General features: G+C 44.3%; 2 protein-coding genes across 4 annotated transcripts; one reads left to right on the forward strand and one right to left on the reverse strand.

The window, feature by feature from the left end:
• Positions 1–34,286: 34,286 nt before the first annotated feature.
• DDHD2 (DDHD domain containing 2) lies at positions 34,287–165,340 on the forward strand. Of its 3 annotated transcripts, none has more exons than XM_082255218.1 (18): positions 34,287–34,392; positions 55,664–55,853; positions 73,296–73,486; positions 95,266–95,355; positions 97,289–97,409; positions 97,795–97,884; positions 98,397–98,538; positions 100,475–100,683; positions 108,039–108,109; positions 115,034–115,156; positions 115,493–115,588; positions 144,011–144,130; positions 151,952–152,107; positions 156,047–156,149; positions 156,258–156,419; positions 157,044–157,197; positions 163,052–163,185; positions 165,188–165,340. In XM_082255218.1, exons 2-17 carry the CDS (start codon positions 55,673–55,675, stop codon positions 163,131–163,133), a joined length of 2,091 nt encoding a protein of 696 aa, XP_082111344.1. In that variant the 5' UTR covers positions 34,287–34,392; positions 55,664–55,672; the 3' UTR covers positions 163,134–163,185; positions 165,188–165,340. The 3 variants fall into 3 exon arrangements, with proteins under 3 accessions (XP_082111344.1, XP_082111343.1, XP_082111342.1); XM_082255217.1 differs by lacking the exon at positions 34,287–34,392 and adding an exon at positions 45,101–45,242; XM_082255216.1 differs by lacking the exon at positions 34,287–34,392 and adding an exon at positions 54,980–55,175.
• Positions 165,341–177,542: 12,202 nt separating this feature from the next.
• Positions 177,543–178,454, reverse strand: LOC309555285 (olfactory receptor 1E16-like; the record flags this gene model as incomplete). The annotated part of the gene is made up of 1 exon (XM_082257189.1): positions 177,543–178,454. The coding sequence occupies one exon, from the start codon at positions 178,452–178,454 to the stop codon at positions 177,543–177,545; it is 912 nt and encodes a 303-aa protein (XP_082113315.1).
• Positions 178,455–260,412: the final 81,958 nt, after the last annotated feature.

Consider the following 260,412-nt stretch of genomic DNA (forward strand, 5'->3'; position numbering starts at 1 on the left):
AATAAATAAATAAAAGGGATGCAGCAGTATAAAATTGTCCAGCAGGACAGATTTAATCAGAGATAATAGGCTGAAACCTTATTTCTAAAACTGTGAAAGCAGAGCCTCTGTGCTCACGGGTGAACCAGCAGGCTGTAATTCAGGTTGATAGTCTGTAAGAGGTGCATGCCCTGTTACTGCCACAGAACACAGGATGAACAAAAACTTTGGATGGCTGCACTCCCAAAGACCATGCAAAATTGGCTTTATTAGTAAAAATACTACAAAACAGGCATGTAGCCACGGGAGGAATGAGCAGGGTAGATGTGTTTCATGATCGTGCTTTATCAAAACCCCATCCCCATGTGGATTTGGTAAAGCACGTTCCTCGTGTGAAACGCGTCAACCCTTCTTCCTCCACTACCTACATGCCTGTTTTGTAATGCTTTTCCTTTTTCGCTAATAAAGCTGTTTTTTCATTGTCTTTGGGAGTGCAGCCATCCAAAGTTTTAGTTCATCCTAATCTCATTTCTAATTGTGATACCTTTTTTTTTTTTTTAAAGCTTTTGCTTTTTATAAGCAGTCCTGTATTCTTATTATTATTATTATTATTATTATTATTATATATATATTTTTTTTTTCTTCAAAGCCTGGTATTGCATAATCTGATTACATACCCATATGAAGATAATACAGGGGGCAAAGGTGAATTAAAGACCTAGTTTACAGTTTTATATTTATCCATGATAGGAAGACTCGTACTCTTGATATCTCCTCGTGTACATTGTCACTTGGACAAAAAGTAGAGAAGATCCAAAATTTTGAGTTGTCACTAGAATAGAAATAAAAGGGAAGTCTGACAAATTTTATTTTTTTTTTTCCCTGGTGACAACTAGGGGTATTTCCCTCACCTTGGAGAGATGCATTTTTATTTTCTTGTGTATATGGAGCAGAAAGTGAAGGGGCATGGAAAAGAACAAAAGGGAAACAAATGGCTTTAAATTAAATACTTTAGGGCTATGAATTAGATCTGACCTGACCAAAAAATAGTACATTCTCTATAAGGCTAATCGCACTCATCTCTATATTTAGTTAGTAGGATTGTTCTCACATTCCATGATAAATGGGACCATATTCAAAAGATGGAACAATAAAATGTATATATGAAGCCAGAATCTAAAATTACTGGAAAGGGAAATCCCAGCAACTGCTCTCTTTATGGAGTTGACTGCCCCACTTTCCTTTTTTATGGTTTGTTTGATTATTCTCTTAGATTGCTAGGACCATTCATAGGGGGCTGAGTATTTTTTTCATATTGCAATTTTCTATGAAGGAAACATTTTTTTTTTGGGGGGGGGGGGGGAAGAGTAGCCATGTATAGTGACTGATTATAAATATAGGGATTTATAGTAGTAGTTTGTGTATGCGGGTGTTTGCATATACTTGACAGTGATTGCTATCTCTCTATAGCAGTGGTCCTCAACCCTGGTCCTCAGGGCCCACTAACAGGCCAGGTTTGCAAGATAACTTGAATACATCCCAAATGATATAATTTGCTGCTCAGTGATTGCAGTACTCTAGTCTGCATCTCCCCAAGGTAATACTTAAAATCCGGCCTGTTAGTGGGACCTGAGAACCGGAGTTGAGGACCACTGCACTATAGGATGTGACTGTTAGTGCGTGTGTGTGTGTGAAAACATTCTCCAAAACTGTGAGGGGTAAATGCCAAAGCAAATTCCCTCAGAGATTAATTAAAAATCTGTGCAGCTGAGGGTACCTGCGTAACCCTGGTATGTGTACATGTGTGGCACTTTTATATATCTGGAATTGCTGACACAACAATGACCTTCTATTTTGCAATTTATATTCTGCTACTAGAACATCTGCGAAAAAGCCCTTGCTAATTAAAATCCACAGCAAAATAGCAGCTACACACTGCATAGAAGCGGGTGACCGCGTTAACCTCATGTTATGGATTATAGCCATTCAGAGACCTGTCTTTAACTCTTTCACTGCCAGATCCATCTTTGCGTTTTTTGCACAGCCATTTAAATAAATTAATTTAGCCCTGAAGATTGCATAAACCACCCCCTCCCCAAAACATTTTATATTTTCTGAAAGCAGAATAAATAAGCTAAAATGAATTTTAGTGCACACAAACCCAATATAATCAATTTTTGGTGAGGTATAAAAAATGTGTTGAATAAATAGATACCAAACATGTCAAGATTTAAAATTACAAACGCCTATAAAATAGTGACAAACAGAGTCTAAAATTGTCCATGAGTAACACTTTTTTTAAACACCTTTACAGCCCTGCACAAAGTAGCTATAAAACATTCTAGAAGAATGTCTGCACATGGCGGTCTTGGAAAGTAAACTACAAAAACTTTCCAAAAATAGTTTTTAGGCTGGTCATATGCTGTTTAATTTTTTTTCCTTTTTTACACATAATATAAAGTGTTTTTTTTTTTTTTAACCAGTGGGCTGAACAAAGAACTGAGTCCTCCCTTGCTGTCAGAATACACAGATCGGTGCTGCAGCCACTGATCGAGTGGCTTTTATCTGACAGGCAGTTGAACAGAAGTTGATCAGTAGATCAAATACTGTTCATCTGCTGTGGCCACACATGGATCAGAATTCAGGAGATTCAGCAGTAACAGAAGAATTCAACCTGTGGCCAGTTGACCTGTGGCCTTGCTTTCTGCCACCTACCCATCCCTTGGATTGCACCACTTGTCAGCACCCAGTATGTGCACGCTTCATAGTTAGTGAAGCAATACATTATCAGAGTTGAACATTTTCTAGCAAAACAAAATGACTTAAGACATACCTTTATAAGAAAACTTGGAGGAATCCTTACTAATGAGCAAGATTAAGCGATTTTTGAAAGTGTGAGTGTTGGGGAGGAAGGGGGTATAACAGAAGTTAGAGCTGTATGATAAATCGTTACAAAATCGCGATTCAACCCCCTCACGATCTTAATCCTGCATTTCTACGATTCATGTTAAACAAGTGCAGAGGTGTTCTGCTCACCGCTGTCAAAAAAAAAAAAGGCCGCCGGCAAAGTTTAGCTCAGCGCTGTGATAAAAAAACATTTTGTATAATTTTGGTTCTTTTAGATCAAAGGGATGAACTTAATCTGCAAATAAGGGCAGTTTAACCACTTAAAGACTAAACCTTTTTCTGGAAAAAAAACTGTTCCATTCCAGTTTATGGCCTATAGCTGCCCCAACCTTTCTTTTTACCTCCTGTATACTGTGAACACAATGCAGCAAAATGCAATCTGATGGGAATGGGTTTATGTCTATCAGCACAAGAACATCTGTTGGCCATATCAGTGTGAATGATGTACATAACCTGGTACTGTATATGGGGTCTTGTTCTGATGCTATATATGCCCAGATTCCACTTACTGCAGACTGAATAGAGAGATATCTGCGGTAGGTCCAGTCATACTGCTTCCTTTATCAGGGTTTCTGAGAGAATACCTGTCGGTTAAAGTAGAATTCCAGCCTAACCTGAACTAATGTTTATAAATGTTCTCTCCCTGCTCGTGCTACTTATTCTGCCTAACCTGTGTAAAAAAGATGTATATACTTGCCTATTTCTTAGTCTGCACCAACCGTGATCGTCACGTGATCGCAGAGCTCCAGCTCTCCTACATCAGTATGCAGCAGCTGCAGCGGAGAGAAGGGAGTGCTGACAACCACAGCTGGGACATGAGAGCCTATGGGTGAAGTCTTGGCTCCTAAAATTCCAAGCTCTTGTCAAGCACTCCATGTTCTTTCTTGTAGTCGCCGCTCATTTAACATTGGATTATGTGACCAGAGCGGAGTGGACTAAAATGGGGAAACTATGCTCATATTTTTTACATAGATTTGGTAGAAGGAGGGTGAAGTGGACCCACTTGGGGCCCATTCCCACTAACAGTGGAACCACAGTTTTACTTCCCCTTGCTGCTACTCCTTTAGCTGCAGAGGCAGTGGCTGGGGGTGTACACAATGCTTTTTCCCCCCCGGTCACTTGAGTGAATGCGGCCATTCTTTAATCCCATTTTCCAACCATGTACAGTACATGTGGTTGCAGAGCGCTAGTGCGGGTTTAAGGGGCTAAAGCAGGTGGTGAGTAGACAATAAAAAGTTCCTTAATCGCCTGTCAAAAGCTTTCACTTTTCAGAAGGCAAAGCTAGTGTGAATGAACCTGAAGCATAATTAAAGTAGTTGTAAAGGCAGAAGGTTTTTTTCTTAACCCATCTAGATCTAGCGATATTGCAAGAGAGACTTGGCTGTCCCGAGACTCCCAGCCTCATTGGCTGAGAAAGCAGTGCGGCGCTATTGGCGCCCACTGCTGTCAAAGTCAGTGAGCCAATGAGGAGAGAAAGTGGGCGGGCTGGGCTTCAGCTCTGTGTCTGAATGGACATAGGGAGCTGCGGCTTGGCTCGGGTGCCCCCAGAGCAAGCTGCTTGCTCTGGGGGCACACCACAGGAGGGAGGGGCAAGAAGTACCGACGAGGGACCTGAGACGAGGAGGATCTGGGCTGCTCTGCAAAACCAATTGCACAGAGCAGGGAAGTATAACATGTTTGTTACTATTAACAAAAAAAAAAACAAGACTTTAGTATCACTTTAAGAGTTGGTCTGGAATTCCATTTTAAATGTAACAGCTAAGCAAGTTCACCCTTGTCTTACAAATCTACCTGTGAAGTGGATACTTTGTTGGAGTTGTATGGACCAAAAAATGTTTTTTTTAAATTCTGCAAACTTTGGGCAGCAGGTCTCTACATTCCTAATCAACTAGCCACTTTAATTGCAAAGAGCCTGTCCTAATATGGATTATGCAGGGATTTGACTATGTAGCATTTGGTTATGAAGGATTTATATTTACCTCATTTTAGCTTTACTTGCTTTGTCTGAACACAAAACTTTAGCTGGAATGTCACAAAGATTTTCTGTCTGACCACACACACTGCCCTCTCACAACATGGGGAACTTCTATCTATTGCGATAGTTTTTGAGTATTGCAGCTTGATTCACAAATTCCTCCGTCTGCTCTAAAGTAGCACTACCACACTTTTCAGGTTCAGATTCCAGGTGCAGGGATTGCAAATAGACAGAAAATCTGTGACCTAGGCTTTGGTAACTGGGTGCCTAATTTGCATCTAAATTTTGTTGAGAATATATTGGAGGTCATTTATCAATCTTTGCCTGGCAAAACAATGTTAAAAGGAGCAATGGGACACATCGCGGAACAGATGATTAGAGCAGGAGGGGGGGGGGGGGGCATTTTTCAAGCAAATTGGCAATGCAATTACAAATCAGACTGCGTCTCCCTAAAGGCTTTTTCACACAGTATGTCCGTCGGACAGACTCCGTTAACTCAGCGGGGGATCGATCCGCAGGAGGATGACAGCTGTGTCTCCGTGCTGTGTGCAGAGACACCGCTGTCAGTTCCCCATGCATCTCTATGGGGGAAATCGGATGGGAAATAGGGTTTCCATCCGTCCAGATTTGATGGAGACCTGTCCGCTGACATCCAATGCCCCATAGGGATGCATGGGGGGACCGTTCAGATCCGCCAAAAAAAACGGACAGGTGGATCTGAACGGTCCGCCTGTGGGAAAGGGGCCTTAAGTGGGGTACACACTACCAGAAAATCGGGCGAACGATTGTCCGATTTTCCTCATTGTTGTACAGCAAATCGGAAAACTGATGAAAGAGTTTTCTTTTGAAAATTCTCGTACGGCAAAGGCTTTTTTTGTTGTTTGTTTCTGATCATGCGCAGTCTTTCTCTTCTGATTTTTCTTGTACACAAATTGTGCAAAAACAATACACATTAAACAAAAATCGTTTGTTTTTTCCTGTACGAGAAAAATTTTGGAGTTTGTCCTTCGAGAATTTTTGTAAGAAAATTCTGAATCGTCTGTAGAAAGTTTTGTAGACCCTATACGAAAATCGTACGAAAAGTCTTTGGACGAAAATGTTCGCCTGATTTTCTTCTAGTGTGTACGAGCCTTTAGCAAAGTCTCTACATCAGGTTTACAGTCTTGTGTGTCTGTATTCCTGGGCAGCCAAGTGCAATAGTTTGCAAAGTTCTGAAACTGACTTATTATTGATGAGGAGTAAACTTTAAACAAAGGCACAATTAAGAAGTTGTGAGGATCTGGTTTATTTTGGTTGCAAAGGTGACTCAGGGCTCTTTCACTTGGGCATACGTGTATTTTCTACATGAAAGAGGTTCTTGCTGGCAGAGCTAGAAAATCCTGCGTAAAATCTGCACCTAAAGTACTTGCATTTATGTACGTAAAATCTGCAGACCAACGTGTGTAAAATCTTCAGCAGTGTCCTACTTTTTTGTGCATTGCTAATTGCAGTGCACTTTTGTTTAGGTAGATTAAGCTATGTGTATGGGATCATTCAATACTGTAGTGTTGCATTTGGATGCGTACAAAGCAAAGCAAAACGCTGCATCTAAACCTAGCGGGTTTTTTTCTGCCTCTGTGATTGAGCCCTAAAGCATCCAAAGGAGGAATTTTTGATCTGGGCTGTAATCTTGTAACAAATCTGTCTCCATGTTCCTGTTTAGCATTGCTTTGCCCTGCAACTGGATTGATAAATGTCCACCCACCCCCCAAATCCTCAAATTCCTTCTTTTTGGCTGCTCTAAAGTTTTACTTGTGACTGAATGAAACCTAGCCCTGACCATTTCTTAATTGGGAGTAGGTTTAGAGTGGAAATCAGTCACACTTGCCTGCTCAGGAAAACTGATGCACAGGTTTATCATGCTGTTGCAGACACATTGCTGAGGGAGACACATCCTGAGATGAGATTGTGTCCCAAAGGCCTCATTTACACCTGAGTGTTTTGTAATTAAAAGATCCAGTACTTAACATCCAGAATTGTATGTATTTCAATAGTGGATGTTCACATTTGAGAACTCCGATGCCTGTAGCTCAATGCCTGACGCTACAGGGGTTACTTTTGAGGCAGATTAGGGCATTTATGGCTCCATAGATGATTTGAGCATTTTCAGGCATTCCCAATATTAAGTGTTTGTTTGTTTTTTCCCAGATGTTTTTCAGGAATTTTTGAGCCAGTAAGAACTGCCCCCTTCCGTAATGCTTTCCATTGGCTGAAAAAAAAAAAAAAAATTGAATAAATGTGAAAAAAAAAGCTTGAAATGCACTTCTAAAACACGGGTACAGTATATGTGCACATAAAAAGCTCAGAGATGCCTGAAAATCGCTCTGTTCAGGTGTGAATACAGCCTTATTTGCTTGATAATTGTCCCCCATTGTGTATTTTGGCAGTTCTAAAGTCAGGAACTGTCTGACACCTATGACCCTCACCAACAGCAGTTCCATATTTCTATCCTGACCAGTTCCTTTCAAAAGTTTGGCCCACTGTCCTCTTCCAGTGCGGTTTCCAATCTGATAGGTGGCAGTTGGTCAGATAGCCTGTATGGGACATTCACACCTGAGGCACCTGGAGAAAATATGATCTGAATGTAAAACAGTGTTAAGAGTCCAAAAACTTTTCAGGACCAAAATGCCATTGTTAGAGTTGTCTAGGTGAAACTGCCTTGGTTACTTCTTGTTTACATGTGTCATTTTGTATGTCTTATTCATACATGGGAAAGTATGTATATGAAATGTTTTTATTGCAGATTGTACTAATAGGATGTACTTTGGTCATTTTCAGTGAAGTTTTATATGTACTAGCACATCTACGGGAATTGTTTTATTACCACAATGTGTGGTTTTATCTCTTCTAGTAAATGGAATACCTACAGTGTATGGTTGGTTGTATTTATTCTATTAAATGGATTACCCATACTTCCTCTGAGATTTATTTTGCTTATCCGGAAGGTACCGAGACCCAGAATCTCTACAAATCTAAAGGTGTCCATATACATGAAAATGTCACTCACACATTGCAGTCTGTTATGATCAGGGAGATTGAGGCTGCTCATACACATTCTTTGCTGTCTGAAGAAACTGAAGATGTTAAAGTGATATTGAACTCAAATCAAAAATGTAATATTTTGTAGCTTACCAATAATTCGATGTGGTGGCTGCATTAGTGTTTTTTTTTTTTTTTTTTTCCCCCTTCAGTTTTCACCTGGTGAATGTGGCCAGTAGTACACCTCTTGTATGAGGGTGCCTCCACTCTCTCTATGAAGGATCGCAGGGTTTCTCCACCAAGTACTAAGTCGTGTTTTGCTTACGAAATACTACTTTTTCTCAGTGAACTGAAACTCAATTTATAACATTCGTATCATGTGCTTTTTCTGGATTTTTGTTTATATTCTGTCTCTATCATTTTAAATACACCCATGATAACAATTCTAGTCCCTTCATTTCTTTGTAAGTGGGCAAATGTAACAAAATCGGCAGGGGATCAAATAATAATTTTCCCCACTGTGGATGCACAGTATTTAAATTATAAAATTTATCCAAAACACTTTTAGTGAATCTTTACTTACAGTGTTACTAAACCCACAAAAATAAAATCTGTCTATAGATGCAGAATAGCATGCTTGTTATACTTACTGTGAAACTTAAGTGATTAATCCTCTGCATTGTGTAAAAAGGCTTTGTGATCCTCTATGCACAGCTCCTCCCCTTCCATTCAGCTGCACATGCTCAGTTTGCTCTCTATTGCTGGAGAGAACACTTCTGGTTTTAGCTGAGCTATTCAGGTCACCTGGTATTAACATCACACATTTGGGCGTGTATACTGATCCTAAACGACAGTCCAGTCCTGCTTCCATCCAGTGGGATGTCACATCTTGATTGATGGATGATCCGCCTCCCATAAAAGTATGAGGACACAGGCTATAGTGGATTTCAAGAGACAGTGATTCCATAAAGGAGATAACACCCCTCCCTGTACTATAGATATTTTTGTAGTGTTCTTTTTTGACTTCTCAACAGCATCAGTTATAGCCTGCAGACGTGCATGTTGATGTCATTGATATTTCTAAACTTTTAAAAATACATTTATTTCCCAATTTCTAAATTCATAAATCATGCCAAAAAATGTGTTCTGTTCTCTTTTTTTCATATTTGTGATCCTTCATTCTCTTTCTGTGCCTTTCCTTTTTGTTTTGTTTTTTCCTCTTTGTCTCTGTCATTCTCTCTGTCATGCTCATCTTCATCAAACCTGGCAACCCACTGATACCTTGCCTAACACCCCACCCCCTGTCCTCCTCCTCTTAATCATCACACTTGGCACCCACCCCCCTGTCATCCTCCTCATCATACCTGGCACCCCACTGCAACATTGCTAAAACCTCAACCACTGTCATCCTCATGTTCATCACACCTGGCACCCCACTGCAACCTTGCTAACAACCTACCCCCTGTCATCCTCCTCCACACCTGGCACCCCACTGCAACCTTCCTAATACACTACTCCCTGTCATCCTCATCCCCTCTATAACCCACTGCCAGCTTCCAAACACCAGCATTGAGATAACAGCTTATTCCAATGTTGAGAGGACAAGGGTCTCTTCCCCACAAATGTGTGGTGGCAGGTAACGTGGACGGGGGCATATTGAAATATGGAGCAGTATGTTAACAATAAAGATGCCACCCCAGGTGAATAATTGATTGTGTTCCTAAATCCACAACAGTAAAATCAGTCTGTATATGCAGTAAAGCATGCTTGTTATACCCCTTAGTGTGGATCCTAAGGGGTTAATCCTCTGCATTGTGTAAAAAAAAAGTTGTTCAATCCTGTTTTCTCTGATCATCTCTTTCTTCCACAGACTCCAAAAAAGAACCTAATATTTAGTCTATAGAGTCAGGCTGCTCAGTTTGGTGTGTATTGCTAGAGCGATTTTTATTTTTTCCTTGGGAGGGCACAGGGCCAATCGGTACTGTCCAGACATGTTCAGACAGAATCAAGGGTCTTTAAGCCGGTTAGGACAATCGTGGGAGAAATGAAAACTCCTCCTACAATCTATCAGCAATTCACAAGATTGCTCTAATTGCTATATACTGTTGATAAGAAAAGGTATTTATCAGTTTAGATTTACTAAAATATAATTGCATTTCCATGTTTTGTCTACTGTAGGAAACCAGATATAGTGAATGCAGGATCTGGGTTTAGTAACACTTTAAATTTTCATCAATACTAAAATGTCCATTATACAGTGCATCCAGAAAGTATTCACAGCACTTCACTTTTTCCACATATTGTTATGTTACAGTCTTATTCCAAAATGGATTAAATTCGTTATTTTCCTCAAAATTCTACAAACAATACCCTGTAATGACAACGTGAAAGAAGCTTGTTTGAAATCTTGTGATGTATATTGGCCACCGGAAGATTTTACACCCTTCATGACAAGGGCTTTTTTTTTTTTTTTGGTACTTTAACTGGCAATTGCTTAGTCATGCAACACTACTCAAATACAATTTTTATCATTTATTTTTACATAAATAGACATTTCTTTTGGTGCTGTTTGATCGCTGCTGGGTTTTTTATTTTTTGCTATATAAATGAAAAAATACAGACCATTTTTAAGGAAAAAAACTGTTTTTCTTAGTTTCTGTTAAAAAATTTTGCAAACAAATAATCTTTCTTCATAAATTTAGGCCAAAAAGTAGTCTGTACATTTCTTTAGTAAAGATAATCCAGTGTATATTATTTAGTCTGTGTGAAAGTTAGAGTCTACAAACTATGATATATATTTGAAAATTAATCAATCCTAATGTACTGTAAAGTAGACAGTCCCAAGATATTTAGTAAGAGGCATGGAATTTTTTTTTTTAAAGTTGTAGCTTTCTGTCACAATTTGTTGGAGAAAATTTGTAAGAGGTAGATCAACCCAGTTTAAGATATCAGATCCTCATCCCTGAAAAATTATAAAAGATAAAAATTGGTTGGTCCAGTGGTCCTAGATCCCAGTGGAACCTTGGAATGATAGGACTATAACAGATCTGTTATCCACAGTAAAGGAGGTAAGCAAAGGTATATAGAAAATATAATTTATTACAAAATGTCATAATATACAATTAGCGGCAATTCCACATGATGTAATATTCGCGGTACAATACATTGGTTTGACATAGCGATGGTAAACGGTGATGACTGAAACTGCCCATTCGATGAATTTCGCAAGACAAAATCATGCTTCGTCAGGAATAAGGGCAAAAACATACACCTAAGAGAGGGCTACAATTATAGAAGCCAAAAAACATCGGAAAAGGAGGAGAGAAAAGAGGAAAAATTATACATTATAGTATGTCAAGCAAACATTAAAGGTTTGATATAATTGTGTTGTCAATAACATCTAACATACATATATACATGCTTACCATACTTCATTATATGATCATTTTTATTCAATAACTTGACAGAGGGTACTGCCTAAACCGACACTCGACACCTCACAACCAAACAACCCTAGGGGGGCTATATTTGGTCCTCCCATGGGGATGGTCATATAATGTAGGTTGGACCAATCTTAGGAGGGACCCCACCACAGCAGGCACTAGGTGGAAAATTTGTTATCTATGGAAAATGGTGAAATTTTAGCATAGTAAGGGGATGAAAGTAATAAGCCCCAATATAACAATTTATATTACACTCCTCTATTAACCCACATCTGGTTAGATTAGTTAACCCTTATATTATATCAGCCAGAGTATTGGCAACAGGTGCCATATCAACATCATTCACATAATGACTCATAAGAATCCTAAATAAACTAAGAGACAAGCCAAAAAGGAGCAAAGGCTCCATATGCTCGTGGGCTGATTAAATATTTAAAGGGCAGGGACTAACCATACAGCTAAAACACTTGATGGATCAGCCCAAAACAGGGGGTATCTTATAAGAGGGAGCAAAATGGTTCCACGTAGTTGCCTCGTATTAATGAACCAGGGGAAAAATGAATAACCAAGAGCAGTGTCCCAAAATAGGACTTAGCCAAAGGATGTTGGGGATAGAGGATAAAAAAGGGTGTATCTGAAAAGTTAATCATCCTACGAAAATTTTTTGGAGAATCAAGAAATGTATTTATTTATATATTTATTCATTTTTTTAACCACTTCCATACTGGGCAATTTCTGGCACGCCTACATGTAAAAATCATCTTTTTTTTTTTGCAAGAACATTACTCTGAACCCCCAAACATTATCTGATTTTTTTTTTTTTTTTAGCAGAGACCCTAGCGAATAAAATGGCAGTCATTGCAACTTTTTATGTTACACGGTATTTGTGCAGAAATTTTTCAAATGCGTTTTTTTGGAAAAAAAGTTTTACAAAACAAAACACTAAAGTTAGCCCAATTTGTTTTGTATAATGTGAAAAATGATGGAATGACGCCATACTTCGGTGCTTAAAAATCTACATAAGCAACGCTTTAACATTTTGTACAGGTTACCAGTTTAGAGTTACAGAAGAGGTCTTGGGCTGGAATTTTTGCTCTCACTATAACGTTCGCAGTGATACCTCACATGTATGGATTGAACGACATTTACATATGTGGCCGCGATGTACGCAGGGGCGCTTTTAAATTTTTATTTTTTTTATTTTTATACTTTCCCTTTCCTTTTTTAATTTTTTTATCACTTTTATTCCTATTACAAGGAATGTAAATGTCCCTTGTAATAAGAATAGGGCATGACCGGTCCTCTTTATGGAGAGATCTGGGGACAATAAGATCTCAAATTTCTCCTACAGGCTGGAAAGCCTGAAATAAAAAAAAATAAAAAAATTTCGGCTATCCAGCCGAGATCACGGCAGTATTGACAACTGCCAGGCCGGGCGTGACGTCATAACGTGGTGCCTGGACCTCCGAGAGCCATAGATGTAATGGTATCGTGCGTTGGCATCCTAGTATGTCAGGCCGCCATTTCGTTCAAATGCTGTCGCAAGCATCCATCTTGTGTTGCGAGCTTAGTGGACAGTGTTGAAAATGGTCATTCTTACCAGCCTCATCCCCCCCAGCCTTTTGGCAGTGTAATGACCCCCTGGGTCACTGAATGCCAGGTTCCTGCACAGCTGACATTTTTCACACCTTTAATATACACAAGCAGATTGACCGCATAGACATTCCGTCTCCTCGTGCTCTAGAGTTAATTGGTAATCTGAACACAGCATATGGCTCCTAGGTCACTCGAAAATGACACAGTTAACCACAAAACTTCCTAACGTTATACCCAAGCAAGATATGTCTCTAGAAAGTAGATATTTGGGTGCCACATAAAATACAGATCGAATTAATATCAAACATGAACACCCTCATGCCTAGGGGAGACAAGCTAGAGATCAGATGCCTTACAGGTCAGAGGTTATTCCGAGATAACTCATGTTTAGTGTCTAAAGATAGGACATTCAAAACCGGACCATAAAATATCGGTTTCAAGCATGTAACAGTTTTATATCTCAAGATATGAGTGCTTTTATTAATCTGTCAAACCGGGAGGTCCCTTAGCAGTTTATAGACTCAGAGCCTATTGGCTAAGTACTTCTGGTGACACCCCCTGGAGGGTCAGAGAAAAAGACAGGAACTGAGAGAGCAGTCAGTTCTCATCCTATTATCGAAGCCATAACATCGCCCAAGGGGAACCAATCATACCTGTTCAGCTTCTGAAGGTAATACCAGGATCGTTTTAATGCAAGTATTTTCATTCTTTATTCTCCTATTTCTAAATTACTGTATTGTGTCTCTATTTCTTTGTAACCCATTTTTCTGTAAATATTTTTATTCGCACCAATTTTAACCTTTCTTATAATTAAACCTTATTTTGAAAAGTGTTAACTTCGTCTCTAAGCTCTTAAACGCAACTTGACCCAAAAGAACCTGTCTCCTGAAAACGCGCTACTGTTTAGGCTAACCTATCTGAAACATTCTTGTCGGAGGTGACAGTGTGTGTTACAGACAATTATTCTAACGTCATAATTGATATTTGTAAAATCACGAGCGTCCTCTAGGCTCATTATAATGTAGAGGTGGTGGCAGAGAAAGGGTTAATTGTTTAATAAGCCCGGTGACAATCGCTCTCATTCTGCTGGCATCTAGATTGTGGTCCCGCAAGCTGGACAATCTGTGTGCCGGGTGCAGATGAGAGTGGCACTGTTACGCAAGTGACGGCAGGGTGTGAGATTGTTTGGTCTTTGTTCACGAGGTGGATGAGAAGGCCAGGGGTCTAATACCCGCCACCCTCACAATAGAGACTGCCGGGGGACCATCTGGTCCTCGGCAGTCTCCATGGTGTACTTCCGCCGCTGGCGGATTCCTTCTGCAGCTCGCCGATCACACAGGGGGGAGCCAGTAGAAGCACCAGGGGAGGGGGAGGGGGAGGGGGGTTGTCCCCTCCTTCCACCTGTAAGAACGAATGGAAGCCATTCATGACTGTTTTATTCAAATTGTAATCATGAGATTGCTATGATTGGTCGAAGCAATGACATGATGAGTGGCCAGGTACCGAGCACCTTGATCTGCTGTGTCCATTGGACGTAGTGGACATGGGATTGCGTTTCGCTGTGCCCATGTGCTCAACGACGCACCAGTAGATCGCTGAGCCTGTAGCTGCCGCCCGCTCCCTAAAAGTACTGTGGGCGGGTGGCAAGTGGTTAAATCAATTATCCTTTTTGCTTATCTGTGTATACAGAACTTCACCAATTTGTGAATGATTTTCGTACAAATGTGCTGAGCGAATTCCATCACCTTTTACTCTGAGTTCAACTGAGGGTATAGATCTACATATACAGTACATAAAGGTCAAAATCACTGGTGGGATAAGGTCATCTAGCTCCCAGGGTGAAGACCCCAAGATGTATGAGCATCGTGCATTAGCAAAAAATCCCCCTCCCCCCTCCAAAAACAACAAATTGAGCACTAATCGGCACGCTTAGCTCAAGCATAAATTCCCTTTGTAAGCCAAAATTATGCCCTAAATAAAAATTCCCCCCTCCTCCCAGCCCCAATCTCTCTCTGCTAAAATCCCCCCCCCCCCCACCCATAGCACAAATCTTTCCACCTATCCTATCTCTAAGCTCAAATCCTCTCTCTTCCCAAATGTTCCCTGCTAGCATAACTATCCCTCCCCCAAAAAAGCACCCTGTTAGCGCACATCCTAACCCCTCAAATTTCCACTCCAAGCGCAGATTCCCCACTATCATCCCTTCTAGCAAAAATTCCCCCCCCCCCTCCTAGCACAAATACCCCCCTGTCATCCCTACTAGCATAAATCCCTCCCCTCCTAGCACAAATACCCCCTTGTCATCCCTACTAGCCTAAATCCTCCCCCCCCCACTAGCACAAATTCTCTTCCCCAAACCCCCCGCCCGACAAAAAAATATCCTCCTCTTGCACAAATCCCTCTGAAATCCCCCCCCCTAGCAAAAATCCTCTTTCCCCCCTACTAACACAATTTTTACATCTGTCACCCCCCCCCCCCAATTCACCCTCCTGGAACAAATCCTCGTCCCCCATCCCCACGACACAAATCCCCCCCTCCCCCCACCTCCTGGCACAAATCCTCATCCTCCCAGCACAAATCCCTCCTCCTAGCAAAAATCATCATCCTCCCAACAAAAATCCTCCTTCCTAGAACAAATCTTACACCTGTCACCCCCCCCTCCCCCCATAAATTTCCCTTCCTAACAAAAATCACCCCCCCCTGCTTTTCTTCCCTAGCACAAATACTACTATCATTACTACAAGCACAAATCCTCTTTCCCCTGTCCCCCCAGCACAAGCCTCCCAATTCACCCCTCCTAGCACCCCCCCCCCTCAAATTTTTTTTTCTTCCCCCCAAATACCCCCTATCATTAATGCTAGCACAAATCACCCCTACTAGAAAACAATCTAAATATCTTATCCTGTCACCCATCAAATTTCCCATCCTAGCACAACCCCCCAGATTGGTGAGGTTTCCCTTCACTTTGAGGGGACTTCCTTTTTCTCACAAATTTTCCTAGAACTTCCTGTTCTTTCTCTGGAACAGGAAATGAAGGGGAGTATGTACCTAGTCGGGTATGGACAGCAAAAGTATATATAAAAAAAGAGGCTTTTAACCATTGTACTCTATTATCAAAACATAAAAAGTTTAAAAAATGCACACTAAGCCCCCGTTCACACTGGGGTGACCTGTGAGGCGACTTGGTCGCCTGGCATAGAGAAGCTGTGGACCCGTTCTAATAGGAGCGACACAAGTCGCTCCGACTTAAAAAAAGGGTCCGGAGCTTCTTTGGGGCGACCCGGAGCGACCTGCATAGACTTCAATGTTATGAAGTCCGTGCCGGCCGCTTTGAGGTCGCGGTGCGAGCAGCGTGCCATGACCTGTGAGGTCGCCCCAGCAAGTAGCGTCGCCCCAGTGTGAACGGGGCCTTAAGCTGGCCATACACGGTTAGAAAATCGTTCGTTTTGAAAAAGCATTCAATACAATCGATCGACTTTCGAAACGTTAGTAGACTAATTTAAATTTTCAAAATGCAATATTTTATGCCAAAAATAGAACCAATATTTTGGATTTTTTAATACAAAGAAACACAGTGCAGCGCAATATACTTATTACAGATAAACCATTTAATATCCAAAAAGGATGTAAATATGTACAATTAAAAGTCCATAGTAGAGCCCAAAAGTCCCTTAACCACTTAAGCCCCGGAGGATTTGGCTGCTAAAGGACCAGGGGTTTTTTTGCGATTTTTTACTGCGTGACTTTAACGGACAATTGCGCGGTCGTGCGACGCTGTACCTAAACGAATTTGACGTCCTTTTTTTCCCACAAACAGAGCTTTCTTTTGGTGGTATTTGATCACCTGTGCGATTTTTTGATCACGCGCTATAAACAAAAAAAGAGCGTAAATTTTGCAAAAATAACAATATTTTTCACATTTTTTTATATGAAATTCCCCAAAAAAAAAAGTAAAAATCAAAATTTTTTAACATTTTTTGGCCAATTTGTTTTATGCTACCTATGTTTGGTAAAAAAAATCGCAAAAAGCGTATTTTGATTGGTTTGCGCAAAAGTTATCGCGTTTACTAACAAAGAGAAAGATTTTTGTCATTTTTGGTGTTTTTTTTTTTAACGCGTAATGGCGGCGATCTGCGATTTTTTTTTTCGGTACTGCGACATTGCGGCGGACAGATCGGACCCTTGACAGACATTTTTGACACTTTTGGGGTTACCAGTGACATTACTGCAGTAATCAGTGCTATACATATGCACTGTTACTGCAAAAATGACACTGGCAGGGAAGGGGTTAACTTTATTGGACAGGGAGGGGTTAAGTGTGTCCTAGGGGCGTGCTTTCTACTGTGTAGGGACATTGCTATTGGTGTAAAAGCAAAGATCAACCGTTCTACATAGTAGAACGGTCAGATCTTTACTTTTACACAGGGAGAACTGACAGGCAGCTTGTTTACACAAGCTGCTCTGTCTTTCTCCCTTCACAGGAGCGATCGCAGTGTGACTGGCGGACATCGAGTCCGCCGGTCACACGCACTGACTTGCCTGTGAACGAGCCGCGGCGGGCACGCGCCTCGGCGGGCGCGCGCCCGCCCGCTATAGGCTCGCAAGTCAGTGACAGGCGAGTGACATACCGATACGTCACTCTGCCTGGCCGGGGCTGACCGCCGCAGTATATAGTCGTGCGGCGGTCGGCAACCGGTTAATGAGCAAATGAGTTCCACATAGTGAACGAAAACAGAAAAGGCACTTCAGGTGATAAATCCCTTCACCCACAGAAACACACCGCGCTCACCTCAATCCAATGTTACCAGCAGGTCATATGAGCTAATCCCATATAAAGGGAATATGAGGATATGTAGCAGTGGTGGTCTAATGAACCTCAGCTCATTCCAAGTCTCTCACATAACTGATTCCATAGCCAAACGGGTGATAACTAATGTCTTGCTCAGGGGGATGTTACAAGAGATAACAGGGACTCATGGACATCCACTGTGTTCCATCTTGGTTTCAGTGCACGATACTACACATCACTAGGCCAGCTCTCCCCAGCTCACTCCGTGTTCGTGCATCTGTGTGTTCGATTACAAGCGTGCTGCGGCTTCTCAGTTCATGGTTTTCGTCTGCGGTTCTCACTCGCTGTTGTAGGTAGGATTCTTTCCTTTTTCATTTCATACACAATGTTATAATTTGTTAGGTTTCCTATACCGCATCCTTTTAGTACTTCGCTGTCTCCGAGTTGTTGTCAGTCGTGTCTCGACATCATTCAGCACAAGCGTAGTAGATTCGTAGGTTCCCTCTGCCTTGCTTGTCATCCCATCCACAAACATATGATTCGTTCCTAGATCCAAGCCTCCGAGCCACTGTCGGTTGTTGTCCAATATCACTCGACGCAGGCTTCACTGGTTATAGGATTCACTGTCTATGGGGTTGTCATAGGCATAGCAAGGCAGAGGGAGCCTACGAATCTACTACGCCTGTGTCGAATGATGTCGGGACACGACTGACAACAACTCGGAGGCAGCTAAGTATTAAAGGGATGCAGGATAGGAAACCTAACGAATCATAACATTGCGAAAAAGGATCGAATCCTACCTACAACAGCGGGTGAGAACCGCCGATGAAGACCATGAACTGAGAAGCCGCAATACACTTGTAATCAAACGCACAGACTCATGAACACGGAGTGAGCTGGGGAGAGCCGGTCTAGTGAGGTGTAGTATCGTGCACTGGAACCAACAAGGAACATAGTGGATGTTCAGGAGTCCCTGTTATCTCATGCATGAGATTTCGGTGGCGTGCGCGCGCCGCAGGAGCCGCACTCCTGCTGTGTTTAGACACAGTGGGAGGCAGGCCTCGGGAGGAGCGGCGGTGATTGCCGCTGCCCTCCCGCGATCGTCAGGGAAACTGACGAAGACCCGTCTGCTTATGTAAGCAAAGCAGGCGGATCTTCTGTCAGACAGGGAGGGCGAGATCAGCAGTTTCACCTAAGCCGAAACTGCGATCTCTCTGTGCCTGTCACAGAACCTCCCCTCCCCCCCACACACACACACAGTGAGCAAGCACTTTAGGCATACATTTAACACCTTTGATCACCCCCAATATTAACCCCTTCCCTGCCAGTGTCATTTATACAGTAACAGTGCATATTATTTAGCACTGATTACTGTATTAATGTCACTGGTCCCCAAAAAGTGTAAAAAATGTCAGTTAGGGGTCTGATCTGTACGCGGCAATGTCGCAGTCCCGCTAAAAAACGCTGCTCGCCACCATTAATAATTAAAATAAATAAATAAAAAGTCCAAAAATCGATCCCGTAGTTTTGTAACCGCTATAACTTTTGCGCAAACCAATTAAAATACGCTTTTTGGGATTTTTTTTTTACCAAAAGTATGCAGCAGAATACAAATTGGCCTAAACTGATAAAAAATATTTAATTCATTTTTTTAAAAAATTTTATTGTGAATGTTTTATAGCAGAAAGTAAAAAAATATGGCGTTTTTTTTTCAAAATTGTCGCTCTTTTTTTTTGTTTATTGCGCAAAATCTAAAAACCGCAGAGGTGATCAAATACCACCAAAAGAAAGCTCCTATTTGTGGGAAAAAAGGACATCAATTGTATTTCTTTTTTTTTTCAAATTCTTTATTAAGCATAACAATAAATACAAAGTGCGTATTACCAAAAGAAGTGTACGTCAAAAGTAGGCATGTTAGAATACAGTAAACCAAGACATAAGATGAAGGCATGGAAGTTCAATACGTAGAATAAATGCATATTCAGCATAAATCAAACACAGAACCAGGCGTAGATTGTAATCGAATCAGAGGAACAGAGGATATCTGTGGGTCAAAACACTATCAACTCCATGATAACATTGAGAGGTGAAAGATTGTATTAACATGCCTTATTATATTTCATATATATTTCAGCTTATGCCCACTTATCAATGGAATGTGGTCCCTTGCAATTACATAGTAACGAGCCAGACTAACACTCATTCAGACACCCTGGACAGCAGACAGCTGTATTTTGCATTTAGATGACAAGACGTTGACATGTTAACACCTTTCCATTCATTTATTTGAACACTTGACAGTTGGATATTTTGCATAGAGATTACTGACACCACCCATAAACAATTGACAATTGCTTACATTAACACATGACAGCTGAACACAGACAGAGCGGCTCTCCCACAAACGCAATCTCCAACACACGACACCCCACACTTACACAGGTGTATAGAGAAAACAAAAGCCTTTTCATGTAACTGTTTCTGTGAGATATGTCCTATTGTTAAATTGACTCATGAACTGTAACCAGTTTCAAGCAGTTTTTGCCGCCCAAATATCCTTTAAATGTGTGAGAGAGACTTGAAATAAACAGATGTGTCTACACCTTGTTTGAGTACGCTGTGTCCTCGCATCTCCCAGCTGGAGAGAGGGAATTCACTATCCGGGGGGGATTAGCAACTAAAGGGCCGTATATCATCTTGTAAATTGCCTCCTGACGAGATTTGAGCTAACAAGAGGTGACTGTTGAAGAACTAAACCAAGATAGAGGGGTTTAAGTTTTCAGGGATGAGAAGGGGGGGGGGGAGGATGCAAGGAAGGACAAGAAAGATATCAAGCAGAAAGGAGAGAAGGGGAGAGGTGAGACACCTAGTAAAGGGTAAAAGCAGCAAGGAAAGAGGAAAGAAGTGGGGAGTCAGTATGGGGAAGGTGGAAAGCCGTCGAAGGTGAGACCATCCCGTGCGGGTGACCCCAAACCCAGACGCATTGTAAATTAAGCATGGGGAGCCTTTAGAGCCTGACCCTCGTCAGAGAGTATGAACGCATTCCAGTAAGCCCAGGTTTTAGAATACTGTTCTTTCCCTGTGCAGTAAGTACCAAGTCCTCCAAGTCATTGATCCGATTCACTCTACGGAGCCACAGGGAGGTCGTCGGAGGTACCATGGTCTTCCAGCAGAGACTTATGCACGACTTCGCAGCATCTGTAAGGTGTCTGATCACAGAGCGCTTGTATCGTCTCAGGGTCATACCTGTGCAATGTAGTAGGAAAAAAGCTGGGTCATCCGGGACTATATGTTCTGTCATCATCTGGGTAATCCTGCGCACCTCGGTCCAAAAGCCTCGGAACGCCGGACAGCTCCAAAAGATGTGAGACAATGTGCCCTTGTCTCCTTTGCATCGACAACATCTATCCGAGGCCTCCAGGAAGATGTGGCTAAGCCTAGCTGGGGAATAGTACCAATGGGTAAGAATCTTCTAGTTAGATTCCTGAATGCGTGTGCAGATAGAGGACTTCAGGGAGAATCTGATAATGTTACGTCATTGAGACTCGGAGAACATCCTATGAAGTTCCCCTTCCCACTTTAGGATTCCTGGCAGGACGAAGTCTTCCGGTGGGAGAGAGTATGAGGTAAGGGGCTCTGAGCCACCAGGAGATGTTCAAAAGGTGTCAGGTCCCTCACAAATGGTGAGGGGGGGCCCAGCTCTCGAAAAAATTGAAGAAGCTGCAGTGCCTGACATCTGGATAGGCGAAACTTGCCTGCCTGTGCAGTCAAGTGGGAAAGGGATGGCCAGTCGTCACCCATGAGGAAGTGTGAAACCTGGAATGTTCCCCCCTGCAGAAGGTCTCCTAATCGATCCCTCGCACATCCCAGAGAGAACTTCGGATTCCCCAGTATCGGATACAGCGGAGACTGCCCGTCTGAAAACAGCTTACTGGTAGAGTTGATCGGACACCTGGATGTCCGTGTTCGGCGGGTTCGGCCGAACTTGAAAAAAAAGTCCGGGTCCGTGTCCCGGACTTTTTCCGAACTTTACCCGGACACCGAACCCCATTGAAGTCAATGGGGACCCGAACTTTCAGGCACTAAAATGGCTCTAAAACATCAATGGAAAGGGCTAGAGTGCTGCAAATGGCAGCAAAACGTAGTTAAGAGCATGGCGAGTGCTCTGCAAACAAATGTGGATAGGGAAATGACTTAAAACAACAAAAAAAAAACAGAAAAATAAAACAATGTTCTTCATCTGTGAAGGACGAGGCCCATATGGAGTAGGAGGGAGGTTGAGGTGGTGGTGGATGTGGCGGTGTCATATGTGTGCGCACAGAGTGTGCCGGGTGTTCCTGGGCACACCCTAATCACCTAGGGCACATTAGCATTATCGCTCTGTTTGCCAGTGAGGAGATGGGAAAGATCTCCCTCGGACCTGCTCTGCCATAAGAGAAGTGCCAGACACTTCTATTTCACGTTGCCAGCAGGGAGAGTAATGTATCGGGGCCATGTACATGTAGGCAAACACATGCATGTGTATTTAAACTTTGGGGTGCACACCCTAATGCAATAGGCTGCGCACACCTATGGGCGGTGTAGGTGGAAGCGGCGGTGGAGGAGGACGAGGTAGCCAACACTGGTTTTTTTCAGTCATTTTAAATGAGGGTACACCCCAAAAGAGTGAGAAAGAGCAAAAATAGAACAATGGCTGGGTGAGGTCGGTATCCATCTCTATTCTGCACAAGGTACGGAAAAGTCCCGTGGGATCCATGCCTGGTTCATTTTAATAAACGTGAGCTTGTCCACATTGTCTCTGGACAGGCGGCTGCGCTTGTCTGTGATAAAGCCCCCCAGCCGTGCTAAATACACGTTCAGATAATACACTGGCTGCAGGGCACGCCAGCACCTCCAAGGCGTAAAGGGCAAGCTCAGGCCATGTGCCCAACTTGGAGATCCAGAAGTTGAAGGGGGTAGACCCGTCATTCAGTACGTCTAGGCGTGTGCACACATACTGCTCCACCATGTTGGTGAAATGCTGCCTCCTGCTAAGATGTTCCATATGAGCTGCTGGTGCTGCTGTTTGTTGTGGCGTGCTGACAAAGCTTTTCCACATTTCGGCCATGCTAACCCTGCCTTCTGAGGTGCTGGCGGTGCCCTGGTTGCGTTGGCGACCTCTTCCTCCTCCTCCTCCTCCTCTGCCTTGTGCTTCCACTGTGGCCCCGCTGTCAGGTGGGAATGCCAGCAGCATCGCGTCTACCAGCGTGCGCTTGTACTCGCGCATCTTGCGATCGCGCTCCAGTGAGTGAATTAAGGACAGTACGTTGTCCTTGTAACGGGGATCCAACAGCGTGGCCACCCAGTAATCAGCACAAGTTAGAATGTGGGCAACTCGGCGGTCGTTGTGGAGACACTGCAGCATGTAATCGCTTATGTGTGCCAGGCTGCCCAGAGGCAACAAAAGGCTGTCCTCTGTGGGAGGTGTATCGTCTGTGTCCTCTGTATCACCCCAGCCACGCACCAGTGATGGCCATGAGCTGGCCTGGGTGCCACCCTGCTGTGAACATGGTTCCATCTCCTCCTCCATCTCCTCCTCCTCATCCTCCAGAACTGTGCCCCTGCTGGACAATTGTGTCCCTGGCGTTTGTGTGTGCAGGAACCCACCCTCGGAGCCCCTTGCGAATGACTGCCCTGAAAGCCTTGGAAATGTTACCTCTTCATCCTCCTCCTCCTCCTCCTCATCCTGTGCCACATCCTCTTCCATCATCGCCCGAATTGTTTTTTGAAGGAGGCATAGAAGTGGGATAGTTAAGCTGACAACGGCGTCATCGGCACTGGCCATGTTGGTGGAGTACTCAAAACAGCGCAACAAGGCACACAGGTCTCGCATGGAGGCCCAGTTATTGGTGGTGAAGTGGTGCTGTTCTGCAGAGCGACTCACGCGTGCGTGCTGCAGCTGAAACTCCACTATGGCCTGCTGCTGCTCGCACAGTCTTTCCAGCATGTGCAAGGTGGAGTTCCACCTTGTGGGCACGTCACATATGAGGCGGTGAGCGAGAAGGCCGAAGTTACACTGCAGCGCTGACAGGCGAGCAGCAGCAGGGTGAGAACGCCGAAAGTGCGCACAGACGGCCCGCACTTTCTGCAGCAGCTCTGACATATCGGGGTCATTTTTAAGGAACCTCTGCACCACCAAATTCAGCACATGCGCCAGGCAAGGGATGTGCGTCAAACCGGCTAGGCCCAGAGCTGCTATGAGATTTCGCCCGTTATCGCACACCACCAGGCCGGGCTTGAGGCTCACTGGCAGCAACCACTCATTTGTCTGCTGTTCCATGCTCCTCCACAACTCCTGCGCGGTGTGTGGTTTTTTCCCCCAAACAGGCAAGTTTTAAAACTGCCTGCTGTCGTTTACCCCTGGCCGTGCTGAAGTTAGTGGTGAAGGTGTTACGCTGACCGGATGAGGAGGCGGTAGAGGATGAGGAAGCGGAGTAGGAGGAGTTAGGAACAGGAGGCAAACTGAAGCGCCCTGCAATCCTCGGTGGTGGAAGGACATGCGCCAAATTGCTATCCGCCTCAGGCCCATCCGCCACTGCATTTACCCAGTGTGCCGTTAGGGAGATATAACGCCCCTGACCGTGCTTACTGGTCCACGTATCGGTAGTTAGGTGGACCTTGGCACAGATGCCGTTGCACAGTGCACACCTGATTTTTTTCCCCCACTTGGTTGTGCAGGGAAGGGATGGCTTGCCTGGAAAAGTAGTGGCGGCTGGGCACGACGTACTGTGGGACAGCCACCGACATAAGGTTTTTAAAACTGTGCGTCTCCACCAGACGGAATGACAGCATTTCAAAGGCCAAGAATTTTGAAATGCTGGCATTCAGGGCCAGGGATCGCGGGTGGGTAGGGGGGTACTTCCTCTTCCTCTCAAGTGTTTGGGAGATGGAAAGCTGAACGCTTCCACGGGACATTGTGGAGATGGTTGGTGACCCAGGTGGTGGTGTTGCTGACAGATCGTCTGTTTGCGGGGTGGCAGGTGCCGCTATCACTACAGATGTGGATGGAGAGGCCGAGACTGCAGCAGAAGAGGAAGCAGGAGGAGCCAGAGACCTTTCTTGGTTTTGAAGGTGTCTACTCCATTGCAGCTCGTGCTTTGCACTTAGATGCCTGATCATGCAGGTTGTGCTCAGGTTGAGAAAGTTTATGCCTTGCTTCAGGCTCTGATTGCACAGGGTACAAACCACTCGTGTCCTGTCATCAGCACATTTTCTGAAGAACTTCCACACTAGAGAACTCCTTTGAGCTGGCTTTGGTGCGCTCGTTCCCTTGCTGCGTTTGACAGTAGCAGGCGTAGTGTCTAGGGCACGGCCACTCCGCTTCTGCACCCTGCTCCCTCTTCTGCTGTACTGGTGGCTCTGCGCGACCACCGCCTCTTCCTCCAAACTACTCAGGTCACCTGCATGACCTTCATTCCATGTGGGGTCGAGGACCTCATCGTCCTCCACATCATCTTCCACCCAGTCTTCACCCCTGCCCTCCTTGTCGGTCTCCACAATTCTGAATGCCGCAGCAGTTGGCACCTGCGTTTCGTCATCATCGGAGACGTGCTGCGATGGTCCTTCCATGTACTCATCTTGAGAAATAAGTGGTTGGGCATCGCTGCACTCAATCTCTTCCACTTCTGGGGCAGGGCTAGGTGGATGGCCCTGAGAAACCCTGCTGACAGAGTCCTCAAAAAGAAGAAGAGACTGCTGTATGACTTGGGGCTCAGACTGCTTGCCTGATTTGCAAGGGGGTGAGGTGAAAGACGGTTGGACATTGGCTGCAGGTGCCAACTCTGACCTTTCTGCAGTAGACTGGGTGGGAGACAATGTGAAGGAACTGGAGGCACTGTCAGCAACCCAATCTACTATCGCCTCTACTTCTTCTAGCCTCATCACTTCTAGAGGCGTATGATGCCCTACCAAATACTGCTGCAGGTTCTGTCGCCTACTCACACTTGAGGAAGGTGTTTCACTTGTGCGTGTAGCTGGCACAGATCGACCACGTCCTCTCCTTGCAACAGGAGCTCTACCAGCAGCACCACGACCCAGGCCACGGCACCTATTTGACGGTCTCCTCATATTTCTGTAATTTATGATCTTGCCCTAGAAAGGTGTTTATTGAATAGCGGAACAAAACAACAACAGTATCGCACGGGTGTATCTCACAGTCAAATATGCAAACTATGCCGCAATTTAATTTTTTTTACCCTAAAAGGGTGTATATTGAATAGCGGAATAGAAAAAAGGATAAAAAACGGTGTATCTCACACGTACAAACACAGACTAGGCCCCGATTAAAATTTTTTGTACCCTAAAGGGAGGATGAGGAAGAGTAGGAGGAGTTCGGAACAGGAGGCAAACTGAAGCGCCCTGCAATCCTCGGCGGTGGAAGGAGATGCGCCAAACAAATTTAAAAAGGTGTATCTCACATGTACCGATACAGACTATGCCGTAATTTAATTTTTTACACTCAAACAGGGTGTATATTGAATAGCGGAATAGGAAAAATTTTACAAAACGGTGGTGTATCTCACACGTACAAACCCAGACTAGGCCCCGATTACTATTTTTTGTACCCCCAAAGGCAGGATGAGGAGTAGGAGGAGTTCGGAACAGGCAGGAGGCAGACTGAAGCACCCTGCAATCCTCGGCGGTATGAGATGCGCCCCAAAAATTAGAAAGGTGTATCTCACACGTCCCGACGCAGACTATCTCGCAATTTAATTGTTTTTACCCCAAAGGTGTAGATTGAATAGCGGAATAGAAAATATGATATCAAAAGATGTATGTATCTCACACGTACCGACACAGACTATCCCGCAATTTAATTGTTTTTACCCCAAAGGTGTAGATTAAATAGCGGAATAGAAAATATTATCAAAAGGTGTATGTATCTCACACGTACAGAACCAGACTAGGCCCCGATTACAATTTTTTGTACCCCCAAAGGCAGGATGAGGAGTAGGAGGAGTTCGGAACAGGCAGGAGGCACACTGAAGCACCCTCAAATCCTCGGCAGTATGAGATGTGCCCCAAAAATTGGAAAGGTGTATCTCACACGTACCGACACAGACTATCCCGCAATTTAATTGTTTTTACCCAAAGGTGTAGATTTAATAGCGGAATAGAAACTATGATATCAAAAGGTGTATGTATCTCACACGTAGAGACCCAGACTAGGCCCAAATTACTATTTTTTGTACCCCCAAAGGCAGGATGAGGAGTAGGAGGAGTTCGGAACAGGCAGGAGGCACACTGAAGCACCCTCAAATCCTCGGCAGTATGAGATGCGCCCCAAAAATTGGAAAGGTGTATCTCACACGTACCGACACAGACTATCCCGCAATTTAATTGTTTTTACCCAAAGGTGTAGATTTAATAGCGGAATAGAAACTATGATATCAAAAGGTGTATGTATCTCACACGTAGAGACCCAGTCTAGGCCCAAATTACTATTTTTTTGTACCCCCAAAGGCAGGATGAGGAGTAGGAGGAGTTCGGAACAGGCAGGAGGCAGACTGAAGCACCCTGCAATCCTCGGCGGTATGAGATGCGCCCCAAAAATTGGAAAGGTGTATCTCACACGTACCGACGCAGACTATCTCGCAATTTAATTGTTTTTACCCCAAAGGTGTAGATTGAATAGCGGAATAGAAAATATGATATCAAAAGATGTATGTATCTCACACGTACCGACACAGACTATCCCGCAATTTAATTGTTTTTACCCCAAAGGTGTAGATTAAATAGCGGAATAGAAAATATTATCAAAAGGTGTATGTATTTCACACGTACAGAACCAGACTAGGCCCCGATTACAATTTTTTGTACCCCCAAAGGCAGGATGAGGAGTAGGAGGAGTTTGGAACAGGCAGGAGGCACACTGAAGCACCCTCAAATCCTCGGCAGTATGAGATGTGCCCCAAAAATTGGAAAGGTGTATCTCACACGTACCGACACAGACTATCCCGCAATTTAATTGTTTTTACCCAAAGGTGTAGATTTAATAGCGGAATAGAAACTATGAGATCAAAAGGTGTATGTATCTCACACGTAGAGACCCAGACTAGGCCCAAATTACTATTTTTTGTACCCCCAAAGGCAGGATGAGGAGTAGGAGGAGTTCGGAACAGGCAGGAGGCACACTGAAGCACCCTCAAATCCTCGGCAGTATGAGATGCGCCCCAAAAATTGGAAAGGTGTATCTCACACGTACCGACACAGACTATCCCGCAATTTAATTGTTTTTACCCAAAGGTGTAGATTGAATAGCGGAATAGAAAATATGATATCAAAAGGTGTATGTATCTCACACGTAGAGACCCAGACTAGGCCCAAATTACTATTTTTTGTACCCCCAAAGGCAGGATGAGGAGTAGGAGGAGTTCGGAACAGGCAGGAGGCAGACTGAAGCACCCTGCAATCCTCGGCGGTATGAGATGCGCCCCAAAAATTGGAAAGGTGTATCTCACACGTACCGACGCAGACTATCTCGCAATTTAATTGTTTTTACCCCAAAGGTGTAGATTGAATAGCGGAATAGAAAATATGATATCAAAGATGTATGTATCTCACACGTACCGACACAGACTATCCCGCAATTTAATTGTTTTTACCCCAAAGGTGTAGATTAAATAGCGGAATAGAAAATATTATCAAAAGGTGTATGTATCTCACACGTACAGAACCAGACTAGGCCCCGATTACAATTTTTTGTACCCCCAAAGGCAGGATGAGGAGTAGGAGGAGTTCGGAACAGGCAGGAGGCACACTGAAGCACCCTCAAATCCTCGGCAGTATGAGATGTGCCCCAAAAATTGGAAAGGTGTATCTCACACGTACCGACACAGACTATCCCGCAATTTAATTGTTTTTACCCAAAGGTGTAGATTTAATAGCGGAATAGAAACTATGATATCAAAAGGTGTATGTATCTCACACGTAGAGACCCAGACTAGGCCCAAATTACTATTTTTTGTACCCCCAAAGGCAGGATGAGGAGTAGGAGGAGTTCGGAACAGGCAGGAGGCACACTGAAGCACCCTCAAATCCTCGGCAGTATGAGATGCGCCCCAAAAATTGGAAAGGTGTATCTCACACGTACCGACACAGACTATCCCGCAATTTAATTGTTTTTACCCAAAGGTGTAGATTGAATAGCGGAATAGAAAATATGATATCAAAAGGTGTATGTATCTCACACGTAGAGACCCAGACTAGGCCCAAATTACTATTTTTTGTACCCCCAAAGGCAGGATGAGGAGTAGGAGGAGTTCGGAACAGGCAGGAGGCACACTGAAGCACCCTCAAATCCTCGGCAGTATGAGATGCGCCCCAAAAATTGGAAAGGTGTATCTCACATGTACCGATACAGACTATCCCGCAATTTAATTGTTTTTACCCAAAGGTGTAGATTGAATAGCGGAATAGAAAATATGATATAACATTGGTGATTTATCAATAGCACATGTGAACAGCAGTGTCTTATATCAGTCAGCTCTGCTGCAGGCTATGGAGGGAAAAAAAAAAAGAAAATTCCCCTTTTAAGTTTGTAATTTTTAACTAGATTAGTACAGACTATGCCACAATTTAATTTTTTTAACCCAACGGTGTATATTGAATAGTGGAATAGAAAAAAGTGTATAACTTTTGAAATCACTCAATAATAGCACATGTGAACACAGCAGTGTATTATCACAGTCAGCACAGCAGCACTGATGGAAAAACGCTGCACACAACTGACTGATAAAAAATACTTTTTTTCTCCCTCCTCCTCAGCGGGCAAAAAGATTGTGTTCACACCACCCCACACACAGCAAAATCGATGTGGACCACTGACCCCTGCCTATCTCCAGATTCTCCCTAAAAGGATCGATAAGATCGGTCACTGCCGGCACTGCAAACCCCCCCCACACAGCAAAATCGATTGTAGAACACTGACCCTGCCTATCTCCAGCCTCTCCCTAAAAGGATCGATAAGATCGGGCACTGCAAACCCCCCCCACACAGCAAAATCGATTGTAGAACACTGACCCTGCCTATCTCCAGCCTCTCCCTAAAATTCCCTAATATCTCGCCCTGCCTGCAGCACTCCGACCTGTCCCTCAATTCTTTTCGGACACAATATGATTTTTGCCTGTCTGTCCCTAATCAGCAGCCAGCACGTATGATGTGTGCTCTCTCCCTAATCTACAGCAGAATGACGCAGCGGCGCTCCGTCTCGAACTTATAAAGACTTGGTTATAAAGACTCTCACATGCTTCAGATGGCCAATCACAGCTACTAATACATTTGTAGGCATGGCTGGGATGGCTTAAGGCACACCAGTTAAACGCTTGTTGATTGGCTGTTGAAAGCCCGCCATTAAAAGCGCGCCAATACATACAAACCCGGAAATAAAATGACCGAACACGGATTTTTACCCGAACATACAGTGAAGTTTTCGGGTCCGTGTTCGGGTAACAAAAATCCAATTATTCGGTACGAACACGAATAATACAGTCCGTGTTCGCTCAACACTACTTACTGGTGACAACCGCTGAGCATGATCGGATCATCGGCCCGACAATAGGATGCAGCTTGGCTGTGTTAGGGATGTCTCGTGAAAGCAATGGAGCTCTGGGCAGGTGCAGCGAGAATAAGGACAACTCCAGGGTCACCGACTGTTTCAGATTGGCGTGTCGGGCCCAATCAATCCACCTCGTCAGCATGGCTGCCTGATAGTAACGTCGGGGGTCCAGCAGTGCCACACCCCCATACACCTTGGGCATGACAAGTAATTGGCGTGATATCCGAGGCCTCCTCCCGGCCCAAACAAAATTCGTGAAGATAGATTCAACCTTCCTAAAGAAAGTCGCTGGAATGAAGACTCATGAATTGTATTTCGCTACAGCATCGCACGACCGTGCAATTTCCAGTTAAAGTAACACAGTGCCGAATCGCAAAAAATGGCCTGGTCATTAAGGAGGTAAAACCTTCCAGGGCTGAAGTGGTTAAGGGACTTTTGGGCTCTACTAAGGACTTTTAATTATACATATTTACATCCTATTTGGATATTATATGGTTTGTAATAGGTATATTGTGCTGCACTGTGTTTCTTTGTATGTGTAGATTGGGCAAGTGATGCACCCTTTAGTGTTCAGCTTGCAATTTGAATTGTACCAGTGGTTGATCGTTTGCGCCGATTGTATTTTATCATTTTTTTATGTTGGATTTTTTTTGCACTGAAACAAACTATTTTCGAAACATTAGTAGTGAAATTGATTGAAAACAGTTTGAACAAATCTACAGTGCATGGAGATGTTAAAATGTAACCCCAGATTGCTTAATTGATTGATGAAAAATCTACCATTTTATTGTTATCGATTTGATAAAATGTCAATAATTGGGCGGCATCTATTGATACAATGATGGCGTTATCGCATGCACGTTAGATTGATGTTTTTTTTTTTTTTTTTATGCCAACCGTTTTTGTCAAGCGATTTTCTAACCGTGTATGGCCAGCATTAATTAAGCAATTGACTGTACACAATATGCATGTCACATCTTTTGTTCTATATACAGGGGTTGGACAAAAATATGGAAACATGATTTGCAGGTGTGAAAGTGACGACATGTTTCGCATTGAAAGCGAAAGTGATGTAACGTTCTTTTGCTTCCGCTTTGTGATGAGACTCCTAGCTAACCAGTGGGCAGCCTCACTTTCGTCATTCGCTGCTTGCGCCGTTAGTAATACAGAGTCTGGTCACAGTTTACGGAACTTCCAAGAGGGCAAATTGTTGGTGACTGCTTAGCTGGTGCCTCTGACTGAAGTTGCCAATTTGTGGTGTCGCAAGGTACAGTATGAAAGGTTAATTATGCTTATCAGACAACAGTTTCCCGCAAACTGTATAAGTGCGGTCAAGAGACCAAAAGAGACAAAAGGACATTGTGCAGGACTGTGACCCAGCATAAGAGAACAACTGCTGCAACTGTGACTGCAGAGCTCAATCTCAGTCTCAATCTCAGTCTTCCAAAGCCCATGTCCACAAAAACCTGTGCGGAGGGAACACTAGAAGCAAAACGGGCGAGCTGCAATTGCCATACCAATAGCAACCAATATTAAAGGGTAACTCCACTTTCGTGGGGAAAAAAAAATAGTAAATAAAGAAAAAACAATATAGCGCATACAATTGCAACACAAATCCTATTGTAATTGAATGTTATTAAAAATTACCTTTCCTTTTCAGCCTGCAGCTGTTGTAATTTTCTGGAAATATAATGCAATATGGCAACTTGGAGGTGTTCTGTACACAGAATGTGTACTGACCACACCCCAGATACATCATTTCCTGCTTGTGTGATTGGCTCACACATTTTCCAGAAGTCTGCACTAAGATACAAGTCAGATTTCTGGCAACAAAAATGTCATTTTTAGTTAGATACTCCCAATAGGAACATATCTAAAGGGATGCAGGCCCACCAGCTTTCCTCATTAGAGCCCTGCAGCTGACAGATAATTATGAAACCACTCCCATTTGACCCACTCAGCACAGAGGCACAGAAGATCAATGATTTCTTCAGAATAACAAAAGGTAGGAATCTGCAACAACGTTTGTTAAAATCCTTGTAATGTACAGAGATCACCCAGAGGGCAATGTTTTTTCTCAAGAAAAGTGGAGTTACCCTTTAATGCTCAAAAGCAGAGAGAGCGGTGCAACACCCATAAATCATGGACTATCGCTCAATGGAAGAGTGTAATATGGTCCGATGAATCGAGCTTCACACGTGAACACCATCCCTAGCCTCATACCAGGACTGTCTTGTGCCAACGGAAAAGCATGGTGGCGGCGCACTCATGGTTTGGGCAGCCATATTTTGGTATTGGGCAGGCCCCATCATCACCTTGAACGGTAGAGTCACTGCCACTGACTATGTACAAATTTTGGCCAACCATGTGAACCCCATGGTGCAGACATTGTTTCCCAAAGACAGTGCTATTTACCAAGACCCTAATGCTCCGATTCACACAACTGGTGTTGTCAAGTCATGGTTTGACCAGCGTGCAAAGTCTTGTACCTTTCCTGGGTGCCGCAGTCACGGAACCTAAATATCATAGAGCCACTATGGTCAATTTTGGAGAACAAGGTGCGGGCTCGTTTTCCACCTCTGCAATCACTGGAACGATTTTTGCATGAGGAGTGGTATGAGATTCCATTTTCCACCATCCATATTTATCAATTCTCAGGAGAATTCAGGCCGTCTTGGATGCTAATAGCAGTCCAATGTCCCAAATATCAACTTGATTGACGCTGAAAACATAGATCACACTCCACGGTCTCTGTAGGAAATGTGCTTACCAGATAGCCACTAAAAATCTGCAAGATTCATATGCTGAGATGTAGTCGCGGCGTGCTGACGTCATCCCGGAAGTTATCCTAGGAGCGGATGTGCTTTGCCGTCCGGCCGGCGGCTTCCATCCATCGCGATTTTATCTACAATGTTTGTGAGTGTTGTTCTTTTTAATCAATAAATCAGTCATTATTTTATTACACTATTGGCGCTCTCTCTTTCACTCGGGCTGGTTCTACATCCTGGTACTGAGTTTACAGTTAACACCATTGATGCTGTTGGTCCTGGAGCTTCACGTATGATGGGAAAGCGCTAATAGATTTACTGCTTGGATTATTTGTCATCTGGTAAGAGGCCTATAGGGCTTTTGAGTGACGTTTCTGGTATCTTGGCTATCTGGATTAACCTATCTGCTCATTTGACCTATCTTTTCGGTAAGAGGCTTCGCAATTGGAATGTGTTCGTTTCCACATTCATTCCCTTTACACTGGGCTATTCACGTTTGCTCATTATTCATTTGGTGAGCTGCTGCACAATCGATAGGGATTCCTTATATGGTGGTGGAAATTTATATAATTTATATAATTTACGGTATCACACTAAGTTTTTTCTCTTTTGCATATTATTCACATTATTCGCTGAGGACTCTGACAACTCCCATCTCCCAGATCTGTGACTACATCTCAGCATATGAATCTTGCAGATTTTTAGTGGCTATCTGGTAAGCACATTTCCTACAGAGACCGTGGAGTGTGATCTATGTTTTCAGCGTCAATCAAGTTGATATTTGGGACATTGATTTTTGTTTGGACATTAATTTTTGTTTACCCACATCACGCAGCGCGGCTTATTTTTCTATACATTATCTGAGGGTGTGGTCGCACTTGAAGTCACTGCTTTTCATACAATACTCACTTTAGCGCGGTTATTTTTCTCTTTTTAATAGCAGTCCAATACCATATAATGTAACGATTTTGTTTTTCCTGGTGTTTCCATAATTTTGTCCAACCTCTGGATGAGCAGATGCTGCTGTCAACCAGTCCTGCAAGAAGAATTGACGCTATGTCTGATTTTGCTCGCCGCTCGTCTTCTGGAGAGAATTTCAGCCATCCTATGCCCAGGGGCAATTCAAACAAGTTGCACTTGATGCATTTGCACTCTGCACTTGATCAGCAGGGGTGTCATGTGTCAGTCAGTTGTTTGAACAAATCTTGTCAAGCAGTGTCGGAGCAACAGGTAGGAAAACGTTGCTTTTTAAATGGGATTCTAAAGCTTTACCGCACTTGTGCAGGCAAAACTCACTGAAGATTGAAGTAACACACCATAAGGTAATAATTCAGAAAGTAGTTTATTGATTTGGAATAGTAGGCAATGCTTTTGGCAGGGCAGAAATTCTCGTTTCATCACGGCTTAAGAGAATTTGAGGTTGACAATCTGGAAATGCAGAGGTAACTGGTGATTTGGCTGTCAGCAAAAAAGGGCATTACTGACAATGTCTATGCTACAAAGAGGCAATTGAGTACTTTGGCATCAAATTGGCAATCAAGACAGTATGAGGGCAATTAAAGGCAATCATGACAATATTGGGTCTATGTAAGAAAAAAACTGCTATATGAATGGGACAAATATTTGCATAACCAAAAATAAACTTAACGTATTTTGGTAAATATGTATATTTCCTATGATCCAAAGCACCACATAATGGCCATAGCAGCACCTGCAGGGAACTGAAGTGTCACAGTTCTGTATCACCGCTGCCACATGACATGAAAAAACTATAAACAGGAGTTTTGGTGTCCTCGGGCCGAGGTAAGCGCAGGTCATCACAGGTGCAGAAGAGAGCAACCTAGTACAATCCAGTGGCTCCTTGGGGATGGCGCTACACAGGCTTAGCACTTTTTTTGCTAATACAGAAAAATACCAGCTGATCCTGCTAGAAATCCAGTATCCCTCTAATTTTCTATGCAACGAACTGAAATTTCAAACAATGTTATCTGCCTACCCAGTTTTCTTCAATGAACTAAAAAACACCACTCCCTATGCGATATGGATGAGGTGAGGAGAGGTGTTTGAAGTCTAATGAGAGCCTAGGGTGACCCTAAGACAGGAAGTGTGCTACTGACAGGATCACTAGGTGAAAATAAAGGGGAAAAAACAATGCGACCACCACATCTAAGTACTGGAAAACTGCAATATATTATATTGCACCTCTCGTCCCGGCCCTTCTATTCAGGGCCGGGACGAGAGGTGGGCAGGAGGGGTGGCTGGCACTGTAGGGTCACGTGAGGTGGGAGGGGATTTGTGGTGGGAGGTGGAATTTGAGGGGCAGCAGAGGGTAAGAATTGTTGTAAAAGGGGAAATTTGGGTGTGTGTGCTAGGAGTAGTGATTCGGGAGGAGTGTGCTAGAAGGAGATATTTTTGGGATTGTGGGATGTATATGTTAGGAGGGGAATTTGAAGTGGGGGGGGGGGGATATGTACTCGGAGGGGAAATTTGAGGGGTGGAGGATTTGTGCTAGTAGGAAAAGTGATTTTTTTTTTGGGGGGGGGGGGGGCATTAGTGCTGGGGGGATTTGGGGGATGGGGGAGGCGGGGATTTGTGCTGGGAGGGGGGATTTCAGCAGGGCTTCAGATTTGTACTGGAGTTTATGCTTAGGGGGTAATGATGCAGCTTAGTGCCCAGTTTTGTTTCTTGCTTCTTGGGGGGTGGGGGGGGGGGAGCAATTTGGCATGTTTGCCCTGGGCTCTAGGTGACCTTGTGCCAGCCCTGCTTATATTGTTTTCCTAATCAAAAAAAAAAAGCAGGCTTGGTGCTGAGCGGGGTCTATGTCACTCCGCCATACTGCCCAGGACGGACCTAACTTCCCGGAGACCGGAGCACTCTGTACAGCAGGTGTTTGGAGGCAGGCATTGACATCTAACAAAACGCTCATATGTGAACAGCGGCCATTGAAATGAGAGAGATTTTGCTTGTTGGGTGTTTTTAGACTTCAGAGATGAACGTTTTTATGAGCTAAAAAACGCTCAGGTGTGAACAGGGCCAAAAGGAGTTTTTTCAAGCGCCTGGTTTGGAATATCTAGACACCAGCATTTGGAGTTTTGCTCGCAGCGGAAGTGCTTAGGCGAATCAGGACCTTTTTCTGCCTTTTATCATTTTGGAGCTGGTAAGGGCATATGTATGTCAGCCCTCTTCGGTGACACGATTGGGATCTATGTGCTCTATTTACTTTCCTTTTGGTAAGCTGCAGTCCTATTGGGGGAGGTCCTCTACACTATTTGTTTCTGCAATATTTTTCTATTACTCTGGTAAGGAGTATATTCACAGGATTGGAGGTGTCTATGTTCTTTACTATCACTACTACAGCACCTTTCCGATATTCCCATCACTTGGGGTGTTACATCTATTTGTTTGTGGTTTTACGCTATGGCGTTTTTTATTTCATTTCACATGATCACTCAACACTGAGGAGATCCATTCAACATACGGAGTCCGTCTGAGATCTGGTTCCTGTGGATCACTTGGAATCTTTGGGCCTATTTATTATTAGCCTTTGGTAAGCGGTACCTGTACAGAAAATTTCGTCAGACGTGCTGTTTGCCTTTATATGGACTTTATCTCTGGACTTTTTTACATTATCATATATGTTTTCACTATATAGCGCAACTTATATTTATACATTGTTTTCCTAATGCAAGTCTTATACTAGCTTGTCCCCGATTCAGTAAAGCTGGATACACACTATACAACTTTTGTTGTTAGATTTCCTTTAGATTTACCTTTAACATTGTAGTGCAAGGGCCTGACTGATTGCATACAAATTGAAAGTGTTTAGATTTGACCTCATATTATACGGTTTTGGTAAATCTAAAGGAAAAAAATCTAAAGACAATTGTATAGTTTGTATGGCCCATTGGAAACTACTGATTAGATCACATTGCTGCTTGTTAAAATGTTCCTGCCTGGGCCAGCCCATGCACTCTCTCTATGTATTCGTTGAGAGCTTCTGAGAACAAATTCCATCACCTCTGACTCAGTCCCTCTGCTCCCTGCTTACCACTAATACTTGTAAACACAGAAGTCTGGCTTCTGTGTTTACAAGAGACAACTTGTCTCCCAATGGCTCCCACATATTTGATCTGCTGAGTGTCTCCCACAGTGCAGGGTGGAGACGAGGGAGATGCAGGTGCCAGCAGTTCAGTACAGATGCCAACAACCCCAGTGGATGATCTCCCTGCAAGTGAGAGAGGCAGAGCCAACTACAAGTGCGGGGAAGTACTAGAGCTAGCTGGGTGCTTCCGCTTAACACAGCAATAAAAGTAAGACATGAAAGATGGTGGAGCTTTAAAAGAAGGTGGGGAGAAAATGGGGATATGGAGGGGGGCTTGCATGCAGAGGTGAGAGCTGAAGAGGGGTGGAAGCAAGATGTGGATAGGGGATGCAAAGGTAAGCAATTGTGGAAGAAGGCTGAACTCTGTACTATGTATGCAGCACACCCCTGAACTCTGCACTTTGTATGTAACGCACCCCCAAACTCTGCACTCTATTTGTAAACCCTCCCCAACCCTGCACTCTGTATGTAATTGTAATGCACTCCTGGTATTTAATGCTTCTTTAAAACCCTTGCACTGTTAGTGAAAAAAAGCCCTGAATAGCTCTATTGGAATAAATTAGAGCGTAAAGCACATGCCAGGGCCTTGCCAGAAACATTTTGACAAGTTGGGGGGGGGGGGTTCTGAAGAGGAAATTATAAGCATTAGGATGCCCCCATCTCCCCCCACTAAGCTCCAAGACCCCCCCCCATCTCTCCCCACTAAGCACCAAAATGCCCCTTCTCTCCCCACTAAGCACCAAGACCCCCATCTCTCCCCACTTAGCACTAAGAGCCCCCCATCTCTCCCCACTAAACATCAGGACCCCCATCTCCACCCACTAAACACCAAGGCCCCCCATATCTCCCCACTAAATACCAATATGCCCCATCTTTCCCCACTAAGCAACAAGGCCCCTATCTCCCCCTCTAAGTTCCAAGACCCCCATCAAATTTTAGTAACCAGTTCCGACTTTGAGTTAGGGGTCCGATCTGTCCGCCGCAATGTCGCAGTCCCGCTAAAAATCGCAGATCGCCAACATTACTAGTAAAAAAACAATAAAAATTACATAAATCTTTTCTTTCCCGTAGTTAGTAGATGCGATAACTTTTGCGCAAACCAATCAAAATACGCTTAATGGGATTTTTTTAACCAAAAAGATTTAGCAGAATACATATTGGCCTAAAATTATAAAAAAATTGCTTTGTGTGAGTTTCACCACTTCAGGGGTCTCATCATCCCCGTTGGGCAGCAGTAGGTCCCCCGGGACTCCCTGTAGGGAAAGAGCTCCTGGTAGGAGATAGCCACGGAGAAGCCTTAAGGTGAGAAGGGGTCCCTGTCTCCAAGGGAGAAGAAGTCCCTGTCCCCAGGGGAGATGGGGTCCCTGTCCCCAGGGGAGATGGGGTCCTTGTCCCCAGGAAAGATGAAGTCCCTGTCCCCAGGGGAGAAGGGTCCATGTCCCCAGGGGAGATGGGGTCCTTGTCCCCAGGAAAGATGAAGTCCCTGTCCCCAGGGGAGAAGGGTCCATGTCCCCAGGAAAGAAGGGGTCCCTGCCCTGTCCCCAGGGGAGAAGGAGTCCCTGTCCCCAGGAAAGAAGTAGTCCCTGTCCCCAGGGGAGAAAGAGTCCCTGTCCCCAGGAAAGAAGGAGTCCCTGTCCCCAGGGGAGATGGGATCCCTGTCCCCAGGGGAGATAGTGTGGGGTATGGGATGGTGTGTGGGGGATAGGTCATCTCACCATGACCAAGCTGCAGGATACTCATCCTTGGTCACCTGGGCTCCCTCCAGCAGCAGCACGGATGGGCGATCAGCATATCACTCCGAGGGCGACCTGTGTTTGACAGGGGGGAGGAGGGGGGCTGGCCTTACAGACAACCCTGCTGGGAGTTTTCGGCAGGACACCGGCACTCATAGTGCACCTGTGTGCTTAAAGTTCATTTGCGTGGGAGCCGACTGGGGGGGGGGGGGGTTGGGACTCTGGCTGGGGAGGAGACTGTGCTGAGTGGTGCAGAATGGAGCAGGATAGAGGCACCCGGAGCCAGCTGAACGCACGGGCAGGGAATTCAAGACAAGGAGCAGCTAGTGCAGTAGAGCAGGAAGCTTTGCGGTCCACCCCCAGGGACGGCTCTTTAATTAAGCAGCCACAAGGTTTAAAGCAACTGCCTAATTAAAGAGCCGTCTCTGCTACCCCTCTCAAATTGCCACCTGGATCTCCGGCTTGCACCGGTTCCACGAACTTGTAAAATGTTAGTAACAGGTTCGAACAAACCGATGCGAACCGGCTGAATCCCACCACTGCCTCAGGGCCACATCTCCCCCACTGACCCCTTCATGGGGGTCCCTCGGAACCCCAGCTCCCAATTGATGCGCTGAGGGCAGTCCTACAGTCCTTGGTATCCCAGGTGGAAGTGGCGTGTGGGCAAAGGCCTAGCAGGAAGCTAATTTCATCTGATTCTGAGTCTGGTGCTGCTGCGGACCTGTCCCCTCCAGTGGGACTTGATATCACGCTCCCTGATCCATCCGATAGGGAGGATGACTCCTCCACGGTCACAGCAGCGAATGTGCAAACGCTGGTGGATGGACTTTCTTTCTGCAGTGCCTGAGACTTAAAAAATGGAGGATGTGACTAATGTGGCCATGGACGTGGCTGTCCCTTTTGGTACACAGAAATTCCCCGTACAGCTAAGGTATTTCCTTATCTTCCCTCATTTCACAGATTTGTCTATAAGGAGTGGGGGCAACCAAAACAACCCTTTGTGGTCCCGAAACGTTTTGCAGTACGTTACCCTTTTGAGGAATCACTTTTAAAAAAAGTGGACCCTCCTGTTTTCACGTTAAATAAAGCAACCATGATCCCAGTAGAGGATTCCACATCCTTTAAGGATCCTGCCGATAGGAAAGCGGAGTCGGTGGCACAAAGTATGTTTACTTAGGCAGGTTCTGCATTTTGACCAGTCCTGACCTCGGCCCTGATGCATCCGACCCTAACTGAATGGGCCAAACTTTTGCACCAGGGTCTGGAGAACGAGCAGGTTCCCTCTGCTTACGTTGATCTGGCGGACCAGTTGGTCCAGGGGCTGCGGTTTATTTGTGATGCAGCTCCCTGGCTGTCCAAGCTCTCCATTTCAGCGTTAGTGATTAGGCGTGTGCTGTGGCTTAAGAATTGGTCTGCAGACCAAGGCTCTAAGAAAGCTTAATTGATCTGCCCTTTCAAGGCGATCACCTGTTCGGGGCTACTCTGGATGACCTCATTAACAGTCTCATGGGGTGGAAGAGAACCTTCCTGCCACAGTCTAAGAAAGGGCAGGAGCCTCATCGCAAACGTGGGCCCTCTCTCAGCCCATAAAAAATTATTTCATGCTTCCGGTACTGCAGATAAGGTGAAAAAGATCTTTCAAGTCTTCCCTTGGAGGTTCCAAGCAACCTTGGTCTGGTAAGCCTAGAGCTGGTTTTTTTGACCCACAGACAAGACTCCTTCAGCATGAAGGTCTGCCCTCTTCCATAACTGGGGTGGAGGGGACATCCGGCTCAGTGGACCTCCTTCGCAAGCATCAAGGGGATCCACAAAATTATCCTTTTGGGGGTACCGAAGAAGGGGGGCAGAGTTTGTCCATTTCAGGGTTTTTAGGCCCCCGAGTCTCCTTGTGCAGATAGAATTTGGGTGACGTCCGAAATCTTCAAGGTCCCCCCTATCTCTGTCCAGGAAATTGAATCACTTGGGTCTGACTCTGGATTTCATGTTGACCAGGGTGGTCCTTCTAGTCAAATTTCGGGAACTACAGGCCATGAATCGCCGGCTGCTGTCATGCAGACAGTCTTTTCTCTGGACTTGCATACACGTTCCGGTCCTGGTGGTGCCCACCTTCAAGGCAGTTCCATTTGCACAGGCCTGTATGAGGCACTTTCAGCAGGATTGGTCCAACAGAAAGATACGGAGGTCTGTGGTGAGTTCACAGGTTCTTCTGGTAGATGCCGTAGTTGTCCTAGTGCCACTGTGGGGCCAATACCTTGCTCTTCTCGAGCTTCTTCCGCGGTTCCTGCAAAGGATGGAGGGCGAAGGTCTTCTGGTCATTTGGGGGGCCCTAAACATCCCTTAGGCGCTATCTCTCGGAAAGGACCAGTTGTCCCAAGGGCTGAGCTTCCATCCTGATTTACAAGCACTGGTTTTGAGGGCTTGGCTGTTTGAAAGTCAGGTACTTAGGGTTAGAGGTTTGTCTGGATCACTGATCCCTACTATGTTGAAGGCAAAGAATTCTAGCAAGATATACCATTGTACTTGGAAATTGTGCATTTCTTGGTGTGAGTCAATTGGCACTCATCCTCTCTCCTTTTCTGTGGCTCTGATCTCGGCCTTTCTTCAATGGGTTGTTGAGCAGAAGTTGGCCTTGAGTAAAATCAAGGGCCAGGTGTCTGCCTTGGGATTTAAACTTGGTGCTCTTGGTTCTCCAGAACCCTCCATTTGAGAATATCTGGGAGATTCCTTTGCCTACATTGTCACAGAAGGTGGCATTCTTTGTGGCTATTACATCAGCCCCTAGGGTGTCAGAGTTGGCAGCATTATCCTGTCGTAGTCCCTATTTGGTGATCCATAGAGATAAGGTGGTTCTCCGTCCCTGTTTATCGTTCCTACCTAAGGTTATCTCGGACTTCCATTTGAATGAGGACATTGTGTTGCCTTCCTTGTGTCCCAAGCCGGCTCATCACAAGGAATTTGTTCTGCACACCTTGGATGTGATTCGAGTGATTCAGGTGTATCTGGCAGCTACAGAGTCCTTTCAGAGGCCAGACTTGCTTTTCGTGGTTACACAAGGACCAAGGAAAAGACTGGCCGCTTCTTCAGCTACCATCTCTAGATGGATCAGACAGACGGTGACTCAGGCCTATTTTATTAAAGGTCAGGTTCCTCCTTTCCCTGTCACGGCGCATTCTACTCAGGCACTTAGTACTTCCTGGGCCTTCCATCATCAAGCATCAATATCTCAGGTTTGCAAGGCCGCCTCTTGGTCGTCGGTGAATACTTTCACCATATTCTACAAAGTAGAGATTATGGCATCTGCAGATGCTTCTTCTGGCTGCAAGGTTTTGCAGGCCGCTGTTTGAGATGCTCCCAAAAGGGAAATCACGTCTAAAGGGATGCAGACCCTACTACTTTCCTCATTAGAGTCTTGCAGGTGCAGCAGCTGATGGATAATATCAGAACATGAACACAGGCAAGCAGTTATTCCTTCAGAATAACAAAAGGGAGGAATCTGCAACAAAGTTTGTTAAAATCTTTGCAATGTACACAGATCACCCAGAGAGGAACATTTTTTCTCTCAACAGTGCAATTACTCTTTAATCATTTAGGAATAACTTTGTCATTATCTATGAAAATGAATGCTTTGTTGTGTTGGCACTGTGCTCTAAACATATTTCTTTGAAAAAAAAATGAAAATATAAAATAGCGGGTGCAATGCCAGGCTCTTGTAGACTCAGTACAGCTATCTGCCCATACCTCCCATAAGGGCAGACAGTTACTGAATTGCATGAAAAAAAATCAATGACCTACCAGAGAGCTCACCAGGGCCCACACAGTTCATTGAGAACTACAAGCCGTCTGCTGTATGTGATTTTGTGCACGAGCTGTAGGGGGCGTGCGCATGCCACCGGAGCGCCGCTCCTGCTGTGATTGGACACAGCAGTGGCTGCGATGGCTGCTGGGACCCGCCGATTGAATGACAGAAGACAGACTGCTGTTCTGTCAGGGAGTAAAACATAGATCTTGTGCTAAGCTGAAACATAGATCTCTCTTTTCCTCTAGTTAGAAAACACTCCCTAGGAGCACACTTAACCCCCTGATCGCCCCTGGTGTTAACCCCTTCCCTGCCAGTGTCATTTTTTACAGTAATGGTGCATTTTTTTTTTTTTTAGCACTGATCAGTGTATTGGTGTCACTGGTCCCCAAAACGGGTCACTTATTGTTTTAAAGCAGACAGTAAAAAATCGTTTTTTTTTTCAAATTGTGTGTGTGTGTTTTTTTTTTTTTTCTTGTTTATAGCGCAAAAAAGAAAAATCGCAGAGGTGAGCAAATACTACAAAAAAAAGTTCTATGCGTGGGGAAAAAAGACCTCAATTTTATTTGTGTACAGCGTCACACGACCGCGCAATTGTCTGTTAAAGTAACGCAAAAAATGGCCTGATCATTAAGGGGGTAAAACCTTCCGGAGCTGAAGTGGTTAAAGAGGAGTTCCGCCTGGGGAAAAAAAAAAAAGTCAGCAGCTACAAATACTGTAGCTGCTGACTTTTTAATATAAGGACACTTACCTGTCCAAGGATCCCTAGATTTTTCGGGTCGGCTGTCGGGGTGCTGCCACCGCCATTTGTGAAAAGGGAATCCAGCAGTGAAGCCGGTTCCCTATTGTGCATGCGCGAAGTGCGCTGTGCTTTCTAATTGGCCCAGCGGCGGGGGAAGGAGGAGGGGGGCCGAACGTCCGAGGGACAGCGCTGTCTCCTGGAAGTGGGGAAGGGTACATGTCAAAAACAGATACCCATTCCCCCCTCCCCCCTGAAAGGTGCCAAAGGTAGCACCGGAGGGGGGAAGGAAGCAGATCAGCGGAAGTTTCACTTTTGGGTGGAATTCCGCTTTAATGTTTCTTGCTAAAGAAGATTATTTTTTATCGGGTTGGGATAGAATTTTTTTTCACTGTCCTATCCTTCATCTTTCTCTTTGACAGCAGGGAATATACCTCACTCTCTGCTGCCGACAGCTGTGGCTCATACATTTGTCTGTCCCTCCCCTTTCCCAGTACACCTTTTATTCTAAGTGTTCTGTGATTGGACAAGGGGAGAGAGAGGTGGAAGAACAACAGTACAGCTTCCATGTATGAGAGTCCCAGCTCTCCCATCCCCCCATCCCCGCCCCGGACGTGTGGTGTACACAGCAAATGCCAGCTATTCAGGAGGTGACACTCAGGACACACAGAAAATGAGGCTTCAGTTGGAGGCCATCACTTTGTTTTATTATTATGAAATGTTTATAATACACAGGGCTGTAATGAACAGCTCTATAATGGACAGAATACATTACACATGTTCACAGAACAGAAGGCCAGCACACCTTTCTGGTGATAGCCATTCAGGAGGAATTCTCTTATATTCTGCAGTGATTTCCTCTTACTTCCTGTTGTGTCTCCGGGACAGGAAGTGAAGTAAAATCCCTGCAAGAGGAGTCAGGGAGCAGAAAAAGAAAACTGTCAGAGGTTCTACTTTATCCATCAGTGATTGGCTGGAACCTCTTTTAGGTTGGAATCTGCCACATCACTGGAAGGTACCAATTTCGCCTGGAAGGGGATGTCTGACATCATCTCAGAACAAACCAATTCCCCTAGGAGGGGACACGTTACATCACACATCCTTGGAAGGTACCAAGTCATCCTGGGAGGGGGCACCTTCTATCACACATCTTTGTAATGTACCAATTCCCAGTGGAAGGGGACACATGACATCATACATCCTCAGAATGTACTAATTTCCCCTGCAAGGGGACACATTACACGCGCTTGGAATGTACCAATTCATCCTGGGAGGGGACACATTACATCACACATCCTCTGAAGGTACCAATTCATCCTGGCACCTTATATCACACATCTTTGTATTGTACCAATTCCCGGTGGAAGGGGACACATTACGTCACACATCCTCGAAAAGTACCAATTCATCTTGGAAGGGGACACATTACGTCACACAACCTCGGAAGGTACCAATTCATCCTGTCACCTTTGTATTGCACCAATTCCCAGTGGAAGGGAGCACATTACGTCACACATCCTCGAAATGTACATATTTTCTCTCGAAAGGGACACATGACATACTTGGAATGTACCAATCCCCCCTGGTAGGGGTCACACACATTCCTCCCCACCACACACATCATGTCGCATTCCCGGGGACCTCAGTGACGTCACCCCTGCTGTATTCCACAACAGTCTCGTGAGAGGTCCGCTCCGGAATCACGTGAACTTGTTAGAGCCCGGTGGGGATCACGTGATCACGGTGTGGAGGCGGAGCCCGGAGAGTGAAGAGTCAGTAGAGCGGATGGCGGGCGGATAGAGGTAAGTGTGTGTACAGCGGGCTTATCACGGCCTGGAGGTGTCAGAGCGCCCCCTGCCGGTGCTGTGCCGGAGGTATCACCGTTATGTCATATACAGGGGAGCCAACCTGTGTGCTCCCTCCTCTGTCTTCTGTATACTGTGTGTATGTATGTGTGTGTATAGATATATATATATCTATACACACACACACACACAGTATCTCACAAAAGTGAGTACACCCCTTACATTTCTGTACATATTTTATTATATCTTTTCATGTGACAACAGTGAAGAAATGACACTTTACTACATTGAGTGTACAGCTTGTATAACAGTGTACATTTTCTGTCCCCCTCAAGATAACTCAACACAGCCATTAATGTCTAAATCGCTGGTAACAAAAGTGAGTACACCCCTAAGTGAAAATGTCCACAATGGGCCCGAAGTGTCAATATTTTTTGTGGCCACCATTATTTTCCAGCATTGCCCTAACCCTCTTAGGCATGGAGTTCACCAGAGCTTCACAGGTTACCACTGGAGTCCTCTTCCACTCCTCCATGACGACATCACGGAGCTGGTGGATGTTAGAGACCTTGCGCTCCTCCACCTTCCATTTGAGGATTCCCCACGGATACTCAATAGGGTTTAGGTCTGGAGACATGCTTGGCCAGTCCATCACCTTTACCCTCAGCTTCTTTAGCAAGGCAGTGGTCTGTTTGGGGTCGTTATCATGTTGGAATACTGCCCTGCAGCCCAGTCTCTGAAAGGAGGGGATCATGCTCTGCTTCAGTATGTCACAGTACACGCTGGCATTCATGGTTCCCTCAATGAACTGTAGCTCCCCAGTGCCAGCAGCACTCATGCAGCCCCAGACCATGACACTCCCACCCAGTGGCGTACCAATGGGGTGGGGCGGCCCGCCCCGGGTGCCACGCACTGGGGGTTGTCAGCCGGCATGTTCTGACAGATCCCGTATTGCAGTGTGAAGGCAGCTGCAGTGGCAGCTCCTTCAGTCCGTGCTGCTAGCGGGGGACAAAGCCGGGGCGGGAAGAAGGGGGCGGAGCGGCGGCAGGAAGAAGGGGGCGGAACCTCGGCTGGAAGAAGGGGACGGAGCCTTGGCTGGAAGAAGGTGAGTGCGTGTCCATTGCCCAAGTGTGTGTGCGGGATAGGAGGGGGGATGGGGCAGCTGCATATAGAGGATTTCATCTTTCCCTATTCTTCCTGCAGCTGCTAAATAACTGATTCTCCTCCTCTCCCTCCTGCAGAAAGAATAGGGAAAGATCAAATCATCTATATGCAGCTGCCCCATCCCCCTCCTATACAACTTCTTTTGCTAGCCCCCCAGTGCTCTTAACCCCCCCCTCCAGTGCTCCTAATCCCCCCCCCATTGCACTAGACCCCCCTGTTCTTTAGCCCCCCCCCCCGATGCTCTTCAGCTCCCCACAGTGCTTTTCATCTCCCCCCCCCCCACAGTGCTCTCCACCCCCTGGTTTTCCCTGCTCGTCCCCCAAGTGCTCCCTGTCCCCCCCAGTGCTCTCCACCCCCTGCGCCTTCCAACCCCCCTACAATGCTTTCCAAACCCCCTCTTAATTCTCTCCAGTCCCCCCACCCCACCGTGCCCTTCAGCTCCTCCCGTGCTCTGCTTCATCTGTGCTCTCCGGCCCCCCTAGTGCTCTTCTATCTTTTATCATGTCCTCAGTCTCTGAGCATCTCCTGTATCATGTCTACAGTCTCTGACCATCTCCTGTATCATGTCTACAGTCTCTGACCATCTCCTGTATCATGTCTACAGTCTCTGACCATCTCCTGTATCATGTCTACAGTCTCTGACCATCTCCTGTATCATGTCTACAGTCTCTGACCATCTCCTGTTTCATGTCTGCAGTCTCTGACCATCTCCTGTATCATGTCTACAGTCTCTGACCATCTCCTGTATCATGTCTACAGTCTCTGACCATCTCCTGTATCATGTCTACAGTCTCTGACCATCTCCTGTATCATGTCTGCAGTCTCTGACCATCTCTTGTGTCATGTCCGCAGTCTCTGACCATCTCCTGTATCAAGTCCCTAGTCTCTGACCATCTCCTGTATCACATCTGCAGTCTCTGACCATCTACTGTATCCTGTCTGCAGTCTCTGACCATCTACTGTATCATGTCTGAAGTCTCTGACCATCTCCTGTATCACGTCTGCAGTCTCTGACCATCTCCTGTATCATGTCCTCAGTCTCTGACCATCTCCTGTATCATGTCTGCAGTCTCTGAATATCTCCTTTAGCAAGTCTCCAATCTCCAATCGGGGGGCAGACTGCAAGGGGCACTGTGATGGGGGGCTGTGAATTTTGTGCAATAAATATTCTTGAAAACATTACAAATTTTTGTGGGTGTTTTTACATTTTAAAGTTTGGGGGGGTGCCAGATATAGGATCCGCCCCGGGTGCCAAATGATCTAGGTACGCCACTGCTCCCACCACCATGCTTGACTGTAGGCAAGAAACACTTGTCTTTGTACTCCTCACCTGCTTGCTGCCACACACGCTTGACACCATCTGAACCAAATAAGTTTATCTTGGTCCTATCAGACCACAGGACATGGTTCCAGTAATCCATGTCCTTAGTCTGCTTGTCTTCAGCAAACTGTTTTCTGGCTTTCTTGTGCATCATCTTTAGAAGAGGCTTCCTTCTGGGACGACAGCCATGCAGACCAATTTGATGCAGTGTGCTGCGTATGGTCTGAGCACTGACAGGCTGACCCCCCACCCCTTCAACCTCTGCAGCAATGCTGACAGCACTCATACGTCTATTTCCCAAAGACAACCTCTGGATATCACGTTGAGCACGTGCACTCAACTTCTTTGGTAGACCATGGCAAGGCCGGTTCTGAGTGGAACCTGTCCTGGTAAACTGCTGTATGGTCTTGGTAACAGTACTGCAGCTCAGTTTCAGGGTCTTGGCAATATTCTTATAGCCTAGGCCATCTTTATTTAGAGCAACAATTCTTTTTTTTCAGATCCTCAGAGAGTTCTTTGCCATGAGGTGCCATATTGAACTTCCAGTGACCAGTATGAGAGAGTGAGAGTGATAACACCAAACTTAACAAACCTGCTCCCCATTCACACCTGAGACCTTGTAACACTAACGAGTCACATGACACTCGGGGAGGGAAAATGGCTAATTGGGCCTAGTTTGGACATTTTCACTTAGGGGTGTACTCACTTTTGTTGCCAGCGGTTTAGACATTAATGGCTGCGTGTTTAAGTGTTGTCACATGAAAAGATATAATAAATAATTTACAGAAATGTGAGGGGTGTACTCACTTCTGTGACATACTGTATATATACACTCATCAGCCACCTTATTAGGTACACCTGTTTAATTGCTTGGTAACATAAATTGCTAATCAGCCAATCACATGGCAGCAACTCAATGCATTTAGGCATCTAGATGTGGTGAAGACGACTTGCTGAAGTTCAAACTGAGCATCAGAATAGGGAAGGAAAGGGATTTAGGTGACTTTGAACATGGCATGGTTGTTGGTGCTACACAGGCTGGTCTGAGTATTTAAGAAACTGGTGATTTCCTGGGAATTTCATGCACAACCATCTCTAGGGTTTACAGAGAATGGTTTGAAAAAGAGAAAATATCCAGTGAGTGGCAGTTGTGTGGACGAAAATGCCTTGTGAATGTCAGAGGTCAGAGGAGATTTGGCAGTCTGGTTCCAGATGATAGAAAAACAACAGTAACTCAAAAAAACACTCGTTACACCCAAGGTATGCAGAATACCATCTCTGAATGCACAACACATCGAACCTTGAGGCAGATGGGCTACAGCAGCAGAAGACCACACCGGGTACCACTCCTGTCAGCTAAGAACAGGAAACTGAGGCTACAATTCGCACAGGCTCATCAAAATTGGAGAATAGAAGATTGGAAAAGCATTGCCTGGTCTGATGAGTCTCGATTTCAGCTGCGACATTCAGATGGTAAGGTCAGAATTCGGCATAAACAGCATGAAAGCATGGATCAATCCTGCCTTGTATCCACAGGTGTAATGGTGTGAGGGATATTTTCTTGCCACACTTTGGGCCCCTTAGTACCAATTGAGAATTGTTTAAGCGCCACGGCCTACCTGAGTATTGTTGCTGATGTCCATCCCTTTATGACTACAGTGTCCCCATCTTCTAATGGCTCCTTCCAGCAGGATAATGCACCATGTCACAAAGCTCACCACTGGTTTCCTGAACATGACAATGAGGTCACTGTACTCCAATGGCCTCCACGGTCACCAAATTTCAATCCAATAGAGCACATTTGGGATGTGGTGGAATGGGAGATTTGCATCATGGATGTGCAGCCGACAAATCTGCAGTAACTGTGTGATGCTATCATGTCACTATGGACCAAAATATCTGAGGAACGTTTCCAACACCTTGTTGAATCTATGCCAGGAAAAATGAAGGATCCTAGTCCCAACTCACCTCCTCGATCCCGCCAGGAATCCAGCACTGCACTCCGCTAATCACAGGCAGTGAGACATTTCCCAATCAGCAGCTGCACAGACCGGGAAATGTCTCACTGCCTGTGATTAGCGGAGTGCAGTGTCGGCTTCCTGGCGGGATCGAGGAGGTGAGTTGGGACTAGGATCCTGAACACACCTGAGCCCATCTCTACCAGGGAGTGTAAATGTTACAGGCGGTCCCCCGGGTTACAAACATCCGACTTACAAACGACTCCTACTTACAAACGGAGAGACATAACAGGAAGTGAGGAGAAATCTCCCCCTAGGAAGGAAAATTCACTCCTGGAAGAGTTATCATGGGAAAAAAGTGTCTCCACTGAAGCTTTATCACCCATCTTTGTTTCCACAACAATCCAAACTTTTCAAAACCCAATTGTCACAGGGACAGAAAGTGAGGTGAAATCTTGTGAACAGGGGTACAGACAGCAAAACAAATGTTACATGGGTGTTAACCCTTCTCTATGCTATCCAAAAAACATAAAAAGTATTCTTTTGGCAGAAGCTACACTTAAAAAATGTTCCTGTTCTGACTTACAAACAAATTCGACTTAAGAACAAACCTACAGTCCCTATCTTGTTTGTAACCGGGGACTGCCTGTATATAGAAACAGACAGGAGCACGCTGATTACTTTTTATTAAAGTGGACCTGTCCTATAAAAGTCATAGTACCTGGGTTCAGGCCTCCTATAGCAGACATGTAGTCTAAGGTCAGGTCACTATGTATGTATATATTCTGTATACAGAGGTCACTCAGGGTTAGTTTGGACTTAGAAGAAGCAATGGGCAGTAGTGTCTAATCACAGTGGAAGTGCGGCTCTGGCGGCGCGCGTGTGCGCCGCCGAATCAAAGTGCGCATAATCACGTAGATCTATGTGATTATGCGCAGCCGAGCCGGCCTGCCACAGTAAATGTGGCAAGTGGTTAACAACATACCTTAAGCAGGGACAGGACCCCTTTTTTGGTGGTCTATTAGACCCCTGATCCATCCTCTGCCATCCAAGGCAGCCGATCAATTGAGATCGTTTTTTTCGGCTTCTTCCCTGGCTGGTGGTCCCTGTGGAACAGGAGAGCCCTGGAACAACAGTGGGGAGGGGGTCCCCTTTCAAGCCCTGTAAAAGCGATCGGGTGGCTGTAGAGCCACCCAAATTACTTTTACAAGAAAGCTGCCGCCATAGTCCTGGTTTATCCGCCTTTCATTGAGGACATTTACAGAGGCTGAATGGGAAGCACTTGGGGTAATATCTGGGTTTGTGAAGGCATTTGATGCACACAAAGTAGATTTATATCTCAGTTCATCTTTTACTCTTGAAGGCCTCTTTCAACGTTCATTTGGTCTCCCACAGCTTCCTCTCTAAGGTGCTCTGGCCAGTGGTCGAATCTCGACATCATCAATTGCAATGCTGGACCAGTAGTCCCACAATATAAGTCAGGACAGCGAGGGCCGGCCCACAACATGGCGCATCAGTAAGAGGGGAAGAGTGAGAAATAACGTATTGCAGATTATTCCTTTGCCCACATACCTATGAAGCCGTTAACCCTTGCAATGCAGAGGAGGCTCACTACAAGGGTGTTTTTTTTGGTAATTCCCAGAGTTCAGCTTTAAAAGGTGTGTTATACCACAAGTTTTTATTGCTGTGTGCTGTAACAAAAACTGTGGGGAAATGTTTTATTTTAAAGACTTTGCAAACAGAATCTCCATACATCATCTATCAGGATACAGAAGTCTGCAATACAATGTTTTGCAGAATAGGTTCTTCTGGCTGTGCCACCCACTTGGTACTTGCATCACACAGCAAAAGAGCCTAGAAAACACTTCAGCAGTGTTGGAAAGTAGCCGGTCAGGTCACCTTTACTCTCCGAGTCATCCCACACTAGGAGACTGAAGTGGATATACAGTAAAACCTTGGTTTGAGAGTAACTTGGTTTGAGAGCGCTTTGCAAGACAAGCAAATTTTTTAAATAAATTTTGACTTGATATACAAGCGATGTCTTGATATACAAGTAGCGTCATGTATAAAAAAGGAGAGAAGAGCCTCTAAAGTGTAGCAATATGGTTACATTTAATGAAGGTTCAATATTTAGCAACTCACATGGTTGATGATTAAAACAGGTACATCTAAGTATGCAGGCATCTGGGGTAAAGCTGTCCCCATAGACCATCCTCTGCACATCTTCATCATCCCTTCCCCGCTGCACTCCATGAGTGATTCAAAGCCTCACTTTCAGATCACTCTACTGCAGGCTATTCTTCCCAGTCACGATTGCAGAAGGACAGTGGTGAGAGCCGGTGGTTCAGAAGATGGTCTATGTGGACAGCTTTACCCCGAATGCCTGCATACTTAGATGTGCCTATTTTAATCATCAACCATGTGAGTTGCTAAATGTTGAACCTTCATTAAATGTAACCATATTGCTACACTTAGAGGCGCCTCTCATCTCGCTTATATTCTGTAGCTCTGTTAGATTTTGCTTCTAATCCCCTTGGGAATGCTGCATATTGTGGATGGACATTTTATGGTTACACAACCTATCACATTGCTATAATCTTTGTATATAGACTATAAACTCAAAGACTTGGGGAACGAATCATCTGAGTTTCCATTATTTCTTATGGGGAAATTCGCTTTGATATAAGAGTGCTTTGGATTACAAGCATGTTTCCAGAACGAATTATGCTCACAATCCAAGGTTTTACTGTATTTAGGTTTTTAGATATATTTAGATGTTAGGTTATAGGTTTTGTTGAAAGCAATATTTGTGGTGTTCAGTTGCTCATGTAGAGATTATTGCAAAGCATATCTCAGATATTTTTCATGTCAAAGGATCTTTTGCCTATCATGTGTATAATTGTGCACAGTCCAATGACTCCAATCCTATGTGTGATTTTTTTTTTTTTTTTTTTTTTAAGCACTATGGTATCAACTGTCAGATGAAACATTCCATCCAGTTCTATTTTGCTGTCACAAAGGTCTGCTCAGAATATCTGGACATGTAGAAGACACTCCATAGAGAGCTTGTCCACCATTAAATCCCTCCACGAGCAGAGAAGGTCTTTGGCATGTACTACTGGCACATGATTCTTCTCTCTTTCATCAGCAGACTGGAAGGGTATGTGTACATGTCATTGTCTGGGTGATGTGGACACTTTCCATTGGCTATCCAGTTTGTGCTTTAAGTCACACCCCCCACCCACTGAGTGCAGCCACTCTGGAGAAATAATAATTTCCTTCATCCCTGATTGAGTGATCTTCACTGTGCAGTCCTTCCCTGAGCCACACAGCCTTGCTTCAGATAGGGTCTCTGCCAGGCCCTCTGCATCCTGTGCATGCATTCCCATGTTGCTTATCTTTCTATGGGGAGAGGCGTACACTGCAGGACCGCTGGAAGTCACCATGAGTAATGCTTCCCAAAGGAATGAATAAGGTCATGCCATGCATGCACAAGGTAGGAAAGTACACTTGCACTCTGCACTAGTCACCAATATGATTTTGGGCATTTTTGACATTCCCCACTCATACCCACTAAACAGAATATCAGAGGTGTAAATGGACACCTAACTGACAACTTCATAATGCTTTTCATCTTGGATACCTGTCCTGCAGATTGACATATGTGAGATTCATTACATTTTGTTAATTTAATATAAAATGTCACTTGGGAGAGTGCTAAATTACTTGCTTTGGGCATGTGTTCTTGGCTGTTATAAATGAAAAATGAGAAGCTGGAAATACCTTTTTTAAGTGTACTTTTTATAATCTCATAAAATCAATACTCATGAGTTTACTTGTTTTAATCCAGGAAATTTAGGACCTATTTGGTGCAACAGGGTCCTTAAAGTAAATCCTATCATTGTGTAATGAAAGTTTTTCACTTTAAGGTAAGTTCCCTGGGTGTGTAAAGACAACACATCCTGTAGTGATCGGCTAAACCACTATAAAAAGCTTCCTCAGGAAGTCCGGGATGAAGTTGTAGAGCTGTACAAAGCAGTGCAAAGCTATAGAAAGATTTACAAAGTAACCAGAACTCTTCCCTGATCAGGGTGCACTTCTAAGGCCTGTTGGGGATTGGTGGGGAATGTCACTTTGCAGGGCCTTTACTCTTTGACAATTTGCCATTAATCTAAATCTGGCAATTTGTTTTTCTGGATTGACTTTTTCGCACTGGCACACTGGTTTAAAATTGCTGCTTCTACAAGAATTTCATGTTCTGCCTGTAGAAACAACTCAATGTTATCCTATGTGTCCATGCACATTAGGATGATTACAGGTATACAGGTGCATCTCAAAAATTTGAATATCATCAAAAAGTTAATATATTTCAATAATAAGTGCACATTCACTTCAATGCACAACAATGTATAGTAATGCACTAGTGTGCATTGTGATGTGATAATTTAGGAAAAATGGTGCATCACTTATTTTTTTATTTTTTTGTGTGTCAACAGCCCAGTTGTTTGAATAAGCTGCCTTAAAGCAGAAATAAACTCTCTCTATTAAAGCTTCCAAAAAAATTTTCAGTTTACATGCATGTTATTGCTACCTGCATGGCCATCTAAAGTTCTCATTTGCAGCTTTCTGCAGCTGAAATCAGGTTGTGCATGCTCAGTTTGCCTTCCTTACTGACATACTGTCGCACCAGTTTAATTCTGCCGCAATGCAATGCACTTAAATAGTTGACATACCATAAGTTTATGCACCAGAATGTGAAGGTGTATATGGTCCTTAAAGTTCACTTTTAGTAACATGTTACTAAAGCATCTGCCTGTACCCCCTGCGATTCCCTCATTGTGACAGTGGGCGGGGGATCCTTTCCTTGCACCCACTGTCACAATTCAAAAACCGTGTGGCTGTGACAGGTGGAGCCACTTGTATTAATCTTGGCAGCACTGGAAGATCACAGCTTTAAAGGTATCCAGGGGGCAGAGGTATAAAGATTTCAAGGAACAGAGCAACCACCAGCACACGGGACACTTGCCATTCATTATAAGTACTGTCCCTGGAGCTGATTTAAAAAAATAAATCAGTAAACTTCAGCTTTAAAAGGAATTTGTGTCTTACAAGTCTTAGCTTTCAAGAAATTTGTTTTAATGGAAAAGTAAGTAATTGTGTTTTAAAAAATGGGGAGATGTTTAAATCAGTAAATTCAGCCATTTAACATTTCACCTCCTTTCCTGGCATCGAAGTTGAAGTCTAGTATAGGCATGAAATAATTTTGTCTGTCCCACCCACATTACCACAATTGGCCTGCAATACTTTAAGTCACTGACTCAGAGCAAGCATACAGATTAGAAAAGTTATAGTGAAGGCTGCTGTATTCTTGTTTCTGCTCAGTGACATAGAAAGTGCTGAAGCTGCCGGATCACCATGACAAGCAGGGAACTAGCATTTTTAGAAGAAGAGTTCAGCGATGGTGGACTCCATACTTCCTCAGTGCAGGTGTGTATGTGACCAGTTTAATGCAACCAGGTGTTCCTAAAGCTTCACCTAACTTCTTTAGGTGGTGTTTGGTGAGTAAAAACGGTGGGCTTAATCTGATCACAATATGGAAGTATTTGGCCCTGTTCCTATGCTATAACATTTTTTAGCATGGGTAATCGGGACACACAGGCACTCCTATGTGTACAGAACTAAACAAACTAACACCTGAATTGCGTGATAGTTTGTCCACCCAACATGGATGGGTTGTTGTATCACTTCTTGTATTCCAGCCTGGTGGATACTGGATTAAAATCACATGACATCTATGTGGATGACCTTTGTCAGTATATGATGTCATCTCTGTGGTTTCCTCTCAGGGCAGGTCAGATGTCTGATCCCATCTGATACCTTGGGAGAGGGCAAAGTCTACAGTAGTATATTTGTCATAGCAAGCAGTGTTGTTCAGGCAGCATTCATTGACTGTTCTATATCTCTTTATGTTGCAGAATCAGGGTATGTCTACATTGGGGGCACCTCCACCCTCCATCTCCTTGAAGGCTGGTGAGATGATGGAGACACCAGTGACATATGAGGCAGTAGTTCCTCACTGGTTCTACAAGATACAAGACACCAGGGGGTCCTGGAACCCATTCAGCAAAAAAGATTCTGACAAACTGGAGGAGGCACATTGTTCTGGTACAGTATATACAGAAATGACACCGGGCACTAATGGGCGGAGGTATAGTCAATGAATTACAGGTGTTTGTAAGGGTAATGCACAGAATAGGTAGATCCTCAGAGGGTTTTTGAGATTGTAGTTTATTTGAAGATTATGATAAATGATGTATTCTGATAGGAGCATGTAATAAATGTGGTAATCATAGTAAATACAACCCTTCTTCTACATCATTTATTGAAGACCACCGCACTGCAGATTGGAGACCATTGAGTTGTATAAAACAGTGACCTGCACCAACCGTTTTTTTTAGTGGCATCCAGGCAGGGATGATCATCTGTCACTAATCAAAGTAATGGCTCCATGTGCAGTTACATCCAGGGAGCTGCGGCCCCTGCCAGAAATGATAGGGTGCAACTAACCTACAATTCCAGGGAATACATGGGATTCTTGATGCACCTTGCACATAAATCCTGTGCGAATGAGGCTGTTAACCACTTAGGAACCAGGGCTAGTTCGAACATTTGTTTACAAGTTAAAATCAGGTTTTTTGCTAGAAAACTACTTAGAACCCCCAAACATCATATATATTTTTTTTAGCAGAGACCCTAGAGAATAAAATGGAGATCGTTGCAATACTTTATTACACCGTAATTGCGCAATGGTCTTACAAACGCAATTTCACTTTTTTGAATAGAAAAAAAGGAAAAACAGTAAAGTTAGCCCAATTTTTTTCTATAATGTGTTACGCCGAGTAAATACTGTAGATACCCATGTCATGCGTCAAAATTGCGCATGCTGTATACATCCCTTGTAATATAAATAAGCAGGACAGGTCCTTTTTAATATGAGATCAAAAAGATCTCCGATCTCACATCTACCCTTAAAAGCAAATAAAAAAAAGTAATTTTTTTTTCAGCAACGGTCTTCCAAGGCCATTTTGAGTGGGGGCCATTTTGCCCTCACTCGACTTCCTGCACAGCACCTGAGAGGACCAAGTCATTTTCCCCACTACCGATGGTTCCATTAAGCCATGAAAACGACCGGGAAGCGGCAGGAGGGGGGCACCTCTCATAGTTACATAGTTAGTGAGGTTGAAAAAAGACATCAGTCCATCCAGTTCAACCTATGATGTGTGTGTGTGTGTTTGCTTTTAACCGTACATTGTATACCCCTGTATGTTGTGGTCTTTAAGGTGTCCATCTAATAGTTTTTTGAAACTATCAATGCTCCCTGCTGATACGACTGCTTGTGGAAGAGAATTCCACATCCTTACCGCTCTTACAGTGAAGAACCCCTTACGCACTTTAAGGTTAAACCGCCTTTCCTCTAGTTTTAGTGAGTGGCCACGTGTCTTATTGTATCTCCTTTCACTGAATAGTTTGTTCCTTATGCTCGGGTCACCAGTACAGTATTTGTACATATCATATCCCCCCTCAATCGTCTCTTCTCCAGAGAGAATGGGTTCAGTGCTTGTAGTCTTTCCTCATAGCTGATGTCCTCCATTCCCCTAATTATTTTTGTTGCCCTTCTCTGGACTTTCTCCAGTTCCAGCACATCCTTCCTGAGGACCGGTGTCCAGAACTGGACAGCATACTCCAGATGTGGCCAGACCAGAGTCTTGTAGAGAGGGAGAATAATCTCTTTATTTCTGGAGTGAATCCCCTTTTTTATACATCCCAGTATTCTGTTGGCTTTGCTTGCGGCGGCTTGGCATTGCATGCCACTGCCAAGCTTGTTGTCTACCAGTACCCCCAAGTCCTTTTCCATCCTAGACTCACCCAGAGGTTCCCCCCCTAGGGAGTAGCTTGCTTTCTGGTTTCTGGCCCCCAAGTGCATTACTTTACATTTTTCAACATTAAACCTCATCTGCCATGTAGTTGCCCATCCCGTTATTTTGTTCAGGTCCGCTTGCAAGGTTTCCACATCCTGCATAGAAGATATTGGCATGCTTAGTTTAGTATCATCTGCAAATACTGAGATTGTACTCGATATCCCCTCCTCTAGATCATTTATGAATAAATTAAACAGGATTGGTCCCAGGACAGAACCCTGGGGGACCCCACTTTCCACACCCGCCCAATCCGAGTACTCTTCATTAATCACCACCCTCTGGACTCTCCCCTGGAGCCAGTTCTCTGTCCAGGTACTCACCTTATGGTCCATACCTACCTTCCTTAGTTTGTACAGTAAGCGTTTGTGGGGAACGGTGTCAAGGGCCTTTGCAAAGTCCAGATAAACCACATCCACCGGCTTACCTTTATCTAGATGGCAGCTCACTTCATCGTTGAAGGTTAATAGATTGGTTTTGCACGAATGATTTTTCATGAATCCATGCTGATTACTACTTATAATACCGTTTTCATTACTAAAGTCTTGTATGTGGTCCCTTATCATCCCCTCCAAAATTTTGCAGACTACTGATGTTAGGCTGACCGGCCTATAGTTACCCGGGATATATCTCGGCCCCTTTTTAAATATCGGTACCACGTTGGCTTTTTTCCAATCAGCTGGCACCATACCCGTCTGAAAACTATCCTTAAAGATCAAGAATAATGGTCTGGCAATCACCTGGCTGAGCTCATTGAGAACCCTCGGGTGCAAGCTATCCGGTCCCGGGGATTTATTTATGTTAAGTTTCTCTAGTTTAGCTCTAAGTCTGTCTTCTGTTAGCCATGGCGGCACTTCCTGAGGTGTATTATTTAGTTCGGCCTTACAAGCTGGGTTAGTGTAGCACCCCGATTCTTTTGTGAAGACTGAAGAGAAGAAATTATTTAACACTTCCGCCTTTTCTCTGTCCTCAGTGGCCATTTTTCCTTTATCATCTTTTATGGGGCCAATGTGTTCTGGCCTCGCTTTCCTACTGTTTATATACTTAAAGAACTTCTTGGGGTTCTTTTTACTCTCCTCCGCTATATGTCTCTCGTGTTCTATTTTAGCCGCCCTGATTTCATATTTACATTTCTTATTACACTCTTTGTAATGCTTAAATGCTGCCACTGACCCCTCAGTCTTGTATTTTTTGAAGGCCTTTTTTTTAGCACTAATATACATTTTTATGTTGGAGTTTAGCCACCCAGGGTTAAGTTTTGCTCTTTTAAATTTATTTCCCTTTGGAATGCACTGGCCAATCCCCTTGTTAAGTATGCTCTTGAAGCACTCCCATTTTTCCTCCGTGTTCTTTGTTCCCAGGGTTCTATCCCATTTGATATTTCCTAGCAGCGAGCACAGTTTTGGGAAATTGGCTCTTTTGAAATTCAGTGTCCTTATATTACCCTTGTGTTTCCTATTACTGTAATTAATACTGAAACCAATTGACCTATGGTCACTGTTTCCTAAGTTGTCCCATATTTCTATATCCGTGAGCAGGTCTGTATTGTTGGTAATCAGTAGGTCATGTACCGCATGGTTTCTTGTCGGTGCATTCACCATCTGACCCATGAAATTGTCCTGCACAACATTTAGGAACTGCCTAGCCTTGGCTGAGTGCGTGGTTCCTTCTGCCCAGTCTATATCTGGATAATTAAAGTCCCCCATTATAATGACATTTCCCATCCTTGCTGCCAGTCCTATCTGTAACATGAGGTCCGCCTCACCCTCCTCCCTCTGGTTGGCGGGGCCTATAGCATACGCCCAATATTACCTTCCCCACTGTGCCTTCCCTTTGAAGCTCTACCCATAGGGATTCTGCCTCGTCCTTAGCTCCATTATTAATATCATCCCTCATATTTACCTGTACACTGTTCTTAATATACAGACATACCCCTTTTTTACCTTCTCTATCCCTGCGATAAAGAGAATACCCCTGAATGGTCGCCATCCAGTCATGAGAGCTGTCAAACCAAGTCTCAGTTATCCCCACAAAATCTAAGTCCTCAAACATCAGCAGCTCCAGCTCTCCCATCTTGTTGGCCAAGCTTCTGGCATTGGTATACAAACCTCTTAATTTTGATCCGTTACCTATATCCTCTTTTGATGTTTTTAGGCTGCTCTCTTGATTTTTCCCCATACCCACCCTGGGTATAGGAGCTCCGAACACCCTACCGCTAATGCCCCCATTTCTGCCCTCTGATTCTTGCTTTCCACTGGCTAATTCTACATCTGTATCCTCCCCCCCATTCCCTAGTTTAAAAGCCCCTCTCCCGCCGCTATTAAAAGTGATTCCGCGGTGAATGCGCCACTGGATCCACTTTTATGTGAAAGAGGACCGCCTGTCCTGTAAGAAAATACCAAGGTTATTGCAGCTATCTACTGCCATAACACCGGTATTTAACGTCAAAGTACCAACGTAAAACTGCAGTGGGCGGTCCGGAAGTGGTTAAAGTGGTTGTAAACGCAGAAGGTTTTTTTTTTTTTTACCTTACTGCATTCTATGCAGTAAGGTAAAAAAAAAAAAATCTTCTGCATGCAGCTCCACCCCAGCCCCCCTAAATGCATACCTTAGCCTGATCTCGATCCAACAATGTTGACGAGAGCAGAGACTCTCTCAGCATTCTCCCTTCTCATTGGCTCAGATACAGTAATTGAAGCCATGGGCTCCTGCAGCTGTCAATCACAGGCCCCGCTTTGTGTGTCTTATGTAGCAGCTGTGGGGGCACTCAGTGGGGAGGAGGTGCCAGAAGCACGGAGGACCCTAAAAGAGGAGGATTGGCTTTGCACAGAACAGGTAAGTATAACATGTTTGTTATGTTAACAAAAAAAAAAGACTTTACATTCACTTTAATTTAGCTGGACTATTTGGTGTGCACATAAATACATTTACAATTGTTGAAACCATATTATTAGGTGTGCTTCAGCAGTTATAGTAACATTTTTTCTTTTTGAACAATTTTAAATTAACTACACGATGCCCCCGCTATAGCCGAAAGACGGCTACAGCGCGGACCTACCTTGCCGGGAGGGCATACACTGACGTCCTCCCGTGCACGAGCGGCCTGCGCGCTCCCTGCGGAGCGGCCCGGCTCGCTCTATGATCAGCGAGTCCATGAGACTCGCCTGATCACAGATCGGGTCCCGCCCCCATACAACGTGATCAGCTGTCAGCCAACGACAGCTGATCATGTGAAGTAAACAGCAGCCGGCGATCAGCTGTTTTTTTCTCCTCACACTGTCAGTGTGAGGAGAAAAAGAAAACGATCGCCGACTGCTGTCAGAGGGACATAGGTCCCGAAGAGGAGAGTGCAAATTGTGCCCACCAGCGCCACCTACCAGTGCCCACTAGTGCTATCTGCCAGTGTCCACCAGCGCCACCTAATTAGTGCTCACCAGTGCCACCTATCAGTGCCAATCAGTGCCCCATCATAAGTGTCACCTACCAGTGCCTATCATTGCTCATCAGTGCCACCTATTAGTGCCCATGAGTGCTGCCTATTAGTGCCCTTCAGCACCACCTACCAGTGCCCATCAGTGCCACCTATCAGTGCCGCCTTATCAGTGCCCACCAGTGCCGCTTTATCAGTGCCCACCAGTGTCGCATTATCAGTGCCCATCAGTGCAGCCTATCAGTGCCCATCAGTGCCACCTCATGAGCGCACATCAATGAAGGAGAAAAATTACCTGTTTGCAAAAATTTATAACAAACTATAAAAACTTTTTTTTTTTTTTTTTTTTTTTTCAAAATTTTCGTTCTTTTTTTGTTTGTTCAGCAATAAAACCCCAGTAGTGATTAAATACCACCAAAAGAAAGCTCTATTTGTTTGAAAAAAAAAATGATGACAATTTCATTTGGGTACAGTGTTGCATGATAGTGCAATTGTCATTCGAAATGCGACAGCGCTGAAAGCTGAAAAGTGGCCTGGGCAGGAGGGGGGCTTAAGTGCCCAGTAGGCAAGTGGTTAAAATAATAAAATATTTGTAAAAAGAAAAAAATTGTTGCAACAGCTATAGAATTCCTGCCAGTATTACAGTTTGTCCCAGTACTGTCATTGTCACTTTTGCTGGACGTGTTGACTTGCATGTGAATGAAGAGAAGAACATAATAAAACTTCAGGATCCTATACTGAACACTAGAATAAAGTGGAACTTTAGTCAGAAAATGAAGTCCTGCTAGATGACTTCAGGCTGGCCCCGTTTGCAGGTATAGCTATGTAAAACTTTACAAATAAGTGCCTAGACTGTGTAAAATTCAGTTATACACGGTCTCATCCTGCTGTGCACATGCTCAGTTGCTCTCTACTTTTCAGCACTGTGCCAAATTTGTAGAGGCCAATTTGCTGACAGCCTGAATATTAAATTGGAACTAAACCCATCGATTTAAAGTTTTAAAAACCGTTACATTCCCGGCATGCCAGGAATGCTAGCTGTCACATTGGCTGTGTTTTCAACCAAACTGTCAAATCATCAAAGGGCTGGTGTCATTACTGATCACATGTGCAGCACCATGGCAGTTGCAGATCAAGCAGATGACAGCTTCCTTGGCTGAAAAGGATAGGAGGGTTTAGTTCTGCTTTAACCACCTGCCAACCCCCCCATGCAGATTTACTGCAGCAGAGTGGCTCGGCTGCGCATAATCTACGTGATTATGTGCATGTGGTCTCAGTGTGATTAGACACAGCGAGAGCCAGACCGCAGGAGGAGCAGGCGCGATCACCGTCGGCCTCCCGGGAAACTGATAGGAGAGCCGCCTACCTATGTAAACAAGGCAGGCAGCTGTCCTGTCAGACAGGCACAATGAGATCATGTGTCTCAGCTAAGCTGAAACACCGATCTCTGTCTGCCTGTCACAGCACCCCCCACAGTTAGAAAGCACAATTAGGCCAACACTTAACCCCTTGATCACCCCCAGTATTAACCCCTTCCAGTGTCATTATACAGTAACAGTGCATATTATTTAGCACCGATCACTGTATTGGTGTCACTAGTCCCCAAAAAGTGTCACTTTTGTCTGCCACAATGTCGCAGTCCCGCTAAAAATCGCTGATCGCCGCCATTACTAATAAAAACAACAAAAAAAAAATGAACAGTCCAAAAATCTATCCCATAGTTTTGTAAACCCTATAACTTTTGCGCAAACCAATTAATATACGCTTTTTGGGATTTTGTTTACCAAAAATATGTAGCAGAATACAAATTGGCCTAAACTGATAAAAATTAGATTTTTTAAATTAGGAATATTTTATAGCAGAAAGTAAAAAATATTGTGGTTTTTTTTCTAAATTGTCGCTCTTTTTTGTTTATAGCGCAAAATCTAAAAACCATAGAGGTGATCAAATACCACCAAAAGAAAGCTCTATTTATGGGGGAAAAAGGATATAAATTGTATTTGGGTACAGCGTCGCATGACTGCGCAATTGTTAAAGTAACGCATTGCCGAATAGCAAAAAATGGCCTGGTAATTAAGGGGGTAAAACCTTCCGGAGCTGAAGTGGTTAAACAACAAAGAAAAATTCCCAGCTCCAATTACCAGCCAGCCTGCAACAAACCGAATTGTCCTGTCTTAACAGTTCACATAAAAAAAAGGGGTTTAGTTCTGTTTTAAAGGATAAGTTTACCTTTCACAACATGTTACATGTTACACCCACATTCAGGGACTGCCCCCCGCACCTCCCCGAGCCCCGTTGTTACAGCTATCAGGGAGAAGCCCTCCCCACTAGCTGTCACAATTTTTAAAAAATGGGGCTCTGTCTGCAAGTGGAGCGCCATGGTAGTTTATTCATGCTTCCTTTCAGATTGTATCTGCGGGGAAGCAGATAAACTGGCAAATCTGCTGGAGACCTACATGGCAACAGTGATCTGATGGCTGGTGCAATGTTTTAAAGGCTTAAAAAAAATGCAAATTTTTTTACCTGCAAAAAAATGTGCATTTATTATGTATTTTTTTCCAAAAAGTAAACTTATCCTTTAACTGCTGCTCAGGTCTCTGGGCTTCAACAAAATGGCAGCCTCCAACAAGAAGAAACAGGAACAAAGCTGGAGGCAATTTACAGCACACACTAATTTTGGTAACATAATTAATGTGGGATGTATGTTCTTTGCTAAAGAACATTATTTTTATCAAGTTGTTATGAGTAAAGTTCCACTTTAAGTAAGGTCATGGAGCTGTCATAATGAAATATTATTGGTCCTATAATGGGAATTCCAGGTTAAGTCATGCTCTTTTCACATAATACAAAAATGCTAAAACTAGATTATCATGTTTACCGCTTCCGCTCCGGAAGGTTTAACCCCCTTCATGACCAGGCAATTTTTTTGCAATTCGGTACTGCGTTACTTTAACTGAGAATTGTGCAGTAGTGCGACGCTGCACCCAAATAAAATGTATATAATTTTCCCCCACAAATAGAGCTTTCTTTTGGTGGTATTTGATCACCATTTTTTTTTTTTTCGCTATAAACAAAAAAAGACCGACAATTTTGAGAAAAAAAAAAAAAAACTATATTTTTTACTTTCGGCTATAAAACATATCGAATAAAAAGAAAAAAAAATGTCTTCAATTTAAAAAAAATCCCAATAAGCGTATATTGATTGGTTTGCTGAAAAGTTACAGTGTCTACAAACGATGAGATATATTTATGGTATTTTTATTCCTTTTTTACTAGTAATGGTGGTGATCAGCGACTTACAGAGGGACTGGGATATTGCGGCGGATAAATTGGACACCTTCTTGGAATCAGTGACCGTAATACAGTGATCGGTGCTAAAAATATGTACTGTCACTGTACTAATGACACTGGCTCGGAAGTGGTTAACATCAGGGGAGATCAAAGGGTTAAATGTGTTCCTAGGGAGTGCTTGCTAACTGTGTGGGAGATGTTAATACTGTGGGAAAGCAGAGATCCGTGTTTCTGCTTAGCAGAAACAAGATCACAGCTTTCCCTTGTCACAGAACGGTGTTCTGCCTTGTTTACATAGGCAGATCGCCGTTCTGCCCGTGCCTCGTGTCCACCGGGCCCTCTGATTAGCGCCTGCTGTGTCCAATCACAGCGGGAGCAGGTCACCGGCGGTGCGTCCCTGACCCAGAAGTGCAGAATCACATACATGTACATAACTCTGCGCACAGGAGCCGCCGTCCTGCAGTATATGTGTGTGGGGAGATCGGCAAGAGGTTAAAGAAAAAGACACCACATCGGAGCATATGCTGGATTACATATCAGCCAACTATTTGTATTTTCAGTGGCCTTGGATATCTCCTTGACTGCTTCATTCCAGGTCTGAAATATAAAATTCTAAAAATGTATTAACTGTTGGGTGAGAGTTCACTGACCATTTATTTGATCTATGTGCTTTGTGCTGGTTAGAAAGTTGGCAAGCGAAAGTGCCCTAAGGGCCATATTCTGTGAGGTTATGCAGTCCTTGCAGCGATCTTAAAATGAATGCAGTGAGTATTATATTGAAGTTAAGTGATCATTTGTAAACGATAATCCTGATGAACTGGTAGCACTCATATTTTAGAACAATAAAGGGGTACTTTCAATAAAAGTACCCTTTCCCCCAGTTATTCTGACCCATGCTCTATTCTAAATCCCCACCCCAGATGCTTACCTACTTCAGACAGACATTCAAGCTGTACCCTAATCAATGGCTTTGTTTATATCCTCTGGCTGCAATTCCCTTCAGCTGTGGCTGCGCCTGCAATGGAAGCCCTCATAGACAGGACAGTCTTCCTCCGTCGCTCTCTCTTGGTGCCAGTCTATTGATCATGTCTTACCTGTTTGAAAAAAATAGACATTGCAAGGTTATATGAGCTACGTAGCAGGAATGATAATTGTATTCTTTGATATGTACAGTACCTTGAAAAAGTATCCATACCCCTTGAAATTTTCCACAATTTGTCATGTGAAAACCAAAAACGTAAATGTATTTTTTTTATATAATGATAAATAGTTTTCTTTTTTTTTTTTACAAATATGTGAAAAGTGTGGCATGTATTTTGTATTCCGCACCCCTGAGTCAATACTTTGTAGAACCACCTTTTTCTGCAATTACAGCTGCAAGTCTTTTTGGGGATGTCTCTACCAGCTTTACACATCTAGATTGACATTTTTGCCCGTTCTTTGCGAAATAGCTTAAGCTCTGTCAGATTGGATGGAGAGCGTCTGTGAACAGTAATTTTCAAGTCTTGCCACAAATTCTCAATTGGATTTAGGTCTGGACTTTGACTGGGCTATTCTAACACATGAATATGCTTTGACCTAAACCAGCCGTCACTAAATGGCGGCCCGCGGTCCAGGAGCGGCCCGCACGAGGCTTCCGCCCGGACCCGTCAGGCCGCCACCGTAAGTAATCATTGGTTTGCTGGGACCGCGGGTGTCCCAGCAACCAGTGACATTCCGTGTGTGCGCCCCGCCCCCTGCTTCTTTCTTCGGCTCCCTCCCAGCCAGCCGCGAGTTGGGGCGTGACGTCACGTGCGTGCCCCGCCCCCCTGCTCCTAACTGCGGCTCCTGACTCTCACACTCAGCCTAGCCGCGGGACATCACATGCACGCCCTGCCCCCCTGATGTTCGCTGCTCCTGGCTCCCACATTTTTCGCTCCCAAAGGTATGTGGGGCACAGTTTTATAAAAATACAGACTGATGGGCATATTTTGTTAAGGGGCACACATTTGTGTCCATTAGAGTGCCCCATAAAATAAAATATGCCTATTAGAGTGCCCCCTAAGATAAAATGTACCCATCAGCTTGCGCCTTATTTTATGTTAAGGGTCACGCTGATGGGCACATTTTATGTTAAGGGGCACTCTAATGGGCATATTTTATGTTAAGGGGCACTCTAATGGGCATATTTTATGTTAAGGGACACTCTAATGGGCATATTTAATGTTAAGAGCAACACTGATAGACACGTTTTGTTTTGCCCATCAGCGTGCCCCTTAACATAAAATGGTCCCATTAGAATGCCCCCTAACATAAAATGTGCCCATCAAAGTGCCCCCTAACATAAAATGTGCCCATCAGAATGCCCCCTAACATAAAATGTGCCCATCAAAGTGCCCCCTAACATAAAATGTGGCCATCAGAGTGCCCCCTAACATAAAATGTGACAATCAGCGTTCCCCTTATTTTATGTTAAGGGTCACGCTGATGGGCATATTTTATGTTAAGGGTCACGCCGATGGGCACATTTTATGCTGGGGGCATGCTGATGGGCAAATTTTATGCTAAGGGTCACGCCGATGGGCACATTTTATGCTAGGGGGCACGCTGATGGGCAAATTTTATGCTAAGGGTCACGCCGATGGGCAAATTTTATGCTAGGGGGCACTCTGATGGGCACATTTTATGTTAAGGGGCACTCTAATGGGCATATTTTATGTTAAGAGCAACACTAATGGACACGTTTTGTTTTGCCCATCAGTGTGCCCCCTTACAAAATGTGCCCATCAGCATGCACCCTAATATAAAATGTGCCCATCAGCGTGCCCCCTAACATAAAATGTGCCCATCAGAGTGCCCCCTAACATAAAATGTGCCCATCAGCGTGCCCCTTATTTTATGTTAAGGGTCACGCTGATGGACACATTTTATGTTAAGGGGCACTCAAATGGGCATATTTTATGTTAAGAGCAACGCTGATGGACACGTTTTGTTTTGCCCATCTTTCTGAGTCATAGCACAGACTTCAGATTCGGACCTCGGCCCAAAGAAAATTTTAGCGACCGGACCTCCTTGAATTCTAATTAATTACCCCTGACCTAAACCATGGGTGTCCAACCTTTTGGCTTCTCTGGGCCACATTAAGTGTAGAGAATTTTTCTCGGGCCGCATATAAAATATATACTATAGTTAAGGTAGATAAGCAATAAAACGCTGCCGTGCACTTCCCGTGCGGCCGCGCCCCCCCCCCCCCCAGCACTAATTTAACACAACTGGAGGACGATCAAATTAAATATAATCAGTATACAGAGGTTTACTTCTTCTGAGAGATATTAAAGGAACACTCTAACCACCATGACCACTTCAGTGATTTGGAGGAGTCAGAAACTCTGCACATGCTGGGATACTTGCAGTTATGTGTTGGGGGATAGTTGCACCCCTTGCATGTATGACTTGGGCAGCCAGAAAAGGTCATGTCCTTATTCATACATGTATGAACAAGGACATGACATATTATGACAAAACACAACTAGTTATTAAAAAACATATTGCAACAATTTACACACGCTAATGCACATACCTTTTCTACTTATTTTGTAGACTGCTGGTGGGTACTGCTGGTCATGCGGGTACTGCTTTTCATATCACTCCACCTGTTACAGAGCCGAAACTATACAGGAAGCAGCGGCTCTATCACTGACTGCAGACATCCTAAGTCTCCTGCAGCAGCCAGGAGATTGCACGGCACTTGCAGCCCAGTGCATGCCCATCCAATGCAGCCTCGCCAGTGCATGCCCATCCAATGCAGCCTCGCCAGTGCATGCCCATCCAATGCAGCCTCACCAGTGCATGCCCATCCAATGCAGCCTGATCAGTGCCCATCCAATGTAGTCTCACCAGTGCAAGCCCATCCAATGCAGTCTGCAATGAAGAGAGAGGAGAACTGCTGGATTACACAGAGCAGGGAACTCTCGCTTACCCGGCGACGGCTGTCATACGAAGTCCTGCCTCCTGGACCGGCTCCTATGATAGACATCACCAATGTACTGTCTATCACAGGAGCCAGTCCAGGAGGCGGGGCTCCATATGACAGCGGCCGCTGAGCAAACAGGAGATCCCCGCTCTGTTTGTAATCCGGCGGCACTCGCCTCCCCTCCCCTCTAAGGCGGTCTCTGTCTACAGTTAATTGGAAACTGCTGTGGCCGTGCCCCCGACTTGACTTCCTTCCTCCCCAGCAAAAATAAAAATTCAGGGGGCAGTGGGCCGCATTGCCTGCGGTCCCGGGCCGCAGGTTAGACATCCATGATCTGAACCATTCCATTGTAGCCCTGGCTGTATGTTTAGGATCATTGTCCTGCTACAAACCCGATTCTAAAAAAGTTGGGACACTGTATAAATTGTGAGTAAAAAAGGAACAGACTCATTTACAAATCTCAAACTTTTATTTTATTCACAATATAATATAGATAACACATCAAATGTTGAAAGTGAGACATTTTGAAATGTCATGCCAAATATTGCCTCATTTTGGATTTTATGATAGCTACACATTCCAAAAAAGTTGGGACAGATAGCAATAAGAGGCCGAAAAGTTAAATGTACATATAAGGAACAGCTGGAGAACCAATTTGCAACTTATTAGGTCAATTGGCAACATGATTGGGTATAAAAAGAGCCTCTTAGAGTGGCAGTGTCTCTCAGAAGTCAAGATGGGCAGAGGATCACCAATTCCCCCAATGCTGTGGCGAAAATAGTGGCGCAATATCAGAAAGGAGTTTCTCAGAGACAAATTGCAAAGAGTTTGAAGTTATCATCATCTGCAGTGCATAATATCATCCAAAAGATTTAGAGAATCTGGAACAATCTCTGCGTAATGGTCAAGGCCAGAAAACCATACTGGATGCCCGTGATCTTTGGGCCCTTAGACGGCACTGCATCACATACAGGAATGCTACTGTAATGGAAATCACAACATGGGCTCAGGAATACTTCCAGAAAGCATTGTCGGTGAACCATGCGGCGTTGTCGGCTAAAACTCTATAGGCCAAAAAAGTAGCCATACCTAAACATGATCCAGAAGCACAGGCGTTTTCTCTGGGCCAAGGCTCATTTAAAAAGGACTGTGGCAAAGTGGAAAACTGTTCTGTGGTCAGACGAATCAAAATTTGAAGTTCTTTTTGGAAAACTGGGACGTCATGTCATTCGGACTAAAAGAGGACAAGGACAACCCAAGTTGTTATCAGCGCTCAGTTCAGAAGCTTGCATCTCTGATGGGATGGGGTTGCATGGGTGCGTGTGGCATGGGCAGCTTACACATCTGGAAAGGCACCATCAATGCTGAAAGGTATGTCCAAGTTTTAGAACAACATATGCTCCCATCCAGATGTTGTCTTTCAGGGAAGACCTTGCATTTTCCAACATGACAATGCCAGACCACATACTGCATCAAATACAACATCATGGCTGCGTAGAAGAAGGTTTCCGGGTACTGAAATGGCCAGCCTGCAGTCCAGATCTTTCACCCATAGAAAACATTTGGCGCATGATAAAGTGGAAGATGCGACAAAGAAGACCTAAGAGTGTTGAGCAACTAGAAGCCTGTATTAGACAAGAATGGGACAACATTCCTATTCCTAAACTTGAGCAACTTGACTCCTTAGTCCCCAGACATTTGCAGACTGTTATAAAAAGAAGAGGGGATGCCACACAGTGGTAAACATGGCCTTGTCCCAACTTTTTTGAGATGTGTTGATGCCATTAAATTTAAAATCAACTTATTTTTCCCTTAAAATGATACATTTTCTCAGTTTAAACATTTGATGACATCTATGTTGTATTCTGAATAAAATATTGAAATTTGAAACCTCCACATCGTTGCATTCTATTTTTATTCACAATTTGTACAGTGTCCCAACTTTTTTGGAATCGGGTTTGTAGAAGGTGAACCTCCGCCCCAGTCTCAAGTCTTTTGCAGACTCTCTTAACAGGTTTTGTTCGAAGATTGCCCTGTATTTGGCTCCATCCATCTTCCCATAAACTCTGACCAGCTTCCCTGTCCCTGCTGAAGAAAAGCATCCCCACAACATGATGCTGCAACCACCATGTTTCACCATGGGGATGATGTGTTTAAGGTGATGTGCAGTGTTAGTTTTCTGCCACACATAGCGTTTTGCTTTTAGGCCAAAAAGTTACATTTCTCTATCGTCAGCCTATATGCAGCCTCATCCTTATTTCCATGAGCTGAGTGGGTTTATGCTCCTCCCATCAGGATCATAAACCCACTCAGCTCATGGAGATTAGGCTGCGTCTGTCAATGGACATCAGAGAAAAAGATTTTATGGTAAAATCTGACAAAAATCTTATTTTTGGTCTCATCTGACCAGAGCACTTTCTTCCACATGTTTGCTGTGTCCCTCACATGGCTTCTTGCAAACGCAAATGGGACTTCTTATGGCTTTCAACAACAGCTTTCTTCTTACCACTCTTCTATAAAGGTCAGATTTGTGGAGTGCGTGACCAATAGGTGTCCTGTGGACAGATTCTCCCACCTGAGGTGTGGATCTCTGCAGCTCCTCCATAGTTACCATGGGCCTCTTGACTGCTTCTCTGATGAATGCTCTCCTTGCCCAGGGCTGTCAGTTTAGGTGGACGGCCATGTCTTGGTAGGTTTGAAGTTTTGCCATACTCTTTCCATTTTCGGATGATGGATTGAACAGTGCTCTATGAGATGTTCATAGTGTGGGATATTTTTTTATAACCTAACTCTACTTAAAACTTCTCCACAACTTTATTCCTGACCTTTCTGATGTGTTCCTTTGCCTTCATGATGATGTTTCTTTACTAAGGTTCTCTAACACCTCTAAAACTCTGCAAACCTGTGAGGTCTTCACAGAACATCTGTACTTAGATTAAATTAAACACAGGTGGATTCTATTTACCAATTAAATGACTTCCAAGGGCCATTGGTTCACCTAGATTAAAGTAAAGGGGACTGAATACAAATGCACGCCACACATTTCAGTTATTTATTTGTAAAATATTTTGAAAACTATTTATCATTTTCCTTCCACTTCACAATTATGTGCCACTTTGTGTTGATCTATCACATAAAATCCCAATAAAATACATTTACATTTTTGGTTGTAACATGACAAAATGAGGAATACTTTTTTAAGGCACTGTATATGAAATATAATATTCAAAATATAGAACAGCACGAAAATGGACATATGAAGCGTGTGTCAGGAATCAAAAATTACTTTCAGACAGATGTTACAATGATAACTTGGGAAACACGTATAGCTTTCCCTAAATAGGGGTGGAAACATGTATAGGTAAAAGGGAAGCCCTATTTAATGCAAAAACTTAAAAGTAATTGGATTTGTGAGTCTGGAAAATAATCCTGTTAACTTTGAAGTTAAGGAGCTTTGCAATCCTTTAATCAGCTAAGACATAAATCTGTCTTTTACTTAAAGCCGTAGCATCACCTACTGCAGGGCTTGACAAATTTTCCTAGGAGCCAGCTAAAAAAGTTAGGAGCCAGTTTTTTTTTAAACTAACAACCAAGCTTTATTTAATAAAACGAATACTAAATTTACACATAAATACGACTAGAACCCCACTCTCCTCTAGCGCAATTGGATGAAAACAGACTCTCTCTTTCCATCCGATGCCATCTGATCCGATCCACGGGATGGATAGAAAATAGAACCACCATCCGTCTGCTTTTGACGGACAGGATCAGATGGCAGCAGATTACTGCTCCATAGAGGAGAATGAAGGGTCTGATCAGGTCTGCCTGAAAAACTGACAGGCGGACCTGATCAGACAGCCCATGTGAAAGGGGCCTTCGGCTGTGGCATGGCGATGAGAAAAAAAAAAAAATATATATAAATATATATATTTATATATTTATATTATTTTTTTTAATAATAATAATAATAATAATAATTGGGAAAAAAAATATATATTTTTTTAATAATAAAAAAAAAAAAAAGAAAAAAATATTATTTAGTTTTTACATTTAAAAAATAAATTAAATTAATAATAAATAACCACACTCCCTGTCAAAGGTAACTAACTGGACAGGGAGATGGTAATGCATTGTGAACAAACAGTGGAAACAGTAATTACAACAGTAATTACTCCCGGCCACCACAAGAGGGCGCCAGTTCCCCATTGGAAGCCTCTCATCTCAAGTAGGCCGAAAAGCCGGGACCTCAATTTTCGGACGGCCCGGAAGTCCGTGCGCGGAAGTCCATACAAAAATGACAGGACACCTTCTGCAGGGCACCCCAGGTCGCTAATTCTAGTCGCAAATGCGACCTGGCGCCCGGGTTTTGTCGAGGCCTGACCTACTGTATCTGCAGGTAATATGGCAATCAGCACCCCATTATTAATATGTGCAATACAGCTTAGGAAGAAAATGCAGTTAAAGCTCAATGGAACTTTCTGTTTATTTGGCTAAATACATTCCAGGTGCATTTGAAACAAAAGGTGCGCAAAGTCTTAGAGTTTTCTTTAAAAATCAGCCCCAACTTGAGTAGAAAGCCTGTCCCCTGCCAGCATGCTTTAGAAAAGGACCCTGTGCAAGCAGTAGTCTTTTTGCAGAGGTCTGACATGCCTCCTACCAAGTCACAGCTAGGGCCCTCCAATTAGCAGGGGGCATGAGCTTTGACTGTTATCTCACAGAGCAGGTAGGAGTGTGGGCGGTGGCTCAGCGTTTTCAGCAATGCAGGCTTCTTATGAGCCTTACTGCTCAGTAGGGGCAGATGGATCTCATGAAAATTTGCATTTTATGTCAAAGGTAAAAAATTCTTCAGCTATGTATTTCACTGCTGGGCCTGTCAATAGCCTCACGTACCTATTTTTTCCTTTAACTCATTTGCAGTAGCTATGTTTTAATGGTATTTTTTTGTTCTGTTGTTATAGGACAAAACCCAAACAGTATTGTGATCCCAGTGTGTGGAGGACGATATGATGTGTATCTGGGGAGCCGCCGGAGGCTGTCTGTGTACTGGGATGAGGAGGATTCTTTGGTGCAGAGGTGCAGCTGGTTTTACAAAGGGGATAAAGACAGCAAATATATCCCTTATCCAGAGAGCTTCAGTGAGACCCTAGAGGTAATTCATCTCTTCGATTCCCCACTATGTTTTACTCCTCATGCTGTCTAGTGAATTCAAACTTTAAAGGATAAGTTCACCTTTGGGAGCATGTTACTTATTCCACCCGTTTTTAGGATGGAACATGTAACATGTTCCCAATGCTGCAGGTGCTGCCCTCTCTCCCTGTGGCAGCAGCATGGGAAGAAGTTTCCACAGTGCATTGAGATAGGTCATTAAATTGTTCCTATCTTATCTGCCTGTCCATACGGGATGTACGGGTATACAAGTACACTTACAGGTCTGCAGGAGACAATGCTCTACAGGCACCAAAAGAAAAAAAAAAAAAATGCACAAGCCATCCATTTGAGCTGTCAGTAAGGAGCTTATAACGGCTGATTCTCTTTTTGAAAAAATGGGGGGGGGGAGGTTCAATACTACTCCAGCAAAACACCCCTCTTTTAGTTCCACCTTCCCTTGAGCATGTGGCTGTTCTTGGTGAAGGGTGCACACCTGAGCTGGCAGCGAGAGCATGAACGCTTTTCACGTGCCTCTGTTTCCATGGCGATGTGTACCACACTAAAACTAGGAAGTGGAGGAAGTGTGACGAGCCGTGCACTCTCTTCACCTCCAGAAGCTGTGCGGTCCTGTGTTCTGAGCTGTTTTCATCCATGACCTCCCCCCCCCCCCCTTATCTAATTCCCCCCTTTCCTCCATCGGCATTCAAAGCCTGTGTGCGCTCATGCTCCAGCCGCTGCAAGGGGAGAGGGAGAGCTCTGTAGTGTGAACTCTCGGGAGGGAGCAGAGAGCTCTCAGAACTGACATCAATCACAAAGTGGAGAAGGAAGGGGGGCGTATCCAGACCTTATTGTCAGCATGACACTCCAGGAAAGTCTGTAGCCCCTCCCACAGGTAATTATTTTTTTTTAACAGTGTGCACTTCTCAGAGGTCAGGAAAGATCTGTAGGCACTAGCAGCTCATAAGGATTTGGATTACGTGAAAAAAAAAAGAATCCCATACTTCTCTTTTTAAATATTGCAGGTTAAAGCACAGAAAAATCAAGTACAGTGCATTCATAAAATATTCAGACCCCCTTATTTCAGTTGTGTTATGTTGCAGCATGATACTACAGTTTAAATTGTTTTTCTCAAGTCGTCTTCCCGGCCAGCATCTAAAAGAGATAGGTCTCCTCCCACCTAAAACAGGAAACGCATTATCCACCATTTTAAAACGCCGTCACATACCTCAGTTCTTGTGTTTTCTCCTGACCAACAGAAGCTACAAGCAGTTTGTTTTCTTCTAGGCTCTGTGCTAGTTGTAAGGGCCAGCCCACCCGACTGTCTACACAAGCCTCTAGGGAGGTTAGGCAGCTTCAGGACAGAGGCAACTAGAGGAACCCCCTCAGGGTTTGCTCCCACTGGGAGGGGTTAAGCAACCGCCCCCCTATCGAATCGAGAGCATCGAATCGAGAGCACCTTGAGTGTGTCTCACTCATTGATGCAGGGCCAGGAGGCAGAGGGGCACTTGCTCTTTTTTCCACAGGCACTGGCTCCAACCTGCTGTGATCTGGAGCACAGGGTGGACCAAGATGGCAGTGTCTTGCTTGTGGGATGTGGTGACATCATCACTTCTTATGGGCACCATCTTGGTGGAGGTATGAGCGTATGTGTGGTACACCACACTTTTGGTTGCGTCACTTGTAGGTGCATCCAGATTGGTTGCAGCGGGTGACATCCCCTTACGGTTTTGCCAAGGCAGCGTTTTTTGGAACCTGGAACATGCAACCTCAATCTTACAGAGCCAGACACCTTATGCAGCAGGGAGGACAGAGCACACTATCAGCATGTATGTGTCCACCCATACTACTGATGGGGCCGTTGGAGCTGGGGCCAGAGCAGGGGCAGGAAAGCTTTCAAGAAACATGTGTTGGATGTTTGCTTGAAGCTGACCATGTTGGATGCTGCACCATTCTGCCCTGCAGAGCCTGCGAGCCAGGACCGCTCTAAGGTAAGCTAGAGCATGCTGAGGCCACCTGTACTTACACTATGCACATAATGCTAATTAGTGGTAGCAGCGATTTTGGCTAAGACCAGCAGCGTGCATTCTCTCCCTAAGCATGTGCTTCCTATGAGGGCAAATGGCAGCCAGCTGGGCCAAAAAATCTTTGCCAAAAGTGCATAAGCAAACCTGTGGCAAAAGAATCCCTGGAAGTCCGAAAAGGATTAGTCTCCTCTGTAAAAACTGTCTGACACCTTCCTCTTCCTTCAGTCTGGGTGCAATTAGGTCTTTGTGCTTGATTTTGTTATGGATCCTGCAACATATAATTGACTGGATCTATGACTAGTCCCCTATACAAGGGCTGCATAGACAAACCTGTGCCTAATGTCTGCTCGTTATCACAGGCAGGTGGTGTTCTTCTGACTGCTCTGTCCACATTTCCAGGCTCAGGATGTCAGCAGCTTTAATTTACTACCAGGCCTGACCAGGTTAAGACCTCAGAAATTGAGAGACTTTGGGTGCTTCTCACCTGAGTGAAATATTCAGGTTTACTTCAGTGTACTTTTCTCTATGGGTGGCTCATTCCAACTAAACATTTGGCAATGGTCAGGAAGGAGGAGTGCAAGCTGTACCTATTAGGGGTTACTAGTATCCACTAAACACACCACTTGGTGCACTCACATTCACACTTTTTTTACCTGAAGTCCCCCAGTACTTCCACTGGATAGATATATAATTCATTGGTAGCCACAGAGCATATTTTTACCTAAGTCCTGGATTCTGCTAACTGCTTGATGGCATAAACATTAATTGCAAATGCATTACAGATCAGGGGTTATTTCTTAGCTGAACACACCATGACTGACCTCCAGGGTTCTGCAGTATGCTGATATTTTATGTCTAACTTGAACATACACATGAAGTGGATAAATTGGGGGCAGGATCTCTGGTGGCTGTAGTTCAACTAGATTTCCTTTGTTTGCAAATTAACTTTTACATGTGAAATTCGCTATCTGTGACTGTGCATTTCATAAACTATTGCTTCATCTATGCGGTGTTTCTAATAATCCTTCTTTTAGAAGCAGGCTTTTTTTCCCAGAAGTTTCCATATGTGTTTTATATAATGACATGGGGGTTCAATTGTTTCTACTGCATCCCTTTGAGTATACTAAGATGATAATTACATATGGGGGGCCCAATAGTCTTGGCTGTTCAGACTTCTCTGATGATTCCTCAGTAGAGGTCGGGTGTTCGCGAACACATGAACACCCGGGGGGCCCGGCTGGAAGTTCGCCCGCCGATGAGCACCCCATAATGCGCTGCACAATTGCAGTGCATTAAGTGCTTGTGATTGGCCAAAGCATGTACCTGACCTGTATGCTTGGGCCAATCACAGCACAATGTCCTGTCAGAGCCATGATTGGCCAAAGGCAGGGTGCCTTTAGCCAATCATGGCTCAGGGGCTAAGTCAATGCCCCACACTGTATAAGGCTGCTGCTTACATGGCAGCCGTGTATAGTTACATAGTTAGGTGGAAAAAAGACTCAAGTCCATCTGGCTCAACTAATAAAAAAACAAAAAAAAAAGTAAAGAAAATCCAACCATATACCGTATATACTCGAGTATAAGCCAACCCGAATATAAGCCAAGGCACCTCATTTTACCACAAAAAAGTGGGAAAACTTATTGACTTGAGTATAAGCCTAGGGTGGGAAATGCAGCAGCTACTGGACCACCACGAGACACAAAACAGGGGCTGCAGGCATGGTGCAGGGGCTGCGGGCATGGTGAAGGAGATGCAGGGCTATGGGCATGGTACAGGAGATGGCACAGGCATGGTACAGGAGATGGCATGGTACAGGTGATGGTACGGGCATGGCACAGGTGATGGTACGGGCATGGCACAGGTGATGGTACAGGCATGGCACAGGAGATGGTACAGGCATGGCACAGAAGATGGTACAGGAGATGGTACACAGGCATGGCACAGGTGATGGTACACAGGCATGGTACAGATTGTACAGGAGATGCAGTGCTGCGGGCATGGTACAGGAGAATGTTCTGTACCATGCCCGCAGGGGCTGCGGAGGAGTCTCACTTACCTGTCGGTGAGGCGCCTTACATTTAAAAATGGCACCGCCCGGTGCCAACACGTCACCGCGCATGCACCGCCGATGCTCGGGATAGCCCGTACACGTTCGACTATTCCCGAGCAAGCGGCGCATGCGCGGTGACGTGTTGGCCTCGGGCGGCGCCTTTTTTAAAAGGTAAGTCACACAGTGACTTGAGTATATGCCTATAAAGTCCATATTTTTTTCCCCCTCACCCCGTTCTAAAACAAACAGGATGTGGAACTTCTCTAATTACTTTTGCGCCCAAATGTGCTGCAGTTTGGCAGCGCAACCTTTAATCCATTTAATGCTGAAAGTCAGCTTATACTCGAGTATATACGGTAATCACAATCCTATACCTGCAGTTGATCCAGAGGAAGGCGAAAAAAACCCCCAGCTATACATGATCAAATTTGCTACAGCAGGGGAAATATATTCTTTCCTGATCCCCGAGAGGCAATCGGATATTCCCTGGATCAACTTTACATAACATATAACAATTAGTACCCATTTATATTGTGTACACCCAGGAAAGAATCCAGGCCTTTTTAAAGCAATATAGTGATCTAGCCAGAACCACCTCTGGAGAGGGAGTCTATTCCACATTTTCACAGCTCTTACGGTGAAGAAACCTTTTTTACGTATTCGGAGACAAAATCTGTTTTCCTCTAAACGGAATGAGTGCCCTCTTGTCCTCTGTGTTGACCTTAAAGTGAAAAACTCAATACCCAGTTCACTATATGGACCCCTATGTATTTATACATGTTGACCATGTCCCCCCCTTAATCTCCTCTTCTTCTGAGAGAATAAATTCAGTTCCTCTAATATTTTCTTATAGCTGAGCTCCTCCATGCCTCTTATCAGCTTGATTTACCTTCTCTGAACTGTCTCCAGTTCCTCAATATCCTTTTTAAAAACCGGTGCCCAAAACTGAACTGCATATTCCAGATGAGGTCTTACTAATGATTTGTACAGGGGCAAAATGATATCTCTCTCTCTGGAGTCCATGCCTCTGTTAATACAAGAAAGGACTTTGCTTGCTTTGGAAACCGCATCTTGACATTGCATGCTATTGTTAATAATCACAAAAAGTGCAGCGCTAAGCATAAAAAATGATCATAAATGCAATGACAAAAAATATCATACAAAAGACATTTTGAAATAACATAAGGAAGTAAGCATAGAGTGACTAAAAATCCCAAGGTAAAGTCCAAGATAAAACAAATCCAAGAAGGTAATTGTGAATAACAGTCCTTCCTTCCTGTGACACCCAGGGAATGTGTAAGGTGGGGACACCACAGTGCACTAGTGTGGGAAGCAGCTTACCAAAAAGCCGTGGCTACTCAACTGAATGAGACAGCCTCGCCAGATAAAGCATGTCACATAGATCTCAGGAACTCCAAGAAACCATAGGTAGCGCCGTAGAATAGTTAATTCCTCAAGGACGCTCCATTGTGGTCAAATGGATGTATGGAAGAAAATTGTACAAAAGACCATAGCGTAATCCAGGCCCGGATTGGCCAATCGGGAGAACCGGGAGAATTCCCGGTGGGCTGGTCAGGTTGAGGGCCGGTGTCACCGGTGTTCTAAAATTTAGAACACAGCTGACAGAGAGGAGGCAGGACTGGTTGCTTAGCAGAGAGGAGGCGGCACGGATAGAATACATCCTCGGGTCTGAGAGGAGGCAGGGCTGAGGCGGGACAAACTGCTTAGCTGGGAGGAGACGGGACGGAGGTAGAGAAAAAATGTAATCAGCTAGCTCTGCATTATTACAATTATGCTCGACCTCCGTCCCGCCTCCTCCTAGCTAAGCAGTTCGTCCCGCCTCCGCCCCGCCTCCTCTCAGACCCGAGGATGTCTTCTCTCCCTCCCACCTCCTCCCAGCTAAGCACTTCGTCCCGCCTCCGCCCCGCCTCCTGTCTCAGCTAAGTAATCTGTCCCGCCTCCTCTGTCAGCAGTGACCTAATGACGCCGGGGGGGCGCCATTTTTAAATCAAAAGAAAAAAACTGCAGTGGCCCAGCAGTGGCGCTCGCCTCTCATCACGGCCAGGTAAGACCCCTCCACAGCCTCTAACCATCTCCCCTTGTACCATGCCCACAGCCTCTAACCATCTCTCCCTGTACCATGCCCGCAGCCTCAAACCATCTGCCCCTGTACCATGTCCACAGCCTCTAACCATCTGCCCCTGTACCATGCCCGCAGCCTCTAACCATCTCCCCCTGTACCATGCCCGCAGCCTCTAACCATCTCCCCCTGTACCATGCCTGCAGCCTCAAACCATCTGCCCCTGTACCATGTCCACAGCCTCTAACCATCTCCCCCTGTACCATGCCCGCAGCCTCAAACCATCTCCCCCTGTACCATGCCCACAGCCTCTAACCATCTCTCCCTGTACCATGCCCGCAGCCTCAAACCATCTGCCCCTGTACCATGCCCGCAGCCTCTAACCATCTCCCCCTGTACCATGCCCGCAGCCTCTAACCATCTCCCCCTGTACCATGCCCGCAGCCTCTAACCATCTCCCCCTGTACCATGCCCGCAGCCTCAAACCATCTGCCCCTGTACCATGCCCACAGCCTCTAACCATCTCCCCCTGTACCATGCCCGCAGCCTCAAACCATCTGCCCCTGTACCATGCCCACAGCCTCTAACCATCTGCCCCTGTACCATGCCCACAGCCTCTAACCATCTGCCCCTGTACCATGCCCACAGCCTCAAACCATCTCCCCCTGTACCATGCCCGCAGCCTCTAACCATCTCTCCCTGTACCATGCCCACAGCCTCTAACCATCTGCCCCTGTACCATGCCCGCAGCCTCTAACCATCTCTCCCTGTACCATGCCCGCAGCCTCTAACCATCTCTCCCTGTACCATGCCCGCAGCCTCTAACCATCTGCCCCTGTACCATGCCCACAGCCTCTAACCATCTCCCCTTGTACCATGCCCACAGCCTCTAACCATCTGCCCCTGTACCATGCCCACAGCCTCTAACCATCTGCCCCTGTACCATGCCCACAGCCTCTAACCATCTCCCCCTGTACCATGCAAAAAGCCTCTAACCATCTGCCCCTGTACCATGCCCACAGCCTCAAACCATCTCCCCCTGTACCATGCCCACAGCCTCTAACCATCTCCCCTTGTACCATGCCCGCAGCCTCTAACCATCTCTCCCTGTACCATGCCCACAGCCTCTAACCATCTCCCCTTGTACCATGCCCGCAGCCTCTAACCATCTGCCCCTGTACCATGCCCACAGCCTCTAACCATCTCCCCCTGTACCATGCCCGCAGCCTCTAACCATCTCTCCCTGTACCATGTCCACAGCCTCAAACCATCTGCCCCTGTACCATGCCCACAGCCTCTAACCATCTCCCCTTGTACCCCATAGACATGCATTATGTCCGTATATATTACGCAAACGGATAGGATGATATGCAGACATACGGACCGGATGACACAAGTGTCATCCGTGTCCGTAAAAAAGAAAAAAGTGCCACAGCGGACAAAAAAACCGGAGCGGCCGTGTGAAAGAGGCCTTAGGCTACTGAATTTGCACTGAATTGTAAATATTTTTTGAAAAATACAATGAATTACAAGGCTGTAGAGAATAGAGAACAGTGCACCTTTGCAAACTTATATTCTGAGGTTTTAATTACATTATTTTAATATAGTCAGTCATGAACTAAAGTGGGCCGGTCTAAGTCATGAAACTCCAGGGCTGAAAATGAGTCCCACTCCGGCCCTGGCGTAATCCCATAAATAACAATGATGAAGTTTATTAAAGAAAACTACTCACATAGATGTAGCACAAGTAAGCACATAAAGAATGGTGGCTGGAGATTCAATCACGGCGTCCCGCAAGTATCCAGTCAGCATGGACAATAATAGCCGGCTCAGAGAAGGGGCGGGTGGACGTTGCGTCTGGAGTCGCCAACGTTTCGTCATCAAAAGACGTCGTCTGGGCCTGACTGCCAGACGCAAAACACATATAACCCCCTTGAGCTAGATGAGTGGCATGCATCTCGGCCAATAGCAGAAGGGCGGAGGCGGAAGCCAAATCCACACGTCGCACAGACCGTAAGGTGATTAATAGATGACTCAGCCTATCGCACCACTGCAAAGACGGAGAGCTACACCCTGCATCATCAGAGAAAAAGGTGAATGGCGTATGTATACGCCAATCACCCTGAAAACAAAGACAGAAATGAATGTGCCTTGTTTTCATGTGAGCAAGAGAGCAAAATATATTCGATTGGAGAATCTTATTCATTCAGGAATAAAAGAACTTATCCAATACTTATAAACATTATAAAAACACTTAATATGAATATTGGATGGGTCTTGTATGGTATAAAAACCTGTGCATATAATCATAAGGAAATGTATATATATTTAGGCTGGCGCCATCATGTGGACAAAGAATATTAAGACAAGCGATGAGTGATGGATAATTTGTATCTAGAAAATAAGTATGCCACGTTCTCATATGATTGAGAGGAGGCATTTGTTTAAAATCTAGATATTCCCAATAGAGAATAGAGTTAGGGGGGTATTATCACTCCAAAATTTTATTGGAAAAGCAAAAATCCATATTATTCAAAGAAAAAAACTAGATCTAAAAAATTTGTGAATAGATCTAAAATATGACAAAGTGACTCGTGCATATAAACAAAAACAAGTGTATGTATAAAATGCATACCGACGCCATCATTTGAACATAAAGTTTTAAAATATGTGATAAATATTATAATTATAATCAATAGAACAATGAAGTTCCTATTAAAATTTTAAAATATAATATGTGAATATTATAGGGGTGGGAGAAAGAAAATTCAAGTGAAAAACCAAAAAAAATCCAGCACTACAAAACACTGAAAAATAAAAAATAAAAACAGTGTGTTGGCAAACATAGTAAATTTTGAAAAACGGATATAGTTAATAAAAGACCGCACAGGGTATATACCATACATACCTATAACATGTAAAAAGATTAATTACATAAACAAAGACATATACATAACAATATTGATAAGACATAACAATAAAATCATGTATAAAACCAGAAATAAAAGCATAGGGTATTTTAAAAATCCTAAAGATCAACTATTGTTGATGAAAGAATTGACATCCCATTCAACGTTTAACCCATACGGGACGTAGGTCTTAAGGGAATATATCCAGCGTGTTTCCATTCGTGAAATTTCACGCCTAACATTGGATCCTCTCCAATGGGGTTAAAATTTGTCAATGGCTATGAACAATGTATTTTTTTGGGTTTTTATGGTGACATTGGTCATAATGTTTAGACACGCTGTGTCCAGGGAAACCCTTCTTGATATTCCCTACATGTTCTCCCAACCTAATCTGCATCTTTCTAATTTTTAGGGGCTCATTAAGGACTGGAATAGTACCACTGGATTGGCATAGGGCCAATGTGGTGCCTATATTTTAAAAAGGGATCAAAGTCTTTGCCAAGTAACTATAGACCTTCTAGTTTAACTTCTATAGTCGGGAAGATAGTGGAGAGTTTATTAAAAGACCACATAGATGAGTTCTTGCTGGAAAAATATTTTAAGCAACAGACATCATGGATTCATGAAAGACAGAAGTTGTCAAACAAACCTAATTTCTTTTTATGAGGTGGTAAATAAAACCTTGTACAGAGGGGTGGCTGTAGATGTAGTATACTTGGATTTTGCAAAAGCATTTGACACAGTTCCCCACACGGTTAATGTGTAAGGTAAAGTCTACAGGCTGGGAAAGATCGGTTTGTAATTGGATAAAAAATTGGCTAAAAGACAGAATTCAGAGAGTAGGGGTTAATGATTCTTGCTCTGAATATTCTAAGGTTATTAGTGGTGTACCCCACAGGTTCAGTGTTGGGACCTTTTTACTTTTTAATATCTTTATAAATTATATAGAGTCTGGGATTAAAAGTACCATTTCAGTCTTTGCAGATGACACCCAGCTTTGCAGTGGAATAACTTCCTTCTACGATGTCTCCAACTTACAAGTTGTCCTTTATGCACTGTTTCATTGGTCAACTATGTGGCAAATGAGGTTTAATGTTGATAATGTTGATAAATGTAAAGTTATGCTCTTGGGGGCTAAGAATATGCATGCATCATACATACTAGGGGGAGTAGAACTGGAGGAATCCATAGCGGAGAAGGATCTAGGTGTCCTAAGCTTAATAATAGCAGAGGATAAGATTCACTAATTTTTTAGATCTAGTTTTTTTCTTTGAAGAATATGGATTTTTGCTTTTCCAATAAAATTTTGGAGGGATAATACCCCCCTAACTCTATTCACTATTGGGAATATCTAGATTTTAAACAAATGCCTCCTCTCAATCATATGAGAACGTGGCATACTTATTTTCTAGATACAAATTATCCATCACTCATCACTTGTCTTAATATTCTTTGTCCACATGATGGCGCCAGCCTAAATATATATACATTTCTTTATGATTATATGCACAGGTTTTTATACCATACAAGACCCATCCAATATTCATATTATGTGTTTTTATAATGTTTATAAGTATTGGATAAGTTCTTTTATTCCTGGATGAATAAGATTCTCCTGAACTTAGTCCAATCGAATATATTTTGCTCTCTTGCTCACATGAAAACAAGGCACATTCATTTCTGTCTTTGTTTTCAGGGTGATTGGCGTATACATACGCCATTCACCTTTTTCTCTGATGATGACGAAACGTTGGCGACTCCAGACGCAACGTCCACACGCCCCTTCTCTGAGCCGGCTATTATTGTCCATGCTGACTGGATACTTGCGGGACGCCGTGATTGAATCTCCAGCCACCATTCTTTATGTGCTTACTTGTGCTACATCTATGTAGTAGTTTTCTTTAATAAACTTCATCATTGTTATTTATGGGATTACGCTATGTTCTTTTGTACAATTTTCTTCCATACATCCATCTGACCACAATGGAGCGTCCTTGAGGAATTAACTATTCTACGGCGCTACCTATGGTTTCTTGGAGTTCCTGAGATCTATGTGACATGCTTTATCTGGCGAGGTTTTCTCATTCAGTTGAGTAGCCATGGCTGGTGGCTGGAGATACAATCACGGCGTCCCGCAAGTATCCAGTCAGCATGGACAATAATAGCCGGCTCAGAGAAGGGGCGTGTGGACGTTGCGTCTGGAGTCGCCAACGTTTTGTCATCAAAAGACGTCGTCTGGGCGTGACTGCCAGACGCAAAACACATATAACCCCCTTGAGCTTGAATGGTATACAAACCTGTGCATATAATCATAAAGAAATGTATATATATTTAGGCTGGCGCCATCATGTGGACAAAGAATATTAAGACAAGTGATGAGTGATGGATAATTTGTGGATAATCAAAGAAAAAACTAGATCTAAAAAATTAGTGAATCTTCTTATCCTCTGCTATTATTAAGCTTAGGACACCTAGATCCTTCTCCGCTATGGATTCCTCCAGTTCTACTCCCCCTAGTATGTATGATGCATGCATATTCTTAGCCCCCAAGTGCATAACAACATTATCAACATTAAACCTCATTTGCCACATAGTTGACCAATGAAACAGTGCATAAAGGACAACTTTTAAGTTGGAGACATCATGTAAGGAAGTTATTCCACTGCAAAGCTGGGTGTCATCTGAATCCTTGATGTCTGTTGCTTAAAATATTTTTCCAGCAAGAACTCATCTATGTGGTCTTTTAATAAACTCTCCACTATTTTCCCGACTATAGAAGTTAAACTAGAAGGTCTATAGTTACTTGGCAAAGACTTTGATCCCTTTTTAAAATATAGGCACCACATTGGCCCTACGCCAATCCAGTGGTACTATTCCAGTCCTTAATGAGCCCCTAAAATTTAGAAACAAAGGCTTTCAAATTACAGTGCTCAATTCTTTTAGAATGCATGGGTGGATGCTATCTGGTCCAGGCGCTTTATCCACCCTTGTTCTGTCTAAATATTTCTGGACCATATCACTTTTGAGCCATTGCGGATCATTTGGGGCTGTGTCAATACCACCCTCATTATGGTGATGAGCTCCCCCATGCTCCTTTGTATACACAGAGCTGAAGAAAGTATTTAATACATTTGCATTCTCGTTGTCCCCAGTCACCCACTACTGATTATTTTGTAAAGGGCCTACATGCTCAGACCTTTTTACTATTAAGATATTTGAAGAATTTTTCTTGGTTTGTCCTACTATCTTTTGCAATCTGTCGTTCATTTTGAATTTTTGCGTCCTTGATTTCCTTTTTATATATTCTGTAATATTCTTTGTAACAAATAAACAATGATAGTGTTCCTTCATTTTTATATTTTTTAAAAGCTCTTTTCTTATTATTTATATCTTTTTTTTAACTTTGGTCTTGAGCCACATAGGTTTTATTTTTAGCCTTTTAAACTTATTGCCCATGGGAATATACTTTGCAGTGAGTTTGCATACAGTCTTTTTGAAAATTTCCCATTTCTGTTCTGTGCTCATCGATGCCAATATTCCCTCCCAGTCTAAATCCTGGAGAGCAGCCCTCATCCTTGGAAAATTTGCTCTCTTAAAGTTAAGTGTTTTTATATTTCCTGTATGCGTTTTTATGCTGACAGCTAACATTAAATGAAATTATATTCTTTGTTCTTTTATATGAACATTATTAATAAGCTCTGCATGGTTTGAGATTACCAGGTCCAACAGAGCATCATTTCTAGTGGGGGCCTCAATAAACTGCACCAGTTTTGTAATAGGTTTATACATTTTTGCCCTTTAACTGTTCCAGCAGTGCCATTACTCCAGTCAATGTCTGGGTAGTTAAAATCCCCCATTATTATCACTGTCCCAGCCCTTGCAGCCCATTCTATCTGTGCAAGGAGCTGAGTCTCCACCTCCTCATTAATACTGGGAGGTCTATAACAAACTCCAATGATAATCTTTGTATTACGCACACCCATGTACATTTCCACCCATACTGCTTCAGACTCCTCACACTCTCCATCAACTAGGTCCCCTTTCACACTCACTTTGAGATCACTTCTCACATAGAGACAGACACCACCATCCCTCAGTTTTACCCTGTCTTTCTGAAAGAGAGCATAGCCAGTAATATTAATAGTCCAGTCATGTGAAGAATGAAGCCAAGATTCAGCAATTCCGATTAAATCATAGTTCTCCTCCTGCCCCAGAGCTTCCAACTCACCTATTTTGCTTGGCAGCCTTCTGGCATTGGTGAACAAACACTTTAATTCAGTGTCACATTTTGCACACTTATTTTGCATATTTTTTATTTTGGTACAAATAGTACTTTCCAGTGGTTGTTTGTAACATGGAAACCTTCTTATCCTCTGCCATAACTCTCCCCCCATATTTCCCCATTCCAGCCATCAATAGGTGCTGACCCCTCTCTGACCTGTCTGTCCCATTATAATATAATTCACCCTCCCCCCTCAATCCTAGTTTAAAAACTCCAGCCTTCCCATAAACCTCTTCCCTAGCACAAATGACCCCCTTCTATTTAGGTGCAAACCATCTTTAGCATATAAGTTGCACCCCAATGAAAAGTGAGCCCAGTGCTCTAAAAACCCAAATCCCTCTTTCTTACACCAGGTCTTTAGCCATGCATTCATCTCTCTAATCTCCCCCTGTCTTCCTGTTTTGCGCATGGCACAGGTAATATTTCAGAGAATATCACCTTGGAGGTTCTTCCCTTCAACTTGCAGCCTAGTTCATTAAATTTGTTCTTAAAGAGCCTTCACCCTATATATATTCTGTCATTGGTTCCAATGTGGACCAAGACAGCTAGGTCATGCCCAGCCCCTCCCAGTAATTTTCAACCTGGTCCACCACATGCTGAACCCTGGCACCCGGGAGACAGCAAGCAATTCGGTTGAGGTGATCCTGGCAAAAAATGTATCAGTCCTTCTGATTATAGAATCATCAATTGCCACCAACTATCTAGGCCTACCTACAGTCCCCTCACAACCTCTACTAGACGGACTGCTCTCCCGGCTGTTAGGGATAGCAGTGACATCTAGAGCTACCACCTCTGAGCTGGCCACCCCCACATCTTCACCCAACATGGCATATCTGTTAGGGTGCTCAAACCTAGGGCTGGCCTTCCTTTTCTGTGAGCCCCTATCACTCCCTCTGACTGTAATAACCCATCTTCCTACCTGATAATCCTGACTTTTCCCTCCACCTTCTCCATTAACCCCACTAGCCACCTGCTCAGCGAGCAGAGGACCCCTTTCGAGGTTGTTAGATCTGCCCAGTGTTGCAATTTACTCCTCCAGATCGCTAATGTGAGCTTCCAGAAGGGCAACCCGCTCACATCTGTCGCAGCGGTATCCATCCTGGAGCGGTTGCTCTGTTTTTGTATACATGCGGCACACTATGCACTGCACAAAACCTTCAATCTTGTTGCACACATTTTCACAGTTACAACAATAATACAACTAATAGAAAATTTTCAGATGTTACTTACTGGTCAGAAGACTCCTGTTATAATCTCCTGTTTTCAACTCTGTTTTTTAACTCACCACTTAGTTAAGGTCCACTTGGTCAGAGATCCAGTAAGCAAAAAGGTGGCAAGCTCAAGAAAGAGCAAGCTCAGAAAGGAGTCCTGTAGAAATGTAAATAGGACCTGAATCACTCACCTTAATTAGTAGTCTGAAGTAAGGAGAGAAAGGAAAAAAAAAGGCTATTTAAAAAGTGACGGAAAAAAAGAGAACCCCCTCCAAAAAAAAAAAAAAAAAAACTGCAAGGAATGAGCCCCTAAAAATGCAAACAATAGTCACCAGCAATCAAAAGCAGTTTTTCAATCTCCACTGAAATTTCCCACTCTTCAGCCTCCGAACAGCAAATCTGGCAAGTATAGTGTGTGACAACAGAGATTAGGCAGGTAGTTAGTGGATAGTGTGTTGAGTTAGTTTAGTGCAGTCAGTGTAGTGTACAGGAATACCCCACTTTTAAAATTTATAGATATGTTATATTCCTGGGTCCTCTCCCAGTGCTCCCCAAGTTTTGTGTCCCTGTTCCTTATAGCTTGTGATCAGTGCCATGTCAAGCTGACCAAGATTTCCCATAGACGTCAATGTTAAAGACAGGGAGCAGTGCCATGTCATGCAGACCAAGATTTCCAATAGACGCCAATGTTAAAGATGGGGAGCAGTTGTATGCCAAGCTGACCAATATTTCCCATAAATGTCAATGACAGCGGAAAGCTGAAAATTGGTCTAGGTAAGTGCCCTGTATTTAAGTGGTTAAGGGGAAAATTATGACCGAATTTAAAAAAATAACGGCTTGGTTCCCCCCCCCCCCCCCCCCAAATTCTATACCAGGCCCTTTGGGTCTGGTATAGATTTTTAAGGAAACTCCACGCCAAAATACAAAATAAAAATAAAAAACCGGTGTGGGATCCCCCCCAAAATCTATACCTTGACCCTTTGAGTCTGGTACAGATTTTAACTGGAACTCCACCCCAAAACAAAAAAACACCTTGCCCCCCAAAGCACCTTGTCCTCATGTTGAAGGGGACAGGGGCCTCTTCCTGACAACCCTGGGCTGTGGTTGTGGGGGTCTGCGGGTGGGGGGCTTATTGGAATCTGCAAGCCCCCTTTAACAAGTGGGCCCCTATTCCCGCCCCCCCCATGTGAGTGGGTATCGGGTACATCGTACCCCTATATATTCACCAAAAAACTCAGAACAGTTTTTGACAAGTCCTTTATTAAAAAGAAAAAAAAAAAATAAGTGTCCCTCGATGTAAATCCATCGTCAATCACGCCCGTTGACCCGAAAACTAGAAAAAATTTCAAAAACGATTCTGCCTTTTCTGAGGCGTCCTGCCGTATGCCGTTCTTCTGCTTAGACAGCTGTTTTATAGGCAAAGGGTGGTACCACCGGGTGTTCTGTGTTTTTTTCCTTTTTTACATTTTTTTTGATGAATGGGTAGGGGTACGATGTACCCGATACTCATTCACATGGGGGAGGGGGCTGGGATCTGGGGGCCCCCTTGTTGAAGGGGTCTTCCAGATTCCGATAAGCCCCCCCCACCCACAGACCCACCCAACCACATCCCAGGGTTGTTGGGAAGAGACTGTTGTCCCCATCAACATGGGGACAAGGTGCTTTGGGGGGCACCCCAAAGCACCCTCCCCATGTTGAAGGCAAGTGGCCTGGTATAGTTCAGGAGGGGGGGCGCTCGCTTATTCCCCCCTCTATTGTGGGCTGCCGGCTGCATGCTCGGATAAGGGTCTGGTACCCCACGACGTTTTTTTAAAATTTTGCCATGTTTTTTTTATTTGTGTAGCCGGGAGCCAACAATACATTACAGCCGCGAGCAAGTTTCAATTACATTTTTTCCTTTAGAAATGTCAGTATTGCTGCAGCAAGATCTATACATCGTACAAATGCTCCACTTTGTAGGCACCATAATGGGACTCTCCAGGCACGATATTTAAAGGAATTTTTCATTTTTATTGTTTCACTTTAAGCATTATTAAAAACACTGCTCCTGTAAAAATGATCATTTAAAAAATTTTTTTGCATTGATACATGTCACCCAGGGCAGTACCCGGGTCCCCATACACTTTTTTTATGGTAATAACTTGCATATAAGCCTTTAAAATGAAGACTTTTGATTTTTCATGTTCGTTTCCCATAGACTTTAATAGAGTTTGCATGTTCGCTAGAACTTTTCTTGTTCTAGATGTTCTGGTACAGGGGGGTGTTCGGTCCCTCACTATTCTGCAGTATGCTATGTCTCAATACGTTATTTTGTCTACGTTTATGATATAGTTGGGACATTAACATGAAGTAGGCTATTAGGTACTGGAGATCTAGTTGCGAAATGTTCAACTAAGTTCTCCTTGTCACAGATCAAAACTGTTGCCAATGATTATCTTTGACTCTATCTTTTGTTTTTATTTTCTACTTTGCGCATGGGCTTCAGCTGCAAATAAGTGATGATTTGGGAAACTTTTATTATATGCATACTGCTATAACTCCGACTATATGCAGTTGGCAATATGGTTTTCTTTATACATAGACAACGTGTGTGTGTGTCTGCCTGGTTTGGGGATCGGACCTCTGGGCAGGAGCCAAACCAGGGTACCCTTTTTACTTGTGAGTTTACAACCAGTTACTCTATATGTTGGTGATATTTGGTGATATTTCTACACACCTTGTGTAGGAAATAGGCTTTGTTGCAGAAGGTTTTACATGGTTGAGCACTAGTCCGTTCTTTACACATGTATCTGCCCTTGTATATGGATTGCCCAGGAGACCTAGAGCCTGAGGCTTCATCCAGCAGACAATCATATCCCACACATTCAGGCATTACCAGACACACTCCCTGGACCTGACACTGGTAGCTTATACTAGGACATGATTCCAGTCCTCTAGCTTCAGGGGAATATGGTATATCACTTATCTCCTCAAAAGCAAATGTGTTTACGCAGACATCCCTACAGTAGAGATGGTCTTTGTGTTATGGCACTTTAGGGTGTACCTACACTAAGGACGTGGTGCCACTATATTATATCAGAGTGCCAGGTCATTCACATAATAAACCTACAGCACATTTTCTGTGCAGCGTTTATGGGTGTTTCAGCCTATCATTATTTGCTATCACTGGGACTTTATACCTGGCTTGGGTTGTTATGGCACTATATTTAAATAATGTATCTTTTTATATGGCGTCAAAGCAGAAGTGAAACCTAAAGCGGAAAAAAATTAAAAGTTACATTCCTAGAATGCCTGGATTTCAAACTGTCACATACCCTTGTTGCATCAACCAAACTGTTAAACCATCAAACGGCTGGTGTCATGACTGATCGCATGTGCAGCACCATGACGGTTGCAGATCAGACAGAAGCAGCTTCCTTTGCGGTAAAAGATAATAGGTTTTAATTCTGCTTTTAGGCTGTCAGCTGACCAGTCTACAATCTTGGCAGTGCCTAAATATGCCTAAAATGGGGAGCAACTGAGCATGTGCAAAGCAGGATGAGTCAGTGTATTACTGAATTTTACACAGTATAGACCCTTATTTCTCTTTCGTTCGTTGACGTACACAGCTCCTGATCTTCTTGATGATTGGGTTATACTGCCCTCTACAGGAGTAGAACACTAGGCAGAAAAAAGAACTTGACTACACCTATGGGTAGTCCCAGGAGGTATACTCCCTCTCTCTGCTATAGGTACACAGTTTTTTTCTGCCTAGTCAGGAGTAAGGACCTAACTCCTTGCTGGGATCTCTGGTCCTGGCAATTTTTTCTTTATAGATAGATTTTTTTTCTCCTGGTTTTTTTCCTGTGAGATCTTCAATCAACTGTGGGACTGGGCAGTGGCTGGACATGTAGATCCAGTGGTCACCCCAGTCTGGCCAGCGAGCGAGCGCAGACCTCAGCTCTGCGCTAGGTTTGCCGCAACATAGCCCCACCGGACAGGGGCTGGTATGCGAGCTAAATGGCTCGCAAAGTCGCATATGACTGGGTCTCTGCCTGCGTCACAGCGTTCCTTCTGGCTGGCAGCCCCCCATTCCGATGGCGAAACGGTTCTGTCAGGAGTGGCGCCCACCTGGTTCCTGGTATGGTGAGTAGCTATCCCCCCTCTCCCCCTGGAGGGTTTTAGGGTGGATGCACAATGCAGGCCACTCCCTGGAACAGTCAAACCCCTGGGTTCCTTCCTGTTGGGCCCCCCCTTGAGTCTGATGGTCATGTGGGTTATCTACTCTCTGCCCCCCATTCCACCTCCACCTATACTGGGGTTGTATAGGGGTCTGGCTACCTCCTGGGGTAGGGTGCTGTACTGGCAATGGGGGCGGAGAGGTGTGCCCCCCCTTCTTGCTGTGTGTCTTGCCCACGGATCCCTCCTGAGACTATGGGAGCCACGGGGGACTGCCATTTTGTTGTAGCCTATTTTCTGTATAGGATGGTGGCCATGTTTTTTTCCGCGGGCGGGGCCAGCATGCCCTGAGTTCTCAGATAGTGAGGATGATTCCTCCACTCCTGTTGCCATGCACGAAAAGGCGCTGGTGGACTCACTGATTGTAACTGTGCGTGAGACTTTGAAAATGGAGGACGCAGCTGAAGCCGCAGCGGAGACACTGGGGTTCCCTTTGGCACTCACAAGTCGTCTAGAGCGACGAAGGTGTTTCCGTTTCCTTCCTATTTTGACAGATATGTCGCAAAAGAGTGGGAACGTCCAAAACCTCCTTTTGTGGTCGTTCCCACAATTTGCAGTGGGGTACCCATTTAAAGAGTCCTTCCTTAAGAAGTGGACTGTTCCACCGATGGTGGATCCCCTGGTATCCAGGTTGAATAAGGCTACCATGATTTTGTAAGAAGAATCACCTGCTTTAAAGGATCCGGCTGACAGGAAGGCGGAGGCTGTGGCCCTCCAGTATGTTCAATGTGGCCGTCTCGGCACTCAGACCGGTCTTCACCATTGCCCTGGTGTCACAAACTCTGACTGAGTGGGCTAAGCTTTACGCCGTGACCTGGAGGGTGAGCAGCTCCCCCTATCTTTGTGGAGCTGGTGGACTAGTTGGTACAGGGGCTGCAGTTTATCTGTGATGCCTCTTTGGATGCCGCTCCCCGATTTCTAGACTCTGTTTCAGCAGTGGTCCTTAGGCCCATCCTTCTCGGCTCACAGGAAGTTTTTTCATCCCTCAGGGTCGACTGACAAGGGTTCAGAGCCTTTTGAGGCCTCTTTGGGAGGATCCAAACGAACTTGGTCTGGCAAAGCCAAAGCGGGTTTCTCCAGAACCTCAGACAAGGCTCCTTCTGCATGAAGGTACACCCTCACCCATGCCTTGGGTGGGGGGACGTCTTCACTGATTTCTAGACCCGTGGACCTCCTTGGTGCAAGGCAAGTGGGTCCACGAAGTGAAACGGTCTGGCTACAAGATCGAGTTTCTTTCTTACCCTCCGGAGAGGTTCTTTCCATCCAATGTGTATCTGTCCCTGGACCAATTGCAAGCCCTCCTTGGGGCGGTGCAAGGCCTGTTACTTCAAGGGGTAATTGTTCTGGTTCCAACTTTAGAACATTTTCAGGGGTTTTATTCAAATCTGTTCACGGTCCCAAAGAAAGAAGGCAAGGTGCATCCAATTCTTGATCTCAAGGCCCTGAACTGCTTTGTGCGGGTACATAAGTTCAGAATGGAGTCTGTTCACATGGTGGTGGAAGAGTTAAGAGTCTAATTACTTAAGTACATGTGATATTTCATTTTTTTTCTTTTTAATAATTTCACAGACATTTCTAAAATTCTGTTTAACTTGGTCATTATATGGTACTGAGTGTCTATTAATGAGAGAAAAAAAAAAATGAACTGAAGTAACTGTAGTATCAGGCTGCAACATAAAATTGAAAAAAGTGAAGGGGGTCCGAATACTTTATGAATGCATGGTATTTTAAATGCTTACTTATAGTATTTTTCCTTTCCATAAATTATTTTTATTCACTTGCAATTTAATAAAAAAGAGGTAATACTTACCTGCTCTGTGCAAAGATATTATATAGAAAGGTCACTGTCCCCCTCTTCTGGCAGTCAGCTTCATGCTCTTCCAGGTGCCTTTTGTAGCAAGCTAGATGCAAAGGAGGCAACCATTTGTGCTCCCTCCCAAGCTATGCTGTGTGTGTCCATAGACACACACATCACTGGTAAGCCATGCCTCTGCTCTGTCCTCACAAGTGTTACTGACAGCAACAGTTTTTCCTGTGAAAGCAGTTAGGGGAGCAGTGCTGGAGCCAGAGACGGCACTGGAGAGGTGACATGAATCCAGGTAAGTGTTCAGGGAAGGGGTGGATAGGACACGTTGTGGGCTTCTTTAACCCCTAATTCTCTGCATTAGGGTAAAACATGTTTAGACTTTAGTACTTTTTTAAGGTCAAAAAGTCCAGTCTGTGTGCCTAAAACCAAGCTCCAGCCAGAACAATCGTTTAGGTTGTGGATAGCTTTGTAAAGGATTAAAACCCCTGCCATAAATGTATTGCTCGCTCTGTTCCCTATGGGGGGGAATTCTTTTAACTTCCTGCTTGTACAGTACTGCAGCATCCTGTCACATGTCTGTGAGGTGCAACCACAGCCTAACACTCTAATGTGCAAGCAAGACTGTAGGGGATAATTGAAAAGGTGGTGCAAGAAGTGTTCATACTGAACTTTAAAATATGAAAGTGTAGCCGCCCGATAAACTTTCAGCAAATAAAATCCAGGGCCATAGAAGATGAGATTACTGACTTCTACTGGAATTATGGTGGGGCATCTTGGGATAAAAGCTGGCATCATTTATATGTTCCAGGAAATGTATTGCTATTTTTTGTTGCCAGGCACATACATTTCACAATTAAACTTTTGCTCTAATAGTGGGGTGGGGGGGTTGCTAAAACTGGAGCAGACATCATCTGTTGCAGCTGTGCATAGCAACCAATCAGCTTCTAACTTCAGCTTGTTCAATTGAGCTTTGATAATAAAACCTGGAAACTGGTTGCTAAGCCTACGTGCACCAGATTCTGTGTGCTACGGTATCGGTAACCCCCCCCCACAGTGTAGATGTCATGTCTCGTTTAAATGTGTATAGGGAGGGTAAAGCCCTCGCGATTCATTAGTTACACTTGTATTAACTTTTGTGGCAAGAACAGATACACTAGGAAGAAAAGATGGACTGTAATGTTTGATTGTGTTTGTGCAGACTGCCTACATGGAAGCAGTGACCCTGAACGAATGGAAGAAGAGATTGGAATCTCCATCTAGAGACCTTATTATTCTACATAACCCCAAGGTAAATGGAAAAGTGTACGGTCAGCCGTACTTTACCCAGATTTGCATAATTCTGTGGGAATACTGAAGTGGTACTTGTTGGAAGAATGCGTGCTCTTCTTGAAGGGAACAAGGCAGGATAGAAACACAAGTGCTACTATTATCTGTTTTTGAAGGTGCAAGCTCAGGGACAGTTAGTCCTATCCTTTCTGTACCACATAGTCACTAACCTGGAACAAGCTTCATGCACTGGAGCTTTATGCCCTGATAGGTTCAGTCCAAAGGGTTAGTTCACCCAAATTTGATGTTTCCACTTTAGACTGGAGTCTTGAGATTTGAGTCACCCACTTGCACTTTATATCTCTTGAAGACCATACTGCTGTAATACTCCAGGCCTTCTGCCCCTATATAGCGCATTTAATCATATAGGACACACAACGCACAATGTAAAGAGCGAAGAACATGGAGGGTGCAGGTGTTTTAAAACTGAAAGCGTGCATGAGTAAAACAACAATTTCTCACTTCCCGTTAGATTAACATCTGTGAGCAGTCATAGGATCTCAACAGTGTGCTATATATATGGCACCCTGAGTTATAGCAGCGGTTAGGCTTTACCCAGTAATGTCGGCACGAACATGCTGGACTTCATTATTCATTATAGAAGTGGCACTTCATTATAGAAGGGGAATGCTATTTTTAAGGCTTGCATCAGAGGGAGTCAAAAGCGAGTGACCAGAAGATTACAAGTAACACAACTATTGGAAAAATTTGAGGGAATAAACAAAGAGTTGTGCAAGCAGAAACTTGCACCACTTGCCTAGGCATAAAAAATTAAGCAGATCGTGCTTCTAAATAACAAAAGGGTGCAAGCTTCTTTGTAAATTAGGATCGATAATTTTCTTGTTCTGTGAAAGGCATGATGGGCAGCACAGAGAACATGACATCTGGAGCTGTCTTCCCATTCGGCTCAGAGGTGAAGCTAAGTGTACGTGAGAGATTTACGTTTTACTCATTACAGCTTTCAGTTTTGGCACACCTGTATGTTCTTCTCTCTTTACCAGCAACGATCACCCCTTATCTGCTAGAGGAGCTGCAGAACCTTTTATCTTATACCATTGGATGATCAAAACTGATTTTTTGGAGTATGGGACTCACTAGGCTGTAATAGACATACGTTTTCTTTACATTAATCAAAATGGTTGGAAGTGGCAGAGACTCTCCTCATTCCCTTTTAATGCCTGCTTTGAGTTCAGCTGGAAATATCCATTTGGGGAGACTGACCCAAAGCACAAACTCAGCACAGAGGAAAAAGACGCTCCAGGTGAGCACATTAGCCATCCGTCCACAGCATAGCCAGTGTTTAGGTTAAGGTGCTTGTCTGCAGATACTCAATCAATAGAAATCCAAAATACGCTGCAACACATCACCTTTATTGATTCTTCATGCATAAGACATCACAGACAGTGCGGGGTACAGTAAATGGTTAGCACTAACCTCATAGAGTGTTGCAGCGAATTCTGGATTTCTTTTGATTGTGTATCACACATTCAGCAGTTGATATGCATCATGAACAGCTATTAAGCTGCGTTTTTTTTTTTTTTATGATAACATAGTACCCCATACGTTTTTAGCCTGTGTTAAAAAATTAAGCTGTTCTCAGACTTTCTTTTGTTGCATCTTTGAAATAAACCTGCTGTTGCATACTTTGCAGTTCTACCCTGCAGCTGCAATCTGAGACTTGCCCTCAGCTGCACTGAGCTCATTTGTAAACTGAGGACTTCAATGTGCAGGTATTGCTGCAACTGAACATTTTTCAGAAATGCATCTAGGTTTATGTAGGTTCACCCTTACTGGAGTGCCCTGCAAATGGAACATTACACTGCATTTAGCTGACCTCTTAAATGTTTGCACATCTACTTTCATCTGTTCAGCTTTACTTTTTTTTCAATGTTCAGCTTATGGTGCACTACCAGCCATTAGGAGTCACAGATGATTGGGGAGCTATGCCAAGTGAACAAGGCCGGCCCCGGACAGTGAAGAGAGGGGTCGAAAACATTGCTATGGAAATTCCTCAAGGTAATATTGGTTTTAAATCTAATGCTTATCATTTCATCACTAGATGCTTTATGGGGTGAATAATTCTCAAATTGTTTTGAATAGTTGGAGCATTTTACAGGTAGGTACGTACAAATGCAAAAGGTGCATTTTCTAAAATAAAATTTAAAAAAATACAACTGTGCCTTATTTTTTAGCAGATTTGCAAACATTTTATTTGCTTTAGGGATGTAATAAACCGGTTCCTTTTTTATACTTCTGACCACTAGTGGGGAACAAAGTATACTGTGGAATAATACTTCATTTTACTATGGCTACCTTCCAGTGCGTGCCTACTTTTGTTTCCCTAAATTCTCTCTTACCATTAACAGATGTGATGTATGGTTTATTTTTTATTTGTTTCCAGGTGAGCCAGACCAGATCGATCATCTAGTGTTTATGGTCCATGGTATAGGACCGGCTTGTGATCTGCAATTTCGAAGTATTGTACAATGTGGTAAGTCAACACTGATTTCATCAGCTTAAAGCAAACCTGAAAGTGAGAAAGAAATGTGCGCTGATACTGACCACCTTCTAAAAAAGCTAGTTGCCTAAAGAATTAAAAAAAAAAAAAAAATATTTGCCTAGTTGTCCCGAGCTTTAGTATATTCTGAGCTATGGCCTGGACCAAGTATACAACCACTGAAGTCATTGCAAAGTCAGTTTGCATACTTGCTCCAGTCACTCTGAAGATATGAAAGCCAAGGAATTAGCATGGGAGGCAAGACATATGGCTGCCTTCATATTTCTGTAGTGACAGGTTTTTTTCAATGGAAGCTAATTCTACTTTTGGCAACCTATCAATTGATTTTCTTGTTCTAAACTGCTCTTGAAACATGATCAGAATCTGATTTCTTTGAGTGACCCTTTTATTTTGTTATCATGTGCTGCCAAAAGCTTCCAGTAGCAGTGCACCTGATTGTCATTGTTCAAGTATGTGACAGTGATTTATCTGTCTTCCTCTTGCAGTGAATGACTTCCGGCTTGTTTCTCTCAATTTGCTGCACGCTCATTTTAAGAAGGCCCAGGAGCAAGAGCAGATTGGTCGAGTGGAATTCTTCCCTGTAAATTGGCACAGTGCTCTCCACGCTGATGCCACTGGTGTAGACAGGTATGGCCGTGGCTGCTGTTAGGTTTCAATAAAAATAACTTGTCAAAAAGCACAGTAGAGATAGGTGAATGTGATTGTCATTGTAATTTTATCTCACTCAGTGGCCACTCTGTTTGGTAGGACTGCTGCATCACAATATATAGAATATGCATATATGATCAAGAGGTTGACTTGTTGGTCAGCAGACTTTAGAATGGGAAAGGTGTGTGATCGAAGTCACTTGAACCATGAAGTAATTGTTGGTGCACTCAATGTGCCTGTTGAAGCATCTCAGCATCTATTGCATAGAAATGTAACAAAAATAGAAAACCTCCAGTACGGCAAGCCATAGATCAGTGGTCGCCAACCTTTCACAGACCACTAAACTCACAATTTTGAATCCTGCTTACCATTACCATGAATTTTTCATGCTTTTATACACACAATGCTCTAGCCTTACTGCTCCCGTTCTCTGCCCCCGCCGCCGCACTCTGCATCACATTGCTGCCTTACGCAGACTCATCACTGGCGCTTACCTCCTTTTCCAGCCATGTGCTCGAGCTCTGTGCTCCATCCCACAGTCTGTGATCAGCACTGCCATTGGAAGTCCACTTCTTCTTCATCTCCCACTCTCTGCCCTAATCCCAGCATTCACACGAGCCGGAATTACTGAGGAGGCATCGAGTATCAATGCGCGCTGACAGTATTGACTGTCAGCGTGCATTGAGAACAACATTGGACCAAAATTTTCTTGTGGACCATTAGTGGTCAACTGACCACTGGTTGGCGAATGCGGCCATAGTCAGTGTCGATGCGGGAAACCCTCCAGCGATATTGTGTTCTGCCAGCTGGGAGCCTTCACGGCTGACAGAACACAATGATTACATCACTGCTGGTGGCTATGGCCACTGGCAGTAATCACATGTAAAAAATCCAACTGGCTGGTTGTACCCAAGCTGGTCGATGGATCGACTTGGATACAATCCTCCTGCCCAAAGATAGATCAAATTTTGGACGGTCCCTGCTAAACTGGCCGAGTTTCGATCCATTTATGTCTGGTTTTAGTGTCAGTTCTGTAAGTGAAAACCTCTTGTTAATGAGAGAGGTCAGTGAAGATTGGCCAGGTGTATTGAAGCTGGCAAGAAATCCACAACTGCTACCACTTTTTACACCAGTTTCTAAATGACATCTGTAAACGCACAATACATTGAACCTTGAATTGGATGGGCTAAAGTTCCACTGCTGCAACTAAGTAATAGGAAATGAAGCTACAGTGTGCATAGGATCACCAGAACTGAAGACAGAAAAAATGTGGCGTGGTCTAACAAACCTTAATTTCTCCTGTGGACAACAGGGTCAGAATTTGATGTGTGCAGTATGAATCCACAGAACTGCCCTGTGTAGTGTTCGACTGTTGGTGTCACTGCAATGGAATTACATTATTTTCATGAATAGACTACAATATCTATGAAACTTTTCCAACACCTTGTTGTATACATGCCGATAGAAGCTGTTTTAAAGCAGAAGTATAGTACTAAAGGGAACTATAAAAGCGCCTCTTCTCAATGTACACTAGCATGTGTCTTGCATGCATGGCTTAGTGTACATTCCTGGCATGCCTTGACGATCGCATGAATTAACTACTGTGTGCATGCTAAGAAGTTACATCATACTGGTCTTGCCTGTCAAGATGCTGAACATGCAAGAAGACCATGATGTCATTGCTGATGAGGGAGCTTGTGAACACCGCATCGCTGGAGGGAGAGGTAAGGCTGGCGGTCTTTAGTTCTGTTTAAAGGCAGATAGGTTCTTGTACTTGATACCTAATTTAGGGGCCCTGAGTGCACATTTGAATGATTTTAGAATTATTTTCATAGTACTGTGACCCTCTGCAGAGTTTCTTGCATTTTTGGATATGCAGTGACCTCGTAAACTTTACTTCTACTTATCTCTGCAGTGACATCCAAAGGATTACACTTCCCAGCATCAATCGACTCCGTCAGTTCACTAATGAGACGCTGTTAGACCTGTTCTTTTATAACAGTCCAACGTATTGCCAGACCATTGTCAATACAGTGTGTGGGGAAATGAATCGTATCTACAGACTTTTTCTGGAACGGAATCAGGCATTCAAGGGACAGGTTTCAGTGACTGGACACAGCCTTGGTAGGTAACAATGCAAGCACAGTTGAGTGGAGATGTCTACTAATTTATTGGTGGTTTACTTTTCTTAATTAATTTGTGGGTTGATACTCTTAAAGGGTTAGTTCAGCTTTAACGCAAAACTGCCTATTCAGATAAGGGACATCTCTAGATAAAAACAAGCTGTGCAGCTTTAATAAAATTGAATAATGCACTTGCTTTAGCTGTGGACCATTTATGTACCTCATGAAGCCTGATCTGAAAACTTCCAGGACATTACTAAGTGAGGTCCAGCTATTTCACCATCATAGGAGCGAACTCTTTCTCTGATTCAAACCTCCTCAAAGGCACTTTCTCTCCCCTGATGCAGTAGTTCTGAGCTCAGTGTGAAAGCTCAATCCTGTGATGGTGAACAGTAATAATTAGCTGGGCCTCATTTTGCAATGTCTTAGCAACATCCTGGAAGTTTTCAGGTCTGGCTTCATGAGGTACTTAAATGGCCTTCACCTATAGCAAAGGCATTATTCTTTAGACTAAGCTTCCCAGTTTGTTTTTATTTTCAGATGCCCCTTAGCAGCATAGACAGATTTTCATAAAGGTGAACTAACCCTTTAAAATAATTGAAAAATCTTTCTTACATGCATCTGTTTGGCCCACTCCCCCATGAAAAATATTGTATTAATGCTTCCTACCTAGTATACAGTTGTGCTCATAAGTTTACATACCCTGGCAGAATTATTCGTTTTTGGCCGTTTTTCCAAGACAATAAATTATAACACAAAAACTTTTCTTTCGCTCATGGATAGTGTTTGGCTGAAGCCATTTATTATCAATCAACTGTGTTTACTCTTTTTAAATCATAATGACAACAGAAACTACCCAAATGACCCTGATCAAAAGTTTACATACCCCAGTTCTTAATACCTTGTATTGCCCCCTTTAAAATCAATGACCGCTTGAAGTCTTTTGTGGATGAGGCTCTTTATCTTCTCAGATGGTAAAGCTGCCCATTCTTCCTGGAAAAAAGCCTCCAGTTTCTGTAAATTCTTGCGGTCTTGCATGAACTGCATGTTTGAGATCTTCCCAGAGTGTTCTCAATGATATTGAAGTCAGGAGACTAAGATGGCCACTCCAGAACCTCCACTTTATTCTGTTGTAGCCAATGACCGGTCGACTTGGCCTTGTGTTTAGGATCATTGTCATGTTGGAATATCCGGTACGTCCCATGCGCAGCTTCCAGGCTGATAAATGCAAATTTTCCTCCAGTATTTTTTGACAACATACTGCATTTATCTTGCCATTAATTCTGACCAAATTTCAGGGTAAACATCTAAATGCTGAACCATAGATGCCATTTCTCTAGCGCTCATCGACAGACGTAGTCCTCGGTGATACACCACCTTCGGGTTATGTTACCTCCGCAGGAGCAGGACTAGACAGGAAATTAAAAAGCTCTGGCCACACCCTAGGGGCAGTCCCAGAGGGTATATCCTCTCTCTCTCTGCCTCAGCAAATCAGTTATTTTCTGTCTAGTTAGGAGTAAGGACCTAGATACCTTGCTGGGATCTTAGGTCCTGGCAAGAAAATTTTTTTTTTTTCTAAAAGGAATTTTGGACAGCTTTTTTTCTCCAGTGTTCCTGTGAGATCTTCAAGCAAGAAAGCTGAACTGGGCGACGGGCTGGATGTTGAGATCCGGTGGTCACCCCAGTTCAGCCTACGAGCGCGTGCAGGCCATAGCTCCGCGCTGAGTCGGCCGCGACAAAGTCCCATTAAAGGACTGAACCCGCGAGTTAAACGTCTCGCTGAAACGCCAAAGACCATGAGTCACGGCGTCTGTATCGGTCGACAGCCCTCCCGCCCCGGTGGAGAGGGGTACTGTCAGGAGTTGGTGCCCGCCTGGTTCCGGTATGGTGAGTAGTATGTTCCCCCTGTTTTCCCTGACGGGTTTTGTGGTGAACGCGGGCCCCTCTCTGTATGGTAAGAAAGAGTTTCTTTCTATCCTATAACATGTCACAAATCCTCCTACTTTGAGTGTGATTTTATGTGTGCAAAAGCCAGGAGGCTTGGTTTGGGAGCTAACAATCTATTGTATACATGTTTTAAAGATGTAATCTGTGGCATTCTGGGAATCTTATGGGTTAAGTATAAGCTACCTACCAGTCAGAAGCCATGGACATGTAGACTGCCTTCCAAGTCAGATCTCCAGCTAATAGCAGGCCTCCCGAACGGCCATGCGGTCCGCCAGGGCCGGTACCGCCAAACACGCCATATCCCCATGCAGAGAGAGTGTTGTGTGCCTGCAGCACACCGCTAGTCAGCACAGGCCGCCGCCATTTTTTTTGCTGGATCGCACGAGCCGCCATTTTGGCGTAGCCTCGTGTCTCCAGCATGGGGGCGGCCATGTTTTAGGTGATTCTACACCTCGTGGAGCTTGGGGGAGGCGCCGGAAGGCGTACAGAGGGGCGGAGCCGCCTCCTTTCTTCCTGGGCAGCCAGCCAAAGACTTCCTGTTTGTCTAAGACAGCGCTGTAAGCTGTTGCAGTTCAACTCTGAACATCAAGTGGTGAGCCTGGGGGTCTATCTCTCTCTCTCTCGATCGATAGGGATCCCTAGCAGGTAACACTAAGGGGTTTTTTGTGGCGCTGAGGGTCAAAAAAAAAAAAAAAAAAAAAAAAGTTTTTCTTTACTTTGAATTATATCATCCAGGAAGTAACTGGAGTTATTATGGACCCTGCCACACAGATTCCCCCACCTGTTTCCCTCGAGGGGGCCTCGGGACCCGCCGGTGTACAGAGTATAGAGTCATTTACAGCAATTTTGGAGTCTATGGTGGCTCGGGTGGAGGCGGCCTGTCAGGGACGGGGGTCAAGGAAGCGACCCCCGCCTACCCCTATACTATCTGACACCTCTGACTCTGATTCAGAGATGGTCACTGCAGTTGCAGGTTCCTCTGCAAGGGCTGCTATCCCAGGTAAAGCCCCCTCAGACAGTGAGGAGGACGCTTCTTCTCCTGCTATAATTCAGGAAGAAGCATTGGTGGACGCACTAGTTGTGGCAGTGCAAGAAACCTTAAAACTTGAGGCTTTACCGGCAGAGGCAACTGAAACAGAGAGGCCTTTTGGGACTAATAAGCCCATCAAGACGGCGAAGGCTTTTCCTGTACCTAAATGTTTTGGAAATCAGATTAAAGGAGAATGGGAACATTCTAAACGTACCTTTACTATTTCCAAGCGTATTGCTAGACGCTATCCGTTTGAGGAATCCATCATTAAGAAATGGACGGTACCACCAGTCGTGGATCCGCCTATTTCCAGGCTGAATAAAGCCACGGTTATTCCAGTGGAGGACACTTCGTCCTTTAAAGATCCGGTGGATCGAAAGATAGAAGCGGAGTCCCGCACTATCTTTTCTCTGATAGGGTCAGCATTTAGACCAGTAATTGTTATTGGTCTAGTTTCCCAGACACTTACAGAATGGGCGAAGATGGTACGCCAAGATCTTAGGGGAAAAGATATTCCCCAGGAGACATCTGATTTGATAGAACAGATCATACAAGGGCTACGGTTTATCTGTGACGCAGCCTTGGACACTACTCCCTTGTTAGGGCATGCATCTAAGTTAGCAGTGATCCTCAGACGTGTGCTGTGGTTAAAATGCTGGTCAGCTGACCTAGGTTCCAAAAAGACTTTGACCAATCTCCCTTTCCAGGGGAATCGTCTATTTGGAGCCAACCTAGATGAAATCATTAAGGATGCCACCGGGGGCAAGAGTACTTTTTTGCCACAGGCTGCAAAAGCTAAGGAACCTCGCAACAAGCGAGGACCTTTCTTTACCGCCCATAAAGGACGCCCGGCTGGTACTTCCGGGAAAGGCAAGACTCCTCCAGGAGGGTTCAAGAAGGGCTGGTCGGACAAGCAGAGGACCAACCCAGCCAAACCCGAAGTAAAGGAGTACACAGCCTGAAGGTGCGCCCCCACCCTATTTCAGGGTGGGGGGACGTTTTCACTGGTATTCAGGACATTAGATCGAGCATCAACCACTACTACCGGTGCGATTCTTCCCTTCCAACATTTAAGTACAGGAAGCGGTAGTTACCGTTCCCTGTATAGATCTTTTCCTTTACCTTTTCCTAAGATTAGTCCCGATACCTCACAGGAATCGGATCTGATTGACCAGATAGGCCAAGTAGCCTCTAGTCGGGTGACTTCGGTCCCTGAGGTTCAACCAGAAAAGATCACCTTGCCTGATAACTATCAGGTATCTGATAAATGTGTGGGAACAGAAAACGACCAGACTTTCTCGGATGGTCGGGGCCAGATACCTCTAGGGACGCCTGGTTCAGATCCAATCAGCGCCAGTGGTCCTAGAAATTCTAGGCTGGCCTCTTCAAGCCGGCCTGGCCGACTTGGACAGGTTAGTCGCAGACGTTCCGTGGGAACTTCGTCTCAGGGAGTGTCTGTAGTCTCAAGGACCTATTTACCTTCGTGCTTTACAGTCGCTGGTTTTAATGGCCTGGCCATTGAGACCCAAGTACTGAAGGACAGAGGTTTGTCTACTTCTGTCATTCCTACCCTTATTAAAGCAAGGAAAGCGACTTCCAGCAAAGTCTATTATCACACATGGAAGACTTATATTGCGTGGTGCGAATCTTTAGGATTTCCTCCACGTACCTATTCGGTGTCTCGAATATTGGCCTTTTTGCAACAAGGGGTTGAGCAGAAGCTAGCCTTGAGCACCATCAAGGGTCAAGTTTCAGCATTAGCAATCTTCTTTCAGAAACCTTTAGCTACCAAATCCTTGGTGCGGAATTTCATCCAGGGGGTGCGGCACCTGGCTCCTCCAGTCCGCGCGCCCTTACCGCCCTGGGATCTTAATTTGGTTTTGTCGGTTCTACAGAAACCTCCCTTTGAAAACATCAGGGAGATTCCCTTGCTTACTTTATCCCAGAAGGTGGTCTTCTTGGTGGCTATTACTTCTGCTCGCAGGGTGTCAGAACTGGCTGCATTATCATGCCAGTCCCCATACCTAGTGGTTCATAGGGATAAGGTAGTACTTCATCCTAAGCCATCTTTTCTTCCTAAGGTGGTTTCAGATTTTCATCTGAATGAAGATATTGTACTACCTTCCTTGTGTCCTCAGCCCAAGCATCATCGGGAACATGCGTTGCATTCCTTGGATGTGGTTCGGGCAATCAGGGTATACCTGAAAGCTACGGAATCATTCCGTAAGACGGATTCACTTTTTGTGATCACGGATGGCCCCAGAAAGGGTTTGCCTGCATCTGCCGCGACCATTGCCAAATGGATTAGACAAACGGTGGTACAGGCTTATTCTATTAAGGGTCAGAGTCCTCCGTTCCCTGTTAGGGCGCACTCCACTCGAGCGCTCAGTACTTCCTGGGCCTTTCGCCATCAGGCGTCAGTGGTCCAGGTATGTAAGGCGGCCACTTGGTCGTCGGTACATACCTTTACTAAATTCTATAAAATTGATGTGACGGCATCGGCGGATGCCTCATTTGGCCGCAAGGTTTTGCAGGCCGCAATTTGAGGAGACCGGTGGTCTACCTCGAGGGTTTTTTTCTGTTTGAAAAATTTTTTTGTTGAGTCTCATCATTAAGGATGAGCATTGTAAACTTCTAGTTGGCACCGGTTGGGCCTTCTAGATTGGGATTTGATTTCCATTTTCCCACCCCTCAGTTGTGATACTGCTCTGGGACGTCCCGAAGGTGGTGTATCACCGAGGACTACGTCTGTCGATGAGCGCTAGAGAAAAATGGATTTTTGTAAAATCTTACCGTAAAATCCTTTTCTCTTAGCTCATCGACAGACGTAGTCCCCGCCCCTCTGTTTTGGAGTTGGGTTGGGTTAAATTCTCTAAGCACTGCTTTTTCACATAACTGATTTGCTGAGGCAGAGAGAGAGAGGATATACCCTCTGGGACTGCCCCTAGGGTGTGGCCAGAGCTTTTTAATTTCCTGTCTAGTCCTGCTCCTGCGGAGGTAACATAACCCGAAGGTGGTGTATCACCGAGGACTACGTCTGTCGATGAGCTAAGAGAAAAGGATTTTACGGTAAGATTTTACAAAAATCCATTTTTTTGGAAATGTAATATTAGCAGGAAAGTAGCTGAACATTAATACGTAAATAGGATTTGGAGGTTCCCATTTAGTTTTTGTGGAAGTAATAGGTGAATGAAGAATTTTTTTTTTTAACCAATGAACAGCATATACAAGGCTTGCCTGTGTCAGTTATTGTGACCATGTGACTGACAATGATCACATAATTATTTAGGAGTTACAAGGCCAAAATTAACTTTAAATACCGTACGTAGACCTATTCATTGGCTAACTGCTTGTCCTTTGATTCTAATAGTCTAAATCCGGGTAAACACTACAGTTTTTTTTTTTCATGCAATCCCAAAAAAAAAAACCTGTCAGCTCCGGCCGGAGACGCTGTACTAATGATCCGACCTTAGTGCAGCTATCTACCATGCTGAGCTGTTGTGTTCTGACAGGGGGATGGCCCCCTCACCAGAACACTCTGATTTGCGCTTTCTGCCATTGGCTGAGAGCGCTGATTGGGAGTTGGTTGGTTGCTGGTTTTCCAGCATGCATGTCCGACAGAATCCGTCAACACAGCTGGCTTCTTTCGGACAGACCGGCATACACACAGGCTGGGTACACCTGACTTTACAAGCTCCCAGTGAATCCCTTGTATACTTATAATATTTGGTTGGATTCTTATCAATTTGTAGGCTAATCTAACTGAAAGCTATCAGTACTGACCTAAACTGTAAAGCCTGTAAATGCAAGCTACTTTTTGAATCCACCCATACCCAGTCCCAAAGCTTGGTTGTATCACTGCTGTAAAAAAAAAAAAAAACGGGACCGCCGGACTGTAGAAAACTTGCATAATTACATAGAAACTGATAGACTGTGCCCTCTACAGAGATTACCATAGAATGTGCCATTCCATAAGATTGTCAGAAAAATGCCCCTAGATTGTGGCATACTGAAGGATTGTCAGAGAGACTGCCCTCAGACTGCACCATACCCCATGTACTGTATGTGCTGGCTGCTGAAGCATTGTCATCGACCCCAGATCAAGATCACATGTGGAAGCCTAATGGATGAATGCATTCTTCTGTTTTGAAACAACACCCATGCAAATAGGGTTTCATTTACACTTACCAGCACATACAGTACATGGTGGAATTTTCGGCACAGCTTTGTGGCAATTCTTACATTTAGTTTAACGTTCAATTTGTATTTTGGCGTGGTTTTCAAAAGCTGCCCAATTGCGTGTAGTAGACTTTTTTTTCTGCTTCACTATTGTAAAGTGTTTTTTATTAAAACTGCTGTTTTGTGTTCCCTTTACACAGGGTCACTCATACTATTTGATATGCTAACTAACCAGAATGATCCCTTACTCAGAAATCACCAGGGAGTAAAGGTATATTTTCTGTTTCTTTGTTTTCTCTGTTTTATCTAAATATTATATCTCCCTCCACTTTGTAATTAGTGGAGTTCCATTCTTTATAATTTACCAAGCCACAGCATGTGTGTTCTTTAACCCGCCTCTAGTTCTAGCTATTCAAGATCTCTGCTTGGATACTCCCAAGGTGGGTATATAATATATATATATATATATATATATATATATATATATATATATATATATATATATATATATATATATATATATTTAAGGAGCTGCAGAATTTACGTTTGGTGCAGAGAAAATCACACCAAGAGTTAACAGCACTGAGCACAGCCATACATGGATCGAAATTCAGCAGGGACCGGCCAAATTTGAATCCATGTTTTGGCACTCTGGTTTGTTCCCAAGTCTGCCGAATCGTTTGATTTGGATACAACCGGCATGTCTGGGTTTTTCCCAAATGATCAGTGCCACCAGCTATAGCCAGCAACTCTAATCATTGTATTTTACCAACAGGAAAGGCTCCCCACTGGCAGAACGCGATAGCACTGTGTGAGGGGAATCAAGCAACTTTATTTCCTTCCACCTGTGGTGGAAGGAAAGAAAATTGCATAATTTATGGCCTACCTTAGTGCCAACAGGTGACATATCACATTAGATTAGGAAGGTGTAGGGAGCTGGATCTCTTAAAACAGTAGGTGTTTTCAGTCAGGTCTTAAAGTGGATCTTTACTGCATCTGAGCACCACAAACCAAAAACACTATTGAATTAATTTTAACATTCAAATCAAATCTAATCAAATCAAATCAAAACAAGCAGTCAGGGGTCCTGCAGCCTCATAGAGTGCATGTGATCAGCACAGGGCCAATCAGCACTGTCCAGACAGAGGGTCAGGGGTCATGCAGCCTCATAGAGTGATACATTTCAAGCATTTCTTTCTTTTAATTTTGAGGATTATGGCTTACAGCTAGTGAAAACCCAAAATTCAGTATCCCAGAAAATTAGAATATTGTGAAAAAGTTCAATATTGTAGACTCATGGTGTCCCACTCAGAGATGTATAGTAACGAAGTAGAAGAGTAACACCTGAAGCACAGTACAACCCTCTTCTACACTACTTGTTGGAACTGTTTATTTGGTATCAGTTAATGTACTTGCAGCATTAAGGTGATTAGCTAAACCCTTCCAAGATAGAGCAGGAACCACACTCTATAGATTTGCAACGAAGTAGAACTACTTCACTACTCTAAGTACTAAAAGGCGGTATCTGTACTTTACTAGAGTATAATTTTTTTCTCCTACTTCCACTTTTACTTCAGTACATATTTTCGAGGTAAGAAACCAGGAAGTAACAGAATGTAAAAAAAGTTTAAAATAAGGAAATACTATATACTTTCCTATCTATTTACTAATGTTGCATGAGGGTTAAAAATAATCAATGTTGATTGGGAGAGTGAAGTTCCACTTTAAAGTGTTACTAAACCCACAACAGTAAAATCTGTATATACAGTAAAGCATACTTATTTTACTCACTGTGGAACCAAGGGGTTAATCCTCAGCATTGTGTAAAAAGGATGTTTTGATCCTTTTACTTTAGTACATATTTTCCATGAGTTTAATACTTTTACTCCGATATTTTTTTTATGTGCTGCATCGTTACTCGTTACAATTATAAAAATGTTACGAATCATTCCATTCCAAACCCGTACCGTCGCTGACTTTTTTTACTCGAGTCTCACTGTCTCTGAGATTTACAAGTCACGACCAATCCTCGACCCGATGCGATGGCTCAGGGGCAGAGCCTCGCCGCCTCTGCCCTCCGATTGGGAAAGAGGGAGAGATGTACCAAGGAAATACCTGCTCACCAATATCCATATCAGGCCCAAACGAGAAAGTAAGTGACAGTATAGGATAAAAGTGGCAGGGAAAAAGTAATCAAGTAGTATAGAAGAATATAGGTATTCAAGAAGACCACTAGGTGGCTCCATATAATCAATAATACATAGAACATGTAAAAACAGGTATAGGGAAAAAATGGCGAAACAGTGAACAAGTGCGTGAGTCCGCACTTAACAGCCAGGGGCTACGCAGGAGACACACAGTGTAGTGGCCCCCGGATCCCCCGGTCCACAGGGCATAAAAAGGAAAAAGGAGAAAAAAAAGAAATGTAAAAAACCTGCAGAAATGGATATCCGAGGAGACACAGAAATCTTGTCAGTCATTGGGAGCTTTGCAGATGGGTGATCTAGTTCTGTGTTTGCGACCCTGTTTCTGCTATTGAGGGGCAAAGGGTAGGCCTGGGGTAGTAAGGGTGAGAGGCCAATCAAGCAAGGCGACTTGAGGGAGCTCTAAAATGCCAAGGAAGGTCGGGAGATCCCCAAGCGTGCAGAAAATCGCTGTCTCGCCGTCGTGGTGCACCCTAACATGGAAGGGGAAGCTTGATTTTGTGGTCTTGAAGCAGTTGTGTCAAAGGTCTCAGGGCTTTACGCGTAGCCAGGGTTTGGCGTGAAAGGTCAGGCAGGAGCATCACAGGGATAATATTGAATAGGATGGTGTCCTGTGTGCGCGTAGCTCGCATGATGGATTTCTTTTCCCTGTAAAAATTAACCCTGCAGAGAGTGTCACGCACAAAGGATGAATCTGGAGTGCGAGGGCCTGAGGTCCTGTGAACACGGTCTAATTCGATGGGGTCACCTTAGGCTCTATGGAGCAGCTCATTGAAAATAGTGGAAACCGCCGTGTGTAAGTCCTTGGGCTCAACAGACTCAGGAATACCACGTATCCGAATGTTATTACGGCAGTTCCTATTTTCTATGTCATCCTGTTGATAGGAGAGTTGTTAGAGCATAGTGGTATGGGAATTAAGAGTCTGTTCGTGGGAGTGGACCGTGGCACCCAGGTCATCCACAGTACTTTCAACATCTTCAAAGCGTATCCCATTATCACGTTTTAATTCAGATATCTCCTGTTTATATGTTTTTTTTCCATCCTACCAACATATCTTTCAAAGTCAGTTTTAGTAGGGAGAGAAGTAATATAGGAGTGCAGGGATTTGAGCTGGGATTCTATGTCCCAGCCATCTGTAGGGCCCGAGGAGGTATGAGAGTAGCTCCTGGACCTCCTTAATGAGGTGCATGGGGTGTCGAGGGGGTCGAGCGCAGCTTGAGAGCCTGCCTGAAGCTCAGGAGCAGGTTCCGAAAAACGGAAAAGTTGGAAACAATTTCTATTTGTGCCCATTAACTGGACGAAAAACGAACGATCGGACCAAATGACAGATTTTTGAACGATCTTTTGGCTAGTGTATGGCCAGCATAAGTCTGATCCAGTAGGTTACACAGTCATGGGGAAGACTGCTGACTTGACAGTTGTCCAGAAGACAGTCATTACATAGTTACATAGTAGTTGAGGTTGAATAAAGACAAAAGTCTATCCAGTTCAACCTGTGCAGGTGTGTGTGTGTCAGTGACGTGATCATTTCTCATAACCCTGAAGGTTGTGATCTATGAGATGCATGTCCAAGAGTCTTTTAAAAGTAGCCATAGTCCCCACAGTTACCACCAATTGTGGAAAAGAGTTCCACATTCTCACTGCCCTTACAGTGAAAAACCCCTTACACAGCTTAAGGTTAAACTGCCTCTCCTCTAATTTTATTGTGTGGCCATGTGTCCTTTTACACTCCTTGAGACTAAATAATTTTTTTTCCTATTCTGGGATCACCATTGAGGTATTTGCAAATCGCTATCATGTCCCCTCTCAGGCGTGTCCTCTCCAGGGAGAATAAATTAGGCGCTTGTAATCGCTCCACATAATTCAAGGCCCTCCAATCCTTTTATTAGTTTAGTTGCCCTTCTTGGACTCTCTCCAGTTCCAGCACATCCCTTCTGAGGACTGGCGACCAGAACTGGACAGAATACTCCACATGTGGCTGGACCATGGTTTTATGTGGCAGGATTATAGCTTTATCTCTGGAATATATCCCCTTCTTTATGCATGCTAATATTCTGCCGGCTTTGGCTGCTGCAGCTTGACATCACATGCTATTGCTTAGTCTATCTTCTACTAGAACCCCCAGATCTTTCTCCATCCTGGATTCCCCCAGAGGTTCCCCCCCCCCCCCAGAGCATATTTTGCATTTATGTTTTTATCCCCCAAGTACAATACCTTACATTTCTCTACATTAAACCTCATATGCCATGTAGTTGCCCACTCTGTTTTTTTTGTTCAGGTCATTCTGTAAGATTTCTATATTTTGATGAAAAGTTATTGCCCTGCCTACTTTTGTGTCATATGCAAAAACTGAGATTGAGCTACTGATTCCATCCTCTGTTATTAATGAATAAGTTTAACAAAATTGGTCCCAGGACTGAGCCTTGGGGGACCCCACTTACAACTCCAGACCAGTCTGAGTACGCGTTATCACCACCCTTTGGACACGTCCATGTAACCAGTTTTCTATCCAAGAACAAACCTTGTGGTCAATGCCTGCAGACCTTAGCTTGTAGATTAAGCGTTTGTGGGGAACTGTGTCGAATGCCTTAGAAAAATCCAGATACACCACATCCACAGGTCTCCCCCTATCTAGCTCACAGCTCACCTACTCGTAAAATGTAACAGATTGGTTTGGCAAGAACGTCCTTTTGTAAACCTGTGTTGTTTACTGCTGATGATACTGTTGTCCTTAGCAAATTCTTGGATATAGTCCCTTATCATCCCTTCCAATAATTTACATACTATTGATGTCAGGCTGACCTGCCTATAGTTTCCGGAATATGCCTCCGCCCTTTTTTTGAATATTGGTATCACATTGGTTTTCCTCCAATCACCTGGTACAGTTCCTGTCAATATACTGTCTGCAAAGATTAGGAACAACGGTCTCGATATAACCCTACTGAGTTCCTTGAGTACTCTCGAGAGCAAGCCATCCGGTCCTGGTGATTTATTTGTGCTAATGATATCAAGTCTTTCCTTGATTTCACCCTCTGTTGGCCACAGCAGCAAGTCCTGTGATGTACTGCTAACCATACAGTCATGGTCAGTATACCCCTCCTTTTCGTTGTAAAAACTGTGTCCTCTGTAACCATCCTCCCATCATCATTAATTATGTGTGTAACATGCTCTGACCTCCCTTTTTTTTGACACCTTCCACAAGGGTAAGTCACAAAAGGTCATTGCTAAAGAAGCTAGCTGTTCACAGATTTCTGTATGCATGTATATTAATGGACAGTTGAGTGGAAGGAGAAAGTGTGGTAGAAAAAGCAACAGGGATAACCGTAGCTTTGAGAGGATTGTGAAGCAAAGGCCATTAAAGAATTTGGGGGAGAGTCACAAGGAATGGACTACAGCTGGTGTCAGTGCTTCAAGAGCCACCACACACACACAGACGTATCCAGGACACGGGCTACAACTGTAGCATTCCTTGTGCCACTCCTGAACCAGAGGCAACATCAGATGTGTGTTACCTGGTCTAAGGAGGAAAAGAACTGGATTGTAGCTCAGTGGTCCAAAGTCCTCTTTTCAGATAAAAGTAAGTTTTGCATTTAATTTATAAAATCAAGGTCCCCAGAGTCTGGAGGAAGATTGGAGAGGCACAAAGTCCAAGTTGCATGAGGTCCAGTGTGAAGTTTCCACAGTCTGTGATGATTTGGGGAGCCATGTCATCTGCTGGTGTTTGATCCACTGTGTTTTATCAAGTTCAAAGTCAGCTCAGCTCTCTACCAGGAAATCCTGCAGCACTTCATGCTTCCCTCTGCAGACCAGCTTTATGGAGATGTTGATTTCATTTTCCAGCGGGACTTGGCACCTGCCCACACTGCCAAAAGTATCAATACCTGGTTTAATGATCATGGTATCACTGTGTTTGATTGGCCAGCAAACTCTCCAGACCTAAATCCATTTGAGAATCTGCAGCAAGACTTGAAAACTGCTGTTCACAGATGCTCTCCATCCAATCTAAAAGAGCTTAAGCTACTTTGCAAAGAAGAATGGGCAAAAATTTCACTCAGTAGATGTGCAAAGCTGGTAGAGACATACCCAAAAAGACTTGTAGCTGTAATTGCAGCGAAAGGTGGTTCTACAAAGTATTGACTCAGGGGGGCTGAATACATATGCACGCCACACTTTTCAGATATTTATTTGTAAAAAATGTTTAAAACCATTTATCATTTTCCATCCACTTCACAATTATGTGCCACTTTGTGTTAGTCTATCCAATAAAACACATTTACGTTTTTGGTTGTAACATTGCAAAATATGGAAAATTTCAAGAGGTAAGAATACTTTTTTAAGGCATTGTATAGTGAATGCAGGGTCCTCGGTTTAGTAACACTTTATACACCTTTTTTTTTTTAAACTTTTTTGCAGCTTTTTACAAGCTTTTTTAAAGCGTATTACAAGCCTTTTACAGCTCCAGGCTTTTTTGTTTAGCCAATAGAAAGCACTAGGGGGAGGAGAGGGAGAAGAAATTTGGGTGGAGAGCTGCTGTTTGAGCAGAAAACAAGTGACAAAAGGCTCGTAAAACGCTCAAGTCAAGCATTCCTTTGGAAGTCTATGGGGCCAAAAATGCTTGCAATCTGCCAAAAAGAAATTCATGTACTTTTTTGGGCTTCATGCGTTTTGCTTCGGGGGACAGAACACTCAGATGTGAACAGGGGCCATTGAAATAAATGAGATTTGGGTTTTTTATTTTTTTTGTATAACAAGTATTTAAATGATTATTTTCTTCCAGAAGTGGTGGGTGAAGAATCAACTCTTTGCTGGAGTAGGGACTGGATGTGCAAGAAGGAAAACAGAGCACATGAATTCTGGATCAAATTTAATTTAGACTCCTGTTTTAATACATTTTGAGGGATCCAGTGCGTTAATCAGTGTGATTGCTCTAAATGCTTAAAGTGTATGTATGCGCAAAGTATGCCTTGCTCACAGACATATTTGTTTGTAGGCATCAGACCTCAGAGCAGAGACACAGTTGAGGAGACCGAAACTGAGGGATGTGCTGCAGGAGCTGGAGCTGACGGAACTCCTCAGTATGTTTGAGAAAGAAATGATGGATACAGAAGCTCTGGTAATAACTTTATCATGTCTGTCGTACAGTGATCTGCTGCACTGGTATACATAAAAATGGAAGATGCCCAATCTGCCTGGTTTCCAGGAATAGTCAGCATGCAAGGTGATGTTTTGCTGGCATGTAGAAATGAAAAAAATGTCAGCTGTAAAATATTAATATCAGTTCATGGCTGCTAGTGCTTCTTTACACCCTTCTATTGTCTCACCATAATAGTTATAACTGATTCTTCTCCCCACCATCCTGTGTCTATGAACATCTGTACATGAATAGTGCTTCTGTTATATGTTATTGCTGCCTTGCATAGTGTTTGATTTGTATCACATTTTATTCTAGTCAATGTGCACAGACCAAGACCTGAAAGATCTAGGTATCCCACTTGGACCAAGGAAGAAAATACTTCACCACATGCAACACAGAGAACAGATGAAGGTAACAGAGAATCTATCCAGGCTGGACTTGGTGAGATAGTTCTGTCGTCAGACATGACCTGCTGTATCCTGGTGTGACCCACAGTCTTCTCCTAATCTTGGCTGATGGGACTTTGCTGGGAAAAGCTCTACTTTCCTTTCCTAGGGAGGGATTGTGGTTGAGATGCACACAGATTTTCCAAAATGTGTACAATAACAAAATCTTAACTGTGCAATGCTTGGAAGTGCTAGATATTGGTAGTTACTATTGTCGAGGCTCACTTGTTGCTTCAAACTGTTAACTTTATTTGCTGCCATCCTTAACTTGGCAGAGAAATAATTGACCATTAGACTACTGGTCCCTCTGGAAGTTTGGTAGGCACTCTGCCTTAAAGTGGTTGTAACCCTAAAAGAAAAAAAACATGCTGCTGTCCTTTTTAAGGCACGAGCTATAGCACGGTGCTTTTGCCATGTCAATTGTCCCTTTCTATGTTATACAATACCCGGTTGATCCTGCCTGTTCCTTTCTTCCCCTGTGTGTACTGACCATGCTTATCATGGCTGCTGATCCTTAATAGCTTGCTCTGATTACATGCCTCCATCATCACCCTGCTGTGTTCTCAAGCTTTATGAAGCTAAATACCTTCTTTGCCCAGCGCTGCTGTGTGGTCACATGTCCTCTCTCTGCTAGCTTGCATATGTCAGAGGGGAATTTCAGCCCCTCTACTTCTTAGATTGAGGAGAGCAAAGGGAGGACATGTGACAACACAGCAGAGCAGGTATTTAGTTTATAATTTAAAAAAACACACAATATGTATTTATGTTCCTAAAACAGAGAGGGTAAAATAATATAATGGATGTGAATTTACAACCACTTAAAGCAGAAGTGACTTATTAAAACAGAGCTCCAACCAAAAAATTAAAAGTCAGCAGCTGCAAATACTGTAGTTGCTGACTTTCAATATTAAGACACTTACCTGTCCAGGCATCCCACGACGTTGGCACCCCAGGCGATTTTGCAATCAGCTCTCGGGTGCTGCCACCACCATTCCTTGTAAGGAAAACCAGTAGTGAAGCCTTGCGGCTTCACAGCCGGCTCCTCACTGTTCATATGAAAAGCATGCTGCGCTTTGTGAATGACCTGGCAGCAGGGGTAAGAGGAGGGGGGCCGGACTTCCGGGAGACCTTGCCGCGGCAAGCTCATCTGGAAGTGGGGACGAGTGCCTGTCAAAAACAGGTTCCTGCTCCACTGAAAGGTGCCCTTTGGATGGAGCTCCGCTTTAAATTCTGTTATGTCAGGCTGTTTTCAGCCTAAACCTAATTAATAGCTCTGGTTTCTGTGTGTCCCTGTGTGGCTCTAGTTATTGTTTGGTTCGATCTGCTGCTGGGGAGTGTCTCTGGCAATAGTATGGGAGGTTACAGTAACAGTTATGAATATTTATATTTACCTAGTTAACTATTAGAAGGTTTATCAGGTAGAGGGAACAAATATTCAGGTGTGACCTTGGGCCTTCTGCCTGGGAAGGGGTTTAGTGGTATGTTTGAAACTGCTACCTTTTGGTGGTGACCATGTGCTTAGAGAGAGGCCTGGGATTGAGGCCTAAAGTATTGAGAAGGGGATCAACACACCATAGAGGAACATCAACCCGATTGAGGTACCAGAGAAGCTGGGTAGAAGCTTGGTTCTCAACTTAAACAAGGGCTTTAAGTCGAGCCAGTAAATGCTTTTCTCAAACACGTCTGAAGCCCATCTTTTCACATTATTTCACTACTTCCAAGAATCTGACCCTGAGGTGATATGCTTACACAAGTGATCTCCAGGGGTCCCTAATAACATCTAGGGGTCAAGGGGCTGCTACAGTAATAAAAATTAAATTTCTCTTTCCTTCATTGACAGACACCTGATCTTCTTAACCATTGGGTTATACTGCCACCTACAGGAGTAGGACACTAGGCAGAAAAAAGCTTGAAAGCTTGACTACGCCTATGGGCAGTCCAAGGGGGTATACTCCCACTCTCAGCTATAGACACTTTTTTCTGCCTAGTCAGGAGTAAGGACCTAGTTCCTTGCTAGGATCTTTATTCTTCCAATGTGTGTCCCAGATCACTTGCAGGCTCTCCTTGGGGCGGTGCATGGCCTGTTTTTTTTTTTTTTTGGGTATCGGATTCGTTTCAAGGCTTTAATCCAAGCCTGTTCACGGTCCCTGAGAAGGAGGATTAGGTTCGTCCAATCTGGACCTTAGGGCTCTGAGCTGCTTTATGCGGGTACAGAAGTTCAGAATGGAGTCCATTCGCAAGAATGCTTCCCTGCACATTCTAATGTGTGCCCGACTCTAGCACTTCCTCCATTTTGCTAAGGGAGTGGATTACTAGCAGTCGTGCCGTTGCACTTGAGTCTCGCCTCCACTCCCCGGGTCTTCACAAAGTGTTAGCCCCGATGCTGGCATTGTTATGTCAGTGGGGGATTGCGGTACTGGGCTACTTGGACAATCTTCTTCTGAGAACAGAGTCCCCTCCTGCACTGGTGGACTATTTTGAGATCACTATATGAATTCTGAGGGAGTTCGGCTGGATTCTGAATTTTCAGAAGTCTGCTCTGGTTCCCTCCATAAAACTGGATTACCTGGGTCTGACTCTACAACTCGGCCTTAGCCAGAGTGCTCTTTCCTCTAGCCATGTTCCAGAAATTGCGGGCTGCGATTCATCTTCTGTTGTCCAGCAGATGATCTTCCATCCGGACTTGCATGCAGGTGCTGGGCCTGATGGTGTCTAGCTTCAAGGTGGTTCCGTTTGAGCGTTTTCACACGAGGTCCCTGCAAGGGAGATTCTGGTCAAATGGGACAAGAATCTACAGTCTCTGGACAATCTGATCCGGCTGAGCCGGGGAAGGAGAGGGTCCCTGATCTGGTGGCTTCGTTATCGGGCGCTTCAACAGGGCAACTCCTTTCTCCGCTTGTATTGACAAGTCGTCACCATGGATGCTGGCCTGTCCAGGTGGGGAGGCATCCTCGGCAAAGATTCTGCTCAGGGGGACTTTGGATCTTGGATGGATCGTCTTCAGGAGTGTCCTGTGCAAATTAAATCGGCTGTGGCTTATGTCAGTCACCTGGGGGGCACAAGTTTTGTCTTCGCGGCTCTGGAGGTAGCCGGCATTCTACAATGGGCAGAACGCTCGTTCCAGCCCACACTTTTCAGGGGTGGAATCCTGGTAGGCGGATTACCCCAGTCGACAGGCGTTGGACCAGGGGGAATGGTCACTTTATCCGGAGGTGTTTCATCAGTTGTGTCTCCAGTGGAGCATTCCAGTGGGGCTTTATCGGCTCAACAGGAAGGTACACAGGTTTGTGGCACGATCACAGGATCCTCTAGCGGAAGCCACAGATGCGCTGGTGGGCTCGTGGGGTCAGTATCGTCTGATTTACGCCTTCCCTCCTCTTCAGCTCTGCCGAGACTTCTACGCAGGATCGAGGCAGAAGGGATTCTGGTCATCTTAGTGGCCCCGGACTGGCCTCGCTGGGCCTGGTACACCAATGTGGTGTACCAGGCCCAGGTCACCTACGATACTTGGAAGCTTCTGCTGTCTGCTGTCCCAAGGGCCAATCTTCCATCCTGTCTTACAGTCGCTGGCTTTGACGGCTTGGCTGTTGAACGCGAGGTGCTGTAGGATTGGCGATTGTCTGAATCAGTGATCCCAATGCTGTTAAAGGCTAGGAAATCTACTTCTAGGAAGATCTACTATCGTACGTGGAAGACGTATATTGCGTGGTGTGAGTCTCTTGGGGTTCATCTTCCCTCTTTTTTGGTGGCTCAGATTTCTGGCCTTCCTCCAACGCAGCGCCTGACCTTAAGTACCATCAAGGTACAGGTTTCAGCCATAGCAGTCTTCTTTCAATGATCATTGGCAACCCATTCCTTGGTGTGTACCTTTTATCCAGGGAGTTAGCCACTTAGCTCTTACAGTGCGGTCTTAATTGCCACCTCGGGACCTCATTTTGGTACTGTCAATCCTCCAGAAACCTCCTTTTAAAAGTCTTAGGGAGGTTTCCCTTTCCCTGCTTACATTGTCCCAGAAGTTGGCCCTTCTAGGGTGGCAATCACTTCTGCGTGCAGGGTGTCGGAGCTGGTGGCATTGTCTTGTGGTTCACCCTACTTGGTGGTTCACAGAGATAAGGTGGTTCTTCGCCCTTGTCCGTCGTTCCTTCCAAAAGTCGTCTCTGATTTCGATTTGAATAAAGACATTGTATTGCCTTCCCTGTGTCCCAGGCCAAAACATCCTAAGGAAATTGCCTTGCATTCCCTGGATGTGGTTCGGGCAATTTGGGTGTACCTGGCAGCTACAGAGTCTTTTGGGAACTCAGACTAACTGTTTGTGCTCACGGATGAGCCTCGGAAAGGGTTGTCTGCTTCCTCTGTGACATTTCCAGATGGATCAGACAGACAGTGATTCAGGCCTATTCCATCAAGGGTCTGGTTTCCTCATTTTCTCTGTCAAGGCGCACTCTACTCAGGCGCTCAGTGCCTCCTGGGCCTTCCGTCATCAGGCATAAGTGACGCAGGTTTGCAAGGCGGCCACCTGGTCGTCTGTGCACTTTCACTAAATTTTATAAAGTGAATGTGTTGGCATCTGCGGATTCTTCTTTTGGCCGCAGGGTTTTGCAGGCTGCTGTTTAGAGGACCTGGTCCTCTTTGAGGGTGCATTGTTTTTTTCAAAAGAGCTCCAGTTGTTCCTGGTCGAGCTCCGTGTTATCTGGTTGGCTGTGGTTTAGCTTTGGGAATTTTTTCTGCTGTTCCCACCTGTATCAAATGTGGGAACAACAAAATTTATACTTCAGGTATACTGGACAGCCACTGAGATATCTAATGAATATTTAAAATGAACAGACACACCAAGAGCAGTTTTGATAAAAAGCATAAAACAAAACTTTACATGACATCAAAATACATAAAGCTTCTTACACATAAAAGGTACCATAAACATTACACAAAATACCACGACTTAAACATACACTCCTATTCCCAATATCCAAAAATATCAAATAATACTTAGCTCTGGTAGTTGAATCTCAACAGCTTACACTAGATAGCTGGAGGAACAGGACAATTAGAAACCCTGGCTGCATGCTTGGTCTTTCCACAGCTCCAAAAAAAACTATTTCTCATGCTATGGACTCTTTTTATAGTCCTGTATACCATAAACCACCCAAAGGATGTAATCATTCCTCTTGGCCACTCACAGGTCATTTTGTGAGTGGGGTCATCAACGCATGGTTGCACTTCCCCCCACAACCACATGGTCAATTGGATATGTGGCAGTCATCTTTAAATACAAAACACAAAAGCTCACTAAACCACCTGTGGGTGAGAGATATTATTACACATGTATTGGAACATGATCAGGCGCTGCGTCCGTCAATGAATGAAAGAGAAAATAGAATTTTTGTCTTACTGTAAAGTGCATTTCTCTGATGTTCATTGACAGACACAGCACCCACCCCTCTGTGGAGCTGGATTTCTTCTGACACTGCTTGTAACAAAACTGAGTGCCTATAGCTGAGAGTGGGAGTATACCTCTGAGACTGCCCATAGGCGTAGTCAAGCTTTTTTTTTCTGCCTAGTGTCCTACTCCTGTAGGGGGCAGTATAACCCAATGGTTAAGAAGATCAGGAGCTGTGTCTGTCATTGAACACTTTAGAGAAATTGATTTTATGGTAAGACAAAAATCCAATTTTTCAGGTACTTCAAGTGAATGAGATACGGTACCATATCTTAAAGACTATAATCCGATTATTGTATTGATAAAAGCATTGTGTATTCTGCTATGTGTTAGTAAACTTACTAGTGCCAAACTTATGAGAGATCCCAAAAACTTTCCAGTCGACTGGGGGGAATGTTTTTTGGGGTTTTCCCTTAGTCTTTCAGGACAGCACCTGAGAGAGAAAGTGGCTCCTCCCACTTGCCAACAGGAAACTTCCACCAAACTTTGAAAGGAGGCTTCTCGCCACAGCTCATACGTTTTTGTGTTTCCTCCGGCTGAGAAACTTCTAGTGGGTAGTCAGAAGCTCTTAGGTGCTGTCCATAGAGACCAGGCTTCCTGCTCCACCGCACATGTATATATTTTTTTCTTAGCGAGTCTGTTCCTCCCATACTGCACTGGCTATTGGATGGGCTCCTTCTCCCTCTTCGGTGCACGGGGAGAGCCTGTACTGCCCATGGAAGCCACTCCTAGGAGGCCAGCCATGGACATGATTTTTTCTGGTTTCACCCGCCGGTCTAGATGCGCAGGTGCCCCCACCATCTTTTTGGTTGCTGAGTGGAGACTCGCCCGACCGGAAGTGAGGTGTACCCGGCGAGGGGCAGCGTTCGTAGAGCAAGCGTGTGGCATCACTTCCGCCAGAAAAAGCATGAAGGGAGGAGTGAATCTGGTCCAGCGCAGCAGCGCTATTGGAGTCCAGAAGCTGCGTTCCTGGCCACATGTGAACGCTGCAACACCTCTATGGAGAGCACGGTCGCGGCAGCAAATGAGACAGGCACCAGCAAGGCCCAGTTAAGAGGTGAATTTGTGATCTTGTCCTGATTACTGTGGGATCTCTCTCTCCTTCTCTCTTCCCCCCTAGTGGCTGGGGCCTGTCTGGGCACATGGAGTTTTATTTATGCTTCCTGTGTACCTGTGGTGACCCCGAAGAGAAATAGGTTGACTCACTGGGATGGTTTGTCTTGTGTTTTTTTTTTCTCGTTATTGCAGGCTAAGAGCTCTGACCTGGTGGTTAAAAAGAAATGCCCTTCATGCAAAGCAAAGTTACCTGAGGGTTGGAAGAAAACACTGTCAAACATGCATTGACTGGTTAAGGAGGAAACTTCTACTGCATGCAGCGACTTGATCACATCTGTTAAAAAAGAGCTGTTCTCTACAATTCAATCCTTTCACTCTTCACAAACAAACCCATCCTTAAGTCAGCCATCTACTCCACAACCCTCTCAGGGCTCACAGTTAATCCCTGCTGTGGAGGTTGAAGTAGGTCCTCCTACCCAAGAGGAACATTCCCCCTCTCATTCCAAAGAAGGTTCAGAGTAAGAGGAGGAGGAAGGGGTAGAAGATGTGCCCTCTAAATACAAGTTGTCTTTAGATTAAGTTGATGGTTTGTTGAAGCAGTTTGTTACATTGGGCTAAGGAGAAGAGAAAAAGAATTCTCTCTGCATGATCGGATGTATGCAGGTCCGAATGAGCCTCCCCCCCCCCCCCCCCCAATGGCCCATAAAAGGTGGCTTCCTTCTGATGAAGACTCAGAGGAACTTTGTAATTACCTAAGCTTGATGCAGCCTTTTCCCAAGTTTCCAGATCAACTGACCTGGCATTTGAGGATATTGGAATACTGAAAGATTCATGGACAAAAGGATGTATCAACAACTTAGGAAATCTTGGCAATCCATCATGGGCAATCTCAAACCAGCTATGCCGACTACTTGCGTATCTAGAAATCTGGAGTAATGGATAAATCCTCTCAAGGCCCATATTATTGCAAATTCACCCAAACAAGAGATTGTTTTTCGACTCTGTCAACAGCTGTAGCTTACATTGTGGATGCATCAGCAGAGTTCATAAGGATGACAGCAAGATCTGCAGCCCTAGCTAACTCGGCCAGAAGTGCTCTGTGGTCAAAAACCTGGCCAGAGGATGCGGCATCCAAAAGCAAGCTTTGTGGTATTCAATTTTATGGAGGATCTACTATTCAGTCCTGATTTAGAGTCTGTTTGACCTCAAAGGGCTAAGGAACAAGATAGCAAGCCCCAGGGGAAAAGAAGAAATTGGTCAGCGTGGAGGGCCAAAGGCAGAGGAAGTGTCCTTTTCCATCCTCCTGTATCAACCAACAAAACGCAATGGCGACTCATTACCAGTGGGCGGAAGACTTAAAAAATCCCCCCCTACCTGGGGAAGTGTGACAGAAAATCAATATATTCTAGTCCTGCTCTCCCAGGGACACAACAAAAGCCCTGGATATGAAGGACCTGTTAAAGGAGCTGATGCGACAGGGTTGTGAATCAAGTATCACCAGAGGAACGTCATCAGGGATTCTATTCCCATATCTTTCTCGTAAGGAAACCATCCGGAAGTTTTCGTCTCACCCTCAACTTAAAGCCTTAAACTTACCTACATATTCCTATAGCCCCTCAGTCCCAAAAATTCCTGAGGTTGATGGTGGATATGGGGGAGGAAGTCCTGCATCTACAATTCAAAGCCCTGGGCGACCTCCTCTTCTTTGCCCCTTCCAGGGAAAGATTGCAAGAAGACCTGAACAAGGCTCGCAGTCACTTGGAAACCCTGGGCTGGATGGGGAACCTTCAAAAGTCAAACTTCTTCAGTCCAGCTCAGCTAGTACAGTTTCTGGGTTACCAGATTAAATTCAGTAGAGCAAACAATCTTCCATAAGAGAAGAAAAACAAAGTCCAGAATGTAGTAGCTATGCTACAGACAAATCAGGAGATGTCGGTCAGACAGGTTACGTCAGCCCTAGGGACCTTAACCTCAACTTTGCCTGCCATTCAATGTGCAAGGCTCCATTTCAGGCCACTCAAGAGTTTCTTGCTGAAGGTATGGGATCATAGTCCAGAAACCCTAGAAGCAAAGGTAAAGATCCCCACGAGGGTCAAGAGGACCCTTTGGTGGTGAAGGAATCAATCGATCTTGTCAAAAGGCTTACTATGGTCCTTTCCGGCCGAAATAAGAGTGACAACAGATGCCAGCGTGTGGGGATGGGAGGCCCACAGGGATCAGAATCTGGCACAAGGAGTTTGGTCCCTAGCCAAGGCAATGAAGTTCCCAAACTAGAGCTAGTTAAAGACAGTCGCCTTAGCATTGGCTTGCTTCTCTCCAAACCTCCAGGGGTCCCATGCGCAGATTTTATCAGACAGCGACACAGTTTTGACTTACTTGAACAAACGTGGGCACGAGAAGCAAGGTCCTTCAGTTGCTGTCAACAAAAATCCTGGAGTGGGCGCAAAGTCACTTACTTTCCTTATCAGCGGTCCATCTCAAAGGCACATTAAACGTTGGGGCAGATTTTTTGAGCAGACGGCAAATTCAGGAAGCAGAGTGGAGCTTGAATCCAGAAATCTTTGCATTGATCAAGAGGACTGGAGGGCGTCCACAGATGGAACTGTTTGCATCAAGACAATGCACAGCTCCCTCAATTCATTTTTGTTCACTGAGACGACGGTTCTCTGGGGATAGATGCCTTAGCGCATCCTTGGAGCTTTCATCTGGGTTATGCTTTTCCCCCTTTTTCAGCTAATTCTGTTGGTATTGAGGAAGATACAAAAAAGTTTTGGAAATTCTGATTAGTGTTGAGCGAACACGGACTGTATTATTCGTGTTCGTACCGAATAATTGGATTTTTTGTACCCGAACACGGACACGGACACTTTACTGTATGTTCGGGTAAAAATCCGTGTTCGGTCGTTTTATTTCCGGGTTTTGCATGCTTTGGCGCTCTTTTCATGGCGGGCTTTCAACAGCCAATCAACAATCGTTTAACTGGTGTGCCTTAAGCCATCCCAGCCATGCCTGCAAATGTCTCAGTAGCTGTGATTGGCCGTCTGAAGCATGTGACCAAGTCTTTATAAGTTCGAGGCAGCCGCAGCGGCGTCATTATGCTGCTTAGATTCAGGGACAGAGCACACATCAACGTGCTGGCTGCTGATTAGGGAAAGATAGGCAGGAAAAAACCATTTGTGTCCGGATAGAATTGAGGGACAGGTCGGAGTGTTTAGGCAGGGCGAGTTGTAGGCATTTTAGGGATAGAGTCTGCTAAATTATATAGGGTCAGTGTCTTCTACAAACTACAATCGATATTGCTGTGTGGGGGGTGGGGTCTGCACTCAATCCTGATCTACGATCTCTTCTCAATCCTGTTAGGGACAGAGTCTGCTGAATTTTAGGGAAACTGTGTTCTACAAACTACAATCGATATTGCTGTGTGGTGTGGGATTGGAGATAGGCAGGTGTCAGTGATCCACATCCATTTTTCTGTGTGTGAGCTGCAGTGAACACAATCTTTTTGGGCTGCAGTGAACACAATCTTTTTGGGCTGCAGTGAACACAATCTTTTTGGGCTGCAGTGAACACAATCTTTTTGGGCTGCAGTGAACACAATCTTTTTGGGGTGCAGTGAACAAAATCTTTTTGGGGTGCAGTGAACACAATCCTTTTTGGTGTGCAGTGAACACAATCTTTGTGGGGTGCAGTGAACAAAATCCTTTGTGGGGTGCAGTGAACACAATCTTTTTGGGGTGCAGTGAACAAAATCCTTTTTGGGGTGCAGTGAACAACATCCTTTTTGGGGTGCAGTGAACACAATCTTTTTGGGGTGCAGTGAACAAAATCCTTTGTGGGGTGCAGTGAACACAATCTTTTTGGGGTGCAGTGAACACAATCTTTTTGGGGTGGAGTGAACAACATCCTTTTTGGGGTGCAGTGAACAACATCCTTTTTGGGGTGCAGTGAACAAAATCATTTTTGGGGTGCAGTGAACACAATCTTTTTGGGGTGCAGTGAACACAATCTTTGTGGGGTGCAGTGAACACAATCTTTTTGGGGTGGAGTGAACAACATCCTTTTTGGGGTGCAGTGAACAACATCCTTTTTGGGGTGCAGTGAACACAATCTTTTTGGGGTGCAGTGAACACAATCTTTGTGGGGTACAGTGAACAGAATCTTTGTGGGGTGCAGTGAACACAATCTTTGGGGGGTACAGTGAACACAATCTTTGTGAGGTGCAGTGAACACAATCTTTGTGGGGTGCAGTGAACACAATCATTGTGGGGTGCAGTGAACTCAATCTTTGTGGGGTACAGTGAACACAATCTCATACTGAAGGTTTGAGGGTGCTGCCTGTTCCATACTCCCCCTACTCCTCATCTAGCCTTTTAGGGGTACAAACAATAGTAATTGGGGCCTAGTGTGGTTGTGTACGTGTGATATACATACACTTTTTTGGGATCATATTTTCTATTCCGCTATTTAATCAAAAACCTTTGGGGATCAGTTAAATTGGGGGATAGTCTGTGTTGGTACGTGTGAGAGAGATCCACCTTTCCAAGTTGTTGGGGTTCATCTCATACTTCTGAAGGTTTGAGGGTGCTGCCTGTTCCATACTCCCCCTACTCCTAGCCTTTTAGGGGTACAAACAATAGTAATTGGGGCCTAGTGTGGTTGTGTACGTGTGATATACATACACTTTTTTGGGATCATATTTTCTATTCCGCTATTTAATCAAAAACCTTTGGGGATCAGTTAAATTGGGGGATAGTCTGTGTTGGTACGTGTGAGAGAGATCCACCTTTCCAAGTTGTTGGGGTTCATCTCATACTTCTGAAGGTTTGAGGGTGCTGCCTGTTCCATACTCCCCCTACTCCTAGCCTTTTAGGGGTACAAACAATAGTAATTGGGGCCTAGTGTGGTTGTGTACGTGTGATATACATACACTTTTTTGGGATCATATTTTCTATTCCGCTATTTAATCAAAAACCTTTGGGGATCAGTTAAATTGGGGGATAGTCTGTGTTGGTACGTGTGAGAGAGATCCACCTTTCCAAGTTGTTGGGGTTCATCTCATACTTCTGAAGGTTTGAGGGTGCTGCCTGTTCCATACTCCCCCTACTCCTAGCCTTTTAGGGGTACAAACAATAGTAATTGGGGCCTAGTGTGGTTGTGTACGTGTGATATACATACACTTTTTTGGGATCATATTTTCTATTCCGCTATTTAATCAAAAACCTTTGGGGATCAGTTAAATTGGGGGATAGTCTGTGTTGGTACGTGTGAGAGAGATCCACCTTTCCAAGTTGTTGGGGTTCATCTCATACTTCTGAAGGTTTGAGGGTGCTGCCTGTTCCATACTCCCCCTACTCCTAGCCTTTTAGGGGTACAAACAATAGTAATTGGGGCCTAGTGTGGTTGTGTACGTGTGATATACATACACTTTTTTGGGATCATATTTTCTATTCCGCTATTTAATCAAAAACCTTTGGGGATCAGTTAAATTGGGGGATAGTCTGTGTTGGTACGTGTGAGAGAGATCCACCTTTCCAAGTTGTTGAGGTTCATCTCATACTTCTGAAGGTTTGAGGGTGCTGCCTGTTCCATACTCCCCCTACTCCTAGCCTTTTAGGGGTACAAACAATAGTAATTGGGGCCTAGTGTGGTTGTGTACGTGTGATATACATACACTTTTTTGGGATCATATTTTCTATTCCGCTATTTAATCAAAAACCTTTGGGGATCAGTTAAATTGGGGGATAGTCTGTGTTGGTACGTGTGAGAGAGATCCACCTTTCCAAGTTGTTGGGGTTCATCTCATACTTCTGAAGGTTTGAGGGTGCTGCCTGTTCCATACTCCCCCTACTCCTAGCCTTTTAGGGGTACAAACAATAGTAATTGGGGCCTAGTGTGGTTGTGTACGTGTGATATACATACACTTTTTTGGGATCATATTTTCTATTCCGCTATTTAATCAAAAACCTTTGGGGATCAGTTAAATTGGGGGATAGTCTGTGTTGGTACGTGTGAGAGAGATCCACCTTTCCAAGTTGTTGAGGTTCATCTCATACTTCTGAAGGTTTGAGGGTGCTGCCTGTTCCATACTCCCCCTACTCCTAGCCTTTTAGGGGTACAAACAATAGTAATTGGGGCCTAGTGTGGTTGTGTACGTGTGATATACATACACTTTTTTGGGATCATATTTTCTATTCCGCTATTTAATCAAAAACCTTTGGGGATCAGTTAAATTGGGGGATAGTCTGTGTTGGTACGTGTGAGAGAGATCCACCTTTCCAAGTTGTTGGGGTTCATCTCATACTTCTGAAGGTTTGAGGGTGCTGCCTGTTCCATACTCCCCCTACTCCTAGCCTTTTAGGGGTACAAACAATAGTAATTGGGGCCTAGTGTGGTTGTGTACGTGTGATATACATACACTTTTTTGGGATCATATTTTCTATTCCGCTATTTAATCAAAAACCTTTGGGGATCAGTTAAATTGGGGGATAGTCTGTGTTGGTACGTGTGAGAGAGATCCACCTTTCCAAGTTGTTGGGGTTCATCTCATACTTCTGAAGGTTTGAGGGTGCTGCCTGTTCCATACTCCCCCTACTCCTAGCCTTTTAGGGGTACAAACAATAGTAATTGGGGCCTAGTGTGGTTGTGTACGTGTGATATACATACACTTTTTTGGGATCATATTTTCTATTCCGCTATTTAATCAAAAACCTTTGGGGATCAGTTAAATTGGGGGATAGTCTGTGTTGGTACGTGTGAGAGAGATCCACCTTTCCAAGTTGTTGAGGTTCATCTCATACTTCTGAAGGTTTGAGGGTGCTGCCTGTTCCATACTCCCCCTACTCCTAGCCTTTTAGGGGTACAAACAATAGTAATTGGGGCCTAGTGTGGTTGTGTACGTGTGATATACATACACTTTTTTGGGATCATATTTTCTATTCCGCTATTTAATCAAAAACCTTTGGGGATCAGTTAAATTGGGGGATAGTCTGTGTTGGTACGTGTGAGAGAGATCCACCTTTCCAAGTTGTTGGGGTTCATCTCATACTTCTGAAGGTTTGAGGGTGCTGCCTGTTCCATACTCCCCCTACTCCTAGCCTTTTAGGGGTACAAACAATAGTAATTGGGGCCTAGTGTGGTTGTGTACGTGTGATATACATACACTTTTTTGGGATCATATTTTCTATTCCGCTATTTAATCAAAAACCTTTGGGGATCAGTTAAATTGGGGGATAGTCTGTGTTGGTACGTGTGAGAGAGATCCACCTTTCCAAGTTGTTGGGGTTCATCTCATACTTCTGAAGGTTTGAGGGTGCTGCCTGTTCCATACTCCCCCTACTCCTAGCCTTTTAGGGGTACAAACAATAGTAATTGGGGCCTAGTGTGGTTGTGTACGTGTGATATACATACACTTTTTTGGGATCATATTTTCTATTCCGCTATTTAATCAAAAACCTTTGGGGATCAGTTAAATTGGGGGATAGTCTGTGTTGGTACGTGTGAGAGAGATCCACCTTTCCAAGTTGTTGAGGTTCATCTCATACTTCTGAAGGTTTGAGGGTGCTGCCTGTTCCATACTCCCCCTACTCCTAGCCTTTTAGGGGTACAAACAATAGTAATTGGGGCCTAGTGTGGTTGTGTACGTGTGATATACATACACTTTTTTGGGATCATATTTTCTATTCCGCTATTTAATCAAAAACCTTTGGGGATCAGTTAAATTGGGGGATAGTCTGTGTTGGTACGTGTGAGAGAGATCCACCTTTCCAAGTTGTTGGGGTTCATCTCATACTTCTGAAGGTTTGAGGGTGCTGCCTGTTCCATACCCCCCCTACTCCTCATCTAGCCTTTTAGGGGTACAAACAATAGTAATTGGGGCCTAGTGTGGTTGTGTACGTGCGAGATACATACACTTTTTTTGATCATATTTCCTATTCCGCTATTCAATAAAAACCTTTGAGGATCAATTGAATTGCGGGATAGTCTGTGTCGGTACGTGTGAGAGAGATCCACCTTTCCAAGTTGTTGGGGTTCATCTCATACTTCTGAAGGTTTGAGGGTGCTGCCTGTTCCATACCCCCCCTACTCCTCATCTAGCCTTTTAGGGGTACAAACAATAGTAATTGGGGCCTAGTGTGGTTGTGTACGTGCGAGATACATACACTTTTTTTGATCATATTTCCTATTCCGCTATTCAATAAAAACCTTTGAGGATCAATTGAATTGCGGGATAGTCTGTGTCGGTACGTGTGAGAGAGATCCACCTTTCCAAGTTGTTGGGGTTCATCTCATACTTCTGAAGGTTTGAGGGTGCTGCCTGTTCCATACCCCCCCTACTCCTCATCTAGCCTTTTAGGGGTACAAACAATAGTAATTGGGGCCTAGTGTGGTTGTGTACGTGCGAGATACATACACTTTTTTTGATCATATTTCCTATTCCGCTATTCAATAAAAACCTTTGAGGATCAATTGAATTGCGGGATAGTCTGTGTCGGTACGTGTGAGAGAGATCCACCTTTCCAAGTTGTTGGGGTTCATCTCATACTTCTGAAGGTTTGAGGGTGCTGCCTGTTCCATACCCCCCCTACTCCTCATCTAGCCTTTTAGGGGTACAAACAATAGTAATTGGGGCCTAGTGTGGTTGTGTACGTGCGAGATACATACACTTTTTTTGATCATATTTCCTATTCCGCTATTCAATAAAAACCTTTGAGGATCAATTGAATTGCGGGATAGTCTGTGTCGGTACGTGTGAGAGAGATCCACCTTTCCAAGTTGTTGGGGTTCATCTCATACTTCTGAAGGTTTGAGGGTGCTGCCTGTTCCATACCCCCCCTACTCCTCATCTAGCCTTTTAGGGGTACAAACAATAGTAATTGGGGCCTAGTGTGGTTGTGTACGTGCGAGATACATACACTTTTTTTGATCATATTTCCTATTCCGCTATTCAATAAAAACCTTTGAGGATCAATTGAATTGCGGGATAGTCTGTGTCGGTACGTGTGAGAGAGATCCACCTTTCCAAGTTGTTGGGGTTCATCTCATACTTCTGAAGGTTTGAGGGTGCTGCCTGTTCCATACCCCCCCTACTCCTCATCTAGCCTTTTAGGGGTACAAACAATAGTAATTGGGGCCTAGTGTGGTTGTGTACGTGCGAGATACATACACTTTTTTTGATCATATTTCCTATTCCGCTATTCAATAAAAACCTTTGAGGATCAATTGAATTGCGGGATAGTCTGTGTCGGTACGTGTGAGAGAGATCCACCTTTCCAAGTTGTTGGGGTTCATCTCATACTTCTGAAGGTTTGAGGGTGCTGCCTGTTCCATACCCCCCCTACTCCTCATCTAGCCTTTTAGGGGTACAAACAATAGTAATTGGGGCCTAGTGTGGTTGTGTACGTGCGAGATACATACACTTTTTTTGATCATATTTCCTATTCCGCTATTCAATAAAAACCTTTGAGGATCAATTGAATTGCGGGATAGTCTGTGTCGGTACGTGTGAGAGAGATCCACCTTTCCAAGTTGTTGGGGTTCATCTCATACTTCTGAAGGTTTGAGGGTGCTGCCTGTTCCATACCCCCCCTACTCCTCATCTAGCCTTTTAGGGGTACAAACAATAGTAATTGGGGCCTAGTGTGGTTGTGTACGTGCGAGATACATACACTTTTTTTGATCATATTTCCTATTCCGCTATTCAATAAAAACCTTTGAGGATCAATTGAATTGCGGGAGAGTCTGTGTCGGTACGTGTGAGAGAGATCCACCTTTCCAAGTTGTTGGGGTTCATCTCATACTTCTGAAGGTTTGAGGGTGCTGCCTGTTCCATACCCCCCCTACTCCTCATCTAGCCTTTTAGGGGTACAAACAATAGTAATTGGGGCCTAGTGTGGTTGTGTACGTGCGAGATACATACACTTTTTTTGATCATATTTCCTATTCCGCTATTCAATAAAAACCTTTGAGGATCAATTGAATTGCGGGATAGTCTGTGTCGGTACGTGTGAGAGAGATCCACCTTTCCAAGTTGTTGGGGTTCATCTCATACTTCTGAAGGTTTGAGGGTGCTGCCTGTTCCATACCCCCCCTACTCCTCATCTAGCCTTTTAGGGGTACAAACAATAGTAATTGGGGCCTAGTGTGGTTGTGTACGTGCGAGATACATACACTTTTTTTGATCATATTTCCTATTCCGCTATTCAATAAAAACCTTTGAGGATCAATTGAATTGCGGGATAGTCTGTGTCGGTACGTGTGAGAGAGATCCACCTTTCCAAGTTGTTGGGGTTCATCTCATACTTCTGAAGGTTTGAGGGTGCTGCCTGTTCCATACCCCCCTACTCCTCATCTAGCCTTTTAGGGGTACAAACAATAGTAATTGGGGCCTAGTGTGGTTGTGTACGTGCGAGATACATACACTTTTTTTGATCATATTTCCTATTCCGCTATTCAATAAAAACCTTTGAGGATCAATTGAATTGCGGGATAGTCTGTGTCGGTACGTGTGAGAGAGATCCACCTTTCCAAGTTGTTGGGGTTCATCTCATACTTCTGAAGGTTTGAGGGTGCTGCCTGTTCCATACTCCCCCTACTCCTCATCTAGCCTTTTAGGGGTACAAACAATAGTAATTGGGGCCTAGTGTGGTTGTGTACGTGTGATATACATACACTTTTTTTGGATCATATTTTCTATTCCGCTATTCAATAAAAACCTTTCTAGGGCAAGATCTTAAATTACAGAAATATGAGGAGACCGTCAAATAAGGGCCGTGGCCTGGGTCGTGGTGCTGCTGGTAGAGCTCCTGTTGCAAGGAGAGGACATGGTCGATCTGTGCCAGCTACACGCACAAGTGAAACACCTTCCTCAAGTGTGAGTAGGCGACAGAACCTGCATCAGTATTTGGTAGGGCATCAAACGCCCCTAGAAGTGATGAGGCCAGAACAAGTTGAGGCGATAGTAGATTGGTTTGCTGCTGACAGTGCCTCCAGTTCCTTCACATTGTCTCCCACCCAGTCTACTGCAGAAAGGTCAGAGTTGGCACCTGCAGCCAATGTCCAACCGTCTTTCACCTCACCCCCTTGCAAATCAGGCCAGCAGTCTGAGCCCCAAGCCATACAGCAGTCTCTTATTCTTTTTGAGGACTCTGTCAGCAGGGTTTCCCAGGGCCATCCACCTAGCCCTGCCCCAGAAGTGGAAGAGATTGAGTGCAGCGATGCCCAACCACTTATTTCTCAAGATGAGTACATGCAAGGATCATCGCAGCACGTCTCCGATGATGACGAAACGCAGGTGCCAACTGCTGCGGCGTTCAGCATTGTGGAGACCGACAAGGAGGGCAGGGGTGAAGACTGGGTGGAAGATGATGTGGAGGACGATGAGGTCCTCGACCCCACATGGAATGAACGTCATGCAGGTGAACTGAGTAGTTTGGAGGAAGAGGCGGTGGTCGCACAGAGCCACCAGCACAGCAGAAGAGGGAGCAGGGTGCAGAAGCGGAGCGGCCGTGCCCTAGACACTACGCCCGCTACTGCCCAACGCAGCAAGGGAACGAGCGCACCAAAGTCAGCTCAAAGGAGTTCTCTAGCGTGGATGTTCTTTAGAAAATGTGCTGATGACAGGACACGAGTGGTTTGCACCCTGTGCAATCAGAGCTTGAAGCGAGGCATGAACCTTCTCAACCTGAGCACAACCTGCATGATCAGGCATCTAAGTGCAAAGCACGAGCTGCAGTGGAGTACACACCTTCAAAACCAAGAAACGTCTCTGGCTCATCCTGCTTCCTCTTCTGCTGCAGTCTCGGCCGCTCCAGCCACATCTGTAGTGATACCGGCACCTGCCACCCCGCAAACAGACGATCTGTCAGCAACACCACCACCTGGGTCACCAACAACCATCTCCACAATGTCCCGTGGAAGCGTTCAGCTTTCCATCTCCCAAACACTTGAGAGGAAGAGGAAGTACCCCCCTACCCACCCGCGATCCCTGGCCCTGAATGCCAGCATTTCAAAATTATTGGCCTTTGAAATGCTGTCATTCCGTCTGGTGGAGACGCACAGTTTTAAAAACCTTATGTCGGTGGCTGTCCCACAGTACGTCGTGCCCAGCCGCCACTACTTTTCCAGGCAAGCCATCCCTTCCCTGCACAACCAAGTGGGGGAAAAAATCAGGTGTGCACTGCGCAACGCCATCTGTGCCAAGGTCCACCTAACTACGGATACGTGGACCAGTAAGCACGGTCAGGGGCGTTATATCTCCCTAACGGCACACTGGGTAAATGCAGTGGCGGATGGGCCTGAGGCGGATAGCAATTTGGCGCATGTCCTTCCACCACCGAGGATTGCAGGGCGCTTCAGTTTGCCTCCTGTTCCTAACTCCTCCTACTCCGCTTCCTCATCCTCTACCGCCTCCTCATCCGGACAGCGTAACACCTTCACCACCAACTTCAGCACGGCCAGGGGTAAACGACAGCAGGCAGTTTTACAACTTGCCTGTTTGGGGGACAAACCACACACCGCGCAGGAGTTGTGGAGGAGCATGGAACAGCAGACAAATGAGTGGTTGCTGCCAGCGAGCCTCAAGCCCGGCCTGGTGGTGTGCGATAACGGGCGAAATCTCATAGCAGCTCTGGGCCTAGCCGGTTTGACGCACATCCCTTGCCTGGCGCATGTGCTGAATTTGGTGGTGCAGAGGTTCCTTAAAAACTACCCCGATATGTCAGAGCTGCTGCAGAAAGTGCGGGCCGTTTGTGCGCACTTTCGGCGTTCTCACCCTGCTGCTGCTCGCCTGGCAGCGCTGCAGCGTAACTTCGGCCTTCCCGCTCACCGCCTCATATGTGACGTGCCCACAAGGTGGAACTCCACCTTGCACATGCTGGAAAGACTGTGCGAGCAGCAGCAGGCCATAGTGGAGTTTCAGCTGCAGCACGCACGCGTGAGTCGCTCTGCGGAACAGCACCACTTCACCACCAATAACTGGGCCTCCATGCGAGACCTGTGTGCCTTGTTGCGCTGTTTTGAGTACTCCACCAACATGGCCAGTGGCAATGACGCCGTTCTCAGCTTAACTATCCCACTTCTATGCCTCCTTGAAAAAACAATTTGGGCGATGATGGAAGAGGATGTGGCACAGGATGAGGAGGAGGAGGAGGATGAAGAGGTAACATTTCCAAGGCTTTCAGGGCAGTCATTCGCAAGGGGCTCCGAGGGTGGGTTCCTGCACACGCAAACGCCAGGGACGCAATTGTCCAGCAGGGGCACAGTTCTGGAGGATGAGGAGGATGAGGAGGAGGAGGAGCTGGAGGAGGAGATGGAACCATGTTCACAGCAGGGTGGCACCCAGGCCAGCTCATGGCCATCACTGGTGCGTGGCTGGGGGGATACAGAGGACACGGACCATACACCTCCCACAGAGGACAGCCTTTCGTTGCCTCTGGGCAGCCTGGCACACATGAGCGATTACATGCTGCAGTGTCTCCACAACGACCGCCGAGTTGCCCACATTCTAACTTGTGCTGATTACTGGGTGGCCACGCTGCTGGATCCCCGTTACAAGGACAACGTACCGTCCTTAATTCACTCACTGGAGCGCGATCGCAAGATGCGCGAGTACAAGCGCACGCTGGTAGACGCCATGCTGCTGGCATTCCCATCTGACAGCGGGGCCACAGTGGAAGCACAAGGCAGAGGAGGAGGAGGAGGAGGTCGCCAACGCAACCAGGGCACCGCCAGCACCTCAGAAGGCAGGGTTAGCATGGCCGAAATGTGGAAAAGCTTTGTCAGCACGCCACAACAAACAGCAGCACCAGCAGCTCAGATGGAACGTCTTAGCAGGAGGCAGCATTTTACCAACATGGTGGAGCAGTATGTGTGCACACGCCTACATGTAGTGAATGACGGGTCTGCCCCCTTCAACTTCTGGGTCTCCAAATTGGGCACATGGCCTGAGCTTGCCCTTTACGCCTTGGAGGTGCTGGCGTGCCCTGCAGCCAGTGTATTATCTGAACGGGTATTTAGCACGGCTGGGGGCGTTATAACAGACAAGCGCAGCCGCCTGTCCAGAGACAATGTGGACAAGCTCACGTTCATTAAAATGAACCAGGCATGGATCCCACGGGACTTTTCCGTACCTTATGCAGAATAGCAATGGATACCGACCTTACCCACCCATTGTTCCATTTTTGCTCTTTCTCACTCTTTTGGGGTGTACCCTCATTTAAAATTTGTGAAAAGAAGCAGTGTTGGCTACCTCGTCCTCCTCCTCAGGGCCAGATTAATGTAGGGGCTATTGGAGCTGCAGCTCCAGGCCCCTACCTTTTATATAGGCCCCGGGTTGGCCATATTCACTGTTACCGCTCTTCTGTCACTTGTAAACACAGAAGTCTGGCTTCTATGCTCGCTTCCCCAGGCAGCACCCTCAGAACCTCCCCACACAGCGTGAAGGCCGGACAAGGAGGGACAGTTGGCGATGCATGGATGTGTTTATGGGCTTCAGAGACAGCATCCCATGTTGAATTAGGCATGCATGGCTGCACCCTTCCTCCTCTGGGTGCATGGCAAGGCACGGCCCTAAGGCCCTTCAAAATCCTCAGCACCAAGCCCATGATGCTGTTAATCCGGCCCTGGTCCTCCTCCACCGCCGCTTCCACCTACACCGCCCATAGGTGTGCGCAGCCTATTGCATTAAGGTGTGCACCCCAAAGTTGAAATACACATGCATGTGTTTGCCAGCAGGGAGAGTAATGTATCGGGGCCATGTACCTGTAGGCAAGGAGAAATAGAGCAGAGCAGGTCCCAGGGAGATCTTTCCCATCTCCTCACTGGCAATGCTATGTGCCCTAGGTGATTAGGGTGTGCCCAGGCACACCCAGCACACCCTGTGCGCACGCCTATGTCACCGCCACATCCACCACCACCTCAACCTCCCTCCTACTCCATATGGGCCTCGTCCTTCAGAGATGAAGAAGAACATTGTTTTATTTTTCTGTTTTTTTTTGTTGTTTTAAGTTATTTCCCTATCCACATTTGTTTGCAGAGCACTTGCCATGCTCTTAATTACGTTTTGCTGCCATTTGCAGCACTCTAGCCCTTTCCTTTGGTGTTTTAGAGCCATTTTAGTGCCTTAAAGTTCGGGTCCCCATTGACTTCAATGGGGTTCGGTGTCCGGGAAAAGTTCGGTAAAAGTCCGGGACACGGACCCGGACTTTTTTTTAAAGTTCGGCCGAACCCGTCGAACACGGACATCTAGGTGTCCGCTCAACCCTAATTCTGATTACTCCATTCTGGCCAAAGAGAGCCTGGTTCTCCACCATTCTACAAATGGCAGTCAAACCATTCTGGCAGCTTCCTCTCAAACAGGATTTACTACTTCAAGGCCCAGTATGTCACCCAGACGTAGCCAGGCTAAGCCTCACCGCCTGGTATCTGAGGAGCAGCTATTAAAGAGTAAGGGATTCTCAGAATCTCTAGTAACCACTTTGCTTTCTAGTAGGAAGAAAGTAACTAGAGCTATTTACGCTAAGGTTTGGCCTGGTGTCATTCGACAAATCGAACCTTAGAAAATATTGCGTCAGTATTGGAATTCTTACAGAATGGTGCAGACAAAGGGCTGGCAGTTAGTACTCTTAAGGTGCAAGTGGCATTCTTAGGAGTATTCCTGGAGAGACCAATTTCTTCAGAAGCCTTGGTCGCAAGATTTTTTAGGGCACTTACTCATTCCAGACCAGCTCCTGCTAAACATTTTCCTAAATGGGATTTGTCAGTGTTTCTACTAGCCTACACAAAGGAGCCTTTTGAACCTTTAGAATCAATTTCTTTGAGGAATGTTACCCTCAAGACTGTGTCTTTGTTGCGATTACAAAACTCTCAGGATATTATCCTGCAAACTTTTTGTTCAAACTTTTCAGGGGATAAGGAGAGACTGTTTCACAATCTAGATTTAAGAAGAATTATTTTACGTTACCTGGAGGTAACAAGGGATTTTTGGTCTTCTGACTCGTTCTTTTTCGGGCAACAAAAAGGGCCATCAGAAATCCAAAGGGTAAATTGCTAGGTGACCTAAATTCACTATTTTGGAGGCTTACTCCCAGATGGAATTGTCTCCCCCCCCCCCACTGGGACTCTGAGCACACTCTACTAGAGCTCTTGCCACTACATGGGCAGAAAAAGCTGGTGCCACCCCAGATCAAATTTTTAGGGTGGCTATGTGGTCAAAATATTTAAAGTTTGTCCATCATTACAGACTGGACCTTCTAAGGTCAGCAGGGGATCAGGCATTTGGCAGAAAGGTCCTTCAGGCTGTTGTCCCTCCCTAGTTGGTAAGTCTTGTTTATCATCTCAGGTGCTGTCCTGAAAGATGTTAAGAGTTAAGGGAAAATCCAAGTTAGATATACCGGTAACTTGTTTTCCAGGAGTCTTTCAGGATAGCAGCGACCTGCCCTTGTTTTTTTTCTGTTTTTAACCATATTATGATTGTGTTCAAGCCTGGGCCAGAGGTACTCTACTACAACTGATGAGCTGTGGGGAGAAGCCTTATTGTAAAGTTTGGTGGAAGTGGTAGTTTCTGTTGGCAAGAGGGAGAAGCCACTCTCTCAGGTGCTGTCCTGAAAGACTCCTGGAAAACAATTTGCCGGTAAGTCTAACTTGGATTTTTTTGTCCATAGAAAAGAAAGCAAACCATTGGCTGCACAGTGTGCTGGAGCTTAACATGGCCAAAACTGGGTTAAAATACAGTAGGTCAGCCAATTTATAAAGATTACAACAGATAACAGTACTGATCATGTAAATATAGAATAGCTCATGAAATTGCACATGCTATTTCCTTCTATTTTGCTATAGCCCAGGTTCACCTAATATTAATGATTAAAGATTGCCCTCAAAGATATACACTCACCGGCCGTTTTATTAGATACACATTGATAGTACTGTGTTGGTCCCCCTTTTGCCTTCAGAACTACCTTAAAAGAGAACTCCAGCTTTTGAACTAATTTACATTAGGGCCCAAACAAACTGTGTCTCTCCCTAACCTGTCAGCCCACTGCATGTACGGTAAAACGGTATGTAGCTGTGGCTACATACAGTATACCGCACTGTGTTCTGGGTACGAATGGAGTCCTCCCGAAAAAAAAAAATACTTGTCTGCTGTCTAGTCTACAGCAGCAGCGCTCAGCCTATCACAGCGAGCAATGTATTTTATTAATGAATACAAAGCCTTCTTTGATTGGCGAAGTCAGAGAGGTTGGCTGATGATGTCACAACCTCTGACTCAGCCAATCAGAGGAGGCTTTGTATTCATTTATAGAATACATCGCTCGCTGTGATTGGCTGAGCGCCGCTGCTGTAGATTGGACAGTAGACTAGTCTGTGTTCCAGGAAGTCTCCATTCATACCCAGAGCACAGTGCGGTATACTGTATGTAGCCGCAGCTACATACCATTTTGCTGCACATGCAGTGGGCTGACCGCTCAGGGAGAGACATAGTTAATTCGGGCCAGCTTGGCCCAAACAAACTATGTAAATAAATTTTTCATGTCATAGACTTAACAAGGTTTTGGAAGCATTCCTCAGAGATTTTGGTCCATATTGACATGATAGCATCACGCAGTTACTGCAGATTTGTCGGCTGCACATCCATGATGCAAATCTCCCGTTCCATCACATCTCAAAGGTGCTCTATTGGACTGAGATTTGATGACTGTGAAGGCCGTTGGAGTACAGTGAACTCATTGTCCTGTTCAAGAAACCAATGGTGAGATTATTTGAGCTTTGTGACATGGTGCATTATCCTGCTGGAAGCAGCCATCAGAAGATGGGTACACTGTAGTCCTAAAGGGATTTACATGGTCAGCAACAATACTCAGGTAGGCCGTGGTGTTTAAACGATGCTCAATTGGTACCAAGAGGCCTAAAGTGTGGCAAGAAAATATCCCCCACACCATTACACCACCACCACCAGCATGAACCGTTGATACAAGGCAGGATGGATCCATGCTTTCATGTTTACGCAAAATTTTGACCCTAGCATCTGAATGTCGCAGCTGAAATCAAGACTCCTCAGACCAGGCAATGTTTTTCCAATCTTCTATTGTCCATTTTCACAAAAATCTAAAAATATAAAGGAAAGACGTTTTTGGAAAAAAAGTTTCCCTTTCTTTCTTTTATAAAACATATAAAATAAAAATTCCAGGACAGTGTGAATCCAAAATTACTGCTTTTTGAAAATTAGACGCCCCAAGATAAATTTTTTGCCACAATTTTTTGGGAAATAAAGCATGCTGGTATTGAGGTGGATAAAACATGGAGCTTTGGTAAAGGTGCACTAGGTACAGGTCATCATTAATGTGCAGGTGATTCACAGAGGGAGGAGGAGCTGACGGGTTAATATACAGGTCACATACAGTGGGAGGATGGAGATGAGAGGGTTAATGTGCAGGATAAGGAAGGTGAAGGTGTTAATATACAGGCACTACAGAGACATGATGGAGATGAGATGTACAGGAAAGGAGAGGGTCGAAAAGGGCTTAAAAATACAGTATAACCACAATAAAATTAAATCAATCAAATCTGCTATCTATCATTTATTTATAAAATCTTCCTTTCCTTCCTCTGTTGTGAGAGGAAGGGGAGGGCTTTCAAATGTAAACACTAGTAGTGTCTCTGTGTCTCGTGATCACTGTAATGACCGATCATAGGGCACAAAGCCACTTAAATGACAGCGCAGTCACTGGCATGTGCTAGTCTCACAAGTAGTAAACAGTACACCATGTTAAAATGCTTCAAAATACCATTGCCACCAACCTGTATTTTAAAACACATAGTGGTAGGCAAGTGGTTAAAGTTAACCTGTGCACTGATCATTTAAATTAAAGCATTTACATATTCGAAACAAACAGTAAAAGCAATAGGCATTGTGGAGCAATTCGTCTTTAAATTTAACATTAACTAAGGTTCACACCTGTGGTGCGAATTTAATGTTCGTTTTCACTGTGAATTTCCAAAGCAGCTGTTCAGAGGTTTAGCTGCTATTTCAGATACAGTTCAGATGCAATTTTTTGGAGGCGGGCAGGCACCGGTGTCTTTAACAATAGCTGGTTGTTTAGGAGCAGGCTGGAAAGTCGACCGCTGCATCCTTAACAACCGATGACCTATCGGCTGATAACGGGTTCCCCGCTCAAAGCTGAATGTAAACCAAAGAATTGGCAGCAATAAGAATTTGAGAAACAAAAAAGCAGTGTGGGCCCCCCCCAATCCATACCAGGCCCGCGTAGTGCCCCCCCTAAATTGGTCTGGTATGGATTTTGAGGGGAACCCCACACCAAAAATGCCGTCCAGACCCTTTGCCGAGCATGCAGCCTGGGGGTGATTTTTACCCATCGCTGGCTCCTGCAATCTGACAGTTCCTAAAGACTTAAGGTGCGGGGCCACCCAGCAATGTCACGGGTGGCCCTGTGACGTCATTGACCAGTGAATGCTGGCCCCGACCTTTCATTATTTAAGAACTGTCAGTCAAGGGGAGCAGGTGCCAGGTACAGGGATTTTCTGTTTTTGGGTTGTGGCAGTGATCATCGTTTTCGAAGGCGGATCTACACCGGGGGACATTGTTTTTGTTTTTTGTGTATTTTAAAGGAATTTAAAACTCCAAAAAAACAAAACAAACGGTGTATTTATTTTTTACACTTTTTTTGGTGAATGAGTAGGGGCCAAAGGGGGAGGGGGCAGGATCTGGGGCCTTGTTAAAGGGAACCACCAGATTCCAATAAGCCCCCTGCAGACCCCCACAACCACCAAAGCTGGGCCAAAGGGCATATGATTCACTTTTCCTGGCCTGCCAGGCTGCATATTCGGATAAGGATCTGGTATCGATTTTGGATTTTTTTTTAAAAAATGACGTGTGGTTCCCTTCAAAATCCATACTAGACATTCCGTTTTTTATTTTGGCATGGAATTTACCTAAAATCAATACCAGAACCAAAGGGCGTTGTATTGATTGTGGGGGGGGGGGGGGGCATGCTGTTTTCTTTTTTTTTTTTCTCAATTCATGTTCAAAACTGATGATGTGTCATTCAGAGCTCTCCAATAGAAGGCAATGAGCCTGGAAGTCGCATCTGAACTGTACCGCAGTGAGAATACCCAGGACTCTTTTTAAAATCACACTGCAGCTGCACCGCAGATGTGAACCAGCTCCAAAAAAAGCCGCTTTGGTTCAAATGCCATGCAAATTGGATTTGAATCAAAATGCATCCAATTTGCATTTATGTGAACGGAGCCTTAGAGTAGAAATTTAACCTAAAACTAAAATCTCTAAATATACTTGCATCCACAATCTAAGACTAACCTATCTAACCCTGGAAAGAAAGAATTGCTATACATACCTTTTCTGAAACCGTTCCACTCTGTTAGCAGCAGCTTCTCTGTGTAGGCGGAAGCCCCCGTAGTAAGTCTGTGGGGCTTCCCAGGCATTTCCCAGCTGTTGTTGGCTATCTCCTGCACACAGCTTCCCCTGCTGGAGACCGGATCGGCTTCAGAAAAGTGTATAACGATTTTTGCTTTACAGGGCTAGATAGGTTACTCTTAGATTGTGGATGCAAGTAGATATAGAGATTTTGCTGTGTGGCAGCTGAAGCCCACTGGTATCTTGTTCCATGATACAGCGCTGCTGGCTACCCAGCATGCACCTCCTGATCTCTTGCATGCGTATAAACAACAAAGCGTGATGCAATGCTATTAGCGGCGGTGGCAGAGGCGCCTTGACTCCTGTGATTGATGAAACTCATATCCCAGGAGCCAATGGGCGGGCAGATATGACGTACCTTGTCACGGTGAGGTACTGCAGAAGTTGGGGACCACAACCAAAAAAAGGTATTTGCACTGTTCAAAAAAGGTAAAAAAAAATGCAACGAGAATGCAGGAAGTGATCATGAACGTGGGGGTGGGAGTTTATAAAATGCCTGGAACTCCGCTTTAAAGGGATTGTAAAGGTAGAAGGTTTTTTTTTATCTTAATGCATTCTATGCATTAAGGTAAAAAAAAAAAAACCTGTGTGCAGCTGCCCCCCTCAAACTTACCTGAGCCCATCTTTATCCAGCAATGTTGCAGGAGTGTCTCAGCTGCCCTGGACCCCTCCTCATTGGCTTAAACAGCAGCGCGGCGCCATTGGCTCCCGCTGCTGTCAATCAAAGTCAATCATTCTGGAGAGAAAAGGAATGAACCGGGTTGCGGCTCCATGTCTGAATGGACACAGGGAGCTGTGACTCAGGTCGGGTGCCCCCATAGCAAGCTGCTTGCTGTGGGGGCACTCAACAGGAGGGAGGGGCCAGGAGAGCCAAAGAGGGACCTGTGAAGAGGAGGATCCAGGCTGCTCTGTTCAAAACCAACCTACAGAGAAGGAAAGTATAACATTGTTTGTTTGTTTTTTTAAAAGAGAGACTTCATTATTTAAGAACTGACAGAAATCAAACTATGGAGTCTTTGTTGTGATGTTTGAGGATGAATTACTTTGCTGTGCAAGCAGCTAGAGAGGTCAGTGAAGACTTGTTTTAAAGTTCCTACAGGTTATTAAAAATATTAATGTCCATATTCTGGGCACAGGTTCACTTTGAAATTACAGTAATCCACTGTAACAGGATGTTATATTTATCTGCAGAAATGCCAAGCTTTTGCTGTGCTTGTTAACCATTGTAGCTCATGCTGTGAGTGATGATGAAGGTAATTTGTACTTCTTGATCGATACTTACTGTGCACTGGCAGTGAAGAAAGCTGAGTTCTTTCATCTGTCAGCGCCACAGGACTGCCTAGGTCTATATTAGTAGGATTTTGAGGGTGAGTTTTAAGAAGGTACAGGTATGTCTGGCACATTTTAGTATGTTCTTAATATGCTGTATAATGAATATCTATTTACAGGACTGCGATTGCCCAACTCAGGACACCACACACCCTTCTGATGTTGGCCAGGCTCCGCTCAGCTCAGGAAGCACTGTTAATATGGTGAATTATGAATACTTTGATGTGGGAATTGGACAGGTGAGAAAAGTCGTAGAGAATATTGCTTGTATTCTAAAAGTAACAAAGTAACTAACTTATACGGCAGCAAGGTGGCACTGCCAGATCATGTACCTAGTTCGTGATCCAACACTTCCGGGTAGGGGGTGCGCATGTACGCCTCTGGCGGCCCGCTCCCTCTACGGGTATGTAAACAAGGCAGATCACCATTATGTCAGACGGGAAGGCATGAATCCTGTGTTCCTGCAAAGCAGGGACATGGATCCATGCATTCCCTTAGTAAAAGCACCTCCCACATTACACAAAAACAAAGGCTAGGAACACATTTAACCCTTTAATTGCCCCTGATGTTAACCCCTTCCCAACCAGTGTCATTAGTGCAGTGACAGTGCATATTTTTTAGCACTGATCCCCAAAAAGTGTCCTACTGTCCTCCGCAATATCACAGTTCCACTATAAGTCGCTGATCACCGCCATTACTAGTAAAAAATAGATAAAAATATCCCATAGTTTGTAGACGCTATAACTCTTGCGCAAACCAATCAATATACGCTTTTTGGGATTTCTGTTCACCAAAAATATGTAACCGAATACATATTGGCCTAAATTGATGAAGAAATTTGATTTTTGAGATTTGTTTATTGCATGTGTTTTAAAGCAGAAAGTAAAAAATATTATTATTATTATTTTTTTTTTTTTTCAAAATTGTTGGTCTTTTTTTGTTTATAGCACAAAAAATAAACACCGCAGAGGTGATCAAATACCACCAAAAAAAAAAAAAAAGCTAGATTTGTAGGGAATAAAAGGACATCAATTTAATTAAAATTTGGTTACAACGTCGCACGACCGTGCAATTGTCAAAGTAACGCAGTGCTGTATCGCAAAAAATGGCCTGGTCACGAAGGGGGGTAAATCTTCCGGAAGTCAAGTGGCTAACAGTCAATTTTGGAGTGATGGACTTCCCAAACAAAAAACACATTCACTGTTAGAAATTCATTGGTTTAAGAATACATTTCCATCCTACTTCAAATTTTCACATCACTCATGAAAACGAACACGCCACTAATGAGAAAAATCAAACAAACATTCTTGAATGTTAAAATTTTCTATAGAAATTCTTGTGTATGCCCACCTTCAATTAACGTTCTATCTGTCCATGTTTTTTTTTTTTTTTTATCTGGATCTAGGTAGATAGAAGTATATCTCTAAGGGGGTGTGCATGTAAATGGATGTGTTGGTTCACATCCACCCACATGTCCGTTTAGGTCCTCAAAAACGAACAGAAAGGTTTGCGGATCTGAACAGGATAAATTAGATGAACACTGATGTAAATGGTTGCACATCTGCCCATAGAAATTGCAACGGTTTGTTTTTCATCAATCACAAGATGGAGGAAAAATCATAATGGATACATATTTTACAGAAGTGACATCCATCCTAATCTAATCTGACTCCCCAGGGGGGATCTGTTTACTTTAACCAAACTTGTATCATGCCCACAGTCTCTGACCATCATGTCCTCTAGTATGTCTGCAGTCGTCTCTGGCAGTCCACTCTAGCATTACATACATTTGGTTATGTCAGGGCTACAAATTCGTTTGAGCACATTAAAGCGATATTAATCCCCAAAACAAAAATGTAATAATTGCAGTTTACCAATCCTTAGATGTGATAGCTGTATACGTTTTATTTTTCAATCTTTCGTTTTCCTTTATTTTCACGTGGTGATCCTGCCAGTAAGTCTGTTATTTTTCAATTTTCTTGAACAGCCCAGGCTGTCCAGCAAAAGTAGCAGTTAGAGGCTTGAGACAAACCATTAACCAATGACAAGGATGCTTGCAATGGTCAGCTTTATTTATGTAAAAAGTTATTCCAAAAGGAAAACAAAGAAAAAAAAAGATTGCCGTAACTGCATGAACAGTGTTAGCTGGAGTTCGGCTTTAATTTGTTATTCAAGTCTGAATGTCTAAATCTGCTAGTGCATCTTGCATGACCCTCTCCCCAGACTGATAATGCTGCTGTCCAAAGTTGCTCCTCCTTCCAGAGTTGAGACACCCTAAAACAAGAAGTGTGTTACTAGCCAGATCACCAAGTGAAAATAAAGGAATAAAAGCCACCACATTTAGTGCCGGTTCACATCTATGTGGTGCGAATCTGATGCGATTTTACAGTGGGATTTCTGTTGTGGCAGGTGTGATTCTAATGCAGAATGCGATTCTAATGGGATTTGGCATAGCTGGAGATAAAATTCACACTAAACCTGCATAGGAATCTTTTTTTTTTTTTTTTTTTTTTTTAAACCCGATCAGAATTGCACTGCATAGATGTGAGCAGATTTCATAGCAATGTTTTTTCAGATGACGTGTGAATCTATGTCTTTTGAACCAGATCTAATCTTCATAGAATTCCCATCAGTGTAAACCAGGACTTAAAGTGGATGTAAACCCCATTCATGAAATCTGACCTGGGCACATAAATCTGTAGTGTTTACCTCTCTCTCTCCAATGCCCTGAGTCCTGTGTCTTTCTGCTGCTCTGTTCCTCTGTTATCAGCATGTGGTATATTCACAGCCCAGCTCTGCTTAGTTCCTCTGCCTATGTGGAGCCGGGGGGATATGTGCCTTTCCTCCAATCAGCTCACACACAGTGTATGCCCAGACTCCCCTCCCACTGCTGAAATTGGAAGAACAATTTCTAACACAATGTGCACTTTCTAAAGAATATAGAAATCTGAAGACCGCAGATATACATGAAAAATTATGTAGGGAGACTTGTTTCATCTCTGTGTATCATCTGAGGCTGCTCTCTTCACTGGGTATATGTGAGGGTTTACAGCCACTTTAAAGTGTTTGTAAAGGCTGAAGGTTTTCTAACCTTCATGCATACAATGCATAAAGGTAATAAGCATCCTGTGTGATGCTTCCCCCACAGCCCCCCCCCCTTTTCACTAGAGCCCCCTCTCGATCCAGTGATGTGCGTGAGAGCCTCGGCTGCCTTGTTGGCTGAGACATTGGCTCCCACTGCTGTCAGTCATAGCCAGTGAGCCAATAAAGAGAGAGCTGGGATGGGGTCAAACTGTGGCTCTGTGTCTTACGGTATGCTAATGGGGGCACTGGTCAAGGGGGAGGAGTCAGGAACACCAGAGGACCTGACAAGATGAGGATCGGGGCTGCTCTGTGCAAAACCACTGTACAGAACAGGTAAGTAGAACATGTTTTGTTTGGTTTTTTTTTTTAAAGCTTAACCTTTAATATCACTTAAAAGCAGAACTAGTGGCTGAAAAAATTGCAAACAGGCAGGTTCTTTATTGCAGAAAAGACATGCAATGTCTCTTCTGCAATAAATTACACTTACTTGCCTGTTCGCAGTCCTCTGCAAAATATACACACAGCTGCCCATCAAGAGTATCCCTGAATTTAGTTCCGCTTTAAGGACAAGTAAGCTGCAATATATTTAATTTTTGTTTTTGGATTTAACACTTCTTTACCCACTTGAATATTTTACCCCCTTCATGACCAGGACATTTTTTGCTATTCAGCACTACGCTACTTCAACTGGCAATTACGTGGTCATGCAACATTGTGTCCAAATGAAATTTTATATAATTTTTTCACACAAATTAGAACTTTCCTTTGGTGGTATTTGATAATTTGATATTGATCCAGCAACATTTGGAGTCACCCAGGACAAATATGTAGATTAAAAATCCTGACGTATTTCTCTAGTACTGTTTTATGTTCAAGTAGAACTATAGGCAAAACGTTTTTTTTTTTTTTTTTATTTTGGATAGAGCAAGGGAGGGTTATAACCCCTGTCGGATTTGTTTTTGCCATCTGTGTCCCATTATGGAGATTTCTCTATCGTCCATCGACAGATGCAGCCTCAGCTCCATGAGCTGAGTGGGTTATGCTCTTCCATCAGGAGTAGTCTATGCAGGAAAATTTGAATGTACATGCCCAAGGGGCCGTCCCTCAAAGTATAACCCCCACTGCCACAACCCAGCACATCAATTTGTTTCTGCGTAGAGAAGGAGTAGGACCTAGGTTTCCTGCTGGGACTCCGGTCTCAGTTTTTTATTTCTTTTGAGAATATTTTCCTTTTATTTCTCCTTACTCACTTGCTAGCTAGTGTTCAGGGAAGAATTTTCCTGGTGATCTACAAGCAACGATGCCGGCTTGGGCTTCACACTGAATAATCTAAATCCTTTGGTCCCCCCAGTCTGGCCTTCGAGCCTGAGCAGATTATAGTTCTGACCTAGGCCTAGCCACGAAGGTCCCCCTTTTTTGGAGGGGGACGAGGCTGCGAGTGGATGCCTTGCCAGGACGCGACGACCTGGAACGCCCTGAGTCGCAGCGCACCCCTCAGCTGGCAGCACCCCCACTTCGGGTGGGAAGCAGACTGCCCAGAGCGGAGCCCACCCAGTCCATGGTATGGTGAGTAAATGTACCCTGTTTGCCCCTGCTGGCCTTGGTGGGATGTGGGCCCTCTCCTAGGGATAATGGGATCTGTGCCTCCCAAAAGATCCCCCTGGCCTGCCCTGTGCCCGGTCTGTGTGTCCTTCCCTCCCCCCGGGGTGGCTGTGTGTCTGGAGTGCTCTGGGGGGGTGACATGGTACCTTGGGCTTGCTGGTCCCTGTTGTGGTTCCTGAGGCCTTCATGTGTCAGTCCCTAGCCGCATGGTTCGCCGTAGGCCCTGCCATCTTAAGTGTGGACAATGTCATTTTTTCCCCATAGACTTGTATGGGGCATCCTTTTCCCTTGTAGCTTTCTATTGGGCATCCATCTTTGTGTAGCCCTGGTGCTATGCTCAGCAGTGTAACCTTAATCAGGCGACATCACTTCCTGTGCAGTCATTTCCTGCTGCTGAGCCGAGGTCACTTCTTGCCTTTCTCTCCATGCTGCTGGAAGATTCAGGAAGACGGTTTTGTCTGAGGTGGTACAATACTTTGGGTCCCTGCGGGCATATCCTTGCACTTTCTGCTGTCAGTTTGGTTTAAAGGGGTTCCCTGCAGACCACGGTGGTGGATACCATGGTCAGCACTTAAATCGGTTGTAAACCCTAAAACAAAAAAAAAAAAACCTGCAAGACAAAGGCATAATGAGCTAGTATGCATCGCATACTAGCCCATTATGTGTAACTTACCTTAGAACAAAGCCCCGACACAGACCCCCGGACATCGCTGCGGGCACTGCCATGATCCCTCGCCGTCTCTTCCGGGTTCGGCGGTGATTGGCCGAAAGAGACGGCTCCGGCGCGATGATTGGCCGGAGCCGCGATGACGTCACTCCCGCGCATGCGTGCGGGAGTGATTTTCCGGCAAGCTCCCGGCAAACAAAATTGAAGGTCCCCCCCGGACCTTCAGAGCGCATGCACCGCTCGCGCGAGCGGCTGCATGCACTGCAAGTATCTCCTAAACCATGTCGGTTTAGGAGATATTATTTGTACCTACAGGTAAGCCTTATTATAGGTTTACCTGTAGGTAAAAGTTTTAAAAAACGGGATACTACCGCTTTAAAGCGACAGTACATCGTTTTTTGAAAATTGCAGTATGGAGTCCCAAACTGTAAAATCACCCTCAGGCCTACTGTGCGACTCCCGGACAGTCCGGATCGCAGACGCTGGCCGGGATTTCAGCAGCCCTGGAAAGCCTGGCGACTAAAGTTGATTTAGTCATGAAAAAGGTTGATAGCCGAAAACGGCCACTGCCTTCTTCTATGGAGGTTTCCTCTGATTTAGAGACTGAAGGGGTTGTCCTGGACGCCCCCCCTACCTGAGGGGTCGCTGTACCCGCAGTCAGATGGTGAAGAGGACCTGTCTTCTTCAGCTGCAGCGCGGGAACACTCCTTAGTGGACGCCAGCCTGTCAGGAGGTGGAGTGCTGGGGAAGTTCTGTGCCCTTCACAGCCCGAAACATGTAATCCTCCATTTGTGGCTACCAGTTTCCTCACTGCAAGGCAGCTCTCACTGTTGTGCGGAGCGCTCGATTCAGCAAGGCTGCCTCCCACATTGATCATCGGGTACGAGGCTCGGCTTGATGCGCTGTATGGGTTCCTGTGAGTCGAACGTCAGCGGCCGATGACGTCATCCCTCAGCGCCGCCTCAGCCGCCGGAAGCTAGGAGACGACGCCGCTGTGCTGCGGGACAGCTTGCGGCAGGACCGGGACACGGGGGTTGAGCTTCTCCCCCCTTCCCCCCTCCTTCTCCCATTGCCCCTAGGAGTTTCCATCTTCACGGCTTCAGCGCTGCTGATGTCCCTCCAACATCTGGACAGGCATCCTCACCCGATCCTTGGGACCATCTTAAAGGTATTGCCTTACTGCTGGATGCCCCCTGCTGTCTACAGTGCTTTACACCATTTTCATTGATTTTAATAAACCTGACATTTTTTACTGTGATTATTCTTCAAGGTTGTGACTCCAAAGTGCCTATCTGTCATTAATCTTGGGAGCGCCAGTATACCCATCTATCTGTTGTGTCATTACTTATCTCGGGACAACCCAAAATTTAGGATTTTGTTTTACTTTCACCTTCAATGATAATGGTAAACAGGGCAAATAGAGATGGTGAATCTCCATAGTGGGGACACAGACAGCAATAAAAACTGACAAGTGATCTAATTCCTTTCTACTCTATCTAAAACGAAAGTTAAAGCCTTTAGTTAAACTTTAATACCAGCACTGTTTTATAGACGTTTTAGTTTTTGCCAGTAGATGTCACTACAGGAAAATGTAGTAGCAGCTCCATGTCAGAGGTGTTATGGTGGATCGACATTCTTCTTTTTTTTTTCTTTTTTTTTTTTGTACAAAAACAGGTCCATCTAATTTTCACTTAATGCTAGGAGTACATGCAGATAGTAAAGTCATAACTGTCTTATAATGTATTCCAGTAAAGCTGGTCAAATGCGTTTAATATTATGTAGTGTCCTTTAGATTTTCCAATAGATATGCTACCTAAACAATCCATTCAATTTATATCTAATCAGTTAGGCCCTGATGATACAGCATTGTTGATAAATGTAAAGAAGATTGTACAATAACATTGTAACATGTGTCCAGCTTTAATGGAAGACACACCATTCAACCAGCAGTTGTGACTTTTTACCCTGGCCTAGGCCATATTCAATGAGACTCCGATTTGGTGAGAAAATTATTACTTTTACATTGGAAAGTAGGGAATGGTCACTAATCGGTCACAGAGATTTTCAAAATTGTTGAGCTGCTCATTATCATTTAGGTATCTTCCTAGCTAGATCATCTTTAAACCTTTACATGAGGTTGAATAAAGACTGGAGTAACCTTGATTACTGATACCAGGCCATATGTATTGTATGGCAAGTCTAAAGCCCCGTACACACGTACCGATCGTCGGCATACAAACGTCGGTGGACGAAGGATCTGCCGATTGTACGCGTGTTAGTATGGTGCCTCCGACAGATGTCTGCGCACAATCCGCGGACAAAAGTCTTTCGTGCAAACATGAAAATATTTGTATGCCGACACCAGAACGGACGATTGTTCGCCTGTCAGTACACAATTCGGCCGACAGACCGCAGATTTGCAAGACTGGGCATGCTCAGAAAATAGAAAACACAGGGAAAGTTAACCATTACATGACATCACTTCTGCAGTCGGCGGACAAAATTCTTGTGCTGTCCTTGTGCTGTCTTTGCACTTTTCAGCAGACACCGACATCCCGGGGAGAAAAGAGGAACATTTGTAAGCCGACCATCGGTACGTGTGTACGGGGCTTTAGGGAAACATTTACACCAAGAAAGGGATAAGCTTAGTTCTGTTCAATCCATTCAAGGTACAAGATTACTTTTAATACATTGAACTTATTTTCAGGTCAAAATTAATTACCCACAGCTCAGTTTCCGTCCGGAAATTTTCTTTGCCTGGGGATCCCCCATTGGGATGTTTCTGACTGTGCGGGGATTGAAGAGGATTGACCCCAAGTACCAATTCCCCACATGTAAACGGTTCTTTAATATTTATCATCCGGTATGTATAACAGCTGTGCTGTCAATCAAACATGGCTAACCTTGAGACTCATTGGCATATTAGGGCAGCACAGCCAAAAATGTACATTTAACGCAGCACATGTATGTCGGCATGTATGTTGTAATGCTCTACAGTGTGGATGCTTAGCCTGCTACTCTATTAGTGCGCCAGAATGCCACTCAATATAAATTTCACCAAACCGTGGTATGTTTATTGTTGTGCTGGGTTTTACCATGTGTACAATTTGTGTGTGAATGAGCTTTTAATGTTAGGAGATTTTGGAGATTGTGTTAACCCATCTATCTCCAAAGGGTATAATACACAATGCTGTATCTGGGGCTTTCAAGAAGTAGGGGGTCAACTTTATGTAATGGGAGATATAGGGCAGTCCCTGTCTCTAAATTCTCAGCAGCCAGTAGAGCTGATAAAGCTTTTTACATTGCATTGTTATGTGGGAGTGTTTCAGTAACTGTTAGGCCTCATGCACACAGGGCGTTTTTACAGCTGCTTTTAAGAGCGTCAGACATTTTTTTTTTTTCAGCTTAAAAACGTCTCTCCATGTTATCTTATGGCCTTATGCATATACAGACGTTTTGTGTAAGTGGCATAGGCGTTTTCAAGCTGCAAAAAAATACCCAGGGCAAGTGCGTTCTGAGGACCAGCGTTAGAGCTGTAAAAACGTCTGACACTGCTAAAGGCTGCTTAACGTTGCTTTAACGTTAAGCCACATTAAACTTTTTTTTTTTTTTTTTTATATGTGAAAATCAATGGTTCTCTATGGAAGTCGCATCCAAGTCGGATCAGGATGATCCGACTTGTGGTGCGACTTGAGCTCTGAGGATCTTGAGGGGGAACTCCATGCCAAAATTGGAAGAAACCGGCATGGGGGTCCCCCCCCAGGTCCCAAACCAGGCCTTCGGGTCTGGTATGGATTTTGAAGGGAGCCCCACGCAAAAAAATGAGGTGGGGTTCCCCCCAAAATCCATACCAGACCCATATCCAAGCATGCAGCCCGGCAGATTAGAAAAGGATAGGGGAGGAGTGAGCGGCCCCACCCCCTCCTGGACAATACCAGGCCACACTTGTTGCATAGTTACATAGTTTGTGAGGTTGAAAAGACATCAGTCTATCCAGTTCAACCTATGATGTGTGTGTGTGTTTGCTGTTAACCATACATTGTATACCCCTGTATGTTGTGGTCTTTAAGGTGCCCATCTAATAGTTTTTTGAAACTATCAATGCTCCCTGCTGATACGACTGCTTGTGGAAGAGAATTCCACATACCCCCTGCTCTGACAGTAAAGAACCCCTTACGTATTTTTAGCTTAAACCGTTTTTCCTCAAGTTTTAGTGAGTGGCCCCGTGTCTTATTGTATTCCCTTTCTCTGAAAAGTTTGTTCTTTATGCTAGGGTCGCCAGTACAGTATTTATACATTGATATCATATCCCCCCTTCCAGAGAGAATAAGTTCAGTGCTTGTAGTCTTTCCTCATAGCTGATGTCCTCCATTCCCCTAATTATTTTTGTTGCCCTTCTCTGGACTCTCTCCAGTTCCGGCACATTCTTCCTGAGGACCGGTGCCCAGAACTGGACAGCATACTCCAGATGTGGCCGGACCAGAGTCTTGTAGAGAGGGAGAATAATCTCTTTATTTCTGGAGTGAATCCCCTTTTTTATACATCCCAGCATTCTGTTTGCTTTGCTTGTCTTCTTCCTCTTGTCTTCTCCCTCTGTTCTTCGCCCTCTTGTCTTTGCCCTCCGGTCTTCTCTTCTTCCGCAGACCCTCACAACCACCGCCCAGGGTTGTCGGGAAGATGCCCTTGTCCTCATTAACATGGGGACAAGTTGCTTTGGGGTGGGGGTGGGGGTGCAGAGCTCCCCCTGCTCCAAAACACACACCCCCCCATGTTGAGGGCATGTGGCCTGATATGGTCCAGGAGGGGGTGGGGCTGCTCGCTCGTCCCCTCCCCTTTCCTGGCCTGCTGGGCTGCATGCTCGGATATGGGTCTGGTATGGCTTTTGAGGGGAACCCACGCCGTTTTTTTTTTTTTTTTTGTGTGGGGCTCCCCTCAAAATTCATACCAGACCCGAAGGGCCTGTTTTGGAACCTGGGAAAGGAACCCCCACGCCGTTTTTTTTCCACATTTTGGCATGGCGTTCCCCCTTCAAGATCTTCGGAGCGCAAGTCACACCACAAATCAGATCATCCTGATCCGACTTGGATGCGACTTCTATTCAAATCATTGGGCTGAAAGCCCTATCAAAGACGGCTTATAGAAAACCATTGATTTTGAATAGAGACAGAAAAACGCTGCTAAAAGCTAACGTGGCTAAACATGCATTAACGCCAATGGAAAAAGCTACTAAAAGCAAGTTTTTACAGCTGTTTTTTCCTGGCGTTAGCAGGGGCTCTGCAGCTCGTTTTTTCTAATGCCCTGTGCGCATGAGTCCTTTGTCTTTACAGACGGAAGTCCATTCCTTTGAGCTAAAAGAATAGAAATGATGAATTGTGTTTATAGTTATCTAGTAGCCTTAACAATGTTGATGAACATTTGCTGGAGGCTCTTTTTTTTTCTTTTTTTTTTCATTTTGACAGTTGTGAGTGAGCAGAGAACCGCTCTAAAAGAATCGAGGACATGCGGTTTTAATATAATGAGAGGAGGGGGGGGGGGTGACTCAAGATCACTATTTTTTAACGATTAACCGTGCACCTCTACTGGTGGGTACTGCTGGCTGGTACTGTTGACTGGTATTGCTGGTGGATACTGCTGGAGGGTATTGCTGGCTGGTACTGTTGGCTGGTACTGCTGGTGGCTACTGTTGGTGGTGGGTACTGCTGGGGGGCACTGTTGGTGGGTACTGTTGGTGGGTACTGCTGATGGGTACTGCTGGCGGGTACTACTGGCAGGTACTGCTGGTGGGTACTACTGGTGGGTACTGCTGGTGGGTACTGTTGGCTGATACTGCTGGTGGGTTCTGCTGGCTTGTACTGCTGGTGGGTACTGCTGACTCGTACTGCTGGCGAGTACTACTAGCTAGTACTGTTGGTGGGTCCTGCTGGTGGGTACTATTGGCAGGTACTGCTGGCTGGTACAGTTGGTGGGTACTGCTGGCGGGTACTGCTGGCTTGTTTTGCTGGCGGGTGCTGCTGGAGGGTTCTGCTGGCTTGTACTGCTGGCTGGTACTACTGGCTTATATTGCTGGCTTATATTGCTGGCTAGTACTGCTGTCTGCAGTAGACAGCAGAGCCGATGCTTCCTGTATCGCTCCTGTGCCCTGTCACAGGCGGAATACATTTGGTATCACTCCGCCTGTGACAGGAGCCGGCACTATACAGGAAGCATCAGCGCCACTTCCTTTAGTGTCGGCTCAGTTCCTTCACACTGATGCTCGGGGATGGCGGGTCGGGAACCCGCAATCTGGGCTTACCAACCCGCCATCCCAGAGCAGAAGGTGGCGCCATTCTGTGGGGGGGGGGGGGGGGGGGGGGGCACCAGGACGTGACTGCTAACAGGAACATCGTTCCTGCTGCGCAAAAAGTACAGGAACGCCATTCCCATTCGTTCCTGCAGGACTCAAGCCTTGGTTTCCTGGTATGAAAACCCTTTAGCACAACTGTGCAATATAATTCTTCATAAAATGACAAATGTTCTAATATTAAAGAACATTTCACACAAGGTATTTAATAATCAGAAAAATAGGGTGGAAGAATTCATACCATCGGGTCATGATTTCACCCAGCTGACAGTAGTAGTGGTCCCTATATATTATTGCACAAAGTTTTTTGCTTTTTGTGGTGCTTTATTAAATGAGCCGGTAAGTATTTTTTATATTAAATACCACTATAATTTTTTTACCTTTTGTAGTAAAGCTGATAAACCACCATTATCAAACTGTTACATTTATGTTAACATTTCTTTTTTCCTATGCTCCTCATAGTTTGATCCAGTTGCATACAGGATAGAGCCAATTGTTCTCAGGGATGTGGATTTTGAGCCAATGCTGATCCCCCATCATAAGGGTCGGAAGAGGATGCATTTAGGTAACAGTTTTTTTCTATTTTTGGTTGATTCATTATTTTGTTCACAGGCAATATATTGTCAGTTTACATATGTATTTGGTATTTCAACTAGTTTTCTTGTTCATCCAGAACTGAAAGAAGGACTCACACGGATGGGCACAGACATCCTGGGTTCACTAAAAGTAGCCTGGCAAACTTTCACCCGACCCCCTGTGCCTTCCTTACCACCTCCCACCGTTGAGGCTGCAACACTATCTGTTTCTGAACTCCCATCGCCTGAAGACAAAGCTGGTAATTCATGTATCTAATGTATTAACCACAGAAACCCTGTTGCCATGTACTCAGTAGAATTTTTTACCTTTTTGGTTGTAGCACTTAGTTAAGGGCTCCCAGGTGCTCATATTTATTTGGTGCATATACATGCTGGGAATACTTATAGAGGGAAGAATCAGCCCAGTTCGTTAAGATGTTTTCCAGAAAATAACAATTTCTAAATATGGAGATTAAAAACGTAATGCCTACTTTCCATGCTCAACCAGTGCTGCTTCCCTGAATTTCTGGTCTTCATAGGAAAGAGTTAACAGTGGACACTGCAGTATCAAATCAGTATGTTATCTTGGAGGAAGGAGGAGTAAGGGAGTGCTTTTCCATCCTAGGCTGCAGGGCTGTGTGCTGCTATTGTCGCACACAGTGTAGGTAGGTACAATTCTAATTCCCTGAATGTAAGGGTGGCTCCATAGGATACTGCAAGAGAAAGGAGCCATCCTGAAACAGGAAACCTGAGCAGTGGTCATGGTGCCAGCTTAAAATGGAATATAGGCAAGGGTTAAAAGAGAAGTTGCATACTAAATGATTAAATGGCCTGCTGAAAGTGATTATAAAAGGTTTCATTTCACTTTTATTCTGTCTTGTAAGAGAGATCAGAAGAAGCACCTGAGAAGGAAGAGCCTGTTCATATTGATGTGGGGATGTTGAATGGAGGACAACGCTTTGACTATGTTCTTCAAGAGAAACCGATTGAGAGCTTCAATGAATATCTGTTTGCACTTCAGAGCCACCTGTGTTACTGGTAATGGTTGTATTCTTTTCCCTGTAACGATTACTGTCAGTGTGAGCTTCCCACTACTCCACAACCCACACTAGGCATATTACACTAGAGCACAATTGCCATTCTGCACACTCTAGATTTAGGCTGAAAATGCATGGAAGCATTCATGTTTTTGATGGAAGAAATGAGGAGGAACAGTGTTGGGCTCCAGCTTGCTGTCAGCACAGAGCAAATTAGTGCAGTTGAACGCTAAAACATATGCCATATTCTATACATATTATGCAGCACAGCAAGTACACCTAAAAGGTTTAAAAAAAAAAAAAAAAAAACATCACTGCAGTTTGATCTTCCTAATGATCTTTTTTTAAAGAATTCACACACTTGAAAAGTACACATTTCTCTTTCGTTCATTGAGAGACACGGTTCCTTGTATTCATAACCATTGGGTTATACTGCCCCCTACAGGAGTAGGATACTAGGCAGAAAATAATTTTGACTACACCTATTGGTAGCCCCACTGGGTATACTCTCTCTCTCTGCTATAGCCATTGTTTTTTTTTTTCTGCCTAGTCAGGAGTAAGGACCTAGTTTTTTTTCTTTTTAAGTAGAAATTTTTTCTCCTGGATTTTTTCCTGTGAGATCTACAATCAACTGCCGGACTGGGCGACGGGCTGGATTATCTAGATCCAGTGGTCACCCCAGTCTGGCCAGCGAGTGTGCGCAGACCTCAGCTCCGTGCTAAGTCGGCCGCAAAATAGCCCCACTGGACGGGGGCTGGCCTGCGAGTTAAACGCCTTGCGATGTCACATACAAACCGGTTCTCGGCCCTAGTCGCAGCGTTCTGACAGCCCTCCTATTTCAATGGAAAGGGGTTCTTTGTGGAGCGGTGCCTGCCTGGTTCCTGGTATGGTAAATAGTTGTGTCCCCTCCCTCTCCCCCTGGAGGGTTTTGGGGTGGATGTGGGCCCCTCCTTGGGACAGTCGGACCCCCCGGTTCCCCTCCTTCCCGCTGGCGCCCCCCCCTCACGCATTCCTTTGCCGCCCCCTCCTTCCCCTCCACATATGTTGGGGCTGTTTTTGAGTGGTCTGGCCACAGTTCCTGGGGTGTGGGCAGGGTGCTTACTAGCGATGGGGACCAGGGGGGGGGTGCGTCACCTGCTACCGGACCATCGACTGTGCGGGGGTGGGGGGGGTTCTACCTGGTGGGGGCTCCTGCCAGGGCCCCCCATCCTGCCTGGATTCATCCCTGAGTAGCCTGGGGTCCCTGTATGCCTCGTGGTGCCACACGGGGCCGCCACTTTTTCGTAGGCTGTGTATTCCTATACACTGCGGCCATGTTTGTGTAGTCTGGCGGCCATTTTGCTGTGGTTTGCCATTGAAAATAGCGGCGGTAATGACAGTGGAGCCCTGTGGGCGGCGATTTCAGCGGTGGGAGCCCCTCCTCATCCCCTGGTGCTGACTCCTGGATGATTTTACTTCCTGATCGCCGAATGTGTAGTGCATTATCCTGGTGGCTGCAGGCACTTCTTTCTGCAGTTGACAAGTCTGGTGGGTCATCTCCCGCTCTGCTGAGGATCGCTGGCAACTGGGTGGTGTTGCCAGAACGGTGGGAGTTGTCCCTTAGCTGTGTTTTTACACTTTTTGTGGGGTCCCCCTGGTGACTCATGGAGTCTTTGGAGCACATTTCCCCACCTGATTCCCTCTCTGAGGCTGTGGGTACCCCTCCAGGTCCCAACCATCCATGCATGCACTGACGGCGATCCTGGAGTCCCTTGTGTCCCAGGTGGAGGTGGCTTTTGGACGACAGGCTAGCAAAAAGCGCCCCCTGCCTCATCTGTCTCTTAAGATCCGGAGTCTGATTTGGCTGCCGTGGACGTGGGTCACTCTGCTCTGTCTGCAACCACGTGCCTGGAATCTCTTATAGTGAGGATGATTCCTCCACGTCTGCGACCGCGCACGAAAAGGCACTGGTGGATGCACTGATTGTATCTGTGCGTGAGACCCTAAAGATGGAAGACGCAGCTGAAGCTGTGATGGAGGCGCAGGTACCCTTTGGCACTCACAAGCCATCTGTTTCCTTTCCCTGCCTATTTTCACAGAATTAAAAAGATGAAGGGTGCGCTAACCTGACATATCATGTGTCATCCAGCGATAACGAATGCTTCTTACCAGATATTAATGGAGGGTAAGCTTTCAACCATATGACTGATGCAAAGATTCCTAAGTCTGGATAACAAACAGGCTTGGCTCCAGCTCATGGACCATATGGATCTCTTCACTCCACAGCCTTATATAAGTACAATTTAAAGATGGAAGTTTACTTCCTCTTTAATACTGCTTTAAGCATGTTACTATATGTGATCTGCATGGGCAACATAATTTCCCAACGTTTATCACCATTCAGCCTTCCTGCAGTTCTCTCTGAAAGTCCTTTCTACTGCCTTGCAGTGCAGAGCCCAGCACAGCCAATTAACATCACACTGTCCTCTTCTTTACATGCCCACATGGAAGTGCCAGTGCTGTGTAGTAGGCGGCATGTCTGTAAAGGAGAGGAGGTACGCCTTCACCCGTATCGGGGGTGGGGGAACGTCTTCGCTGGTTTCTCGATCCGTGGACCTCCCTGGTGCAAGACAAGTGGGTCCAAGAAGTAATTCAGTCCGGCTACAAGATTGAGTTTCACTCTTGTCCCCCAGCAAGGTTTTTTCCTTCCAACTTGCGCCTGTCCCCAGACCGCTTACAGGGCCTGTTTGGGGCGGTACAAGACCTGTTCGTTCAAGGGGTGATTGTTCCAGTTCCGACTTTGGAACGTTTTCAGGGTTTTTACTCAAACCTGTTCACAGGAAGGAAGGCAAAGTGCATCCAATCATGGACCTCAAGGCGCAGGTACAGAAGTTCAGAATGGAATCCATTAGAACGGTGGTGGCATCCCTGTGTCAGGGAGATTTCCTCGCCTCTATCAATATCAAGGATGCCTACGTTCACATTCCGATATGTGCCAGTCACCAGCATTTTCTCCGCTTTGCTGTAGGAGAGGAGCATTATCAGTTTGTGGCGTTACCCTTTAGTCTCGTTTCTACTCTTTGGGTCTTCACAAAAATATTAGCCCCGGTGCTAGCTTTGCTACGCTAACAGGGATCATGGTACTGTGCTACTTGGACGATCTTATTCTGCGGGCGGAGTCTCCCTTTTGCTCTGGTGGAAAACCTGGCGCTCACAATACGAACTCTGCAGGAGTTCGGCTGGATTCTGGCTCCATCCACGAAGCTGGACTATCTAGGCCTGACTCTGGACTTGGCCTTGGCCAGAGTGCTTCTTCCACTGGACAAATTCCAGAAATTGCAGGCTGTAATTCACCTCCTGCTGTCCAACAGATGGTCATCCCTCCAGGCTTCCATGTGGGTGCTGGGCCTGATGGTGTCTACCTTCGAAGCGGTTCTGTTTGCACAGTTCCATTCGAGGTCCCGGCAGGGAGATTCTGACCAAATGGAACAAGACTCTGCAGTCTCTGGACAATCAGATCCGGCTGAGTTGGGGAAGAGGGAGTCCCTGATATGGTGACTTCATTATTCGACGATTCGGCTGGGAAAATCCTTCCTCCCCTTGTATTGGACAGTGGTCACCACGGATGCCAGCCTGTTAGGCTTGGGAGGCGTCCACAGCAGGAATTCTGCTCAGGGGATCTGGACGCTGAAAGTGTCAAGACTACCGATCAATGTCTTGGAACTCTGAGCGATCAGACTGTATCTGGATCATTGGACAGATTGTCTTCAGGGTTGTCCAGTGCGCATTCAATCGGACAATGCCATGGTCGTGGCTTATGTCAATCACCAAGGGGGCACAAGCAATGTGCTGGTGGCTCTGAAGCTAGCCGGTATTCTAAGGTGGCAGGATGGTTCTTTCCAGCCCTATCCGCCGTACACATTCCCAGGGTAGAAAATTGGCAGGCGGATTACATCAATCGGCAGGCGTTGGACCAAGAGGAGTGGCCCATTCATCCGGGGGTGTTTCATCATGTGTCTCTGGTAGGGTACCCTTTGAGGTGGTTCTGTTGGCATCTCGGCTCAACAGAAAGATGCAGAGATTAGTGGCTCGGCCAAGAGGCTCTCTGGCGGATGCCATAGACACGCTGGCTGATTTTTCGCCTGCCCTCCTCTAAAGCTTCTGCCCAGACTTCTACGCAGGATCAAGGCAGAAAGGATTCCGGTCATCTTAGTGGCTCCGAACTGGCCTCGTCGGGCCTGGTGCGGCTTGTCGCCGATGTTCCTTGTAAGATTCCTCTCAGGGACCTAAGGAAAATCTTCCATCCTGCTTTACAGTCGCTGGCTTTGACGGCTTGGCTGTTAAACGCCAGGTGCTAAAAGATAGAGGTTTGTCTGAGTCAGTTCCTACGTTGTTAAAAGCTAGGAAAGCTAGGAAGCTCTACCATCGTACGTGGAAGAAGTACATTGCGTGGTGGCTCAGATCCTAACCTTCCTTCAACGGGGGGTTGAACAGAAGTTGGCCTTGAGTACCATCAAGGGCCAGGTGTCGGCTTTGGTGGTCTTCTTCCAACGATCTTTGGACACACACTTTTCTTCAGGGTGTCCGACATTTGGTTCCTTCAGTGCGGGCTCTGTTGCCTCCTTGGGATCCTAATTTGGTGCTTTCATCTCTACAGAAGTCTCCCTTTGAAAATATTTGGGAGATTCCCCTGCTTACCCTGTCCCAGAAGGTGGTCTTTTTGGTGGCCATCACTTCTGCGCGCAGGGTGTCGGAACTGGCGGCGTTATCCTGTCGTCCACCTTATTTGGTGATTCACAAGGATAAGGTGGTTCTTCGCCCCTGTCCGTCATTCCTTCCTAAGGTGGTCTCTGACTTTCATTTGAATGAAGACATTGTGTTTCCTTCCCTGTGTCCCAGGCCTAAGGAAATTGTGTTGCATGCCTTGGATGTGATCCAGGCAATTAGAGTGTACCTAGCAGCTACAGAGTCTTTCAGGAAGTCAGACTCTCTATTTGTGCTCACGGATGGACCTCGCAAAGGGTTGTCCTCTTCCTCTGCGACCATTTCCAGATGGATCAGACAGACGGGGGTTCAGGCCTATTCCATCAGTGGTCAGGTTCCTCCTTTCCCTGTCAAGGCGCACTCTACTCGGGCGCTTAGTGCCTCCTGAGCCTTCCGTCATCAAGTGACGCAGGTTTGCAAGGCGGACTCAAAGTTTTATAAAGTGTATGTGTTGGCATCTGCGGATGCTTCATTTGGCCGCAAGGTTTTGCAGGCTGCTGTTTAAGAGGACCTGCTCCTCTTTGAGGGTGTATTGTTTTTCTCAGGCTGGCTTCAGTTGTGTTTGGTTGAGCCCCTGTTGCCTGGTTGGCTAATGTTAAGCCTTCTGAATTTTTTGCTGTTTCCCACCCCTAATGTTTGACACTGCTTTGGGACGTCCCAATAGTCAAGAATGACAGGAGCGGTGTCCGTCCATGAACGAAAGAGAAAATAGGATTTTTTACTTGCCGTAAAATCTATTTCTCTGATGTTCAAACTGAGTGACTATAGCAGGGAGAGGGACTATACCCCTTGGGACTTCCCATGTGTGTAGCCAGAAGTTTTTTCTGCCTAGTGTCCTACTCCTGTAGGGGTCAGCATAACCCAATGATCAAGAATGACAGGATTTGTGTCCGTCAATGAACATCAGAGAAATGGATTTTACTGTAAGTCAAAAATCCAATTTTTCAGGCCTCTGACTACTCTGTGGGTAACCTTAGGGTACTGGGAATTGGATAAAATATGGACCGGGTTGGTGCCTGAATTGGACGTTTTCTATACCTGTTTTAATGCTTTTTGGAAGAGGAGTTCTTTATTTCTTTCTATATTACTGACAGTTCCTCCTCTCTTCCCAGGACATCAGAAGACACAGCGTTACTTTTTCTTAAAGAGATTTACCAGTCTATGAAAATCAGCATGGACCAGCCACTGCAGTAATAAAAGAACAGAAGTCCAATTGGCTTGAAAGGAGTTCAACAAGTGCCTGCAGGTGAGCTCATTCTGGCATTGACCTAAAATGGTTGTAAAGCCGCTTTGTTTTCTTGACAGCATTGCATGACCACTGACAATTGCGTGGTCATGCAATGCTGTACCCAAACATAATTTACGTCCTTTTCCCCCCCACAAACAGAGCTTTCTTTTGGTGGTATTTGATCACCTCTTCGCTTTTTATTTTTTGCAATATTAATAAAAAAAGAGCAAAAATTTTGCGACATATTGACATTTTCTACTTTGACTGTTAAGAAATATCCAATATATTCAATATTTGTCATACATTTAGGCCAAAATGTATTTAGCTACATGTCTTTGACATGAAAAAATTCTCAATGAGCGTATTTTTATCCACTTTAAGACCCGAAGATTTAACCCCCTTCCTGACCAGGGCATATTTTGCGATTTGGCACTACGTTACTTTAATGGACAATTGCACGGTCGTGCGACGATGTACCAAACAAAATTTACGTCCTTTAACCCCCCCACCCACCAATAGAGCTTATTTTTGGTGGTATTCGATCATTGTTGTTGGGGGGAGGCTAGGGAAAGCATTGAGCCAAAAGCATGAGCATGAAACGAGATTTGTGAAGGAAAACATAAGCTGCGTACAGACCATCCCCAATGTCAATCTAATTACAAGGAAGCAAGTAGTGTTACAATTTCTAACTACATACAGCTGTTTTGTGACCGTGGTCTCTTGACTACAATACAGAAATGTAATTAAATTGTTGTTTATATATTAGCGGTTATGTTATACCATTTTTAACAAAGTAGATTTTTCTTTACTTACAAGAAGGAAATGCGGAATACTACTAGTACAGTGACTAATTTGCAAGCAACTACAATTTAGACAGCCATATGGGTAGCCTAGTGCTCCAATAAGTAGGCATCATTTTGGTAGGGTTACAGTGTAACGGATAACCCGGCACTCCGGACTGGGTACCTCCGTTGACAGATGCTCCTAGTGCTTCCCGAGGGCTCCAAGCACTCCACCAGACACCGTAACCACTTCAGACCCCACAAACCGGCTCAGCGTGGTTGGGGTCTCGCTGTCTCCTACCGACCCTGAACCTACGACAAGGCTCCAGGTTCCAGTGGATGAACCTCTCTTTCCCCAGAGAGGGCAGCAGGCACAGGTACAAGCTCTTACAAGAGCTTAGTGATTATCCAAGGGAGTATGAAGGACATAGCAATCCCTTGTAGCATATTCCCCCAATGAGAGACAGGACTCTAGATTGAGGGTGAAGTATACTCAACTTTATTGAACAAGGAACAGACTTTCATACAGTCCCCCCCCCCCCCCCACAAGGTTACCGCCCAGGTAGATCTTGTTGAAAACAGGCCCAGACATTCACAATCCAATTAAAACAGAGTTTTACACTCCCATACAGTGTATACAAAGATATACACTGTGGGACAGTCCCCCCTCCCCCTTAGCAGCCAATCCACATACACATATACATCCCATAATAAGCTTATCTTAAGGCAGACAGAACAATGTGAGGTCATTAACATTTAACAATGAGACAGGCACAATCCACATTCCCTCCCAATACACAAACAATAGGGAAGTCTGCCAATGACAATCTGTGTTTCTCTTTCACAGACAAGCACATGGAATACACTGTGTAAGGTGGTAATAAATCTTCATATTTCTATTTGAAGATATGGTTGACAAATATTACTGTCCCATCTGAAGCAATTCAAACCATTAAGTATCTGAATATGAATAGAATGTGAATACCGTCACATATAGCTGGTTCTAGTCTTGTAAATCTTCCAGTGTTTTTTTATTTCGTTAATTTGAGAATGATATGGAACTTTGATAAGTGTTTTCATGCGCATATGGTAAAGTTTTAAGTGGCTTTGCATCATTTGAACATTTTAAAACATTTTAGCTTCTGTATTGCTAAAATTATTAAAATTTGGAAAAGAACTGTGATAGTGACCTACACTTCAGTGACCTGATCTATGCATTTATTTTTATCCTCTCCTAGGTACATGTGCATAATGCATATTCCCCATTGTGAATTCACTGTTTGGAGGAGGCTTGGACCATTACCCCTGAAAAATTTGGATACACTGTTATTGGCAAAACACCGCCTCAGTTCTCTGCTGTCTATGGGAATATATACCAACCCTGAGTATTCAGGGTTCATGTAAAACATTACCTTATGGTGATATGTTCTGATATTTGCTAAATGACAACTCCTTTTAAGACCAATATGTGGAGCAGGGGAGAGTAACTTAAGTGTATCTTAAAAATCACATTGTATTCTACTAATTTAAAGTCCAAGTACAAAAAAATTCTGAGAACCATCGGTGTGCGCCCTCCTCTGAGTGTGAGGTTCTGGTTAAGTATACAAAGGAAAATATGTACCGATTACCACAAGATCACAGCGCCAAGGAATCAGTCATTGGGAAGGGTTGCTCAATGCTATACACTGTCTCCACCCAACGAAACATGTAAACTATATGCAAATCTGGCTGCCTTTTGAAAAGTTCATTAACATACCATTTCTGGGGTGGTTGAGCACTGGATTTAAAATTACTCAAGGGTATTCCCACGCAGCACACAGTGTACATACCATACATAAGTTCCAATGTAAGAAACAGAAAGCAGACAGGCTTTTATTGCAGAAGAGACATGCTATCTCTTCTGCAATAAAATGCCCCTACCTGTCTGCTTGCGGTCTTCTCCGGCACTGGAAACTGACCTGCACATGGTGTCGAGATGCCGAGATGTCTAGCTTCTGCATGCACAGGAGTGATGTCATTCCCCGCCGGCTAATGAAGAGACCCGAAGACCGTCAGAAGAAGATGCAGGTGGGGGGCAGCGGGGTAGGGGAGTATTCACCCTTTAGTTCCGCTCTTACTACTTTGCTGTGCACTATATATATTTCAGCCCTGTTATTGCATGACTTAGTGTACACATTCATTGAAAACTTTGGATTTTGGTTGTCTAAAGTGACCTTTTTAAGAAATGAAATTTCTTGAGGTGAAAAAGGTGTTTCAAATACAGTGAGGGAAAAAAAGTATTTGATCCCCTGCTGATTTTGTATGCTTTCACACTGACAAGCGATCAGTCTATTATTTTAATGGTATGTTTATTTTAACAGTAAGAGTCAGAATAACAACAAAAATATCCAAAAAAACGCTTTTCAAAAAAGTTATAAAATTATTTGTATTTTAATGATTCAAATAATGTAAGTATTTGACCCCTTTGCAAAACATGGCTTAGTACTTAGTGGCAAAACCCTTGTTGGTCAGATGTTTCTTGTAGTTGGCCACCAGGTTTGCACACATTCTCGGAGGGATTTTGTCCCACTCCTCTTTGCAGATTCTCTCCCAAGTCATTAAGTGTCCATTCACACTGGTACGACTTGTCAGGAGACTTGGTCAGCCTGACAAGTCGTGCACCGTCGCTCCCATAGTGTAGTACAGGAGCCGTTCTAATAGGACTTAGAAAAAGGGTCCTGTACTACTCCGGGGTGACCTGGAGGCGACTTGTATAGACATTCATGTTATGAAGTCCGTGCAAGTCGCACCGAAGTCACGTTGCACGCGACTTCACAGGTCGCCCCCGAAGTCTGAGCGACCTAATGTGAACGGGGGCTTAGGCTTCGGGGCTGACGTTCTCGAACCTTCAGCTCCCTCCACATATTTTCTATGGGTTTAAGGTCTGGAGACTGGCTAGGCCACTGCAGGACCTTAATGTGCTTCTTCTTGAGCCACTCCTTTGTTGCCTTGGCTATCTGTTTTGGGTCATTGTCATGCTAGAATACCCATCCATGACCCATTTTCAATGCCCTAGCTAAGGGAAGGAGGTTCTCACCCAAGATTTGACAATACATGGCCCCATCCATCATCCCTTTGATGTGGCGAAGTTGTCCTGTCCCCTTAGCAGAAAAACACCCCCAAAGCATAATGTTTCCACCTCCATGTTTGACGGTGCGGATGGTGTTCTTGAGGTCATAGGCAGCATTCCTCTTCTTCCAAACACAGCGAGTTGAGTTGATGCCATAGAGCTCGATTTCGGTCTCATCTGACCACAACTATTTCACCCAGTTCTCCTCTGAATCATTCAGATGTTCACTAGCAAACTTCAGACGGGTCTGTACATGTGCTTCTTAAGCAGGGGGACCTTGCAGGCGCTGCGGGATTTCAGTCCTTCGTGGCGCAGTGTTTTTTATTAATTGTTTTCTTGGTGACTATGGTCCCAGCTGTCTTGAGATCATTGACAAGATTCTCCCATGTACTTCTGGGCTGATTTCTTATCCTTCTCATGATCATTGAAACTCGACAAGGTGAGATCTTGCATGGAACCCCAGACCGAGGGGGATTGACAGTTATTTTGTGTTTCTTCCATTTGTGAATAATCGTACCAACTGTTGTCCCCTTCTCACCAAGTTGTTTGGCGATGGTCTTGTAGCCCATTTGCAGCCTTGTGTAGGTCTACAATCTTGTCCCTGACATCCTTGGATAGCGCTTTGGTCTTGGCCATGGTGGAGAGATTGGAATCTGATTGATTGCTTCTGTGGACAGGTGTCTTTTATACAGGTAACAAGCTGAAAATAGGAGCACTTCCTTCTCAGCTCGTTATCTGTATAGAAGACACCTGGGAGCCAGAAATCTTGCTGATTGGTAGGGGATCAAATACTTATTTCACTCATTAAAATGCAAATCAATTTATAACTTTTTTTAAATGCGTTTTTCTAGATATTTTTTTTTGTTCTGTATCTCACTGTTAAAATAAACCTACCATTAAAATTATAGACTGATCATTTTTTTGTCAGTGGGCAAACATACAAAATCAGCAGGGGATCAAATACTTTTTTCCCTCACTGTAGGTCTGTTGTAGCCAGTGTGTATTTCTGTTCCACTGAGGGACATTGTAAGTCCCAAACTTTCAGGTTCATTGCCACCTACAGGAAGAATGGATTCCTATTGCTTCAGTTTTTTGCTAGTGGCCTGGGAGGATTGACAGTCAGGCCTCATCTAATGCCAGCTTTAAGCATAAGGTCCTTCAGGTGGTTCTTTGAGTTGCAGGTAGCCCCGGTTCTATTGTGTGTTTTTTGTTTTAGTTTTTTTTTTTTTTTTTTGGGGGATGGTTAGTATTTCTTGTGTTGTAGACCCCATAGTTGGACTGCTTTTGGACACCCAAGACTTTCTGTCTTCATCAATTTGAAAGAAAATAGGACTTTTGACTTGTAAATATTTTTTTATGGATTCAATTGGTGAACACGGGTCCCTCTTTGTATAAGATCATGCCTTTAGTACTGTTTTGAAAAAAACTGAGGCATGCTGGTAATGGAAGGGGCTATCCTGGGCTGGCCCACAGTTTTTTTTTACAGTATCCATGACATGACAGTACTCCATGTGTCTTCACAGCCAGCTTTTCCCACTGCGCATGCGTGAGTCTTGCTGCTCTTCGTGAAGGGTCCTGCATCTTCTTGGGATCTGTTTTGTGGAGAGAGGGGGGAGGAGTCCCGGTGGAATCCCCTAGGCAGTGGAACTGCCAAAACCAAATACCCTCTCCCCTCCCTAAAATAAAAAAAAATTCCAATAACAGAGGAGGAAGGGAGGATTCCTAAAAAGCAGAACTTCCCATTTAGGGTTTAGAAAGTGGTCCACTTGAAAATCAGAAAACAGAGAATTTTCTGTATAGGTCCAATAAGTGTGCTCTGCCTTTGATGATAAAAGAAGAATAGGGTAGATCAATTACTTGATTTACATTGTTTTGTCAGGCTGGCAATGTGTAAATCGCTTATTTTTACTTTACCACTGGAGGTGTACTGTACATTACATACATTTGTAAAGCTTGTTGGTGCTCTTCAAATCCATTTCCTTGTTTACCTTATTTTGAAGGGGTCTTGGCAATATTTAGTTAGTTCTGAGCATTATTAGGTTGTATTTTTATATTTCCATTATATCTGGCAATCCTAGTTTAAGTCCTGAGTGACCTGAAGCCAGAAATGATACTCTATATTGAGAGTATAGACTTTAAAAAGACAGTGCCGCCTGTGAAGACAAGAAAGTACAGCCAGTAGTTCATGTGCCAGTATGGGTATATATTGCATATAGCTTGTTCATTCTGTGGTTGTTTCTGCCAGAACTCACTTCAGCAAACTCTGTCAGAATTGAAAATACAATTTTGTTTTTTTGCCAGGACTCCTAAACTTACCTTATACTTGGATACGGTCATTGTCCCTCTTTCGCACCTGTTTCTGCTGTTGCAGCTGATTGCCAGATCTCTTTCTTCAAAAGCCAATCCTGAGACCATTTCATTAGGCACCAGGGACAACATAAAAAAACTTTTTTCTAATGATATACTCTGTTTTAAATTCACAGTAGGGATTTGATTTCCACCTGGACAAAGGACATAAAGCCTACTGGAGGTATAAAGCAAACCCTGTGAGATGCGTATAATGAAATCTATTCCAGCCATTTATAATCCGCCTGACCACTGTATCTACTTGTGTCTGTCAGCCTGTACAAACTTCCCGCCCCCGATATTAGACATGCAATCTTTATGTAACACTTGACTCGTTCTTTAGAACAATGCAATACACCATAGACCGTCTTGCTACTTTTCAGTGTGTTCTTCCACAGCGTGGTAACTGTATGCCTTATGTACTGGTTTTGCACTTTCCTTGATTTATAGCTATTTTATTTATAATTAATATGGTAAACCTGTAATAGATTAAAAAAGTGACACCATAATCAGCTGTGATCAGAAACAGCAGTTTATGTTTGTGTGCATTCTATTTATTAAATACATTTATTTTTAAACAATTATTGTGTTTTTTATTTTTTTTTCTTATTCACAAAGCAAGCTTTGGGCCTGGGTCGATGGGGTCCTTTAAATGGGTTTTTCATTTCCATACAAGTGTGTGGAAATGCAAAACCCACTTGGAGAAGGTCAAGCTGCAAGTCAAATTCCCATCAATAAATTCTGAATGATCTCAGAAGCATTTCTAGCTGATGGGGTTCAAATGTACCATAAAATGCTTTCAAAATGCATGCAAACACACGTGGAATTGCTCACTGGACATGGGGATTGCGGGGTGTAAACGAGCCCCAAGTCATCTAGAGTGATCTGTAATGATAGAAGATGGTGTAAGCTGTTTAAAGTTTCCATTCCATGTTGCCTCAACTCTGCCACCAATGCAAAATAAACCCGTCCTTGAAAAGAAGTTTTTAAATACATATTTCTCCTGTCTGTGCCACTGAACACTTGTCTTTTGATGAAGAAATGTCCCATGAGATCTTTTGGGAAACCAGAGATTTTCTGTGTCCCCATAGTTCTTAGTGGTTCCTACTGCTTTCCACAGGACACATTGGTAATGTAAAATTCATCAGCCTCTCCATTAAATCTTAGAAATGTGTTGATGTTTAAACAGCATCAAAACATTGTTTTGGTGTATCAAATTGTAGTCACATGTGAAATTATATATATATATATATTGTATATATTTTTTTTATATATTGTCAATAGTATTGGTCCTAATCATTTGGTGGGAAGGGGGATTATGGCATGGGGTTGTTTTTCAGGGGTTGGGCTTGGCCTCTTAGTTCCAGGGAACTCTTGCGGCATCAGCATACCAAGACATTTTGGAGAATTTCATGCTCCCAACTTTGTGGGAACAGTTTGGGGATGGCCCCTTCCTATTCCAACATGACTGCACACCAGGGCATAAAGATATGAATGAGCGAGTTTGGGGTGGAGGAACTTGACTGGCCTGCATAGAGTCCTGACCTCAACCTGATAGAACACCCTTGGGATTAATTAGAGCGCAGACTGCGAGCCAGGCCTTCTCTTCCACATCTGTGCCTGATCTCACAAATGTGCTTCTAGAAGAATGGTCAAACATTCCCATAGACACACTCCTAAACCTTGTGGACAGCCTTCCCAGAAGAGTTGAAGCTGTTATAGCAGCAAAGGGTGGGCCAACTCAATATTGAACCCTACAAAAGCAGACTGGGTTGGCATTAAAGTTCATATGCGTGTAAAGTCAGGCATCCCAATACTTTTGACAATATAATGTATAAAATTAAAAGAAAGAAATGGTTGAAATATATCACTCTGTGTGTAATGAATCTATATAATATATGAATTTCACTTTTTGAATTGAATTACTGAAATAAATTTAACTTTTTGATGATATTCTAATTATTTGAGACGTACCTGTATATACAGTACTGTATATATAAATTTGCAGTGCTACTCATCAGTTATACTTTACTACTTTTCCTCACAATTCAAGGTCAGCTGACACTGGGTGCCCATAGAGAACGCAGTATCTTGACACTGGTATGTTCTGATTTTAGGTAATAAAATAAAGCCTTGATTTTTTTCATTCTTTGTGTGCTGATCACCCTTCTGTAGAGCAACTCAATAGTTGACCATCTGACTCCTTTTTTTTTTCTAACAATTAGGCAGTCCATAGACAGCATTTTTACATCATTGTAGAACTCTACCTGCTGCAATTATGGAAATAAAGTTTGCTACGGACACTTTCCATGTCTTTCTTTTCTTAAAACCCAACTTCAGGTTGAACAAAAAAAAAACCCTGGATAGCCCCCTACCTCTCATGCTCATAACAGAAGAGGCTGTATTACTTACCTTATTCTTTGCTCCAACACTCCCCTCTTCTCTCCTCTGCTTTAGACTGTGGACAGTCTCTCAGGATCATTGCCTACATACAGTGCAGGGCTTTTGGTCCTGCATTGCGTATGAGAAGGTAAGTGTGCGACCACAGGTGAGAGCGAGTTCGAGAGGGAGCCTGCCAGAGTGAGGAATAAGATATTATACCTTATTCCTCTACCCATAGACAAAAACAAACATTTGACACTTGCATTGGGTGGGTGCATCACATGCCATGACCTATGCAAGAAACATTGTAGCCATTCCTACTGAAAAGGTTAGTTGCCTGGCTGTAATTCTGATCATCTTGTTTCAATACCACTACAGTACCACTAACCCAGAACAAGAACACAGAGGAGGCAACTAATATTTTCTAAAGGAGGTCAGCTGGGGTAGCCCTAGTATTTCTCGTATGCCAAGGTCACTTTAACAAAATGGAATGGGGTAGGTTAACAAAAATAAAGGAAAAGTAGAGGCTGTTCACTTTGCACAGTGAATGTTCAAAAATAAGGTGTTGCTCCACTTAGGTGTAGGCCAGTTGCATACCTTTTTGAAGCCAACCTGAAAACTCCCAGGACGTTGTTAGGATGCTGCTATGAGAGGCCCAGCTATTACAGTTCATCTCCACCATGAACTCTCTCTGATTCAAACCCCCTGACATGCGTTTCTCTCCCCTGATGCAGTAGTTCTGAGCTTAGCATTTGAGAGCTCACTCCTGTGATGGCGAAGGTGAATCTGGGCCATGGTGCAGCATATGTAATAGCTGGGCCTCTCTTAGCAATGTCCTGGGAGTTTTCAGGGCAGTTTTCATCGGGTATATAAATGGCCTACACCTACAGTAGGAAAAATAGTTATTTGATCCCCTGCACATTTTGGAAGTGACAAAGAAATGAATGGTCTATCATTTTTATCATAGGTGTATTATAAATGATAGAGACTGCTTGGCAACTTGAAGTTTCACCTCCCATAAATTATATATAGGGTTAAGGTCTGGATGCTGGCTAGGCCACTCCATGACCTTAATGTGTTTCTTCTTTAGCTACTTCTTTGTTGCCTTGGCAGTATGTTCTGGGTCATTGTAACATAATTACAATCCCGAGTCCAAAAAAGTTGGGACACTGTACAAGTGTTAAATAAAGAGAAATATTCAGCGCTGGACTCTTGTACACACCACTAATAAATGGACCAGCAGCTAAGCACTCAAGAGCAATATCTCCAAAACACCTTCTGAATACATAATAGAAAAATAGTGCAGCGCAATCCTAGTGGTAAAATAATAAAATCATGCAGAGTCCCAGTGTTAATAGGTGTCCATATAAACAGATAAAAGTCTCCAGTGTAAAGTGGTCCTAGGGCAATTCCATAAGGTGCTTGTCTCCACGAGTGCTCATGCAATCCCACCACCTTTTCACACTGCCGCTCACCTTAACAAAGAGACCCTACAGGGTCAACCAGCATTTCATCTCAAAATCAAAGCATCCTCACACTTTCTTCCTTAAGCATAGTAAATGATTACACCTCCGATGCACTGTCAGCTCCTCAAACAAGGTTACCAATATGTGTAGGAGAAAAGAAAGAACGATCTAATGCTCTCTGTATGCAATCAAGCACTCTTTAATCCATATAAGTAAACAACTCCCATTTTTGAAAAAAATAACAGCGCATATCTGCAGAGTTTGCAAGCAGGCGTGCACCCGGAAGAGTGAGAGGCGGCCGCGGGTCACGTGACATCCCTCTTACGCGTTGCGTCCGTGAAAATAAGCGGGACTTCTTCAGCAAGGGTCCCCTGCTGAAGAAGTCCCGCTTATTTTCACGGACGCAACGCGTATGAGGGATGTCACGTGACCCTTCAGCAAGGGACGAGGGTCCCTTGCTGAAGAAGTCCCGCTTATTTTCACGGACGCAACGCGTACGAGGGATGTCACGTGACCCGCGGCCGCCTCTCACTCTTCCGGGTTGGTGGACCTGATGCACGCCTGCTTGCAAACTCTGCAGATATGCGCTGTTATTTTCTTCAAAAATGTGAGTTGTTTACTTATATGGATTAAAGAGTGCTTGATTGCATACAGAGAGCATTAGATCGTTCTTTCTTTTCTCCTACACATATTGGTAACCTTGTTTGAGGAGCTGACGGTGCATCGGAGGTGTAATTATTTACTATGCTTAAGGAAGAAAGTGTGAGGATGCTTTGATTTTGAGATGAAATGCTGGTTGACCCTGTAGGGTCTCTTTGTTAAGGTGAGCGGCAGTGTGAACAGGTGGTGGGATTGCATGAGCACTCGTGGAGACAAGCACCTTATGGAATTGCCCTAGGACCACTTTACACTGGAGACTTTTATCTGTTTATATGGACACCTATTAACACTGGGACTCTGCATGATTTTATTATTTTACCACTAGGACTGTACAAGTGTTGAATAAAAACAGAATGCAATGATGTGGAAGTTTCAAATTGCAATATTTTATTCAGATTACAACATAGATGACATCTCAAATATTTAAACTGAGAAAATGTGTAAGCTGTCCATGCCACACGCACTTATGCAACCCCATAACATCAGAGATGCAGGCTTCTGAACTGAGCGCTGATAACAAATTGGGTTGTCCTTGTCCTCTTTAGTCCAGATGACATGGCGTCCCAGTTTTTCAAAAAAGAACTTCACATTTTTATTCGTCTGACCACAGAACAGTTTTTCACTTTGCCACAGTCCATTTTAACCACTTTAGCCCCGGAGGATTTGGCTGCTCAAAGACCATGGCCTATTTTGCGATTCGGCACTGCGTGAATTTAACGGACAATTGCGCGGTCACGCGATGCTGTACCCAAATGAAATTGATGTCCTTTTTTCCCACAAACAGAGCTTTCTTTTGGTGGTATTTGATCACCTGTGCGATTTTTACTTTTTGCGCTATAAACAAAAAAAAAGAGCAACAATTTTGAAAAAATAACAATATTTTTCACATTTTCGAGAATGAGCCTTGACCCTTACACACAGAGATAATTCTCGATTCTCTGAATCTTTGGATGATATTATGCACTGTAGATGATGATAACTTCAAACTCTTTGCAATTTTTCTCGGAGAAACTCCTTTTTGATATTGCTCCACTATTTTTCACCGCAGCATTGGGGGAATTGGTGATCCTCTGCCCATCTTGACTTCTGAGAGACACTGACACTCTGAGAGGCTCTTTTTATACCCAGTCACGTTGCCAATTAACTTAATAAGTTGCAAATTGGTCCTCCAGCTGTTCCTTATATGTACATTCAACTTTTCCGGCCTCTTATTGCTATCTGTCCCAACTTTTTTGGAATGTGTAGCTCTCATGAAATCCAAAATGAGCCAATATTTGGCATGGCATTTCAAAATGTCTCACTTTCAACATTTGATATGTTATCTATATTATATTGTGAATAAAATATATAAGTTTTCGAGATTTGTAAATTAGTCCATTCCTTTTTTACTCACAATTTGTAGTGTCCCAACCTTTTTGCAATTGGGTTGTATTTGATCCCCTGCCAACCAACAATAATTCTAGCTCCTACAAACTGGCTACAGTATGTGCTTATGTGGTTCAAAGATTAGTGCCTAAATTTCAATTGTCACGGTTCTCGCCTTGGCTTTAAGACAGTCAGGCGTGGTCGCCGTTAAGTACCTAACATGGGATTTGAACCTGTGTACTTTGACATTCTGTCCTGTTAACCTGCCTCTGAGCCACACTTCAGCTCATATGGATCCAGTCTTGTTAATCTGGTATTCCCTTCAGCACTAGGGGGCTGGACTTCACCTGAGTGTGCTCTTGTCTCTCATTGACCACCTGAAGCTAATTGCTCAATTAAGCAAGCTATAAAACACTGTCTCTCACTGAGAGCATGGTCAGTTCATTGCTGATCCTTCCTTGTTCCTGTGTTGCTGATCTATGTTCCAGACCTTGTTCCTGTGTTCCTGTTTCCCAAGCGTGTGTTCCAGACTGACTCCGGCTTCCATCCTTACCTTGTTGTTCCTGTGATCCTTATCCGGACTCCTGTCTTCCAGTGACTTCTGTTATTCCTGGACTTCCCTTCCCATTGCATTCCTGCCGGTCCTGCCTATTGGAGCATTGTCCCTGCCAAGCCCCCGTGCACAAATTCACAGGCCAGGTGGCTTTCTTACCTGGTCACCTTGGACTGTGGATATCTGCAAGGGTGAGCGTACATCTCTGCGTTACAGACTCCGACAAAGGTAAGCCTCGTGACATCAATTTGAGAAGGTGCTCCTAACAACAACTCGTTATGTGTATAAAAGACACCTGTTCACAGAATCTCTTTCTCATTCAAACCCACCATCATGGGCAAGACCAAAGAGCAGTCAAAGAACAAGATTGTAGACCTGCACAAGCCTGGAATGAGCTACAAGACCATCAGCAAGAAGCTTGGTGAGAAGGAGACAACTGTTGGAGCGATTATTCGCAAATAGAAATACAAAATAACCATCAATTGCCCCCAGTCTGGAGCTCAATGCAAGTTTTCGGGTAAGGACGATCGTGAGAAAAGTGAGGGATCAGCTCAGAACTACGCAGGAGAAGCTTGTGAACGATCTCATGTCAGTTGGGACCACAGTCGCCAAGCAAACTGCCACACAATATGCCGCCATCAATTTAAATCAGGCAGTGCCTGCAAAGTCCCACTCCTCAAGAAGGCACATGTACAGGCCCGTCTGAAGTTTGCCAATGAATATCTAAATGATTCATAGAAGGATTGAGAGAAAGTGTTGTGGTCAGAAGAGACCAATATTGAGCTCTTTGGCATTAACTCAAAACCGTATTTGGAGGAAGAAAATTTCTGACTATGACCCTAGGAACACCATCCCTACAGTCAAGCACAGAGATGGAAACATTATACTTTGGGGCTGTTTCTCTGCTAAAGGTGCAGGCAGACTTTGCCGCATTGAGGGGCCAATGGATGGTGCCATGTATTGTAAAATCTTGGATGAGAACCTTCTTTGCTCAGCCAGAACACTGAAGATGGGTTGTGGATGGGTCTTCCAGCATGACAATGAACCAGAACATAACACCAAGGCAACAAAGGAGTGGCTGAAGAAGAAGCACATTAAGGTCATGGAGTGGCCTAGCCAGTTTCCAGACCTTAATCCTATAGAAAATGTATGGAGGGAGCTAAAACTTCCAGTTGCCAAGAAACCTTAAGGCTTTAGAGAAGATCTGTAAAGAAGAGTGGACCAAAATTCCACCTGAGATGTGAGCAAACCTGGTAACCAATTACAAGAAACATCTTACCTCTGTGCTTGCCAACAATGGTTTCTCCACCAAGTACTAAGCCATGTTTTGCTTGGGGATCAAATACTTATTTTACTCACTTATCTGCAACTAGGTTTATAACATTTGTATCATGTGTTTTTTTTCTGGATTTTTGGTTCATATTCTGTCTCTATCATTTAAAATACAGATATGATAAAAATTATAGACCTTTCATTTCTTTGTAAGTGGGCAAACATACAAAATTTGCAGGGGATCAAATAATTGTTTCACCCACTGGATAGCAAGGGCTACAGATGCCCCTTATTGGCAGTTTTTTGGTAAAGGTGAACTATACCTTACCTTTGCTTGCCTAATCAAATTTAAAATGTAAATTATTATTAAATGAAGGTAAGCACAGATGAACTTATGAATGCTCATGAATTCATTACCTTTTTACATCTTTGTAATTATGTTAGATTTTAACACCAAGAATTCTCTTCAAGGCACCTTTGACCTCTTTATTCCTTAAGCTATATATCAGAGGGTTTAGCATAGGCGTGACCGCGGTGTAGAATACAGAGAACACCAGGTCTTGATCCTCTGAAGCAGGATTCATATACATTAAAACACCTGTTCCATAAAAAATCAATAATACAGTAAGGTGGGATGTACAGGTGGAGAAGGCCTTTCTTCTACCATGTGTTGACTTTATACCTACAACAGTTTGGACTATTTTAACGTAAGATGTTACACTAAGCAAAAATGGGCAGAGTGCCAATAGCAAGGTTTCTATATAGAGAATGATGTGAAATCCTGTGTCATTGCATGATATCTTCGCCAGGGCTTTAATGTCACAGAAAAAATTTTGAATTACATTAGAATGACAAAAGTCAAACCGATAGATTGAGAGCGTCATAAATAGGGAATTAAGGGAGCCGGATGCTAAGGTGCCTAGCAAGAGAAAAATATATTTTTTCTTCTTCATTATAAGGTGATAATGTAGAGGCTTACAGATGGCAACATATCGATCATAAGCCATACAAGATAGCAAAATGTCTTCTGTGCCGGCGGCAAACATAAAGAAGTACAATTGTGTGAAACACTGCCAGAACGTGATTGAGTTATGCCCAGACAGCAAGATGTCCATCAGTTTAGGAAGAGTGGAAGATGTAAAAATGATGTCTATTAAAGACAAATGACATAGGAAAATGTACATAGGTATTTGTAATCTGATATCAAGAATCACAGTTGAAATGATGATTAAATTACCAAGTACACCAGTGGTATATATAAGGAAAAAGACAACAAAGAGAAGACTATAGTTCTCTGTAGAGTTTACAAATGCCAAAATCTGGAAAGTTTTGATGTATGTTCGGTTATCCATTAGATCTTGTTTTTTATTCTCTGTAAAACAGAGAAAATTATTGAGTAGGTAAGCTACTGTGAGATACAGTTGTAGCGCAAACCTGTTGTGAGAAATTGTGATGGCGTTAATCTGAAATAAGCAGGCAGATCAAATATTTTGCATTTCCTGATCTGTATGCTAGTATGGGGCCTAGACATGTGTGTTTTATTTTGTTATAAATCAAAATTCCGACTAAATTTTTGTTATTCGGAGATTTAGATGTATCTAAATCTCCAAACCACAATAGTAACGACTTTCAACAAATAGGTTATAACAAAACCAATTATTTTAATTTGAAAATGAATTCAAATGGAAAAATATTGCAATAAATGAGTAAGGTATAAAAGTGAAATAAGATGGTGATTCCTTCTTAGGCTGCTTTAGAGAATATAATAGAATATAAAAGAATAGAATAAAACAGACTAGAATAGAAAAGAATAGAATAAAACATAAGAGAATAGAAAAGAATAGAATAAAATATAAGCAAATCTAAAATAAAAGAATATAATAAAACAGACTAGAATAGAAAATAAAGTAATAGAATAGAATAAAACAGACTAGACAATATTAAAACAGAATCGAAAAGAAAAACAGAATAGAATATAAAAATAGAATAGAATTGAAAAAAATACAAAAGAGTAGACTAGCATAGAATAGAACGAATTTAGCTGTCTTCCAAAATTTGATTTTCTATTAAATTTTACTCTAATCTATTCTATTTTTTCTGTTCTATTATTTTATTTTCTATTCTATCCTTTTATTTTCTATTCTGTTGCTGCCCCCTGGACCCTTGTCCTTCTCAAATACTGTGGTCACCCTCTGGCTCTATCCTACACTCCTCTAACATCTTAAATATCTCCCTCTCTTCTGGCATCTTACCCAACTCTAAAACATGCACTAATCACCCCCATAATTAAAAAGCCTTCCTTGGACCCTAGCAATCGTAACAACCTACACCCCATCTCCTTGCTCCCCTTTTCCTACAAACTCCTTGAGCACCTGGTCTACAACCAACTTTATTAAGAATACCCTTCTTGGTCCCCTTCAGTGTGGATTTTGCCCTCAACACTCCACTGAAACTGCCTTCCTAAAACTCACAAACAATTTACTAACAGCTAAAACCTATGGACACTATTCTGTACTCTTACTTCTAGACTTTTCGGCTGCCTTTGATATGGTTGACCACCCCCTCCTCCTCAACAAACCTTACTCCTTTGGTCTCTGTGACTGCTCTCATCCTACCTATCCCACTGTACCTTCAGTGTCACTTACGATTCCACTTCCTCCTCTCCTTTTCCTTTATCTGTTGGCATCCCCATGGTTCTGTTCTTGGACCTCTCCTATTATTGAGCTACACCTCCTTCTTGGCTGCCATGGCTTTCAATATCATTTCTACGCCAATGACACCCAAATCTTTCTCTCTACCCTCAGCTTACTCCATCAGTCTCCTCATGCGTCACTGATTTACTAACAGGCATATTAGCCTGGATGTCACACCACTTCTTCAAACTCAATATGTCCAAAGCCGAGCTCATAATATTTCCTCCCCCACGTGCCCCTTCCCTTGACTTCTCTGTCTAGATCAATGCCGCAACCATCAACCCTTCCCCACATGCTAGGGTGTTAGGTGTAATCCTAGACTCTGAACTCTCCATTTGGCCCCACATCCGATCACTTTCCTAAGCTTGCCGCCTCAACCTCCGCAACATTTCCAAAATAAGCCCCTTTCTAACCAATGACACCACAAAGCTCCTAATCCACTCCCTGGTTATCTCTCGCCTCAACTACTGCAACTCCCTCCTCATTGGACTACCTCTACATAGGCTCTCCCCTTTAGTCCATCATGAATGCTGCTGCCAGACTCATCCACCTTACAAACCACTCAGCATCTGCTACCCCTCTCTGCCAATCTATCCATTGGCTGCCACTCAACAAAACAAATTCAAAATACTAGCACAAACTTACAAAGTCATCTAAAACTCTACACCCTGCTACACCACTATGCTAGCCTCAAAATAGCAACCAAATCATTATCTGTGCAGCCAGTGACAAAGTGTACATGTCCCCAATGCAGAGATCAGCGTCCGTGCCTCCAATGCAGCCAGTGACCAGTGTACATGTCCCCAATGCAGAGATCAGCGTGCGTGCCTCCAATGCAGTGACCAGCATACATGTCCCCAATGCAGAGATCAGCGTGCGTGCTTCCAATGCAGTGACCAGTGTACATGTCCCCAATGCAGAGATCAGCGTGCGTGCTTCCAATGCAGACAGTGACCAGTGTACATGTCCCCAATGCAGAGATCAGCGTGCGTGCCTCCAATGCAGACAGTGACCAGTGTACATGTCCCCAATGCAGAGATCAGCGTGCGTGCTTCCAATGCAGACAGTGACCAGTGTACATGTCCCCAATGCAGAGATCAGCGTGCGTGCCTCCAATGCAGCCAGTGACCAGTGTACATGTCCCCAATGCAGAGATCAGCGAGCGTGCTTCCAATGCAGCCAGTGACCAGTGATACATGTCCCCAATGCAGAGATCAGCGTGCGTGCCTCCAATGCAGCCAGTGACCAGTGTACATGTCCCCAATGCAGAGATCAGCGTGCGTGCCTCCAATGCATGAGTTTAATTGACTTGATGCTATACTCTGATTAAAAAGTGTTCCTTTAATTTTTTTGAGCAGTGTTTAGAAAATAAAGGAATATAATATTATTATTAATATAACACAGGATTTATATAGCACCAACAGTTTGCACAGAGCTTTGAAACATGAGGGCAGAAAGTACAGTCACAATACAAATCAATACAGGAGGAATCAGAGGGCCCTGCTCATTAGAGCTTACAATCTAATTGGGGACATGTACACTGGTCACTGCATTGGGGACATGTACGCTGGTCACTGCATTGAAAGGGGGAATGTATACTGGTCACTACATTGAAGGGGGCATATACTGTGGGGTTTGTGCTAGGGGGCCTGTACTGTGGGGTTTGTGCTAGGGGGTCTGTACTGTGGGGTTTGTGCTAGGGGGTCTGTACTCTGAGATTAGTGCTAGGGGGTCTGTACTGTGGGGTTTGTGCTAGGAGGTCTGTACTGTGGGGTTTGTGCTAGGGGGCCTATACTGTGGGGTTTGTGCTTGAGGGGTTGGTCCTGGGGGGGTCTGTACTGTGGGGTTTGTGCCACTCTCGGTCAGTGTATCCCATAATAGGGTGTCTCTCACAGTATATCCCATAATAGGGCCCTTGCTCCCTATTATGGGATATACTAGTACTCATGGACCCCTTAATATGTGATATATTGGGAGAATTTGTTCACGAAAGCAAAATACAGGGGGCAAAATGGGTGGAGTCTATAAGGGGTGGGGCTTCTGAGAAATGGGAGGGGTCAAAAGGGAAGGGCGGGGTCTTGCGCCCCCCATCTTAAAACTTCACCAGCCGCCACTGCTTGAAACATTTCTGTATTTCTTAGATAAAGAAAAATGTCACAGATAATGTTTTTGCTCATTTGTATAACTGCTGTCCAATTATGTACAAAAATAATTTCTATACAATACTCTTTTTGTACCCCCTTAATAGAAATGTCTTGTTTTACCATCATCACAGATTTTAAAACATTCTGAGATTTGACTCCCTTAAAGCGGTTGTACACCCAAAAACGAAAAAAAAAAAACAAAAACCTGCAAGACAAAGGCATAATGAGCTAGTATGCATCGCATACTAGCTCATTATGTATTACTTACCTTAGAACGAAGCCCCGAAACTGACCCCTGGACATCGCTGCGGGCGCCGCCATGATCCCTCGGCGTCTCTTCCGGGTTCGGCGGCTCCGGCGCTGTGATTGGCCGGAGCCGCGATGACTTCACTCCCGCGGAGTGATTTTCCGGCAAGCTCCCGGCAAGGAAGACTGGAGGTCCCCCCGGACCTTCAGAGCGCATGCGCCGCTCGCGTGAGCGGCTGCATGCACTGCAAATATCTCCTAAACCGTGCCGGTTTAGGAGATATTAATTGTACCTACAGGTAAGCCTTATTATAGGCTTACCTGTAGGTAAAAGTGTCAAAAAGCCGGATACTACCGCTTTAAAGGTAAGCTCCAAGGGGCCCATTGAACGGTGAAAAAATTCAGCTTTGCAAGCTTAGATCTTTTTTATTGGAATGTGACCAGCTGCAGTATAGCTCTCCATAAATGTTTTCTTTAATATCATCAGGCTATCATACATAATACCTAGGCACATTCCCTTTACCTGGAGAAACTGGTTTAATATCATCCGCCACCATCATACACGTAAATTGGTAAGAGTACACTGCTGCATAAGGTCTAATTCAAAACTCAAACACATTGCAAATGGTGGAGCAGATGGCGGTATGTTACATGTGATATGGGCTTGTGATAAAAAAAAATCCTCCTGGTCACTGATTACTGATTTCATTCCTCAAAACGTTGTAGCCCCAATGTATGTGATACAGAATAGTGCCTTCTGGGCATTTTTGGCAATCTTTAGTACTTTAACCACTTCCGGACTGGAAGAATTTCCCCTTAATGACCAGGCCATTATTTGTGATTCGGCACTGCGTTAATTTAACGGACAATTACACGGATGTGTGACGCTGTACCAAAATAAATGCATGTCCCTTTTTTCCCACAAGTAGAGCTTTCTTTTGGTGGTATTTGATCACCTGTGTGATTTTTTAATTTTTGCGCTATACACAAAAAAAGAGTGACAATTCTGGAAAAAAAAAAACAATATTTTTCACATTCTGCTATATACCATCCCCCAAAAAAAAAAAAAAAAAAATGAATCAAATTTTTTCATCGTTTTAGACCAATTTGTTCTCTGCTACATGTTTTTGGTAAAAAAAAAAAAAAATCCCAACAAGCGTATTTTAATTGGTTTGCGCAAAAGTTATCGCGTCTACAAACTAGGAGAAAGATTTATGTCTTTTATTTTTTTACATTTTTTTTACTCGTAATGGCGGCGATCAGCAATGTTTAGCAGGACTGTGACATTCCGGCGGACAGATGGGACCCCTAACTGACATTTTTTACACTTTTGGGGGGGGGGGGGACCAGTGACATTACTACAGTAATCAGTGCTAAAAATATGCACTGTTACTGTAATAATGACACTGGCAGGGAAGGGGTTAACCCAGGGGTGATCAAAGGGTTAAACGTAAGCCTAGGGGGTGTTCTTTAACTGAGGGGGGATTGGCTTGTGAAATCAATACAGAGACCTGTGTTCCTTAATAGGAGGAACACAGGCGCTCTGTATTGATTCCTGAGAGAACAATGGTCTGCTGTGTTTACAACAGCAGACTGCCGTTCTCTTTTCATGGGGAGCGATCGCGTGTGCCCATCGGCAATCGCGGCCGCCCGCCCCATGCATCGGCTTCCCCGCTGGTGAGTGGGCGCGCACTTCCAGGATCACTCCCCCAAACGCTGTACAGGTACAGTGATTCGCGGGAACCTGCCGACCTGCGGCTATATATAGGTGGCGACTGGTCAGCAAGTGGTTAAAAAAAAACACTCTTATATTTGCTTACTTTAATGCCAGGTAAACGGCAGTGCTACACTGAATATCTACTTAGTCCTTCGATATTAATTCCTAGTAGCAACTACCGGTAGTCAACAAGGTTTCCCCTCGTTATAGGATATAGCATATCCTGAGGAGGTCCCACCAAGTTCAATAACATTTTGGAAGGATGAGTCAGTTGTATTAGGCCCGTGTTCACATATGTGCATGACATGCGAGTGTGACCAGCTCTCAATGGAGCCGGTTCACACAGGTCAGGAGCGGCTGCAGTGCGAATTGCAAAAGGGTCTTGTGTGTTTTTGGGTTCAGTTCAGGTGTGAATTCAGGCAAAAATTTGCACCTAAATTGCACTTAAACCGGTGAACAGGAACTCACCGGACCCCAGGCTGGAAACTGTGGCGGCACATATGTGAACCCAGCCTCAACTCATGTGAACATCAGACCTTAAGGGGGATATTATTTACCTTGATACCACCATAGCGATTTTATCCAGTCACATATTGCACCTTGTATCCCTGCCTTGGACCATAACACAGACTGAAACGTGGGACTCGGTGAAACAGTCTTATCTTTATTGGAAAATATTATTTCATACAGTCAACTGTATGTCACCATGCACTATTTTCATACCAGATAAATTATTGTTGCATTATTTCACTTGACATCAATGAATGTGTGTTTCTGCTTAAATTCAGTGTCTTCCCTGTCTCTGTATATCATACATTGTTTAATAAACCGATTATAAAATAGGTTTCAAAATAGGATTATAAAATAGAGAAAATGGACAGAGAGACTTTAAATTGAAAACAGCCTTGGGCCCATGGTACAGTGAATCCATCACTACCTGCAGTAAGAAATACAAGAAACATTTCGTATTACAGGGTTTCAAACCTGGATGGAGTGGAGAGGAAAGGGCAGGGCTGGGACAAGGGGTGGGCAGAAGGAACGGTTGCCCTGGGCGCAATGGTTTATTGCAGGGATGGGGGTGCCTTGATCCTAAACCTAAGGGAAGGGGGGGGGGCGCATCCTTGCCCTGGGCGCTGGTCTGGATGACCTTGTCCCAGCACTGGGAAAGGGTATGATTGTGGAGTGATAATTTTGCTCGCTGGTTCTCTCTAGCAGACCTCTGATTCTAGCTCCATCATCTCGTACTGTAAAAATGATATGTGAAACTCTCTTCCAGAAAGGCAAAGTGTTACTTCTTAGTCATTGATCTTTCCTTGCACATCCTCTTGTTGACCATTGGCTGCCCTTATTGAACTGACTTTTGGATATACAAGGGTTCTTCAGAAAGTTTCCTAAACTAAGTTATACATACACCTGTATATAAAAGTGCAGAAACTTTTGAAGACCCCCTCGTAGTTTATTATGGGTGATTATTGATTAAAGCAGTATTGAACCTAACAACAAATGTTTAATATATTGCAGTTTACCAAATCCCTAAATGTGGTGGCTGCATTCGTTTCTGTTTTAGACTTTTTCCCTTTATTTTCACCTGGTGATCTGGCCAGTAACGCCCTTCATTTTTTAGGCAGTCTCTAGTCCACTGGAGGAGCAATGGATATACAAGATTGCTTTAAAAAAGGTCTGGATTCTTTCCTAGGTGTACATAATATAAATGGGTACTAACATTTTTTTTTTTTAGGTAAAGTTGATTCAGGGAATATCTGATTGCCTCTCGGGGGATCAGGAAGGAATTTTTTTCCCCTGCTGTAGCAAATTGGATCATGCGTTGCTCGGGGTTTTTTTTCGCCTTCCTCTGGATCAACTGCGGGTATGGGATTGTATGGTTGGGTTTTCGATAATGTTTTTTTTTTTTTTGGTATTTGGATAGCAGCATTGTCAATTTTGGGAAATTGTAGCATTGGATGTGAATGAAAGCTGATCATTGTAAGCACCCCTGTCAGCGTTAAGTGGTTTGTCTCAACCTTCTAGATGGCGCTTTTGCTAGCTTGGTCTGTTAAAGAAAGTTCAAAAATAACAGATGTACTAGCCAAATCCCAAAGTGAAAATAAAAGAAAAAAGCCTTAAAAAATAAAACTAATGCAACCATCACATCTAAGGATTGGTAAGCTACAAAACAATACCTTTTTGTTTTTGAGTTAAATACCACTTTAAAGCAGTAGTATACTTGGCCTTTTAACTTTTACCTACAGGTAAGCCAATAATAAGGTTTACCTGTAGGTAAAATTAATATCTCCTAAATTTGCACGGTTTAGGAGATATTCACCCTGCATGCAACTGCTGACACCAGCGTCGCATGCGCTCTGAAGGTATAGCGTATCTTGCCAGACCTTCAGAGCTCCTTGCCGACTCCTCCCCGGAAAATGAACTCCCGCGCGCATGCAACACGGCTCCGACCACTCACAGCGCCGGAGCCGCCAAACCCGGAAGAGACACCAAGGGAGCATGTCAGCTGCCTCAGCGGTGTCCAGGCGACCGTGTGGGGACTTCGTTCTAAGGTTAAGTATTTCACAATGTGCTAGTATGCGATGCATACTAGAACATTATGCCATTGTCCTGCAGTGTTTGTTTTTTTTTTTTTTTTTTGGATAGACCAGCTTTAAGTATAGAATATTCAATTCTAAAATAGTTTTTGGCACTGAACTTTTATTTAACCAATTGCGGACTGCCTGCCAGAAATGTATTGCGGACAGGCGGCCCGTGCAGGCAAAGTGACGTACCCGTACATCTCTGCCTGTTTCCGGGTTTGGGGCATTAGCATGCGCCCCCCCATCACCCGATGTGATTGTACACAGCGGGAGTCAGTCAGAAAGTCCCGGCCAATGATTCATGGACAGACCTTGCTGATCAGCTGTGTACATTTACAGCCCAGAGCTCTGTGGTCCTTTGCAGGGATAAGAAACTTAGAGATCTAGTAGTAAAAGCAGCACACTTTACACACATTACACATAGTTAGGCACACATTTAACCCCTTTATTGCCCTAGATTTGAACCCCTTCATAGCCAATGTCATTAGTACAGTGACAGTGTATAACATTATTACTGATCACTGCATTAATGTCCATGGTGATGTCAGTGGCAATTAGTTCCCTCAGCGTCAGTTAGTGTCATATTGGCCATCGCACTATCCCAGTCCTATAAGTCGCTGATCACTGCCATTAGCAGTATAAAAAAAAATATATAAAATTCAATAATTTATAGTTTTTAGGCGCTATAACTTTCACGCAAACCAATCAATATGCACTTATTGGGATTTTTTTTTCTTTACCAAAGAAATGTAGCAGACCATAATACATTATGTGCCAAATCAATGAAGAAATTTGATTTTGTAAAATTTTGTTATTGAATAGCTTTTGTAGCAGAGTAGAAAATATTTTTTTTCTTCAAAAATGTCGGTCTTTTTTCATTCATATTGCAAAAATTAATACTCAGTGGTAATCAAATACTGCCAAAAAAATGGAAAATTGTATCAAATACTTACCGTTATTTTCCTTTCCTGACGCCAATACATGGCAGCATACACATGATATCCACCCACAGGACCTGTTGAAATATTTAAAGAGGTTGTAAACTTGTTTAAAAATTTTTATTTTTTTTTACAACCTGCAAGAGAAAGACATAATGAGTTAGTATGCATCGCATACTAGCTCATTATGAAATACTTACCTTAGAACGAGCCCCCGCCGTGCCGCTCTCTTACCTGTATGACGGGCGACATGACATGTCGCTCGTCTTCCGGGATCGCGGCATCCGGTCATCTGATTGGCCGGAGCCGCGGTGACGTCACTCCCGCGCACGCGCGCGGGAGCCGACGGTCACGGCACGGGGCTCTGAAGGAACGGCACGATCAGCCGTTCCTTCAGAGCGCATGCGCCAGTGACGTCACTGGCTGCATTAAAGGTAAATATCTCCTAAACGGTACATGTTTAGGAGATATTTACAGTACCTATAGGTAAGCCTTATCATAGGCTTACCTATAGGTACAACTTCCTGAGGAGGGTTTACTTCCTCTTTAAAAGCATGACTGAGAGCAATCTCCCCATTCTTCGTATTAAGCATAAAGATCAGAGGGAGAGTCTGTATGCTGCCATGTATTGGCGTCAGTAAAGGAAAATTACTATAAGTATTTGATAAAATTTTCCATTTTCCTGACGCCAACATGGCAGCATACACATGATAAATGATGAGCTTTGAGAGGGAGGGTTTAATAAGATAATCCATTCTTTATTTAACAGTTAGACATGGATGCCTGAATAGTCCTTCTCCCAAATTCTAAGGTAGTGAGAGCTGCCGGATCCACCCTGAAGTGCCTCAGGAATGTGTGGTGGGAAGACCAACTTGCTGCCCTGCACACAGTCTCTAGAGATACCCCTGCACGCGCTGCCCAGGAAGAAGATACCGCTCTGGTTGAATGAGCACTTACCACCTCCGGAGCAGACTTTCCAGCCACTCTGTATGCATTATGAATAGTTTTAACTATCCATGAGGATATAGTTCTTGCCTAGGCTTCTTTTCCCTTTAGCCTTCCAGAAGGTAGGACAAAAAGCCTTTCTGATTGTCTGAAGGAGGCAGTGGCTTGAAGATAGGACTTCAGGGTCCAATTCTTGCAAGTTGGCCTCTAATTCCTCTGGGAATGCTGGAAGCACCCATTCATTATTGAGATGAAACATAGAGGCTACTTTAGGTACAAAAGTGATCGAGTGGCCTCAATACTACTCTGTCCGGAAAGAATGTAGTATAGGGGTCTGTAGCTCCTAAGGCATGGAGCTCTGACCTCCTCCCGCTTGAGGTTATGGCGATCAAGAAGGCAGTCTTCAAGGTGATGTTCCATAGTGAACAGTTCTGCGTAGGGGCACAAGGAGGGTTTGCCAGAAAATTTAGTACCAACGTCAGGTCCCACTGAGGAAATCTATTTTTTCTAGGAGGGCACAATCTGATCACTGCTCTCATGAAGCACTCCACCAATGGATTTGCTGCCCATTTTGTTTGAGTAAAGGCCAAGATGGCAGAGATTTGGACTTTTAAAGAACTCAGGCCGAGACCCAGATCTAGTCCTGTTTGTAGGAATGACAGTATCTGTGCAACTCTAGGGCTGCTAGGGTCGAATTGACGGAAGGAAAGGAAGAGGTGTACACTGCTCCAAAGGCTGTCTGCAAATAAAAATCCCAGGGAAGGCTATAGTAATCCTAAAAGCTGGGTGCTCGCTGAGGTCCGTAACCTGAAGAATCCATGTAGAAATAAAGAGAAAAGTGGCACTTCCAGTGATGAGGAAAACAAATAATTTATTCAAAAATCATAGGTCCAACACCCGACATACAGGTCAACACACTACTAAGCAGACGCGTTTTACACGAAGTGCTTAATCATTGCTGATCATCCTTAGGTGTGAGTGCTCTCTTATGGACCGGGGTCAGTTGATGAATTCAATTACAAACCAATCAGTATGGTCAAAAACCCACAAAACAGATCCATTAAAGAAACCACTCACACCTGTACATAACACTAACATATATATGCCTAAAAAAGCTCAATACAAATAAACAGACAAGTAAATTAATATAAATGTTAAAAAATAGGCAAAACATATATGTACATGTGTCAATCTGGTGTACATGACATTTGAAAAGCAAATGAATGAAAATTGTATGTGAGTAAACAATAAAAAAAATATATATATATAATTGAAAGAGACAGAAAAACCATGTACCCCAAGAAAATTTTTTGTATATGTGTATAACATATGCATAAAAGAATGCATATAAAAACACACACATAGACCAGCTACACACATATTGTGATATTTACGGAAACAACAAAACATCATAAAAATATATATACATGTAGATGCAAAGCAAACGCCTTGGTTCAGCATCAAAAAAACACTAAATGTATTATAAATGTGATGGTACTCAATAATATTTATAAAAGAACCAAAACTATGCCCGCAAATACCAAAATCTGTTGTTGGTTACTCATACGATCATTAAATATGAAATATGAAAGATTAGATCGTAATACATCAATATCTTAATACCCCTAAGACAACCTGAACTATATAATAAGTATGGAATATAACAAATCAGATATTTACCCATGAGGATGGATTTTAGAAAATGGTTAAGAAATATATATATATATATATATATATATATATATATATTTCTTAACCATTTTCTAAAATCCATCCTCATGGGTAAATATCTGATTTGTTATATTCCATACTTATTCCATATATATATATAAATGAATAAATATGTATGAACACGTGTAGAAATTATTATGCAGAGGATTGACCAAAGCAACATGAATGTAGTAAGTGTCAATTCATTCAAAATAGTGCGACACATCCCACTCATAGTTCATACCTTGGGGAATTCGGTTGTCTAAATGGAATATCCAATAGACTTCCCTCTTACATAGAAGTCTGAATAGATCGCCTCCCATGGCTGGAAGTCTTACTTTTTCCACTATCTGAACCTGTAATAGACTAGTGTTCCCATTATGTAAACCATTGAAGTGTCTTGCTATATTGGTAGATTAATTGATTCTGATGGCACTCAAATGTTCACGGAACCTCTCACGCAATTTGCGGGTAGTACATCCCACATATTGCATGCCGCATAATTTACAGGTAATGACATACACTACATTGCTGGTGTTACAATTGAAAAATTGTTTTAAATGGAACGTTTTACCATTAGAAGTGGAGGTCAGAGCCTGACCCCCAAGCATGTGTGGGCAACAAGAACAGTCTTTAGTACCACATCTATAGTTTCCCACACAATGTAACCATGTGGTTTGCTGTTTAGGGGTTGAACAAAAAAGGCTGGGCGAAAGTGAAGTGCCCAAAGAACGTGCCCGTCTAGGTATAAAATTTATACCATTCTCCAAAATCTTCATTAGAAGCTCATCCTCAAACAAAACTGGTAAGTATTATTGATTATATCTCTAACCTGATGGAAATCCTGACTATAGGTGGTAACTAGTGAAGGTTTATCAATCCATTTATTTTGACATTTATGTTGTTTAGAGAGGAGCTCCCCCCTATTCTTACTTTTGGCAATGTTAAGGGCACGCTTTAGCATCCAAACAGGATATCCTCTTTGTCTAAACCTCATAAAAAGTGCCTCTGATTCTTTTGCAAAGTCTACTTCTTCACTACATATACGGTGCAACCGGATAAATTGGCCGACTGGTATACCTCTAATTGTATGTGTAGGATGATCAGATTGAGCCATAAGGAGGCTATTGCCGGCAAGGGGTTTTCTATAAAGGCAGGTAGTTACCCGATCCTCAGTAGAAACTAAAAGAACATCTAAAACGCAAATTTGATGATTGTCCATGTGTCTGTCATGGTCTTACCTTCTTGCTGTTCTCCTTCGTTTGACATGTGCTGGCGGCCATCTTGGTTTCTGGGTTTCTTGTAGCCTCCCACCCTGCGGCTCCTCCTTCCCACTGGGAGGAGCTGGATGCCTAGCTCATATATATAGGAGGTCTGTGGCTTCAGTTCCCTGCTTGGTCCTCCTGTGTTCACATGCTTCTAAGACTGCTGCTGCTGCTGGTTCCTGATCCTGGCTTCGTCTGACTACCCTGCTGGTTCCTGATCCTGGCTTCGTCTGACTACCCTGCTGGTTCCTGATCCTGGCTTCGTCTGACTACCCTGCTGGTTCCTGACCTCTGGCTTCGCAAGGACTCTGCTTCGGTTTCGCCATCCGTTTGGACTTTTGCTTTACAGCTTGATTTTCAATAAAGCCTTCTTATTTTCACTTATCTGTTGTTGTACGTCTGGTTCATGGTTCCGTGACATTAGGACCAAGCCATGAATTCTGACGGTACAGGGCCATCCTCGCTACCCACGCTGGTTGCCAGACTTGATCAGCAGGATCACCTGTTGGGTCGGTTCGCCGTGGCGTTGCAAACCCTGCTTGAACGCACGGTCCCACAGGCCATGAATTCTGATGGTACAGGGCCAACCTCACTACCCACGCTGGTTGCCAGACTTGATCAGCAGGATCACCTGTTGGGTCAGTTCGCCGTGGCGTTGCAAACCCTGCTTGAACGCACGGCTCATTTCGCTCCCGTTGCCGATGGGTCGGTTGTCGCTCCTGGGCCCGCTCCTACTGCCGCTCCGGTTGTTGCGCCAGAGTCTACCCCGACACCTGTTGTTGCGCCTGCGGTGTTTCGGGGTATGTCCGGTTCTGCCCCCCTTCCACAGCGCTTTGGGGGAGAGCCAACTCAGTGCCGAGGTTTCCTTAACCAGGTGGGCATTTATTTCGAGTTGCTGCCACATGCCTTTCCTACTGAGAGATCAAAGGTGGGCTTCTTAATCTCTCTGCTCTCGGACAAGGCCTTGGCCTGGGCCAGCCCTTTATGGGAGAACAACAATCCGGTGGTTGCCGAGTTTTCCGGTTTTGTTGCTTCTCTTCGGAAGGTATTCGATGTGCCGGCTCGTGCTGCCTCTGCTGCGAAGCTCCTTATGTCCATCAGACAGGGTTCACGATCCGTAGCTGAATACGCCATTGAGTTTCGTACCCTGGCAGCAGAGGTGGGCTGGAATAATGAGGCTCTGGTCGCTGCTTTCTCTCATGGTCTCTCGGATGCCTTGAAGGATGAGGTTGCAGCTAAGGACCTACCAGTGGAGCTCGAGTCTCTTATTTCTTTCCTGATTTTGATTGACACCAGACTCAGGGAGAGACCTTCTGTTAGGAACCTGTCAGGAAGGCTCTGGCAGTGGATGAGTTAAGTCTCACAGGCTATTCCAGCTCCACCCCTCTCATCTAGAAAGAGCTATATTTAAGCTGGATCAGCACACAGGTTCAGTGCTGTCTTGTCTTCAGCTCCTGCCGTTGTTCCTGAACCTGTGACCTGTTTGCTGCTGATTTCCTGTTGACCTTTTGGCTTATTCCTGACTCCGCTCGTCTGCTGCCTGTCCTGACCCCGGCTTGTTTGACCATTCTCTCGGATCTCCCTTGTCTGTTTACCCGCCTTCGGACCTTGATCGGTTCACCCCTGGTGGGGCGACCCTGAGGACCGCGACCTGGTATCCACACGCAGCGAACTCCATCCTCACCACTAGAGGCTCTGGCGAAAACCGGTGGATACTTAGACTCCGCACCTCAGGCTAGCCTGTGTCACTTACCTTGGGGGTTCCGTCCAAGCTCCGCCCTCTAGCGGACATCGGGGCCTATCTCTGTCGCCAGGTTACCACCAGCACCCTAACAGTACAAGACAGCCATGTCGGAACCTGCAAGAGAGGCTTCACCGTTAGAGGAGATCTGCCAACACCTAGCAGCCCTGTCTCAAGCCGTGAGGACGCTTCAGGATGGCTATACACAGTTAGAGGGACGATTACGCTCTGTAACCCTCACGGCAGATTCCACTGCGCCATCTGCTCCCTCCTCCACTGCCGCAACCGCAGCACCGGCCTCCAGCCCCACAGTAGTGATGCTGCCACCGGAACCTCGGGTCCCTACCCCTGAAAAATATTCCGGAGATCGGGGTAAATTCCGAGCGTTTCGCAATGCCTGCCAGCTCTACTTCTCCTTGCAACCCCGGACCTTCTCCCTGGAGGCCACCAAGGTGGGGTTTGTTATTTCATTGCTACTATGCGGACCCCAGTCCTGGGCCCATCGGCTCCTTGAAGAGGGTAGCCCCCATTTGAACTCTCTATTGTCATTTTTTGAGGCTATGGCCCAACTCTATGACGATCCACAGCGATCTTCCACCGCAGAAGCTGCGCTACACGTTCTCCAGCAGGGGCGCAGACCCGTAGAAGACTATGTCACGAACTTCCGTCGCCTGAGTTCCGACACTTCCTGGAACGAGGCTGCACTCCGGTACCAGTTCCGTCTAGGCTTGTCCGAAGCACTGAAGGACGAATTGGCCCGGGTGGGCATCCCCGACGCACTAGAGGATTTGATCTCCCAGGCCATTCAAATCGACCGTCGGCTCCGAGAACGCCGGGCGGAACGATCAACGCAGCAGTTTCGGCCAGCCTGGATGTTGCCACGAGTAGCACCTCCTGTACACTTCCCTTCCGCTGGGGCAGTCTCTCCCAGCCCTGCTCCCGCCAGAGCCATGCCTGATGCTCCTGAATCCACGCAACTTGGGGTCATGCGGCCTGTCTTGTCTCCGGAGGAAAGACGTCACCGCCAGCTGGGTAATCTTTGCCTGTATTGCGGAGAAGCTGGCCATTATGTGCGCTCTTGCGCAGCAAAACACCATAAGTCTTTGCCAGTCTCGCCCTCCAGTTGTGTGGCATCAGTTACCTCCACCTCCCACTTAGCCTTTCCTGTGTCTTTGCAACTCCCAGAAGGACCCGTCCAGGTTACAGCAATCATTGACTCGGGAGCCTGCAGTTGTTTCATTGACCGTTCCTTTGCGGGGCAGCAAGGCATACCTCTCCAGACCAAGACCCAGGACCTCACTATCTTCCTGGCCGATGGCTCCCACATCAAGTCTGGACCCGTGACCCAAGAAACCCTTCCTCTTCCAATGGTCTCTCCATCTGGCCATAAGGAATTGATACGTTTGGATGTCATCGCATCTCCCTTATTTCCCATTATCCTGGGATTGCCATGGTTGCAGGCACACAACCCGCAAATCAACTGGATCACAGGAACCGTCCAGTTCCCGTCTCCTTACTGCAGGAACTCCTGTCTACCCGCTCCATCCAAGTCCCCCCAAACTCTGTTCTGTCTCGAATCTGAGCCTGATTTATGTTCTGTTGTACCCAAGGCATATCACGACTTCCTGGATGTTTTCAGTAAGCGGGGAGCTGAGACCTTACCTCCTCACCGTTCATATGATTGCCCCATCGACTTGCTCCCGGGAGCCGAGATCCCATTCGGCCGAATTTACCCACTATCTGAACGTGAGCTGGACGTTTTAAAGGACTATGTGGATGAAAGTCTGAAGAAGGGGTTTATCCGTCCTTCCACCTCTCCGGCAGGGGCAGGTATCTTTTTTGTAGAAAAGAAGGATCACTCCCTTCGACCTTGTATCGATTACAGAGACTTGAATAAAGTTACCATTAAGAACCGCTACCCTCTCCTTCTGGTTCCCGAGCTCTTTCAGCGGCTCAGATCTGCTGTCCTGTTCACTAAGTTGGATCTCCGCGGGGCCTACAACTTAGTCCGTATTAGAGAAGGCGATGAGTGGAAGACAGCTTTTCGTACCAGGTTCGGGCATTTCGAATATCTTGTGATGCCTTTTGGCCTCTGCAATGCCCCAGCTACGTTCCAACACTTTGTGAACGATATTTTCCGGGATTGGCTTGATATCTTTGTCATAGTTTACCTAGATGACATCCTAATCTTCTCTACATCCCTGGAGCAACATCGCGAGCATGTTCGAAATGTCCTCGGCCGCCTCCGTCAGCATGGTCTCTATGTTAAGGCCGAGAAGTGTGAATTCGAGCGGAGCAGCATCCCGTTTCTGGGGTTAATAATTTCTACAGAGGGTATAGAGATGGATCCCCAGAAAGTCTCTGCCATCCTGGATTGGCCACCTCCATCTGACAAAAAGGGAGTGCAGCGATTCGTTGGCTTCGCCAACTTCTATAGAAAGTTCATCAAGGGTTTCTCTCATATCATCACTCCCATTACTCAGCTCACCAAGAAGAGTGTTCGCTTTCAATGGACCCCCGAAGCCCAGTCCGCCTTCTTGGTCCTTAAGAAGCTCTTCACGTCAGCCCCTGTGTTGAGTCACCCGGATCCCACCTTACCCTACCTCCTCGAGGTTGACGCTTCTGAAGTTGCTGTCGGGGCAGTCCTCTCCCAAAGACAGGGAACCAAGGACTTGATACACCCGATAGCCTTCTTTTCCCGGAAACTCTCCTCTGCAGAGAGGAATTATGATGTTGGGGACCGGGAACTTCTGGCGATCAAAGCCGCACTTGAAGAGTGGCGGTATTTGCTTGAGGGGGCTGTACACCCTATTCTTATTTTTACGGATCACAAAAACCTTGAGTATCTGAGATCTGCAAAACGTTTGAGACCCCGTCAGGCACGGTGGGCACTTTTTTTTTCAAGGTTTTCATTTCATATCACCTATCGGCCTGGGTCTAAAAATGTTAAACCGGATGCCCTGTCCCGGATGTTTGATAGCCCGAAGGAAACTTCAGTACCTGACACCATCCTATCCGAAAAGAACTTCCTACTTTTATTCACAAATCTGAAGGCCCGTCTTGAGCAAGCCTCTGCCCACATTCCTGGTCCACCCGGAATACCCCTGGTGCACAAAAATGGCTTATTATGGGTTAAAGACAAGATCTTCGTCCCGGAAGAGGTCAGAACAGCAATTCTGGCTGCCTGTCATGATCACCCTCTGGCCGGTCATTTTGGCGTCCATAGAACCCTTGACCTCCTGCAGCGTTCTTTTTGGTGGCCTGACATGGAAGAGAGCTGCAGGAGTTATGTACTCTCCTGTACCACCTGTTCCCGGTGTAAAACCGCCAGAAGTAAGGCATGGGGCCTTTTCAGACCTCTTCCCATCCCTGATCGGCCCTGGCAAACAATTGCCATGGATTTTATTGTGGAACTTCCACCTTCTGCAGGGTGCTCTGCCATTTTTGTGGTGGTAGATCGACTCTCTAAAATGGCCCATTTTTTGCCCCTCAAGGGTACTCCCTCTGCAAGGGAAACTGCAGAGATCTTCATTAAGGAGATCATAAGACTCCATGGGATTCCCAGGAACATCATCTCTGACAGAAGGGTACAATTTACGTCCCGCTTCTGGAAGGCTTTATGTAAACTGTTAAAGATCGAGCTGTCTATGTCCTCAGCCTACCACCCACAGACCAACGGACAAACTGAGAGGACAAACCAAACCCTGGAGCAGTACCTGCGGTGCTTTACCACCTTTGTCCAGGACGACTGGGTAGCCCTGTTACCATTTGCAGAATTCTCCTACAACAATTCCAAGCACTCTGTTACTGGCCAATCTCCCTTCTTCGCTAATTACGGATTTCATCCCTCCTTCTTACCAGATATTCCATGTGAATCCGGAGTTCCTGCAGTCCAAGACACTGTCAACTTCTTTTCCCGGAATAATAACCTTCTGCGGGAGACCTTAGCCAAGGCCCAAACTGCGTCCAAAAGGATCTTTGACAAGAGAAAGAAGGGAGAGTTGATTCTTCAACCTGATGATCGGGTCTGGCTTTCCACGGCTAATCTCCGCCTAGCCTGTCCGTCCAAGAAACTGGCTCCCAGATTTATTGGTCCATTTCCAGTTAAAAGGAAACTCAATGATGTGTCCTATGAACTATCCCTACCCGATACCCTTCGGATCCATCCCATATTTCATGTTTCCTTACTGAAGCCCGTGATCCCCGATAACTTCCCTGGTAGAAGTTCAGGTACCCCAGAACCTGTGTTCGTGGATGGAGATGTGGAGTATGAGGTTGAGGCTGTGGTGGACTGTCGAAAGAGAGGCAACCAGCTACAGTTTCTCATCAAATGGAAGGGTTATGGTCCGGAAGAGAACTCCTGGGAGCCTGAACGGAACGTCCATGCTGCGGACCTAATTCAAGCATTTTTTCGTGCTCATCCACAAAAAAGGAGCTTGTTGGGCACCCGGAGGTTGCCCTTAAGGGGGGGGGGCAATGTTAGGAACCTGTCAGGAAGGCTCTGGCAGTGGATGAGTTAAGTCTCACAGGCTATTCCAGCTCCACCCCTCTCATCTAGAAAGAGCTCTATTTAAGCTGGATCAGCACACAGGTTCAGTGCTGTCTTGTCTTCAGCTCCTGCCGTTGTTCCTGAACCTGTGACCTGTTTGCTGCTGATTTCCTGTTGACCTTTTGGCTTATTCCTGACTCCGCTTGTCTGCTGCCTGTCCTGACCCCGGCTTGTTTGACCATTCTCTCGGATCTCCCTTGTCTGTTTACCCGCCTTCGGACCTTGATCGGTTCACCCCTGGTGGGGCGACCCTGAGGACCGCGACCTGGTATCCACACGCAGCAAACTCCATCCTCACCACTAGAGGCTCTGGCGAAAACCGGTGGATACTTAGACTCCGCACCTCAGGCTAGCCTGTGTCACTTACCTTGGGGGTTCCGTCCAAGCTCCGCCCTCTAGCGGACATCGGGGCCTATCTCTGTCGCCAGGTTACCACCAGCACCCTAACACCTTCCTTTAAGGAGAGTCTGCGGAGGCCTCCTAACAGATTGGCGCCTACCTTTGCTGTCCCACCCGTGCCTCCCTCTCCTCCCACGCCTCCTGGGGATGACTTGTCTGGGGGTGAACCCATGCAGCTGGGGTTTGCTCGCCTGTCCGAGGGGGAGAGGGTACTCCGGAGACGCGAGGGCCGATGCATGTACTGTGGTCTCGGTGGGCATTTTCGGTTGGCATGTCCGAACCGTCCGGGAAACGCTCGCACCTGAGATCCTGTCGGGGGCAGATCTTGGGTGGAGTCTCCTCGTCCCCGGTTTCCCGTGTTGACAAACCAGTGATCACTGTTGTCCTCTCCTGGGTCGGGGGCTCGGTGACAACCCAGGCGTTGGTGGACTCTGGTGCTGGTGGTTTGTTCATTGATAGTGTGTTCGCTGCCGCCAATTCCATTCCTCTGCAGGCTCGAGGTTCTCCTCTGGCTCTTGAGGCGATAGACGGCAGACCCCTTCTGCCGCCACACGTGACTCATGAGACCCTTCCAGTGGGGTTAGCCATTGGTGCCGTCCACAGAGAGTCTGTCTGCTTCCAGGTTATTTCGTCTCCACACTACTCGGTGGTCTTGGGGTACCCCTGGCTCCAGAAGCATAATCCGATTTTCGATTGGAGATCGGCCGAGATCCTCTCGTGGTCACCGCAGTGTGGGGCTAGTTGCATCCATCGGCCTGTCAAGTTGCTGTGTACTTCCTCGGACTCTCTGTTGCCTCCTGAATACGAGGAGTACCGGGATGTATTCGATAAGGTGCGCGCGGTTGCCCTACCTCCGCACCGCCCATACGATTGTGCCATCGAGTTACAATCTGGTGCCGTTCCTCCTCGTGGCAAAGTCTATCCACTGTCGGTAGCGGAGAATGAGGCCATGGAGGAGTACGTGAGGGAGGCGCTTTCACGCGGACACATTCGCAAATCCTCGTCCCCGGCAGGGGCTGGATTTTTCTTTGTGAAAAAGAAGGGCGGTGAGTTGAGGCCTTGCATCGATTACAGGGGTCTCAATCGCATCACGATCAAGAACGCTTACCCGATACCCTTGATTTCCGAGCTGTTCGATCGCCTTAAAGGGGCCACGGTCTTTACCAAACTCGACCTGAGGGCGGCATATAACCTCGTAAGGATCAAGGCGGGCGATGAGTGGAAGACCGCGTTTAACACCAGGACCGGTCATTATGAATCCTTGGTTATGCCCTTTGGGCTGTGCAATGCGCCCGCAGTCTTTCAGGAATTCATCAACGATGTTTTCCGTGACCTGTTGCAGCAGTGTGTGGTGGTCTATTTGGATGACATCTTGGTATATTCTGAGTCCATGGAGACCCACATTCTGGATGTCAGACGAGTGTTGCAACGGTTACGAGAGAACAAGCTGTTCGGTAAGCTTGAGAAATGCGAATTTCACCGATCCCAGGTAACCTTCTTAGGTTACATCATTTCCGCTGAGGGGTTCTCCATGGATCCTGAGAAGGTTTCGGCTGTCTTACAGTGGCCCCAGCCCAGTGGTCTTCGCTCCCTGCAGCGCTTCTTGGGCTTCGCCAATTATTATCGGAAGTTCATCAGGGACTTTTCCATGCTAGCCAAGCCTCTCATGGATCTGACCAGGAAGGGCAGTAATTCCCAGGTCTGGCCGCCCGAGGCCATCCGAGCTTTTGAGGCTCTAAAGTCCGCCTTTGTGTCGGCTCCGATTCTGTCGCATCCCAACCCTGGGTTGCCCTTTGTCCTCGAGGTGGACGCGTCTGAGACGGGAGTAGGCGCCCTTCTGTCTCAGCGTAGAACACCAGAGGGTCCTCTGCTTCCTTGTGGGTTTTACTCCCGGAAACTGTCTTCCGCGGAGTGCAACTACCAGATTGGTGACAGGGAGTTATTGGCCATCGTGCAGGCTCTTAAAGAATGGAGGCACTTGCTCGAGGGTTCGGTGGTTCCGGTCCTCATCCTGACGGACCCCAAGAATCTGACCTACCTTTCTGAGGCCAAGAGATTGACACCACGTCAGGCCAGATGGGCTCTGTTCTTGTCACGTTTTAACTACGTGGTCTCCTACCTACCCGGTTCCAAGAACATCAGGGCGGATGCCTTATCACGGCAGTACTCCGACCTGTCCAGGGAGGAGTCGATTCCGACTTCGGTCATACCTCCGAATCAGATCCTGGCCGCCATTCGCACCAGCCTGACCTCTCCCCTGGGTGAGCAGATTTTGGCGGCTCAATCTGGTGCTCCCTCTGGGAGACCCAACGGCAGATGTTTTGTGCCTGAGGAGTTGCGCACTCGGTTGTTGCGAACCTACCATAACTCCAAGACCGCGGGGCATCCTGGAAAGAATCAGCTGTCCTGGGCTTCACGTCTGTTCTGGTGGCCTTCCCTACGTTCCGACATCGCCGCATATGTAGCGGCATGCTCCGTTTGTGCCCAGAGTAAGTCCCCTCGGCACCTTCCGTTGGGCCTTCTGCAACCCTTAGCCACCGGGGAGCGCCCATGGTCACACCTGGGGATGGATTTCATTGTGGACCTCCCTGCATCCCGAGGCCATACGGTCATTCTCATGATTGTGGATCGGTTTTCCAAAATGTGCCACTGTGTTCCTCTCAAGAAGTTACCCTCTGCACAGGAGTTGGCCACGATTTTTGCCAGGGAGGTCTTCCGGTTGCACGGTTTGCCCAAGGAGATTGTGTCGGATCGGGGGAGTCAGTTTGTGTCCAGGTTCTGGCGCGCCTTTTGCTCCCAGTTGGGGATTCATCTCTCCTTCTCCTCGGCCTACCACCCTCAGTCCAATGGGGCCGCAGAACGATCCAATCAGGCCTTGGAGCAATTCCTTCGTTGCTATGTCTCCGATCACCAAGACAATTGGGTTGACCTCCTGCCTTGGGCTGAGTTTGCCAGGAACACGGCGGTGAACTCTTCCTCTGGGACGTCTCCCTTCATGGCCAACTATGGGTTCCAACCTGCCGTGTTACCGGAGGTATTCTCTCCCCAGGATATTCCGGCTGTGGAGGATCACCTTTCCGTCCTACGTGCTTCTTGGGTACAGATCCAGAAGTCTCTTGAGGTCTCTGTGCAGCGCCAGAGACTCCAGGCTGATCGCAGACGAGCGCCTGCTCCTTCCTACCAGGTCGGAGACCGTGTATGGTTGTCCACCCGCAACCTCAACCTTCGAGTGCCCACTCCCAAGCTGGCGCCTCGCTTTGTTGGTCCCTTCCGAGTGCTTCGCAGGGTAAACCCGGTAGCCTATGCCCTTGCGCTTCCTCCTGGCATGCGGATCTCCAACGTGTTTCATGTCTCCCTGTTGAAGCCACTGGTGTGTAATTGTTTCACTTCCTCGGTTCCTCGGCCTCGTCCGGTCCAAGTGGGCAATCGTGAGGAGTATGAGGTGAGCAATATCCTGGACTCACGCCTGGTCCGCGGTCGGGTGCAGTTTTTGGTTCATTGGCGTGGTTATGGTCCAGAGGAGCGTTCCTGGGTTCCCTCCGCAGATGTCCATGCTCCTGCCTTGCTCCGAGCCTTCCACGCACGCTTCCCTCAGAAACCGTTCTTTACTCCGCGGAGGAGGGGCCCTTGAGGGGGAGGTACTGTCATGGTCTTACCTTCTTGCTGTTCTCCTTCGTTTGACATGTGCTGGCGGCCATCTTGGTTTCTGGGTTTCTTGTAGCCTCCCACCCTGCGGCTCCTCCTTCCCACTGGGAGGAGCTGGATGCCTAGCTCATATATATAGGAGGTCTGTGGCTTCAGTTCCCTGCTTGGTCCTCCTGTGTTCACATGCTTCTAAGACTGCTGCTGCTGCTGGTTCCTGATCCTGGCTTCGTCTGACTACCCTGCTGGTTCCTGATCCTGGCTTCGTCTGACTACCCTGCTGGTTCCTGATCCTGGCTTCGTCTGACTACCCTGCTGGTTCCTGACCTCTGGCTTCGCAAGGACTCTGCTTCGGTTTCGCCATCCGTTTGGACTTTTGCTTTACAGCTTGATTTTCAATAAAGCCTTCTTATTTTCACTTATCTGTTGTTGTACGTCTGGTTCATGGTTCCGTGACAGTGTCCCGTAAATGACAAATTAATGTCGTTAGAATTTAAATATGTCAAGAAAGATTTTAGATCACCAAAACCATAGTCACAAATAAACAGCAGATTGTCAATATAGCGAACAAAATAAATGAATATGCTGTCTAAATGGATTTCTATCTCCATAAATGTGGGACCACTCCCACCAACCCATAAAAAGGTTGGCGAGTGAGGGGGAAAACTTCGCCCCCATCGCAGCCCCACACCGCTGGAGATAGAAAGAGCCATCGAAAGTAAAATAATTGTGTGACAATAGGTAATTTAAAACTTCCAAAATAAATGTAGATTGAGTGGGAGACAGGGCAGAAAAATGTTCCAAATAAAAGGACACCGCAGACTTTGCAAGATGATGTGGGATACTGGAATATAAACTGGCAACATCACAAGTTATCCATACAAAATCCTGCTTCCACACGAATTAATTCATGATGTTCAATAGGTGATTTGTATCTTTTAAGAAGCTGGGCAAAGAGCTAACTAAAGGCTGCATTTGGCCATCTAGCCATTGTCCCAGCTTCTCATTAAGTGATCCAATACCTGCCACAATAGGTCTGCCAAAAAGGGGGTCTAAACCTTCATGAGTTTTAAGGAGATGATGAAAAATGGGTGTAATGGGATTTTCAGGAATAAGGGCCTCAGCTTCTCCAATACTGAAAACACCCAGATACACACCTTTTTGAATTAAACTATACAAAATACCCCTGAATGACACAGTCGGATCACTACCTAGCTGTATATAAGTATCACAGTCAGAAAGTTGTCTCATAGCTTCATCACGATACCTGTCGGTATCCATAACGACAATCGCACCACCTTTGTCTGAATTTTTAATGACTGTGGTATCGTCTTTTTGTAGGCTGCGTAAAGCAGTCCTTTCATCTCATGTGAGATTATCAAATTGGGTACCAACAGTATCAGTCAAGATTCTTAGTCAATTGTAACAAATCCATCTCTACACATTTTTGAAATCTGTTCATCCCAGCCGTTCGTGCATTAACCGGGTAAAAATCTGATTTTTTTTTAATATTCACTCTCACTATATTATCATTAACCACTTGACCAATAGAACTAGTATTATCACTTTCTAGTGCTAGATCCGTAAGATCTCTAAGTGAACAGAGTTCTCGAAAAGAAAAAAGATCAGGTGATCCTTCATGTGCTAAACTAGAGTTTACACTTTTCTGGATGTTCTCACCACCTGTTGAAAAGTGTCTCTTGATAGTAATGTTCCTGATGAATCTATTAATGTCCAAAAGTGTCCCAAAAATGTCAAAGTGTTGAGACGGACAAAAGCCCAAACCCTTGGATAAAAGAGACATTTCTCCTGGAGTCAGAACATGCTGTGACACATTTATAAAATTTTTCAATTCCTGTGTGTCCTCCTCCTTTTCTGGCCTCCTCTCCTGGTCTTTTTCCTCCTCTCTTGCGTCCCCACTTGGTTTTGTGTTTCCCGTTTTTTGGGGGAGCAGGGGTGCTAGTTGTTGAACCAGTCTGACGATCGCCTTGTTCAATAGAGTTATCAGACATAGTAACGGCCATAGTTTCATCAAAATATTAATTATCGGTATCAGAGAAACTGACTCTTTTTTTACCAAAACGTTGGTGTTTGCTCCATGATTTGTAATTTTTCCAGGTTCGAATTGACGACCGGTAGCGAAATTTGCGAACCTATTCCATATCCTGGTGTATATATTTGTAGAGCATTTGTAGAGCCCTTTCTGGAGCTTTGTAATGTTTTTATGACTTCTAGGGTACATCCTAAGTCCCGTAACCCTTGCCTTTCAATCTCCAGGCCACTAGGGCCAGCCGGGATGGATTCGGATGTAGGATGCATTCCTGTATCAGGAGAAGAGGAGTTACTGGCAGCATGATCGGAGGGCATATGCTCAGGTCCATTGCGAGAGAGAGAACCATGGTCTGCGTGGGCAGTATGGAAGTACCGCGATGACTGTCAATGTCTCAGAAACTTCAATATCAGGGGGATCGGAGGGAAGGCGTAAGCTAGATGTGCCAACCAGACATGAGTCAGTGCGTCCGACCCCTCTGCCCCCGGGTGAGGGTACCGAGAGAGGAAGCGGGCTACTTTGTAGTTGGTTGAGTAGGCAAACAGATCCAGCTGCGGGAGTCCCCACCAGAGGACAATCTGTTTGAAAACCTCTTGGTGAAAAGCCCATTTGTTGGGGTCCTTGAAGTTCCTGGAGAGAAGATCTGCTTCCGTATTCTGCCTGCCTGGCAGATATATTGCTTTCAGATCCGCAAGGTGTTGTTGTGCCAGAGCCATTATGGGGCCTACTTCTGCCAGGAGGGAATGACTGTGTGTTCCTCCTTGTCTTTTGATGTACGACACTGCTGCCGTATTGTCTATTGTCCTTGTATGTAGGGTAGCAGGGTGGTCAATGCCATGAGGGCTGCCCAGGGCTCCAAGATTTTGGAGACCAAACCCTGCAATGGGAATTCCCATCTGCCCTGGATCTTGTGTAGACCGCAGGTGGCACCCCACCCTGCTGCGCTGGCAACGGTGGTAACAATGATCCAGTTTTGTGGACCTAACGGACGATGTCTCAATAGTGTTTCTTTGCGCGTACACCACCAGAGACTTTGGCTCATCTGGACGCTGACTCGGATGGGTTGAGCTAGTCGCAGTTTCCTCCACTGCGCTAGAAACCCCAATTGAAAGACTGAGTCTCCAATGAACCCAAGGGAGCATCGGAATACACAATGACATGGTCCCCAATAGGCTCTTGCATTGGGCTGCTAGTGCTGATGCTGCTAGTGCCTGCTGTACCTTTTCCCTTATCTTGGGGATTTTTTGTCGAGGTAAGGAAACTGTGGCATCCTGGGTGTTGAATTGGGCCCACAGGTAGACCATGTTCCGCGTAGGTTGCAGTTGGCTCTTCTGCAGGTTTATAATCCAGCCAAATTTCCTTAAGGTGGACAGGAGCAGATCTCTTTGTTGCTGCAAGAGATCCAGATTTTGGGCTACCAGAATAATGTCGTCCAGAAAATGATGGACTCTGAGCCCCTTCTCCCTGAGGGGTGCTAGAACTGCAATCAGCAGCTTGGTAAAGGTTCGCGGGGATGTTGATAGCCCGAAGGGAAGGCATACAAACTGGAAATGCCCGTCCCCTACCGCGAACCTGAGGAATTTTTGATAATCCTGGTGTATCGGGACGTGTAGGTATGCGTCCTGCAAATCCACTGATATCATCCTATCTCCTGGCTGAATGATCTGGATAATGGTATTGAGAGATTCCATCTTGAATCTCTCCAATTTTATGAATTTGTTTAGCCTCTTGAGGTCTATTACTGGTCTGAAACCTCCTGTCTTCTTCTGGACCAGAAACATAGGAGAGTAGAACCCCGTAAACCTTTGACAGATAGGAACTGTTATAATTGCCATTTGATGTAGCAGGATATCTATATATTCCTGCAAAGCCGCCAGTTTCAGGGGGGACTGGGATGTTTTGGTGGTCACAAACGAATACTCAGGGGGTTGTCTCTTGAATGACCAATAGTGGCTTAGTCGTATCGTGGACTGAACCGACCGGTCTTGAACATTGTCCTGCCAGACCTCGGCGAACCCCAGCAGTCTTGCCCCCACCGTCTCCCCTTGGACTGGCGTGGCGTCAAAAGGGCTTTTGGGTGGCCAGGGGAGCCGTAGGGGCCTTATTCCTTTGCGTTCTGAGGAAAGTGGCTTGAGTACCTCTCCAATTCCTCCTGGAGCCCCTATTATAGCGGTTGTTCCCGAAATCTCGAAAACTATTCAGGATGGCTCTAGAGGTCCCCTTTGCCTCCTGGCTCTCCTGTCTTGGGGGAGAAGAGAGGATCTATCGCCCGCAAGCCTGGAGTTGGCCTTCTCCAGCTTCTGACCAAATACGGCTTTTCCGTCAAAGGGGAGTTTGCAGGAGTTCTGCTTTGATGATGGATCTGCTGCCCAAGGCTTCAGCCATAATGCTCTTTTTGCCATTACAGAGTTCAGCATTGCTCGGGAGGACCACCTGATGACATCAATGGCTGCCTCACTGACAAAATCTGCTGAGAGCTTAATTTCATCTAAAGCTTTTATGATTTGCTCCTTTGGCAGTTGGCTCTTAATGGCGCATTCCAAGTTCTGCGTCCATACTCGTAGGGCGCTTGCTACTGATGTCAATGCCACTGCCAGTTTGCAGGTGCTGCCTGCTGCAAGATAGGCTTTCTTTAAGTCCGTGTCTATCCGCCTGTCCAGGATATCCCGGAAGGAGGAAGAATCTTCCATTGGCAGAGTGACGTTTTTAGCCAACCTTGTCACTGCAGCGTCCACAACTGGTGGATTGGACAATGATGGCCATCCTCTACTGTGAGGGGGTATCATTTGTGGAGTCTATTTGAAGAAGAGGACTTCCTTTCTCCCTTCTCCCATTCCTCCTGAAACAGGGCCCTTATTTCAGTCATAAGAGGGAAGGTAGACACCTGTTTATGTAACCTAGGGTAGTAGGTCTTCCCCTTTTTTGGTGGGGGTTCTGGCTCTTCCCATTCCAGTGCCGCTTTAATGGCTCTGATAAAAGGGGGCACCATAGAAAACTTGAATCCTGAGTCTTCTAGATCTCTCTTCCCGCGTGTTCAGCTGTGTCGCTGAGCCTGGGAATTCAACTCGCACAGAACGCTGAGCTGGTACTGTCCCTGAAACGCCTGGCGCATCCACAGAAAGGGATGTCTGTATGGCTGGGTCATGGGCCTGTCGGGGAATCACAGCCTGTCTGTGTGTCGCCTGTTGTTCCAGTCGACCAGAGAATTCCGACAGGGTGTCATGAACCACTTTTTTAAGTAGTGTCGACACTTGCTGGCTTTCAAACTCTTGTTTCCTGGCCAGTTGCCTGAAGCAGTGACTGCAGACAAGTTTTCCCACCATTGGGTCATCTCCACATGACCAGCATTTGCCTTTTGGGCATTTAGCCCTTTGTGGCGATGCTGTGCGTTTTCTCTTTTGAGAACATTTACGCCCTCTAGGTTGAGGCCAGCCAGGACTTGAAGAATCGCTCTCTGCCCTGGAGAGATCTTGATGATCCAGAGAAAGTCTGGATCTCCTAAAGCGGGATGGCGAGCGGCTGGGGCTAAAATAGATAATAAGGCACGCTCGTCAGGGCATAGGGCACTCTTTTTCCCGCATCTTCTTACTTACCAGATGATGGCTCTTACCTGGTATGAGGGGGGTTTTGTGTGTGTGGTGGTAAACTCATGTTGATATGAAATACCGAAAGGTGCAAGAGGGGCTGCATGTTTATAAAGAGAAAGTAAAGGAAGGGGAAAGGAGAACTAAAAAATCTCATTGGACATACACATCCATATATATACACATATATACTCATATGCATATAAACATCTATACACCTAGATAAACATACAACTAAACGGTTCTCTTGACCCAAAAGCCTCCATGCTTACACACATATATACACATATGCGCATCCCTATGCGTACACACCCGACCACATAAATATATATATATATATATATATATATATATATACACACCCCTACCTACACACCCCTACATACAGACATATATGTAGTAAACAGTAATGCATGTACCCTCTAATGCAATCACCCCCAACCCCATACCCCGCACATTCAAACACATTTGTCATATTAAAAAAAAATATATATATATATATTTTTTTTAAACATAAAATCCACTTACCTTGGTTGTAGCTCCTGCTATGCTTCGTGGCTACAGCTGCTTTTCTTCTGTTGGCCACAGGCTTTTAGACTCTGCAGGGGGTTTAAATAGGGCGCCCAATAGGCTTCGCCCTGTTGCCCTGCTGAAATCAATTTTAAATTCAGGTTTGGATGAGGGAAACAGCCTTTTATCCCTTATCCAAAGCTGCCGTGATCTATGGGCCTCCTCACCGCTCCCAGAAGGGAAGGGGAACCATTAGACCACCAGGAAATGACTTTTGAATACACCAGGAGAAAAATACAAGGGGAAAAAACACTGTCCACAGAACCTAGGAAACGAGCAGCAAAATAAACCCATGAGAAGAGATAGATCAAATATGCTGCCCCTGGTGCTGTAAACAAATCTCACAGCATGGCACTCACAAGAGGGAAACTGACTCTACAAAGAGAACTCCTTACCCCAAAAAAACACCAAAAGGGGATTCCCCACCTTATCGGCGCCTTTAGCAGCCTAAGATGTGGGACTGCGATCTGGGAGAGGCTGAACCCAGCGGACTCCGATGTAGTCGGCAGGTAAGAGCATTCCTCTTGAATATGACGGTCTGTAGGTGTTGATCTTTTGAGGACAAAAAGGAGATTGCTCTCAGTCATGCTTTTATAGATTTCAACAGGTCCTGTGGGTGGACATAGGGGCGGAGCTATATCATGTGTATGCTGCCATGTTGGCGTCAGGAAAACTCTATTTGTGTGAAAAAAATGACATAAATTTCATTAGCATACAGCATTGTATGACCAGGCAATCGCCAGTTAACCACTTCTGGACCAGACGATTTTTCCTCTTAACCACTTTTTCCTGCTTAACATCCAGGCCACTTTTTTCAACTTGGCACTGCGTGACTTTAACTGACAATTGCGCGGTCATGAAACGCTGTACCCAAACAAAATTTACGTCCTTTTTTTCCCACAAACAGAGCTTTCTTTTGGTGGTATTTGATCACCTCTGCGCTTTTCATTTTTTGCGATATTAGTAAAAAAAGATGATTGGGGGGAAGTACTGCACTTCAGGGGTGATATATAAAGTAAAGTGGCTAGTAATAAATATATGTCAAAATTATTCCAAAAGGTGTATAAAATATGTCGTTGTATTAACTGAATATATGTAAAAAATATTCCAAAAGGTGTATAAAATATGTAGTTATATAAACTGAATATTTATAAAATGTGTATACAATTAAATCTGTGCCATATATATCCAGATCATAAGAAATCTTCCAAAAAAACAAATAAATAAATATGTATGTTGATATAATTATCAAAAAATAAAGTGCTTATGGTGGTTGTGTATTATACAATACTAAATAAAAGTGACAATCGTGATACAACAAGGTGCACTGTGCAAATCATAAAAGTGTCATAATATATTTCTCCAGTATTTTATCAATAAGATTATTGAAAAAAATATAAATCATAAGAATCATATATTGTGCTCAAGTGTCCAAATCAACAACAAAAACCAAATCAAATCAACAATCAAATCTTCCTCTTCTGTGATTTAAAATTGCCTTCCTTTAACCTTTACACCTTGTAGACACAGTTCCGGAAGTGACGTTCCGGGACACGGAGGAGAAGTCCCGCGGCATACAAGCGGACAACAGTGATTTTAACTGTGAGTTGCTACATATTTTTTTCAATAAACATGTGAAATACTACACTATGTTGGCCCCATTATTTTGAGATACGAGGAGGCACCGGAGTACAAGCCTGAGCTAGAACTTGGAAAGGAGGAATATACCACCACCCCCCAGCCATACTTGATCCAACAAATCTATAAGAAGAGAGGATAGAGGATCTGATCTATAAATAGATCTTAAAGCGCATTGTTTACAGCATTGAGGCGAGCAGTTAGCACACCTAGAGGTGATGAGCACTGAAGAGCACTTTGTTTCACAAGGTATAAAGGTGGAAGGAAGGCAATTTTAATTCACAGAAGAGGAAGATTTGATTGTTGATTTGATTTTTGTTGTTGATTTGGACACTTGAGCACAATATATGATTCTTATGATTTTTATTTTTTTCAATAATATTATTGATAAAATACTGGAGAAATATATTATGACACTTTTATGATTTGCACAGTGCACCTTATTGTATCACGATTGTCACTTTTAATTAGTTCTGAATAAATACACAACCACCATAAGCACTTTATTTATTGATAATTATATCAACACGTATTTATTTATTTGTTTTTTTTTGGAAGATTTCTTATGATCTGGATATATATGGCACAGATTTAATTGTATACATGTTTTATAAATATTCAGTTTATATAACTACATATTTTATGCACCTTTTGGAATATTTTTGACATATATTCAGTTAATACAACTACATATTTTATACACCTTTTGGAATAATTTTGACATATATTTATTACTAGCCACTTTACTTTACAGTATATATCACCCCTGAAGCGTGGTACTTCCCCCCTAATCATTTTTATTTAACTGTGTGGTCAACACTAATAGTACAAGCAGCATCAAGGGCATACATATTCAAGTATCTCCCTAGACAGCGCAAGAATCACACCCATATAATTAGTAAAAAAAGAGCGAAAATTTTGCGAAAAAATTTACATTTTCTACTTTGAGAGTTAAAAAATATCCAATATATTCAATTTTTGTAATATATTTAGGCCAAAATGTATTTAGCTACATGTCTTTGACAAAAAAATTCTCAATGAGCGTATTTTTAACTACTTTAAGACTGGAAGATTTTACCCCATTCCTGACCAGGCCATATTTTGCGATTTGGCACTGCGTTATTTTAACGGACAATTGCGCGGTCGTGCAACTCTGTACCCAAATTAAATTTATGTCCTTTTTTCCCCACAAATAGAGCTTTCTTTTGGTGGTATTTGATCACCTGTGCGATTTTTAATTTTTGAAAAAAAGAGAGACAATTTTGAAAAAAAAACCCAATATTTTTCACATTCTGATATATAACATTCCCCGAAAAAAATGTACTACTAACTACTATGTACTAAAAAAAAAAAAATCACTACTAACTGTTTACTAACTATGGGAAAGATTTGTCATTTTTATTGTTTATTTTTATTTTTTTACTAGTAATGGTGGCGATCTGCGATTTTTTTTGCAGGACTACGACATTGCGGCGGACAGATTTTTGACACTTTTGGGGGGACCAGTGACATTACTACAGTAATCAGTGCTATAAATATGCACTGTTACTGTAATAATGACACTGGCAGGGAAGGGGTTAACACTGTTGGGGATCAAGGGGTTAAATGTGTGCCTCATGCTTAATGACGTGTGTGGGGGGAGGGGGTTGTGTGACACAGACACAGATCGCAGGTTCAGCTATGCTGAATTTCTGTGATCTGTCCCTGTCCACACAAGCGGGCGGATTTCCTCCCTCTTTCCCTGACGATCGGGGAAGAGTGGCGGTGATCACCGCCTCTCCTCCCCTGGCCCGACTCCCGCTGTGTCTGAATACAACGGAAGCGCTGCCGAGAGAGGGAGGAGTCCAGCGACGTAGGCCTATGTCGCTGGAGCCAGCCAAGCCGCTCTGTTGCAGTAGCAACACAGTGAGCGGTTGGCTAGTGGTTAATGACCAGGCCATTTTTCGTGATTTGGAACTGCGTTACTTTAACAGACAATTGCGTCATGCGACACTGTTTTTTTTTTTATTTTTTGCGCTATAAACAAAAAAAAAGAGCGACAATTCTGAAAAAAAACAATATTTTTCACTTTTTGCTATAAAACATTCCCAAAACATAAAAATAAAAAATCTAATATTTTCATAATTTTAGGCCAATTTGTATTCTGCTGCAAATTTTGGTAAAAAAAAAAATCCCAATAAGTGTATAATGATTGGTTTGTGCAAAAGTTATCGCATTTACAAACTAGGGGAAAGATTTATGTAATTTTTTTTTTTTACTAGTAATGGCGGCGATCTGCAATCTTTAGCGGGACTGCGACATTGCGGCGGACAGATCAGACCCCTAACTGACATTTTTGACACTTTTTGGGGAACCAGTGACATTACTACAGTAATCAGTGCTAAAAATATGCACTGTTACTGTAATAATGACACTAGCAGGCAAGGCGATAACCCAGGGGCGATTAAAGGGTTAAATGTGAGCCTAGGGTTTTTTTTCTAACTGTGGGGGGGGGGGGGGGGGTGGGCTTGTAAAATCAATACAGAGACCTGTGTTCCTAAATAGCAGGAACACAGGAGCTCTGCATTGATTCCTGAGAGACCAACGTTCTGCTGTGTTTACAACAATTACAATTACAATTACAATTACAATTCTCTCTTCATGGGGAGCGATTGCGGGTGCCCAGCGGGGATTCGTGGGAACCTGCCGACCTGCCTCCGTATAAATACGGCGGCTGGTCGGCAAGTGGTTAAAGTAGTACAGTGCCGGACCGCAAAAAATGGCCTGGTCATGAAGGGGGTAAAATCTTCCAGAGCTCAAGTGGTTAAAAATTAATAACAGTTATTATTATTACCGTATTTTTTTATGTCTTAAGAAAGTTTTAAGCTAGAAAGCATTTTAAAAGAATTATTTTTGGGTCATATTGAACCTTTTTATGAAATATCAAATAGAAATGTTAGCATATACTATTACATTTAATTTATTAATCCCTGATTGCAGAGGAATATTTTTCAGTGACTTTTAGTTCTAAAAGGTTGAAAAACACAAAATAATGGATTAATTATGCTGTAGTTGTGTGCTTTATAAATGCAATCATAAAGCAGATTAATCACACTAAAAATGTAAATATTAGATGCTAACAGTTATATAGTTAATGTTATGAGAACATTATTACGTGTATTTATTCTAAACTTGCAGGGTGATTATTATATGGGGTATTAGTTAAAATGTCATAATGATTAACAAAAGACATACACATAAATAATATATTTCCCATACATTTAGATAAAGATGGTACCTTGTTGTGAAATAGTGGTTTCAGATCTCCTGGATTTTCAGAGTTATCCAGAGAGGTTTATATAGCTTGTAATTGCTCCTGCATCAGCTGTGCTGTCTACAGGGACACTCCATAGTCAGGGGACTTGGATTTCTTGGAGAACTAAATAAATGATATTCTATCCTTTTAATCAAGTGTACTTCTTTTTTCTTATTTTACAATGCCATCAACAAGAAGTGGGGATAAACAAAAAAAAATTAGATTTTTAATTTCCCCCAAAGTTCTGGTGAAAATACAATACAATACAATTTTGCTGGAATGTAGTTGAGTCAGAGGAAATTAGGACGGTTTTTGGTATTTTTTAAAAACTATACAATGGGCTTTAAATAGTCCCTAAGGGCTAAGGAAGCTGCTTTCAACTATCCTCAACCTGTTCTCTTGTCAACAATGGTCACACATCATCCTCATCATTTAACTTTTTCATAGAAATTTAAAAAAAAAGCATACTGTGAAAAAAATGTAAAGTAAAAAGTGATAGTATACAAAGTAAATAGTGATCGCATATAAATAACGATCAACATCCTTCTTTCTCCAAATGAGTTCAAAGCCTTATATTCTTATGGGTCCTTTCACATGAGCGGTGCGCTCGGCGGACTCCATTTTGCTCAGCGGGGGATTGATCCGCCGATCCCTGCTGAGTAGGCAGATGACAGCTCACTCTCTGCTTACTTTACAGAGACAGACCTGTCAGATCCCCACTCCCCTCTATGGGAGATATAGGGTTTCAATCCGTCTGGATTTCACGGACAGGATCGGATAGGATAGCAGCGGGTGTCAGCAGGGATGTCTCCACTGACATCCGCTGCTCCATAGAGGTACATGGAGCATCCGATCAGGTCCGCCTGAATAAACTGACAGGCGGACCGGATCGAAAAGCCCGTGTGAAAAGGGCCTTACACACTCATTATGATAAAGCATGTAAGAGGGGCACTTGTGTATAGGCTTCTCCCCTTGATACTGTATATTAGATTGTAAGCTCTAATGAGCAGGGCCCTCTGATTCCTCCTGTATTGAATTGTATTGTAACTGTACTATTTGCCCAAACATTGTAAATTGCTGTACAAACTGTTAGCGCTATATAATAATAATAATTAGTGATGAGCTGAACACCCCCCCTATTCGGTTCGCACCAGAACACCACGAACAGGGGAAAAGTTTGTTCGAACAAACAAACTCCATTGAAGTCTATGGGACTCAAACATCAAAAATCAAAAGTCCTCATTTTAAAGGCCTAAATGCAAGTTATTGCCCAACTAAAGTGTATGGGGATCCGGGTACTGACCTGGGGAACATGTAGCAATGCAAACAAATTTTTTTTTAAAAAATTATCGTTTTTAACCACTTAAGCCCCGGAAGATTCTACCCCCTTCCTGACCAGGGCCTATTTTGTGATTCGGCACTGCGTGACTTTAATGGACAATTGCGCGGTCGTGCGACGCTGTACCTAAACGAATTTCACGTCCTTTTTTTCCCCACAAACAGAGCTTTCTTTTGGTGGTATTTGATCACCTGTGCGATTTTTTGATCATGCGCTATAAACAAAAAAAAAGCGTAAATTTTGCAAAAATAACAATATTTTTCAAATTTTTTTATATGGAATTCCCCCCCAAAAAATTAAAAAATCAAAATTTTTTAACATTAGGCCAATTTGTTTTATGCTACATATGTTTGGTAAAAAAAAAATTGCAAAAAGCATATTTTGATTGGTTTGCGCAAAAGTTATTGCGTTTACTAACTAAGGGAAAGATTTTTGTAATTTTTTTTGTTTTTTTTTAACGCGTAATGGCGGCAATCTGCGATTTTTTTTGCGGGACTGCGACATTGCGGCGCACAGATCGGACCCTTGACTGACATTTTTGACACTTTTGGGGTTACCAGGGACATTACTACAGTAATCAGTGCTATACATATGCACTGTTACTGTAAAATGACACTGGCAGTGAATGGGTTAACTTTTTGAGAGGGAGGGGTTAAGTGTGTCCCTAGGGGCGTGCTTCTAACTGTGATTGGCTGTGGCTTGAGGTGTAGGAACAGTGATCAACAGTCCTACATAGTAGAACCGTATGATCACTATTCTTACACAGGGGAGAATGACAGGCGGCTTGTTTACATTAGCCACCTGCCTTTCTCCTGCTCTAACGGACGATCGCAAGTGACCGGCGGACATCGGGTCCACGCGCGGGGGGGGGGGGGTCCGTGACCGTGCGGGAGCGTGCCTCCGGCGGCGCGCGCTCGCTCCCTAGACCCTCACAGGCTAGCGACGTAGCCCTACATCGCTTTGCCTGTGAGGGGCTGACTGCCGACGTAAATAGTCGTGCGGCAGTCGGCAAGCGGTTAAAGGAGCAGTGATTTACTGATTTTAATGATGCTTAAAGTGAAACAATTAAGATTAAAAATTCCTTTAAATATCATGCCTGGGGGGTCCCCTTAATGTGTCTGTACGGTGTATATAGCCTTCTGCAGCAATACTGACATTTGTAAAGAAATAAATGTTATATACAAATATACATACAAAATTTCAAATCACATGTACTTGTCATACAGGTGCAGAAAAATTGGGCCTTGGTTGTTGGTGGTGCCTGAACAACGCAACCCCTCGCAGTTACTCTTGCTGGGTGCAGGAACGGGCCCTGCTGGTAAAACTTCCATACAAATTTGAAATCGCATGTACTTGTCATAGAGGTGCAGAAAAATTGGGTCTTGGTTGTTGGTGGTGCCTGAACACCGCAACCCCTCGCAGTTACTCTTGCTGGGCGCAGGAACGGGCCCTGCTGGTAAAAATTCCATACCAATTTAAAATAGCTTCTCTGCCTTTAGGCTTAGATCAAGTGTAGTATCTTTTCATATCAGTGATCTAGTAGTTACTCTTGCTTGGTGCAGGGACAGGCCCTGCCATTAAAAATTAGATACAAAATTGAAATCGCATGAACTTGTCATATGTGCAGAAAAATTGGGCCTTGGTTGTTGGTGGTGCCTGAACACCGCAACCCCTCGTAGTTACTCTTGCTGGGCGCAGGAATGGCCCTCCTGGTAAAAAGTCCATACCAATTCGAAATCGCATATACATGTCATACAGGTGCAGAAAATTGGGCCTTGGTTGTTGGTGGTGCCTGAACACTGCAACCCCTCGCAGTTACTCTTGCTGGGCGCAGGAACGGGCCCTGCTGGTAAAAATTCAATACCAATTTGAAATTGCATGTACTTGTCATGCAGGGGCAGAAAAAATGTGCCTTGGTTGTTGGTGGTGCCTGAACACCGTAACTCCTCACAGTTGCTCTTTCTGGGCGTAGGACACAGGGACAGGGCCTGCTGTTAAAAATTACATACAAAATTTGTATGCACCTGTCACACAAGTGCAGAAAAACTAGGCCTTGGGTGTTGGTGGTGACCTAAACCAAAAACATTGTTGGAAGCTAGCAGAATCAAGATTGAGGAATAGGATAGGCAGCATATGCAGTCTTCAAGGGATGGCAGACCCCTAGGAAATTCAAACAGTTACATCAGCATCAAGGGCTTGATAGCTGCTGTTGATCCAGGACTGATTCATTTTGATAAAAGTCAGCTGGTCAACAGAGTATGTAGACAGACGCACTCTTTTGTCCATCGCAAAACCTCCAGCAGCACTGAATGTAGGTTCGGAAAGCACGCTGGAAGCATAGCTCCATTGCATATTGAACAAGTTCTGGCCAGTGGTCCATCCTTAAGACCCAGTAACCTAGTGGATGCTCAGTTGGAAAGGTCTCCAAGTCTGCTCTTGCCCCTAGATAATCATGCACCATATCAAGGAGACGCTGCCGATGGTTGCTTAAACCTAACAGCCCTGGGTGCTGAGGGCTTAAGAACTGTTTAAAGGCATCGGTCAGCCGGCCGCCTTCTCCACCGCTCCTCCTTTGGCTGAACAATGCCTCAGAAACACGTTCAGAGAATGTTAACCTCCCAGTGTCTGAAAGGTGTTACACAAATTTTACTTCAAGGCGTCCTCAAGATATTTCATCCTCTGCTCCCTCTGCGAAGGCAGGATGAGCTCTGCAACTTTACCCTTGTAACGTGGATCAAGAAGGGTTGCCAACCAGTAATTATCCCTCTCCTTGATAGCACAAATCCTCTGGTCCTTTCGCAGGCTTTGCATAATCAGGAAGCCCATGCAACGTAAGTTTGAGGAGGCATGAGCTTCTGAGTCCTCTGGGTCGCTAAGGATGACATTGTTAGAAGCAACCTCTCCCCAACCACGTACAACTCCTGGGGTTTCTGGGGAATGAAAACCATCCCTTGAAGACTGCTATATTCTAACCAACTTCGGTGGGGTTTTCGAGACAGTACAAGCAAGTAAAGAAAATAATCCAAAAACATTGGTATATCCTACAAAAAGATCCCACTTTTGAAAAGATACTGCCTAAAAAAAAATGCAGTTTATTTACACTAAACCAACCACCTTAAGAAATAAATTGGCCAAAAACGTGGTAGACCCACCGAAAGCTACTAGCACGTTTTTGGACCAAATAGGTTTCTTTTCATGTAGATATTGCGTTATATGCAGAACCTCCAAACATAGAGCTAGAAAAACCACACATTTTTCATCCACCAATAGAGGTACTAATTTTAAAATTGATAAGTTCATTTCCTGTGAGTCTACTTACGTAACGTACTTACTGGAATGCCCATGCAAGCTCCAGTATGTGGGCCGTACCACCCGCAAATTAGGAGTCCGGCTACGTGAACATGTAGCTAATATTAAAAAGGGGTTCAAAAACTACAGTTTATCCAATTACTTTAGACTAGTACATAACAGGGACCCTTCTGCACTCAGATTTTGTGGTATAGACAGACTAGTACTCAACTGGAGAGGGGGAAATTTAACTAAGGGGATCTCACAGAATGAAGGGAAATGGATTTTTTTTTTAAAAACCCTGCATCCTAATGGGTTGAATGTTGACTTTGACCTTAACTGCTTTTTATCAAATTGGTAATAATAGATGTTTTAACTATTTTTTAACTATGCATATATTACGGTATTTATGAATATCTTCAAATAATATATTTTTAATAATATATTACTAATTTAATTATTTTATTATTAATGCTATTGATATTATCTTTTTCCACATCGATATTAATATGTCTGCCCATTCCTCGTGTTATTTAATTAGTCCTTCCACTTGTGTTTTTTGCTTATTATATAATGATATTGGTCACAGTTAGATATTTATATTTGTACAGTCCCACCTTTGCACTATTTATTATTATTTTTATTTATCTAATTTATTATTTACTTTTATTATTAATTATCATTATCTCTATTTATTTTACATACACTAGTACAGGGATCCTCAAACTACAGCCCCCCAGCTGTTGCGGAAATACACATCCCATGAGGCATTGTAAAACTGACATTAATATACGTGACTAGGCATGATGGAAATTGTAGTTTCTGAACAACTGGAAGGCCATAGTTTGAAGACACCTGCACTAGTATTTATTAGTGGCCTTTTTGCACTCACTCCTCTTGCTCTTAGAGGGTGAGGGGTGCTGGTCCCTGTTTTTACTGATGATGAGTACCATCACTTTGGTGCAACATATTTTTTGGCACCAATTTCATTATATATAAAACATTTTTACAATTTATTTAAACCTATTAACCATCAATAATGCCCTCTTTTTTCCCTTGTACTCACTCCCTCTGTATTTAGAGGTAGAAGTGGGTTTGGTCCCTGTTTCACAGGTAGTGATCATTAGCGCACTGGCGTGTTATTATGGATTTGTTTTTGTTTTGTGCAATTTTATGAGAAAATGTATATTTAAATATTCCCCATATACTTTTAATATGGTGGTAAGCGGCTTCCTGTTGGGTGTATATGAAGCTTGGTGTACCCAACAGGAACAGGAAGTAGCGGATCGAATAATTAGAGGAGGAGGTATAAATGATACCTTCCATGTCGTAAGCCGGAAATACGTCTGTGATAACGCCCTGGAGGAGGGCGAAACGCGTTGACGCAATTTACGGTCCTACGCTTGCTGCTACATCACTTCCAGTCGCGGTGGAACGCACGCCGGGACCAAGCACAGCGCCGAGCGAACACCGCGGATCCGGGAGACACATAGGATCCCCATATATTATACAAAGCCTGCTTCTATCTAGATAAATGTGAGTGTAATATTCTTTAATTTATTCAATAAAATTTTAAAACGGTATTACACTATTGTGAGCTTTCCTTTCCCTATGGTTCCATACCCTGCTGATGTACTTGCTGGGAGAATTATTCCTCATCAGCCCTAAAGGATATTCATCTAGGTCCATACTGGACACAAGCTTGATTGACCCTTATGCAATATTGCCCAAGGGTCCTTTTAGTCTGGTAAGTGGAACATCCAAAGAGGGTGGATCTTCACAACACTGCATATCACGTACCTGGAGGTGAGCCTGAACGGTGAGGAAGGCCTCTCTTACGCCTCTGACTCGGGACCCCTGATAGTGCAGACAGGAGGTGCCGAGTATAGAGTAGCACGAGTGCCTGATGTAGCTGGAAGCAGGCTGATGTCCACAGACAGGGATAGCCGGGTAGGTCCAGAGCAGGTATGCAGGCAACTGGTGCTGGTAGCAGGAGCGTAGTGAGACAAGCCGGGTCAGAAGCCAAACGGTCATACAGGAGCCAGAAGGAACAGACTGGAGCGGAGGTCAAGGGACAAGCCGAGGTCGGTGCAGGCGGAGAGCAGAGGATAGTCAGGACAAGCCGGGTCTGGTACTGGTAAACAGGATACAGGTAGCAGGTTCAAGTCAACAAGGCTGAAGACAAAGCAGCACTGAACCTGTGTGCTGATCCAGCTTAAATAGTGCTCTTCCTTGATGAGAAGGGTGGAGCCAGGATTAGCCTGTGAGTTTAACTCATCTTCTGCCAGAGCCTGTCTGACAAAACCTCTTCTTACATTGCCCCCTCCCAATGGGCAGCCTCCGGATGCCCAAACGGGCTAGTTTCTCAGGGTGATTACGTTTGAATGCTTGGATTAGGTCCTTTGCATGAATATTGGTTACTGGCTCCCAGGAATTATCTTCAGGTCCATAACCTTTCCATTTAATTAAGTATTGGACTAGGTTGCCTCTTTTCCTGCAATCAATAATGGATTCTACTTCGAATTCCTCTTCTCCATCGATTAGCATGGGTTCAGGAGGCCCATTGATACGTCCAGGGAAAGGGTCTGGAAATGTAGATTTCAGCAATGATACGTGGAAGACAGGGTGGATTTTAAAAGACTCAGGTAACAGTAATTCATAGGTCACATCATTAATTTTCCTTTTAACTGGAAAGGGGCCTATGAACTTGGGCCCAAGTTTTCTTGATGGGCAGGTTAGTTTTAGGTTGGTTGTGGCCAGCCATACCTTGTCACCAGGTTCCAAGATCAGTTCTCCTCTTCTCTTTCTGTCATAGAACCTCTTGTTACATTCTTGAGCTTTGGCCATAGTTTCCTGTAGTAATCTGTTATTGGAAGTAAAAAAATTAACCGTGTCCTGGACAGCAGGAACAGGCCCTTCGGGAACTGTGGTGACCAGGAAGGAATGATGGTAGCCATAATTGGCAAAGAACGGGGTTTGCTTAATAGCAGAATGTTCTGAATTATTGTAGGCAAACTCGGCCAGTGGTAACAGCGTTACCCAATCATCCTGTGAATAAGAGGAAAAACAGCGTAAATACTGCTCCAAGGTCTGATTAGTCCTTTCTGTCTGGCCATTGGTCTGTGGGTGGTAAGCTGAAGAAAAGGATAGTTGAATTCTCAATTTTTCACAAAGGGATTTCCAAAACTTGGAGGTAAATTGGACCCCACGATCAGACACTATGTTAGTAGGAACTCCATGCAATCTTACAATCTCCTTGATGAACATTTTGGCAGTATCTGCGGCTGATGGTGTACCCTTCATTGGCAGGAAATGTGCCATCTTGGATAGTAGATCTACGACTACAAAGATGGTAGTGTGACCCTCGGATGGGGGCAGTTCCACAATGAAATCCATGGATATCATTTTCCAGGCCCTGTCTGGAATTGGCAAAGGTCTGAGTAGACCCCAAGACTTAGTTCTGGTTGTCTTGTTCCGAATGCAGGTGACACAGGTCTCAACATATTTCCTACAGTCCTTCTCCAGGCTAGGCCACCAGAAGGTACGCTGGAGCAGTTCAGTAGTCTTGTGGATACCAAAGTGACCAGCGAGTGTGTGATCGTGGCAGAGGCCCAGAATATTGACCCGGAATCTTTCGGGAATAAAGATTTTATTGTTGTGCCAAAGAAGTCCATCCTTAATTTGTAGAGTAACTCCGGGAAGAGGTGGCATTCCTCTAGACGCCTGTTTGATTTGGGATAGTAAGTCTTCTTGTAGCAACAGGAAGTTCCCCGAAGACAGGATCGTATCTGGAATCACAGATTCTTCCGCCTCACAGAACATGCGGGAGAGCGCATCAGGTTTAGTGTTCTTTGATCCCGGCCTATAGGTAACGTGGAAAGAAAATCTTGAAAAAAAAAGAGCCCACCTGGCCTGACGTGGTCTTAAACGTTTCGCAGCTCGCAGGTATTCCAGATTTTTATGGTCTGTGTATACCAGGATTGGATGAGCTGCTCCTTCTAGAAGGTACCTCCATTCTTCTAGAGCTGCTTTAATTGCCAAGAGCTCATGATCACCCACGTCGTAATTCCTCTCTGCAGGAGACAGTTTACGTGAGAAAAAGGCAACAGGATGCAAGAGGGCCTTGGCTCCTTGGCGTTGGGATAATACTGCTCCAACCGCTGACTCGGAAGCGTCTACCTCCAGGACATAAGGTAGAGCGGGGTCAGGATGTCGGAGCACAGGTGCGGAGGTAAACAGGGTCTTCAGGGTTTCAAAAGCGGCTTGTGCCTCAGGAGTCCACTGAAACCGAATACCCTGTCTGGTCAACTGGGTGATAGGAGAAATAATTGCAGAAAAGTTCTTGATGAATTTCTGATAAAAGTTTGCAAAACCGACAAACCGCTGTACCCCTTTCTTGTCTGTGGGGGCTGGCCAGTCTAAAATGGCAGACACTTTTTGCGGATCCATCTTGATGCCCTCTGTGGAAAGAACCAGACCCAAGAATTGAATGTCCTGTCGGCTAAACTCACATTTTTCGGGTTTTGCATATAAGCCATGTTGCCTAAGTCGGGCCAAAACACTCCTTACATGCCCATGATGATCCTCCAAGGTAACAGAAAAGATCAGGATATCATCAAGATATACAATGACAAATAAGTCCAGAAAGTCGCGAAAAATGTCATTTATGAAATGCTGGAAGGTGGCCGGGGCATTACAGAGTCCGAAGGGCATTACAAGGTACTCGAAGTGCCCAAAACGAGTGCGAAATGCAGTCTTCCACTAGTCACCTTCCCGGATTCGCACCAGATTATATGCTCCACGTAGATCCAACTTGGTAAACACGGTAGCAGAACGAAGTCTCTGGAATAGTTCTGGTACCAGGGGTAAGGGATAACGGTTTTTGATTGTGATCTTATTTAAGTCCCGATAATCCACACAGGGTCGGAGAGAGTGGTCTTTCTTCTCCACAAAGAAAATCCCTGCTCCTGCCGGGGACGTGGAAGGGCGAATAAAACCTTTCCTTAGGCTGTCATCGATGTACTCCTTTAAAGCTGTGAGTTCAAGCTCTGTGAGGGGAAAAATTCGTCCAAAAGGTATTTCGGCTCCAGGGAGGAGCTCGATTGGACAGTCGTATGGTCTGTGGGGAGGAAGAGTCTCTGCTCCTTTTTTACTGAAGACGTCTAGAAAGTCATGATAGATCACAGGAACAGAGGAACGAACTTCATCATCAGACTCCATGCATAGCAGTGAAGGTGGTTGAAGAGGTTGTTGGAAGAAGCAAAGCTGTCGACAGTAAGGGGATAGGAACTCAATTTCTCCTGTTTTCCAGTTGATACAGGGGTTGTGCGCCTGTAGCCATGGCATTCCCAAAATGATAGGAAATAAGGGGGAAGTGATAACATCCAGGCGTAGAAGTTCCTTGTGGTTGCCAGATATGGTGGCAGGTAAGGGAAGAGTCTCTTGAGTGACAGGCCCAGATTTTATACGTGACCCATCTGCCAAATGGATTGCCATTCCATTAGATCTCAGCTTTAAAGGGACCTTGAGTTGGTTAGCAAACTCTTGGTCGATGAAGCAGCTACAGGCTCCAGAGTCAATAATGGCGGGTACCCGGATAGCCCCTTCTGGAAGCTGTAAGGAGACAAGGACAGTCAGGTGAGAGGAGTTATGGGAACTCGATTCCTGGTTGATAGAAGAGAGAGTTAAGCACTTACGGCTCTTGGCGGGGCAGGATCTCACATAGTGTCCACTCTCTCCGCAGTACAGGCATAGATCGTTCAACCGACGGCGTTGGCGTTCTTCTGGAGAGAGAGAAGGCCGAAGCATGCCGAGCTGCATCGGCTCTGGAGTGTCAGCAGTAGGTGGGGCAGAGACTGAGGGTGTAGGCCCTGAAGGGCGGTAGACTCGCGGCATCATCCACATAGGTCGAAGTTGCTCACCAGCCCTTTTTGAACGGCGTTCTCTTAGGCGCCGATCGATTTGGATAGCCAGATTAATTAGAGCTTCCAGAGAACCTGGCACCCCCACACGGGCCAATTCGTCCTTTAGAGGATTGGAAAGTCCTAATCGGAATTGATAGCGAAGGGCGGCGTCATTCCAATCGGTGTCAGCACTCCAGCGTCTGAAGTCTGACGCATAATCTTCTGCCGTTCTGCGGCCTTGCTGAAGGGTATGAAGGGCCGCTTCGGCAGTATTGGTCTTCTGAGGGTCCTCATACAACTCAGCCATAGCTCCGAAGAATAAGTTCAGATTTGATAGGCAAGGATCCTTATGTTCAAGTAGACGGTGGGCCCAGGACTGGGGTTCTCCTTGCAGAAGAGAAATAACATAGCCTACTTTGGTAGCCTCCAGGGAGAAGGTACGGGGCTGTAGGGCAAAGTATAGCTCACAGGCATTATGGAAGGATCTAAATTTGCTGCGATCGCCTGAAAACCTTTCCGGGGTTGGTACCCGGGGTTCAGGTGGCAAAAACATTACAGCCGGTGAGGCAGAAGATCCTCCAGGAGCAGGAGATGCAGGAGCTGCAGGAGATGACAAGGTTAATGACTGGACACGTCCCTCAAGTCGGTTATAATCCTCTTGCAGGTCCTTGACAGACTGTGTAAGTGCTGCCAGGTGATGGCATAATTCGTCCATTGGAGAGGTTCCTCGTTCAGGCTCTGACATTGGCTGCTTTGTACTATCACGTACCTGGAGGTGAGCCTGAACGGTGAGGAAGGCCTCTCTTATGCCTCTGACTCGGGACCCCTGATAGTGCAGACAGGAGGTGCCGAGTATAGAGTAGCACGAGTGCCTGATGTAGCTGGAAGCAGGCTGATGTCCACAGACAGGGATAGCCGGGTAGGTCCAGAGCAGGTATGCAGGCAACTGGTGCTGGTAGCAGGAGCGTAGTGAGACAAGCCGGGTCAGAAGCCAAACGGTCATACAGGAGCCAGAAGGAACAGACTGGAGCGGAGGTCAAGGGACAAGCCGAGGTCGGTGCAGGCGGAGAGCAGAGGATAGTCAGGACAAGCCGGGTCTGGTACTGGTAAACAGGATACAGGTAGCAGGTTCAAGTCAACAAGGCTGAAGACAAGCAGCACTGAACCTGTGTGCTGATCCAGCTTAAATAGTGCTCTTCCTTGATGAGAAGGGTGGAGCCAGGATTAGCCTGTGAGTTTAACTCATCTTCTGCCAGAGCCTGTCTGACAAAACCTCTTCTTACACTGCATCTGATTGCTGGCACGGATTTGCACAGTTTTTTCAGCACTTAAGCACTTTTGGACTTTTCACTGGCTACTTGCTGGAGCACTTTTCTTCACTATTTTTGGACTTTTATGTGGAACTATTATTATTTATGATTTTCACTCACTATATTAAGAATATTAAGTGTTGTATTTATTTATATGTTTGATATTTAGCATATTTGCACATATCATTGCACATTTTTTTGCACTTTGCACTTTTATCAATATTTTTTGTATGCACTTTAGGGGGAATATTGTCACTATTCCTATCACCATATATAATTCACAACCTTTTTTGCGCTGTGTACTAGCACTTTCATATACCATATACAGTTCTTTACCGTTCCTTACGTACTATACACATACTGAATGATGGGTCTGCCCCCTTCAACTTCTGGGTCTCCAAATTGGGCACATGGCCAGAGCTTGCCCTTTACGTCTTGGAGGTGCTGGCCTGCCCTGCAGCCAGTGTATTACCTGAACGTGTATTTAGCACGGATGGGGGTGTTATCACAGACAAGAGCAGCCACCTGTCCAGAGCCAATGTGGACAAGCTCACATTCATTAAAATGAACCAGGAATGGATCCCACAGGACTTGTCCGTACCTTGTGCAGAATAGACATGTATATCGGCCTTACCCAGCCATTGTTGTATTTTTGATCTTTCTCACTCTTTTGGGGTGTACCCTAATTTAAAAAGAAATAAAATTAAAAACAAAAACCAGTGTAGGCTACCTCGTCCTCCTCCACCGCCGCTTCCACCTACACCGCCACCTCAACCTCCTACTCCATATGGGCCTCGTCCTCCTAGATCAAAATGATTCTTTTTTATTTTTATCTTTTTTATGTTATTTTAAGTTATTTCCCTATCCACATTTGTTTGCAGAGCACTTACCATGCTCTTAACAAGCTTCTGCTGCCATTTGCAGCCCTCTAGCCCTTTCCATGTTTTTTTTAGAGCCATTTTAGTGCTCAAAAGTTCGGGTCACCATTGACTTCAATGGGGTTCAGGATCGGGGTCAAGTTCAGGTTAAGTCCGGGTCACGAACCCGGACTTTTTTATCAAGTTCGACTGGACCCGCCGAACCCGGACATCCAGGTGTTCGCTCAACTCTAGTCTTTATTAGAATTGAGCGAACACCTGGATGTTCGGGTTCGGCGGGTCCGGCCGAACTTGAAAAAAAAGTCCGGGTTCGTGACCCGGACTGAACCCGAACTTGACCCCGATCCTGAACCCCATTGAAGTCAACGGTGACCTGAACTTTTGAGCACTAAAATCTAAAAAAAACATGGAAAGGGCTAGAGGGCTGCAAATGGCAGCAAAAGCTTGTTAAGAGCATGGCAAGTGCTCTGCAAACAAATGTGGATAGGGAAATAACTTAAATAAAAAAGAATCATTTTGATCTAGGAGGACGAGGCCCATATGGAGTAGGAGGTTGAGGTGGAGGTGGATGTGGCAGTGTAGGTGAAAGCAGTGGTGGAGGAGGACGAGGTAGCCAACACTGGTTTTTGTTTTTAATTTTATTTCTTTTTAAATTAGGGTACACCCCAAAAGAGTAAGAAAGATCAAAAATACAACAATGGCTGGGTAAGGCCGGTATACATGTCTATTCTGCACAAGGTATGGACAATGGTATCCTGTGGGATCCATGCCTGGTTCATTTTAATGAATGTGAGCTTGTCCACATTGGCTCTGGACAGGTGGCTGCTCTTGTCTGTGATAACACCCCCATCCGCGCTAAATACACGTTCAGGTAATACACTGGCTGCAGGGCAGGCCAGCACCTCCAAGGTGTAAAGGGCAAGCTCTGGCCATGTGCCCAAGTTGGAGACACAGAAGTTGAATGGGGCAGACCCGTCATTCAGTACGTGTATAGTACGCAAGGAACTGTATATGGTATATGGTAAGGAACAGTGATGGCGGCGAGGGGGCTTTTTTCCCCCTTCTGGGTTGAGTCTGGCCTTGGAAAAGGTATGCGTCCCTGGTTGTGGGCCGAGCTCTCCCAAAGCTGTCTAAGTTCTGAGGCCTTCTGGTAGGGACAGGGCTGCACTGGTCTTGCCAGGGACCGGGTTTCTGAAAAGCCTGTGGTGTATGTGCCCCTGGAGTGGCAGTCCAGGGGTGCCATAATTCACGGTGGATGGCAATACTATGAGTTTGGCACCAAGGACACTGCACTTCCTTCACACGTTTTTCACACCTGCCTCTAGGGCCGGGCCTTTTGGTCAGGAGTCAGGACCAGAGGAATTTTTTATTCCTGGCCGAAGGGCCTGCCATAATTTTGCAACGTGGCACTAACTTTGCACTTCTCCACTATCCTTTTCCCCACTTTTATGTGTTGTGTGTCTCACGTTTTGTGTTTTTTATTGTGGCGGTACACTTTATTTTGCACAGCGTGATTAGTAGGGTGTAGGTCTTTGGGCCTGTCCCTGAAAGTCTTGGGAGGGGGTGGATATGGCCTTCTGGCTTGGTTTGCCCTCTCTCATGGGGTCTCTCTTCGGGAGAGCCCCACCTAGTACTTGGGGTGGTCTGTTTCAGCAGACCTCCTAAAGAACGGGGCTGCCTGGTTTCAGCCAGGTTAGCCAGTGTAAGTACCCCAGTCCCTGTCAGGAGCCTAGCGCCCCGGGGGATCAGGGTCAGGGACCATGTGTACACCCTGTGCACTTTTTGTGTTTCCCTTTTTTGGTGTGCACTTTTTTATGCACCCACCGGGTGATAGTCTGAGTGTTCACACACCACGGGCTTAAAAAAAAAACAGCTGGTGGTCCTGGTTGTTGTGGCGTGCCGACAAAGCTTTTCCACATTTCATACATGCTTACCCTGTCTTCTGAGGTGCTGGCAGTGCCCTGACTGCGTTGGCGACCTCCTCCTCCTCTGCCTTTGCCTTGTGCTTCCACTGTGCCACCACTGTCAGGTGGGAATGCCACCAGCATCGCTTCTCGACCTTTTGGCTAAGATCAAGTGTAGTATCTGTTGTTTTCAGTTAAATCAGTAAAACTGCCTGCTATCGTTTACCCCTGGCTGTGCTGAAGTTGGTGGTGAAGGTGTTACGCTGACCGGATGCGGAGGCGGTAGAGGATGAGGATGAGGAAGCGGAGTAGGAGGAGTTAGCAACAGGAGGCAAACTGAAGCGCCCTGCAATCCTCAGTGGTGGAAGGAGATGCGCCAAACAAATTTAAAGGGTGTATCTCACAGTAACATAATCAGCAAACGCTGCAAAATTATTAATTTTCCCCTAAATGGGTGTTTATTGAATAGCAGAATAGAACAACAGTATGTAAAGGATGTATCTCACATGTACACATACAGACTAGGCCGCGATTTAATATTTTTTACCTAAATGGGTGTTTATTGAATAGCAGAATAGAACAACAGTATCCAAAGGGTGTCTCTCACACGTACAGATACAGGCTAAGCTGCAATTTAATATCTTTCTTTCCCCTAAATGGGTGTTTATTAAATAGCAGAATAGAACAACAGTATCCAAAGGGTGTATCTCACACGTACAGATACACACTAGGCCGCAATTTAATATTTTTTCCCTAAATGGGTGTTTATTGAATAGCGGCATAGAACAACAGTATACAAAGGGTGTATCTCACAGTAACATATGCAGACTAGGCCGCAATTTATTTTTTTCCCCCTAAATGGGTGTTTATTGAATAGCGGAATAGAACAACAGTATCCAAAGGGTGTATCTCACACATACAGCTACAGAATAGGCCGCAATTTAATATTTTTCCCTAAATGGGTGTTTATTGAATAGCAAAATAGAACAACAGTATCCAAAGGGTGTATCTCACACATACAGCTACAGACTAGGATGCAATTTAATATTTTTCCCTAAATGGGTGTTTATTGAATAGCGGCATAGAACAACAGTATACAAAGGGTATATCTCACAGTAACATATTCAGACTAGGCCGCAATTTAATTTTTTCCCCCTAAATGGGTGTTTATTGAATAGTGGAATAGAACAACAGTATCCAAAGGGTGTATCTCACAGTAACGTATGAATGAAAATGTTTTATTTTTACCTTTAATTGGTGATATTTGAAGAGCAGATTGGAACACAGCAGTGTCTAAAGGCTTTATCTCACAGTAACATATAAAGGAAAAAAATTAAAAAAAAAATTTCCCTTTAAATTTGTGATTTTTGAATAGCAGATTAGAACACAGCAGTGTCTAATGGCATTATCTCAAAGTAACATATAAAGGAAAAACTGAAAAAAAAATGTTTTCCCTTTAAATTGGTGATTTTTGAGTAGCAGATTAGAACATCACTGTGTGTAAAGGCTGTATGTCACAGTAATGTATGAATGAAAAACTGAAAAATAATTATTTTTCCCTTAAATTGGGGATTTTTGAATAGCACATTAGAACACAGCAGTGTCTAAATGCTGCATGCAACAGTAAAGTATGAATAAAAAACTGAAAAATAATTATTTTTCCCTTAAATTGGTGATTTTTGAATAGCACATTAGAACACAGCAGTGTCTAAACGCTGTATGTCACAGTAAAATATGAAGGAAAAAACTTTTTTTTTTTTAATCCAAATTAAGCAGACATATACAGTATGCACTGAGCTTGCATCAAATGTCCGCTGCATGCCACACGCCGCCCACCTAACAGACTGATAAAAGTTTTTTTTTTCTCTCTCTCCTCCTCACTGGGCTCAGGTCAGGGCAAAAAGATTGTGCACTGCACCCCCACACAATAAAATCGGTGTAGATCGCTGTCTGATTAAAGAACATTCTTCTGTCCTGTGTCCTATTCTTTCCCTGAAAGCAATCTCCAGCCTGCCCCTACAATAATCTCCTATCTCTCCCTCAAATGAGCAGCAGCAGAAACCTGTCCCTACAGTAGTTAGAGCAGAGTGACGTGCGGCGCTACGTGACTCCAGCTTATATAGAGGCTGGGTCACATGCTGCACTGGCCAATCACAGCCATGCCATTAGTAGGCATGGCTGTGATGGCTTCTAAGGGCACACTAGTTAAACGCTTGTTGATTGGCTGCCCTGCAGCTATTGAAACCGCGCCATTAAAACCACGCCAAAACATGAAATAAATTACCGAACAAAGAACTGTATCCCGACCATACAGTAAAATGTTCAGGTCCGTGTCCGGGCACCGAAAACCCAAAAGTCTGGTACGATCCCGAACAATACAGTCCGTGTTCGCTCAACCCTAGTCTTTATCCATATTTACTGCTTTGGGTTATATTGTCATTTATGTATATATGTGAACTCTTATACGCCTGTTGTATGTGTATATATATATATATATATATATATATATATATATATATATATATATATACACACAGTATATATAGTTATATGACCATCTGTGATTATGCATGTACTTACTGCAAATGTGCAGTGTTACCCTTTACCAAGCTAGGCCTCACAAGCCTCATTTAAAGTCCCAAACCTCCTTTCTTTGTTCCCAGATCTGTCATTCTTTTAAAAGAGCGTGCCAGAATTTATCGCACGCAGCATGCACTAGGCACAAGCATGTGCCAATGTGCACGGGCTTGCTCCGTCTCATTTCCATTACGTTTGCGTGCATTTCTGTGAAAAACAGGTGTGATAATGCTGGATGTTGGCAAATGTGCCAAGCTTCTAAGCCAATCTTCTCCGGCTTATCCCCTGACAGTCTTAATTTTGACATAGATTTAAATTGCTTCCTTACCAATTTTTGATATATTTTAAATGCCTTTTATGATCTAGTGCTGTTTGCAATTTTGCCACTAGGTGACATCAGAGAATACTCAGTATTGGATGCATTGCTTTATATAAAGAATATTACTTTTAAATAAATAACAATATTTTTAAAAAATAATAAAACACACTAATATAACAGATTTTCAGTCCAAATTTAAAATTTTTGGGGTTTTAATATACATTAGTTCATTGTATTTTATATACAGTCTCTCAAAGAAGTTAGTACACCCCTCACATTTTTGTAAATATTTTATTCTATCTTTTCATGTGACAACACTGAAGAAATGACACTTTGCTACAATGTAAAGTAGTGAGTGTACAGCTTGAATAACAGTGTAAATTTGCTGTCCCCTCAAAATAACTCAACACACAGCCATTAATGTCTAAACCGCTGGCAACAAAAGTGAGTACACCCCTAAGTGAAAATGTCCAAATTAGGCCCAAAGTGTCAATATTTTGTGTGGACACCATTACTTTCCAGCACTGCCCTAACCCTCTTGGGCATGGAGTTCACCAGAGCTTCACAGGTTGCCACTGGAGTCCTTTTCCACTCCTCCATGACGACATCACGGAGCTGGTGGAGTTGCTCTTCTCCACTGTGACATACTGAAGCAGAGCATGATCCCCTCCCTCCAGAGACTGGGCCGCAAGTCACAGCTAGTCATTATATTCCTTGTTCCACTGACCGAGATGAACCATAGGGCATTGTGTGTACCAGGGCAAGAACGGGGGGGGGGGGGGGGGGTTCTGACGGGAGAGCAATTAAAGCTGTCTGCTGCTGCTTTGCTTCAGCCTGGATCTGTGTGATCATCGCTGCTACACAGTGTGCGGTTGCTTTACAGTGTGCCGTGTGTACGAAGTTCCTAAGTTCCTGCACCGGCACACTAGAAGATATACATTCTCTTCCCTGTCAGGCGGATTGATCTCCGCCCGACAGATGCTCTCTAGTCCTGGCCTGGCGTGACGTCAATCAAGTTGCTGGGTTAATGTGCGAAAAAAAGGGGGGTTGTGGATCTTTTATTGGAATTTTGTAGTAGTTTCTGCCACCATCCCTGGGAATTGTATGTAGTTTTTGGTGCCTCAGGTCAGGTTTGGGATTTTAAGGGCAGGAGTAAATAATATAAATGATAGTAGGTAAAAGATAAGAATTTAATTCAATAATGAAAATGTTATATATACAAACATTTAAAGAGTGAATGGGTAAAGGCCCATTGAGTGATGGTGATAGAGGAGGGAAAAGGGTGAGTTGCAAGTGAATATTGGTGACTTTTGGTTTGTTTAGGACGTTCCTGCTCTGCTGTTCCTTGTATCAGTAACAGGAACTAGTTCAGAGGAGGTGTCCAATCGGTAATCCGACGCGTTTCAGCCTAATGTGGCCTTTTTCAAGGATGTATCACCGATTCTAAGAGTAATGAAATATAGTATAATCAGTAACACATCTAGTTGCATGAATTCATAATAGAATTTATGCAAATTATATAAATGTATTGTTAACATACATGTTGAGTATCCACTTCCTGTGGTTGTACCTTCCCAGTGTTTCTCCAGATGCTACAGGAACTGTATGCTGTTGTAGGGTGAAAGTAGGTGAATTGGTGAGTATCCATGACATTTGTGCCGAATATAATTGAGTTTTCGGCCTAATGTGGCCTTTTTCAAGGATGTATCACCGATTCTAAGAGTAATGAAATATAGTATAATCAGTAACACATCTAGTTGCATGAATTCATAATAGAATTTATGCAAATTATATAAATGTATTGTTAATATACATGTTGAGTATCCACTTCCTGTGGTTGTACCTTCCCAGTGTTTCTCCAGATGCTAGAGGAACTGTATGCTGTTGTAGGGTGAAAGTAGGTGAATTGGTGAGTGTCCATGACATTTGTGCCGAATATAATTGAGTATGAGTAATCAATATTTACTTTCTGGACTTGGTAGTTCAGTCCAGAGGTCCAGTGTGGTTCATACTGGTGTCAGGTTTCCACAGAGGTTAGAAACATCTGTAAAGTAGTTATACATAATATGACATTCAGGGATGTCTCTATGAGTGTGAAATTTAATCGGCATTTTGTGAATGTTTCAGGCATAGATAAGGTGACTTGTAAAAGCGGCAAGGTAGGCCGCTGTCTGTTTGGTGGGAGATTGGTAAAATCTCCTCCAAACAACTTACAGTTCGTTCGGGTTGTGTGGTAGGATCCAACAGCATGGCACTCTGGCGCATCTCCTCCCTCGGTTGGAGAGAGACTGAATGCCTAGGAGTGTTCCCCGGCCTTAAATAGGCAGTCGCGCATGCGCAGAACTGCGCTGCGTGACGCCGTGTGACGGAATCCATAATACGGCGTGCCGGTGTACATGCGTGAATGGCTATGCGCATCCCTTGGAACCGTGTGGACGTGCCACATAGGCCGCTGACACAGAAGAAGAAGCCGAGTAATCCCGAAGTGGGATAAGGGGAGGTGCGAGCACCTGCCTTCGGTTCCAGATGCCCCGATCTTTGGCAGAATCGGGGCTTTCTGTTCCGGGAGCTTCTGAAGTCCTGGGTGGGGGTGTAAACATAGCTGGAGTGGATTTATATAGACAATTCAATTCAATATAATCAAGACAATAAAAAATAATAGGTTGTAATAAGGGGAAAATCAGGAGGCGATACACACGGTATATGGTGCGATCACCTCATGTATATCACATAATTAAATCATATTTGCAGCAGTTAGGTAAAGGGGAGGAAAGAGGCATAGTTTATGCCGGGGTTGGGTTGGTTTGGCAAAGGGGAGGATCAAGTTGGGTGATTTTTGGCATGTATTGCAAAAAATCGGTTGGAAAAAATCGGTTGGAAAAAATTCCGTTGGAAAAAATTGGTGCAATCTGATTGGTCCCATAGTATTATGGGTATGACATGGATTTTGGGATAATGTGATAAAATGATTAATGGTTGATATGTGGAAAAGGAGATCTTTGCTCAATCGGTTTTCCCTGATGAAAAACCCTTGAGGAAGGGGCGGAAGCTTTGTGCTTCATTTAAACCTGGTGGGTTGGTGGCTTTAAGCAGGGTAATCCATCGCATTTCTATCGCATTCTCTCTCTTTTTGGTTGGCACGGTTAAATGCCTTCCTAAGTGAGGTCTTTGTGTAGCCTCTCTGTAATAATCAAGTCGTTAAGGCATCAGCTTCTGATTGAAAATTTGCGGGATCCGTGCAGTTTCTCTTCAACCTTAGATACTGACTATAAGGTATCGAGTTTTTTAACGGTTGTGGGTGGAAGCTAGTGGCATGTAAAATGGAGTTGCCTGCTGTATCTTTTCTGTACAGGGTGGTAGATATTTTTCCGGTTGGATCCTTGTATATTAGGGTATCCAGGAAGGAGACTTGGTGTTTGCTGTAGGTCATAGTAAAAAACATTTTATGTTCATTTAGGTTCATCTCCTTTAGTAACTCGTGTATCATATATTCGGGCCCATTCCATACAATCAGGATATCATCAATATACCTTTGCCAGATGAGAATCTTTTCAGAGTAGATGTTATTTTCCTCTTTGGATAGAAACTCCTGTTCCTATGAGCCCAGATAGATATTCGCGTAAGAGGGGGCGCAGCTAGTCCCCATGGCTACACCACATGTTTGGAGGTAGTAATTTCCACAGAATGTAAATATGTTATGATTCAATATAAATTCTAACATGTCGACAATGAAATTATTGAAGTTCTGATCGTGTTCGCTTTGGCATCTTAGTGTCTTTTCAACTGCTTGTAGGCCTTTTATATGCGGGATATTGTTATATAAAGACTCAACGTCTATGGTGACCAAATAGGTATCTTCAGGTATAACAATGTCATTTAGGATTCTGAGGAGATGAAGGGTATCTTGAGTGTATGAAGGTAGTTCTATTACGTGTGGACGTAGGTATCTGTCTATTACCTTACTCATGGATTCTAAGATACATCCGTTCCCGGAGATTATTGGTCTTCCAGGGCGATCTTCCAAATTTTTGTGTATTTTTGGTAATGCATACAGTGTGGGTGTTTTAGGGTGTGTCGTCCTTATGAATTCCCACAGTGTTTGGGTGATGATGCCATCTTTGAACGCCTTGTCTACTTTGGAGTAGAATATTTGGTTGTATGTTTGAGTCATTATTGGGAGAATCTTCTTGTAGCATTTTTAGTTGGCAAGTATGTTGTAACACATGGTTTTGTATTTTTCGTTATCCATGATAACCACATTTCCTCCCTTGTCTGAGGGCTTGATGGTGATATCGCTGTTATCTCTTAATCCTTTTAAGGCTAGTTTTTGTTTTTTCGTAAGGTTTGATTCCTGTTTTTTTCCTTTAATTAATTAGATATCTTTTGTGGTTTGCCTCACAAAGAGTGCAATTGCTGGGTTGGCGTTTAGATAGAAATTTGCTTGACTTCTTTTTGAACGTGGGTTTATTGGGGTTTTTATCTTCATCCTCACTGTCAGACATTGTGCCTGATTCCATTTGGTCATCCCAGTCATCGAAGTTGCTCTCCTGAAGTAATAGGTTGAGATCTCGTATGGCTCTAAATTCGGCCGCTGTTAGGGTTGGTGTCGTTTGTTCTTTTTGTGGTTGTTTTTGATAAAATGTTTTGAGTAATAGGTTTCTGGCAAAAAGGTTGATGTCTTTGATGGTTTCAAATCTGTCAATGCCGGTGTTGGGGCAAAAGGATAGTCCCAAGGATAGGACTTCTTTTTGTTCCTCTGTGAGTGTATATGTTGACAAATTTATGATCGTTTTTCCCTTCCTTCCTCCTGTTTCTTCTCCGGTTGGGTCAGTTTTTTTGGTGGCTTTGGGTTCGTCTCCCCTAAAAAAAACCCCTGTTGTTTGGGGTCATCTTCTCTATTGGTCTTAGATCTAGTAAAGATGTGATGGGGTTTAATAGGTTGGTTTGTTTCACCTAGGTGTGTTCCATTTTCACCCTGTGTGGTGTTTACCTCATGAGGTGTGGTTTCTCTGGTGTTTTCATCATCTGTTCTAAGTTCATGGTCCATTTGTTTGGTTGCTTCTCTTCTTCTGCCTCTATTCTGTTCGGTGCCGGAGGCATATGAGGAGGAGTCCGAGGAGTAGTATGGTTGTCCTGTTTTGTTTGGAGGTTTGCCATATTGTGTTTTGCGGTTTTGGCGTTGGTTTGACCATTTGTAGGCCTCCTGTAGAACTCCTGTTCCTATGAGCCCAGATAGATATTCGCGTAAGAGGGGGCGCAGCTAGTCCCAATGGCTACGCCACATGTTTGGAGGTAGTAATTTCCACAGAATGTAAATATGTTATGATTCAATATAAATTCTAACATGTCGACAATGAAATTATTGAAGTTCTGATCGTGTTCGCTTTGGCATCTTAGTGTCTTTTCAACTGCTTGTAGGCCTTTTATATGCGGGATATTGTTATATAAAGACTCGACGTCTATGGTGACCAAATAGGTATCTTCAGGTATAACAATGTCATTTAGGATTCTGAGGAGATGAAGGGTATCTTGAGTGTATGAAGGTAGTTCTATTACGTGTGGACGTAGGTATCTGTCTATTACCTTACTCATGGATTCTAAGATACATCCGTTCCCGGAGATTATTGGTCTTCCAGGGGGATCTTCAAATTTTTGTGTATTTTTGGTAATGCATACAGTGTGGGTGTTTTAGGGTGTGTCGTCCTTATGAATTCCCACAGTGTTTGGGTGATGATGCCATCTTTGAACGCCTTGTCTACTTTGGAGTAGAATATTTGGTTGTATGTTTGAGTCATTATTGGGAGAATCTTCTTGTAGCATTTTTAGTTGGCAAGTATGTTGTAACACATGGTTTTGTATTTTTCGTTATCCATGATAACCACATTTCCTCCCTTGTCTGAGGGCTTGATGGTGATATCGCTGTTATCGCTTAATTCTTTTAAGGCTAGTTTTTGTTTTTTCGTAAAGGTTTGATTCCTGTTTTTTTCCTTTAATTAATTAGATATCTTTTGTGGTTTGCCTCACAAAGAGTGCAATTGCTGGGTTGGCGTTTAGATGGAAATTTGCTTGACTTCTTTTTGAACGTGGGTTTATTGGGGGTTTTATCTTCATCCTCACTGTCAGACATTGTGCCTGATTCCATTTGGTCATCCCAGTCATCGAAGTTGCTCTCCTGAAGTAATAGGTTGAGATCTCGTATGGCTCTAAATTCGGCCACTGTTAGGGTTGGTGTCGTTTGTTCTGGTTGTGGTTGTTTTTGATAAAATGTTTTGAGTAATAGGTTTCTGGCAAAAAGGTTGATGTCTTTGATGGTTTCAAATCTGTCAATGCCGGTGTTGGGGCAAAAGGAAAGTCCCAAGGATAGGACTTCTTTTTGTTCCTCTGTATATATGTTGACAAATTTATGATCGTTTTTCCCTTCCTTCCTCCTGTTTCTTCTCCGGTTGGGTCAGTTTTTTTGGTGGCTTTGGGTTCGTCTCCCCTAAAAAAAACCCCTGTTGTTTGGGGTCATCTTCTCTATTGGTCTTAGATCTAGTAAAGATGTGATGGGGTTTAATAGGTTGGTTTGTTTCACCTAGGTGTGTTCCATTTTCACCCTGTTTGGTGTTTACCTCATGAGGTGTGGTTTCTCTGGTGTTTTCATCATCTGTTCTAAGTTCATGGTCCATTTGTTTGGTTGCTTCTCTTCTTCTGCCTCTATTCTGTTCAGTGCCGGAGGCATATGAGGAGGAGTCCGAGGAGTAGTATGGTTGTCCTGTTTTGTTTGGAGGTTTGCCATATTGTGTTTTGCGGTTTTGGCGTTGGTTTGACCATTTGTAGGCCCTTCCTTGTGCAAAGGCATTCTTGTCATGCCAGTACTTTCTTTCTTTTTTCCTAAGGATTTCCTTGCCATATTCTTCTAGGTGTGATTTGAGTTTATTTTCTTGTTCACTGTACAGTTGAGCCTTTTTGAGGGGGGCAAGTTGTTTGTATGTCTTTTTAATGTCATTATCCAAGGTTTTAATTTGCCTCATGTATTCTTCTTGAAGTAAAATCATTAAGTTTCGGGAGCATTCGTTTAGTTGGTTTTCCCACTCCTCCTTCATTTGGACTGTCACGTTGTCCATAGTAGTAAAAATTTGGATCCTTAGGCCTACTGGGTTGATTTTTTCACTTATATATCGTTCGAAAGTTTTGATGTGCCAGTGCAAAGCTGACTTTCTCTCCAGGTGTTTTTGGAGTGTCCTGAATAGTGCCATGATATTAGATTCAGTTTGTTCTTTGTTTTTGAAACTAGTCTGGATGCCCAACATGAGGGTCTCCCATTCGTCGCCAACCAAATCTCCCACATTCTTTCCTTCCTCTTCAGTCATTCTTTCTTCTTAGAGAAAGAATTGTAGGAACAAGGAAAAACGAAACCCTTCTTAGATTGTAGTTCTATGTCCACAATGAAGGCTGTATTTTCCTTGGAGATAGTAGGTCTGGTGCTCTGCTGATCAGCAACCAGATAGCATATACATATTTTTTTATAGCAATAGTTTTCCAAAGATCCGTGAGGGCGTGGATGTGTTGTCCATCCGGGGTATTGGTTGAAAAAAAGGGGGGTTGTAAATCTTTTATTGGAATTTTGTAGTAGTTTCTGCCACCATCCCTGGGAATTGTATGTAGTTTTTGGTGCCTCGGGTCAGGTTTGGGATTTTAAGGGCAGGAGTAAATAATATAAATGATAGTATGTAAAAGATAAGAATTTAATTCAATAATGAAAATATTATATATACAAACATTTAAAGAGTGAATGGGTAAAGGCCCATTGAGTGATGGTGATAGAGGAGGGTAAAGGGTGAGTTGCAAGTGAATATTGGTGACTTTTGGTTTGTTTAGGACATTCCTGCTCTGCTGTTCCTTGTATCAGTAACAGGAACTAGTTCAGAGGAGGTGTCCAATCGGTAATCCGACGCGTTTCGGCCTAATGTGGCCTTTTTCAAGGATGTATCACCGATTCTAAGAGTAATGAAATATAGTATAAAGAGTAACACATCTAGTTGCATGAATTCATAATAGAATTTATGAAAATTATATAAATGTATTGTTAACATACATGTTGAGTATCCACTTCCTGTGGTTGTACCTTCCCAGTGTTTCTCCAGATGCTACAGGAATATATAATTGAGTATGAGTAATCAATATTTACTTTCTGGACTTGGTAGTTCGGTCCAGAGGTCCAGTGTGGTTCACATTATCCCAAAATCCATGTCATACCCATAATACTATGGGACCAATCAGATTGCACCAATTTTTTCCAACGGAATTTTTTCCAACCGATTTTTTCCAACCGATTTTTTGCAATACATGCCAAAAATCACCCAACTTGATCCTCCCCTTTGCCAAACCAACCCAACCCCGGCATAAACTATGCCTCTTTCCTCCCCTTTACCTAACTGCTGCAAATATGATTTAATTATGTGATATACATGAGGTGATCGCGCCATATACCGTGTGTATCACCTCCTGATTTTCCCCTTATTACAACCTACTAGTTTTTTATTGTCTTGATTATATTGAATTGAATTGTCTATATAAATCCACTCCAGCTATGTTTACACCCCCCACCCAGGACTTCAGAAGCTCCCGGCACAGAAAGCCCTGATTCTGCCAAAGATCGGGGCATCTGGAACCGAAGGCAGGTGCTCGCACCTCCCCTTATCCCACTTCGGGATTACTCGGCTTCTTCTTCTGTGTCGGCGGCCTATGTGGCACGTCCGCACGGTTCCAAGGGATGCGCATAGCCATTCACGCATTGCGCACCGGCGCGCCGTATTACGGATTACGTCACACGGCGTCACGCAGCGCAGTTCTGCGCATGCGCGACTGCCTATTTAAGGCCGGGGAACACTCCTAGGCATTCAGTCTCTCTCCAACCGAGGGAGGAGACGCGCCGGAGTTCCATGCTGTTGGATCCTACCACACAACCCAAACGAACTGTAAGTTGTTTGGAGGAGATTTTACCAATCTCCCACCAAACAGACAGCGGCCTACCTTGCCGCTTTTACAAGTCACCTTATCTATGCCTGAAACATTCACAAAATGCTGATTAAATTTCACACTCATAGAGACATCCCTGAATGTCATATTATGTATAACTACTTTACAGATGTTTCTAACCTCTGTGGAAACCTGACACCAGTGTGAACCACACTGGACCTCTGGACCGAACTACCAAGTCCAGAAAGTAAATATTGATTACTCATACTCAATTATATTCGGCACAAATGTCATGGATACTCACCAATTCACCTACTTTCACCCTACAACAGCATACAGTTCCTGTAGCATCTGGAGAAACACTGGGAAGGTACAACAACAGGAAGTGGATACTCAACATGTATGTTAACAATACATTTATATAATTTGCATAAATTCTATTATGAATTCATGCAACTAGATGTGTTACTGATTATACTATATTTCATTACTCTTAGAATCGGTGATACATCCTTGAAAAAGGCCACATTAGGCCGAAACGCGTCGGATTACTGATTGGACACCTCCTCTGAACTAGTTCCTGTTACTGATACAAGGAACAGCAGAGCAGGAACGTCCTAAACAAACCAAAAGTCACTAATATTCCCTTGCAACTCACCCTTTACCCTCCTCTATCACCATCACTAAATGGGCCTTTACCCATTCACTCTTTAAATGTTTGTATATATAACATTTTCATTATTGAATTAAATTCTTATCTTTTACCTACTATCATTTATATTATTTACTCCTGCCCTTAAAATCCCAAACCTGACCTGAGGCACCAAAAACTACATACAATTCCCAGGGATGGTGGCAGAAACTACTACAAAATTCCAATAAAAGATCCACAACCCCCCTTTTTTTCAACCAATACCCCGGATGGACAACACATCCACGCCCTCACGGATCTTTGGAAAACTATTGCTATAAAAAATATGTATATGCTATCTGGTTGCTGATCAGCAGAGCACCAGACCTACTATCTCCAAGGAAAATACAGCCTTCATTGTGGATATAGAACCACAATCTAAGAAGGGTTTCCTTTTTCCTTGTTCCTACAATTCTTTCTCTAAGAAGAAATAATGACTGAAGAGGAAGGAAAGAATGTGGGAGATTTGGTTGGCGACGAATGGGAGACCCTCATGTTGGGCATCCAGACTAGTTTCAAAAACAAAGAACAAACTGAATCTGATATCATGGCACTATTCAGGACACTCCAAAAACACCTGGAGAGAAAGTCAGCTTTGCACTGGCACATCAAAACTTTCGAACGATATATAAGTGAAAAAATCAACCCAGTAGGCCTAAGGATCCAAATTTTTACTACTATGGACAACGTGACAGTCCAAATGAAGAAGGAGTGGGAAAACCAACTAAACGAATGCTCCCGAAACTTAATGATTTTACTTCAAGAAGAATACATGAGGCAAATTAAAACCTTGGATAATGACATTAAAAAGACATACGAACAACTTGCCCCCCTCAAAAAGGCTCAACTGTACAGTGAACAAGAAAATAAACTCAAATCACACCTAGAAGAATATGGCAAGGAAATCCTTAGGAAAAAAGAAAGAAAGTACTGGCATGACAAGAACGCCTTTGCACAAGGAAGGGCCTACAAATGGTCAAACCAACGCCAAAACCGCAAAACACAATATGGCAAACCTCCAAACAAAACAGGACAACCATACTACTCCTCGGACTCCTCCTCATATGCCTCCGGCACTGAACAGATAGAGGCAGAAGAAGAGAAGCAACCAAACAAATGGACCATGAACTTAGAACAGATGATGAAAACACCAGAGAAACCACACCTCATGAGGTAAACACCACACAGGGTGAAAATGGAACACACCTAGGTGAAACAAACCAACCTATTAAACCCCATCACATCTTTACTAGATCGAAGACCAATAGAGAAGATGACCCCAAACAACAGGGTTTTTTTTTAGGGAAGACGAACCCAAAGCCACCAAAAAAACTGACCCAACCGGAGAAGAAACAGGAGGAAGGAAGGAAAAAACGATCATAAATTTGTCAACATATACACTCACAGAGGAACAAAAAGAAGTCCTATCCTTGGGACTATCCTTTTGCCCCAACACCGGCATTGGCAGATTTTAAACCATCAAAGACATCAACCTTTTTGCCAGAAACCTATTACTCAAAACATTTTATCAAAAACAACCACAACCAGAACAAACGACACCAACCCTAACAGTGGCCGAATTTAGAGCCATACGAGATCTCAACCTATTACTTCAGGAGAGCAACTTCGATGACTGGGATGACCAAATGGAATCAGGCACAATGTCTGACAGTGAGGATGAAGATAAAACCCCCAATAAACCCACGTTCAAAAAGAAGTCAAGCAAATTTCCATCTCTAAACGTCAACCCAGCAATTGCACTCTTTGTGAGGCAAACCACAAAAGATATCTAATTAATTAAAGGAAAAAAACAGGAATCAAACCTTACGAAAAAACAAAAACTAGCCTTAAAAGAATTAAGAGATAACAGCGATATCACCATCAAGCCCTCAGACAAGGGAGGAAATGTGGTTATCATGGATAACGAAAAATACAAAAACATGTGTTACAACATAATTGCCAACAAAAAATGCTACAAGAAGATTCTCCCAATAATGACTCAAACATACAACCAAATATTCTACTCTAAAGTAGACAAGGCGTTCAAAGATGGCATCATCACCCAAACACTGTGGGAATTCATAAGGACGACACACCCTAAAACACCCACACTGTATGCATTACCAAAAATACACAAAAATTTGGAAGATCCCCTTGGAAGACCAATAATCTCCGGGAACTGAAGTATCTTAGAATCCATGAGTAAGGTAATAGACAGATACCTACGTCCACACGTAATAGAACTACCTTCATACACTCAAGATACCCTTCATCTCCTCAGAATCCTAAATGACATTGTTATACCTGAAGATTTCTATTTGGTCACCATAGACGTCGAGTCTTTATATAACAATATCCCGCATATAAAAGGCCTACAAGCAGTTGAAAAGACACTAAGATGCCAAAGCGAACACGATCAGAACTTCAATAATTTCATTGTCGACATGTTAGAATTTATATTGAATCATAACGTATTTACATTCTGTGGAAATTGCTACCTCCAAACATGTGGTGTAGCCATGGGGACTAGCTGCGCCCCCTCTTACGCAAATATCTATCTGGGCTCATGGGAACAGAAGTTTCTATCCAAAGAGGAAAATAACATCTACTCGGAAAAGATCCTCATCTGGCAAAGGTATATCGATGATATCCTGATTGTATGGAATGGGCCCGAATATATGATACACGAGTTACTAAAGGAGATGAACCTAAATGAACATAAAATGTTTTTTACTATGACCTACAGCAAACACCAAGTCTCCTTCCTGGATACCCTAATATACAAGGATCCAACCGGAAAAATATCTACCACCCTGTACAGAAAAGATACAGCAGGCAACTCCATTTTACATGCCACTAGCTTCCACCCACAACCGTTAAAAAACTTGATACCTTATAGTCAGTATCTAAGGTTGAAGAGAAACTGCACGGATACCGCAAATTTTCAATCAGAAGCTGATGCCTTAACGACTTGATTATTACAGAGAGGCTACACAAAGACCTCACTTAGGAAGGCATTTAACCGTGCCAACCAAAAAGAGAGAGAGACACTCCTTTTTAAGAATAAGGAACAAACAAGCAAGGAACCCAACACCAGAATAATCATAAGGTTCACCAACGAACATCAACAAATTAGGAATATTCTCACCAAACATTGGTCCATCCTAAAAGAGGAACCAAGCATCTAAAACCTTCTACGAGAACATCCACCCATCACCTTCAGAAAGGCGGGATCACTGTAACAAACCCTAGTTCACAGCGAACATAAAGAGGGATCCAGGAAAGACCCCTGCAAAACCAGGGGCACCTTCCCCTGCGGGAGTTGTGCCCAATGTTATGTAATTCGCCAAACCACTGACACCACCCTACCAAACGGAGATCCCTTCAAACCAAAACACTTCTGTAATTGCAAGACCAGAGAACTGGTTTACATGATGACCTGCGAATGCGGGTCTTTTTATATCGGGAAGACCCGACAAGAATTTGGGAAACGGGTGAATAAACACTTACAAACAATGCGTATTGGCAATTACTATGTTCCTCTTGGAAGACACGTGGCCTACCACCATAAATACAAAATGCCTGAGATCAAATTTATGGCCCTGGACAGGATTCATATTCCGCTACGGGGAGGGGACTGTAACAAGACCCTTCTACAATTAGAAATGCGATGGATTACCCTGCTTAAAGCCACCAACCCACCAGGTTTAAATGAAGCACAAAGCTTCCGCCCCTTGCTCGAGGGTTTTTCATCAGGGAAAACCGATTGAGCAAAGATCTCCCTTTTCACATATCAACCATTAATCATTTTATCACATTATCCCAAAATCCATGTCATACCCATAATACTATGGGACCAATCAGATTGCACCAATTTTTTCCAACGGAATTTTTTCCAACCGATTTTTTCCAACTGATTTTTTGCAATACATGCCAAAAATCACCCAACTTGATCCTCCCCTTTGCCAAACCAACCCAACCCCGGCATAAACTATGCCTCTTTCCTCCCCTTTACCTAACTGCTGCAAATATGATTTAATTATGTGATATACATGAGGTGATCGCACCATATACCGTGTGTATCGCCTCCTGATTTTCCCCTTATTACAACCTACTATTTTTTATTGTCTTGATTATATTGAATTGAATTGTCTATATAAATCCACTCCAGCTATGTTTACACCCCCACCCAGGACTTCAGAAGCTCCCGGCGCAGAAAGCCCCGATTCTGCCAAAGATCGGGGCATCTGGAACCGAAGGCAGGTGCTCGCACCTCCCCTTATCCCACTTCGGGATTACTCGGCTTCTTCTTCTGTGTCGGCGGCCTATGTGGCACGTCCGCACGGTTCCAAGGGATGCGCATAGCCATTCACGCATGCGCACCGGCGCGCCGTATTACGGATTAAGTTACACGGCGTCACGCAGCGCGACTGCCTATTTAAGGCCGGGGAACACTCCTAGGCATTCAGTCTTTCTCCAACCGAGGGAGGAGACGCGCCGGAGTTCCATGCTGTTCGATCCTACCACACAACCCGAACGAACTGTAAGTTGTTTGGAGGAGATTTTACCAATCAGACAGCGGCCTACCTTACCGCTTTTACAAGTCACCTTATCTATGCCTGAAACATTATGTATAACTACTTTACAGATGTTTCTAACCTCTGTGGAAACCTGACACCAGTATGAACCACACTGGACCTCTGGACCGAACTACCAAGTCCAGAAAGTAAATATTGATTACTCATACTCAATTATATTCGGCACAAATGTCATGGATACTCACCAATTCACCTACTTTCACCCTACAACAGCATACAGTTCCTGTAGCATCTGGAGAAACACTGGGAAGGTACAACAACAGGAAGTGGATACTCAACATGTATGTTAACAATACATTTATATAATTTGCATAAATTCTATTATGAATTCATGCAACTAGATGTGTTACTGATTATACTATATTTCATTACTCTTAGAATCGGTGATACATCCTTGAAAAAGGCCACATTAGGCCAAAACGCGTCGGATTACTGATTGGACACCTCCTCTGAACTAGTTCCTGTTACTGATACAAGGAACAGCAGAGCAGGAACGTCCTAAACAAACCAAAAGTCACTAATATTCCCTTGCAACTCACCCTTTACCCTCCTCTATCACCATCACTCAATGGGCCTTTACCCATTCACTCTTTAAATGTTTGTATATATAACATTTTCATTATTGAATTAAATTCTTATCTTTTACCTACTATCATTTATATTATTTACTCCTGCCCTTAAAATCCCAAACCTGACCTGAGGCACCAAAAACTACATGCTGGGTTAATGTGCTGCCACTCGACACTGAGACATTAGTGACCAATGGCAGTTAATTAACCCCTTTGTGCTGCAGTAGTGGCACCAATGTCAGTGTTAATTAACCCCTTTTTTGCTGCATCATGAAGGGGTTAATAATAAGCACTGGTGTCACTGAAGGGGTTATTTAACTGCCACTGGTCACTAATGCATCAGTGACCAGTGGCAGCACATTAACCTCCTTCTTGCTGTTTAATACTAATAACATTGTTAACTACTTGCAGAACACGTATCAGTACATGCTTGATCTCAAGTGGTTATGCTGAGATGATGCCTACAGCTGCAGACATAATCCTGGTAGCATTTAGAGCCGCTGGATTGCTTTTACAAGCAGCGGGATGGGAAATCCTCCCCCACCCCTGTCGCCTTCTGTGGCTTTCTCTGGCTCTCCTGTCCCACCGGAACACCCGATCTGCCAGCTGATCCTAGAGGCGGCCAGAAACCACTCTGCCTGCCCTTTATGATATAGGAAACTGGAATCGATGAGCATACATCACTTCCCTGGATGTAAACGCCTCCATTTTTTAAAAATGGAAAGCAATTGATCACACCGATCTTGGAGGAGAGATCTGTCATCCCTATTGCTGCCACAAGGGATGTTTCATTGCTTGTGACTGCAAAAAAACATTTTTTTTAAAGCAACAATGTAAAAAAAAAAAAAAAAAAATACGCACCGTTCCCCTGTGCTCCTGCTCAAAGGCGAACGCACGTGTCGGTCTCGCATGCATGCAAACAGCGTTTGTCTCACACATATGAGCATTTACTGCAAACAGCAGATCATGGGCAGTAATTCTAGCACCAGATCTCCTGTGTTAATCTAAATTGGTAACCTGTAACGGCTTTAAAAGCATCACCTATAGATAGTAACATTTAAGTTGTTTGTCGCAGTTGCATGTACGTACACAATTTTAAAGTATGACATGTTTGGTATCTATTTACTCAGAGTAATGTCATCTTTTATAGTTTATCAAAAAAATGTAGTTATTTATTGTGTCTTATTGCATTAGAATTCAAAAAAGTGTATTTTTTCCCAAAAAATTGAGTTTGAAAAAATGCTGCGTAAATACTGCGTGACATGAAAAATTGCAACACCCACCATTTTATTCTCTAGGGCCTCTGTTTTAAACAAAAAATATGTTTGGGGGTTCTAAGAAATTCTCTATCTAAAAATAATGATTGTTACATGTAAACAAAAAGTGTCAGAAAACGCCTGGTCTTTAAGTGGCAATCCCTGCTTACCTGGTGGTGTGTTTAGCATAATTCAGATATCCACCCACCCAGCCGACCCAGCAAATTATTATTATTATTATACAGGATTTATATAGCGCCAACAGTTTGCGCAGCGCTTAACAAAATGAGGGCAGACATTACATTTACACTACAATTTGAAACAAAAGGAATCAGAGGGCCCTGCTCGTTAGAGCTTACAATCTAAAAGGGAGGGTCAATTGATACAAAAGGCAATAGCTCTGGGGGATGAGCTGATGGAGCAAGTGAAACAGCGTTATTAGTTAGTAGCCGGGTAGGCTTCTTTAAAGAGAAGGGTTTTCAGGGATCGTCTAAAGATGGATAGATTAGGGGACAGTCGGACAGATTGGGGTAGAGAGTTCCAAAGAATGGGAGAAGCTCTGGAAAAATCCTGGAGGCGAGCATGGGAAGAGGTGACAAGGGAGCTAGAGAGCAGGAGGTCTTGGGAGGACCGAAGAGAGCGGCTAGGTTGATATTTTGAGATCAGGTTAGTGATGTAGCTGGGGGCAGAGTTGTGGATGGCTTTGTAAACTATTGTTAGCACTTTGAATTTTATTCGTTGGGTGAGTGGAAGCCAATGAAGGGATTGGCAGAGAGGGTTGGAGGACACTGAACGGTTGGTAAGGTGGATAAGTCTTGCAGCAGCATTCATTATGGATTGAAGGGGAGATAATCTATGTAAGGGTAATCCAATGAGGAGGGAGTTGCAATAGTCGAGGCGAGAGATAACCAGGGCGTGAATTAAAAGCTTGGTGGTGTCATTGGTTAAAAAGGGCCGTATTCTAGCGATGTTGCGGAGGTTAAGGCGGCATGATTTGGACAGGGATTGGATGTGAGCCTGAAAGGACAGTGCAGAGTCCAGGGTTACCCCTAGCACCCTGTCATGTGTGGAAGGACTAATAGTTGTTCCATTGATCTTGACAGAGAATTCCGGGGAAGGGGCACGTAGAGGAGGAAATATTATGAGCTTGGTTTTAGATAGATTCAGTTTGAGGCAGTGGTGAGACATCCAGGCTGATATGTCTGTTAGTAGATCAGTGATGCGGGAGGAGACTGTTGGGGTGAGCTGAGGGGTAGAGAGGTAGATTTGGGTGTCATCAGCATAGAAATGGTAGTGGAAACCATGGGAGGCTATTAGCTGACCCAGGGAGGAGGTGTAGATTGAGAATAGTAGCGGTCCAAGGACAGAACCTTGGGGGACCCCAACACTAAGAGGAGTTGCAGAGGAGTAAGTGGAATTGTAAGTGACACTGAAGGTGCGGTGAGATAGGTAAGATTCGAACCAATGGAGAGCACAGCCACGGAGACCGAGCGACCTGAGTTTTTTGAGAAGGAGGGGGTGGTCAACAGTATCAAAGGCAGCAGAGAGGTCCAAGAGTAAGAGTATTGAGTAGTGACCGTTGGTTTTTGCTGTTAGTAAGTCATTTGTAAGTTTTAGGAGAGAAGTTTCTGTGGAGTGTTGCCGGCGAAATCCAGACTGAAGGGGATCAAGGAGGTTATTCTCAATGAGGTGCTTGCTCAGGCGGTTGTAGACTAAACGTTCAAGGAGTTTGGAAGCAAAAGGGAGTAAGGAGATGGGTCTTAAGTTATTAAGATTGGAGGGGTCTAGTGAGGCTTTCTTTGGTATGGGAGTTACTAGCGCATGTTTTAGAGAGCTGGGGAAGATGCCAGTGGAGAGGGAGAGGTTGAACATATGAGTTAAAGAGTGTAGGATAGAGTCAGAGGGTGACCGTAGTATTTGAGAAGGAACAGGGTCCAGGGGGCAGGAAGTTAGGTGGGCATTGGAAAAAATTTTAGTAACTTCCTCTACAGTAGTTGGGTTAAACAAGGGAAGTATTGATTGTGCAGGAGGACAAGGTGTGTAAGGTGAGGGAGATATCTTTAGTGTAAAGATCTCTTCACGAATTGTATCAATCTTATTTTTGAAGTGATTGGCAATCTCTTGGGCAGTGAGTAAGTTAGTGGGTGGAGGCAATGGAGGACGAAGTAGAGCATTGAAGGTACAAAAGAGTTGACGGGGACTGTGTGAGAGGGTGTTAATGAGAGTGATAAAGTAGGTCTGTTTGGCAGTGTGGAGGCAGGAATAAACAGAAGGGGTTGGTTCCTGTACAGGCCTCTTGATCAAGAAGGGGAGAGGAACCTCTCAGTAGGGACGTGTCTTATCAGGTGCCCATTGATCAGTAATGAACATACAGAAAGAGAAGGTATCTGTGAATGTGATGAAAACAAGTTTGCTTCCAAAAACTCTTCACAGAACCAAAAAGATGATCAGAGATAGACACCAAAAATACACTGTGATAACCCAGTTATAGTGAAAAAAATATTGAACAGTTTATTGAAGCACTTATGCCTGGTGAGCAGACAGTGAACATACATGGACACCATACATAATAAAATAATAAAAACATGTACATACAGTGGATGACATCACAATCAGACCACGATTTGAAAATTAATGATTCTATGGTGAGGGTTCAGACGGTAAAATCAAAGGAATTGGGCCACATCCATATAATTAATTATACATTGCCTGCAAAGTTCTTGGATAGAAACCCCGTGTAGTTGGAGATAGCAGGGTAGTAGTATAGCACAGTAGGTATGCAACCACCTGTTGGGAGTGGATGAAGCAATTGAAACAAAAAAAAAAAAAAAAAAAAAAAAAGAAACCCCCTTAAATCGATATTGATCCAAGCAATGGAGATGGGAGGGTAATTTAATTGCTACTGTATAGGAGGTTGGTGCTAGCTGGACGATATCGACTCCAATTAATGATGCTGTCCATCAGGTTCTGAACCGACACAATAGTAGGTGTAGAATTCTTCTATGAAATATCCTAAACACTGATAGAACAATTGCCAGCCGGCCGTTCAGTAGTAGTGTAGCATACCCCGAAGGTAGTGGGGAAGCAGACAGGGGGATCCTTCGTGCTGCCAGATAGAAGAATGTATACACCATGCAATAGTTAAATAGATGTGAAAGGTCCGTACCTCCGTGTGTAGATCAACGGTGACCCAGCGGCTCGTGTAGGCTTCCAACGGCGTAGTCCCATTCAGCGCTCGCTCAAGCCGAGTCTTCAGACAGTGACGGACGGGTCCGTAACGGCCGGTCTCACATCACATCCGGTAGCGGCGAGCAGCGTAGCCGGGGGAGCCGTAGCCAAACGAAGGCTATGGGGGTCACCTACACACGTCGAGGAGGTTGGTCGTGGTGATGGAATCCAACTGGTAAGGCTGACACGTTTCACCGAGTCATCTCGGTTTCATCAGAGCTGGTTAAAGGGGAGTAATGGATTCCCTTTTATAATGAACAATAATTGATTGATCAAATTCAGGTGAATGAAAATCAGACCGTGACCATCAAGGTGTATTGACATCATTTGGCCACCAGATGTCAGTATACAACTCATATATTCAAAGGGAAGCCATAGTAATTCCATATAACATTACTTGTACAATATACATCTCTATGGCAGCTAACACTGGACCATGCTGAATCAGTATACTGCTCATTGAAAATATATTATAGACAAGAGGCATTTAATATGGTCGAGTATAGCTGCAACATGTTGATGTAAGTTATAAAAAAGTTAAAAAGTTAGAGGTCTCTTGAAGCCCAGTATACCCATAGCAGTACAAGGGTGTTGAAAGAATTTTTTACAAAAATAAAATAAAATAAAATGTGCATAGAAGATCAAACTAGGAGATTGGAGGACCATAGGGTAGAGAGTGCTGACAGAAATCCCACAATCGACGGTATACAGTAATAAACATGAGATTTGGTAAGGAATATAGTGTTACTTTGTATGTCCTCAAAATACCACTGGTTCCCCGTGTTGTGGGAACAAATAGGTGTCCTATTAACCAAGGCCCTGTAATAACCAAAAGCTTGTTCACGCCATCGGTAGTGGCCGAAATATCTAAAATTACCAGAGAGAGAAGACCGGGATTCGGGAGATTGAAAAGGTAGGGAATATCCCATTCCAAACATAAACATAGGGGGGCATATAGGTAATATAGATATACCAACCAAGAATCCAATACCAAGGACAGAACGTGGAAGTGAATAATAGACCAGCAAACAAGTTGGAATAATCAGAGGGGATGGGGGTGGCAGACATATCACTTATGGGGTCAAGAATGGCCTCAGGCTAAACTCGACATTCAGCCCCACAGGGGCCAATGACCCCATTTTGAATATCCAAAGCTTTTCTTTCTGGAGCAACACAGTGTCAAAGTCTCCACGTCTAGCGGGGAGCTTTAGCGCATAGATACCCCGGAATAGTAATCCATTCGGGTTGGCACTGTGGTACTCCAGAAAGTGCAGTGGTATCGTTTTGTTGTCGATCTTATTCCTAATGTCTGCCAAGTGCTCCAAAATCCTGATCCTCAGCTGACGCTTCGTCTTCCCGATATAGGATTTATTGCAGGGGCATATGATTTGATAAATCACTCTTTCAGTTTGACAGTTAATAAAACTGTTAATAGTGAACTCCTGACTCATATCGCAGCTGAAGAAGGTCTTTGAATTTATTGCTTGTTTGCAAATAGAGCACCTTCCACATGCAAACATCCCTTTGACTGGGGGCAAGGAAGTCAACCAGGTTCGCGGTGTTTTGGTTCGCACAAACTCAGAGTGAACTAAGGCATCTTTGAGGTTTTTAGCACGTTTAGCGGTGATCAGGGGTCGGGGTCCCACTATTTTCTCAATTATAGGTGATACGGTTAGGACCTGCCAATGTTTGGTGATCACATCACGAACCTGGTCCCATTGTGAACCATATCGTGTGATAATCCTGGGATGAGTTTGTTGAGCTGACCCAGACAGAGGTAAAGAGTCATCCTTTTTGAGGAGTAACTCCGACCTCTGCCTTGGTCCCACTCTTTTGCGGGCCCGTCTGATGGTATTATGGGAATAACCTCGTTCTTTGAACCGTCTATGGAGATCCCTAGCTTCAGTTTGGTAATCGGCCTCATCTGTACAATTCCGCTTGAGGCGGAGAAACTGACCCACTGAAATACCATTAATTAGGGAACGTGGATGGTGACTATGTGCAAAAAGCAACGTGTTGGCCGACGTTGCCTTGCGGAACGTGGTCGTTTTTATGGTAGAGCCCACACGGGAAATCAGGAGATCCAGAAAAGGTAAGTGGTTGGCCGTCGCTGTATAAGTCAATTTGATGTTTCTATTGTTGCAGTTCAATGCCGCAACAAATGCCTCCAGTTCCGATAAGGTCCCTCCCCAGAGGAGCAGTACATCGTCGATGTACCTCAGCCATAAAAGGGAATGGCTGAGGTACATCGGGGATGGATATACTTCCTGCTCCTCCCAGAGGCCCAAATGGAGGCAAGCGTATGCCGGGGCCCACGGTGCTCCCATAGAGGTGCCCCTGGTCGGTTGGAAGAAGGAGGAAAGGAACTGAAAGCAGTTGTTCTCGAGCATGAACTGCAACAATTCGACTACGAACTCGTTGTGAGCTCCCAAATTAGGGAATTTACGCTGCAGGAAGTGGTGTACTGCCTGTAAACCCCATTGATGGGGTATTGACGTGTACAGGCTTTCAACATCAATACCTACAAAGATGGCCTCAGGGGGAACTATGATGTCGACTATTTTGCTAAGTACATCCCTGGTGTCATGCACGTAAGAGGGGAGTTCAAACACCATCTCCTTAATCAAGGCATCCACAAATTTGCCAACCTTCTCCAAAGGTCCACCAATGGCCGAAACAATCGGCCTCCCTGGTGGATGAGTTACCGATTTGTGCAGTTTAGGGATGGTATAGAACGTTGGCACGTTATAGCACTTGACAAGGAGATGGTCGGCCTCTTTTTTGGATATCAGGTTGACTTCCTGCGCCAGAACAATTTTTTGATTAAGTGCAGAGACAAGGGAGGGGAAAGGGTTATTTTTAAGTTTGGTATAGGTATTTACGTCATTTAGTTGACGCAGTACTTCCCTTTCATAAAATTCTTCATCAAGTAAGACCGCCCTTGTCACTGCACCTAATGACCAAATTGGGTGCTGTCTCTAGTTCTCTGAGTGCCTGTCTTTCCGCTTTAGAAAGATTATCTGGTCTCTTTTTATCCCGCCAGTCAATTTTCCTCAAATCATTTTGTATTAGGTCTAGGAAGATTTTAATATTTTTATATTTAGTGAATGGGGGCATCTTAGTAGATCGGATGCGGATGTTAGCATCACGTCTAATCATATGGGAATCATCGGACTCCTCATCTGATGTATTATTCTCCAGTAGGAGCGATGTAAGAGCCTCCAGAGCCTCACTGTCCTCTTCAGTGAGTGGTAAATCCTGATTAGACTCGGTATTGGACACCATATGCCACATTTGAAAAATAACCCTTCTCAGGAACAGATTGATGTCCTTGAAGACTTCGAATTCACACATGGTAGAGGTGGGAGAGAAAGATAGACCCTTGCTCAGTAGATCGATATGGCGTTTTTGTAAGTTAAATTCTGAAAGATTTACCACCTTAAGATCTGTACTTAGCTGATCTATCTCTGTTGCTTCTGGCTGGAGCGTGTGGCTCTGGGCGGGGCTGTTTTTTGTTGTATTTGTTTGTTTTTTACTTTTTGATTGACCCTCTCTCTGTGTACAGATTTTGGGTTGTCTAATTGTTGTGCTGAACCACCGCTGTCCTCCTCCTCTGTCCCCGGCACCAAAAAAGAGACCGATTTGTCCTCAGTGTCACTGCCTGAGGAGTTTCCCCTGAATTTACTAGGGTGTCTCCTCTGTCTTTGATTACCGCGGGATCTGCTCCTGCTCCTCACCAATGTGGGATCAAATAGATCCTCACATTCGCAGTCTACCAGTTTCTGCCTGAATTTATTTTGTTTTGTAGTTTTTAGATTTTTTTGAGTTCTTTCGACCTCCTTTTTAAGGGACTCATTAAGTTTTATGCATTCCTCCTTCTCCTGGTAAGGTTCTAAGGCTGATGAGCTCTTGACTATTTCTGCCTGTAACTCCTGCAGTTGAAGCTTCTCCTCATCAATAATCAGCTTCATTATATGGACACCACGGGCAATACAGTCCTCCTTCCATGATGCCAAAAATCTAGGAGTATGGAGATTCTGAGCAGGAATCACCCTTTCCCTCAGACCCCTTGGGATAATATTGTTGGACACATGCGATTGTAACGACGCTATGTCCCACTTCCTATTTAGTGATTTAATCACCAGTTTTTTATGTTGCTTGAATAATTCCACCAGGGGTTCTGAGTTGGGAATGGATGACTCCTGCTGGGTATCGAAAGCTACCTCAATCTCCTGCTCAATCTGGGAGTCAATGCAATAAGCCATCTAATATGTATACTAACAACGTACAGCACCGGTACCTATGGAAACAAAATCAATCAACTGTTTGTATGCACAAAAACATTAAATTATTTAAATAAATCAAGCGCACAAAAAGACTTTCAAGAGACCCCTAATATATAGTGACCACGATGTTCCAGTCAACACACCAGGACTCAAGTGCTTAAGGATATTAAATTAAAAGTATCCTAAATGTTAAAGGACCGGGCCTTGGAACCGGAAAAGATCAGGAATGATCTGACCAATATGAATAGAAATAAACAGAAGGGGTTGGTTCCTGTACAGGCCTCTTGATCAAGAAGGGGAGAGGAACCTCTCAGTAGGGACGTGTCTTATCAGGTGCCTATTGATCAGTAATGAACATACAGAAAGAGAAGGTATCTGTGAATGTGATGAAAACAAGATTGCTTCCAAAAACTCTTCACAGAACCAAAAAGATGATCAGAGATAGACACCAAAAATACACTGTGATAACCCAGTTATAGTGAAAAAAATATTGAACAGTTTATTGAAGCACTTATGCCTGGTGAGCAGACAGTGAACATACATTGTTTCAATTGCTTCATCCACTCCCAACAGGTGGTTGCATACCTACTGTGCTATACTACTACCCTGCTATCTCCAACTACACGGGGTTTCTATCCAAGAACTTTGCAGGCAATGTATAATTAATTATATGGATGTGGCCCAATTCCTTTGATTTTACCGTCTGAACCCTCACCATAGAATCATTAATTTTCAAATCGTGGTCTGATTGTGATGTCATCCACTGTATGTACATGTTTTTATTATTTTATTATGTATGGTGTCCATGTATGTTCACTGTCTGCTCACCAGGCATAAGTGCTTCAATAAACTGTTCAATATTTTTTTCACTATAACTGGGTTATCACAGTGTATTTTTGGTGTCTATCTCTGATCATCTTTTTGGTTCTGTGAAGAGTTTTTGGAAGCAATCTTGTTTTCACAGATACCTTCTCTTTCTGAGTGTGGAGGCAGGAACTGTATTTTTGGAGGGCAGATTTATATTGACTGAAGTCTTGCTGTGACTTAGTCTTACGCCACAGACGCTCAAGAGCGCGACTACGTTTTTTGAGGCTTCTGGTATTGTCTGTCTGCCAGGGTTGAAGCGGTCGGGGCCTGATTCTGTGTGTAGTGAGGGGGGCCAAAGCATCCAGGGTAGATGACAGTGAACTGTTGTAGACAGAAGTGGCCATGTTGGGGCAGGAGAGGGATGAGATTGTGTTGAAGAGACCATCTGTAGCAGAAAAAAGAAGTGAAGGGTTCAGATGGCGAAGGTTTCTACAGGTAATTGTTCGGTAGTTGGAAGGTAAGGAGGAGGACAAGGAGAGACTGAAACTAATGAGGTGGTGATCAGAGAGAGGGAATGGAATGTTGGAGAGGTTGTGAGGGGTGCATAGGTAGGAGAACATGAGGTCAAGGCTGTTGCCATTAGAGTGAGTAGAAGCATGTGTCCATTGTTTTAGGTCAAAAGAGGAGGTTAAGCTCAAAAGTTTAGAAGTAGTAGGAGTGTTAAGATTAACAGGGATGTTGAAGTCTCCAAGAATGATTGTGGGAATTTCAGAAGAGAGAAAGTAGGGTAGCCAGGCAGAGAAGTCATCAAGGAAGCCTGATACCGGTCCAGGAGGCCGATAGATCACAGCAATTCTCAACGAAACTGGAGAAAATAGACGAATACAGTGAGCTTCAAATGAGGAGAGAGACAGAGAAGGGGGTGGATGAAGAACCTGAAAAGTGCTTTGAGGGGAAAGCAGAATTCCAACCCCACCTCCTTTCCGTCCACTAGGCCTGGGAGAGTGAGTCCACAGGAGGCCACCATGGGAGAGGGCAGCAGGAGAAGGAGAGTCAGAGTCTTGAAGCCAGGTCTCAGTAATTGCAAGCAGGTTGAAGGAGTTTGTGATAAATTGGTCATGGACAGAGGTGAGTTTGTTGCAAACAGAGCGGGCATTCCAGAGGGCGCAGGAGAAGGAGAGGTTGGCTCGAGGCAGAAGAGGAATAGAAACCAGATTATGTGGATTTCGGCTGGTGTCAGAGGATAGGGGGTGACGGGTATGTCTGCCAAAGGTAAATGATGGTGGTCCAGGATTTGGGGAAATATCTCCAGAGGTTAGGAGAAGCAGAAGGGTGAGGGAGGTGATATGGGAGTAAGATTTATGAGGGGGGACACATCTCAGTGTCCTGTAGGTTTTTTTGGTGTGTCGGTTCAGAATCAGCAGGAGTTGATGAGTGCAGTATAAAGGTGAAGATAGAAGTGAGGGTGATATATACAAGCTGTGGGGCGGAGAAGAGGGGTGAAGGAGAGAAAGTTTTAGGAGAGAGGATGCAAACATGAGAAGGAGAATTAGGGATTGCATAATACAGGGTGGTGAGATTGAGAAGTAGACTGAATGTGAGATGGAAAAGTTGTATAGAGTCTCAGATCACCTGTAGTCTGTCTGTTGGCTTGCAGTTGTATGCTTTGTGCATTCACTGAAGTGCTGAGCAGAAGTGTAATACTTAATCCAATATTAATACTTTATCCAAGATGATAGTTGCCAATGCAATCCCATCCTGTGCAAACCCCTGCCTTCTCTTCTGGCAGCGCTCGGTCCCACACTACCTTGTTTTACTGTGATGTCTTCAATAGTCTGCCAGCTGTTCTGGAGTCAGCCAATACACCTCCCGATGATGCGCTGATAGGCCTGCTCCCTCCTCCTTCACTGAATAGAAGGACAATTCCTCCTGGTTTATGTGATGTGCATATTCCAGGAGGCAAAGGGAGCACAGTGCACGTCATTTGCCTAGGGGGATAAGACAAAACATTTCCTTTAAATAAAAGGAAAAAAAAGCTTGCTGTACATTTAGAGGACCAGAAGAGGGGTAGAGCAGAGGAATAAAGTGAAGTTCAACTTTAAAGTAGAATTCCAGCTTAAACCTACCTAGTTTTAAAAATGCCCCTCCTAACAGCTATGTTGACCAACCTACTTTTAGCCCACTCCAGTCCGGTCACGCGATCTCCTTTGTGTGAACCAGCAGTGTATGCAGGGGAAAAGAAGGAGCGCCAACAATGGCTGGGACATGGGAGCCAATGCGTGACATCACAACTCCAGGCTTTACCAGCCATTGTTGTCACTCTCTCCTGTCCCCTGTAGCCGGCGTTAGCGAATACAGGGGATAATATGACCTGACCAGACAGCAGGTAAGTATATACATCTTTCTTACACAGGTTAGTCAGAATAGGTGTTAGGAGGGGGGGAGGGAGCATTTTTAAGGCTTGTTAGGTTTAAGCTGGAATTCTACTTTAACCACTTACCGCAAAGTGACGTAGGACTACGTTGGCAAACTTTGCTGTAGTATACCGGGATAATGCCTCTAGCTAGAGACACCATCCCGGCACCGTGGTTTACAGCCGACGGTCTGCTTTCCGTCAGTAATGATCGATGCGGCTCGGGAGCCTCTCGATCGTTACCCGGGTGAGCGGGAGGGGACCCACCCCCTCCCGCCTCCTTCCGTGACTTTGCTTGGGGGGTCCCATCCCACCGGGAGCCCCGAGCACCCAGCCGCCACATCCCACGGCTGGATGGAGTCCTGATCAAAGCCGGAAATGGCTTTGATCGCGTCTCCGATGACGTAACCCGGAGGGGGCGTCCATGACGTCACTTCCGGGTTACTGTGCTGCAAAAGGCGGCAAATTTAAAAAACGACTGTATTCAAAAATGCAGTTTTTGGTGTTTTGCATACATGGAAGTGTAGTGGAGGGGGTCTAGGGTATTTTAGACCCTCGATCCCTCCATAAAGAGTACCTGTCACTGCATATTGGTGTCACAAGGGATGTTTACATTGCTTGTGACAGCAATAAAAGTGATCAGATTTTTTTTTTTTTTAAAAAACCCGTAATAAAGTTAAAAAAAAAATAAAATAAATAGGAAAAAAAAAAATTTTAGCCACCCCCCGTCACTGTTAGCTCGCGCACAAAAAAAACGTATACGGAAGTTGAGCCGCGAATGAAATTGCTGTTCAAACCACACATGTGAGGTATCGCCGCGATCACCAGAGCGTGGGCAATAATTTAAAAAAAAAGAGCTACGCTCTAACTCTAAACTGGTAACCATGAAAAAAATTTAAAGCGTCGCCTATTGAAATCTCTGTTGACCGTAGTTTTTCGCCATCCCACGGGGGGGGGGGGGGCGCAATTTTAAACCGTAACATGTTGGATATCTATTTACTCGGCGTGACATCATCTTTAACAATATACAAAAAAAATGGGCTAACTTTACTGTTTAGTATTTTTTAAATGCAGTGAAGTGTGATTTTTCAAAATTTTTCCAAAAAAATGGCGTTGTAAAGACCGCTGCGCAAATACCGCGTGACAAAAAATATTGCAATCACCGACGTTTTATTCTCCAGAGTCTTTGCTAAAAAAATATATATAATGTTTGGGGGTTCTAAGTCGTTTTCTAGGAAAAAATACTGGTTTTAACTTGTAAACAAAAAGTGTCCGAAATAGGGCTGGGGCTTAAGTGGTTAAGAGGGGTTTAAATAGGATAACATCACTGACCACTTATGCTGGGGGTTATTATTGCAGAAACTGCAATCAATGCTGGGGGTAATAAGGTAAGCAGGCACCAATCCTGGGGATTATTTTTGTGGATACTGGCACCAATGCTGGTTATTGTTATAGCAGAAACACTAGTACCTGTACTGGGGGTTATTATCACAGAAACTGGCACTGATGCTGGGGGTTATTATTGCTGCTACTGACACCAATTCTCTTGGCTATTATTTCCTAAAGTGGCACTGATGCTGGTGGTTATTATTACAGAAACTGCCATTTTATACCTGTGGGATATTTTTGTGTAAACTGGCACCAATTTCAGGGGCTATTATTGCAGAAACTGGCACTGATGCTGGGGAATATTATTGCATCCTCTGACTTTAATGCTGGGGGGTTAATATTGCTGCTACTGACACCAGTGTTCTGGATTATTATTTCGTAAACTGGCACTGATGCTGGCAGTTATTTTTACGGAAACTGGCATTTATATTGGGGGTTATTATTTCTTAAACTGCCATGATGCTGGGGGATATAATTGCAGAAACTGACACTGATACTGGGGGTTATTATTATAGAAACTGACGGCTGTTATTTCAGAAACTGGCACAGATGCTAAGGATTTTTATAGTAAAGCTGCCACCAATGCTTAGGATTTTTGGTGCAGAAACTGGCACTCACAGCAATGCTGGGGTTTACTTTTACTTAAATTGGAACCAATGCTGGGGAATACTATTGCATTAAACCTAATTTGTATTGTTTCAAATATTTTCTTATTTTGAAATTATACTGACCCTTTCGTAAGAACCAGGAGGTGCAGTTTGCCATTTTCGCCCTGGGCACTGGATGACCCCCCCGGCACTGGGGTCGACATTATCCTCAATGCCCCTGGGTTCAAACCAGCACCCAATTTCAGTTGCCCATTGGGGAGTGCTATACCCTCAAATTTCAAACAAATGGATATTAGAAAAAGGAACACTTTGGATCGAAAGAATCAGTGCTACTTTATATTCGGGTTTAAATGAGGTATTCACATATAAACCTGTCCTGTAGTGATCCTGGGCTCCAGTCACAAAGTGGTATCTTAATGCTCCAAGTAGGCCGTAAGATACTGCACAGCATTTTTCAAAACTTTTTTTGGCATTCATTAAAAAATGCGACTAAAAACCGCATGGGTAGTTTTATAAAGTCATGCGGTATTTTAGTAGTGAAAGCCTGCAGTAATTCACCACTGGTGGTAGCCGGCGTCCTTAACACAGGGTTAAATAGCTGTTTTTTAAGGAACAGGTGGCTGCCGGCGTCCCTAACAACTGGTAACTGTCATGATTTTTAAGGAGAGGGTGCCCGCTGTGTCCTTAACAACCGATGAATCATCAACTGTCAACAGGGTTCCCTGCTGACAGCTGAATGTAAAAACAAACTACACAAAGTCACAGCACAGGGGCGTGCTGGTTCGGTGATGTCACAAGGGGGTGCCCCTTCGTTATTTAAGAGCTTGCAAATGAGCCTTTGTCATAAGTGGAACATTTTTTTTGCCGGGTTGGCAGAGGTGGCAGGCATCATGATTGACGATGGATCTACACCGGGGGATTTTTTTTTTTTTTCTAATAAAGAAAAAGTGCCTACTGTCTTTTTTTTACACTTCACTTTTTTTTTGGTAAATAAATAGGGGTTACTATGTACCCCATACTCATTCACATGGGGGGGATGGGATCTGAGGACCCCTTGTTAAAAGGGGCTTCCAGATTCCGATAAGCCCGCAGACTCCTACAACCACCGGCCAGGTGGTTGACCTCACAAATGCACTTCTGGAAGGATGGTCAAACATTCCCATAGACAAACTTCTAAACCTTGTGGGCAGCCTTCCCAGAAGAGTTGAAGCTGTTATAGCTGCAAAGGGTGGGCCAACTCATAATTGAACCCTACAGACAAAGACTGGGATGCCA

Source organism: Pelophylax lessonae (assembly GCF_965119305.1).
Source record: "Pelophylax lessonae genome assembly, chromosome: 4".
Lineage (NCBI taxonomy): Eukaryota > Metazoa > Chordata > Amphibia > Anura > Ranidae > Pelophylax > Pelophylax lessonae.

Bases quoted from the DNA above. Each gene is read 5' to 3' on its own strand.
- DDHD2 (XM_082255216.1), top strand. From the start codon at position 55,104: ATGACAAGCAGGGAACTAGCATTTTTAGAAGAAGAGTTCAGCGATGGT. The intron at 97,410-97,794 runs GTAATATTGGTT...ATTTGTTTCCAG, and splicing joins TGCTATGGAAATTCCTCAAG to GTGAGCCAGACCAGATCGAT. The intron at 152,108-156,046 runs GTATGTATAACA...TGCTCCTCATAG, and splicing joins TCTTTAATATTTATCATCCG to TTTGATCCAGTTGCATACAG.